This window comes from Saccopteryx leptura, chromosome 1, assembly GCF_036850995.1.
Source record: "Saccopteryx leptura isolate mSacLep1 chromosome 1, mSacLep1_pri_phased_curated, whole genome shotgun sequence".
In the NCBI taxonomy this organism is placed as follows: domain Eukaryota; kingdom Metazoa; phylum Chordata; class Mammalia; order Chiroptera; family Emballonuridae; genus Saccopteryx; species Saccopteryx leptura.
In genome coordinates this window covers 213756659-213968279 of record NC_089503.1, presented here as the reverse complement: position 1 = coordinate 213968279, position 211621 = coordinate 213756659, and the positions used below count along the sequence as shown (strand labels likewise).

At 40.9% G+C, this 211621-nt stretch overlaps 1 protein-coding gene and 1 long non-coding RNA gene across 2 annotated transcripts; one reads left to right on the top strand and one right to left on the bottom strand.

Annotated features, from left to right (window-relative positions):
• Positions 1 to 8016: 8016 nt before the first annotated feature.
• On the bottom strand, positions 8017 to 9954 carry LOC136388209 (basic salivary proline-rich protein 1-like). Its single transcript, XM_066360170.1, has 2 exons — positions 9909 to 9954; positions 8017 to 9497 (listed from the first exon to the last, which is right to left on the bottom strand). Exons 1-2 carry the CDS (start codon positions 9952 to 9954, stop codon positions 8017 to 8019), a joined length of 1527 nt encoding a protein of 508 aa, XP_066216267.1.
• A 15599-nt stretch (positions 9955 to 25553) lies between these two features.
• LOC136406071 (uncharacterized) lies at positions 25554 to 205972 on the top strand. Its single transcript, XR_010751620.1, has 4 exons — positions 25554 to 25610; positions 27105 to 27226; positions 39686 to 39811; positions 205938 to 205972. It is a non-coding gene; the product is annotated as an uncharacterized lncRNA (long non-coding RNA).
• Positions 205973 to 211621: the final 5649 nt, after the last annotated feature.

The window sequence follows — 211621 nt, the reverse complement described above, 5'->3', positions numbered from 1 at the left end:
TCACATGTCTCTTAAGTCTGAAGTTCATTGCGTGTGTGACTTCCTGGTCTTGGTGATCTTTGTGGAACAGATGACTCAACCTGTTTCTCTGTATCTGCCCTATTTCCCCTGAACCCCTGCTTCACCTCCTTCTGAGATAGCACCCTGTGCTTTGTGGTCACCTCTGGTTTGACATTCATTCCTTTTGTTGACTACATCCTCTCTGTTAAATGTATATGCTTCATAACAATACTATCACAAGCTTAGCAGCTTAAAAAACCCTATCTACTATCTCTCCGTTTCTATGAGTTAGGGGCACAGGCTGGCTTCAGGGGCTCTAGTCTCAACTAAGGAACTAAGGCAAGACTGGGGAGGGTTGCTTTAAGCTCCTGTGGTTGTTGGCAGCTTTCAGGTTCTTACCGAAAGCCTCAGTTTCTTCTCGACTATTGGCAAGAGGCCCTCTTCAGTTGCTTATCACATGGCCCTCAACATGGGTCCTCTCACAACAGGATAGCTACTTGTTGAACGCCATGGGGGAGAGAGGATGTTCTCTCAAGGGGTCCATTACAATCTTGTGTAATGAATCACAAGTGTGTAATCGCCTACATCCAGTCACCTTAGTTTTCTTCTTTTGATTAGAAGCAAGTCATAAGTCCCACCCACTCTCAAGGGAAAAGGATCTCACAGAGGTGAGAAAGATGCCCTAGACTGCTAATACTTTCTTAACTAATGCTATTACACCCATGCTTTTTAGATAGATGTTGATGCTTATGGACAAAAAGAAAATAAAATGGTGGTGAATTGCCCTTAAAAATATAATCAAGTAGAGCTTAGCAGCTAATTTCTAATCAAAAGTCACATGGGAAATTTTTTGTTTTGCTTCATTACTCAATTAAAATCTGCTGGCAAAATCAGATTATCATGTCTAGTGTCACTCTGATAATACAACATATGCTAAAAGGCAAATATTGAATCAGATATTTAGAGAAATAGTGCTTGTTGATTCCCTAATAATATATAGTTCCTGATAGAGCTGGGGGGGATGCTATGAAAACCAGAGGAATCTAACTCAACTTTTATTCATCAATATGTAACTGTTAAAATAGGTTTTATGCTATTATTACCTGAACTGACAGAGTTAATAGGAATGATGAAGAAAGTCCTCAAAGCAGTGGAAAAGCTGCTGGGATTTTAATTGCATTACAAACATGTAGAATAATTTTTTTAGTGGCTACCCATTTAAAAAGAACCTTAAGAAGAATAAAGAGGCTTCTCTATGTCTCAAGTTGGACAAGTAACATTAGTCTGAGAGAAGTAAATGAATGTGTGAAACCTTTCCATTCTCTCAAATGTTTTGTGTTATGAAAACCCCCAGCGTGCTTTTTTCTCTGAAGAAGTCCTCTTTAAAAATCCACAGGCATTTTAAAGGAAGATTTCATGAACAAATGCTTCCTGGCCAAAAAAGAGTCCTGCGCTATGCAAGCCATGAAGAGAACCATGACAAAAGACGCTACGTGTCTGCGAGCCCAGGTCTTAGTCTCTTCCCTGAATGACTTGTTCACGCATAGAACTCCTTGGAAGTCAGTGAGAGGAAATGAATACGCCACCCAGAGCAGAGAAAATTGAAATGTGCTGAATTAATATTTTGGGTCATAAAAGTCAGTCAAAGAAAATTCTTTCAATAGGGTGCCAACCAGAGTCTGGTTATATAATTCTTATATAAACCTTATTTTTTTCCCCTTGAAAGGAAATTTTGGGTTTTCTCAGAAAAAAATAATGGTACTGCTTAGCATCTCCAGAGTACAATATGAATAAGCTAATTTTACATAAAGTTCATAAATTTTTTTTCTGATTATAAAAGAAATACATTGTCAATATAGAAAATGGAGAATACAGAAAGCCACAAAGGAAACAAAAATCACCATCATCCCCTTCTCCATCTCCTACCCCAAGATAAAAACTGGTAACATTTTAGTATATTTTTTAAAAATTGTATTTGTTTTGAAGCCAATAATTTGGTGCCTATTATTATTGAAAAATTTGAGTATATTTTATCTGAGTGATTGGTATATATAATTTTTAAGCAGAAAGATCAATTTTTTAATCAGACATTTCAAAACCTATAAAGGCAAGCTGGCATTGTACCCTTGAAAATAGTTACCTTGGAAAGAAAACAAGACACCCACTCTGCTGATGCTTTTTGAGCTCACAGAATTGAAAGTCACTTTCTTGGACTTACCCTCAGAACCATTTTATGAGCCACCAGATAAGATCATCTTATTATTTTATAACCTAAGTGCTCTTTAAAAACAGTTCCTTTTCCTTTCTTTTTCCTTTTCTTTATTTCTCAGGTCATCTTTATCTAGAGTTACTTATAGATCATTTGTGGGAAACAAATGTCTTTGAGTAAATTATTATGGTTTTTATAAGCGTACTTAAGGTAGGTTCAACCTCAAATATTTCTGCTAATGTGAAGTGACATCTTGCATAAATACTCCATAATTTGATATTAGTCATTGGTTTCAAACTGTGCAATATATCTGTTCCTGTCACATTTACTAAAGGACAGCTCAGCAGTTACAACACTGACAAATTTAAAATTTAGTTCTCAGTGAAATGCCGATGGAGGCTAATCCACACCCCTTTAGAGGTTAGTCATTGCAAGCATGGAAGTTACAAAACTTTGTGAAAAGGCTAAGGACACAGGGGACTGTATTAACATCTTAGTTAATAACCATGAATGGCATAGAGTTGTGACTATAAAGTCAAAAGACTTGATGTAGAAGGGTGAATTGCAGAATGTCTCTATAATCACACTGTGTACCAAGAGGCCAGTTGATGTGGTGGTTGGGTGGTGAAGAGTTTTGAACTCCAAGGACTCCTTTTAATGGAGGAGATGAGATTGAGAGACAGAATAGAGATGAGCTTTTTGAAAAAAAAGAAGCCATGACTAAATTCAACATTCAACACTTCTGACTACAGCCATCTTGAAACTTACCTTCTTCAGTGTCTTTGAGGCCAGGACATTCTAATTATTTTCTTTGACTACAGTCAAGTAGACTGTCTTCCATGGATTAAGAATTCTCTTGAGGAGTGTTATGTAATTCCTGAGGAATGCTAACTAATTAGCCATGTCCCTACCTCATGAAAAGCACTTGCATGTTGTTCCTGGTCTGTGTTCAGGTGAGTATAGTGGCAGAAAGAACAGTCCGTAAAAGGGCAGAGGACTGGAGATGGAGATTCCCATTCTGTTCTTTGCTAACCTGTGTTTCTATGGCTTGTCTTTGGAACCTGTCTTTGGTTTGTCACATTTCCTGAAGACAGGGTGATACTGTGTATGCACAGTGCATCCCACACAGTAAACAACGTGGGATGTCGTTGTCTTGATTTTCTGTGTAACTTTGCCACTGCTGTTAGGAAAGAACCTGCACTTATAATTTATAACCCCTGCTGCTTTAGCTCTGCTGCAGCATCTGGAGAAATGAGGATCAGCGGCGGCAGCTTTTCTTTCCCTCTTGACTGTATGACTCAGTCCTGCGCTGTCATCATTCCCATTAGGAGCCATTCCACATGACTCAAAGGGAAAGATGGAAATGAGTCTCACCCAGACAACATAAAAGCAAAGATAATATAATAAATTAAAACATTCGCTGAAACTCCACAGGAAAAGTGGGGATTCTGAGAAACGTCAATGTTCCGTTTTTCGCAATTTATTCCAGCTACTCCCTCAGCCCTGTCATTGATTTCCCCCCCCCCTTTCAGAGACTACCTCCTGAATGAAAGGGTAGAGGGACCAGGATGACTTGGCGAGTGATGGCTATGGTGCTTGTTATGATAATGTCACAACTGTGTATTTCTTCTGGAATAGCCTTTAAAAATTCTGATGCTATTAGCCAAGAATCTCCTAGTTCATGCAAGAATGTCATGTGCAGGGAGGTCACCTTGTTTAAATTACCAACACCCTGACCAAGCTAAATTACTTTATTAGATATATACTCAGTGGCTGGTATAGTCCCAGTTCCTTTTTACCTGAAATTTCCTTTAAACTAGAAAAAAGGGAAATCATACAACTTCCTTCAATGCCTGAGCTTGAGGCCAGAGCTTTGGGGTCTGATTAAGACCCTGCTATAATGTAGCTAAGGATTTGGAAGAAGGAGCTGTGGAAATCTTGACTTAGGACTTGGAAACTCTCATCCTTCCACCATGTTAACTCTATTCTTAAATAATCAGGCTTAAAAATGTTATGTCACCAATCCTCTGTGTTGCAATAGCTCTAAATATTGAGACTATTCCGTGGCTGGGTGGCTCAGTTGGTTAGAGTATTGTTCTGATACACCAAGGTTATAGGTTCCATCCCTAATCGGCATATACAAGCATCAACCAATGGATGCATGAATAAGTGGTTCTCTTTCTCTCTTCCTTCCTCTATCTAAAATCAATAAAAATTATTAAATAACTCCTTGTAAGGAGTTAACATGGTATTGCTGCAAAAATGTTAAGGATTATACTAAGTGGTACATACAATGGGTTGAAAGACTAAAGAAGAAACTCTTGTCTTGGATACCAGTTAGAAGCTCTGAAAGTAGTCATAGGAGAGCAATACTGTCCTGATAGGACGTATATCAAAAGAGTAACAGAAACTACTTGATTATCATACCAGTTGCACAGGCCAGAATGTGGAGTTGTCCTTGATACTTTTATTTCTCTCACCTGTTACATCGATCACTCATGATATCCTGTGACTTCTCCCTTCCCATTCATTATCTTTGGCCAGGACTATTTCAGTAGCATCCTCACTGACCCCCTCTCTCCTTTCAAACCATCCTGTAACACTACCAACTGGCTTGTCTTACTAAAATACAAATTGAATAATGCCATTCCTATGCTTAAATTTCTTTAGTAGCTCTTCATCATTAAAAATGAAGTTCATACTTCTTATATGACTTATAAGACTCCTTATGTCTTTGTTCTAAACCATCTTTTCCACTTATTGTCCATTCCTACATGTAATAGGTTTTCTAGTCAGACTAGAGATGAAGTTCCCTAAATACCATGCTCTTCTACCTTGCCTACCTGAATAATACTTGTTCACCTTAAAGTTGTAATTCAATTCTCTCAAGCATTCCCAGAAATGCCTGAAAACTGCAACATTTTTTTCTATGCATTCTGTACATTAGCCAATGAAAGTGGTTATCTTATTACATACTGGCAGCTTAAGCGGACTAGGATGTTGGTGTTGCCAGTTACAAAAATACAGAAGTCGGAAAGATCTGCTTTGATTTTTGTTGAGTTGGGTTTGAGATTCTGGAAGGATATCTAGTCAGGAAGGCACAACGGGTAATTGGAAAGAGGGGGTATAGGCGAGATGCTGAGTCCAAGGGTGCTCTTTTTGCATTTGGAGACCTTTAAAATTATAAGGATGTGTGAGCTTAAGAAGAAGAATAAAAAAGAGAAGAGGTTGGAAGGCATATATTTCCTTGTTACATTGAATAGAACTTGCAATCTGCAATAAACTTTATCATTTTAAATGCCTTTAAATAATATTTGTTTCTGATGATAATATCATGTAAACTCCTTGTAAAACACTGGAAAATTATAAAGAGCAAATAAAAATAATCTATAGTCCCATCATTCAGACATAGCTGTTCTTAACAGTTTTCTTTCCTGTCCCTTTGCTAAGCACATAGATTCTTATTTTCAAGTGAGTGAATCATTGTGCTCCAGAAGTCTTGGGTCCTGACTTTTGTTTTGACCAGTGAGCTGAAAGACTATCACTCTGAGCATCAAATATAAATTTGTAGGCATAATGCCTGTCACATAATTGCCTAATAAATGACACTTTTTTGTTACCATTTTTCCTTCTCTTCCTTTTCCTCCTCCTCTTGTTCTATCTTCTGTATCTTATTCATGGTTATATTCTTATTCTGATGCCTGGTTTTTTTCTGACTCCTTGTTGTTGATTGTGATGTTCTCTCCACCTGGAAGGTTCAAACCTCCAATTCTGCCTTTTTAATTAAATACTATGTATTGTGATGACTCCTCTAAATACTTCCTACTGCAAAGGATGGGCAGTCTACTCCAATCCTAAGAATTCCCTGTCCTACAGAGATTGATTTAGGAGACTTTATATGGCCCAGTTCTGGCCAATGAGATGTGAATGGAATCTGCTGGTAAAGGCTTTATCTTTCTAATGGAGAGACTGTCCCTTGCCTTCATTTGCATGTGGCTGTATCTGGATGTGGTGCCTCCAGTCAAAGATGAAAATGAAGATGTAGGAGGAAGGATGGAGAAGGAGATGGAGAGAATCTGACCTATAGCATAAATTATTCACACTGAGTCTAGAGCTCTCTCTACCTCCAGCCTTCTTGTCATGTGAAACAAAAACCTTTTCTTACTGAAGCTAGTCTGAGTTGTAGCTTTCCTTTTACAATAAAAAAGATACATAATTTTTTTTTCTAACTTTGTATGGTGATGGAGGTTAACTGGTCTAATGGCGGTGGTCATTTCACAATATATAGATATCAAATATCTATACATTCACAATATATAAAGATATTACAATATACATCTGAAACCAATATAATCTTACTTGTCAATTATATCTTGATTTAAAAAATAGGGTATTTTTGATTTTTGGCAACTCTCTGACAGAAGAGAAGTTAAGTGTTTAGGAGAGGAAGAGAGATGAAGTCTAGAACTGTGCTGAATGGAACCTATTAGCACCACCAGTGGACATCCCCGAGCAAAGCTGTGGCCACTGATGCTTTCCAGATATACTGATGGCCCAATTTGTGATCAGGGTAAATGGTTGTCCTTTTGTTGATCTAGTCGCAGGGCAGGAGGATAGAAAAGTCCTGAAACCAAAATAGTCCACAGAATGTTTTTTGTTTTTTCCTGAAACCAAAACATCAATAAACTCTATTCTTTCCTCTGAGCCGTCTCCTTATTTTGTTTTCGGTCTCTAAATACTGATCTTCTTGATGCTCACATTCAGGAACAGATTTTGACTTGACTGCCCGTAAGCACTAATCTCTAAATATAAGCCCCGGATAACTCCTAATGTCATTGGATCTAAGCAAGGACCACGTCATGGTCATTATTGGGACGAGAAGTATATCACCCGCCACTGTAAATAGCTTGAGTTATGAAAGATCAGGGAATTTCTGCCTCTAGGGTTAAAGTAATACAGGTAGTAGAGTCTCTCTTCTGCAGTCTATGGAAATGCATCTGAAGCTTCAACTCAAATTACCTCTCCATGGCTCTTTCCGCCTCTGGTTTTTGATTGATGTATCTGTCACGCCACAGGGTTCCGGAAGAGACGTGGAGGAGCTCTGGTGTGAGCACACTTCCAGGAGACCAAAGGAGGAAGCAAGGAGAAGCTCTAGAAGGGGCGCTGGGCTTATGGAGACCCTCTGCTGTGAGGTTTGGCGCACAAAATCAGGCTCGGAGTCAGCGGCGGCATGTCTCCCTGCTGTTGGGCAGGCTGGCCAGTTCAGGCTGCTGTGGCCCAAAGGGGGGAGGGGGGGCATCGGGCAGGGAACAGAGAAGGGTATAAACCTGAGCTGGGGGGAGGGCGCATTTCTAAGTAGCTGAACGTGACCGTTAGTTATGACGGCATCTCAGCGCCTGCTTTGCTCTTTGGCAGACACTTCTGATCGTCCCACTGGCGAGCGTCCCGGCGGCGTGAGGGCTGTCCTCCCTCGGTGTCTGCTGGTGACCCAAGTGTGCAGCTCACGGCTCTCATGGGCAGGGACAAAGCAAAATGGCAGAGGCTGGGAACCACTGGTTATCCATTTGATCAGCTGCCTCTGTGATTTTTTTAAAGATCTGGACATTCTTCTTATGTTACCTATTGGTATTCCCTAACTTAATACTTCCCTAACTTAGCTACTTCGTTTTATTGTGTTAATGAATTATTTTTATTACTTTAACAAATGTTTTTGGAGCAGCATCTCCTCCAGTTGGTGAGTTGATTATCTAAAGTAGGAAGTAGTCAATTAAAGAATTCATGGGTAGCCTCAGCCATTGGGTCACTGCTTAAAGAGCTCCTCGGAGTTGGTGTGCTCCGCCCCAGGCTTTCGGTCCCGGGCTCCTCGGGGTTGGCGTGCTGGGCTCCAGGCTTTCGGTGCCGGGCTTCTCGGCTTGGCGTGCTGCGCCCCAGGTGTTCGGTGCCGGACTCCTCGGGGTTGGCATGCTGCGCCCCAGGCTTTCGGTGCCGGGCTTCTCGGGTTGGCGTGCTCCGCCCCAGGCTTTCGGTGCTGGGCTCCTCGGGGTTGGCGTGCTGCGCCCCAGGCTTTCGGTGCCGGGCTTCTCGGGTTGGCGTGCTCCGCCCCAGGCTTTCGGTGCCGGCTTCTCGGGTTGGCGTGCTGCGCCCCAGGCTTTCGGTGCCGGGCTCTTGGGGTTGGCGAGCTGCGCCCCAGGCTTTCGGTGCTGGGCTCTTGGGGTTGGCGTGCTCTGCCTCAGGCTTTCGGTGCCGGGCTCTTGGGGTTGGCGTGCCCGGCCCCAGGCTTTCGGTACCGGGCTCTTGGGGTTGGCGAGCTGCGCCCCAGGCTTTCGGTGCCGGGCTCTTGGGGTTGGCGTGCTCTGCCTCAGGCTTTCGGTGCCGGGCTCTTGGGGTTGGCGTGCACGGCCCCAGGCTTTCGGTGCCGAGCTCTTGGGGTTGGCGTGCTCCGCCTCAGGCTTTCGGTGCCGGGCTCTTGGGGTTGGCGTGCACGGCCCCAGGCTTTCGGTGCCGGGCTCCTCGGGGTTGGCGTGCTCCGCCGCCCCGGGCTCCTGGGGGTTGGCGTGCTCTGCCCCAGGCTTTCGGTGCCGGGCTTCTCGGGTTGGGGTGCTGCGCCCCAGACCTTCAGTGCCGGGCTCTTGGGGTTGACGTGCTGCGCCCCAGGCTTTCAGTGCCGGGCTTCTCGGGTTGGCGTGCTCCGCCCCGGGCTCCTCGGGGTTGGCGTGCTCCGCCCCGGGCTCCTTGGGGGTTGGCGTGCTCCGCCCCGGGCTCCTGGGGTTGGCGTGCTCCGCCCCAGGCTTTCGGTGCCGAGCTCTTGGGGTTGGCGTGCTCCGCCTCAGGCTTTCGGTGCCGGGCTCTTGGGGTTGGCGTGCACGGCCCCAGGCTTTCGGAGCCGGGCTCCTCGGGGTTGGCGTGCTCCGCCGCCCCGGGCTCCTGGGGGTTGGCGTGCTCTGCCCCAGGCTTTCGGTGCCGGGCTTCTCGGGTTGGCGTGCTGCGCCCCAGACTTTCGGTGCCGGGCTCTTGGGGTTGACATGCTGCGCCCCAGGCTTTCGGTGCCGGGCTCCTCGGGGTTGGCGTGCTCCGCCCCGGGCTCCTCGGGGTTGGCGTGCTCCGCCCCGGGCTCCTGGGGGTTGGCGTGCTCCGCCCCAGGCTTTCGGTGCCGGGCTCCTCGGGGTTGGCGTGCTCCGCCCCAGACTTTCGGTGCCGGGCTTCTCGGGTTGGCGTGCTGCGCCCCAGACTTTCGGTGACGGGCTCCTCGGGGTTGGCGTGCCCGGCCCCAGGTTTTCGGTGCCGGGCTCTTGGGGTTGACGTGCTGCGCCCCAGGCTTTCGGTGCCGGGCTCCTCAGGTTGGTGTGCTACGCCCCGGGCTCCTCGGGGTTGGCGTGCTCCGCTCCGAGTTCCTCAGGGTTGGCGTGCTCCGCCCCGGGCTTTCAGTGCCGGGCTCCTCTGGGTTGGCGTTTCGGGCCCCAGGCATTCGGTGCTGGGCCCCTCTGGGTTGGCGTGCTCCGCCCCGGGCTCCTCGGGGTTGGCGTGCCCGACCTCAGGCATTCGGTGCCGGGCTTCTCGGGGTTGGCGTGCTCTGCCCCAGACTTTCGGTGCCGGGCTCCTCGGGGTTGGCGTGCTTCGCCCCAGGCTTTTGGTGCCGGACCCCTCCGGGATGGCGTGCTCCACCCCGGGCTCCTCGGGGTTGGCGTGCTCTGCCTCAGACTTTCGGTGCCGGGCTCCTCAGGGTTGGCGTGTTCCGCCTCAGGCATTCGGTGCCGGGCCCCTCCGGGTTGGCGTGCCCGACCTCAGGCATTCGGTGCCGGGCCCCTCCGGGTTGGCGTGCCCGACCTCAGGCTTTCGGTGCCGGGCTCCTCGGGGTTGGCGTGCCGAGCCCCAGAATTTAGGTGCCGGGCTTCTCGGGTTGGCGTGCCGGGCCCCAGACTTTCGGGGCCGGACTTCTCGGGTTTGCCGTGCTGTGCCCAGGCTTTCGGTGCCGGGCTTCTTGGGTTGGCGTGCTCCGCCCCGGGCTCCTGGGGGTTGGCGTGCTCTGCCCCAGGCTTTCAGTGCCGGCTTCTCGGGTTGGCGTGCTGCGCCCCAGGCTTTCGGTGCCGGGCTCTTGGGGTTGACGTGCTGCGCCCCAGGCTTTCGGTGCCGGGCTTCTCGGGTTGGCGTGCTCCGCCCCAGGCTTTCGGTGCCGGGCTCTTGGGGTTGACGTGCTGCGCCCCAGGCTTTCGGTGCCGGGCTTCTCGGGTTGGCGTGCTCCGCCCCAGGCTTTCGGTGCCGGGCTCCTCGGGTTGGCGTGCTCCGTCCCAGGCTTTCGGTGCCGGCTCCTCGGGCTTGGCGTGCTCCGCCCCAGGCTTTCGGTGCCGGGCTTCTCGGGTTGGCGTGCTCCGCCCCAGACTTTCGGTGACGAGCTCCTCGGGGTTGGCGTGCCCGGCCCCAGGCTTTCGGTGCCGGGCTCTTGGGGTTGGCGTGCTGCGCCCCAGGCTTTCGGTGCCGGGCTCCTCGGGTTGCCGTGCTCCGTCCCAGGCTTTCGGTGCCGGGCTCCTCGGGTTGGCGTACTCCGCCCTAGGTTTTCGGTGCCGGGCTCCTCGGGTTGGCGTGCTCTGCCCCAGACTTTCGGTGCCGGGCTCCTCGGGGTTGGCGTGTTCCGCCTCAGGCATTCGGTTGCCGGGCTCCTCGGGGTTGGCGTGCACGGCCCCAGAATTTAGGTGCCGGGCTTCTCGGGTTGGCGTGCCGGGCCCCAGACTTTCGGTGCCGGGCTTCTCGGGTTGGCGTGCTCCGCCCTGGGCTCCTGGGGGTTGGCGTGCTCTGCCCCAGGCTTTCAGTGCCGGCTTCTCGGGTTGGCGTGCTGTGCCCCAGACTTTCGGTGCCGGGCTCCTCGGGGTTGGCGTGCCCGGCCCCAGGCTTTCGGTGCCGGGCTCTTGGGGTTGACGTGCTGCGCCCCAGGCTTTCGGTGCTGGGCTCCTCGGGTTGGCGTGCTCCGCCCCAGGCTTTCGGAGCCGGGCTGCTCGGGTTGCCGTGCTCCGTCCCAGGCTTTCGGTGCCGGACTCCTCGGGTTGGCGTACTCCGCCCTAGGCTTTCGGTGCCGGGCTCCTCGGGTTGGCGTGCTCCGCCCTAGGCTTTCGGTGCCGGGCTCCTCGGGTTGGCGTGCTGCGCCCCAGGCTTTCGGTGCCGGGCTCCTCGGGGTTGGCGTTCCCGGCCCCAGGCTTTCGGTGCCAGGCTCTTGGGGTTGACGTGCTGCGCCCCAGGCTTTCGGTGCCGGGCTTCTCGGGTTGGCGTGGTCCGCCCTAGGCTTTCGGTGCCGGGCTTCTCGGGTTGGCGTGCTCCGCCCCAGGCTTTCGGTGCCGGGCTTCTCGGGTTGGCGTGCTCCACCCTAGGCTTTCGGTGCCGGGCTTCTCGGGTTGGCGTGCTCCGCCCTAGGCTTTCGGTGCCGGGCTTCTCGGGTTGGCGTGCTCCGCCCCAGGCTTTCAGCGCCGGCTTCTCGGGTTGGCGTGCTGTGCCCCAGGCTTTCGGTGCCGGGCTCTTGGGGTTGACGTGCTGCGCCCCAGGCTTTCGGAGCCGGGCTCCTCGGGTTGGCGTGCTCCGTCCCAGGCTTTCGGTGCCGGGCTCCTCGGGTTGGCGTACTCCGCCCTAGGCTTTCGGTGCCGGGCTCCTCGGGTTGGCGTGCTCCGCCCCAGACTTTCGGTGCCGGGCTCCTCGGGGTTGGCGTGCTCCGCCCCAGGCTTTCGGTGCCGGGCTTCTCGGGTTGGCGTGCTCCGCCCCAGGTTTTCGGTGCCGGGCTCCTCGGGGTGGCGTGCTGCGCCCCAGGCTTTCGGTGCCGGGCTCCTCGGGGTTGGCGTGCTCCGCCCCAGGCTTTCGGTGCCGGGCTTCTCGGGTTGGCGTGCTCCGCCCCAGGTTTTCGGTGCCGGGCTCCTCGGGGTTGGCGTGCTGCGCCCCAGGCTTTCGGTGCCGGGCTCCTCGGGGTTGGCGTGCTGCGCCCCAGGGCTTCGGTGCCGGGCCCCTCGGGTTTGGCGTGCCGGGCCCCAGACTTTTGGTGCCGGACTCTTCGGGGTTGGCGTGCTCCGCCCCAGGGCTTCGGTGCCGGGCCCCTCGGGTTTGGCGTGCCGGGCCCCAGACTTTTGGTGCCGGACTCTTCGGGGTTGGCGTGCTCCGCCCCAGGGCTTCGGTGCCGGGCATCTCGGGGTTGGCGTGCTGCGCCCCAGGGTTTCGGTGTCGGGCTCCTCGGGGTTGGCGTGCTCCACTCCAGGGTTTCGGTGCCGGGCTCCTCGGGGTTGGCGTGCTCCATTTCAGGGTTTCGGTGTCGGGCTCCTCGGGGTTGGCGTGCTCCACTCCAGGGTTTCGGTTTCGGGCTCCTTGGGGTTGGCGTGCTGCGCTCCAGGCTTTCGGTGCCGGGCCCCTGGGGGTTGATGTGCTCCATTCCAGGGTTACGGTGTCGGGCTCCTCGGGGTTGGCGTGCTCCACTTCAGGGTTTCGGTGCCGGGCTCCTCGGGGTTGGCGTGCCTGGCCCCCGACATTCGGTGTCGGGCTCCCGTGCACCTTTCCCAGCTCAGCTGCAACACCTCCTCCCAAGAAACACGCTTTTGGGTCACACAGTCTCAAAACCTTTCTCCCTCTCCCGATCCTCTCTCTGCCCCATCCTCTTCATCTACAGTTCCCAACTCCAAACATCTCTGACAAATAAAAGATTGTCCCTCTTAATCTGAGTGCAGGTTAGTACTATAACCTTTATCCAATATATTGTGAATATTCACATATTTTAGTGTGTATTAATTAGCTGACTTACTTTCTTGTATCTCCATCTAGAATGGAAACAGAGACCTTGTCCCCCTTGCTTTCTCTATCCGAAACCCAGAACCGTCACTGGGTACTGAATAAATATTTGTTAAGTGAGTGAGTCATTGCTTGGGTATGTAAAGAACCTAGTATTCTAGTGTAGGTTTGACCCAAATTCAGTACGTGAGCCTTACATAGTCAAGGAGGCGCAAAAGCATGTTCAAGTATCCTGGGGACCAGTAGTCCATATTAAAAAAAAAAAATAGAGAGGAGGTAGCAAAATACATAAATAAATAAGTAATTAAATAAATAAATAAAATACTGGCAGCTAAATGACGGTTGTGAGAGCAAGGACGACTCAATATGTTTGTCAGGAAGGGGGGCCCTCTGGCGGAACAGCTAGTGATACAGGTGTTAGATACGATAAAATCTATACCCATGATTCTGCTTTGAGATTTTCTTGTTTGAGACCGTAGGTGGGTTACTTTGAGCCTATTTATATCTCTGTAAAATGGAGATGGTGTTAAGACCCTCATAAGATAATTGAACTAATTAAATAAAGCAGGGTATGTAAGCCTACAGTCCGGTGCCTGAACTAAGCGCTCAACAAATGGTTAGCATACCTACAGCTTATTTCAAAACTTTAAAGAAGCTGATCTCTCCATCTATTTCTGCCACATCCTTTGCACAGAAGAGTTTCACCTGGTGAATAGTAAAATCTAATGCTATATTTCTGTTTCCATGTCTGTTCTTTTCCTATGACGGGGGCCAGTAAATGAAAAGGCCTTGGGTACCCAATCTTTGAAGAACAGTCCACAGCCTGGGGAAAACCCAGGCATAGGCAGGTGACTGAAGTTTTCCAAGCGCTTATACTCCAAATGAAATTTTAAAAAATAGCCTGACATTGCATGCCATCCAATACCACTTGTGGTGTAGTGCTTTTTGGAAAGAACTCCTAAGTGGGGAACAGAAATATTAAAGCAGTGGAGTTGTACCAAACCTGAGCGGGCGCAGAGGAAATCCTTTGTTTGTTAAAGAAACGACACTCTTACTTTTGCAGAAATGGGCCAGGGGCCAGAGGCCAAAAAGAAAAGTAAAGAAAACAGGTAAGACACAGGGTGACAATCAGCAGAGCCTTCTACAAACCACACGTAGGAACCTGCTTGTCACCTGTAGGGAGAAGCCACAGCAACAATTGGAACTGTTTTGTCACCATTGGCCTATATAGTGCCCAGAGGGCCCAGCCAGAGACAACTGTCATGTTGACTGAGTAAACAGACATCCCAGTAAAGGGCCTATAAAGGGGGGAAAAATCTAAAAGGACTTTGGGGCAGCATGGTGAGGAGGGGGTGAGGGGTGTCGGCCTTAGAAAGACAGTGAGACACTTATATTCGGAGGTGGGTCAGCTATAGTTCTAGGCTCTGTTTCCCGGTGAGGGGAGACCACAGGCTTAGCTGCTCTGGAGAGCGGCGCTCCGCTGCCTTGCTTGGCTCTGCATGGTTTGTGGGTGAGCAGAAGGGGAACACTGTTTTGCGTGTCCTGCCTCTGCCCTGCAATGCCCAGCGCTCCGAAAGAGACACATGCTCCCTCTCAAGACGAATGGGTATGAAACTGTGAAGGTAAATATGACTTGCCATCCCCCTCTCTATTTCAAATACTCAATTGAGAAACAATCTTATAAAGAGGGCTTTATTGTATAATAACGCTGGAAAAAGAAAAAAAAAAGGCAGAGAGCTCCTGGGCTCAAGTAGGCAAAGACAGTATTTTGATAGGCCTGGAAGCAATGCTGTCAGTGAGTTCCTAGAGGGTAAACAGCTCTGCCCTGAGTATGATGAATTAAATGGAGCAAGGCGGCAATGGCCCTGAAGTGGCAGATGAACAAAGGGGTGACCCTGGGATCTTTGGGCACTCTGGGTGACTGCTAAGCCTGTCTAAGATGGGCTAAAAGGCAGAGTGATGTTGGGAATTTTGGTTTTGAAATTACGGGGCGTACAGTGAGGACTAGTGCTGAGGAATCTCCTGGCAGTAAGCAAAGGTGGTGGGGAAATTTGGTGGGAAGGATGGACAAAGAAGCAGGTGTGGGAGATGTGAGGAAGCTGCCCGGTTGTCCTTGCCCTCCACCATCCTCCACAGTGTAGAGTCTACACTGTAGACCAGGGGTCCCCAAACTTTTTACATAGGGGGCCAATTCATTGTCCCTCAGACTGTTGGAGGGCCGGACTGTAAAAAAAAACTATGAACAAATCCCTATTCACACTGCACATATCTTATTTTAAAGTAAAAAAACAAAACGGGAACAAATACAATATTTAAAATAAAGAAGTAAATTTAAATCAACAAACTGATCAGTATTTCAATGGGAACTATGTTCCTCTCACTGACCACCAGTGGAAGGGGTGCCCCTTCGGGAAATGCTGCGGGGGCCGGATAAATGGCCTCAGGGGGCCGCATGCAGCCCGCTGGCCATAGTTTGGGGATCCCTGCTGTAGACTGTGTCCCCACCTTCCAGCACGCTGTGTAGTGGGTTCTCAAGAGGAAGCAGTGGAGAGACTAGGGACGGGGAAAGGGGAGATCTGGAAGAGGACAGATAAGAAGAGTAATGGAGGGCATTTTGAACCCTTTCCCAATGCAGCTCTGGAGTGACATTCAAGGGACTGAGATGTTAGTCTTCTGCTCTCGACTCCTCTCCAGGCTTTGATATTGCTGTTCTGTGTCGCAGCCTCCAGTTGCTGGGTCATACCCAGCTATTGTCCACAGCCAAGAGCAGTGAGCTCTGGCAGTGGCTGCCCTCGGTGCATTTCCAGATCTTTCTACAGGCCATTTTCCCATCTTTTTTTCTTTTCCCTTCTCTCCCTCCCTCTTCCCCTCTCCCTGCCTCATTTGTGTCGATTTTGTGATTCTGTTACTTTAAATCCCACCACCCAGGGTGGCAGTCATTTATTTTCAAAACTGTTACATAAGAGAGGAGAAATGGTAGGTCGTGCTGGCTTCTGGCATATGGAGCAGTAACTTGGGGTCAAAGAGCTGACCCGAGCTAACCCCCTGGGCCATGCTCTGTCCTTCTCTGCCTGCCTCTTCGTCTCAAAAAATTAAAGGCCTCGCTTAATATAGAGTTATGAGAAACACGAGGCCAAATGTTAGACTCTGGCATATGCTATGCTGTACTCAGAAACGACATAAATTTTCTTCACTTACCGTCATGACAGCTACGGAGAGGAATACAGAGCACTGAATAGCATAGCACCAGGGATATGAGGACAGTTAAGCAAATATTAGTTCATACGTGGGGACCCCCTCCTTTGCATACACTTTGAACTAAAGCAACAGCCCCTTAGCGGAGTGTTTAAAGCGAAAGTGTTCTGACAAACACTAAAGAAAGAACATCTGAAACAGCCGTCTGCCTCTGTGCTCTACCAGGCCTCCCAAAGGGTCCATAGGAGGAAATTAATGGGCTCTGAAGGTGTCTGCTTCTTGCAAATGAAGTAGAATCTAATTAGTTATTCAGTGACATTGGAATTCTAAAGTTGATAAAAGAGAAAGAAATAGCCTGGAGTCAGAGTGCCCTGTTTGATTACTGCCAAGGAGTTAATACATTAACAAGGAAATATTGGGTCTAAAATGGCCTAAATTCATTATTTTTCCTGCTGCTAAAATTTTGTTTGGATAACTGAAAAAGATGAAGTAGAAAAAGGAGACATTCATGTCTCACAGGGAAGGAAAGGCCCGGTTGTGTCTGATATTAGAGAACAAATTTTTGGGGGACTATTCATTCTAGTGAAAATATTACCTTTGTGTCTCTGCCAATGGGAAGGTTCTAATTTGTGATTCAGGATTGTTTGTCCTGTTGTGGTTGTTTCACTCTCCTTTAAAATTCTTTCCTTTCTTCATTACTTGTTTTGTTTTCAAACTCCAGCTGATGTACATGGCTGAATAGTTTTCTGGAAGATGAATGAAGCTAAAATCTCAGCTATGGGACCAGGACAGTTGTTGCAAGCTCACACACTGCCTCTGACTTGGAAATCAATTTGTGCATTTCTTACTTGTAATTAGGCAGTGAGTAAGGCCTCTTCCTTGGAATGGAGCCCTAATGTAATGCCTTGTGTTGTACAGCAAAAGGAGTTATGAAAATGACACCCAGCAGTACAGAAAGGACATTTTGCTCCTGAGTTAGTCAGTGGGCCTGTCTCAGGGTCTGACGGTCAGAGGCTGGACAACTTAGACCCAAATTGCCCAAATCCATGAAACTCAAGGAATCTCCGGAAAGTACCAGGATCATGCTGGACCCCTCGGGATTCCAGGGACACACAGCTGCTTTGGGGGCTTTGTTTTGACTTTTGCCTTTTCCCCCCAAAGGAACATCTACTCCAGGTGTTTTGAAATGCATGAGAGAAAACGCAGCGGTCCAGAGGATGGCAGTCATTCAAACAGTCCCATAGGACACTAGTGAAAATGTACTTTTATGCAACTCTGAAAGGGTTCATCCTGCTCAAGTAAATTCCTGCACATTTGGAATTCTTCCCTCAGCAGTGGTTCCTCATAAATTTCTGGAAGCTTCTCTGATCCAAAGTTACATCCTCCAGAGATTCCCCAAATTCCCAGAGCCTCAGCTCACCTGAGTGTGAGGACATTGAGTATTTATGTGGTTCACACCCATCTGCGTCTGGCTTTTGGCCCATATTCAAGGGTCCTCAGCATCTTCCAGTCTCTCCACCTGCTCTGGAATCTTAATTTCAAAGCAGCAGAAAGCTAAAGGTGATTTATATTTGAGAGGAAAAGAGTATGTCACCAAAGTACCTTTTCCTGAAAATAATAAACTATTCCCTTTTTTTGCTCTCTCTGAAGGCAGCATAGCTCAGTGGATTGTTAGTTTCATCCTCCTATTAGCAAAGAATTAGACTTGCTCCTGCAGTCAAACCGGTCTTGTGTTTGTGGATCTATATGGCTTACATTTCTATTGATAGTAATCCGTAAGTTCAGTCAATTAAGAGTCATGATAATAGTTCTGACGTCTGAAGTGAGTTCTGATATCTGAAGTAAGAAACTCTTGTTTTTTTAATTCACGCTGAGTGTCAAGACTATTACTGGTACTATGACATTTAACATGTAGTTTTGAATTTCTGTAGTAAATAGCTGTGATATTGTGACTTATAAGCGTACTGTGATCTAGGTTCATTTATATTGTTGTTTGAGATCCTGATTTCAATTCCTTTGGGTATATGCTGATAAGTGGGATTGCTGGATTATACACTAGTTTTATTTTTAGTGTTTGGAGTTTTCCATAGTGCTGTACTATTTTATAGTCCCATCGACAGTATACTTGGGCTCCCTATTCTCCATGCACTCACCAACACTTATGTTTTATTTATTTTTTTATAATTGCCATCCTAACAACTATGAGGTGATATCTCATTGTGGTTTTGATATGTAATTTCCTTATAACTAGTGACACTGGGTGCCTTTTCATATATCTGTTGGCCATTTGTATATCTTCTTTAGAGAAATTTTAATTCAGTTCCTTTGAGCTTTTAATCAGTTTATTTACTTTATTTGCTAATGAGTTCTAGGAGTTCCTTATATATTTTGGATATGAACCCTTCATCAGATGTATTTTTTGTAAATATTTTCTCTAAAGTACCCTACAGATTTAATGCAATCTATATCAAATCCCAATAGCCTTTTATGTTTTTAAAGAAACAGAAAGAATAATTCCAAAATTCATAAGAAAGCACATTAGATCCCAGATAGCCAAAGCAATTTTGAGCAAGAAAAACAAAGCTGAAAGCATCATACTTCCTGATTTCAAAATATTTTACAAAACTACAGTAATCAAAACAGTATAATAATGGTATAAAAATAGATGCATAGACCAATAGAATAGAATACAGAGCCCCAAAATAAATCCACACATATATGGTCAGCTGATCTTTGACAAGGGGACAAGAATGTACAATAGGCAAATGATAGTTTCTTCAATAAATGGTATTGGGAAAACTGGACAGCCACATGCAAAATAATTAAATTGGACTCTAATCTTACACCACACACACAAATCAGCTAAAAGTGGATTAAAAGACTTAAATGTAAGACCTGAAACTGTAAAACTCCTAGAATAAAAAATATTGGAAAAGTTCCTTGACATATTGGTGTTGACAATGATTTCTTGGATATGACACCCAAACATATAGGCAACAAAAAGCTAAAACAGACAGATGGGACCACATCAAACTAAAAAGCTTCTGCACAGCAAAGGAAACCCTCCACAAAGATTTGCGTTGGCCACCTATGTCAATGTACCTAAATTATACTTTCAGTCTTTTTTTTTTTTTGTATTTTTCTGAAGCTGGAAACAGGGAGGCAGTCAGACAGACTCCCACATGTGCCTGACCGGGATCCACCCGGCACGCCCACCAGGGGACGATGCTCTGCCCCTCCGGGGCGTCGCTCTGTCGCGACCAGAGCCACTCTAGCGCCTGGGGCAGACGCCAAGAAGCTATCCCCAGTGCCCGGGCCATCTTTTGCTCCAATGGAGCCTTGGCTGCGGGAGGGGAAGAGAGAGACAGAGAGGAAGGAGAGGGGGAGGGGTGGAGAAGCAGATGGGCGCCTCTCCTGTGTGCCCTGGCCAGGAATCTAACCCGGGACTTCTGCACGCCAGGCCAACGCTCTACCACTGAGCCAACCGGCCAGGGCCTATACTTTCAGTCTTTTGAAAACTACCATCATGTGTTCCACTTCCCCAAACAAAACTGAATGCACTTATGCAGAAGGCGAAAAGCTTACCGCACTAGGACATAAAGACTCTTTACTGTCTGACCTCTGCAATCTTTCGTGTCACCTTTGCCCCCTCTCCCCGTCCAGCCTGTCTTTGGGCACTTCCTTTCTCTATGCTCCTCAGGTTGCTGCCTTATATATATGTCTCCCCATACTCTGCACCGTACCTCCTCCACACCCATTTGTTTCTGATTTACTTATTTTCATACAATCTCTCTGTTGGTTATTGAAATGTCTTATGTCTCTAACTAGGCCGTAATCCCCTTTGGTAGTGGTCCAGGGTCCATGATTCAGATTCTCAATAAGTGCTTGTTGAATAAATGCATAAATTTAGTGAGGCCCAAGGGACTTAGAATAGTAGAAGGTCAAAATTGGTTTAAAAAATATTTTGTACCAGATATTTATTAGTTATCTACATAGCATTCATTTCTTTCCCCTACTCCTCTCTCTAACAAATGCCAGAGTTTCTGGGGGTAGGCACACTTCACCCACACAGCTGAAGCGCTTCTGGGGTAGCAGTCCTCATTAATCTAATCAGAGCAAAAATGCAAATATTTTGTTTTAAATGTGAGGCAGGTACATTGTCTCTGAATGTGTATCTTCAGATACTGGCCGCTCTCTGGTGACTGTGAGGGTGGACGGGCTGAGGATGATGCTGACACCAGGCTGGAGAGATGGAGAGAATCTAGTCCCTAGTGATAGCACTGCGATGGAGCATGAAGCCAACCCAAAAGGCTGCCCCTGGGGCCCTCACATTTCTTAAATCATAAAATTCCTTATCCTTTAAGCTAATTTGAGCTGGGTTTTTCTGTACTTGAAACATCTATCATTCTAAGATAAAACATTATGAATTGCCCCCATCAGCAATTATATGAGAACAGGAAACTGAGGGCTTGGCTCACACAACATCTTTGCAACTAAATGGAAGCTAGAACCCGGGTCTCGATACTCTTAGTCTAAACCCCTTTTTATTAAATCATACTTTATCTCATATTTCCAATGCTTCTCCTTTTTCTTCTAATCAGAGATGTGATAATTTTAATAATCTCTTTGCAGTTCATGAGTTTACAACTCAATAAATGAATTTGAGTATATAAGCAACATAATCCAACAATTATTTAAATTTATACAGATGAGCCTCATGAAGATAATATGCAAATTTGTGCAACATAATTTTTAAATGAAGCATTTGAAACTTGACTTTGTTGTTGTTATTATTTTTTAGCAGAACTATAACCTTAACAGCTCTGGCCATATTGTTCCCCAAAATTACTAAGTCTGATTATAGGAATATTGTAGTAAGTCCAAAATTCTGCTTGGGAATTTTCTAGTTCTATAAATCTGATAGAAACAAAATGTTAACTGTTATATCAATAGTCATGTGTTTAAGGTGAAACACTTACCATTGAGAGTTTATAAAAAGTGCCTCAGATACTTTGCCATGTACTCAGTTTTAATCAAGATGTTGAAGAGATCCAAGATGGTTGCAGAGTAGGTGGAAGCTACACTCACCTCCTCCCAGGAACAAACCGGAATTGCAACTAAACTATAGAACAGTTAACCTGAATAATCAACTGAAAACTAGCTGAAGAGAAGTCTTATAACTGAAATTTATAGAAGAAGCCATGCCAAGACTGTTCCAACAGGTTGCCGAGGACCAGTCACAGGCAGTATCTTATATCGGCCTGCAAGAAGCCCCACCCAAGAAGCCCAGAACCAACACACCCAGTAGGCAGCTTCAGACAACATCAGAGCAGGATCCAATCAACTTCTCAAGTAGCATGTCCAAAGGGAGATCTCAGCAGGCACCAAACCCTGCTGAGGTGAATTCCACTTTGTGAGTTCAGTACCTGCATAGCAGCTTACTTGCCATGGTTGGTGTTGAGCCTCACAATTAGCCATCCTGAGGGTTGATCCCATGCATGAATAGACCAATAGCAATCAAGACTTAATTATAAGAAAGGCCCACATAACCCACAAAAGGAACATTTCTGGAGCACCCAGCTTAGGGGATCAAAAAAAGTACACTACTGAACCCCACAGGACACCTACTATTATGTAAGGCCACCTCATGAAGACTGAGAGTCATAGAAACAAACACAAAGAGTCCACCTAAATGGGGAGACAAATAAACAATCTCCAAGTGAAAGAACAAGAATCTCTAGAAATAAAATAGAGACAAGCTGTTTATCAGATAGAGTTCAAAGTAATGGTTATAAGAATGCTCAACAACATGAAAAAGGACATAGAAACCATAAAAATGGATCAGAAATGAAGAGGATATAGAGGCTAAATAGCATATCACTAAACAGTGAATGGGTTAACAATGAGACCAAGGAAGAAATAAAAAGATACCTAGGAACAACTGAAAAGGAAAACATAGCAACCCAAAACCTATAGCCACAGTGAAAGTGGCCGTAAGAGCAAAATTTATAGCATTACAGGCCCACATCAAGAAACAAGAAAAATCTCAACTAAACAATCTAAATTTACACTTAAAGGAACTTGAACAAGAACAACAAACAAAGTCCAAAATAAATATAAGACAGGAAATAATAAAGATATAAATGAAATAGAATATAAGAAAGCAATATAAGAGATCATTGAAACCAAGAGCTGGTTCTTTGAAAAGATAAACAAGATTGACAAACATTTAACTGGACTTATCAAGAAAAAAAGAGAGGGGGCCTAAATAAATAAAATTAGAAACGAAAGAGCAGAAGTAACACCTGACATCAAAGAAATACAAAGGATTGTAAGAAAATATTATGAACAACTATATGCTAACAAATTGGATGATCTAGAAGAAATAAATTCTTAGAAACATACAATTTCCCAAAACTAAATCAGGAAGAATTAGAGAATCTGAATAGACAGATTACAACTAATGAAATTGAAGCAGTAATCAAAATGCTCCCAACAAAAAACAAGTCTTGGACTGGATGGTTTCACAGGTAAATTCTACTAAAGAAGAAACAACACCTATCCTTCTCAAAGTATTCCAAAAAATTTATGAGGAGGTAAGACTCCCAAGCTCATTTATGAGGGCAGCATTATTTTAATTTCCAAACCAGATAAAGACAGACATTACAAAGAAAGAAAATTATAAATCAATATCCCTGATGAGCATAGATGCTAAAATCCTCAACAAAATACTAGCAAACCGGATCCAGCAATACATTTAAAAGGTTGTATACTGTGATCAGGTGGGATTTATTCTAGGCATGCAAGGTTGGCACAGTATCCACAAGTCAATAAATATGATAATCCTCAGTAACAACATGAAAGATAAAAACCACATGAGCATATTAATAAATGCAGAAAAAATATTTGATAAAATCTAGCGCCTATTTATTATAGAAACTCCCAGTAAAGGTAAAAGCTGTGGTACCTTTATTACATTGAGGAACATACCTCAATGTAATAAAGGCCATTTATATGACAAACCCATAGCCAGCATCATACTAAATGGGCAAAAACTGCAAGCATTTCCCTTAAGATTGGGAACAAGACAGGGATATCTGCTTTCACCACTCTTACTGAACAGAGTACTGGAAGCCCTAGCCACAGCAATCAGACAAGTAGAAGAAATAAAAGGCATCCAAATTGGAAAGGAGGAAGTAATACTGTCATTATTTGCAGATGACATGATACTGTATATAGAGAACCCTAAAGATTCTACCAAAAAAACTACTATAACTGATAAATAAATTCATTAAAGTAGTAGGATACAAAGTAAATATCCAAAAATCAGTTGCATTTTTATACACCAATAAAGAACTATCAGAAAGGGGACATTAAGAAAATCCTATTCACAATTGCTTCAAAAAAGAATAAAATACCTAGGAATAAATTTAATTAAGGATGTAAATGATTTGGGCTAAGAAAATTATAAGACACTGAAGAAAGAAATTGAAGAAGATACAAATAAGTGGAAGTATATACCATGTTCATGGATAGGAAGAGTTAAATCTTTAAAATGTCCATACTACCCAAAGTAATCTATAGATTCAATGCAATTCCTATTAAGGTACCAATGGCATATTTCACAGAACTAGAACAAATATTCCAAAAATTTATATGAAACCACACACCCAAATAAACCCAAAAAACAAAAGAAAAACCTCAGAATAATAACAGTGATCTTGAGAAAGAAGAATAAAGTTGGAGAAATCACACTAGCTGATATCAAACTATACTTACAAAGCCATACTAGTCAAAACAGCATGGTACTGGCATAAAAACAGACATATAGATCAATGGCACAGAAAAGAGAGCCCAGAAATAAACCTATGCCTTTATAGGAGGCAAAAACACACAATGGGGTAAAGACAATCTATTCAATAAATGGTGTTGGGAATATTGGAAAAATATGTGCGAAAAAAAAAAAATTAGGCCACCCATACCATACACAAGAATAATCTAAAAATTGATTAAAAACTTGTATATTAGGATTAAAATATAAAAATTCTAGAAGAAAACACAGGCAGTAAAACCTTGAACATTTCTCATAGCAAATTTTTTTCTGATATGTTGCCTAGGGCAAGGGAAACAAAAAAATAAACAAATGGTATTACATCAAACTAAAAAGTTTTTACACAGAAAAAAATTAACAAAATGAAAATGTAAACAACCCACTGAATGTTGGAAAATATTTGCCGATACATCTGATAAGAGATAACTATCCAAAATTTATAAAGAACTTATAAAACTCAATATCAAAAAGCCAAATAATCCAATTAAAAAATGAGCAAAGGACCTAAATAGACACTTCTCCAAACAGGACATACAGATGACCAATAGACATATGAAAAGATGCTCAATGTCACTAATCATCAGAAAAATGCAAATTAAAATCAATGAGATATCACCTCACACCTATTATCAATTAATCAAAAAACAAGTGTTGGTGAGGATGTGGAAAAAAGGGAACCTTTGTACACTGCTGGTGGAATGCAGCTTGGTACAGCCATTGTGGAAAGTACTATGGAGTTACCTTAAAAAAATTAAAAATGGAACTGCCTTAAGACCCAGCAATTCCACTTCTGGAAATTTATCCAAAGGAACCCAAAACACTAGTTCAAAAGAATATATGCACCCCTGTATTAATTGTAGTATTATTTACAGTAGCCAAGATCTGGAAGCAGCCCAAGTGCCCATCAGTAGATGAGTGGATAAAAAAGCTGTGGTACCTTTACACAGTGGCATACTACTTGGTGGTAAAATAAACATAAAAAGGAAGAAGGAATCTTACCCTTTACAACAGCATGGATGAACCTGGAGAGCATTATACTAAGTGAAATAAGCCAGTCAGAGAAAGACAAGTACCATGTGATTTCATTTATGTGTGGAATCTGATAAAATGAACTAACAAGCAAAAGAGAGACAGACTCATAGATAGCAGGCTGACAGCTGTTGGGGGATGGGCTTGGTGGAAGGATTGAGCGAAAAAGAGGAAGAAACTCTTGGACACACACTGTGTTGATTGCTGGAGGAGGGCAAGGGTTGGGGGAAGTAGTGGACGGTATGAGGGAAATACATGGTGATGGAAGGAGACTTGGGGGGGGGGGTAAACATACAATACAGTGTACAGATGATGTGTTGTGGAACTGTGCACCTGAAACCTAATTTTGTTAACCAATGTCACCCCAATCAATTCGATAAAAGGGGGAGAAAAAGATGCTGACAGGCATGCAAAGCCCTGTAATTAAAGGACTATAGAAGGTGTTTAGACATATATTTTACATGTTTGGCTATGAAATAATAGCAGTTTTACATTTTCTCTAACGTTAATGCATTGTATTTTCATTATTAGCAATATAACTGCACGCTGGCCAGTGAGACCCTGATGAAGTGTGTACAGCAAGTCATGCTGACCACGGTAAGCTCTGTTAAGTGACTCACAGTCTAAATAAACTCACCACAATGACTTGGGAGCCAGGACGAGGCAAAGTTTATCATTTTTGGTTCCTTGTGAAGAATCAGTAAGAGCATTCTGTTTACTTACGCATTGAAGTGCTTTTGATGAGCCCAGGGTTCCCGAAGGCAGTAGGGAGACCCAGCTGCTGAATATTAAGAGATTGTGAATGTCCTTGTCTCACCTATGCTTTCTTTCTAAGATGCTATTTATTCTGTCCAGTTCTTCACCTCTCTGTGGGCAGCAGCTGCATACACATCACTTGCCCTGACACTTGGAAAACAGACAAGTAGTCTTTTCTATTACTGCCATAAATGCCACTCAGTGAACCAGCCACTAGGTCATGCTCATGTGCAATGCAATCTGTTTCCTTCTTCCTGGGCTCTGGCGTCACCTTCATAATGACCTGAGCCACGGTTGTCCTTCTGGGAGTCTGTTGTCCTACAGTTAGGCTTTTGGCGGCTGGTAAACACGAAGCCATTATTTTCCAAGTATAAGCTAGTTACACAAACACGAAATTCCCAAGTTGGAAAATTGTGTCAGCTAGGATCAAATTCAATCGATGAAATTAACTTCTCTATGATTTACAAGAGAATATTTAGTTTTGGAAATATCCTGATGTTTTTATTTGCTCCTATAGAATATAGTGCTTTTCAGAACAGCTTCACTCCTATGTAATCCTTCTCTTGCACACATTTTTAAGGAAAATATCTGCTCTCTTCCCAGGCTTTATAGAGGGCATAACACAATCCTCCAAAGTCGACATCATGAGAGAGAGGATGGAGAAACTTGAAGACAAAGATTAGGAAGCATTGACAGTGTAAGATAAATCACAGCAGAAAATAAACCAGCTCGAAAATTACTTTGTTGATCTCTGGGGAATAGAGGAATAAATAAATGTACAAGGAATCTCAGCAGATTTCACATTTAAAGTCGGCTGCATCTTTCCATGCCAAAATTATGACCCAGTGCTCTTTTCTTCAAGTGCTCAGAAAACCATACCCATAGTCCAAATGTTCTGCCTCTGAAAATGTACATGGGTTAAATGTAGACAGAAGGGCATGTGTCAGATTTGTGGTTTATCGTGCTCACTACTACACCAGGGCAAGAAAGGGCTTCTCTTTTCAAAGTGTGCTTGCCCTGCATGAGTTCAATCTAAAAAAGCTGAGAATGCCCAGCTTAAGCAAGCTTTCCTTCCTGTCCTTAGAAATCTAGTCTGAATCTAACATTCAGTGCCTAGCACTGTGCTGGGTGCATTAGCAGGGCCTCAAGAAATACTTGTTGGAGCGATGAAGATGCAGATGAAAGACTGGTTTTGAATCTGTTGTGCTTTGTACTGCCCTGCTGCGGGAGGGAGGGAATTTTACTGGGAATACTGGGTTTCCCTCTTTGAAATTTCAAGGAGTGCCCCCTAAGTCTAGTATGTGGCAAACCAGCCTGTGTCACTTGTTTCCACAGAGTAAGGATGCTGACAGCTAAGAGCGCTGGAGTGAGACAGGCCCACCTAAGGGTCCCTGCTCAGCTGTTCCTGCCGTGTGCCCTCAGGCATGGAGACCCACTTTCTCTTGTATATCATGAGGGTGAGAATGCCTCCCTCTTATGCTGGTTGGGAGGACTGAATAGTATATTATAGTGAAAGAATTTAACATGCTGCCTGGCTCACAGTAAACACACAGTACATTTATTGGTATTATTTTTATTTTGCACCTGTGAGGAAGAGTCCTTTCTGAAGTTTATTTTCATAAGCTTCTCATTCCCTGAGAGCGGTCTATTTTCCTTTCTCTTTTAGAGGGTCAGTGACTGTTAGTCCCTGCATATAGAATATTCCAGGGACAGTCCACGGTGGTTTTGAATGACATTTTCACGTTTGATATCTGGTATTTTATTGCTCCCTTTGTCCATAGCAATATGGTGGGAGCTTATATTTGGCAAGCAGCATGCTGTTATTTTTGGAACTCTTCCTTAGTTTTAATTTCTTTACTTATAAATTTCTTCCCAAATGCAATTCTTCCCATAGGTCGAAGCTATAGCTCACCTGACTGCTTGAATGGTCTGTGATGTCATCATTTGGTTAACCATTTCAGTTTTACATTTCAAATCTTCCTTCTATCTGGAAACTAGAGTGGTATTTTTAATGTTGAAGATTTTAAGAAAATAGAAATCAGTGCTGGCTTAGGAAAAAATATTGTATTAGCACAACTCCACTGAACCCCCTTTTCTGTTTTTGGTCTTTAAATTAATTTGTTATCATGGTTGACAGGATTAGGTTGCTTTTGTTTTTTTAAGGAAATTTCTGTATAAATAGGATATTGACCATCTGTTGTTATATTTATGCAAAAACTTCTACTTTCTCAGATTTTAACTTTGTTTATAGATATTTGACGTATACACATTTTATCTAGCTGTCACTGTAGTGTGTTTTCCTCTTTGTGATTTCTTTCACTGCTATTTAAGTCAGGTGTTCTATGGCTACTGAGTTCAGATAAAAATTAATCAAAAGCTTCTTCTATATAGTAATGGTTGCCTTTAAATATTGTTTACATTTAAATTAAACACTTTACCTACCGTTTCTTTGGCATATGCAATAGCTAAGAATGACTTCAAAATAGGTCATGAAATAGGTCATGAATTATGTTTGTACCGTTTATTGAATAATTCTTTCTGTTCTACAGGTGTGATTTGTAAAGCCATGCTTATCATATACTTAATTTAAAAAATATATTCTAGCGCCTATTAATGGGTTATCTCTTGTGTAGTTTGAGTTACTGATTCCTACACTGAACCAGGGTTCTACTTTCTTTTGTTTCTTTGTTTTTGCAACTCACAAATGTTTTACTGTCTTAAAGTCTGCATTCTCCCCAGTCCCTCAGCAAATCTTGTCAGCCTCTTCTTCAGAGTGAATCCAGAATGGGGCTGCTCAAATACCCAGAGCTCCCCCTCCGCCCTCCCCTCCTCCCCCCACTGAGCCGCTTTCACTGTGACGGCACTGAGTTCAGCCACCATCATCTCTTCCTGTGATTAGAGCAATGACCTATATATACTGAAGTTGTTCTAGATTTCACCTTGTAGCCCACAGTGTATTCTCCCTGCCACACCCACAGTGTGGATTTCAATCGGAGGTTAGGTCATGGCACCTCAAGACCACAGTGGCTTCCCTTCGTACTCAGAGTGACAGGCCCAAGGCCCACGTGACCTGCTCCTACTGCTCCGGCTGGATCTCAGCTCCAGGCACTTGCATGCGCTTTCTTTTTAGGGCCCCGCTACTTCCTGTTTCCTCTGGAAACAGCTTGGCTCCTTACCTGCAGGTTTCCCTTCTTGTTTTTCCCACGCCTGTTGCACCTGGCTCACCTGAGGGATGACCCTCCATGGACTCCCTCCTTCGGTCCTCTCACGCTGCTGTAGTTTTCTTCATAGTGCATATCGCCACTTGTTTGCTGTTTCCTGTTGGTAAAAGGAAATAAGTGGAACTTGATGAAGACTGTTGGAGGAGGGTGGATGGCTATTTTCAGTGACTAGAAGTCATTCCTGGCATATAGTAAGCGCTCAAGTTTGCAGAATGAGAGGATTTCGGAATTTGAGAGAAGTCTTTGGTAACAGAAAGTACCCACCCTTCCCTCCATGGTGATTGTATTTTTTCAGGCTCTCTACATCTTGAGACAAGTAATATTTTTCTGTAAGATTTTTGTATTCACCAAATGTTACGGAACATCTCCTTGTCCCAGGTACTGTTCTAGATGTGGTAGAATCAGCACTGAATAGTAATACTTAAATTTTTGTTATATAGTATTTTCTATAATTTAAATTTTTTTAAATTAAAAGAATTCAAACCTCTACATTCCTATATATCTTCTTTCTTGTATTTGTTATTCAATTTAATTTTTCCTTGATTGCATTTTTATAGCTTTTAACAAATAATCAGAATTAGAAAACAATATAACTTATAGATCTAAGAGTTTACTCTTAAAAATAGCATTATATTTTTCTAATGTTTTGTGTGAATTTTTTTTTTCATTTTTATAAAATGGTATTTATTAATTTACCCTTCAGTTTTAATTTTAATGTTTTTCAATTATGGTTGACACTCCATATTATATTAGTTTCAGGTGTATAAGATAGCAGTTAGACGTATATATAACTTACGAAGTGATCCCGATAAGTCTAGTACCCACCTGACACCATCCATAGTTATTACAATATTATCAACTCTGTTTCCTATGCTGTACTTTACATCCCTGTGACTATTCTGTAACCATCTGTACTTCTCCATCCATTCAGCTTTTTCACACACACCCCGATCCCTCCCATCTGTCAACCATCAGTTTGTGTGCAATTTTTAAAATTTATTTTTAGTCTTTGTGTTTTAATAGTATGTACAATTATGGCCTTATCTCTCCATACAGTTTTGGTGACAGTGGATAATCTTTACTCTTATTCTAATAGTATTTTAATTATCCTGTAACTTTCTATCCAGTTAGACCCAACCTTTATTCACATCTGTCCAGCAGGGTAGCGAGTAAAAGACAAAGAGATAAACATATTGATTCAAATAGATTTGTTATATTCTTTTTATATTCCACGAAAAATATATTTTTGGAAAATGTAGACTGTCAAAGGCTGAGAAGGGCATGCTAAATTCAGGATAATAAGGAAGCAGTAGGCTGGGGTAGGACATGCAGGAGTCAGAGTCCTGTTCCTAGGACACACAAGTTAGTGGAGAAATGGAAGGTAGTTGCTGTGTTCCATGATTGGTGGGTAAAGACTCAATTAAAAAGGTTTAGGACAAAAGTTTGGAGATCAATTAGAACATTATAGAAGCAGGGAAGGGAACAATTAAAAATAATTTCTGTTTTTTTAAATGTATAATACATCTCAGAGATTTAAGCACCCACCGCTCCCAATTTACAAGTTTAAAAAAGATCTCACACTTGTAAATTCAGGATATTAATTCAGTTTCTAGTTATGTAACCTAGGACAATATACTTTCTGTGTCTCAGTTTTCTCATCTGGATAATAGAGATAATAATGATGCCTGTCCCAAAGTTTTATTGTTGAAATTAAACGAATTATCAGAGTGAGTGTCTAGCACATACTAACAATCAATATAAACTGTTATTATTTTTATAAATTTATATGTTTGATCTTTGAAATGAACTTGAGAAACTTGCATTCCATTTTTTAACTTATTTATGTTATTACTTAGACAACTGTGTTTAATAGATTTCAGGGAGTTCTACCACTATGCTTTTATAGAATATTTTCCAACTGTGAGCCTGTTATTTTTGAAATAAATCTTGACCAATGTGTCTTACATTTTTTTCTAGAAGGACATGTGATTTTTGTTTGCTTGTTTTTAGACCTGCCATACCAAGGACTAGTGTTCTCACACTGCAAACCTCTTAACTGGGGTATCAGATGTTGCGCTCACAAACATTTTCTGCCATACTCCATGCACTTAAGGGTTCATCGTCTTCTGACTTTTCCTGTTTAAAAGAAAGCCAACCTGATTTCAGCCCCCTTGTCGCTAACCTGCATTTTCTATCTAGATATTGTTCTTCAGTTTCAACACTTTCTTAGCTCAAGTCTCTGTGTGGATCCTTTTTCATTAATTTTGCCACAATGTTAGTCCTTGAAGGTCAGTGAAGCAAGTGAAAACTTCCAGGTCCATACCCACAGACTGTTACTGCACACACTAAACCAGTGGCACCCAGGAAACCACGTCTACAGCAAAGACTTGCTGTTGGATTCTGCCATCTCTGTCCACCACGGAAGCAAGTGCACCATCACCGGTACCTCTTTAAATGACTGTACCTTTATTTCTGGAGTCTCAGAATGGATATGAAAAGTATGATTGAGGATGTAGTGCTCTGCAGGTCTCAGAAAACACCATCTTCCCTCAAGAAGGGAAATGGCTCCATTTTGTTATCAGGAAACCGCTCTGGGTCACTACCACAGGTGTCATAAAAAGGTCTCCCCTTACTCTGTTTCAAGAAGTAAAGCATGGCTAGCTTCTGAGTTGTTGTTGTTGTTTTCAAAATAGCTTTATTTATGAAAATTTCATCTCTAACTCTAGCAATAGACAATTTCCCTTTGTTTTCCTTGTGCATGTCTCTGTGGCAATTGAATGGGAGCTTGGGACAAACTATTCAGAGCAGCTTCCTGGACACATCATTTTAAACTGCAGAGTCTCTTCGATTTTCATTTATATTTTAGTGTTTCCATATTGTCCAGTCCCAGAAAAACTTTTCTCAGAATTTGCAAGCCATTTTCGGCCTCTCTGTGTTTTTAGACTAAACATGTTTGCTGTATTTTTTTTAAGGCCTCGAACTAGAATTTACATTATCAGAATTGTTTGCCTACTTAGATCACATTCTCTAGACAGATCTCAACTCTTTACCAGGCTGCAGATAAATAAGCTTATATACAAAATCTTCTATTTATAAAATCTCCCTTTGGGATAACAGAGTGCTTTTCTTGCAGTTCAGAGGCTCCTGGCTTTGAATGCCTAACTTTGAGTATTCTTAATTACAACCATGAACATTCCCCAAAGGAACACCTAATCTATGGGGATGCACAATAAATAGTATATCACCTATATGATGTATGTGTTCCACACTGATTTTTATTTTTACTTTAGTTTTGTTGATTTTTATTTTTACTTTAGTTTTAGCTCTGCTCTGTCCATACATTTGGTGCCAGAGAAGCCCTTTATGTTATTAGGCTTTCACTGTAATGTCCGTGAGCCCTGCCAGTTGTTTATTTCATTCCATGCTCAGTCCTCTGGGTGTGTGTAAAGGACAGAAAGTAAGCTTCTTTCTTTTCAACCAGTATAATTTAAACTAGGCACATTTGTTGCACTCAAGCTTTTAGTTCTTTACTAAATAGTAATAATAATAATAACAAAGGGCTCTCTCTCTCTTTTTTTATAGGGTGGTTAAAAATAAGGGGAAACTTCTGCCTAGAGCAGAAGGTCTAAAATGAAGAAGGGACACCATAGAAAGCAGTTCTTTTCTTACCCTGAGCACAGACTCTAGCTTTGTCCAGACTCAACTGTCTTCCTGCCATCATGTCCCTGTCTTGTTAGGAGCATGTATATATATTGTTTGCTCTCCAAAAGAGGAGTGTATTTAGAAAGCATACAGATAAGGCAAGAAATTGTTTTTCTCTTTTCAAAATTCTGTACAAAAAGGGACTTCATTTATTCTCTTGGTGTCTTTTAAAGCATATATATATATATATATATATATATATATATATATATGCTCTGCCCATCTGAGGCTGTTGCTCTGTTGCTCAGTAACCAAACTATTTTAGCACCTGAGGCAAGGCCATGGAGCCATCCTCAGTGCTCAGGACCAACTTACTCAAACCATTTGAGCCATGGCTGCAGGAGGGGAAGAGAGAGAGAGAGAGAGAGAGAAAAGGGGAAGGAGTGGAGAAGCAGATGGTCACTTCTCCCGTGTGCCCTGACCGGAAATCAAACCCAGGACTTCCACATGCTGGGCTGATGCTCTACTGCTGAGCCAATGGGCCAGGGCCAATTTATTTTTTAAGGTATAAATATTTTAGTCTTTATGTCAGTTCTGACTTCCTATTATTCATTTTTTCTTTTCTTCAACAAACATATATCAGTCATCTGTAAGTCCTGGGTGTGTCCTTGACCCTGGAAGTTTTGTAATAATTAAGGCAATATGTGAGAACTTAAGGGCTTTCTATTTTTGAATTGAAGAACAAACATGTAACAAATCAGTATAATGAGCTATACAATAAAATATCTTAAGATAAATGAATGCAAGACAAAATTATTGGGTCCCATGGGACACAAAGTAAAAATGGTCTCAGTATGATTAGAATGGAAGCAGAAGGTAGTTTCTGAATGTTGTAAGAGAGACTGGACCCCAGAAGTAGACTTTTACATCACAGTACTTTAATAGGTGGGTGTAAGTGTTACATTTTAGTCACTGCATACTTAGGAAAAATTGCCTGAGCACTTTTCATACTGATTATTGAAGAAGAAAGCAGGCTGAGCTCCCAGTCCTCTAGAGGCGAATGCTGACATGTTCACGCCCCTCCCTCAGCATGGTTTCAGTGCTTAAGGGAAACACTCTAAATAGTTGAGATGCTTCAAAAGCTGGGCTATGAAGTTAATCCATATTTTTCTATAAATATTGCCAAGCACAAAAGACCGTTGCTATTTTGAAGAAGAAATAGGAAAGTTGGTGATCCTTTTGTGCAGCTCTGATGAACATGGATACTCTGAGCTACATAGAATCTTTTTCCCTTTTATTAATAAAAAAGATAATCCAACATGATGAGAAGCCTTAGGAAATAGATTTTCTTTCAGATTTTTAAAATTAGGTTAAAATAAAAAACAACAACAATAATAAAACCCTTTCAACTTTGTTGAAAATTTCCCCTGAAAATATACCCCTGAACACCAATTGCATTTTTGTTACACTGGAAAGTAACATGACTTCACTGCCTCTACCCCATGGGTTGCCAAAGCAGAAGCTGAAATTACTTTGTGGCCCGCCACCACGGAGAGAAAATGGCTCCTCTCTCATAGCATAAGGCAGGCCTCAATCAGCCTAGCTCACTTGCCCCCTGGTTTAAGTATAGCTCAGGAGCTCATGCTAGGTGGGGTTGTTGCTAAAAGGGACACACTATTTTCCACCAACAGCTTGTGGGACACCCAAGTAGGCCACCAGTGTGTTGGGGAGAACCAGAAAAACAAAGGTGTGAGGCCTCTCCTCCCACTCCACCCTCCAATTGCAGGGTTATCAACCCAGGACTCTGAAACAGGCCGTGGCTGCAGGACTTGGGGTTTGGATGAGGGAGCAGGAGGGCGGGAAGCAGCGCTGTAGAAAACCCAGCCGATTAAATGTCCAAAGCAAGTTCAAGACATTTCAAAAGATGTTCTGTTAAAACAAAAACAAGACAAAACAACAACAACAACAAAACCCCACACAATGTTTTGCTTTCCATGACAAATTCATGAAACAGAACCTAGGGATTTCTCACAGTGCACGCAGGGGGATGGTGTTTCTACTTCAGGGCAAGCTGAATGAGAGACATGTAGCATGGCATATTGTTTTGCGAACATGAATATAGAATACGCCTAAACACTTAGGAACTCTTTGTAGTCATATCCTTTTTAAAAAAAAAAAACATGCAGCAAGCTCTCCTTCGTGTCCAAGGGCAGTTCTCAGCAGGGCGGCCTGGAAACCCAGGAGAGGGTATCACGGGCCGGCTTCAAGGTCTCCTGCCCTGCCAGCCAGCCAGACTTTCCCAGCTCAGAAAAACCACTTCAGTTTAACAAACGTGCTTGGCGGCAAATTCCCTTGAAGGAGTTTCCTGAGTGTTCCTTGGGCGTTCGTTAAGAGTTGTCATGTTAGAGCCCCTTTCTGGGGTCCAGGGAGCCTGCGTCCCCTTGCGATGGCCACTCTCCATCGGCACTGATTGCCAAGACCCCTGGGAGAACCCACAGCACCACACTGGATAGTTATACGAGGCTCAGTGCAGAGAGGAGGAATTTGAACGTGCCCAGAGAGCATGTTTGCAACATCCCCCCACAAGTAAAAAAACCCCTTCACCCCAGGTTCCCGTGGCAGCGAGGGGCACTGGCAGCTGACCAGAGGGTCAAGATAATCAAGACACTATTTGTAGTAGAAACAAAGAGTTTCTGCTCTGAACAGGATGGATGGTCCGATTCTTCTGATTCTGAAGGGCCCTTCCGCGTTATTGTTGTTTTTAAAATCCCTTTTGTACTTCTTCGCCCAGCCACTTTTCACCCATTCAACTTCCTGTTCCTCTCTTGCATCCAGCTCTTTGTATGACTTGGCACCTTGGACCTTCACATGTCCAGAATACTTTCTGAGCAAATATTTTATTGAACTTCCTAAAAATACACAGGTAGAATGAAAATTTGGCCCTGTAAATAAAGTCGGTGGAGTGCTTATATTTACTAGAAAACGTGCATAACTCTGCCGGTGTAGGGTTCTCTGATTCTGTCTCCACTGTGACTCTTTCCAGTGTTAAAAATGCCATTAAGACAGAAATAAACTCATGGCATTTTCCACTTGACTTTTTGAACATCAATTTCCATAGTAATATATTTTGTAAGTTCAGAACAGTCGGTCCTGCCATACACGATGGTTATGTTCCTCAAAAATACTCTGTTATTAAAAAAAGAATCCCACAATGAAATGAATTGCTTTGGTAGAAAAGATATGATTCAGAACTAGAGAGATAACAAAGTGATTTTTTAAGTGGTTTTTGGGTGAATGCTTTAAAAATACCTATAGATGCTTAAACATACAATCGAAAGTTTATTGAGCAAATCCAGTATTTGATTACATCTAACTTTTTCTATTACTACCAATACTACTATCCTTAACTCAGGATCTTTACATATTTTTATCATTATTTCTATCTCTCATCAGTAAGATAAAGCGCAAGAAGCCAGTACAAAAATATCTGTGTCATTATGGCAATGGCTTTCTTCTTACCTAGGAACTAATTCCTGTTCACAATTGTCCTATTACTTAAAGCAGTCTGGTGAAAGAGAAACGTGCTTCCTCACTAGTCAACTTCATTAGATCTAATTGGTTTTAGGGAAAGTTGTACTGCATTATAGATGCCAGCGCAAGTTATGAGTTAAAATGAACTATAATAAGTTGATTTTGGATCAAAAGGAGCAGCCTGTTTGAGGTTGAAATATTATCTAACTGTTGACATTCACTGAGAATCTCTTATTCCTTTGCATGCTATAAACTATTGAGACAGCAGCCAAAAATGGTCTTTTCTAAGGAATGCTTCATTTTTCTCCTGGGACATCAATTTCTATTTATTTTTTGTCTTTTTTTCTAGTGGGATTAAAATGATAAATAGGTAATTGCCTACTTCTAATTATTTATAACTGCATGTAAATAATGAGAGGGAGTGACCGTTTCAAATTCTGATGATCAAGATATATTTTTCAGTATATTTTCCAAGTCGGTGTGTAGGACTGCAAAGAAGTTGCATGGATTTAATGAGGGTGAACCAGGTATTGCTCAACAGCCTTTCCAAAAAAGGGAACTCTGAGTTAAAGGCAAGCAAGCAAAATTCCTTTTTCCACTCCTAACCGAGACCAGTTTACTTGCCAAGTGAAAACGCTCAAGTCCCAAGAAATACCCTAAACACAGAAAAATAAGCACATAGATGAATGCCTCCCCTTTTCCTCGTTGGTCTGGGGCAGACTGACAGCACCAGGTGGCAGCCCTCGGGAGCTGCCCACGGCAGATGTCCTACCTGACAGCCAAAAGCTGGCAGGAATTAAGCAGAAACATGTGCTTCCTGTGGAGGCCAACGGTCAGCAGGTGGGATCGGCAGACGGCGTTACTCAGCCCGTCCTCCTGTGTGGTCATCTGGGCCGCCTTCCTTGCGGGCACTCCGGGCCCGGAACACGACATTTTCTCAGGGCTGGGCTGGAAGCCGTTCAAATGCAATTACGCTGCTGCATGTTGTTGCGGAATAGATGACTTAGAGGCTCCATACAAATTGAATTTTGAGGCCAGCTTGAAATTATATTAGATTTGGAGGCTTGACGAAAGCCTGTCTGAATCCCCCTGCATTCCCCTTAGGGTCATCTTTCTTTAATCACTCACTAATGTTTCTCTGGTTAGGTCACTGATTAATGGATGACGTCAATCCTCTCCTCCACCCCTTTACACTACTGTACATCATGTGTTGTTATTTTGTCCTTTTGGTGGCTGTTGAGACAGCAAATATGAAATCAGTTTCTGGAAGCTGAAGAAATGGACATATCTTGTGTTGCTTTGTATTCCAAGTCTCAAATGCAAAGAGCTAAGACTAGCATGTGATAAAAGCTGAGGTGTGGCGTTTCTTCGCTGTTGTCTGTTAAGTACACTTCTACAAACTAAGGGAGAGCAAGAGAATTAAACAGACTCCACTCGTGAGAAAAAGAAGAACTTGCCCCCCAGGACGGGAAGTGCAGATGCCCACATTCAGATCATCACTTCATTTTTCTTGATATCTTCTGAAAGCAATAAACTGTAAATCTCAGAAAATTGTTTAAGGGACTGCAAGAAAGCTTCCTCCATCCATACTTTGTCTCTGCAAACTGGTAGCAAGTTACAGAAGTACATAACCAATGTATGTGTGATGTTATAATTTTCTGATGAATTATGGAGTCAGCTACGCTATGTACAAAAGCCCTTCCTTCCTTCCTTCCTTCCTTCCTTCCTTCCTTCCTTCCTTCCTTCCTTCCTTCCTTCCTTCCTTCCTTCCTCCTTTAATCATAGACTCTCTATTAGGTAACCTTCATAAGGGAAGCACAGCTCATGATGTCTTCTGCTTTCTCAGAGCAAAATAGCTTAGTCAGGAATATTCCTGAGCTGGGGAAAGGCAATGAATAATTTGATAGTTTGGGTGGAATTTGGGGGGAGGACTTAAGGAGACAGTTGACATAAATAACTGGGTAGCCCTCTTGACAAAACTGATGTTTCAGCAAACTTGCTGTCAAAGTGTATTTCTATAAAACATAAAGTGAAATGTATCTCACTTCCTATTAGTTTTAATTTGCATCTATTCAAGAAGCCTACTGTGTGTCAGGCTCAATGTGGAAAAGTGGAGATATATGATAAATGGGACACAGTCCCTGGCCTTAAGCAGATTATGGCTGAATATGGGGGACAGACAGGTAAACGAGTGATTTCAATGCATTGTATTAGGTGCCAAGTTTAACTGGTGGCACAAAGGAGGGCCTTTCAGCAAAGCCTTGGGAGCTTATTCCTTCGAAGGTCCTCACTGTTTTTATTATAGTAGTTAAAATGCTCAAGACTACTATTTTACATTTAAATTTTTCGAAATTTAACACACATATGTGTGTATGTACATTTTTGTAGTTTAACATATATACACAAAATTGTGCATCTATGTATATACATGTATGTGTACATGCATGTGTATGTTTTAGCCAGTTTTCGCTGTGGGCACACCCAGGTAATGTGCCCCAGATTAGCAGACAGAGCCTGGGAGTGCTCTGGGGGCCCCTTCGTGCCCTTTTCCCTCACCACCTCACTCCAAAGATGATGGCTATTCCAGTTTCGAATCTCATAGTTTAGTTTTGCTTGCATTTAAACTTCATATAACCAGACCATAATAATATGGAATCACAAAGTAGTACTCTTTTGTGTCTGGCTGATGTTCTCAATATTATGTTTGTGAGATTCATCCATGTTGTATAGCAATAGATTGTTCATTCTCCTATATAGCATTCTCTTCTGTGACTATACTACAATTTATTTACCAATTCTTCTGTGATGAAATCTGGGTTGTTTCCTGTTCAGGCTGTTATAAATATTGTCTCTAGGAACATTCCTGTAGATGTCTTTGGTGTACATATGTATTCATCGCTCTTGGGTATCTACCTGAGAGTGAATTTCTGGGTCATAAGGAACCCATGCGCTCAGCTCTCATTGATACTGCCGACCTGTTTCCAACGTGGTTTTTAGCAGTTTACATGGCGCCACCTGTGGACTTGAGTTCTGTTCACTCCTTACCCTCCTCAATGCTTGGCATTGTCTATTTTGTGTTAGCCATTCTCTTAGGTATGTAGTGGTCTTTCATCGTAGTTTTATTTATGAAACCTGGGAGTTCTTTTTTATTTTAAAATCAGACTGACATTCTCATGGACAATGGCTCTGCATAGGGAGCTGGGAAACTTGAGAAAGAGGAGATTCAGGGATTTAATGTGTCATTCTGGGGGACTTTGAGTGTTGTGGTATTGTTGCAACACTCAGAATTCTGAAGCATCTCTCAAATTCATGCCTCTTCTGTCGTCTCATCCTTTCCATCCTACATTTACCTCACCACAAGCTATCCCAAACTCTAGAAATAATAATAATAAGTGATAGTAATAACTGATCATTATGGTGGGCTACTATTTGCTGGGCACTGTTCCAAAGTACTCAGCACACACATATATTTAAACCTCAGAATTCCTTGAGTTAGATGGTGTCATTCTCTCCATTTTATAGGTGAAAAGAACGAGGCAAAGAGGGCGAGCACCTCATCCAGGCTACACAGGCAGTCGTGGAGCCTGGATCTGAGCTGAGGTGGACAGACTGAGCCCACGTTCTCAGCCGTTATACAACCCTATGCTGGTAAGTCTTGCAGCGTGCCCCTCTTCTCTCTAGTGTGTATGTATATCTTTCAGTGGAAGTAGATTAGGCCATCATGGTTACTTGGTAGATATCTTCGTCTAAAAAGAAAAGTGCTCCATCAATTATTATTTATTGAATATGTGTTCCCAGCTATTGTTAGACACTGTGGTGCATACAAGGCAAGAGTTTAATAAGATGTTACCCTTAAACAGAACCTGCAATATTCCCCATTTGTCTCCATCAATCATCTCATTTGACTTTCACAAAAGTTAACCGAGGAGAGAATTTGGTATCAAGAAGTTAAGTGAGTTGCCAAAGTTCAAGTAGTGCGTTAATGGCAGAAACAGGCTCTGAGCCTAGACTCCGGCCCTGGAATTTCCTGATGAACTTCAGAATCTAACACACAGAGACGGGTTTGTGTGGAAGGTGATAAAATGCAAAGGATAAAATGCTGTACAATCTGGGTCAGAAATACTTCCAGGTTCCACATGTGAATGAGTCTGTTACTTTGTAAGTCAAACCCATCTCCTGAGTTTAATTTGCATTTGCCATAGCATACTGTATTTTAATTGTTTTTCTCTCCAAATTTTTTGTTTATTTGGGGGGAAGTAGTGGTTATGTTCTTTAGTAGTACTAATACCTAAATGGCTTCATGAGAACTTGAATGACTAATGAACTTAAATATATCTAAAAGTTTGACTTAATTCTGGATAATAACCAATAATTAGCCAGAAACCATATATACATAGATACAGACAAGAGGGTGGCAATAGCCAGAGGGCAAGGGGAAGTGGAGGTAAGGGAGGGAGCAAAGGAGGGAGGAAATGGGGATAGAAAGAGACTTTGCTTGGGGTGGAGGGTGCATGGTGCAGTGTGTAGGTGGTGGTATATTGAACAGTATACTTGAAACCTGTGTGGTTTGGAGTATCATGTTATCCCAATAAATTTAAAATGATTTTTAAATAAAGGAATAAATAGTGAAGTCCTATTGTGTCTTTTGAGTCATAGAAGTTCACTCTTTCCAGTTAATTATCCCAGAAATCAAAAGAAGAATCTGTTATTAGTGACTTTTATACCATCTGGTGGACAACACTCTAATTTTCTTAACATTTATTCACTAGAGAAAACAAACCTAATTTCCATGTGCTACCATGTTGAAAATGTTGACTCTGGAAAAGGCAGTAAGTATTTCAGTGCCACCCACCATGCAAACACCTATGTCATATGTTGCTTCCAAACTTCCATCTGCAATGTTGACGGAGAAGGCAGGGTCAAGATGAAAATGTGCAACTTGCTGACTCTGCCACAGGGATATTCTCTGTTTCCTTGTGAGGACTGCTCTGAAAATGGAAAAACAAATCTTCCCAGACTTTCCCCACATTTCCTAAACTGCTCATAGACTTTGGTTTGGATTTGATAGGAATCCCTCGTCCTAACTACTTCCACTTGGCTCCCATGGAGACCCAGGAATTACCTACCACTTCTTTTTTAGAATTGAGACTCTTCTGGGACATGAATAGGTCATGAAATCATTTGGGGGGGGGGGGGCATGTAACAAACATTAAAATATTTAAATGAGAGAGAATAGAGTAGAAAAGAAACTATAGTGTCTTCCATTGACATCTGAGACTTGCTTCAGTTGGACGTGCATGAGGTGTTGAGTTCTGAGTCCCCATGTGAAAGAGATTTCTTGTTGTGGTGTGTCTGTCCCAGATATTTACCTCCTGTCCCTCAACTTCAAATCCACCCTCTATACACTGCTCTGTGGTGGTGGTATTGGGATTTTCCTTTCTAGCTGGGAGTCTCTGGTAAGTTATGCAAGTAGGAGACCGCTGGAGGGAGGTGAGGAGGTGGGAGGAGCAGAGAGGAGGTGTCCTTCCTGCTTTTCCAGTTCCGGTTCCATAGCATGGCTCCACAGCTACACTGGCTCCATCCCCCAGCTTCTTGTAGCTTTTAGCAGGAAAGATCTGGAGAAGAGGTTACAAACTGGTAGCCCATGGATGTCACCTGGCTGGCAAATGCATTTTGTTTGGCCCGTATGCTATTCTTCAAAATTTCAATCTATTGTCAAGATGTGAAAAAGATCATATTTCCAGGACATATTGACAATTGGAAACCAGGAAATTCTGGGTCCTTGTTCCCACAGGGTAGCGAGTCCTATGTGGGGAGCATTTGCTGTCTGGTTTTTCATAGTCCCCACGAGTCCTTTATGCCTGGACTTTTATTCTTTTCTTTATGTTGCTTGTCTGGCTCCAGTAGGCATTTGCATTTCAACTCTTGACTTAGAGGAAGTGACCTAGAGTAACACGGGCTGGAGGCAATGTGGCTACAGAAGGCAGGGAGGAGGAGGAGACAAAAATAGATAAAATAGATGCAGACTTCTTGGACAAGTGAACTAGAAGGTATGAGACAGCTGCCAAGGCCAAGGGCATTTGGGGAATGTATGAATAAGGGTAAATATGCTGTTTATTAAGTTGAGTTATATGATATACTCCCATTCTCCTTCTGTCTACAAGATTGTCAATAAAACTACTTTACTGGTGTGTGTGTGTGTATGTGTATGTGTGTGTTGCTTTCTTTGGTGCAGAGACCATTGACAGTGGGCTAAGACTGACCTAGTGACAGGTGGGATAGAGGGGAAATGGCTCAGGAAAGCCCAGGCACAGGTCAGTTATAGGACATTTTGAGTAAAATTTTTGAAGAAACAAGGTTTTTGAAGTACATAGCTATGGTACTCTAAATGTTTGGACAATGAATTGTAATTAATAAGACCAATTAAGTTTACCCAGTGAAAAATTACAAAAAACAAACCAAAAACCATTCTCAACTATTGCTTGATAAAGTCACTCTATTTTCACTAACTCCTCCACAGTTTTAAACTCTTTTTTAGAGTCATTTAGCATCAATCTCAAACTTTTAAATGTATATTAATTTGTGAATAACTAAATTATATGTATATTTTTGGCCTGACCTGTGGTGGTGCAGTGGATAAAGCATCAACCTGGAAACTCTGAGGTCACCAGTTCGAAACCCTGGGCTTGCCTGGTCAAGGCAAATATGGGAGTTGATGCTCCCTGCTCCTCCTCCCTTCTCTCTCTCTCCCTCTCTCTCTTCTCTCTAAAATGAATAAATTAAAATATATTAAAAAAATAAAATAAATTATATGTGTATTTTATCTACTGGCAGTGTTTGAACTGCAGGTCAAGCAACATTTGAAGTTTGAAGCCAGTTGTATCTTTGACTGGTTCAGTTATATTATCAGTCATTCCCTATTCTGCTCAAGACAGACTATTTTAATTTCTTTTTTATATTTGTAACAAAAAGTCCTGAAATAGTGTGCATATGTGTGTGGTGTGTTTGTTTACATGGGTATAAATAACAAAACTGATGTTATCCTGCATATGAAGGTTATAGTCTACTTTCTCTCTCTCTCTTTTCTTTTATTGAACTATAAAATTATATAGTTCTGAAACTACATGTATAAGACAATATAGAATTATATATAATTATACTTAACCATATAAAACTATCAATATATAAATAACCTGCCTAGCTTTAGTGAGATAGTTAGAGAATGTACCTACTTGCCTTCATGAAACTTTGTAACTTCTTTCTCAGCTTATACATACTTATTGAAAGATTTTTAAGCAAATAACTAATAATTTCAAGTCACATAAGATCATCTGTAATCCAATGCCAGAGGTAATCAATGTTAACATTTAGGCATCTTCAGCTAATATCAAAATCAATGGGGACGAACTAAAAGTTTTCCTCTAATATCCAGTGCAAAGCAAGGATTCCCACTCTCACCACTTCTATTCAACATAGTACTGGAAGCCCCAGCCAGAGCAATTAGATAAGAAAAATAAATACAAGGTCTCCAAAACAGAAAGGAAGAGGTAAAATGATTTCTGTTTGCTGATGACATGATCTATATGTAGAAAAGACTCTGCAAAACAAAACAAAACCCGTTAGAACTAATAAACACTCACTAAAATTGCAAGATATAAAATCAACAACAAATATCAGCATATTTCTACACTGTTGAACTTGCCACTGGCATCTGAAGTGGGAGGCAGTATTGTCACACTGTGGAATCTGATGCTGTCTCTAGATAAATAGTATCAGAACTGAGTTGAATTGTAGGACACCTCACTGTTGTCAAATAATTGCTTAGTGTGGGACAAATCTCACATATTGGGATTGGTGTCACAATATAGATCCAGAAGAAATGGAGTTATTCTCTGGAGAGATATGTGTACTTTCATATTCATTGCAGCATTATTCACAAAAGCCAGGACATGAAAACATAGTAAGTGTCGGTCTGCCAATGTGGAAATTGTCGTATGTCTATACAAAGAAATATGATTCGTCCTTAGTTTCTTTTCCCACATAACTTCAGTGTGGATACACACAGCCCCAGGAAGGTCTCTGGGGTATGACCTATTCGAGAATGGGAGCAATACCACAGAAAGAGAGTGGAGAAATCTGGTGTGAGAAACTAGGTTCTGGCAGTGTTTGAACTGCAGGTCAAGCAACATTTGAAGTTTGAAGCCAGTTGTATCTTTGACTGGTTCAGTTATATTATCAGTCATTCCCTATTCTGCTCAAGACAGACTATTTTAATTTCTTTTTTATATTTGTAACAAAAAGTCCTGAAATAGTGTGCATATGTGTGTGGTTTGTTTACATGGGTATAAATAACAAAACTGACGTTATCCTGCATATGAAGGTTATAGTCTAACTTTCTCTCTCTCTCTTTTTCTTTTATTAAATGAGAGGTGGGAGGAAGAGACAGACTCCTGCATGTGCCTGATCAGTATCTACCTGGCAAGTCCCCTATCAGGAGATGCTCTACCCATCTGGGGCCACTGCTCTGTTGCTCTGCAACCAAGCTATTTTAGTGCCTGAGGCAAGGCCATGGAACCATCCTCAGCACCTGGGGCCAACTTGCTTGAGCCATTTGAACCTGTGGGAGGGGAAGAGAGAGAGAGAGAGAAAGAGGGGGGAGGAATGGGTGGAGAAGCAGATTGTCGCTTGTCACTTCTCCTGTGTGCCCTGACCAGGAATTGAACCCAAGACTTTTACATTCCAGGCCGATGCTCTATAGCTGAGCCAACCAGCCAGGGCCCTACTTTCTCTTTCAAGTAATATTATATCATTAACAGTTTCTGGTGCCATAAGTAATCCTCAACAGCATGACTTTAAGGGTATATAATAATTACATCGAGTAGATGTGCCATATTTTATTACAACAGTTCCTACCATAAAACATTTAGATGACCTCATAAGCTTTCAAATATCTGTGTCTATTTCTTCAATTTCTGTCTACAATTATATATAATTCGCTTGTCCAAAATGGCTTTCTTCTTGTTTGGTCTGCTTTTATGAGCCCTGTGCTTTTTCACAAGTCTAAGACAAATCTATCATGTCCGATATATCCATCAAGTAATTCTTCCCTCCTTTGCTTAAAATTTCTTCAAGTATGACTTTCTTCAAGAAGCCTAACCTTAAAAACATAGCTCAAAACCACTCACTACAGTATTACTGACAGATGATTGGTTTTTGCCAAGTCACCCAAAGAAAACGATTTCTTGACTAAAAGGGAGAAAAGTATACATACCTGGTGAAAACATTTTTCTTGTGTTTCCTCACAAGGCTAGTACCTAGTGAGCATAGCATTGATACATAACAACAGCAAGTCTGTGATTACTAATTCGAACTTCTAGGTTGACAACTTCCTCCTCTTCAACTCTTACCATTAAGCCGTTCCTCAAGATCCTTTATTCATTCCAGAGGCAGTTTATTGAACGTAACAAAGAACCATGGCATCAATTCCTTCTTGCAGACACAGAGGTCTCTAAAAACCAACTCAGAGCCCTGGAATGTTGCAAATTGGTGCTGTTTCCTTTGCAACCAGAGGTTTGAACTGAAAGATTTGCAGCGTTGAATGGGGTGGGTTTCTTTATTTTGGCAGGCAGCTCCGCAGCATTGGGTAGGGATGAAGGTGATCATCTGTGTTGCATTATTTTCTTGCTTTTTACCTTAGATGTTGAGGTCCAGAGGAAGGGAGTTGATGTCCTTGGTCTCTGTGAAGCCCCTTTCCTCTCTTCATCAAGTTTCTGGCTGAGTATCCATTTAGTATTTGAATCATTCATCACTTTCTAAGAGTGTCTAGTTTCTGATCTGTAAAATGGAGCTAAAATGATTCACAGAATGTCAGTGAAAATCAAAGAACATAACACATGTAAATGCTTAGAACTGATGAAAGATTAAAACTTTGTGGGCTAACTTAGAGAATGGAAATCTATAATGGTTCTGAAGGGTTTTTAAAATTTGTACTTTATTGAGACAAAATGATCTAGAATGGACAAATTCATAAAATGGAATAAAAAAGCTATTTAGTCTTTATTAAATAATAGTACTCTTCAAATAATCTTCAATATAAATATGGTTTTACCTTACTATAACTCTTATTCAAGTATAAACTAAATGAAATCTCTGTATTGACAGATCACATTCTTATCAAATGGGTGGAATAATCCTCTTTGTGTAGCCTATTTTTGTTGTTATTGTTGTATCATAATCATTTATTGGTAATAAGTGCCTTAAAGAAGACTAACAGAGACTTCTCAATTTCTTTGTCCACAATTACATAACATTTCTCACCTGTATTTCAAAAGAAATTTGCTTTCTTAGATAATTTTAGTAAACTGCTCAGATCTAGTTTCTTTGTAATCAATCCCTGTTTTCTGTTGAAACTTTTCATCTTTTCACCAATTTTCCCCTCTTTCCCTTTAATTTATTTGATCTATTAGAACTGGTTATTTCAAAGCCCTATGTGCTAACTCCAATATCTGAATCATTTAAATATCTCCTACTGTTTTGTTTTATTTCCTTGATTATTAGCCACAGTTACCAACCTCTTTACAAATCTAGTAATTTTTAATTGTGTGACAAACATTGTGTGCAATGATCGTTAGAAGCTGGAGAAGATACTTTCTACCAATTATCTTCCCATGTTAGGAAGATAGTGTTAAGGACAGATTACCTCATTCCAACCTGCATTATGCTGAGTTGGGACTTGGCTGCAGGTATATATGACTTAGTTCGAATCAGTTCACCTATGCTTCTCGGCATGTTCTTTTAAGGCCTTTTATCGAGAGCTTGGCAGGTCTCTATAACCTTAGCCATTAAGGCCTGCACTACAGACACTTGGGACTTTGGTCTTTGGCCTCCTGCTTCTCGCTGCTTCCAACATTGGTTAATGTATTGAGGAGGAGTCCAGTTGTGTGTTTGAGGCAGGTCCCATCATCAAGTGGGACTTTGTCTCTTAAATACCATGGTACTACAGGAGATTTGTTTGCTTTCTAAAAGCTTCCTGATCCCAGAATTCAGCAAATATACTGTGGGAAAAACTAACCATGTGTTAGAATGTCTGAAGTTTCCAATTACCCCGCCAGCCCCTATAACCGCCGAAAGCTCTGCTGATTTCTCATTCTCCCGGTGGAGTCCCTCTGTGCAGGCCAAGTCCGGTCATCAGCCCATGTCTAGAATTGACAAATCTTCCAGAAAATAGTCAGTGACAGACTGCTCATCTCAGAAGGGCTTTCCCTTTTATGGATTGCTTAATTCTCCTGGATTCCTCTACTTTTCAAGGTCTTTTAAATAGGTTTCTTTTATTTATTTATTTATTTGCAGTGTAACTGGTTTTTATTTTTGTTATTTATTTATTTCACTGAATTTATTGGGATAAATAATTGGGATTCACAAAACTATACAGGTTTCACTTGCACACTGTACCGTGTGCCCATCACCCCAAGCAAAGTCCCTCTCGGTCCCCATTTGCCCACTGTGCCCACCTCCACCCGCCCACCCCCTTCCCTCTGGCTGTCACCACACTGTCGTCTATGTCTATGTGATTTACACACACACACACATATATTTTTTTTTATTTTTAATTTTGCTTAATCCATTCACCTTTTTAAAAAAAGTTATTGTAGTAGAAATAGTGGCCCTTGTCACATACTATTTCTTACTTGGAACCAGAAGACTGAATAAATATGTTTGAATGAGTGAATTTCCCAAAGGGGTGTGAGAACACAATGCATACAAATTATGTGGCATAATAACATTTTTTTGTGATATTAAGTTTATTACTTATTGTTATAATCAGCTGATAATCTTCAAATTTCCAGTCTATTGGTCCTAATTTTCATTTTGAGTGTGGCCACAATTTGCTCCCTAGGACTACAAGAACATCTAACTCTCTTATATCTCTTGTTTTTATGGGTCAGAGTAATTTTGTACCCTTAATTCACTTTTGCGTAATCTGGAATTGTCTTGCCTCCTGAAATGTTCCTTTTTGTTTTTCTCTGTGCATTGTGCCACAGAGTTAAGATCGTGTCTGTCATGCCATGGTCCCCACACGGGACGGTGGGCCATGCATCACGGTGACTATTGGAATCCTCAGCAAAGTTGGTAAAGGAAATGATCTGATGTGTGGCTCTATCCATTTTTCAAAAGCAAACATACTTGGGAGACATTGAAACAACCGTAGCACCCGACCCAGTTTTAGAGAACAGAAGCAGGTTTAAGCACCTGACTCAGGGGACACTGTACAATCTAGAATTCAAAGAAACAATCTAATGCCGTATTCACACAGCATTAAAATATTCTTGCTGTACTAACTATGCTAGTTATCTTTTGGTTCTATGACTAGTTTGCCATTGTCAGATTGGCCTGATATCTTTACTCACTCTCCCCCCAGTATTAAAACAGATGAGCAGAAGCCAGGAGATCAATGACTAATACCACTCCCACTGTTGGTCGGCCCTGCTGCTACATGTTTAAGCCTTTTCCTATAGTATACAGAAGTTGCAGGGAGCTTTAGACAGGCATTAACTATCCAGGATAATTCTTTCTAATTATTTAATGTTATGTTATCCCCTTTGGCTGTCAGTAACCTAGAACAATGAGACCTTTAAGGACGTAGCTAGGGTTTGCTTTCTATCACCTTTAACATTAAATCTAATGTGGAAAGTCTCATTGTGCTTTAATTTTCTTCTACACTAAAGTGGCTATATACGGCCTTCCTAGTCTGTAACATGGCATCATTTATGCACATTTGTCTAGCACATTGTACTTTCAATGCACTTTATAATCACTAATTAGCTGTTCAATATGACGCCCCTATGAAATAAGGCAGCTGAATTATTTTCACTTTATAGACAGGCAGAAGGAGACAGATTTGGAGACATGCCATAAGGTGTACAGCAAGTCAGAGTAGAGAAGCAAGTCAGAACGCATGAGCTCTGAATGTTCAGTCCCTGCGTGACACTAAACATTTTATGTACATTTTAAGATCCTAAAACAAAAGGAGTTTCTTGCTGAGGCAACGCCAAAGCGATGCCAGGAAGCAGAGAGGTGGTAGCACAGTATTTGGACTCGGATTTAAAATCTGACTGTACTTGAAGGCAAAAGCAACCTGCAAGTTTCTTCACTGCAATATGATTTTGAGAGACTTCATTAATGTTTAAAATGTGCGTGAAGCATCTTCTGAATTTTAACATTATCGCCAGTAAGGTCGCAGTAGCCCAAGGAGAATAGAGGGCCCTCACAATCTCAAGTGCAGTGATGGCTAAAGGACTTCCTCCAACGCCACTTTTGATTTGCCCAAGCGAAAGCCAGCTTTTACTTTGGTCAGCCTTTCAAGGGCAAAGCCAGAAACCCGTTCACTCATTAAACCATGTGCCAGGCCCAGGGCTGGGTCCTAGAGAAACAATTCTTAAGTAAAGGACGATTCAAAACAAAATAATGTTCAGAGTGTTTTAAACAATTCATGTTGTGTAAGCACATTAGCTCTTTGGCCTATAATCAGTGGTTTCCTTACTTGTTGCATGTGCCATGCCCGGTCTGGCCTCAATATGGCAAAGAATCCTGTGATTAACTGGCTACAGGAAAGGCAGCAGCAGCAGCCAATCTAATTTTAAACCCTTTAAACAGGCAACTCAACATTGAAGAACAACAAATACAAGCGATCAGAGGGTTTTTCCTTAACCTCACTAGATGGAAGGAAATGGTAACTCTTAAGAAAGAATGGAAACCCCTTTGGGCCTAAAGCAGCTATTCTGCTGCAGATCCCAAGGCCTGAGGGATGACCACACAGGAGGAGGACACTCCACAAAAGAGGGTCTCTGTGGAAGTGAATCATGGCCAGAGTAACAAGTATTTTTTCTGCTTTATTGTGTGGGTGCTCCTGAGCCAAATAGCAGAGGGGAATGTGTGAGCGGAGAGATGGGGGTGAGAGTCAAGGCAGTTGTCCAAGATGGTGCCAATGGGTGACTTGGGGGAACTGCAGAGAAGGTAATACTATGAGTGGCTTTTCCGACTAACTGCTTCAACTCAATTTTGCTAAGAAACATCATTGGCAATTCTGTGCCTGCATCCAAAAGAATGTAAAAAGCAACTACAAAATAAGCCAGTTGCTCCACTTCCTTTCTTTTTCTGAAGTAATAATAGCTTTCTGTTTTTGATGTGATGATTTTTTTTTTAAATCCCTTTTTATAACTCATGTTTTGTTGCTAGAAGTGATTGATTTCGTGGAAGACCAGATCCACTCAAACATACACAGGCTCAAAAACAGCAGTTTTGAAACATTTGGTCATTCTAATTTTTCCCCCTTCTTTTCTAAGTGAGAGGAAGGGAGATAGACAGACTCCTGCATGCACCCCAACAGGGATCCTCCCTGTGACCCCCGTCTGGGGCTGATGTTCTGCCTGTCTGAGGCCATGCTTACAACCGAGCTATCTTTAGCACCTGAAGTGGAGGCTCCACGGAACCATCCTCAGCGCCTGGGCCAATGTGCTCAAACCAATGGAGCCATGGCTGCGGGAGGAGAAGAGGGAGAGAAGGGGGAGAGGGAAGAGGAGGTGGGACAGAAGCAGATTGTCACTTCTTCTGTGTGTCCTGACTGGAAATCGAACCAGGGATGTCCACATGCCAGTCCAACACTCTACCACTAAGCCAACTGGTCTGGGCCATTCTAATGTTAATTCTTCAAATTATGGAGAATTTGATCTGCTTCATCTCAACCACATTGAATTCTCAAATAGCTTCTCCTATACCTTGAGCTGATTGTAAGGAAGTAAGGTTTTGGGTGGATAGGACTCAACTATATTTCTCATTACCTGTGCTATTTAGTCCCCGCTCTAAACTAACAACAGCCCAGAGGTTTGCACTAAATAGCTAATCCCCTGCAAGTTAGTGTGATGGACCAGGCCGATACTCTTGGTTTTTGGGCAGAGCTGTTAAATGCTGTCTTCCCCACTATAAGGAGATAAAGAGGAGAGGTAAAAGGAAGCCTCCTATTTGGTTCTCTGCTCTAGGAAACTTGTAGGAAATTTCTCTTCTGTGGAGCCAACTTGCTATGGCCTGTTGGTTCATCTCACTCTCTTCTTCTCTGCCTTATTAAGATCTGATAAATATCCAACACTCATCACTTTCCACTTGACTTTTCTGAAGTGATAAAACTGGTCTGGCCAACCCTTCTTCCACCAGGCTTCTGGGTAAGCCGTCCCTGACATTTACCTAAAAGCTGCAGTTGGTTATAATCTCCGTGTCTGGACTTTGTGACATCTGTTGTAGGTGTTAACATTTGGCTGTATAATTATATCTATTGACATAACAGAACTTCATGATATGTCAAATGGAAAAAGTACATTACAAAACAGTATATATATAGATTTCATTTTATAACTATAGATGCATTTTTAAAAGCCTGGAGGCATATATAACACTGTATTGGTGGAACATCTTTGAAGAATAGGCTTTGCTCTCCTTTTCTCTTATCATTTTTAAGAAATGTTTTTAAATATACATATATAATAGTGTAATAAAATAAAATCAATTTTTTATTATTTTGAAGTATTTGTTCTGATAGACAAAAAAAGAGAAACATTTATCAAGAGAGTGTATGTATTGTTCAGTTATCTAGAAGAAAATGTGTCAATGTAACATTTTGCTAGATGAACAACAACAATAACTAATAATAATAATAATACTATATGGCATTGTACCAGGTGCTCTGGTAATATTGTCACTGACCTTCACAATAGTTCTGCAAAACAAATACTACTCCTATTATTCTCCCCATTGTAGAGAAAGCTGAGGCTCATAGAGCCTATGTAATTTGTCCAAGTTATAGCTAAAGAGTTGTGAAGCTGAATCTACTTTGCCAATTAGGGGAAATGCTTGATCATGTCTATGATGGAGAGACCACAACTGATATCTATTTCACTAATAGGTTTATCATCATTAATGAGGAGGCCTTGGATGTGAATAGTTAATAAGGTTATTGCTGTATTAAAGCCAATCCAAAGTCTCTTCCCCACAAGAAGTTTTCCTAGATGAGAAAGATAACAAAATGTGGATGCATATAAAATACAAAGCAGATAGAATTACACGCTTTCATTCACGTGTAAGTCCTTAAATATTTCATAGGCTGTGGCTCTATGCCTAAAAACCAAAAGGATGTGAAATATGTTTTCATCTGGGTGTTTAATTTTGCTCTGTTAGTTGTAGGGGGTGCAGCTCAGGGAGTAGGAGAGCCTGGAGGGAGAGTAAGGCACAGAATGGGGAGAGGTAGGTAATTATGACAGTTGAAAAAAAAAAAAGGAAAATAAAAGAGGAAAAGTAAGAAGAAAGAAGATTTATGGAAAACAAAAATGAGTTTGTTTGTTTCTAGACCAAGCTTTTGAACTCAATTAATGAAATATAGCATGCCCTTTTCTTCTTAGAAAGTGTGAAACAATGTAAACAAGATCTGAGGGGACAAATATATAAAATACTTATAACAACAATGCTTTTAAAGTAACATCAAGAATCCTTAGTCAGGTTAGAGGTGTTATTTTTCTATCTAAGTAGAATATACTAATGAGTATCGAGATCATTTTCTCAGTTCTGACTGGCCTCTTTGGTGGGTCTGGGGCTGAGGATTACTGAGAAGTTGTAGACAGGGAACAAAGAAGGGATTCAGCAAATGCCTGGATCAGCTGTCGGAGAGTATGTCACATTGGCTGATTGTAGCAGACAGTCCATACTCAATAAGTGATGGTACCTCTCCTTCCCATCCCCCCAACACGTGCACAGCTTCTTCCCCCCATTGGCCTTATGGCTTCTTTGGAGCAGCTCTGTTGGGATTAGGACCCAGACTAGGCGTACTGATGCCTGCCCTGGGAGCAGCTGCCCTCACCCTCCTTCTATGAACGTGTTAATGGTGACAGTGCATTACTTCCCTATAGAGGTTTGTAGGGTTTCAGCTCTATTTGCCTATCTTGTCTCATCCTCTCTCACCACAAACTGGTAAGGTAAGTATTTCATGCAGTGAAAATTTATCTGCATTTCACAAATGAGAAAAAAAAAATGAGGCTGACAGAGAGAATGTGACTTACCCAAGTGCTCATGTGGTGGATATCACTAACATCTCTGGGTCTTCACCTTTTTAACTCGAGTGCTCTCTCTGCCACCCCTTTATTTTTACGATAACGTTGAGAAGTGGAGCATCCATGGTAACCTCCAACAAGAGAGCAGCTGGGTACTGGAAATGGTGCTTTTCAGAAATGTGGCCGAGAAGGTCTCCCTTTCTTCATGGTGGCGCAAGTCTGCTTTAGCCTTTTATTTTCTAGATAAAGAGTAAGAAGTAAGAGGCCCTGGCCAGTTGGCTCAGTGGTAGAGCGTTGGCCCAGTGTGTGGAAGTCCCGGGTTCGATTTCTGGTCAGGGCACACAGGAGAAGCACCCATCTGCTTCTACACCTTTCCCCCTATTCTTCCTCTCTGTCTCTCTCTTCCCCTCCCACAGCCAAGGCTCCACTGGAGCAAAGTTGGCCCAGGCGCTGAGGATGGCTCCATGGCCTCCACCTCAGGCACTAGAATGGCTCCAGTTGCAACAGAGCAATGGCCCAGATGGGCAAAGCATCGCCCCTAGTGGGCATGCTGGGTGGATCCCAGTCAGGCACATGCAGGAGTCTGTCTCTCTGCCTCCCCGCTTCTCACTTCAGAAAAAAAAAAAAGTATTAAGTCAAGATGAACAGAATTTTTGAAGGCCTTTACTGTTGTTCTTTCACCATGTTGGAGGTGGGTTTAGGTCATGTATTCATTTCATTTATTCACTCCAATATTTCTTAAAAGTGGGTGTGTGCCAAGCTCTGAACTGGGTGCTGGAACCCAGATTTGTACAGGAGCGGCATAGTTCTTGCCATTGTGGAACACTAGGGACCACCCACCATACCCACGTTGAGCCATTTCCCTTCAAACAGTTAGAATAAACTAAATCCTGGAGTGAGATCATTAGTTCACGGAAGTGATGAATGAGCTGTGGGAGGGACCCGCGAAGATTCTTGGGCAAAGTGGTCTTAGACTCAGAGGTGATCATTTTCAGATTCCCGAATGAGCTTTGTTTGTCAAGTGCGAGGGGAAGAGAAAACACTGGCTGAATGCCTACTACGTGCCACTCTTCCACTCACTCCCTGAAAAGACCCCATCATCTCTACACTGAGGAAGAGGAAATGTGTTGCTAAATTGACTTGCCCACGTCTACATCTCCAGTAAGGGTAAAATCAAACCTGAGTGTGTCTGCCTTTTCTGTTACACTACGCTGTTTCCTTTGCCCAACTCTTACTTAATTTTAAAATTTTTAATCCTCTGGTATTTCATTCACATGGAGCATTTAGCATTCTCTAGGCAGACAGATTTCAGTGTGTGCCCCACCCCCACCCCCACCCCCTCCGCACGCACACTGGGCTAATGGGTGGGATACACAGAAGTAACATGATCCTGCTGCTTGGAGTTTCCACCAGACACTTGCCCATTCTTTCTATTTTAATCATCAAGACAGGTGGCAGCGGATCCAACCCCTCACACTGTTGTGAACACCAACATCCTCGTTGTATACACTGTGTTACTTAAGTGCGTCTGGCTTGAGCTATTGTCATTGGCAAGGTACATTTTATTAGAAACAAGAAAGGATTGATTTCAGAATAAAATAAACATTTACAAGAAATAAGACCTCTTCACTGCTGGTAGTAACTTGTAGAATTAAAATTATCTTTCTCCTCTCTACCTCCCATGGGTTGGAGACTTAAGGAAATTATAGTTCTGACCTGTATATGATGCTGCTCACTTTTAGTCCCTATCTTATTTCTCTTGGATAAGGTCCACCTGTCGCCTTACCACCCTGTCACAGGGGGAAGTGGTTCCCAGCAGTACTGCCCTGTATTCCATAAATAGTCTGCTGACCCCACCTGAATATATACACAAAGGTTATGCCTGAATGTTAAGTGTAGGGAATGCCTCTGTAATTGGTGATATTTAAATATATGTTTTGGACACTCTTGGGTGTTCTCTCTCCCTCTCTGTCAAGTATAGACACACACACACACACACACACCTACTTCGTAAATTCAAAAGGCTTCCTTTTGAAAAAAGAAATAAGAAAGATTATTGCCTGACCAGGTGGTGGCGCAGTAGATAAAGTGTCAGTCTGGGATGCAGAGGACCCAGGTTTGGAATTATGAGGTTGCTGGCTTGAGCGCAGGCTCATCCGGCTTGAGCACAGGGTTGCTGGCTTGAGTCCAAGGTCGCTGGCTCAGCTGTAGGTCCCCAATCAAGGCACAGATGAGAAATCAATCAATGAACAACTAAGGTGCCGTGACAAAGAATTGATGCTTCTCATCTCTCCCTTTCTGTCTGTCTGTCCCTTTCTCTGTCTCTCTCACTAAAACAAAAAATAGATGATCTATTTTCTGGGTGAAACCTGAGATTTTTTTTTTTCTTAAGGAGTCTTTCACAAATTGTTGATAATGCTCAGATGTTATTTAGCCAACTCAAAATTTTAAGGCAACTCTAAAAAATGCAACCCAGTTGTAAGCCAAGACTAGAATTATTTCTTGTCACTTACAGGGTAATTAAAATGTAACTTCATTTGCACGGTGTTCCTGACCCAACTTTGAATGTGCTATTGGTCTGAAAAGTTAGATGTTAGGTTGTGTTGGAGTTTGTGTTTTTAATCGAGCTTTGTTTTGTTTCTTTTTTCACTTAAAAGTATTAAAGATAATTTGATTTATTATTAGTTAGGGTTCTTCAAGAAAAATATATATGAAACATATGTAATGAACCAGATTAAATTAAAAAGTTTAACTGGTTGATGTTTTTAGTGAAATAGGTTTAAATGGCCCAAAGGTTAATTTTCACTGAAAAGGTGTCCTCAGAATGTAGTGCAGCCAATAGGTGAGATATGTAACCTATAGAATGTATCTGAAACCAGTCATGTAAGTCTATGGTGGTAAATGTCATTATCCAGGCTGAATTAAGGAATGCCAAGCCCAGATGGTCTCAAATCTTACAAAGCTGCCGGCACAGCAGTTGTTAAGTCTCGTGGAGAAAAAGTATGTGTGGGCTCAAACTTTGAACATAAAAAATAAAATTAAATTTAAAAATTAAGGGTCTGATAAAAATGACTTACCAGAATAATTTGTTAATTAAAATATTTAATTATTTATCTAAACAAGCTTTGCGCAGTGGTGAAAAGCAGGGTTCATGTTCATTCCCCTCTTTTCAGAATAAGCGAATGTTTTGCTTCATGGGCTTTGTGTTTCAGTGTCAGGGTATTGGGGTTATATAAATTAATTGTATCTTCGCAGCACTGACATGAATGGACTCTTTAGGAATAACATGGTGAAGTAGAGATGGCTTTTTTTTTCTTTTACCACCCACATTATGTTATGAGTAGCACAGGGTATTTAAGTGCTTTGGCACAGAACATGAATAAAAAGCTGATCTTGAAAATACCATTATCATTATTTATTTTGAAATTGACACTCTGCTCTATTTTAAGGCTTACGCCTAGTTTTATCTGTGTATTTCAGATAATCCAACAGACACACAAGAACCAGCCCCAAATGCCTTTCTTTCTTCACCCCTACCCTTGTGTCTTTCCATTTAATTTTTTTTTCAGGAAAAAAAAATAAAAGGTGAAGAAAACATGGGCCCAGAAAAAGACATCAACTGAGGAATTTTGTTTATTATAATTGGACAGCTGCTGTTGCCCTAGTAAGGATCATTTTATGTTTTATTTTGATTGAAGAGATATCACTTTGCCAACCATAATTTTTACAATTCAGCTTTTCAGTTGAAATAAGATGACCTTTTGAGTTTCTCTTCTTTTCTTTTTTCCAGCATATGGTGTTTCCTAAAAGTGTCATGTCTAGCAGATGATTATGCTATGACCTTAAAAATTACTAATTTGATGTGTTATTTAATATAGTCTTCTTTTTGGCCTGCCTTGGCTGAAACCCGCATACTGGGTGAGGATGTTTGATCTAGTAATACGAAAAAGTCCTGTGGGATTCTGAAGGAAGGAATCTGGCCCTCAGTCTTGGAGAGGACGCTATCGATGTCTTTATTTGACAAAGATTTTACTTTTGAATTAAGGAGTTCTTTCAAAAATATACTCTACAAAGTGACGAACACGAGGCAGGACTATTGACCTACTCCAGACATTGGTTTTGGAATAATGTGGGCAGGGCCTGTGTCAGTTATCTCTGAGTTCCCATTAATAATAATAATAATAATAATAATAATAATCAACCTAAATAGAAATGCTATACTTCCACCTGCCTCTGTGACTGTTGACTTTTTCAAGAGTCACATTATTCAGATAATTGTGAATGTTTGTGACTCCCCGTAAATTGATTTGTTGAAATCCTGACCCCCAAGGTGACAGCATTCAGAGGTAGGGCTCTGTGAAGGTAACCTCATAAATGGGGTCGAGCTCTTATAAAAGAGACTCCAGAGAAGCCCATTGCCCCTTCTGCCTTTTGAGGACATAGGGAGAAAATGGCCCTCTATGAACCAAGAAGCAGGCACTCAACTGATACCAAATCTGCTGGTGATTTGATTTTGGACTTCCCAGTTTCCAGAAGCATGGAGAGATAAACTTCTGTTGTTATAAGCCACCCAATCCATGGTATTTTGTTATAGCAGCCCGAGCAGAGACTGAGACAGGGTTAAGGGACTGAACTTTTAAGAGTCCTGTGTTGAACAGCTGCGATTTATCTTGATATACCTAATTGAGCTTAGAACAAAAGCCAACACTGAGAAAGAACTCATAACCATGCTGGATGGACATCTTGCCCGGGTAACTGAGTCTGAAGTCATAGGGATTCCATTTTTATTGACCATATGCTCTTAATTCCTGAAGTGCTAGCGGACACATGTGGCATCTTATGTAGGACTATTTTGGGATGAGGTCTGGAATAAGGATAATAAATAGAAATAGCACAACAAGTGAATTTTGCTAATGACATGCCAACATCCTCACACACCGAGTATTTGTGTCGAGAGTAGTTAGAGGAAAGTGAAAATGGGAATTCCATTTATTGGCAGGATTTCTAACAAGTGGAGAGCAGAGTTTTAAAGCTGTTTGGTTGATCTTCCAGGACCTGCATATATTAGGAGTCAAAGGCGAAGATCTTGTTCAGCATAGAGCTTTATTCTATCGAATAAAATGCTGCAATATATTCTCTCAGGATCACAAAGTGTTTCTTACAGAAAGAAGACAGACATTAAATGGAAGCCCAGTCTCCTGAAATTAGGTGAACTCCAAAACACCCACCTGGCTGGATTAGAACTCATTGATTTATACATTTTTACTTTGGACGGATTAAGAAGGTATTTCATTTAGTTATAGATGTAAACTAATATGGAGTTCCAAAAAGTGGAATAATTGCTATTCAGCTCCCTCACCCCGTACATATTTCCATAATATATATAAACTCAACTTGGACACTTCTGGCCTTTCTCCATTCATCCCTGTGTTTGTGCTGCTAAAGCATTCCATTGCGTTTTAGTTATTTTTTGCATTTCCATTACCCCCGCTAGAGTGTGTTTTTTATTTATTTATGTTTTCTTGGAAAACCTGGTTACTGTCTGTTTTAGTTTTATTGAGAAATAATTGAGACCCATCACTGTGTAAGCTTTAGGTGTGCAGCGTGATGATTAGGTTCTCATATATTGTGACATGAGTACCACAATAGGTGTAGTTTGCAGCCATCATATCACATAGACAGGATTTCTTATATCCTTTATTATTACTTTATTATTATTTTTTCTAGCCTCATTTGCAGAGCAGAAAGCATGGCTCTGAAGCCATATCACCTGGGTTTTAAATTGCAGTTTCTTCAGTGACAGTCTCTGTGTGAGCTTTAAGTGAGTTCCTTCATTTCTGTGACTCAGTCCCCAATTCTGTAAAGTTTGAAAGACAATATATCTGCTTCTTGGGGCCGTTATGAGGATTAAATGAGTTAATCTGTGAAATTAGAACAGTGCCTAGGACATAGTAAGTGCTAAATAAATATGAACTCTTCTTGGTACATAGCATTCAGCAAATGCTGATGAAGTGAATAATCATTAGGCATGTTTGAAAAAGCATCTCTGACTGTTGAGATGTCCCGAGCTTTTTACACTGGTTGGCACTAATGAGAATGAGTGTATGCACTTGAAGATATTTTGAAACTATGGCTATTTTCTTCCTTGATAGTTGTGAGTCACTGTCTTTATGTATGAAGCAAAAAGATTCTCTTGTGTGGTCAAATTGGTCTTCTTTTGGCATTATCTATAAAGATATTAGATCTTGCTCAGGTATCATGTGGTATCCGTATTGTTCATTAAGCGGCCACACTGAAATGCTGTGCTAACCATATCTGCTGAGCTCATAATTGTACCCTCTGCTGGGTTACTGGAACACCTCTAGTTGAGCCGAGTGTGTTTAATTCAGGCCTGGATTTCAGATGAATCAGATTCCTTTTCTATACGGAAAAGGTATCAGTGACAGAAGAAGCTATTCTTAGATTTGACTCAAGACAAAGCAGATAGTCTCCCAGATAGTAAAGGATATGCATTGGGGATGAAAACAAAGAACAATTAGCACATATATTAGCTTGGACCATGTTTATACTTTGTTGTCAACTGTCATCATTTGTTTGAAATAAGATCTCCTGCATTTATTTGACTCATCGAGCCTGGCAGAGAGTGATAAGGTGTTTAAATTTCTTCAATTATGTTTACATTTCAGTCCCCTTATATTTCACAGCAGGAATCTACTTCCCAGTCAGGGTTGTACAAAATGATTCTTATAATCATCGTCGGGCTTAAAATTATTAATCTTGGCGGCTGAGCCATAAATCTCAATGAATGGAAGGGCTTCACTTTGCGTCTTAGCTCCTGATTCTCCAAGGAATTATATACGCTTTGAGAGCGAATAAGGTCCCATCTAGAGCTAAATTAACTTGTGCTACAATGTATTCTATCTTTTTTTTTAAGCCTTTGTAATCATTTAATGGACTTCCATCCATGTAGCATCAAGCTACCAGGGCACCCACCCCTCCCCACTGCCAATACTCTTAATCAGAATTCTCCTCAGCACTTCTGCTGAAGAACCTGGCCTTCACGATGACAGGCTGCGATAGCCCAATCACACCACATTAGTGATAGAAGCAGCTCCAGTCTTGTTTTTGGCAGCATTTACCTGTGTCTGCCACCTGACCAAGTTCACTGCTTTTAAATGATCCGTACACATCTTTTTAAATGTTTACATAGAGTTACATTGTATCAGTTTATTGGGATTTTCTTTAACCATTCCCCACTCTTGGTGGACATGTAAAGTATTTCTATTCTTTTCACTATAACAAATGATGCTACGATCATCGTCTTCTCTGTCTCTATCTCTTGATCTATTTCTGTGATGGTAGCGCATAGGACAGTAGTGGATTGCAATAGCTGTGTAGGCTAGGAGTGGACTGCTAGGTCAGACATTGGATATTTTGGAAATATTCCCCATGTTTTTCCTCTCTCTCTCCCCCCCCCTGCCCTTGCCATGTTCTTTTATGTTTATAATAACTGAGGAAGGATGTTCCTATTCCAAACTCAGAGGGAGCAAAAGAAAAGTCTTCAGGGCTTTGGTTTCCAAAAGTCCCAAGTCCTTAGGGAAATGAAGAAAACTGGCAAATACAAAATGTGTGGGAGACACATAATAAAAGACCACAGAACTTCTGTTTTAGGTTAGAGAAAGTTTCTCTGGCATGGTGGAGCGACAGGGAGGATGGAGGGGAAGTGAGGACAAGTGGAGCCAAGCCAGCTCCAAGGATGAAGATAGTGGTGGGGGTGGGGGTCCCAGAGAAGAAATGCTGTTTGCTGCCTAGAGGCAGGTCTGCCCTTGAATACCTGCCACAATTCCAAGGCTCTAGCTTAGCAAGAGGGCAGCACAATTATTTCCAGGTTCTCAAGCATGGCAGGAAAGGACCAGATAAGGCTGGTAGATATGAAGAGTCTGTGCCACTAGGGAAAAGGATCATCTCATCAGTGACCTGCCTGGGATAATATCTGAGGATGGGGGGACCAATGACTTCCTGAAGGACATGTGTGCAGACTTGTTGACATGGAGGATCATGTATCCCTCTTCTGCCTCCCCAACGTCTTGATGTGACATCAAGATTTAGAAACGTCTGAGGGGAAAGAGTTGAAGATTGGTTGAGATCAAGTTTCTGTGATTCTGCCAAGTATATGTATTTGATTAGTGAGATTGTTTTCTAGTCTACAGGATTTGTGCATTTAAAATGTCTTATAGCGACTACAATTTTTTTCCTTCTCCCCCCTCAAAAAACCGATTATTCCAATTTATACTTCCATCAATAATATATGAGAGTGCCCATTTCGCATATTCTCACCAGTACTAGATGCTGTCTGTCACTCTTTTGAGTTTTTTTGTTAAATTAATCAGAGACAAATGCCATCTTGTTTTCATTTGCAATTCCCTGGCCATTGGTGAATATCTTTCAATGTTTATTGATTGTTTATATTTCTTACGTGGAATGCCCGTTTAGTTCATTTTATTCTTCTGTAGTGTTTGATGATGCATTTTGTCTTCTACTTAAGGACCAACTACTACTAGTGAAAGTCACTTAAGTGATGTTTAATCTTTAGACATTACCCCTCAACCCAAAGAATATGTCATATTCTCTGGAGACAGTGTGATTCATTATAGACTAAGTCTTTTTTTTTTTTTTTAGCATTTACCATCTCATCAGTCTTAACTATTTCATGTCTTAATGAAAAATATGACAATTTTTGTATAGAAGGAAATTTAGGTTAGGAGGCAGTAGAAGGGACATTAAGAAGTGGTTTTAGTTCCAATGTATAGTTGGGTCTCTCATGAGAAACAGTATTTTAAAAATACATTACTGATTTCTCAAGTCAGAAGAGCAAGATTATCAGGATTATGACTGGCTGCTTACAAAGTTATCTTTCTTGAAACTTCTTTCCAGTGAGCTTAACTTTGATTTTAAAAATCACTTACTTGTGTTGCTTTATTTAAATTCTTCTCCTGGGGGTATTCTTTCTTCTTATCTTCCGACAAGTCTTTGTTTGATATTGCAGTAGTTCTTTTAACATTAATGATCATCACTGGCCAAATCATGATTCGCTCAAATTGTGTACAGGCATTCCCCAGGTTATGAATGAGATAGGTTCTGTAGGTTTAAAAACATTTATGTATTTATATGCACAGAAGGGTAAAAACAAATACTATGTTAAGACAAACATCTAAGTTGCATTTAATAGCTAAATGTACCTGTCCCAGCTTATATACAAATTCTACTTAAGAGCAAACCTACAGAACCTATCCTGTTCATAATCCAGGGACTGCCTGCACTCCAACAGAGCAAATAACACTTAGAAGTAATTTGTTTCAAAGGTGGGGAAACTGACATTTGGCGGATGTTGGCCAGTGGCAGAAGCATCCCCAGTCTGCACACTTATTCTCCCTTGACTTCTGTGCAGTACTCAATGTACTCTCTTCCTTCTCTCTCTTTCCGTTTAATAGACTCTGGGAATTAGACAGTTTGAGGCGCTGCTCGCTGTTCAAATAGAGGCCAGGTTGTTAGTCTTTGCCATCTGAAAGCTGCTTTGATGGTCTCTGTAAAGTGAACTCGTGGACACCCACCACACCGTTGGCATCCCAGGAGCAGCCTGAGCAGACATCAAAGCGTGGATGCAGTTCCCTGAGGACAGGGTTGCAGCTTCCTGGCAGGCTCTCTGTGCTGGCTTTGCCGTGGCACTCACTACCTGTGCCCTGCTCGCTGGAGAGCACCTCTACCTGTCAGGGCCCATGGATTAAAGAGCCCTTTCAGTGCTCAACCCCATTCTCTGGCAGCTGGAATTCCAAGTGTACTTAGACACTATAACCAACTCTATTAATTTTAAAATGAAGCAAGAATACCACTGCTTTTCTTTCTCCAACACTGTCCCTTTGTCTGTCCTGGGCTGAAGCTGTTCTTTTGGCCATATCAACCTGGCTGGAATGATTAAAATGTTATGCAATGGGGCACCAGGATGGGCAGCCAGGAACAAAGAGCTCTCGGTTATTAGAACTGGTGTCAGCCGAACTCTCTGCCTGTTCAGAAGATTTGAGGACATACGTTCCTCTTGCCAGCAAGATCACATAGTCTTACCTAATGCGGTCAATAACAGGCATTTGATAAGAGCCTGTTTTATTGTAGTGACTGTCTACATCTGGGTAAAGACTGGATCTCAAGTACTTTATAAAGGTGCTTTCAATGTTTTTGAAAATATCCAATCTACAGCAAGGATTTTTAGACTTTGTCCTTATCATTCTTAACTCAGAAGGCAGGATGCCTGGAAGGTTCCAACAAGGCAAATGTCCCTCTTGGTAACCCGGCTGGTCATCTTCCAGTGGGCATGAAAGATTCATTTTGGGCGATCAGACAACAGTAGTTTCTCTCGAACCACCTGAGAAGACTTGTTTCCCTCATGTAAGTCCAAATTCTTTTCTGCAGGCTTGAAAGCCAAGACACATGACTCAAAAATGAATAGTCTGGGCCCCCCACCGCTTGGGCAACTAAATCTTCAGACATGAACTCTGAGCTAGACTTTCATTTTTTATCCATCTGTGGACTGGAGCAGGACAGCAGGGGACACCCAAAGATAAAGGGACTCTCCTACGTAGAGACTGTGGGAGGTGGATTTTCTAGACTGACAGAGTATGTGAAGTAAGACCTCTCTCTCCTTCATGTGGCTATTGTGACATTCTTGTGGGCAAATGGAAACAGAGCGCGCTGTGTACACCAGGGCGTATTTAACGTCGACAAGGGAGGGCTTCAAAGCGCAGTGGAATTGTCCGAGGCAATAGACCCGCAGGTGTGTAGTGAACAGCGGGCCAACTGGGTTATTGGAAGTGAATGTAGGAAAACACAAGGGCGGCCTTCTGGTTCCTTGCACATCTGTTAGTGCTGAATTGAGGAGCGGAAACAAAGAAGCAAGCTGCATTCTGGACCCGGGGGTGGAATGGGGGGGGCGAGTTCCTTGTTGGCACAGGAGAGGGGCCAAGGCAGTGCCCCAGCTGGTTGGATAGCCTGCGATTTCCTGTTTGAATTGTCTGCTGATGCCTGGTTCTTCCCTTCGCCCAATATGCAGAACTTTTCATCAACTTACATAAACTTATTTGACGCACATAATCATTATGTAAGGCATATAGGGTGACAGCGGTGAGTGCATTTAAAGATGGGGACACTGATCCCCAAACAAATAAAAAGATTCACTGGTTTGCACTGAGTGAGATTGTGGGCAGAGTTGAGCCCAGATTTTCAGGCCTGAAGCCAGGTCCAGAATTCCTTCCATGACCCGTCTGTCTCCTCTCTCTAAGCCAGCGGACTGCACTGGCCCACGGAGCTTGCAGCTTCTGTCCACTTCATTTACTTGAGACACAACCCCTCACCCTCCAAAAAAACAAACTTGGAGTCTTTTTTTTTTAATTACCAGATGAATATATGAAATACGAATAGGGTAAAAAGGAAGAAAATAAATATCACCGATAACCCTGCTGCATAATAACAAATTAACATAATAATGCATAACATAATAAAGAAAGCTGTCCATATTTTTGGCACTATTCTGCTCTTTGTGCAAATGCATTCATTTAGGGAGGTTTTTAGGTTTTTTTTTGTTTGTTTTTTACAAAAATGATATCATTTGGTATAGGATGGGATTATGTTTTATATTTGTCTACATATTGAGAGAACACATCAACGTCAGTATTAACAGACACTTTTATAGTAGACTGGGGTGGGCAAAAAGTTTATGGTTGTAATAGAAATAAATAATACAACAATAAAAAATAATACAAGAACTGTGCATACTCACGGCTGTAACCCTACTTTTGCCCATCCTGTATGTGCGATTCCATGGCTGTCTGTGTTTCCATTCTATCGGCATACAAATATATTGCGTTTCACTGTGATGTGTTTTCAAGGTTGCTAGACTGTAACAATGCTGCAATGACTAACCCAGTGATTAATTTTTTTATAAACATCCTTATTATTTTCTTAGGATTGATTTCTAGAACTGGACCTTCCAGGTCAAAGGATATATATATCTATATCTATATAGATATAGATATAGATATAGATATATTAATACATATATAGATAAATAGATAGATAGATATAGATATATAGATATATATAATTTTTTTTAACAGTTCCCACCAGGAAGCAATGTATGAGAGGGCCTATTTCTCCACCCTTTGGCAACACTAGGTTTTAAAATTAAAAATAAGACTCCAGATACTTTATATAGTTGCAGAGGGCAGGCCCCCAGAACATTGTGAAGGAAATGGCTCTCCTCCTTGCAGAGGTATACCATTTATAAGCAAAAGGAGCACAACACATTCTTTCTCCATTTTCCTAACCCCAGACTATCAGCTACTGTAACAAAACAAGGTCCAAAAGAGGGAACATTAAGGAAGATTGTGCTCAAGCCACACTTCAAAGGCTCTGAGAAAACACAACCAAGGCAAAGTCTAATCCATCAGTGGCCCATGGCCATACACCTTCTCCTATAATCCCCTCATTTTTTACAAGTTAAGTAGGGTTAAGCCAGGTCAGCCCTTGGATAAAGGTCCTCTAAAGAAATCTTAAGCATCACAGAAAGTGTTGTTCATGATTGTGTAAATGTCAACCCTGTGCAAACAAGCCAGTGTCGAACTTTCCAAAATACCTAGTTTCATAGTGGAAAATATTTCATCGCCTGGAATATTGCTGATGAAGAGGGAGTGGGGACTAATTGGGAATGAGCCCTGTTTGGTTTGTTAGGTTTCTTGGAAAGCTTATGAAGCAATTGGGGGGGGCTGCACCTCATGGCTCGGGTGGTGCAAAGGGAAGACCACCCATTTTTATAGTCGCAAGATGGTTCAGGAAAGTTCCAGAGACTTCCAGCTGGGATGATCACATCACACTTTCAGGCTGTCAACACAAGCAAAATGAGGAACTGATGCAATTATCTAAGTACTTGAAGGAAAATAGAAAAAAAAATGGAGAAAAAGACATTTTTTTAAGGAGGGAATTGAACTTTTCAGTGGGCTCTCTCTCTGTTTGTAAATTTCACCAGTCATATCCAAACTGTTTCCTGCACCTTTATGCTTCTACAGGAACATGCAAAGTGACAAAGTGCAAGGGAACAACCTTGGCCTACCTGACGGGTCACTTGGGAAGGAATAACATAGGAATGCTGTTTAGAAGTAAGATCTAAGGTAGCACCTTTGTGTTCTGAATGTGCCCGCGTGATTTACAGAAGTTATGTTATGTGAATACAATTTGCACGTTTAGTGTTGTCAGGAAGAATTGTGATCCCCAAAGCACTATACATCCACTTCAAGTGTTGGGTTTATAGCATAAGTTAAGAAGACATTTTTTCTAATAGCTCCCGTCCTTAGTAGAAAAGTTTCAGGTTCTCTTAACATGAGTAGATGAACTTTAGCAACTTGTTGATGACTAATGGGTTCAAAACATACTTGTAAACAAAATGCACCAAGTGAATCGAGGCCCAGTATATCTAAAAACTTTTAACTATAAAGCCAATATTATTCATTTTATGATTCTGTTTACCTTATTTATATATACTAACATTTCTAGGATGAATTAATAATCAAAGCAAGTAAACTTAACTGTAATTTTCCACTGTATTTTTAAAATTAATGTATACTGTATCTTGTACTTTTTGCTATGAGGGAGTATTTTATTGCACTTAAATTTAGATGTTGGGGAAGAATATTGGTCGATAAGTTTCTGTTGGGCCTGACCTGTGGTGGCTCAGTGGATAAAGCGTCAACCTGGAATGCTGAGGTCGCTGGTTCGAAACCCTGGGCTTGCCGGGTCAAGGCACATATGGGAGTTGATGCTTCCTGCTTCTCCCCACCTTCTCTCTCTCTCTCTCTCTCTTCTCTCTAAAATAAATAAATATTTTTAAAAGTTTCCATTGAACTAATTAATCAATGAATAAATGGCAGGTATGGAAGAACTCCTAACGTTAAGCAACATGTGGATTAACAATGAGATACAATACGTACCTAGTTTCTAGTAGATAAAAGAAATGTTTTAAAGAATGAGACCCTTTAGGCCCTGGCCGGTTGGCTCAGTGGTAGAGCGTTGGCCTGGCGTGCGGGGGACCCGGGTTCGATTCCCGGCCAGGGCACATAGGAGAAGCGCCCATTTGCTTCTCCACCCCCCCTTCCTTCCTCTCGGTCTCTCTCTTCCCCTCCCGCAGCCAAGGCTCCATTGGAGCAAAGATGGCCTGGGCGCTGGGGATGGCTCCTTGGCCTCTGCCCCAGGCGCTAGAGTGGCTCTGGTCGCAGCAGAGCGACGCCCCGGAGGGGCAGAGCATCGCCCCCTGGTGGGCAGAGCGTCACCCCTGGTGGGCGTGCCGGGTGGATCCCGGTCGGGCGCATGTGGGAGTCTGTCTGACTGTCTATCCCCGTTTCCAGCTTCAGAAAAATACAAAAAAAAAAAAAAAAAAAAGAATGAGACCCTTTGGAAAAAGTGCCATAAATGCGTTCATTTGTTCATTCCACATTTCTTGGACATCTGCTATGTGCCATGTCCTATGCTAGATGCAGGGAACACAAAGTTGAATAGACAGCCATCTCTGTGCTCAAGGAGTTTGCTTATTGCAGCGGTTCTCAACCAAAACACAGAGGTCCCCTAAAGCCATCGGAAATACATATTTTATTTAAAAATGTATTGTGTAATAAATATGTATTTTCCAATGGCTTTAGGCGACCCCTGTGTTTTGGTCGTTCAACCCCCATCGGGGTCGCGACCCACAGGTTGAGAACTGCTGGCTTATTGTCTTCAGGAATCTTTGTAACTTTGGCCAGCACTGTGCCCGATATAGAATTTCTCCAACCTCTGAGTGACTTCACATTTTCTAGGTTAATCTTTCTTCTGTTGAATTGAATGAGACCCATGAAAGTAAAGGAGCTACTATTAAAGATGGAAAGGCTGAGATAAATCTCTTTAACAGGTTAAGGACACTCCAGATTCTCAGATTTCTTCTCCAGTGGCTTTAGGAATGGATATAAGAGGCAAGGATGGTTACCTAGCATAGCCTAGCCTCTTGCAGCAAGTTTTGAGGTTCACAGAGTCACCTCAAGCTGAAGTGTTTGGATCCCATCTAAAACAACTCTGGCAGCATGCTTCTCATCAAACATTCTGGGGATGTCCCTCAGAGATGCTAATTCTTGTTTCCCAGCAAAATTCCAAAATGGCTCTGCTGGCTACCTCAATTCCTCTTGGGAAGATTAACAGGAAAAAGACTTATTTTCTTTATTTCCTGTCCTCAACAGCTGGGAGGCAGTTGAGTGAGCTTTTACGTCATATTAGAAATCCTAAGTATATGACTTATGCAGAATTTCAAAGTCGGCAACATTCCTTGGGGTGGAAAGCTATTAAATAAATGGGATATATATTTATGACACCATGATTTATCTTGTTGAACGTCACCGTTCCTATTCCCTGGGAGGAAAACATGTTGAGGAGAAATAAACTAACAATAAGGGAAAGACTGTCCGCCTAATGGAAATTACCCTTACATTTCGACTTCTCAACGGATAAGATGTCCTGACATTAGTAATGTGATGTCAGTGAGCAGGCTTGGTGTATCCAGGGCAGCAGTTCAGGTGCATTCGGTTGTGGGTGGCTTTGTAGAGTGGTGACTTCAGTTCAGACTCAGTGCCCCTATGGAGGGTCCCACTGATGCTATTACACTTTGGTGTGTCTTGCTGGAATGGTAGATTAGACATGTGAAACTTTGTTTTCTTTTTGAAAAAAAAAAATATATATATATATATATATATATATTTAATGCTGAAAATATCAAATTTATTTTCACAAGCAAAATCCTGGGGGAAATGAGGAAATGGGCCATAAATTCCTTTTTTAAGTATCCACTAGTGCCTCTGTTCTGTTTATTTTAGGTTTTAGCTTGCAGTAGGTCCTTGGTCTCCTGCCTAGTCCTCAGTTAGTTTGTCTCTGTACACTCTACAAAGCAGACACTCCCGTTCTTCAGGAATAAGGTTGAGCATTCAGCTCTGCAGGCTTGGAGGGCAACAAATATAAGATAACAGGAAGAGGCCCATCTGACATGGAAAGAAGTCAGGTACATTTCAGTCGACAGAGAAATTTTACACACCACCGAGAATCTAAATGGCTTCAGTAAACCATTAGTTTTTACTTTTTTTTTTTTTTTTTGACAGTGACAGAGAGAGAGGAGGGGACAGACAGACAGGAAGGGAGAGAGATGAGAAGCATCAGTTCTTCATTGTGACACCTTAGTTGTTCTTTGATTGCTTGTTCATTGGTTGTTTTCTCATATGTGCCTTGACCTGGGGGGCTACAGCAGACTGAGTGACCCCTTGCTCAAGCCAGCGACCTTGCGCTCAAGCTGGTGAGCCCGTGTTCAAGCCAGATGAGCCTGCTCTCAAGCTGGCAACCTTGGGGTTTCAAACCTGGGTCCTCCGCATCCCAGTCTGGCGCTCTATCCACTGCACCACCACCTGGTCAGGCCACTAGTTTTTACTTTTATGATTACCTTCTCTTCTTGTTTCCTCTGATGGTTCACAATTTGATTTACTTCTCTATAATCCAAAATGAACTTCTAATTTCATTTTGATTTTCATTTTTACTATCTATATTTTTCTTTTATACTTAAAAGAAGTCTAATTTTATTCTTTAGGCCAGTCCCCTAACTTGAAATGGACTTAATGCCCTTTCTTGAAAAAGGTAACTGGTGCTCCTGTGTTTTTCCTCCCCATGCCCTCTACTCAGGAGCACTGTCCACTGCTCTAAGGGGAGTGTTTTAAGGCTTCGTAGTGGAAACTCTGGGGAAGGCATCAGGCTTTCTAATGGCAGCACATTTGTCACTGCAGAATAAGCAGGGCCCGTTTTATGTAGAAACCAGTTCATACTGTTGACATTGAATAACAGTCCCCTATAGAGAATGACCTTATGACCATCTCAGAATACTCTTTAATAGGTTTTTTTCCTGCCCAGAGCTATTAGAGCATTTAACTTTCTATCAAATAATCCCTACCCCCCAAAAAACCCCACTTTTCTCAGTTATTCTTTGCACCTACCTGCTTCTCTTGCACTGCTCATTGTGAGAATGAACCTATTACCTCCCTTGAACAGAGCTTTTCATGTCCCACGTGTCTACTCAGGTTTTCTTCTCATGGCACCGCACCTTGCAGCCCAGTTCAGTAATGGTCTGCCTGTGCTTTCGTGCTGCGGTAACCTTGAGACTGCCTTCTCCGGGTCTCACTCTGTCAGACCTTACAGAGTCTCAATTCCTTACGCAGTCTCTCCCCCACTGGCGGAGCACCTGAGGTCTCTCTCTGGGAACAGTGGTAGTCACTACTCCTGACAGAACACATCAGTGTCTTTGAATACTTTATTTCGTTATTTGTAAATAAGAAACTTATTTATTTAAAGCAAATATCTGTCTGCAGTACAGCTTAATACAGTTTTACTTAATTTGTGCTCTGGTCCTCTGTGTCACAAGGAAGGGACCTGAGGCAGAGTCAGATGACCTGGTTGAACCTAGTTATGAGATGCTAGTTAGGGGTGGATGATGGGTGTGGAACAGTGCCACCTCTGGGTGAGATATTGGTCACCTGTGTGGGGTTCTAGTGATATCCTCATCCCAGTTAAGAGAGGGAAGAAGCTATCTCTGAGAGTGATGGTCTATCATCTTCTTGAGAACAATAGGCCTCATTGAAAAATTCTCCCTGGGTTAGGTATGTGCCTCTTTGGTGGTGGGAGAGGTGTTCAGTTTTCCAGGGCCTTCTGCTGCAGCTGTCAAAGAGGAGGTACAATGCTGGATCAGGGGGTGGGAGGGGGGAGGCTGAACTCACCCACCTGACTGGCAGGAGTTTCTACTGGCTCTGACTGCCTTCAGTCATATTCCTGAGGGACCTTGTGGACATGGAGCGAGATGTAGGAGAAGTCCCACAGGGAGCCACGGCGGGATGCAGCTACAGGGTGAGGAATCATCAGGAAAGTGGAAACGGGAATCACCGGCTATGGAGGGAGGGAAGCAAGGAAAGAGACTGCACATTGGGAGTAAAGCTTAAAACGCACTTATGCTGAGGCAAGGAAGGAACCTTCCATTCAGTTCGGCGATGTCTAGAACCAATGCAGAGAGGAGCCAGTGATCTCAACTGAATTAAAAGTGAAATGTGAACCTTATTTATTTATTTATTTCTCCAGGAGTCTAACATGGGTCAAAAACAAAGAAACTAAAAAACAAAACAAACAAACAGAAGTGGGCAGAAGGAGGAGGCTTTGGATGGATTCCTGGGTGCAGAAAGGGTGTTACAAGGATGGTAAATGGCACAAGGCCGCATCTAACCTCAGCTCTTCCAACTGTTGTGACTGGGAATCAGAATAGCTAACTAAGGGTGCTTTATAGGAGGGAATTTATGAGAACCGAGAGCAGCACAGTGGTAACACATCCTGCAGGACAGGGTAAAATATTACAGCAGGAGGGGTGAGGTGAAGGGCTGGTGGCATCCTGGCAAAGATGGCAGGTGTCCTGTGGGCGTGGCTAATGCCCTTAGGCAGAATTCAGTTAAAGCCTGGTTGAGGGCTGAGCATCCAGACAGAGACTGTGTGCTGCTTCTTCAATACACCTGAGACGTCTATGGGACTTCTCAGAGATGTCTGAGGGTGAGAGAATACTACAGGAGAATCAATTCTGGAAAGACCGGATGTAGAGGGTATAGAGGCAATCAGAATTGTGTGTTTCCTCCAAAACGCTATTGGTGCCCATGGCCTGTTGGATCAGAAGATATTTGAATTATATCAGTTTACAACGTCTGTAAGATAAAGCATAACAGATGCCCAGGAGATTGTCAACTATTCTTGGTTCATAAATCACACAGGAGTTTCTGCCTCGGGTCATCAGAAAGAGATGCTGTTATAGTAGATATTTGTTGGCTGAGTTTTTCATGTCATTCCCTTCACCCTTTCCTAACAGTACTGATTTCTGTGTGGGGATCTATGTGAGAAAAATGATTCTTCCTCAGGGTCTAAGGTGGAGCACATGACCTAGGCTAATCTAATCAGTGTATTCCATTCACAGGTTATAATAATTAGTTAAGGTTTGGTTATGTATTTTCAGATATTTAATTTAAGCCATCCAAATAGATTAAATCCTATTTCTTTTTCTGGAAATAGTGGAACATTGATGCTGTTGTTGAAGAATTTAATGGGGATGTGTGTTACAGTAGCAGCCATTTTGGGACCATGAGGTTAGACAGAAAGAAAAAAAAGATCTTGGATAAACAATTGAGTGGCTTGATCAAGGTTTACCTATAGTCTACCCTCCCTCTCACATTTTTAATTACACGGGTCAGTGAATCCTCCCTTACAGTCTAAACACATTGAGTGAAGTTTTCTGCTACTTATTACTGCAAGTATTCTCACCAGTGAAGGTGTAACGTACTGACACACATCCTCAATAATATTCTCCATACTTTCTTGAACTAACAGAAAAACTTTCTGATACCAAGGACCTGGGCAATATTGATAAGGGTGAGTGCACCTTCCCTCTGGAAAGGACCATAACTAGAGGAAGCTCCGTAAAGCAATACTCACTTGCATTTTAGGTCACTCTATTCTAGACTCTAAGCAACTAGGGAGTAGAGAACATGCCTACTTATTTTGCTCTAAGTAATACTGAACATGGTATTATTTCTAAATAAACATTTAATGGTATTAGTAACATTTAATTTAATGTTTAATAATTTTTTGTTAACAATAATAAGGTAACTGGTAATTGATGCAATACTGATTTTCTAGGAAAATAAAATAAGGAAAAGACATTAGTTAGTGTAGGAAGTTCTTAGAATTAATAGCAGGGTCAGACAGTTCAGTTGCATTGAATAAATGTTTTCCAAGGGTAGCTACATGCCAGATAGTGAGATAGATGCCCAAGACACAAAGTGTGGTTCCTGCTCTCATAGTACTTATTGTTTAGACCTAAGAAGGCAGATGAATTCTTTTGTCCTGGTGCTAACTTTGATTAACTGGTCATGCTTAACTGAAAACCTGTGTTGAGAAAAGTCTCAGCTTGTGTTTGGATTCAACCTGAAAGAGCTCCTGGATCAAGCTTCACCTGAAACTTGTTTGCCTCTGTAACCCATGACTTATACCTGCTACGAGCACTAGAATGTCAAATGGTGGGATGAACTCTTCTCTTTGCTCTCCCTGGCTTAAGGGCACAGAATTTAAGCATCAGTTCATGCCTTTTCCGAAGTCATTCCAGTAATAAAAGGTTCAAATCTCAAATGCTAATGGCCCTATGCTCAAAACCATAATACTCTGGCTGTGAAAATACGTATGCATCCAAGACCAAAAGGTTCCAGGAAAATTTTTGAAGAAAAATGTGAAACAAACAAGAATATGTGAAAACTCTCCTAAAAACAAAACAAACAGCAGTAGATGTGTTTTGTTTTCTGTTTTGTGTTTGCTTAGTTTTATAAGGAAACTATTGGAATTTATGAATAAGATACGTGCGCCACTGACCTCTGAAAATTATGGGCCCAGGTCGATCTGAGAAGTTAGGGCAAAGCCAATACAGGTTGTGTTGGCCCTGGTGACTTTGAACACTGTGGCTTTTACAAGGCAGTTTGCTGGATCCAAATTTCCTAAAGAAGATCACATTTTCCCTAGTGGGCTGTGGCCCAAGAGAACAGTTCAAAATGGTTAGTGCAGATCAAGAAGAGAAAGGGTATTTTAAGTATCCTCATGTCTCTAATTTAATTCCAAAATGTGCGTCCTGTGCCCCCAGCCCAGTTAAACGCTTTTTGTAGCACGGCACAGGGGAGTGGGAGGGAACTCAACCTGCCAGAGCCACACAGATTTATACCTCCTAATAGCTACCAATGCGCCGCAGTAAAATTTTACGTTTCAGCTAAATTACTAATGACTTTCAGGCCCGTGCCAGAAATTTTAGAGTAAGCTTATAAAGGGAGATGAGAGAATGTATGGTCTTAAGAGTGGTATGTGATGTGTGTGTGTGGGTGTGCACGTGTGTCCATGTGTGTGCACACGCGTGTGTTTTTCATTTGGGATCACGGAACATGTGCTCATCATTTTTTTTTTTTTTTGCCATCTTGAAGAAACGTAATTAGGTTCTGGCTAGCCAGCCTTCCCCTCCCTCTTGGACACCGGAGCTTTTCTGCTCTGTCACATGGGTTATCCGCAGGAGGTTAGTTTGTTGCCTCATGCCTGTACTCCAGGGGTGGCCGCATTTTTTGACGTATGGGGCTGCGGAGTGATTTACAGATTAAGGCTCTGGCCTGTCCCAGGGCCAGCGGGGCTGCTGCTCTCTCTCGCCGACACATCTCGCTGCTGGGAAGCGGCGGCTCTGTGCTAACCCTCTCATTAGAGTTCTTAGCCCACATTTCCTGTTGGCAGAGCACACTCGGGTATTTTGACGATGTGCTGGGTTTGCCTCCTGCCTCTACCCCCTGCTGACTTGTGAGAATGACCACAGAAGGGGGAAGCAGGTGACTGGAGGGAGCTGCTATGGTGTTACCCCCCTATCTCCAATCCACTCCACCCTGGGCCCCTGAAAATTCCTCCTTATGTAGGAGAGTTGCTTTAGAAGAAGGCTGACATTGATCCAGTCCACCCTGCCCCTGGTTCTCTGTCATTTTCTTTTTAACTGCAGGGTCTTTTAGAGATGCCAAGCTCCCCTCCACAGAGAACGGGGTCCCTTGGCTTGTTTTGCTGCTAAGGACAGTGACCACGTCTTTCATGACCTCAAGACTCTTTGAAAATTTCAAGATCTCAGGTCTGCTTTCAGTTTGACCATGTGTCTGTCTGGGTGATGTTTATAAATGTACAAAAGGTGAAAATCAAAATGTAGCTAAACGATCAGTCCTAAGTTAAGCCAAAGCCATTATAACTTCTATAGATAATAAAAAGCCACAAAACCCAGTGTTCACACATAAGAACTTATCCCTTGATTTTTATACTTTTTACTAGGAAATGTCAACATATAGTGCTATTTTGATTTTATTCTTTCCTATATTTTTTAAACTTAAAATTTGTACATTGGCCCACTAAGAACGATTTTCTGAAGTCTTTTAGACTCACATTTTTTTGTGCTTTATATTTATTTGTTTGTATGTTTTCCTGAGTCATTTTAACTTATTTCCACTGTATCTTTTACTTTTAAAGCTAAGGAATCTGCACCTTAAGCTATTACCATGCAAAACTTTTCCACAGTAGAGGATACATTTTAGTGGGTATGAGAGCCTTGTGCTGTTTGTCAGCCTCCCTGGGATTAATTTCTAGGGCAATTTGTATTATTGGCTTGAGATAGATTTGAAAATTGTGAAAAACCTAGGAACTTATCGATGTATTTAAATAATCATCGTTCTTTTGATATTTTGAGTGTTCTTCAGCTATGGTTTTAAGAAGGGCCCCTGTACCCTCTCCAGATATGCTCTCCAATTTTACAAATGAAGACACTGAGATTTAGCAGGTCAGTGAGCCTCTTCCCCAGCTTGTTCAAGGCATCCTGTTCGGGCTGGGGCCCTGGCTGTGTAAGCTCAGTGTTCTGCCCACTGTACTGTAGTCGGCCATAATTGAATCATGGAGCTTCCATGTCAGGTCACATGCAGCATGAATGCAAAGAAGATATTTTCATTTAAAATATAGTTTAATTTTGATAGGAAGCAAAAAGAAGAAGAGGAATCAACTCCTCTCTAACACATTTCAGGCTAGTGTTAAAGCACTATTTTTGAAATCTCAGCCTGTGTTCTCTTTTCTCTGGTGTAACCTTCCCAACTCCTTTTTGGGCTCTTCTGGGCCTGGAGGTAGCATCTCCCGCCCGATTTGTCAGACAAACTTGGTGTTTATTTTCTGCAGTGGAATGGGACCCTCTCTCCTCAAGGCGAGTGTCTTAGTGGGACTAACTGCTAAGCTGAGGGTCTGCTCGTGGACTTACCCAGCTGTTTCCCCTGGGGCAGGAGCCTCGGAGACTTCCCTCAGCACCCCCGCCTTGGCTGTTCTGCGTTTCTTCTGCAACGGCCACAGGCTTGGCGCAGAAGCTAAGACTAAGTGCCACCAGGGTGTTCAGATGTCTTCCGAGGCTCCCAGCTGGCCAGGAATGGGACTGAATTCTGAGTTGGCACTTGTGATGAGGCTGTCACTTCTCTGAATATTAAATCCCCCCCAAAGAAACCCAAGTGTAACTTCTTTTCACATCCATTTTCTGTAAGGAAGAAGGAATAGTGGTGGACCCGTGACTCCTAGCAACTCATCAGAGTGACTCTGCAGCATTGGAAACGGTGGGCTGTGCAAAGTTCGACTTTTGCAGTGAGGGTCCCTGTTCATTATTTGGGTGCAGCGATGTCTAGGGAACAGGAATGCATGCAAACCCTCTTTGCATTCCTCTCTTCTCTAAGAACACGAGCTCCTTTCTGTGTGGTGTTATACCTGTAGCTCATGTTCACAGCTTTCACTGTATTACTTCGTCCTCTCCATTCCAAGACGCCTCCACCATGACGTACGGAGAAGTGTGACAGAAAACTCAAGATCCAGAGTCTACAGTTAGGGACCACAGTCACCTCAACGTCTGGCTCCCTCCCCCTCCAATACCGCATGCTGCCATCCAAGGAACGGGGTGTGGGGAGAGGCCGGGGCTGCCACCTCCCACCATGCTTCATCTCTTGTCAATTGCTTTTCTTACTAAAATGAAGTAAAATAAACTAAAATAAAGCAAACTATAATTTTTTAACCTTAAAAAAAATCATTCAGAGTTTTCAAATGATGTATTCATTTTCTACGGCTGCTGCAAGAAATTACCACAAACTTTGTGGCTTAAAATAACAGAAATGCATTCTCTCCCAGTTCTGGAGGCCAAGACTGAATCGAGGTGTTGGCAGGGCCGTGGTCTCTCTGGAGGCTCCAGGGGACAATCCCCTCCTGCCTCTTCCAGCTGCCCCAGGCTCCCAGCATTCCTTGGCTTATGGCTGCATCACTCTAATCTCTGTCTCCGTCATCGTACGCTCTTCCCTGCGTGTCTGTGTCTATTCCACCTTCTCTTCTGTAAGGACTCAGCATTGGATTTAGGGCCCACCCTAACCCAGTATGGTTTCATCTTGAGATCTTTCATAATACCTGCAAAGACTTCTTCCCCAATAATGTCACATTACAGGTTTTGTGAGTTAGGATGCGTGCTTATCATTTTAGGACTCACCATTCAACCCCTGACAGATAATTAAGAAAAAAAAATGCTTTGTATTTATAGAGTGTGGGGATGAAAAGTATCGATTTGAGTCAATATAATTAGATGCAGATAATAGCATCTGGTAAGACCAGGCAGTTCAGATTGCACAGACATTGATGTGAGGAAATTCCTCTTAAAGAAAACATTGCCCTTCTACAGTCTGCGTAGACAAAGATGAGGATGTGAAGGAGGCAGGGAGAAGGCGGGGCGGGGGCAGGACAGACCGACATATGCAGGTGTGTCTTGCCCTGGAAGAGTTCAGAGTTCTGCTCCCGCATTTCTAAGTGGCAAAAAGGGCTCTTCACTCCTTAGGGCAGGCATCCCCAAACTATGGCCCGTGGGCCGCATGCGGCTCCCTTGAGGCCATTTTTCTGGCCCTCGCCGCACTTCCGGAAGGGGCACCTCTTTCACTGGTGGTCAGTAGAGGAGCACTGTATGTGGCAGCCCTCCAACAGTCTGAGGGACAGTGAATTGGCCCCCTGTGTAAAAAGTTTGGGGACCCCTGCGCTTAGGGTTTCTTAGATGTTGTTCCAATAAAAAAGTCACTTCACAGAATTTTAGGTCCGAGGCCAACTGTACTTGTCCCGGAGTTCCAAGAGTTAAAATCTTTCTTTCCTGTGGTTCTGGACAGTTGTCACAGGGAAACCATAAAGCTAATGAAGACTCTTCTGACAGCTTCTGTGAGGAAGACATCTGCTCGAATAGATAACAGACATTGATGGGAACTTGAGCAAAGCCAGAGGATAGAGTCAGTATTTTCAGGGACAGTCTTACTTCAGTTCTGATGGCTGGCTTCTTCTCGTGTCTTCACAAATCGCCTCCCCAGTGATGCCTTCCCCAAACAACCTTTTCAAAGGAAAACACACTCTATGTGCCATTTAGCTTTTCATTTGTTTCTGTTATGACAGTGACCACAACCCATAATAGTTTCCTTCATTGTTTTGGATCTGTCCTGTTGGTGAGACAGACTATGAGCTCCATGATGACAGGGATGGGGTCTGTCTTGTTCATCACTGGACCCCCGGGTCTTTGTAAATGTCTGGCTCATAGTACCTTATGAATAAGTATTTGTGGACTAATGAACAGGTGAGTGAGTGAAAGAGGAACCCTGCCTCCCTGTCGGTCTGCGGAGACAGAGACAGGAAGTATATCCTGGGTAGAAATCAAGACAACCAAGCACCACGTGCGGGAGGGTTGGTAAACGCAATGATCTGAGAAAAGAAGAGTGACAAAAATTCATCAATTTCTTCCTCCTTTCTACCACCAATATCCCTGCTGCAATTTCCCATAAATAATCGTATAATATTAAAAGACTCTTGGAGAGTTTTAAATTTAAGAGAAATACCAGAAGCACAATAAATAAAACCAAAAGTAATTAATGGGTTATGAGTTAAAGCTACTGAAAATATTATATATATTCACTGGAGTCAAATTTCCTGTTAGGAATGATAATAGGAGAAGGAACGGACTTTGATGTCTTGCCAAAAGCCACCAGTATGGTGATCCTAGTTACAGTGCTGTGGGCACCTGGCCTACAGATTTCAGAATTCTGTGTGGTTTCCCTCAACCAAGTTTCTGAAGGGGCCAGCAGAAGGGGGGAGGGGTGGGAAATGTGTTATCTATAAAAGTAAACCACAAAAATAATTTCCAAGTGCCACTAAAGGCCCCAATTTAGGCTGTAAAAGCCGAGACATTGAGAATAAACTATTATAACTTCTTGCAAGTGTGGTAACACACATGGCCAACAGCATGCTGGATGGAGTGGGGGGCAGTAAGAAATATGTCAACATGGATGGGGAAGGGTGAGAGGCAGTGGGGCAGGATGGGGAAGCGAGCTTCGCGGGTTTTCAGATTTGCTCTGTCCTCGTGGGAGTTTCGCTTCTGACCCTTACAATGAATCTCGCCCAGTCATTTGGCATTTCTTGTGATCTGCCCACTGTATTATTAAAAAAACAAAAACAAATGTGGGTGAGAGGATCCATATGCCGCTGAATAAAATATTTAGAAACTTGGATAAGCTCTGTCAAAATCTAATTTCCCTTCTGAGCACAACAAAAGCCATGGACTTACTAATGGTTCGGAAGATCCAGTCTACCTTCTAAATGACAGTGTTCCCCTAAATCAAGAATTAGTCATAAAAGCTGCATGCAGTGGTGTATTTACCACAGGTTCAAAAGTGGTATGTCTCAAGGGATAGATTAATAAAGAGATTGCTCCTTCCAGTTAAGACAAGATCAACATTTCTTTTTCTTTCTTTCTTTTTTTTTTTTGTTAAATCCTCTGTTGTGCAATGAATGAGGCCACCAAGTTTTTCCTACAAGCTGTTGCCAATACTGGGTCTATCAAGCCGCCCCTGGGTTGAAGGGGGCGGAGTCGGAAAGGAAGCACCTGAAAGGGGGTTTGACATGGAGACACTGCATTACTGCCCCTACCAAATTCCTTGGTAGGTGGCCAGAGGGTTGATTGTTTTTGGAGACCTTTCTGTTCTGCCTGCCGGCCTCAGCCTGTGGGTCACTGTCACAAGATGGCTGTAGCAATTCTGGGCATTCTGTCATTGCCCAGCAAGGTGCAGTGAGGCCAGGGGAAGAAGAAGACGTGCTCTTTCTTTGGTTTTCCTTTTAAAAGAAAGCATACTGTTTTCACGCATCCTGTTGTGACTTACCCTTCAGTTTTATTGGCCAGATTTACAACTTGTGCTGAGTCCAGACCAATCCCTGGCAATGAGGATGGAATTACCTTTCCTGGATGTATCCAGACATACCCCCTGAGGATGAGGAGGGCCCCAGCCTCCACTGAAGCACAGAGCTGCCTGAGTTTTTAAAATCAAAATCGAGAGAGCAGGTCTGCTGGGGAGGCAACCAACAGCCTTTGCCACACAAGGGAAAATATTTAGAACAGGATTTAATCAAGAGTTCCTTTGTGCTAGGGTCAGATTTGACTGTATTTTTCTCCTTGCACTTTCTTACGTCCTTGTCCCAAATGTTCTCGAAAGAAATCACATCTTGTGAGTGAGGCCAACTATCTCTCTAGATCAGGGGTCTGCAGAACTTTCCTGTGTGGTATTTTAGACTTTGTAAGCCACATGGGGTCTCTGTCATCGCAGCCACGGCCCTGACTCCCCCTCCTCCTCCACTTCTTCCTCCTTCTTGCTCTAACCCTTTCAGAGTATAAAAAAAATTCTTAGCTTATGGCTCACACACCACACACACACCACACACCACACCACACACACACACACACACACACACACACCACACACACACACACACACACACCACACACACACACACACACACACACACACACACTAAAATAGAAGAAGAACGCTGGGACTATCTGGCCCAAGAGCTTTACTCTGCAGACCTCTGCTCTAGACAGAAGATGTAGAACAAGGAGAAACAGAACCAACCTATTAAGGTCTAGCATTTCGACATACTTGACTGAACCGAACGCTGTGAGATCACCTCGCCCCAGTTACGTGAACTTGGAAAGAAGAAAGAGTGGAAGAAGTCCCCACACATATTTAGACTGAAGCGAGGACTTTATGGTGCAGGCAGAGCAGCAGTTGAAGAGAAAGGCAGATACTGCGCTGAGGTCAAGGGACGTTTGGTTCCAATGACTGAATGACCCGCTAGTTTTTCTAGGTCTAGGGAGTCCGGGGCATCTGGGTTGCACATTAGCTTTGGAAATCTCAGATCCTCCCCCGCCCCGCTCCTAATTTCTGTCTTATTGCTAACGTTAAGTGTAACAGAAAAATTCAAGTTCCCCATGATTGACTAAAGCGTGCCCTCGTCACACTTCTAGCCCCAATTTCGTATCAGGCTTTCAGCTACTTCCTAATAAGGATGAATCACATAGCTAATGTTTTTTTCAACTATGTTTTGATATTTTTAATTGGAAAAGAAACATGCAAGAAGGTGTCTTAGTAGTGTATAGGACTACGAATATTTATGATCTAAATCTAGCAGTTAAAAGTAGTTAACACATTTCAATAAAACACTTTCAATTATAAGACTCAAAATTAATGAATGTATTTTATATTCATAAGAATTCTCTTTAAATCTGGAATGTTGTCTCTTCACTTGTGTACCTTCCCCGTTATAATGAAAAAGAATCCTCGAAGCTTAAGATACTAACTCCAATATCACTGAGAATCCATTGTCAGTTTTAATTTGACCTAATTTCTTCTGTCATTTAATAGTATGTTAAGCAAGTGGCAGCTAAAATGAGGGTTTTGAGTCTTATAAAGCTGGGTCCTATTTACTAAAGATCTGAAATGTGCCACGTGACAGGACTTCAGGGAGTGACATGGGGACGGGAAGGAAGCTGGCTTGTGAGGTGGCCGGTGGGAGAAGCAGGTGGAGGAAAATGGAAGGAATTCTTCAGGCGGCCCCCCAGTGAATGGGAAGTACGTGCAGGAATGCAGAACTCTGTCACTACTGTACTTCAGTGGTGACTTAGGAAGAAATTGAAAAGTTTCCATGCACCATTCTTATTTGGATGGCAAAAATGATGCTAATGACTTGCTGTGATAAATACCAGCTATTGAGAAATGAACTTAAAATTATAGCCTCTTAAATGAGGGAAACCATTTCCACTAACACCTGAAGTTTTTACAAGAAGCGCAATTATTATTATTATCCTCATCACCATCATCATTACGATTTTATATGGCCTGGTGGCCAGGTACTCATAACTTGATGTCAACCTAGAGAAGGTCTGGGTGGGCTAAGGATTTTCTCACTCATTGGTTTGAGGTTTATGGAAAATATAATTTAAAGGAAGAAAAGTCATTGTAAATCCTACTATTTACAAATTTCAAATACTTGACTTTTGGGGTCAATATATTTGCAGATCCACTTGTATTCAGACAATTATTGAACTCAGAAATGTTAGTAAGTAGGATGGACACAAATTACAAAGTTAATTTCATGGAAAAGGAAGAGCAATAGGCTTCCTGAAAAGATAAAAATAAGTGAACTTTGGGAATCCAAGGTAAATCTCTGTGAGGTGCTGAATTCTGCATGGGACAGATGGCATGGGACAGATCTCAGATCCCGGTGTTCCAGGTCACTCCCTCTGCCGTCCTGTAAGTACTGGCTGGGTTTAAACAATGCACTGCACTTACGTAGTGCGTGCACACGAAGACCCTTTTGTGGTTTCAGGCTGTCACCTGCCTTTGCACCCCTTCTTGTGGTGTTATGTCTTTGCTTTTATCCGGGCTGCAAGCCCACTCCTCCTCCATACCGTCTGATGGGAGGCCCCTATGCCTCATTTCTTTGGTCTGCATTACCTGCAGGGCTAACAGGAAGGTTTGGTCTTACTCCTGGTCTTGCTTGCCCACTTCAGAATTCTCCTCTAGTCCCCGGGGCAAGGCAGAGGTTTCTGTGCATGCTGACACTTCACGTTGTGATGGTCTCAGCAGGCCGGCACCCAGACAGAACGGGGAGGAACCAAGCTTTCTGCTGTTCTAATTCATTCAGTCTTCCCAAGACTAGCACGGCGGACCGTTTAGGAATATGCGATTATATTTTATCCTAAATTGTCAGGGCAATTTCCTAAAGGAGTTCAAATAAAGGAGGAAAGAGATTAGCATTATAGTTCATTTGAACTTTCTCTTGAATGTCAAAAAGGACAAATTCCTAAAGATCAGGACTCATAAGGAAGGGATCCCGTGGATACCGTTCTCACTCATTTCTAGGGCTTTGGGATTTGGTACCCTGACCTTCCCCCGTCAACCTCTTTGTTTTCTCCCTATAATCTCCTATAATCTCTATTCTCTCCCTTGTGAAATGCCACCCCTCCCACATGAAGAGCTCCTGGGTTGGAAACAGGCAGTCTCAAGTAACATCCTCGGCTTCAGTGGTGCTAGGTGGGGGGGTAATGAATATTTATTGTCACTCAGTCTTGCTGGTAATAGTGGAAGGATTAGCTTCTGTCCTATGGGTGATGACAGACCAGGGTCTTCCTATTTGTTTCCTCTTTTATGGTTCTACTAGAGTGAGCTGTGGGCTAGCTGGTTCTTTGTCTGAGAGGTATTTTCATCGGCAGATACAGAAATGAGGCCCAGTGAAGTTGATTTACCCAAGGTCACATGGCTAATGGCTGCTCTGTGTGCTGACCCAAGATATTGGCGCCAGAACCCAGAGTCTCCCACAGATTCATGTCAGTTTACCTTAGGAATAATTGACTTAGGGTGGAATTTTCTTCTTTGTTTAGATAGGGGAAAAAATTGAAGGGAAAACATTGGTAACAGCCCTGTCCATGTAGTTCAGTTGGTTAGAGCATTGTCGGGTACATCAGGGTTGTGGGTTTCACAACCTTGTGGGTTCCACAACCTGGTCAAGGCACATATAGGAATCAACGATTGAGTACATAAATGAGTGGAATAGCAAACCGATGTTTCTCTCTTTTCCTTTCTTTCTCTAAAAAAAATCTTTCTTTCTCTATCTCTCAAATCAGTAAGTTAAAATTTTTAAATAAAATAAAATAATATTACAATATTAACAAACAAGTGTTATTGTACATTATCACATGAGAACACAGCCAAAAATGTACTAAAATTATCAAAATAATATAATAGTATTAGTCAAAGAAAAAGAAGCAACATCCCTCTTGTATTTATCTCCTAAGTTTTTGTTTTCACTTAGTTTGGATTTTTTCTTTTTTCAGAAAAGTAAATTTGCCATGTTATCTTGGACTTACCTATCAGCCAAAGATAAATATATATGATAAACAGTTGTGAATGAATGCTGGCATTCTTCAGGGTTCTTAGATTATCTACACCCAAATGCGTATGTAGAGCAAGCAGTTTCAACACACCCAGGAGACAGTGCACAGGAATATGACACATTTCCAAGGAGAAACAAGGGCTCTTGGGTCTTGCCACGATCTGCAGTGATAGAGTGTACCTGTAGTCAGGATTTTCTGCGTGCCTGCTGACTCCCTTGAACAGGCAGATTAACTTGTCACTCACAGTTCTGTAGGAAGCATGTTTTCTGGACTAAAACTTATAGTTCACTCTGAGGAGAGTAAATTATTAGCCGTTCCATGATTACCACACACCTGTAGCCCTATATGAATTCTCAGTATTTCTTTTCCTTTTGCATGTCTTCTGGTGTGTGTGTGTGTATGTGTGTGAATTAGAGAGAATATATGTGAACATGTGAACATATGTGCATGTGTGAATATGATGAATATGTAAGTGTGTGGGTATGTATGTGAGTGTGTATTAGTGTTTAATGAGTATGTATATATGTGAGTATGTGTGTGTGTGTATGTATCAGCCAGAATCAACAGAATATAGCCATACTTAGACGACTGTGTCAAGGGCCTAAAATAAAGATTGCTGGAAGATGCTGAAATATGTTTGTAAAAGTTCAAGTTCTTACAAGTATCTTTTTATAAATTGAAGAAGTAACACTCTACTGGAAAAAAACATCATTTAATTCCTCCACAGGCTATGACAATAGAATTGTACAGCTTCTCCTCTCTGCAGTCAACTGCCCCATGATGGGGTAGCTCAAGAAGCTGTGTGTGTAATACCCAGTCAGTGGGTATAGAAAGATGAAGGGGACATGGCTCCTGCCTGTGAGAAGTGAAGTCTATTGGGGGCCACAGCTACATGGAAATAAGCAATTCAATGTGATACATGAAATACATCAGCACAACCAAGGGATTATAGATCACAGAGAAACCATTCCTAATTAGCCTACAAACGAAGGCTGTGTCTCTGAAACTTCCCCAAGAAGCTTCACGCCAGAGCTGTTTCATGGAGAAGTGGTAAATTTCTGTGGATGTTTAATCCTTATTAGAGCCTTGCTCCTAATAACATAATTTCTAAGAATGCTCATGACCAAACTTTAATTTCAGCAGCTATGTGCTGGAGAGTTTGTCCTTCCTTCTTTTTTTCCTTCCTTCCAATCTTGCTGTGTTTGGATGGAAAGACCACACACCTTATCTTTTGATATAGGTGATATGATGTTGCCATTTTATAGATAGAAAATCAGCTTTGAAACTGGGAATCCTTAGAAAGACCACATGAGGTTATCTTCACAATGCAAAATTCTTACTCTATGATTAAGATTGGGAAAGTCGCTAAATGACTTGTCCAGGGCCACACAGTAAGTGGGTGGCCGGGCCAGCTTTAGAAATGAGAAAGTCCTCATTCCTGGAGGGGTATATGACCAGACCACAAATGAATGGAAACGCTAAGTGATATTTATGGGTAGCGATGATGGAAACCTCAAGAGGGCTGGGTGATCATTCAAAAGAGTAGATATTTCCCTGTATTTATTTATACCTCCTGGGATTGAACATCGGGATGGCTGTTGCACAATCACCATCTGCTGGCTCCACTTTTGCAAAAAGCATTTTTTTTTTCCAGTGTCCCTAGACATCTCTGGGAAAGCCATGTCAGAAAGCCCTATATAGTGTGTGACATTTCCAAAACTTCAGGAGATGTTTAGGTTACTTCCAGATTGTAGTTAGAGCTGCACCGTCTGTTTCAGGGGCTCTGAAGCAGTAATGCAAAAAGAGCCCAGGGCTCTGAGAAGAGACGGGTTGTGTTCTGGCTCAGACACTCAGTCACAGTGCAGGTCACCTACCCTCCGGAGAACTGTGATGGCTTCTGTAAAACGCAGGGATTTGATTATGACGTGTCTGATTTTAGTGTTATACATTCCTTGCTTTCTTGCATTGGATCACCACTGATCCCTTCTAGACAAGCTACAGTCCCCTTAGTCTGGACACAACCAATCATGCTTGTGTCAATGTTATGACAATGAATTTGAGGGCCAGGCACTGCTACTTCTTGTTTGGAAAGAACTCAGGCCTTCATGACTCCTCTCACTACCAAGAAGTGATTCCTTGAGCATTAGGCACATTGTGTGGTTACAACTATTGTGCTTAGTGTTCATTCTGCTCTTAGATGACCTTTGTGCCGTGCTTTGACCAGGATGCTGATTCCAGGTGGGCAGCCTAAGTGGAAATTTAGAGTCATTGTGACTTTCCCAGAGGAGTACTTTTCTCTTGAAATTAAAAAATAATAATAATCAGTAAGACCCACTCCCGCATCAGGCAAGAATGTAGAATAAAATAGAAATCTTCTAAATACACGGTGCAGTGGTCAATACTTTAGGGCAGAAATTGTATCAAAGTGGTACCTAGTAAGATAAAGTCACTCTGTCTCAGGTACAGTGAAAAGTTGTAGAGTCCACGCGAGGGAATGAGTGAAGGAGGAGACAGGCTGTGCAGACCTGCCTCCTTCATTACCCGTTTAATCCTTACAGCAATGCCGAGAGGTATGTATTACCTCATTTAATGCTTGAAAGAAGGCCTGCGTGTATTACTGCATCCATTCAACAAAGAGGAGGCTGAGCCCCAAGGAGGCTAAGAGACTTACCCAGCATCATTCAGTTACTGGGGAATGAAGAAAGCACTCATTCCCTGGGTCTGTCTGGCTTCAAACCTCCATCCAGCTCCTTCTATTGACTTCCCTGCCTCCCTTTAAGTCCCCCTTCTCATCAACTTCAGGAGACTGGTTAACGGGAGCTAAAAGTAAGATTAGGCTATTTATACCCATTTCCCCCTCTTGTTTAGAAGCCAACCTTTTCTGCTGCTTCTCCTGTCAGGGCTCGGTGTCCCTCAGATTGTTAGGCTGTGAAAGGACCACCCCTGCTATGTTGACAAGAAATAAGCTTCTAATCTGCAACACTTCTTTATATGGCCTGTCAGCTCAGAGCTCCTACCAAAGAAGTATTTCACAACAGGCCTGGCCACCTTATCACATTCCAAGCAGAGTTCAGGCTCTCTGGGCTGCGAGACTTGGAAACCCTGATGGTGATGACTTATTTGCTCCTTATTTTAATGTGACCAGCACTTATTAGTACGTATTCCCCCTCCCTTTTTTTTTCTCTGCTTCAAAGAAGTCATAGGGTCTACTAGCATTTTGCTTCGTGTTACAATATAAAATAGATCTCTCTACCCAGCCGTGCGTTGTTCTCGCTCACCGTCCTCGCACACACAGACAACACAAACAGCAAACTTGGCCATATTAGGTGGCGTGCCGTCGGGCCAACTATGAAAAGAATTTTTCATTTGGTTTATGTCCAAAGACTGTTTCTGTGAAATTTGGGTGAATTTTGTCTCTCAGCTTGAAGGAAAGGCCACCGGTTTTGTTCTTCCCTTCTGTCCCGTGGAGGGCTGCTACTTTTCCTGTAAGCTGTCTAGTGTGCCGCCTGAGAAAGATTAAGATGGTCTGCGGGGGTGGGAGACTTTTCATCAGAATTTATTACTGTTCAAAGCCCCTATAAAGGCTCTCATTTAACACCGGCCTTTGTATTTCCATCCATGAAAATCGTCCCTACCATGACCAATTCGATACATTGTCAGTGTTCTTCATGGACTATTCCAGACAGGACTGCAGTGCACCAACTCCCTGGTGGGAGGAAAAGGGGAAGGTGACTGGGACAGCCTAAAACCCTAAGTTTGCTGTAACACAGCAATTTTCCACCCTTTCCATCTCATGGCACACATAAAGTAATTTCTAAAATTCTGTGGCACACCAAAAAAAAAAAATTTTTTTAGCCGATCTGACAAAGAATTTGGTATAATTTTGATTCATTTACACCAGATGGCTATTGTTGTGTTGGCTGTTGTCATTTATTTATTTGGCAATCTAAGGGAAAAGAAGCCAGTGTCCCTGTCTACATAGTTAGATGTTGCGTGTTTTAAAAATGCTTGCAGCACAATGGGTAAAAATCTCTATCTTAACACTTTGTGGCTCTTTTCCATCCGGGCCCTGGCTCCCTTAGGCAAGGACTGATGGCAACTCCTTTTGGCAGTTAAAAGAATACCTTGGGTAGATGCTCCCCCACCTTGGGGAGTCTTACAATGAACCAAAGTTTCAATTGGATCCAAGGAAAAGAATGGGGTCTAAAACGGACAATCGTCAGTCTCCACGGAAAACCCACCACCTGCCAATTACACGCGCCAGTCTAATTTGTTATATTTTTCTTTCGTTTCACAAAAATCTTTCTTAGCATTTGTCAGAGCTGTGTTCCAAGAGAATTGTACACACTTGCATTCCCTTTAGAATTCTTCCATTTAAAACATCTCTGTGTGCACGAAACACACATCTGACAATTACAGTCAGTCATATTCAAATCAGCTTCAAATACAAAAAAGAAAGAAAATGGGAAGGAAAAAAGCTCTTAAAATTGGATAATAAGTCCACAGAAGAACTGGTTATACATTTATCTTAGAACACAATACTTTTGCAAATTAGTGTTAAGTGAACAAAAGCTTGAAGATTAGAATCTGTAGTTGAGTCCCAAGGAGACTAACCCTGGAATATGTCATTAATTTCTGGAAATGATGCTGAGGCCACAATTCTAATGACTTAAATGCTAACAATAAAGGCTTGAAAACAATCAGCATCTTCAAATACGCCCTGTAAATTGCACACTGAAGGGGCAGAACTGGAATAAGAGGGGACCAGGGGGCTCAGAGGTGCTGTTAGCTACACATTTTGCAAATATCACCCTTAACGGAAGAGTCCAAAAGTGTACCCTTCTAAGTCTGCAACTTGTACCCTAATCCCATGTTTATAAGCTTTTTGAGGGATCACTTTTGATCTAACCTTCCAGCACCTTAAAAGAAATTCATTTCTATTGCCCTCGGTTGCACTGGGCACTAGTAATTTGAGTTATATTCCTTTCGATAAAGGGCCTTGGCAGCCTTTAGCGGTTAACTTTGTAAAAACCTTCCCTGACCTTCACCGGTCTGAATTACTGGAGCAGCACTGTTGGGCAAATGAGTTTGTAAAATCTGTATTTTTTTAGTTTGCTCACTTTTATTGTTACAAAATGGGGGCTGGGCAGCTCCAGGTATATGTGGTCTGTGAAATTGCAAATTACCTTCCTGCTTGGGAACAGCCATTGTTTTGCTAATGTTTGCTGGAGGAGAGGTTTTCGTGCCAGAAAGTTTTGAAAAGAGAGAGAAAGAGAAGAGACAGAAGGAAGCCATGTTTGCAGGGAGAACAGAGAGAATGCAGAGTGCTAAAAAAGAAGCCATGTTGGCAGGGAAAGAGAAGGTGTGCAGATGGGGAACTAGAGATGAGGGATTTGCAAGCTCTGCTGGTATTGGTGGGACCTTTGATTCTAAGAGGAACCCAGAGAAGATTCTCCTGGTTGTGGAACCAGAGAATGCATCAGGGCTTTGGAAGCTGTAAAACTAGTGGCTGCGGCCACTATCAGAGCCATCTGGCCCGTGCAGGTTCACATTTGATTTGGACAGACGGTAATAAAACAATAGAGCCAAGAACTGGTGGGCCATTACCTTTAATCCTAGCCGCACCCAGTGGGCAAGAAAATAAACACAGTGGGAAAACACTTTCCTTTCCATTCAGGGCTCCCAAAGCCACTGACTCATCTGACTATTCCTAGAATCAAAGGCCCCACCAGCCTTATTCACCTCTGTTCCCCATTTCCTTCTCTCTGCACAAACTGGCTTCTCCTTCAGCACTCTGCCATCTTGGCTACCTCTCCTCTGCAATGCTGATGGCAGGATCTGAGCAAGCAAGAGCCCCCGGTCTGCTTCATTTTATAGTGTAGAAATTAAAGCCTTTAAGCCAATATACAAATAAGGAAGTCTCTGATAAAAAGCCACTTATCTGAGGCATAAATAGGATTCTTCATAAGAGTGCACCACCCTACATCATGCAACAGTCAAGGGTGTGGGGAAAAACTTAGTTTTGAGAAGATCTTAATATTAGAAGTATGTTGAAAAAATCTTAGTATTAAAAGGGTGGGAAAGGATTAGTCTTAAAACTAAGCCTTAGGCTATAAGGACCTTGCCAGCTTACAGCCTGTCTCCCACACCCAATGCAAACTATAATCCAGCAAACATATACATCATATTTACAAACTATTTTGACTAACAGGAGCCCTGTGTGTTTGCTCGTCGGCCGGTGTGAGACTAACAAAGGAATTGCCCATCATTCTTTGGCTCCACTGTTTCTTTACCATCTACCTGAATCCAATGAGAACCTGCACGTGCATGGCCGTTAAGGTGGCAGCCACAGGCCATCCAACTTTTCCTATGAATTGTCAAACTGCTTTCTGGCACTGTAATCAAAAGTGGCAACAAAATTTAGGATTACCTTCTAAGTATTAAGAACCTCCAATGCTTGCTCAGATAAAGGGGGGAGGAGAAAAATAATACCTCATTATTTTCATATACTTAGGGTTGCATATTAATTGTTTTCTCTTTTTATTTTTATTTATTTAGTGTGTGTGTGTGTGTGTATGAATTTTCTGTTCTTGTCCTTCCCTCTTTCCTTTTTCTGTTGGTGTTGTTTGGTTCCCATCCCTCACAGTGGCACACTTGTCACAGAGACAGTGACTACTCGGAGACCACACGGCATGCACTGAGGGACCAGGGGAGACCGCCTCACAGTCCCCTATGCAGGTTTCATGAGACGCCCCGAACCCCAGTCCTTATGGGCATTTATTGATGCACCAATAGAAGCAGGGGCAAGAATGAGGAAGTCAGGAAGCAGAGAAGAGAATGAGGAAGTCAGGAAAGGGAACTTTTTTAGAGCAGATAAAAGGGCAAGGGAGTAGCTCTAATGTCCGCACCTGTTAATTAATCAGAAGTGCTAATTCTATCCCCATTGTGCTGCATTCAGCACAGTACTGAGTTCAGTAGTTTTGTCAGTAAAGTCACTGTGGCCTTTGCTTCAGGGTACTGAACTCTGTCCCTGTTCTATGTTCCTATTCAGGGCCTCAACACATTGGGTTGTCTGTCTCTTTGATTCATAAGAACTCTTACTACCAAGAATTTTAAACTGTTTATGGCATGAAATATTGCAAGTATATTTTCCACTTTGTATATAGTGGGGCTTTTTTCCTGCTTGACTATCAGACACTTGTTCACCCTCAATGGACAGTGTAATAACTTGTGAGGTGATTTTTGGTTCACAGATAGCGATCTATATGGCCGCCCCTCGGCCTCCCATCCCACCAGCACCGTTATCTCAGCATTTATAGAACCATGTCACTCAATATCTCAAAGTGAAATTTGCATTGTATGGCTTATTAACTTTTTTTCCTGGGTGTTATCTCTGGTTTAAAAAACTAATCGACCTTGATTTTAGGAAGCAAATTTCTTCATGTTCACTGTTTTCAGGGCCTTTATAATTTAGTTACTATCAGAAAATATATCATCTCTATAATGAAAATATATTTCTCCTAATCCAGCATCCATCCCACCGTGGGTGACAAGACCAAGGTCCCCACGGTTTGGAGTATCCGACAAGCCCCTGCATGTTATTTTCTTTGACCCGGTTGGTGTTATGAGTCCTGAATGTCAAATATTGTTAATGATTCTACCAAAGCCTCATTCACGGAATTCTAGGCAGAGAAAAATGCTTTCCTCTGGGTTATCTCCAATGGAAAGAAAAAGGCCTATATCGAATATTTATTATCGCAATCTATGAGTTTTAGCATCAGTGCATAGCTTAACTCTATGGGCCTTTTCATTGTTCCTCCTGTTCATAAAGCCAGTATTATTCCTGTCTAGTGAGGCTTTTTATCATTAACTTTGATATAATCATTTAAGACTTTCAAAATTGTTTTTCGTGAATCTTACGTATACAACTAATGCACCAAAATTAGAAGGACAAACAGGTGTGGCATGCTGGCCTTTTCTCGATCCCTATACTTAATCTTCTGAGATTCACAATATTGTAATGTTCTTCTCAAGTTCTCTTTTAGCAATCATATCTTTGTTACATTTGTCAGAGACAGAACAAATTTTTCTAAATCATTATTGAATCTAGAATGGTATCTTTCTCTTAGAGTCAGAAGAAAGTCCACTCTCACAGATTTCAGTGGGTCCCTTAGAAGTGTATTGGTAGGAAAACTAAGATATGACACCATCTGGAGACATGAGAAAGGCTCTTGTTTTCAAAATGGACCAGAACTGACTGTATCAGTGCTCCTCACACGTGGCTGGCATGGTGCTTCCAAGTCAAGGTCAGGCCCTGAGAGTCATAAGCCAAACATTTAAGGATGAGCCTTACAAGGCATAGCAAAGCCTGGAGGATGTGATGTGCCTCCATGAGAATAGCTCAGAATGGAAACAGTGGAGGTTAGGGGGAGTGGGACATCATTGTACATGGGTGGCCTCTGAGGCCAGGCCTCTCCTGGTGAGAGCTGATGTGGAAAAGGCGTTGGCCCGCGGCAGTGTCCAGGCCACAGGAAGAGAGGTGCACAACCCCTCGGGGAGGGGAGCATGTATGTGTGGGAAGAAGGCCAGCGAGGCTGGAGTTCAGCGAAGATGGGGGAGAGTGGCATCAGGTGGGTTGGATGGTTGGCAAAGCCATGGAGTGTGAATTTCATGCTCAGCAACTGGGAAGGTGCTGGAAGATTTGAAGCAAAGAAACATGATCTCATTTGTGTTTTAAAAGACTACTTCAAGAACATCTTACAGAATCTAAAAACATGAATCTATAAATATATTTGCTTAAGGGCGATCATTGTGACATTATTGGAGATAGCCCACCAAAATGAAAACAGTCAAAATTCTTAACAATAATGAACCATATGATATGGAATGATAACATATTCACATCATAGAATACTAAGTGCTAAACAACAAAGCAAGACTATGTATTCTGATCTGGAAAGGTGACAATTATATATACAGAAGAGAAAAAGCAAGTTGCAGCCCAATATATATATAGTATAATTTTAAAATATATATACTTGAATCACTAAATAAATTTAGAAAAAAGTGGGGGTGGATGCACACCAAATTATCATGGTTATCTATGGATCATGCATTATTTACATAAAATGGCACAAACCTGGCTAAAAGGAAGAGAAATTTCACTCACATTTAAAGATTTTTATTTTCCAAATATTTTTATTTCTTTGTTCTCCTGGTTTTCAATCATCTAAAGTAAAAAATAAGAAAACAAGAAAGAAAAGAAAAAAATGGAAAGTCCCTTGCCATTAGAATTATTTTTAATTTAACCTGAGGTTGAGTCCTAGTTCTTGTCCAGTTACATAATTGCTCAAGTAACTCCTGCAGATTGGATTCAGGATGTATTAAGACACACCTTTCTGAAGCATACACTAGTAGCTATGTTTTCTCAGTTTGGTGTCTCTGAAACTACTGTCTTACCTAAGGAACAAGCAGGTTTCTGATGGGATTACTGCTTCAATTTGTTTCATTTCACTTCAAAAATTAAGAAAAACATGAGAGTTTTCTCCAGTGCATATTGACATTATTAGCTTGGACAAAGATTTACCGAACACAATGCAGCAATTTCCATATACCTCCCAGCTCATTCATTGTAAGGGGTATGTTTGGATTTTCACTGTTCAGTGTCTTCCTGGTTGAGGAGGATCCTGCATTCTGGGAATCTTGGTGGGAGGTAGAATTTTTAACCCCTTCTGCTGAGAAACAGACTCTGGAGCCAGTTTGATGAGCTTGAATGTCAGCAACTACTTAGCTCCATCACCCACAACAAAAAGGTCAAATAAATCTCCCTTCATAGCGTTGGCATGAGGCTTCCCTGAATTAACAATGACTGGCACACAGTCTGAACTGGGTAAGTGCTACACGGAAAAGTAAGTGTAGCTCAATCCGCTCAGGAGTCAAGATGGTACGCCAGGGTCTGGTTAAACTGAGAGGGGCAGGTAGGGGCTTGACTTCATTCTTACGGAAGCCCCAGGTAATACACCCGCTTTGAATGATTGCTTTATTTGATGGATTTCAGACTTTAAAGTTTGATTTTAATTTTTATTAAATTTATGCATACATATGGTTTAAATAATCCTATTGTTCTGCAGGTCATAATCAGAGCATGGAGTTCTGCCCGCTTTGCTTCCTCCTTTTGCACTCCCCATGGGCAACCCCTTTCAACTCCTCCGTTATATAGCACACTTAGTTGGCTATTTCGTGGAGTTCCAATCTGAAGTATTGCCACCACAGAAAATGAGCATTTAGCTCGTATTTATTTGTTTGTTTGTGCCACCTCTTCTCCTCGCTGCAGCTCTCACATCTTCCCATCCTCCAGATATAGTTACATTTTCAGTTTAGATCAACATTGTGTATTTACATTATTATGCTCATGTAGATATTTTCAGAGCTGAGCAATCCTTCCTTTCTGCCCTTGTCCTCATCCTTTTCCTTGAAAATCTTTTTGACCCAGATTAATAAATGTCAGGTTTTATAAATCTTTTATTTGCTTGTTATTTATTTATTTTCTTTAGACAATAAAATTTGGCAGGGTGACATTGGTCAACCAGAGCACACAGATTTAGAGAAAACATCTCCACATCATTTGGACAGTCGATCATGCCAAATACCCATCACCCAAAGTCAAATTATCCGCTGTCACCCTATATTTTGTTTCTCTTTAAGTCCCCCCCCCCCCCACACCCTGCTCCCTGCTTGGTTTATATATTTACTTATCATCAATTCATTATCAGATTTTTTAAACTTCCTCTTAATGTGTTCAAATATGACAATTCTATGAACTTCCCCTTTTTTGATCTGTTGCAATCTGAATAGACCAGATCTAACCTGAATAGAATAGGTTGGCTTATCCAGACAGGGATTCACCTTCCACCTTCTCTTAAATTTGATCACGGTTTCCTGGATTTCATACCTCCTTTCTATTCACCCTGTCGGGAAGTCACACAAGCTTCGGGTGTAGCTCCTTCATCCAGTAGCTTCCTGAGAAAAGGCGCGTGGAAAGAAGTCTGAAATACTTCATATCTGAAAGTTTCTTTCCTGCCCTTCACTATTAAAATCCACAGTTTATCAGTATGTAGAATAAATCTGTCATACTTTTGAAACATTGCTCCTTTGCCTTCTTGCTTTTTGTGTTGCTTTGGAAATGTCTTTATTATTTAGAAAATTAAATTTAACAAGGTGACCTTGACCAACAAGTGTACATAGGTTTCAGGTAAACATCACTACATCATTTGAATAGTCGATTATGTTGTATATCCATCACCCAAAGTCAGATAATTTTCTGTCACCTTATATTTGTCCCTCTTTACACCGTTTCCTCCCAACCCGTTTCCCCTCCTTTTCTGTTCCCTCCCCAGCTAACCACTGCACTCTTATCTATGTCCATGAGTCTCAGTTTTGTACGATACGTGTGAAATTATACAGTTTTTAGCTTTTCCTAATTTACTTATTCCACTCAGTATAATGTTCTCAAGGTCCATCCATGTTGTCATAAATGACACTATGTTGTCATTTCTTATGGCTGAGTAGTATTCCATTGTATATATTTACCACAACTTCTTTATCTAATCCTCTATCGAGGGATACTGTTGTTGTTTCTATGTCTTGGCCACTGTGAATAACGCTGCGATGAACATGGGGGTGCATGTGTCTTTACATAACAATGTTTTCAAGTTTTGGCGGTAGATATCTAGTAGAGGGATCGCTGGGTCATATGATAGTTCTATTCTTAATTTTTTGAGGAACCACCATACTTTCTTCCATAATGGTTGTACTACTTTACATTCCCACAGCAGTGAATGAGAATTCCTTTTCCTCCACAGTCTTGTATTATCTGTCTTGTTGATAATAGCAAATCTAACAGGTGGGAGGTGGTTTTGTAGTTTTGATTTGCGTTTCTCTAATAGCTAGTGAAGATGAGCATTTTTTCATATATCTGTTGGCCATTTGTATGTCTTCTGGGGAGAAGTATCTGTTCAGGTCCTCTCCCCATTTTTTAATTGGATTGTTTGCTTGTTTGTTGCTGAGCTTTGTGAGTTCTTTATATATTTTGAATATTAACCCCTTATCAACTGTTGATTGCAATAATCATCTCCTGCTTTGTTGGCTGCCTATTTGTTTTGTTGTCAGTTTCTTTTGCTGTGCAGAAGCTTTTTAGTTTGATATAATCCCATTCATTTATTTTTGCCTTTAATTCCCTTGCTTTTGGGGTCAAATTCATAAATTGTTCTCTATGGCCACGGTCCACGAGTTTAACGGCTATGTTTTCTTCTGTATAATTTATTGTTTCAGTTCTTATGTTTAGGTCTTTGATTCATTTTGAATTGATTTTTGTGCATGTGTCTTTTTAAGTTCGGATTCTTTGTGTGTGACCTGTTCCATCCCCTGCCCCAGCTCCCAGCATGGAAGCTTTTAAGATGTTTCCTTTATCCCTGGTATTCTAAAAGTACTTTTATATAAGTCTGTTTTTACCCATTTACTGAGTATGCAAAGTTCTATTTGAATTGGGAATATGATATTTTTCAATTCCCAGAGATTTTCTTAAATTATTTCTTTGATGATTTCCCCCTCCTTAATTTTTTCTGTTCTTTCTTTCTGTCTAGTTATCGCATCAGTGAACAACATAGATTGTGTTCATATTGTGGCTATTAGAAATAATGCTGCAATGAACATTAGGGTGCATGTATCTGTTCAAGTTAGTGTTTTTGTTCTATTTGGATAAATACCCAGACTGGAATTGCTGGATCATATGGTAGTTCTATTTTTAATACTGAAGAACCTCCATATTGTTCTGTAAAGTGGCTGCACCAATTCACCTTCCCACCAACAGTGCACAAGGGTTCCTTTTCTCGACATCATCACCAACACTTATTTCTAGTCTTTTGATAATAGCCATTCTAACAGGTGTAAAGTGATATCTCATTGTCATTTTAATTTGCATTTCCCTGATGATTAATGATGTTGAGCATCTTTCATCTACCTGTTATCTATCTGTATGTATACTTTGGAAAAATGTTTATTCAGACCTTTGGCCCATTTTTTAACCTGATTATTTGTTTGTTGTTGCTACTGAGTTGTAGTAATCCCATATATATTTTGGGTTTTAGCCCCTTATCAGATGTATGATTTGAAGATGTTTTCTCCCATTCAGTAGGCTGTCTTTTTATATTGTCGATGGTTTTCTTTGCTACGCAGAAGTTTTTCAGTTTTATGTCATCCCACTGGTTTCTTTTTAAAAAATTTATTAGGATGGCATGATTTGCCAAACCATACAGGTTTCAAGTGTACAACTCAATATAACAACATCTATATACCACATTGTTCAACCTCCACCGCAGGCAGAGTCTCTTTCCGTCCTCATTCTACCCCCTTTGCCCTCCTCCCCAACCTCCACCCACCCTTTCCAGCTGGCAATTGCTACCCTATTGTCTGTATCTATGGACAATGAACAAAATAGAAACAGAGGCATGGACACATAGAACAGATGGACAACTGTCAGAAAGGAGGGGGGAAGAGAGAAGACTAGATGAAAGGAGGTGAAGGGATTAGCCACTTGTTTATTTTTTATTTTCTTGCTTTTGGTTTTGCTTTCAAAAAAATATCACCAAGACCTATGTCAAGGAGTGTACAGTCTGTGATTTCTTCTAGGAGTTTTATGGTTTCAGGCCTTATATTGAAGTCTTTAATCTATATTGAGTTAATTTTTGTGTATAGTGTAATTGTTGTTTCTCTCTAGATGTTTTCAGTTTTGGGTTGCTTTTTAAAATTTGTCTTTAGTTTTCAAAAGCTTAGTTATAATATCTTGGCATGAATTTCTTTGAGTTTATCCTAATTGGGATTTGCTAAGTTTCTTGGATCTGTAGGTTTTTGTCTTTTGGCAAATTGGGGAGGTCCTCAGTAACTATTTCTTTAAATACTCTTTCAGCCCCACTTTTTTGTTATTGTCCCATATGTCCTTAGGGCTCAGCACTATTTTCCCCCAGTCCATTGTCTTTCTGTTGGTCAGATTGGGTGAATTCATTGTTTGTCCTCAAGTTTATTGATACCATCTTCTTTATCTCCACTCAATTATTTAGTCCATCCACTGAGGTTTTTTATTATTGTATTTTTTTTTTTATAATTTCCATTTGGTTCTTTTTTTATAACTTCTCTTTATTGAGATTTTTCTATTTTTTTAATTTGTTTCAAGAGAATTTATAATTGATTGTTGAAATGTTTATCTCATTTTGTTTTAAAATCCTTGTCAAATAATTTCAACATGTGACTCATCTCAATGCTACTGTCAGTTGATTGTCATTTGTGTTGTGATTTTCCTGGTTCTTGGTATGACATAATTTTCTTCTCTGTCCTGCACGTTTTTATCTATTATGTTAGGAGACTCTGGGTACAATGTAAACATTTTATTTTAGCTAGCAGTCACCCTGCTTAAGGCTAGCATGTGGGTCTTGCCCTACTTCTGTGAGGTTTTATTCTATTGGAAATTTAATTTACAGTATTATTTTGTTCTGATTGGTTTGTCTGTTACCACTGGGGCTCCCACTGTTCTTGGTGCTGCTTGAGGGCGAAAGAGGGGTTTTTCCAGGTTACTCCCCCCCCACACACACACACACATCTATCAGTGGGTGTGGTGGGATCCTCCTACCAGTGCCTCAGGGCTACCTCATTATCTCTAGGTGGGGGAGGAAAGGCTTAAGCCCAGAAGGACAAAGAAGCTTCTTAGACTGGGCTCCTTTCTGTTGCTGGGTTCCTCTTACTGATTTCCCTCTCCTGCGTTGGTGTCTCTAGGTAGAGAACAAGAATCATAGTATGATGGGAGAGGAGAAGGCTTCTCTTGGCTGTTTATTGTTGGTGAGTGTAAAGCCAGTAGCCACGGCCACCATCACAGCTGCCTGGCCCGTGCAGGTTTGCATTTGATTCAGACAGATGGTAATAAAACAATGGAGCCAAGAACTGGTGGGCCATTACCTTTAATCCTAGCTTATACCCAGCGGGCGAGAAATACACATAGTGGGAAAACACTTCCCTTTCCATTCAGGGCTCCCAAAGCCACTGATTCATCCAGGTATTCCTAGAATCAAAGGTTTCTAGCTCACCAGCCTTATTTACCTCTGTTCCCCATCTCCTTCTCTCTGTACAAACTCTGCACAAACTGGCTTCTCCTTCAGCACTCTGCCATTTTGGCTGCCTCTCCTCTGCAATGCTGATGACAGGATCTGAGTGAACCTGCCCCCTGGTCTGCCTCATTTTATAGTGTAGAAATTAAAGCCTTTAAGTCAATATGCAAATAAGGAAGTCTCTGATACAAAGCCACTTATCTGAGGCATAAATGTGATTCCTCATAAGAGTGTACCACCTCACATCATGCAACAGTCAGGAGTGTGGGGAAAAGCTTAGTTTTGAGAAGATCTTAGTATTAGAAGGATGTTGAAAAAATCTTAGTATTAAAAGGGTGGGAAAGGCTTAGTCTTAAAACTAAGCCTTAGGCTATGACAACCCGACCTGCTTACAGCCTGTCTCCCACAACCCGTGCAACCTATAAGCGAGCAAACATGTATATCATATTTACAAACTTATGTGACCCACAGTGAGGCTCCCAAAAAACATCCTTGTTTGTTGCATTGGGCTTACCTGATGCAATCGGGGGAAGTCTCTTTCGTCCAGACAAATAATGAGCCTGGACTCACTTTCTGCTGTTAGGTCAGTGTATCGCCAGTGGCTGCCGTTGCTGTAGCCATGCAGGTTCTCATTGGATTCAGGCAGATGTAGAGAAACAGTGGAGCCAAAAAATGGTGGACCATTCCATTTATTAAAGTCTCGTACTGGCAGACGAGAAAGCAGGCAGGGAAGACCACTTCCCTCTCATTCAGAGCTCCCAAAGCCCTGACACATTCTGCAGTTCTACAACCTGGAAAAATCTTCTCCAGTTCCTCCTGGAATCAAAGGCTCCCACCAACCTCAGCAGAGCTCCCAAAGCCCCTAAACTTGGGTTCCACAGCTGCACTCCTTCTTTTCTTCCTGCAAAACCCAGGCTGGGGGAAAAAAATCCCTTTTCCAGCAAACATTAGCAAAAACAATGGCTCTTCCCAAGCAGGAAGGTAATCTGCAATTTGCAAACTGCCGCCCTGAGGGCAAGCACCACAGCCTTTCACATGCACATGGCGCTGCCCAAACCAGTGCAAAATATAAGCCAGCAAACCTAAAAAACACATTTTACAAACTTATTTGCCCAATAGTCAGGTATTGGGAAATGATGATCTGGATGTCCTTCTTTTGCTGGGTAGGGGGACAGAAGATGTCCTTTTTCTGCATTATTTTTCCAGTCTTATAGACCTCACTTTCTTCCTACCTGCTTTTAGATTCCTTCTTTGCTTGTCTCTTGTGCCATTTCCAGGGTGTATAGTCCTGCTTAGCAGGAGGAATAGGGAATAATGGGTCTACACTGTCTTGTCTAGACCAGGTGTCAGCTGTACTCTTTGAAACAACTTTTTTTTTCTATATTAACATTTGACTCCTTCTAGAACCTGCTTACATTATAAAGATGCAAATGTATTTTTTTCTCAGAAACATACAGTTTGCCTGACCTGTGGTGGCGCAGTGGATAAAGCGTCGACCTGGAATGCTGAGGTCGCCGGTTCGAAACCCAGGGCTTGCCTGGTCAAGGCACATATGGGAGTTGATGCTTCCAGCTCCTCCTCCCTTCTCTCTCTCTCTCTTTCTCTCTCTCTCTCCCTCTCTCTCTCCTCTATAAAATGAATTAAAAAAATTAAAAAAAAAACATACAGTTTGATGTCTATACATATTGTGTAGACTTAGTTAAATATTCTGAGGGTTGAGGAACTGGCCTCGGAACCTACCTGAAATCTTCATTGAGATGTCCCCATTATTTTACTTGCCTTCTTCGTTACATTTCCTTCTCTTTCTTCTGGATATTTATTATCAACACATTTCATTTTATCTGTCTTCCTGTTTCTTTTTTTTCCTTTTATATATTTTTAAATTTTTATTTAGAAAATTAAATTTAACAGGATGACATTGATCAATAAGAGGACATAGGTTTCAGGTAAATGTTTCTATAGCATTTGAACAGCTGATCATGTTATATACTCATCACCCAAAGTCAAATCATTTTCTGTCACCTTATATTTGCCTTCTTTACTCCTTTCCCCCTGCCTCCTCCCACCTCCTCTCCCATATTCCCCTCTCCCTGGTAATCACTTCACTTTTATCCATGTCCATTAATCTCAGTTTTATATCCCACTTATGTGTGGAAATCATATTGTTCTTAGCTTTTTCTGATTTACTTATTTCACTTGGTATAAGGTTCTCAAGTCCATCCATACTCATGCTTTATAATGTGTGCATGCCCTTTTGAAGATGTGGCATCTTGATTGGACACTAGTCCACACTTTGCTCCCCATTTCTATAGCATCAAGATGTGTGTGACTACAAGTGAAGGGTCGAAGTGGGTGACAGAGGTGGGGAGAATGAAGGCTGCATGATGGGCTCAGATTTATTTTAGTAACCCCAGCAATACTTGTCTCACCAGAGAATTGGGGCATATTAGCTTATTGCAGAGATAGCTCTGTGTATGACTTTATCATGGGCTTTAAACAATTTGGAGAAATAGGAAATCATGACATAGAGAAGAAAGAATTTGGGAAACCAGATAGAGAACAAGGAATATGGAGAAATAGAAAACTTGATGTGGATATGAAGAGGTTAGAAGAATAGGTAGTGTAGCCTGGCAAATAGAAAGTGCGTAGAACACGCTGCTATCCCTTGCCAATTTCTTATAAACCACACAATTATACTATTAGCCGTTGTGCCCTTTATGCCTTTGTTTAACTTCTGGGTTTTTTTTATAAGTTCCCTTCACCGACCCTGAAAAGATATTATACCAGTTTGTATATGCTCTACACATTCTGTATTGTTCCGAGTTTTAAAAGGGTATTTATAACTAATTGCTCTTTCATGATCTGATATGTTTAGTTTTGTTGCCAAACGTTGTTCTCCAAGTATTTTTTTTTCTCTAGAAAAGGCTCAAAATAAAAGACAGTGTACTAAGATTGAATATGACCTTGCAAATATTAAAGGACGTTTTGTGCCAACATGTACGGGGTATGGTACCAAATTGTTTTAAAATCTATTTAAGTCATGAAATGTTTCCTTCATGGGAAGGATTGGTAGTTGATTTGAAGTCACATTAAATAGGACGGAGTAAAAGAGAACCCTTTGTAAGCCAAGTGCATGAATTCAATTCAACAAATGCCACCATCTTCAAATAACACATATTAAGTACATAAGTGTTTGAGGTCTGCGCTCTGTTTATTAATAGGAAAAAAAAAAAAGACATACGTTCTAAAGAAGATGGGAGGTGTTCCTGTGCTTTTGTCATTTCGGTGATCCGCATGGGAGGTGTAGATGAAATTTTATTGATAAAACACTTCTTGGTTCATTTACTTCATATGAGATTTTCTACCCGTCTGATCCTTTGCCTCCACAAGCGAGAACGCAGGGAGGCTGGACTCATAGGCGTGCTTGCAGACTCCCCGGGCGGGCCAGAGCCAGGTTCCCGGGCGCGCCGAACAGGCTGTTTACAATGAGCGGCCATTTGGGAAGCAGAGCAGAACCCCTGACTGTATCTCACAGAGTGGCCCCGCTTGCCCCAAGCCTCGCCTGTGTTGCTCAGACAGTACACTCTTTATAAGCCCAGAGACAGAATTTCAATGAGGGGCACTGAGGTATGTTTTTCCAAAAGCGGCATCTGGCTCAAGGATTGGTTACGTGAACGGCCCAGCAGCTGGTTATACCTGTGGTCTCTGCTAATTAGCCTGAGGTCGCGCTGGCGGCCTCCCTGGGCTTGCAGAATGCATCTAGCCTTTCGTCATCATCACAGCTCCAAAGATGGCCTAATGTGTGTGTGGTCAAGTCCCGGGGCGTTTGAACTTGGTGTGGATACCTGTCTTACTGTGGACAGAGTGGATATTTATTCCCTGGCCTACACTTATCCACTAATGACGGGGCAAGTCATTTGGATTTCAAATACAGTAATAATTAATCTGGAGGAAGTTCCGCCTAAGTACAGGTTTCCTTTCTTTCAGAACCGACTGTTTCTCCCCAAAGCAGGCCAATGTTTTCTTAAAAAATTAAAAATACTTCTATATCCATCTGTCTCTGTCATGCCCCTTTCTGTATTTATCTCTGTGGATGCCGAACTGCTCTGGATATTTGAGGTATGTATATGTTTGTGTATGGGTGAATGTATATTTATAAACAGGGTTTTACTATAAGGGGAAAAAGATTCCTGGTAGAACTGTGGCCGAAAGGGCCCACTTCCTGCAGCGCAGGCCTCTGGACCACACAGAGAATAGCCCCATCCCGTCCTCCTCATTTTCCTGCTCTGTTCAGAAGAGGACCAGTGTAGAAATGATCTCCCAAGCAATGGGCACAGTATAAGGAGACCTTTTTCTCTGTTTCTAGGGTCCCCCATGCATCCAAGAGCCTGCTCCGTAGCCAGATAAATGTTGTTGTGAGGAAAGATTGCGGAATCAGAAGTCTGAAGACAGGGCTCTTATTTTCAGGTCTGCCCTTGGACAAAGGAAATGCTTGTGAACAGATCCCTTTAATGTCTTTGTTCCCCAAGTCCCCAGTTTATGTCCCCATTTGTGTGTGTTGTATCTCACGGAGTCTCCTCAACTCCACGGTGAACCTTTCCCAGGTTAAAAAAAAATCTGGGAAAGAATTTAGAAAATGTAAATAATTTATGAAGTTCTATCTAAAAGAAACTCTTAATTACTTAACTTTGAGGAGCCAGCTGCTGGGTTCAAAGGTGATATCAGACTGTGTCAAAATTGGATCTGTTTTTGCAGGCAGAAATCACAGACTACTTGGCTAATGGTGTCAGAACATTGTTGGCTTAGCCGTGTAGTCCCTAAAACCAATGAAAACCCGTGCGTTTTACACTATCCCTTCCTCTCCTTTTGTCTGCCATCCTCTATGGGCCGTATAAATGAAACTCCCTCTCAAAGTTTTCTATTTTGGAATACTCTCTTCCACTCTGACTTCTGTCTCTTGACCTCTCACATTACCGTTTTTTGTTTTGTCTCTTTGTGACAGAGACAGAGGGACAGACAGACAGGAAGGAGAGAGATGAGAAGCATCAATTCTTTGTTGTGGCACCTTAGTTGTTCATTGATTGATTTCTCATATGTGCCTTGACCAGGGAGCCATAGCAGACCAAGTGACCCCTTGCTTAAGCCAGCGACCTTGTGCTCAAGCTGGTGAGTGTCACTCAAACCAGATGAGCCCGCACTCAAGCTAGCAACCTTAGGGTCTTGAACCTGGGTCCTCTGTGTCCCAGTCCAACGCTTCATTCACTGCACCATCACCTGGTCAGGCTCTCTTACATTACTTTTTAATGTGCAGATCTGCTACGCCCACCAGCCTCAGTGGTAGTCCTGCACAATCTGGAAGCTGGATTCAGCCCTGTTTTCAGTTCACACTGCCCATTCCCACCCCACAAGATTCATCCAAAGTATTAGTGAGCAATGTAGAATTTACCAAAGATTTCATAGATGAGGATGTTTACGTAGCCTCTCTTCCCCATCTACACACAATAAATAACCTAGTAAGCTACAATTGGATGACTCCCCCCCACCCCCAATAAAGTCTGTTTAATCTCTGACCCAGGGAGGTATCCCTTCCCATGCACATTTCTGTCCTTGCCTCCCTGCCATAATTCTCCTCCTTCAGGAAATCTGGGTAACAGCCTGAGGCTCTCTTCAGCCACGTGGTGGCTTATCAAGTCCCTTTTCTAGGACTTCAATTCAGTAATGTGCTGGGGTCTACTGAGATCATCTGTCTTCTCTTCCCAACTCTGCATTCAGTGATAGTCATTATGTCAGGAGCTTGAAATTAGCTGTGGTGGGATACCAGGGAAATCCGGCAAAGGCTATACATCAAGACCTCCTCTCCCCTCCTCTCATTTGTCCCAGAGAGCCAGTTGTTAAACATCCACCAACACACAACTGGATGATGTGGAAAGCTTTTAATAACAGGTGCAGCATGAACACTGAGCAATCAAAAGGGGCAAGTCATTTCTGCCACATAAGTGCATCCAGCTGAACAGCAGCCCAGTTGTTTCAAAAAATCAGGTGTCTCCTTGCAAAAGAATGCCTCTCCCAGCTTCTGAGCAGTTAAATGTTTCTCCAGATCTCCCCCAACTGCTTTTATGAGAACGCAAGGAGGAAAAATGCTGTAACATACATCCTTCAAAAATGTAGAAGGAGTGTTTAAAATCTAAATAATAAAAAAAAATTTAACATCTTATTAAGACCTTTTTAATGTTTTGTTTTTGTTTTTTTATATGGGAGAGAGATTTATACTTTGAGAAGATAGTACCTTTAAATTAATTGATGCTTTATATTTTATAAGCTTTGCGTTAACTATAACCTATTGTCTATATTGAAAGAACTGCTGCATTCCAGTGACAATAATGAACAAGGAAACTTTGGCAAATTCAATTAAAATGCCAATTTTAGAAATTTAAAAATGTGGAAAAGTATTGTGTTTCTTAGAATTCAGGAAATAAAGCATAATTGATTTGAAGCAAGAAAAGGAAGGGAGATGGGCAAATTGAGACAGACCTTGAGACTGGACAAAGCAGCCCAGAAGTCCGTACTGCCCACATGGGGGGTGCTGCCTCATTTCCTGTAGATTCCATTGTACTTCCAGGAAAGAGTCGGACAAAGGTAATCTCTTACCTAATTGTATGAGCAAGCATATATAGGAAACTTTTTTTTTTTTTTGGATAAGAGAGTTAACATTACTAATGAGAGCAGCAGAAAAGAGGATTTGGTCTAAGAAAAAACTCAGGCAACCCAGGAAGCCAATTTAACTTAGAATTAGGAGAAGAGGGAGGAGTAGGATCAACAAAGGAATTGAAAGTTGTACCAAACAATTGGGACAAAGAGAATCGGGCTGCTTTCTAAATCTTTACTAAATACAACTCATCTTTAAAATATAGAAGCTTTACTACTATTACATTTAGTTAGTTCAGGAGAGTCTTTTTTTTTTTTAATTGGAAAAAAAAAAGATAGAAATCCAGTGCTTCTCTCAGAGTATGCAGCTGTGGTTGGTTGTGTGTCAGTCTTAGTCCATCCAGGCTGCTAAAACAAAATATTACAGACTGGGATGGATTTTTAAACAGCAGAAGTTTATTGCTTATAATTCTGGAAGCTGGGAAGTCCAAGATCAAGGCACTAACTTGGCTGTGTTCTTGAATGAGGACCCTCTTCCTGGTTCATTGCTGGGGACTTCTCACTGCATTCTCACACGATGGACAGAGTGCAGAATCACTGTGAAGTTTCTTTTATAAGGGCACTAATTCTCTTCATGAGGGCTCCACCCTCGTGATATAAGTACCTCCAAAGGCCCCACTTCCTAATAACATCTTTGGGGGTTAAGTTTTAAACATAGGAAACTTGGGGGGTTGGATACGAACATTCAGACGATAGCAATGGTCAGATCACATCTTTTGGATTTATCAAATCAGTGACTGCTTCATAATTAGGACATAAATGTTTGTTACAAACATGACTTTTGTTTGCTTTTTATATTTTTAATTGTTAATATCAACTTTTAGGTTAACTATTGGCTTGGATTTCCTTCCTTTTTTTTCTTTTTAATTTATAAGTTTTGACAGACAGCCTTATTTAAAAATTGTATTTATTTGAATCTGTCCATACTTTCTGAACTTCTTCCATTGATTTTTTTTGTATCTCATGAAAGACCTTCCTCATCCAGAGATACTAACCTGTATTTCCTTGTTATTTCAGTTTCATATATATTTAACTCTTTAATATAAATTAAGTTTAGTGAAAGATTTGTGATGAAGCTCTAATCTTATATTAATTTTTGATCAATCAATTATATACAGATCTTGTCTTTTCTTTTTTTCTCCATTGGTTTGTAATGTGGCTTTTGTGAAATAATATTCCTACACATAACAAGCTCTGTCTCTACTGTTATTTCTTGTATCATTTATTGTATGGTCTTAGGTAGATACTTTTCATTATTACACCTCTATAAATATGTTAACAATGAGAACTGCCTACACCTCCCCGTCACTCTTCATTTTCAGCCCATCTAGTTATTTTTATTCATTCACAAATGAATAAAAATCTTACTGAAACTTTGATTAAAAATGTACTGGACAAAATTTTTATTTGAGAAAGAACTCTACCTTTGCAACATTTATCTAGAAACATGGTATCCTTTTCTTCTTAAACAGATGGTGAACTTTTCTGGTTTACTGCCCAGTGTAGGGTAAATTCTAACAAATATTTGTAAAGGAAAATAATCTTAATCAATAAGCACAGCCTAAGGATATTTGCAAAGAAGTATCTAATCTTCATGAAATAACAAAAAATTGAGGAAAGGGCGGGGTGGGGCGATGGACTTTTAATCATCCGCTATACAGCATTGCTTCTCCTCTGTTAGTTCTTGTGGTCTATTTCTTTCTGTATCAGGTTTACATTTCTCTGCCTAGATTTGAAGACCATAAATAACTAGTCTGTCCCCTCCTTTCTATTCTACCTAGACTCCCACTTTAACTAGAAACTCCCCACCAACCCTGCTCCAAACCCTACACACACCTCTGTGTCTGCCTTTGCTCCCTTTCCCTTCCTTTTCTTCTTTCCTTCTCCCTCTCTCTCTCACTCTTTCTTCTTTCTGGATAGTTTTGCCAGAGGCCCTCATAAAAAATACATACTTTCTTCTTCCATATTCAGAATGTGCAGAGAAAGATTTCCATACAGTTTAGGGAGGTTTCAAAGGACTGGTGTGATCACTATAAGGTAGACATTGACAGCCAAACAATATGGCCTGGTGACCAGTGAAAGTCCAAGACACCATGATTTCCACACGTTTGATTTTCACCAAATAGTAAAATAAAAAGAATGAGCAAACAAATGTGAGAGAGGAACAATAAGGACAGGAGAGAGAGAGAAAAAGGAAGAGAAAGGAATAAAATGAATTTCACCTATATATTTAGCAAAGTAAGGACACAGAGGAAAATTTGCAATCAATTAATCACCATTTTTCAGGAGAAAGAACACTAAAAAAGTAGAAAGGTCAGAAAGACCTAAAATTCGGATACAAATGGCTTTTATAGCATATACATTTAACTTTAGGGGGAAAAACAGCCACTCACTATCTTGCCTTTCATCTCACTCCTGTTTTTGCTGTAGACTGGTAAAATGCTTCAACAGAGCTTGATGGTGGCCACTAGACTGGCTTTTAGAAATGTCAGGCAACCCGAAGAGTTAGGAACAATGTTCTTGACTCTGAAGGATGATGATCCGTAAGGACTAGAAAAACCAAAGGAATGTTCTTAGAGTGCTGAGACCAGAGGGTCTTTAAATGCAAGAAGGAAATACCAAGGGAAACTGACCCTGATATGACAAAAGGTGATGTGCAGCTGCCCACAGGCAGGGTCCTTGGAATGGTGAAGCCATTGGCAGAATCATTAACACTTACAGTAAATGCACAGGCAGACTCAAGGCTCTGTCTCTGGTAACTGGCCAGTGTGGAGACCAGAGTGAAAATAACTGGTACTGTGATGGAGCCATAAAGAGGAATCAGGACTGAAACCTTGGCTCTTTCTAGGGAGATACATATCATACCATACCCCTGTGTATAGTATCTGTGTCAATATAGCCTGACCAGGCAGTGGCGCAGTAAATAGAGCATCGGAGTGGGATGTGGAGAACCCAGGTTCAAAACCCTGAGGCGCTGGCCTGAGCGTGGGCTCATCCAGCTTGTGCACAGGCTCACCCGTTTGAGCATGGCTCACTGACTTGAGTGTGGGGTCATGTCACGGGCTTGAGCCCAAGGTCACTGGCTTAAGCAGGGGGTCACTCACTCTGCTGTAGCCCCCAGTCAAGGCACATATGAAAAGCAATCAATGAACAATTACGATGCCACAATGAAGAACTGATGCTTCTCATCTCTCTCCTTTCCTGTCTATCTGTACCTATCCGTCCCTCTCTCTGACTCTCTCGCTGTATCTGTCAAAAATAAATAAATAAATAAATAAATAAGCAAATAAATAAATAAATAAAGTTTGAAAAAATATATATTTTAACATACATTTCCTTCCATAATTGTTTTTATTGAATATGCTGATTTGTCATAAGTTCTTCCTTCGTATGCTCCTGGGAATGCCTGAAATATAAACTGCTGGATTTCTGCAGAGTTACTTTAATATACCTCGTAACAGAAAACAATATTAACTCTAGGAATCAGTTGCATGAATCTAGCTAATTCTTTTTTTTTCCTAGTCATGTAACTTTCTTCACTTGTGAGTATTCATTAAACATAAAATGCTTGATTATGAACATCTTTCTTTTTGGGTAATGGATGACTTCATCTTAATACCTGAGTAGGCCCTTCTACCTACTCATTACATTTTTGATGTCCAAGCAAGTGTTTTACAAAAGCAAACTTTCAGAAACAAAGCATTTAATGATAGTGACCTTTTGCCTTGCTAATTTTTACAATCATATTTCTACCGTCAACAAACCTGGGATGATAATCTTGGATTTCTTTGAAGACCAGAAGAAGTAAAATAAAGGTGTATGATTTTTTGCTGCAAATTGCTACTTCATAGTCATTTTCTTCAAAGTCATAATTAGTTGTTGTGATGGTGGGGCATGGATAGGGAGACCATTTGGCTATAGCATTCCCAGCTTCCAGCCAGCAATCATGTGCATCCATGGCATCCTTTCAAAGAGAATTATACATTTTTTTCTTTTTTCAACTTTATTTTTCAATTACAGTTGCATTCAGTATTATTTTATGTCAGTTTCAGGTGTACAGTATAGTGGTTAAACAATCATATAGTTTGCAAACTGTTCCCCATAATATTTCCAGGGAGAACTATACTTTCCTGATTGCTTCCTTCTGGCCTAATTTGTTGTGCAAAGCTGAGGGAATTCACCCAAACTTTCTTTTGCATCTATTCGTTCTCAAGAGTGTTTCATGTCTTTTGCTTACTTCAGTCTACCTCCTTGCTGAGTAGTAGTGAACTTGCTTAGATGGAGATTCAAAAGTTGCAAAATATCAATGGGCCCAATATACTTTTTGAAAAACTCAGTGACTCAAGCTGGCGAAAGGGCTTGGGACCACCAGCCTAAACCAGAGGGGCCCTGGGGACTCAGAGACACTCCAGTCATGTCAGCTATGACCATTAACAACGAGAAGACTGATGCATTCTGTACCAACAGCTGGTGCTTCTGGGAGGTCTTTAACCATAGCCCTGAGCAAAGGGCATTGAGGTAATCTGGGATGGAGGTCACCAACGGTTGGAAAACTGTGGTGGGATTCTTACTAGTGAGGAGAGAGGAGAGGTTACAGCCTTTTTGCCAAAAGCTCTGTGGCTGGATTCAGTGCCCAAGCGATGATTTCCATTGCGAAAGTAGCCTGACATTGGTGGTATCTGTCTTTGGGAGAAAAACAAGGCCTGATACTGAGTACCACTCTTTAGTCAAGAGACATTGCCAAAATGTGTTCTCTGGGTCTGATTTTCCAGAGTTGTGATGGGAGATTTCGTATCCGGAATGATTCTTTCAGGAACAAAAATGCCTGGTGGAACTGAATGCATTGAAATCATCCTGGAGATAGACGGTCCTGGATTCTTCCTCTTTTTCAGAATTTCTAGGTTAGAAAGAAGATGGGCAGCCTCCTAATTTAACTAAGAAAAATATCATATCCAATGGAAGCAACTCTTTCTTCTTCCACCCCTCCAACCTGTACATTTTTCTTTGCAATTTCAGCAATAGATGATCAGTTTGTAGTTCAACTTGCACAAAGGCCTGGTTCAGAGTGCACTTCAGGACTCCGTTCTCTACACAGCAGTCTGCAGCAAAAGCCATGCCTGTAGGCCTTTGACCTCGTGCTGGCACTAACCAGAATGTATAGGGTCTTTCTCTTCAGGGTTTATATGCCCAAACCAGCAGTGAGGACAGCTGTGTGAAAGAACAAACACAGCTGTCCTTTATAGCCTATATAATAAGTAGTGATATAAGTGAGTTATGTTTTGTGGCTTGGAAATATGTGTGACTCCACCTGTGATGAGGGAGAGACATGGGAGTTAAAGATTAAGCAATAATCTCTTGTACTCATCTCTGATGTGCATGCAACCCGGCTCTTACCATTGACTGCCACGAAAGCCTAACAGCACATTTCTGTTCAACTAACATCCAAGACCTGGCTGGAAAACCGGAGCTCTTGTCGGTTTGCCTCATTCAAACCTCTTCTTTCTTCACTTGTTCTTACCAGAAGCTGTGGACCTTGGGACTTAACTTGATGGTCACTTACCTTCTTCAAGCATAAAAGTGGTTCTAATGTACCTTCCTTATGAAATTTAAACTTTTGATTGTTGTATATATTTAAAAAAACACTTTCTAATTGCCCTCTCCCCAAGTTTTCCCAGGGGTCCATTTTACCACCTCTGCCATTGTTTCTGCCTGCTCTTGCTTAATAGGAATCCTCATTTCCTGCAGAACTCTGCAGAGGTCTCCTGTCTAGCCCTCCGACGGCTTAGAGATCCAATTAAATCCAATAAACACGTATTAAGTACCCACTTTCCAGGCTCGATGCCAGGCTCTATCCCCTCATTTAGAACCAAATGACATACTGTTTTTATTTATATATTTATTTATTTACTTAATGTTTCCTCTAGGTATGCCATTTAGTCCACCAGGAAGACAGCCTGCTCCCTGAGGGCATGAGCTTGGCCATACACCTTGTGCGGCAAGCCTCCTCTTGAGTGCTTAACACAAGCATGCACGCTTCTTGGTTGATCCAGTTACAGTCTTTCCAGATCAGTCTGTCTACTACCTCATTCTCCAGCTGTCTATTCCTTCCTAGCTCCCTGACAGCACAGGATTGAGAGCCGCCCCCCAGGAGAGCTGAAATGTATGAATCCGAATACCTCCATTTATCCATGCTCTCAGCCTTTGATGATAAGCTCCCTGGAGGTGGAAGCTCCACCCCCTCCCTGCCCTCTTTGTCAATTTCCACAGCTTCTCCTCTGCTGTAACAAAATTTCCATGGAGTGTGGGTCTCTGTATAGTACACTTCTCTGCCATAGCAAACTTTCTGGAAGTCCTGGTTTCCTTAAAGTGACAGGCATCTGGGAAATGGAGACCTGGCACCATTCCTGTCTGCCTCTTGTCTGAGTGCTCTTAGCTGATGAGAGTGCTTGCTACTTCAAGTCTCTTTTACCCATCTGCCGGAGGGAGCAGTGGGGGAGGCAGGGGGGGGGGATGGGGGGGAGGGAACCCAGTGCTTTATTGTTCATTCAGTGAGGAAAGAGACATTCAGATGAATTTGAACAGTATTTAGTCAAATGCCTAAAGTTGGTGTTTGAGGGGGGAAAGCATGGGACTACTTTGTCCTTACATTTGGTCTTCTTGTTATATACTGTACTAATTATGCAGGCAATTCTAAGCTCAGTTCAATGGATATCTTTCAGGTGCACCAATTAGGAGTAGAAATAGGAGCCTGGGGCACTTCCCATGACATTAAATATTCAACATTCAACAGCCAGCATAGCAAGACAGGGCTTTCACTCACTGAAGGTGTTTGGCTCCTGTTATAACCGTAACAGAGATTTGAACACTTGGAAACTTTAGAAAATGGGCCATACTCTATGTACCTTCCCCCCATGCCAAATAAAACAATATGAAACATTTAAAAATGTTATCAATAACATTTTTTTCCTAACAAAAATATGTGTTATGGAAAAATAGGGAAAACCAGTATGTAATTATCTTACAAAAATGGAGCATGGTATACACCCTTTGTGATTATTTTCTTTTGTAGTTTTTCATTCAATTTATTATTATATATTTTTCTCTGCCAGTATATTCAAAAAGGTGTTCTGCGTTCCATGAGTTATTAACAAATATTACATATTAAAAAAAGAAAAGACTTTCATGATGAGACAGATTTTGGCAATGCTGGATTAAACAGAGTTTTTGTGTTGTAGAATTTTTAAAAGTCTTTAAGTAACTAATGTGCATTGCAATGCTTAAAAATAAAGGATACAGTATAGAATTTCTCTAAATTATGTTATCACGGACATTATTTACATATTATGCATGTATGTACATATGTATTTATGTAATTTTTGTAGAACAAGGTTATCATTTTAAAAAATTTTTATTTTCAATTTATTGTGTTGACAGAGGTTCAAGTGTCCCGCTCAATGTATCACCCTCTACCCTGTGTCGTGCCCCCGCCCTGCCCCAGGCAAAATCTCTTTCCATTCCCATTTCACAGACATTTTTTTTTAAGATTTCTTTTTTTTTTTAATTTTTTAAATTCATTTTAGAGAGGAGAGAGAAAGGGAGAGAGAGAGAGACAGAGAGGGAGAGAGAGAGAGGAGAGAGAGACAGAGAAAGAAGGTGGGGAGGAGCTGGAAGCATCAACTCCCATATATTCCTTGACCAGGCAAGCCCAGGGTTTCGAACCGGCGACCTCAGCATTTCCAGGTCGACGCTTTATCCACTGCGCCACCACAGGCCAGGCCAGACATTTTTTTAAAATTCAAATAATTTTTTTCCAATTACAGTTTACATTCAGTTCTATTTTGTATTAGTTTCAGGTGTACAGTATAGTGGTTCAACAATCACATACTTTACAAAGTGTCCCTCTGATATTCCCAGTACCTAACTGGCACCATCCATCCATTTATTGACTCTATTCCCTGTGCTGTACTTTACATCCTTGGGATTATTCTCTAACTACCAATCTGTACTTCTCAATCCCTTCACCTTTCTCACCCAGTCCCTACCTCCTCCTCCCTGGCAGCCATCAATCTGTTCTCTGTATCTATGAGTCTGTTTCTGTTTTGTTTGGAACAAGTGTTTTCTTGAACACACTCTGTGAATAGAGAAGTAGGACATAAAAGGAGGACCAATCTTTGGACATCATTTACTAAAACATGTTGTAAAAATGTCTGCATCAAGCTTGTTTCTTACACATATCTGTATAGATGAGATTCTGTATTAGCAAGGCAGTGAGCACTATTCATTTGGCATATCACCTGCTAAAAGTCAGTGGAACTAATGTTCTAGTCAACATGATTGGAGAAATGTGACTCTTCTGTGTCCCCGACATTAGAAACAATGATTTGGGGTTGCATGTTCCTCATTCATCCCGAGTGACGCTGGTCTTCTGTACATATCTATGTGTTCAGAGTATGGCATCACTGTTCGCTTTATTGAAAACACTGTATGACCCACATCGGTTAACTGATTTTTCCAGCTCTACTTTGGGCTTCATAAAAATACATTGGCTAGAAGGAAGCTGTAAATCAGTACTCCATAAAATTTCAATTTAGAATGTCTTATGAGGCCTGACCTGTGGTGGTGCAGTGGATAAAGTGTTGACCTGGGAACGCTGAGGTCGTCGCTTCAAAACTCTGGATTTGCCTGGCCAAGGCACATATGAGAGTTGATGCTTTCTGCTCCTCTCCTTTCTCTCTCTCTCTCTCAAAAAACTGAATAAAGTTAAAAAATATATAGAATGTCTTATGAAATCAAAGCAGATGTGCTTGGTGTGAGAGAAAAAAAATAGCCACAGCCTGAGTTTCTAGCAAAGACTCACCTCCACTCCCAGTAAGTCATTTGTCCTTTGACTCTGTGCCCTGCCTAGGACTCTGTTCCTCTCCAGCCAGCATCTTTGTTTGCCTTCTCACAAATGTATTTTTCTCCTGGTCCCACAGTTCTATATGTTGTGTGGTTTCCCATTTGTTCTGTGTTTAAATGAAAAATGTATATAGTTTCTCAATTAAGTTGTGCTTATCCTGAGCATTTTGCAAAAAAGAAAGAAAAAAAAGTTTGGAGACAAATCCGAGCTACTCGATGCTTCTGATAGGATTTCTTTAAACAATAGGAGTTTCAGAGACAGCTCATCCATCAGTGGTTCCCATGACACCTTGCAGCTGCTTTGCACAAGCATGTCCCCTTTCTCTCCCAACCCTGTCTCCACAGAGCATTGACTTGCCAGGATGGCTGTTTTCCTTTTGATTGTAAGAAGCCTCCCCTTCCTATTAAGGAGATCCAGGTAGTGCTGGGAGCCTTCCATAAACGTACAAATCAGCGAAGGGTGATGCCTTCCATGTTAGGACCTTAAGGGGAAAAACCAATGAAACTATGGTTTGGATTTTGTTCTCAAACAGAGTGTGAGGGTGGCTGGCCCTTTAAACTTAAACTGTGGTCTGCTGATGAAACTGTATTGGTCCAGTGAACTTTGAGACCACAATAAAAAAACTATAGTATTTGTATGAAATAAATGCTGTGAGGGTTGGTTACATTCTCCAGACGGTGATCTTAAAAAGAAAAATAAAGTGTTCCCTCATACCCTCCTTACCTGCCGAGTTTAGCTATTTATTGGTGTATAACTGACTCATGGTGACCCATTTTTTTTTTAGTTTTTATTCACCACTTATGAAGCACTGATATGTTGGGTGGTGAGCTCTATAGACAGCATAGTCCACCATGTGGATTCACCCAGGAGAAGTTCATTATACTCTACATAGAAATACATCCTGAGGTATCATCATTAGCAGTAATATACATTTGTTTGTTAGTAACCATGTGCAAAGGCTGATGCTGGGCATTGAGGAGAGCACTAAGATCGGAGCCCTGCTTTCTAACAGCTGGGATGGAGCTGGAGAAGTAGAACCAACTTATAAAGAGGGAACTGTGCAAGTATCACCTGAGTGGTCCAGTCAGGTCTTCAGCAAGGGGATACCTGGCCTGAATTTTAAAGCGAGGAGGGTAGTATTTAAACAAGTGAAGAAAAGCAACACATATCTTTTAGTTAAGGATAACAAGGTGGAAATTATCTTTGTAACTTTGGAGAGATTGCTTTGGCTGGAACAAATGCCTTTTACTTCAGTGATACTCTTCATGTCTTCTCTCAAATTTATTAGGGTGATATTGGGTAATAAAATTACATAGGTTTCAAGTGTACAATTATGATCCATCATCTGTATGGCATTGTGTTTCCACCACCCATAGTCACATCTTCTTCTGTCACTGTATATTTGATGTTTTCAAACTGTTTTTCATCATTTCAGGAGTTTTTAATTGTTGGGAGAATTTTTTTTGTTTGTTTTTTGTTTTGTTTTTTTACAGAGACAGAGAGAGAGTCAGAGAGAGGGATAGTCAGGGACAAACAGGAACAGAGAGATGAGAAGCATCAATCATTAGTTTTTCGTTGCGCATTGCAACACCTTAATTGTTCATTGATTGCCTTCTCATATGTGCCTTGACTGCAGGCCTTCAGCAGACCGAGTAACACTTTGCTTGAGCCAGCGACCTTGGGCTCAAGCTGGTAACCTCGAGGTCTTGAACCTGGGTCTTAACACATCCCAGCCCGACGCTCTATCCTCTGTGCCACTGCCCGGTCAGGCTGTTGGGAGAATTTTTGATGAAAGTTATAGACTGTTTTTACCAGAAAGTTGCTCATGGGCACTGAATTTCCAAGGTTTCAGTGACCCCCTCAAAGGCCATTGTTGTCACATAATTCTTTTTTTTTTTTTTTTTTTTTTTTACTTTTTCATTTTTCTGAAGCTGGAAACAGGGAGAGACAGTCAGACAGACTCCCGCATGCGCCTGACCGGGATCCACCCGGCACACCCACCAGGGGCGGTGCTCTGCCCCCCAGGGGGCGATGCTCTGCCCATCCTGGGCGTCGCCATATTGCGACCAGAACCACTCTAGCGCCTGAGGCAGAGGCCACAGAGCCATGCCCAGCGCCCGGGCCATCTCTGCTCCAATGGAGCCTTGGCTGCGGGAGGGGAAGAGAGAGACAGAGAGGAAAGCGCGGCGGAGGGGTGGAGAAGCAAATGGGCGCTTCTCCTATGTGCCCTGGCCGGGAATCGAACCTGGGTCCTCCGCACGCTAGGCCGACGCTCTACCGCTGAGCCAGCCGGCCAGGGCGTCACATAATTCTTAACAGTTTCTGGGCATGACTGTGGGCAAGATGCATTTTATTTTACACACACAGCATCTGATTTCATCATCATGACAGTCCCGTGAAGCAAACACCATCCCTGTTTCACAAACTGAAACTAAAAACTAGATAAAGTGGATTGCCAGAAGTCACTCAACTAGTGAGAGTCAGACCTGGGCTTCAAACATCTGGGGAAGTTGTTCCTGCCATGTGTCACCTTCCCTTCTTTTTGGGACTTCCCGTCTTACTCCCCTAACCAACCTCAGGGTCAACCTGTTATTGTCTGTTTGTCTGGCATCTGGCTACTGTTTGCTCTAAGTAACGGCAAACAAACCCTTTACTTCCTAGGAGGTAGTTATCCACCAGACAACTCCATCACCTTGCTTGTTTACGGACGTCAAAGATGGGTTTGTGTTGGCATGTGAGTGACAGGGTTTGAGAATTAAATACTTCTTCCATGGGTGGCATGAAATCAAACAAGATTGCTCTTGGAACTTAAGTGATTAAGAATATAAGATAGGGTATTAAAAGGAAGCCCGAGCATGTGTAAGAAGCTAAGGACTAAGGTGCCAAGTTAGGAAATTAGCTCTAGGCTTGGATCCAGTTGTCCAGAGTACTGTATCAGTTATTAGAATAAGTGTCAGTTATTAGGATCTCTGGGGACATGAACTTGTTGGAGAAGCTGCTATAGGGAAAAAGGAAGTGGTAGAGAGAAAAATATTTCCCGAGCACCCTAACATGTCACCCTAAGGCACCAGTGGGAAGCCTGTGGGAGAGGTTTACTGCCCCTGTCAGCACCTCTGTGGGGCCTTTTCCGCATCGTGTTCTTCCATTTCTCCGAGAGACAGCCGAGCTAAAGCTGAAAATTACCATCGTGAAGTTCGGCCAAGTAGAAGTTGCATCCAAGTCATGCCAGCCACACCCCGGCAGGCCTGTGGGTGAGTCAGGCTTTCCCTGGGACTCAGGGAACCTTCTGTGAATCCACAGAAAATCCCTCAGGAAGTCACGCCTAACCAGAAAGACTGCTGGGCCAGCGTGAATCTATCACCGGAGAGGAAAAACACTATCTCCCCAGCGATGAATCAGGGGTCTGTTACTTACCGCAGTGTCTCTGAAGTGCCACCCAGAGCCATTCCTCAGTGGTGAAGTGACCCACTTTGAGCAGGACTGGCAGACTGACTGCCTCTCTTCAGAAGGCTTGGGTAACACGGCTGAGCTCCTCTGTTTCTTGGACTGAAGTCTCTCCCCACCAGCTCCTGCGACACAAAGGCATGGACACCTCTTTGATGGTCTGACGTGACACCAGTTCACCCTCTCTGCCTTCTCTAACCATTTCTGTCTTTTGCCAACCAGAGGCACTCCTGTGTAGTCATGCCCTGCTTAGCTGTGGAATCAGTCGACATTTCAAGCAAAAGTGATTTTAAAAAGAAGAAGAGGAAGAAGAAGAAAAAGGACTGGGAGTAGTCAAGAGGAAATATCATCCTTAGAACACACAAGGCAAGGGAGCCATGTTCATGGTTTGTTAGTAACTGTAAAGCAAAGATTAAAATAACATGGTAACTGGGTTAAACCATATCACATAGATTTTCTCACTGCACAGTTTCTTTATTTCTCTCTTTTATATGTTCATATTTGTTGCGGATGTCCAAGAAGGGAGTAAAATAATCAATATTTCCCAAATGTTCTTGGTCATGGAATACTTTTTAAAGTAAAACATCCTGCAATATTTACTACGTGCAAATATCCAGAGGGTACCATGGTATCACATAACAAAACATTCAATGCTCACAGTAAAAATTCTAAACATATAGAAAAGATATAATTTTATTTTCTATGTAGCTTTTATGATGTTGAACTAAACTGTTATATATAACAAAATGATTTTTTTGAAAAGTAATAATAAGACAGGGCATTCAGATATGTGGTTGGCTAATATACCTATTAAATATATAAACATACTGTAAAGCATTAATAATCTGTGCAAAACTGGTTTAATGATTCTTTAAAATAGCAAAGGAAAGCTACATACACTCTATAATATATACTAAGTTAATACTTATTTTTAAAAGGAGCCATGTCAGATCCATTGAGATGAATGTGTTATGCAAAAAATATTAATACTTCAGAAAACTGGTTATCTATTTAGAAATGAAAAATTTAGATTTTTACTGCTTCTAGGTGTTAAAATAAATTCCCGATCAATAAGAGTGGTAATGTAAACAATTGGCCCATGAAAACCAGAAGAAAGAAATATGGTATGTTTCTCTAATGGCTGAGAGAGGAATTAAAAGCATTCAAAATATCATAAAAAATAAAACAGACATGTTTGAATATCTAAAAATTAGAAGCCTATGTGTGTAGAAAAGCCCTAAAATCAAAAGGTGATTAATAAACTGGGAAGTGTTAGCAACTAATTATTAAAGATTACTATGCAGAACTTGTAGTGGGAAACATACCCAGACTCAAATAATTATATGAAAATATAGGCAATTATTCCATGACATAAGAAATGTCAGTGCTGCTGAATATTTGAAAATATGTTCAACCTCACTAAGTATTATAATTTTAGGGATTAAAAGTCATATTTGCTAATCATATTAGAAAAAAAGTGCATTTGATGTATACAACAGCATGAAAAAATGTTCAAACTTCTAGAAAGGTAATTTAATAGGAATTAATTTGGAGAGTGGTCATATCCTGTGGTTTAGCATTCATTGCTTTGTTCTTTATAATAGCAAAGATATATTAAAATTGAGAATATATTCATTTTCTTTGCATCTTGATGCTACTGGACAGTAGCCCTTCTTTATAAATCAAATTCTCTTATGATGAATTTAGCCAAGTAGGTGGAATCTTCTAGGGAAAAGAAAATGAGATCCTAGTGACTTCCTGTTTGTGTTCAAAGATATAAACCAGTGTTTATAGAACCAGAGTGGTTCTATTGAGGCTGTGTTATTTTAAAAATGTCCAAAAAAGCCACAAATTTTGAGAAACTTGGGGGTAATAAAGGAGAATCTGGATTGCTGACTAAACTCATTAAAGTTAGGATAGTAATAAAAAAGAAGGGAGCATTTCTACTAAAGGAATAATTTCTACAAAAATTATTAAAATTTAGTGTGCAAAAGGTTAATTCTGCTAATTTGCAAAATTTTTTTAGATGGGCAGATAATTCCCCAACATGAAGAGATAAAAGGTTATTACATTTTTACTTTCTTCAAAATTCCATTGGCAAGACTAAATTAACATATATTTACCATGATAAATTTTTCACTTGACTTGATATACAGAAGTCATATGTGGTTGACAAACTAGAAATACATTTATATAATCTCTAACAATTTATAAATCTGTACGTATTTGTTAAACTAAAAGTTTTTAAAACAAAGAGGAGACATGCATATTTTGAGACTCCTATAGAGAGGCTCACATACTGGAAGCTATGTGGTATAATGATTAACAATATCTGCGGCTGACCAGGCGGTGGCGCAGTGGATAGAGTGTCGGACTGGGACATGGAGGACCCAGGTTCGAGACCCTGAGGTCGCCAGTTTAAGTGTGGGCTCATCTAGTTTGAGCAAAGCTCACCAGCTTGGACCCAAGGTCACTGGTTCAAGCAAGGGGTCACTCGGTCTGCTGAAGGCCCCCGGTCAAGGCACATATGAGAAAGCAATCAATGAATAACTAAGGTGTCGCAATAAAAAACTGATGATTGATGCTTCTCATCTCTCTCCCTTCCTGTCTGTCTGTTCCTGTCTATTCCTCTCTCTGACTCTCTCTGTCTCTGGAAAAAAATATATATATATCTGCGGCTGATCCAGGAGAACTCTGGGTTTCCACACTAGTTCTGTCTCTTTAAGACAGTTTATCAAACCCTCAAATTCTCTGTTTTCTTGTCTGTAAAATGGGAATAATAATATAGTAGTAGCTACTGAGAATGCTATTACTGAGATAACGCACAGAAAGTGACATAGTTCCTGTCACATTCTAAGGGCTCAATGAATGGTGACGATCATTGAAGTTACTTGCATATAAAGTGTTTTTGTGTGTGCGTGTGAAAGTATCTGGTTAAGTAGTAAGTGGTGATACTAAAGAAGAATGCTTACCAGATTCTCTAGAATAGTATCTGTCAATCAAGTTTATCTGTTAGAAACAAAGAGGGAATTGAAAGCTGGAGTGATTAGCAGATAGCTATGCTAAGGGGAAATGGAAGTTGTCAGTCTTGGTAATATGAGTTCATTTACCTTAAGCCCCGGTAAGACAAGGACTTGGGACTTGGACATTCTCATATAAAAACCTAGATGCTCAAAGTCTGAACCCTCAGTGAAAAACTAAGCATAAAAATCCTTCCATTAGCAGAATAATCCAACAAAAGAAACTTGTTTGTTTCTAACTTATTATTGCTAAGGAAAAAAGTGTTTCCTGAGAATTTATTTTCATGGACTTAAATCACACTTGTGTTTGATGTTCAAATTACATTACTTACATAATTTGTGTCCCTAAAACAAAAGAATTGACATTAAAATTAGTTCCAAGCTGGATATGTCCATATGTCCTTGGGGGTTGTAAAACCAGTAGCCAAGGCCACAATCACAGCCGCCTGGCCTGTGCAGGTTCGCATTTGATTCGGACAGATGGTAATGAAACAATGGAGCCAAGAACTGGTGGGCCATTACCTATAATCCTAGCTTGCACCCGGCGGGCAAGAAATACACACAGTGGGAAAACACTTCCCTTTCTATTTAGGGCTCCCAAAGCCACTGATTTATCCGAGTTTCCTAGAATCAAAGGTTTCTAGCTCACCAGCCTTATTCACTTCTGTTTCCCATCTCCTCCTCTCTGCACAAACTCTGCACAAACTGGCTTCTTCTTCAGCATTCCGCCATCTTGGCTGCTTCTCCTCTCCTCCAAGTGCACTTTCTCTGCTCTCCTCTCTAATGCTAATCTCAGGAACCAAGAGAGAGCAAGCTCCCGGTCTGCCCCATTTTATAGTGTAGAAATCAAAACTTTTAATCCAATATACAAACAAGGAAGTCTCTGATACAAAGTCACTTATCTGAGGCATAATGGGATTTCTCATGAGAGTACACCACCCCACATCATTCAACAGTCAAGGGTGTGGGGAAAAGCTTAGTCTTAAAACTAAGCCTTAGGCTATAACGACCCTGCCTGCTTACAGCCTGTCCCCCACACCCAATACAAACTATAAGCAAGCACACATATACATCATATTTACAAACTTATTTGACCAACAGGGGTGTTTAGAAGAAGCAAATGCAAAATAATTCTGGAGGGACATGCTCTTAACCCAAGTCACAAAAGATTGTGCTTTTGAAGCATCTTTATGACCGTTTTCTGACTTCTTTCCTCTCTGTTCCTTCCCATGCCTGAAGCTCTGATTTGGGAAAGAAGAATCTATAGTGTCCATAGCACAGTTACTTTGCCGGAGTTAGTTCTTCTGAGGGTTTATAGACATCATCTGTGACTTGAGAGAGTTCTTACAATGGCATGAGTCTGGGTGAAGAAAACAAATGTCTCTGCCCTAAACACGCTATCTTCAATTCTTCACATCACACAGAACAGTGCAGATTCACAAGCTAAGAACTTCTGTGACTCATTATTGTCTCGTATGAGGTTATGCACTGACTGTGGATGATCATGATGTACCTAAGAAAATATCTATAGTGTAGCTAGTCAAAGAGTTTTAAAAAATAAAATTCAAAAAGAGGGTAGGGGAAGGGTCTGTATTGAAGTGGGTAAAAGGGAAAGGCAATAAATCTCAGGCCTATGGGATCTGGGTAACAAACCGCACTGGCAAATCCAACAACTGCCAGCTCTGGAATGTGTCGCCATGATATCATACTAACTGTTACCTGGTAGGTTGTCAGAATGCTAAGAAATGTGAAGATCAAAAATGTTGCAACTGGGAGGTATTCCAAGTGCCTCTCAATGTATATCTGCTGAAACAAGGAGGCTATTAAAATGCCCTTTAAAAAGACCCATTAAAGTAATAATCCAATAAAAGGGCATATAATCTGAGAGCTTTGAGGCCTGTGGAAAATGAGTGCCAACAGAGCTTACTGATGTTCCTGGGGCTTTTCATCTTATGTTTCCCTGTTTGTGTGCTGAGCAGGGACTTCACTTTGCTTCCTCAGTGAGCCATACCACGTCACTGTCTCTGCATGGCAAAAACCCTAACATCCGTGTGCATCAGCACACAAATGCAAATGCAGGACGACTGTAGATATTTGTAGAAAGGGGACATTCCTGGAACAAGAGCGGGTTCCAGAGAAAAGTGAGGTTGTGATTCATCATTCTACTGGCTATCAAAATTATGCCTAGAAAATAATTAATTAGTTTTAAGTCCCAGCAGAAACATTACAGAGACACTGAAAAAAAAATTACATAAAGTTTCAGCTATAAAACTATTTAAGAATTGAATGGCATGAATAGCTGAGAGTAAAATTTGGGCCTTTTGATTTTTAGAACATTTACAGCCTTGTTGTCTTACTGTGTTGGGCGATATAATAAGGCACCTTCATTTCCTTCTCATTATCACTATATTATACAAAGGTTTTTTTCCCCTCATCTGAAAATCTAGCTGTTTGAAAGGGAGCCCTCTCACTGTTTTCTTCACCCATTGTTCTCTCAATTGCAAACCCATTTAGCTCTACACTCGTTCATTCATTTTCCATTCATTCATTTAATAAATCAACCACTTATTGTGTACCAGACTCTGTATTAAGAGCAGGGATATAACAGAGAACAAGACAGAATTGAAATTTACCTTAGTTCCTACTCTAAAATTGGCCATGGTCCCATGTTTTCTTAGAGGAAGGATATAAACTCTTTCTATTGAAGGTCCTCATAAACTAGTCCTACTTTGTATTTCTGATTTCACCTCTTACTCTTCCCCAGTGTAAAGTCCCCATTCTTCCACTTCCAATCACATTTCATGCTTATTCTCTTTTGCATCATTTCTAATTTCATTTCCTCTGTTGGAAATCTCTCCCACGTCCATCTGAATCTAACCCACTTTTCAAGGATAAGTCCTTTTAAACCTGTGAATTCTTTATGGACTATGTCAATACATATTTAATCTCTCCTATTTAACATAGCCACTTGATTGATTAAAGGAAATCTCAAACTGAATAAGTCCCATATTACAATTTTTTTTTCTTTTTTTTTCATTTTTCCGAAGCTGGAAATGGGGAGGCAGTCAGATAGACTCCCGCATGCGCCTGACCGGGAACCACCCGGCATGCCTCGCTCTGTTGCATCCAGAGCCATTCTAGCGCCTGAGGCAGAGGCCACAGAGCCATCCCCAGCACCTGGGCCATCTTTTGCTCCAATGGAGCCTTGGCTGCAGGAGGGGAAGAGAGAGACAGAGAGGAAGGAGAAGGGGATGGGTGGAGAAGCAGATGGGCGCTTCTCCTATGTGCCCTGGCCAGGAATCAAACCCAGGACTCCTGCACGCCAGGCCAACAATCTACCGCTGAGCCAACCGGCCAGGGCCCCATATTACAATTTTTGATTGCTCAATGTCCCTTCCCAGTATCCATCCAGGGTCTGGGAAGGCAAAAACCTGGCAAATTCCCTTAATTCTTACCTTTCCATCAACAGCAAGTCCAATCAACTTCGCTTTCAAAATATATCTCAAACCTGACCTCTATCTCTGTGTTCATTCGGACTTGAGACAAGTCACCAGTGCCAGCCCTGCACAGGGTCAAAGTCTCCCATCACTGCTTCTGTGTCCACGCTTACTCGGTCACTGCGGACAGGTGATTCTGTCTTTGCAGCAGCTGGATGATTTTTTTTTAATATGTCAAATCCTTTCACTCACTTGCTTAAAGCCTTCCAATCGCTTCTCCATGACGTGCAGAACAAACCCTCTCCTTTGCTGACTTGGCCACTCCATGCTCCCCTCTTGTTCCTCGCTCAGCCATCTTCTTCCTGCTTTGGCCACTTCTACCCAAACATCTTTGCTCTGACTCTGCCCTCTGCCAGGATGCTGCCTCTCCTCAATTCTCCTATAGGCTGGTTCCTGCAATGCCACTTCCTGAGAGATGACGTGTCCTGTGCCCAACCTAAGTGCACTCTCTACCACCCTTTTTAATAGTCATCATGGAAATTATTACTACCAGATATTGCTGTACGACTTCATTTGTTTAGCATCTATCTGCTCTCAGCTAGAATGGGAAATCTATAAGCAAAGGGACTTTGATTTGTTCAGAGTTCTTTTATCCATACTGGAACAGGGCCTGATCAAGGCTCTAACTGAAGCATGAATGAACAGGTGAGTCCAAGTCCATAGAGCATGCACTTGAATGCCAGATAAGTCACAGGTCTTCATCATTTTCCAGTTGTGTCCCATATATGTTTACTATTTCCTTCACCAGAATGTAAGCACCTCAACCCAGGAAACTATATATTGGTCTTTGATTTACACAGCATGTAACGATATTAGCTTGTCCCAAGTACTTAAGAAATGCATCGTCACTGTCTCCTTAAAAATGGTTTGATTAAATGTGACAAAAAGTTAGGTCTTTGAAATACCTATGATATACCTCTCTACTATTTTGGCTGCCCCTGTGAGGAGAGTTATTGGTGGAATTTAACTTCTGTCCAGATGGTATGCCTAGAACAATAGAGAAACTGACTAGGAAATGACTATTTACTCTGCAATTCCTTTATTTTCAGGTGCCATTCAAGCTAGTTACTTACAAAGTAAAATGTTCACTCTGGGAAGTTCAGAGAAATTTCATTCTACTACCTATTTACCAAATAAATAGGGTCATCATATTTACCAAATAAAAATTCAAGATGTTAAAACTGAATTTCAGATAAACAATGAATAATTTTTAATATAAGTATATCTATGCATATTAGGGGATATTTATATGAAAAATTATGTGTTATTTATCTGAAATTTAAGTTTTGGCCTCCTGTAGTTTAATCTGTTTTGAAGTTTCTGATAGACTTGCCAGATCCTTGCCATGCATTAGGTACAAGATAGTGATAATTTAAACATTTTTGAAACTACTATTCACTCTTTCGGGCCACTAATATGCTCTTTTAAACATTGAAATATAATTGACACAAAACATTGTCTAAGTTTGAGGTGCACAACATGTTGGCTTGATACATTTATATATTGCAATCTGATAACTACCACAGGGTTAACTAACACCTCTGTCACTCTTGACAAATGATCGTTTTTAAGGATAAAGAGTATTCATGTGATATCAAAGAATAAATAATTGTCACTTCTAAGAGTCCTAGACTACAAACCAGAACTAACAAAACTAACAAAGAGGGGACATGTGTCTCCAAGCCATTATTTAGCACTCTTTCCTGGATTTCTATCCTTTCGTGACCTTAGGCCTAGGGGTAATCATTTTACTCTAGTTTAGGACTTCAGCTAGCGTGCTCACTTACACTGAAGTCCTAAACCGGAGTAAGTAACATTCCAGGAGAGTTTCTTTTGGGTGACATAGGGTCCTTCTCTTTATTTTGTTCCTTCAGGTACTGTATTTATACTTCAATACCATTCTTGTTGGTCATATTTTTCTGAAATTAAGAATAAATCAACTGCAAATGTCAGCATTTTTCCTTCACATAAATTCTTTTTGTGGAACAAAAGAAAAGTGTGTTCCAAGAATTGTACATGTTTTATATCGTGTATTCAATAGATGATCAGACTGAATAAATACATAAACCCTTTAAAATACTCACCGAGAAACAGTTACTCCTTGAATTCGTCTGATTCATGCAGCCACGATCCACTTGCTACTCTGTCTTGGCTACAACTGCCCCCGGAGTGCCTGAACCTCTCATGAACTGATGTGCTCAACAAACTTAGTTCAGACCTTTTCACAACTGGAGGATCATGGGGAGCAAAATATATACATCATTTACCGTCATTTCATACACATACGTTATTCTAGACTCTGAGGATATAGGATTGGGAGAATAGTCATTTCCTGCAAGGAACCCCATTTCCTGATTATTGTCAATTACACAATTATACAGTCTTGTTTACGTTCAAGTATAGAGTGTATGGACACCAAGGGGTGGGTCTCTCAGCATTCTATCTACCACGCTCTGCTTAAGAAATGAATCCTCACAGAAAACAGAGAATTTGAACATGAAATGGATCATGCTGCTTTTTAGCATTTGTGAGTGAGGAAGCAACTTACTGTCCTAAATCAGCTCAATAGGTAGGGAGGACAGCTTTTCACTTGAGTGGTTAAAGTTGAATAGATGGAAAAAGTAAATCAGTTAAGAGAATAACATGAGTTTAAGAAGAGATCCTTAACCACTTATATTCACAAGCTTTGGAATCAGCTATTTTGTTCACTGAAAAATCACTTATATTTATTCTACAGGAAAATGAAAGTGGACAAGTGACACTCAGACTCCTCCAATGTAATTCCTTAAGTCTCCTGGTTTCTAACCCTATGTATTACATTTCTAAATTCATTTTAAATATTTTTAACAGGCAAGAAATTAAATCCAGTTTTTAACAAAGTAGTGTTGTACACATATTTTAAATATACTTAAAGTATGTAAACCAAGTGGGTGTTTTCTGAGGGAAAGATTTAGTTTTGGGAGAGGAATATATAAAGACACACTTGTCCAATAACTGAATGAGCCAACAACTGTTTTCATGTTGGCAAAGCTAAACTGGCGATGGAAATGATGAACATGTATTTTTTCCTTTGGATGAATCCAAATCTTATCACTTTTTTCTTTACCTGCAACTCTGTGTGGCTTCTCCACCTCTGTCATTTTTCTTTGAAGGTCAAAGTCAGGGAAGGAGAAAAAGGATAGGGCAGCAATCTGAGACTTTATAACAAACACAGAGACAAATGAGGCTACTGTTTCCCTAGAGCACTGAACTAAAAGCTGGTAGCTTCACAGAAAAACGGTAGCTGACTTGCATCTTGGGTGGCTTTGCCTTGGTGATACATCACATTTATGATGGGCTGTGTCGTAGTTCATTAACTTGCCTATCCTATTATATTTGGTTACAATGGAACTCCACTCAAAAACAACATGCCTGAAATTGAAGACAGATGGCCACGTAAAGGGCTAGGATTTAACATAGTCATTTACTATTTCCTCTTTTATTGTGCTTTTCTCTCCATTTATTATGCGTGCCATGTAAAGAGATTTACACTGTTAAAAAAATAGTGTCATTTCTCTAGAAAGTAAGCAACAGGAGTCACGAGGCGGGGTAAGGACAAGTTAACACTTTTAATACCATCAGCTGGAAGTGATATTTGCCTCTAGAAGTGCTGTTTATCTCTGCATTTGCTCATGTTTATGATTGTAGAGAAGTAGAGTGAAATAAATTTATTTTAATTATATTTCTGTAAGGAGTTTGTGTGGCTAAAACATCTGACTGTAAGGGAGGTTCCTGAAATGGTTCCTTATTCATGATGAGTGTAGCAGGATTTATAGGCAATCAGTCCAAAAATAATGTCTGTTCACAGCAAAATATACGAGGCAACATGTTCTGACTTTTAAGACATATATCCTCACTGACTTGAATCTAGCATCTTGGAGTTTATAAAGGGCACCAGACTCATTTCTTCAGCATTTGTACTTAGCTCAATTTCTTAGGGCTCAGTGCACGTGCAGGAATGGGCTCTTGGTGAAATCCCTTCTTCTAAATACATATGCATATACCTCCACCCATTTTAAAGTTTATTTCTGGAACTTTTAATCAGCACCAGAACTTGTAACATGAAACAGCTCTTGGGACATAATTCTAAGGACTGGCATGCAGATGAGTATACTCAAGTTTTGCAAAGCATTTCACATGAGGATGTTTTCACATGAGAGGCACACTGATTTAGAAACAAGAGTGGAGAATGCCAAGTAATAAATAACATTCGAGAGGCATTTTAGATGCCTGGTTATAAGAACAAAGTTTGCTGTTTCCTATATAATTTCATACTGGCTTTTGTTTAGGGGAAAGGCAATTCATTTTTGGTACATTGATATATAATTATATTCATATTGTTTTTGAAATGAGAAAATGATAACTTTCTAAAAATTGTAACAAGAATTTTTAAATATTCATAGGATGTATGTGGATGTGTTATTGCCGGAGAGGAATAGCCCCACAGGGTAAGAGTGAACAGCGAACTTTCTGTTTACATTTCAATTCCCAAAGATAATTGTTTGGCTAAGAAGTTTAGCTTTGATTGTGGGTCATTAGGGGTCACTAATAAAAGACTGTTTGGATTTTCCAAGTTTGTTTGAATCTGTACACATTCTTTTCCAGGAATTTGGGCTATATCAATACTTGTACATTGGTCATCATTAGAATTTGTGTAAACACAAGACAGTTGTGATGAATAAACTGATTAACATCCATAGCAGATATTAACTTCAAGCATCTAAAAGGGGGAACTGGCCCTGGCCAGTTGGCTCAGTGGTAGAGCGTCGGCCTGGCGTGAAGGAGTCCCGGGTTGAATTCTCGGCCAGGGCACACAGGAGAAGCGCCCATCTGCTTCTCCACCCCTCCCCCTCTCCTTCCTCTCTGTCTCTCTCTTCCCCTCCTGCAGCCAGGGCTCCATTGGAGCAAAGTTGGCCCGGGCGCTGAGGATGGCTCCATGGCCTCTGCCTCAGGCGCTAGAATGGCTCTGGTTGCGACAGAGCAATGCCCCAGATGGGCAGAGCATCGCCCCCTGGTGGGCATGCCGGATGGATCCTGGTCGGGCGCATGAGGGAGTCTGTCTGACTGCCTCTCCGTTTCCAACTTCAGAAAAATACAAAAAAAATAATAATAATAAAAATAAATAAATAAATAAAAGGAGGAACTGCTGTATTTGCCATGTTATCATGTGAGCTATGCACAAGGAATTCACATGTGCTATACTGACCCGCCAGGGTATATCACATGGTACAATGAATATAGGGTTTGCTTTCTTTTGTCCTTTTAATTTTTTTATAAACAAATAATATGCATTTAATTTTTGAGGAAATACATAATGTAAGTTAAATTTTTCAAAAAATTTATCATAATAGCTCATTACACTAAGATATCACTTGTTAGGTTAAAATTTTAATGTATAATCTTTGTAGTGTATTAAAGCTTTTCCTTGGGAAATCAAGTCTGTATTCTTTAGCTTGTTTATGATAGGAAACAATCAGAAGAACCACCCTCAGTGTCCAGTTCTTGGGAATCCAGTAATGATACATGCGGTTATGTGTGTAAGCACCTGTATATCTATATGCATAAGGCTTGTTTAAATGGTACAAGACTTGACATATTGTTTTGAACTTGTCATTTTCAATCAATGATACATTATGAATTACACTTCATATTAACAAATACAAGTACACATTAGCATTATTTCAGATGCACAGCATCCCATTAAATAGATTTATTAGCATGCGTTTAATTCCTTATAGCTGGGCGTTGAGGACATTTTCTTTAATATTTTTTTCTGTTGCAAACAAGTGAAAAAGCAGGGTTGTGTCCTGAAGACAAGCTTTACAGTTTGTGGTATGAGGGCTAACTTCATGGCTTAGAGGAAGTTCGCTTTCATGGGCCATAATCAGAGAATCCCCACAAAGAGGAGAGACGGGCAAAAGCAGAGTTGCAAACAGCCCCGTTGTTTGCTGAGCATTGCATTAGGGACTGGGTAAATATTATTTGTAATGTTTTATGGACATTGTCACTATTTTATAGATGTATCAACCCTAGGGCAGTAGAGGTTAAGAAACTTTCCCAAGATTGCCAAGCTAGTCAGTGGCTGACATCACTGTAACGAGATTCACAAACTCATCATTGTGTCTCCTTATGGATGTGTGCTCCCACTCTGAGCACCTACTCATGAAGGTGTTTCCACCCACTGCACAGGTCGTCTGATAGTTTCCCAGGTTTTTCTACAAGTTAAACTTTGAAGATTAAATGCTATTTTAAATAATAAGGTATTTATAGAATACATGTAATTATAAAATGTATAATTTATACAAGATATTTTAGGTAACAGGGCACTTACACTTTAGAGGTACTTTCAGCATTTTCCCCCTTTGTAAAGTAAGTACTCTTTTGCTGGAAATAATTTATTCTTTTCTATTTTTCAAATTTATTCTGTCTTGTGCTTGTTAGTTTATTTTACATTTGGGCATACAGGTGGGCACTGGACACATCAGAGAGAACATTTTGTAACGTATATGATTGTGTAACCACTGTGCTCTCTGCCTGAAACTAATACAAAATAATAATCGCATGTAAACGGTAACTGAAAAATAAAATGAAATAAATAATAAATCGGGGCACATTGGTTAAGTCTTACGCTACGGTTCATGATCTCTGTGTTTCAGATTATTAAGTCTGAAAGCCTCTCTGGAGTTTGGGGTAATGAAATTTCATGGTGTAAAGTAGAGTTTTGAAGCAGAAGCCAAAGGGCGAGTCACTGTGCCTGTGCTTGCAAATGGGAAGCCTGGTTCCTGGTCCTGATGTAGTCACTGATTAGCCGTGAAAGCTCCAAAAATCTAATCCATCTCTCTCTGCTCAGTTTCTGCCTGTGAAATAAACAAGCTCACAGTGTTGTTGTGGACAAAGAGAAATAGTGAATGTAGAGAATTAAATGGAAAGACTTCTTATACGCCAGGCATTGTGCTAGGTACCTTCTGTCTTTTATCTCAAACAGAATATTTCCCAATGCTTATAGGACAGGTTATGAATGTTATTCAGTTATAACAGAGCCAGAAACGTGTTGAGTCAATAACTGATTAGAGACAGGCAATGAACAAACACGCAGTACAGAGAGTGGTCAGGATCAACTGTCTTATGCTAAGGAAAGAAGAATGGGAAGGACCAATCGTCAACATCTAGGAAGAATCAGTTGACCTGGATTTGACTCTAAAACTGACTTGTTACATTTCTTCGGACTACATAAATGAAAGATTGGGAGGGATTTAGGAACTGCCCCATGAGTTGAGACATGATGAACAGTAGGAGAATCCTGAGTGGCAGTTAGGTAAGTGTGAGTGGAATCCAGCAATAACTTTGGGAAGATAAGAAAAACCTGTGAGTGTCTAAATGTGGCCCGAAAAGAACATGAGGAGGCGGACAGGGATAAGAGATTAATAACAAAAGAACATGTGTAGGGTGGTGGACGAAAGGCTGGATGGAATTCAGTCATGACTTTTGGTGAAAAGTAAGAGCCAACATGCTTAAAGCTGAAAAAAATTCCTGAAGGGAAAAATTAATGAAAAGTATAAGAGGAGGCAAGAGTTTGAGGCCAGGGTTATCAGTAACTGAGAAGAGATGGCTGTGTTCTTAGAGGGTGGCTGGAAGGAAAAGGGAATTAGACTTGTCGTCAGGTTCGGAAGTGATGGAGAGAGAAAGTTGGGACTCTTAGGAAATTGAAAGCGATGACAAATCTCTGTGGTTTGCAGGTGAGTGAGAATGTCTGGCAGCAGTTATCAAAAGGAACTGGGGGAGATGGTTTCTAGTTTCTGAAACATTGAGTTGAACGTTCGGAATTTGATTAGGAGGAGCAGTTAGGGGACAGTTCTCTTAAGAGTTCAGTTAGGGTAAGAGAATCAAGATTACGAAATAGAAAGCATTAGAGGTCACTCCAGGAGACTTTGCTGATGAGGCAGGAAGAGTTTCAGGTTGGAATAATTAATTTTACGTATCTGTACTACTTTGTAGTCAGTAGTATCTGTAGTCTGTAGTCAGTTCTGTCCATTCATGCATGTATGCATTCATTCACAGACGCATTCGTCAGGTTTGCGTTAGCTCCCCATTGACGTTCTAGTCTTTGGGTTGTATGCCAGAGATACAAGATCAATGAGAATTTGTTTCTGGCTTAAAGGGATGCATGATTAGCAGAGAGATGCAGACATATAATTACAGAAGTTACAGAGAGTACAGTGGGGCCAACGGAGAGTGTGGCTCACTCTCCTCCAGGGCCAGGGTCCCGGCAGACTTTGCAGAGGAGGTCACACAGGAGCTGAGCAGGCAGTGACTGGTGCTCCACAGGCCTTGGAGGAGGGGCGGGAGTTGTTCCCAGCAACAGGAGTAACCTGTAAACAGTCCTCTGTGGAGGCACAACGGGCTCTGCCTTGTCCTCTGCCGGCAGCTCCGAGCGGGGAAGATGGTTGAGGTGGAACAAAGCCCGCAGCCCAGTCCTTCTCGCCTAACCCGCACATGGCTGTTGTCACGCTCCCCCAGCTGAGACAACAGCTGCAAGACAGACTTGTCTTTCTAATCCACAGTGAGGTCCAACTTACACACGCGCAGAGAACACACACACGTGTGCCTACGTCATCTCCTAAAGAAAGAGTTTTACATGTTCCAATGATGAACTGTCCCAAGGAACATAAAACAACCCTTTCTTGAATTCAGTCATATAATGCTAGTGGTTTGGGCAGTGGAGATTTAGTTATATCACTTCCGAGTAGTCTGTCTCCAAACAGGCCGAAAGTCTAGTTTCCCTGCCCCGACCTGAGATCATGCAATTTGTCTCATTCATCTTCCAATTCAGAAATCTCAGAACTCTGCATACAGTAGGAATTTAATAGTTAATTTAGTGAATGAATGGAGCAATAATCATAGTATCAACATTCTGAAGGGACTAGGGGAAAACCAGAATGCCAGAATTTTGCTAGTCACAATAATAATAGCAATACTGATAATAATGGTAACAACAACAATAATGTTAGTAATAAGTAATAATGCCACATTTTATTTGTAATGCATGCTTACCGAATGTTAACAGGCAGTAAGTACTGGTCATGCATTCTTTTCTTTAGTCTTTCCCAAATAGACTGAAATAAGAAATATAATCTTCACTTACAAATGGAGGCACAGGCTTAGACCCATCAGGCGATGACTCAGGATCACCTAGGCCAGGGGTCAGGAACATTTTTGGCTGAGAGAGCCATGAATGCCACATGTTTTAAAATGTAATTCCATGAGAGCCATACAACGACCCGTGTACTTTATGCATTATCCAATAAAAATTTGGTGTTGTCCCGGAGGACAGCTGTGATTGGCTCCAGCCAACTGCAACCATGAACATGAGCGGTAGGAAATGAATGGATTGTACTACATGAGAATGTTTTATATTTTTAATGTTATTTTTTTTATTAAAGATTTGTCTGCGAGCCAGATGCAGCCATCAAAAGAGCCACATCTGGCTCGCAAGCCATAGATTCCCGATCCTTGTACTAGCTCTTAGCTATCCCACAAGAATAGCTCTGGCAGCCTCGTGGAGCAGAAAGGGACCTTTGCAGCTCAGTGATTCTCATCCACCAGTGAGATGTTGATATAGCTTTGTCTGCAGTTTTTCTGACAACTACCAAGAAAGCCTCCTTTCACTCCACGGTGCCATGGCCTGGGTGACATGCTGACCCCAGCTGTCTACAGGGACCATTGATACCTGTTTGGCGGCAGCGACCTGGACCACCAGTGCTTCTCCTAGTCCACCTTTGTACTTACTCACTGCACGTCTTGACTTTTTCTATGGGTTATTGTGCTTGGGCCCTGGCCCATTTCCTGGCATAAGGGTCATTGCATAAAAACAGGCTATCATGGGGCTCGCTCATGAAAAGTAGGCATGGTTCAAGAAGAAGATAACCCTTTAGCATTACATCCTATAGGGAGAGGCCATCTTGGTTTTTAGATCTTCTTTTTCTTCCTCCTTCCTACTCACTATCTCCTCCCACCTTCCCCTTCCCTTCCATCTTCCCTTTTCTTGCTTTCTTTTTTCTTATTTGAGGGATGGAAATGAATAAAAGATGATCTTGTTTCTCTTCTCTGCATAAATCTTATCTAAAACAAAAAAATAACTGTGCCAACAACATACAAAAGTTTGAAGCCTGTTACCTAGTCTAAGTTCACTCCTGATTCAGAGGTGCTAACCTTTGCATCCCTTGACAGGCTTATTCTGTCCTGTTGCTCAAAATTTCTTGGGACAGGACACATTCTGTGAGAGCCTAATCCAACTCTCATTAATTATCAAAAGTCTGATGACTGTTTAATTCATCATCAAAGCTGTGATACATTTGAAAGTAAAAGGAGAGAGGTGTGAAAACAAATTATGTAATTTTTGAAATGTTTGTTAATTGACAGACTGCTCTTAGTAAACTGCTGAGGCAAAAAACATAGTTGTGTTAAAAAAAAAAACAACTATTTTGCCAAGATCTGGAAGCAGCCCAAGTGCCCATCAGTAGATGAGTGGATAAAAAGCTGTGGTACATTTACACAGTGGAACACTACACGGCTGTAAAAAAGAAGAAAATCTTACCTTTTGCAACAGCATGGGTGGACCTGGAGGTTACTATGCTAAGTGAAATAAGCCAGGCAGAGAAAAACAAATACCTCTTATAGGTGGAATTTAATGAACAAACTAAAGTTACAAACAAAATAGAAACAGAGATATGGCTACATGGAACAGAGTGACAGCTGTCAGAGGAAAGGGGCCTGAGGGGGGACTGGATGATAGAAAGGGATGGGATTGAGCAAAAGAAAACAAAACCCATATATAACACATAGACAGACAACAGTGTGGTGATAGCTAGAGGGAGGAAGGGTGGGGAAGGTGGAGGTGGGCACAGAGGGGAAGAATGGGAACAAAAGAGACTTTGCTTGAGTCATGGGCATGTGATGCCGTGTGCAGACGATGTTTGAGTTTCATACCTGAACCTGTACCCCAATAAATTCAACTGAAAAATAAATAAATATAAAAAGATATTTTTAAAAAGTTTTTCTTAAAAATAAAAACATCTATGTAAATTAAAACAACATTTAAAATGGGTCATTAAAAAAATGAAATGGGTCATTAATGATTTTTTAAATCATATCGTCTGAATAATTCTTTTTTTTTAGATTTTATTTATTCATTTTTAGAGAAAGAAGAGTGAGAAAAAGAGAGAGAAGGGGGGAGGAGCAGGAAGCATCAACTCCGGTATGTGCCTTGACCAGGCAAGCCCAGGGTTTTGAACTGGGGACCTCAGCATTCCAGATTGACACTTTCATCCACTGCGCCAGCACAGGTCAGGCTGAATAATTCTTTGTATGTTTTCTTTTATTCATTTCTTAGCTATAGCTATCCCTAAAAATGTGTCATTGGCATTTTTATGAGGAATTTATCCTTTTCAATATGATCTTAATATTTAAATTTTTTAATGTAATTCTCTTCAGTCTCCTTCAAAGTTATATTTTATGGTGAATTCACTTGAAATTATTGACATCATCTATCAATTTACCCTTCTCCATATATCATACTTTCTATAATTGAGAAACAAATACATATACAAACATGCTGAGACAACTGGTAAGCTCAGAACAAATTCTACTAAAAGAAAGTCTCGATTCTAATTTTTTTTTCCCTGCATTGAAATGGGTAAATATTTTCACAGGTGCTATGTTTTTACCTCCATTCAGAGTATAATGCTTTTCAATGTTTCACCAAATTCAGATGCACTAAAATTATAGACCTTCTCAATGTCCTTCTAGCCTCATTTAGAATAGAAATGTACCCAATAAAAGCAGGAGTTTGATCAGATGATTCTTCCCACAGTTCACGGTATTTCAAAATGAAATCTTGTACCGAATTTGAGCTTGTTGTGGCTTAATTTGTTCACTCCCTCCCACAGGGATTGACTTCAGTGTCTTCTGGTCTGCTAAGCTGTGTTGTCAGTAACTGCCATTTTCTTAAAGCTTCACAGCTTTTCCAAAACTTTCATTTATTGACTACTTTGATAGAATTTTTTTTAATTGATTGAAAAAGCTGTAGCCAAAAGATAGAGGAGTTACTTTTTTAAAAAAAAGCCCCTGCTATTCAGGATATTGAGATTATTTATAAAGTACTTCTTTGGAGGACTGACATTCCTCGGGCCAGACCCATTGATGGACAGCAAAGACAAAGGGTGCATGTGACCATGTTAAATGATTTCCTCTTCTTCAACATAGGCTTCATCAGCATATTTTTATAATGTTATTACTCTATGTGTATATAAAGTATTTATAAATGTTAGCAACTAGAGGTTCTCCTTGTGTTGGAGAACATCCAGCAGCTGGTTTGAACGTGATACTGAGTTATTTGTATGAAATAACCAGTTCCAAGTGTATTTCTGCTCCACAGGTTTCTCAGTTTGGAAAGATATTATTTATTATAAAAACTGGTTCCTCCAGAATTTGTATTTATATGTTACCACTGCATTTTGCCAATCGTGAGCTGGATACTTCAAGTTATAATTCACTTAACTGATTTTTTCCAGTTGAAGCATCTGATATTTGCTGGTATGAAATGGATATCATTTAAATATGAGAAAATTCTACTGTTAATGAAGTCCATGCTAACTTTTGTTAATACATTTTTTTAAAAGCATTAGGATGAAAAATGAGTGAAATTCATTTATAAAGACAATCATTTCACTAAATGAAACATTGGGCTTCAAAGAATGATATATAAATGCACCTCTGCTGCTATTCATGACAAATTTTCATCCTAAAATAACTAGTAACTTAGGAAGCATTAAGGTTGAATTATATATTACTGAAACTCTTTGCTTTTGATCTACAAAATAGCAATTTCATATATATAGTTCAGCCTAATTAGACATTAGTGCAATGCATTTTCAGCAGATTTATACCTTCTGTTTTTCATGTGCCCAGTAATGCCACTTTGACCCCTGTGTGGGATAATACCAACAAATATTATGAAATTAAAATTCAGAACTTAAACTTCTCATTAGACATAGTTTCATTTTTTAGAATGTTGCTATTGAAAGGGTTTATCACAAAAACAAAATAGAATCCACACAGTGTTAATTTTCCACTATTTCATTCTTTTCCTAGCATCATACTAAGTTCTGACAAAACCACCGTAACTAGAGTGTTCCAATTATTTGCTCTGTGTTTTGGGCAAAACAGCTCAGTCTTTGTTTTCTGTATATACTTGTGTGCACCTAACTTATTTTCCCACACTGTCCTCTGACCTTGCTAACCGGTGGCCTGGCTGCTTTGTGCACCTTGCAAACCAAGTGCAGGTGACGGCATGGCAGGCTGGCACACCAAGCAGCCCACAGAGATGGTGGCATCCGTGGCTGCTATCTCTTCACCATCTGAGGCTGAATGGCGATAGTTGTCCTCCGCTATTTGGGTCCCAAATTTCATTAGCAAATTTCCTGCACACTGTTCTATAAAGGGGAGTGTTAATTATATTACACCAGGAAAAGACTGGGGGGAAAAAGAGGGTCAATGATGGTTACTGTTCAGATTTCATTCACCACATGTGAAAAGTAAGAACTGTGTTCATTTGCATTCACCTCACACATTGTGGATGGACCATCACAGCAGCTGAAAACAAGAGGTGGAAGCAGACCAGACCCATCCTGTCTTATTTTAATGAAACTAGTAATAATAATGGTAGTTTGCTTTAAAAAAAGGAAAAAGAAATCCAGGACTACTGCTAAACACTGGCTTAACAGGTGTAAACCGAGAACTGCCCTACCAAACCAAAATCTATGGTCATCCTAATTAGATAATTAGTCCTTCATACATTTCACAAATAGTTACTTAGCTCCAAGAAGTGAATGCACTCTGTTAAGAAATGAAAGTACACAGAGGAAAAGAAAACCTTCTCTGATGAAGAAGTACACACGGTTTCAAGGGGTTAGTTGCACTGAAATCTGACTGCCTGTGGTTTTAGTTCCATACTTGGGCCGAAATCACATGCCTTGCCCTCTCTGTCTACCATAAAACACAGCCCATCAATCCCTGGAAGATTGGCCTCAGCTTCTGTGTTCTAGTAGGCTTCAAACGTTTGTGTTTATAAATGTCATCTGGAAGCTTCTTGAAGAAACATATCCATTTCACAACTGGCACCCAAGATTCTGATTCTCTGAGTTGCAGGTGGAGCCAAGAAACTTGATTTTGTAAAGCACTTCCAGGAATTCTGACCCAGGTATCAGTCAAACACACTCTCAGAAATGTAATCTAATCCTCCTTGTGTTAGATTGAGATAAGTGTGTGCTTCACTCTTCCTCAAATATCCTATCTTCTGTGCTAGGGCGACTTGGGGGCCACCTTTAGGTGCATTCTCATTTGTCAACATTCTTTTTAGATTGTGGTAGCTGGATTAAATGCAGTTCCTTAAAGCAGCTCAACCAGAGGGACCACTGCATTTGATGTATGATTCAGGCACAGCGTTTCCATCAGTGCAGCCTAAATATGGTCTTCATTTTTATGCATCCAGATCACACTGTGAGCTAATATTGCACTTGTAGCCATCAATGTATAACCATCAAGCTGTAGCTTTCCCATCTTGTTCCAAACCAAATTGACTGTAATTATCTAGGCAATGTGCTAGTTAAGTGAATTCCACAATAAGTCCTGCTTTCTTTCTCAAAACTCTGAAACATAAAGTTAGTCTGATATGCTCTGTTTCTCCCATCCCTCTTTCTATCCCTCCCTTCCCCTTTCCTTCTAACAGAGGTTATTCCTGGCAAAGTCTCTGCAAGGGAGTATGATACCACCTGAAAAGCAAAACAGACCCAGATACAAATCATCCTACTCGGGTCTTGGAGTAGCCTTCAAAGAAAAACAAATTCCATACCAGCCAGAATCCGACTGGAGGCCAAGAACTGCCAACATATTTGAAAGGACAAAACCCCTCCAGAAATATGGGCCCTCGCCACCTTCTAGAGAGACCATCAGTTTAGAATGCAAGCAAGTTGGAATTTTGTTCCCGACAAATCTGTCACTAAATGCAACCAATGTTCAGGAGTTCATACCTATATCAGACCTAAGTCATCTGCATGCAGAGAACACCAGATTAAAGTAATAGCACCAAAAGGGGCTCATTCAGAGCTGTACATATTTCCCACTTGTTTAACGTTGCCCAAAGTCTTTGATTCCCATTCGTCAACAAGCACAATAAGAATTTAAAATATGTAATATATTCAAGTAAAGCAGAGCTATCAACTGAAATGGAATAGTTTGTGGGCTATCAGAATCAATGCAACATTTTTTTTCTTCTGGATTTCTGAATGTGTGACTTTATAGCTAAGCCAAAGTCAACCCGTTGTACTTATGCCTTAGATTTAAATTGAGAACACTGGCAAGTCCTGTGGGGAGAAGAAGCAAAACCATAAACGAGGTCCTGATTTTCTTGTATATACAACTCTATGGATGGGGAAAGAAAGTGATATCCTAACAGTCCCAGAAGCCTCTACGCCAAAGTCTTTCCCCTGAGCATTGACATTACAAATAAAAAAATGCCCAGTCACTCTACTTTAAACCCACATTGCTTCGGTGCAGATAATCTTACAAAAGTCCAGAACAGCACTGCCAGATGTTTAAAACTGTCCTCTGGGTTTTGCCTGGTCCTTTCCGTAAGGTAAGGTAAGTTGTTTTTGAGCCCTTTGGCCAGCCCAAAATTAGATTTAGGAAAGGAAAAGATGCTTTATTTTATCAAAAACAAATGAATAGTAAATAGGAACCGTTGATTATTTGATTTCTGTCTTTAGACTACCTTATTTTCATTATCTTATTTAACACTCTTGACTCTTCCATTCTTCACGGACCCTCTACTTTGTTTGACTTTTTGTGACATCATACTTTCCTGATGTGGCTTACTGACCACTTCGCAGTATTTTCTGTATGCTCCTTCTCTTCCCAAATGTGAACCTGATCCTCGGGACTCAGTCCTACAGGCTCTTTTCCTCTGACTCTGTGTATTGCCTACATGCCCCCTCAAACATCACCATGCCTTTAATACCATCTGTCAGCCAACGGCTCCCAGAGATAGACCTCTATTGAAGGCTGCCCATGTACTACATTTAGAAAATAAATATGCCCCAAATTTCACTTACTGTTATTCACCTACAAATCTGCTCCTCATCCAATTGTTTCAACCCAATGGCTTAAGTCATTAACGTAAGAATAGTTCTTCCCATTGCCTTATTCTCCCTCCTCTTCCTCAGCTGATTTTACCTCCCAAACCATCTGGATGCTATTCCCCTCCCACCCCAACCCCTGCCACATCTCTACTGCTGCCCCTCCCCCATCTTGTCTCCCTTTCAACTCATCCACCACCTTTGATGTGTCCTCTAATCACTAGTTCCAGTGGTCTGTTTTAAAGTACAAATTTATTTCAAGTATAAAATATATTTTAAAATAATAAAGTATAAACACAAGTTATGGTCCTGCTTTAAAATTTTCCATAATTCACTTAGACTTTAAAACAAAATTTACAGCATGGTGTTTTGCACTAAATTTCAGCCATGAAGACTATATTCAATTCAAAGATTTTGCAAATGTTTTGCACTTTATTTTGTTCATTTCTATTTATCTTCCTATAAAGCCAGTAGCCACGGCCACCATCACAGCCATCTGGCTCTTGCAGGTTCTTTCTTGCATTAAATTTGGACGGACGGTAGAGAAACTATGGAGCCAAAAACTGGTGGTCCATTTTCCTTTAATCCTAGCTCACACCCGGCAAGCAAGTAAATACACACAGTGGGAAAACACTTACCTTTCCATTCACGGCTCCCAAAGCCACTGACTCATCTGAGTTTTCCTAGAATCAAAGGCTTCTACCTCACCAGTCTCATTCACCTTTGTTCCCTGTTTCCTTCTCCGGCACAAACTGGCTTTTCCTTCCTCCATTCTGCCATTTTGGCTGCCTCCTCCACGTGGCCTCCCTGCCCTGCTACACCTGCTACACCATGGGCTCTTCCTCTCTACAAGAACGTGGTCAATCTCCCCCTGCAAAATGGCCTCCTAGCTCCTCCTTTTAAAACTTTTCAGCGGGACAACCCTGTCCTCCAGCAAACATTAACATAACCAAGCCCCTTCCCAAGCAAGAAGGGCAATTATCTGTAGCACATGAGGGCAGCGGCCAGCTTTAACATTAAGGGTGAGAAAAAATAACTTATCTGCCCAACACTTCCATATCTCAGAATAAGTGAGACTTCCGAGAGGGTACCTTCTACATTACTAAGGTTCTTCAGAAAAGCAGAACCAACAAGATGTGTGTCTTTATAAGTATTTATTTCTATAAATATGGATAGATAGATGAACAGAAAAAGAGAGAAATTTATTATAAAGAATTGGCTCCTGTGATTGTGGACACTGCCAAAGTCTGAGATCTGCTGTTGGCAAGCTGGAGACCCGGGAGATCTAATGGTACCATTTCAGTGCAAATATCAGCAGGCTTGAGACCCAGGAGAAGCTCATGTTTTGGTCTGAGTCAGAAGGCAGGAAAAAAACTGATGTCTCAGTTCAAAGCTAGTCAAGCAGAAGGAGCTTTCTCTTACTCAGCCTTTTTGTTTTATTCAGCCTTCAACTGGTTGAATGAGGCCCACCCACATTAGGGAGAGCAATCTGCTTTATTAATTATGTTTACCAATTCACAGGTTAATCTCATCCAGAAACACTCTCACTGACACACCCAGAATCATGTTTGATGAATTATGTAAGCATCGCGTGGCCCATTCAATTAACTGTCATACCACCTATAACTTACAAAATTAAGTAAGTCCTACTATGCCCTCTTCATTTTCTCCACTACACATATTACCATTTTATTTATTTACTTGTTGATTTATATGTTTGTTTATGTATTTGTTTACAATACGTTGGTAAGCTGTATGTACTGTAAGCTTATTCACTGTATACTCTATGAAGACAGAGTTCCTAATTGTTTCATTTACCATTACACATTTAGTGCCTAACATAGCACTTAACTCTCTTCCTAAGATTAAAATTTCAAATAGTGTTTACATCACATTCAATATAGATGTTCACATTTAATATAGATGTAATACTCAATTATGCTACTTACTTTCATGTGTTATACCAAAATATTAACATCTAGTTGACATTTTTGAGAAATTCTCTGCCAATATGTGAATTAGTGAATTTTTAAAATATAATTAACGTGTCTCTCTGAATTTCTGTAGCTGCAGTAAATCTTATTTTACTAAACTAAAACAACTATGCAAATGCACTTAAAAACTATACAGTCTTGTATGAGATATCACTGCCATTAACAGTATTTTCTAAGACGAAAGGAAAGACTTTTGTGCAGAATGTTCAATTCAAATACAGCTGGAGAAAGTGGAACAGCATTAGAATTTTGGATGCCCAAAGGAAGGGCATCAGATTACCTCAAGAGCTACATTATTCTCCTAAAGATATAAGTGTGCAATATGGTCCCATCTCTACCAACACATTGGTATTAACAATGAGGCTGTCATGTGTCATGTGTCATGAGGATGGCTCCATGGCCTCCACCTCAGGCGCTAAAAAATGGTTCCAGATACAACAGAGCAGTGGCCCCCGATGGGCAGAGTATCACCTCCTAGTGGGTTTGCCAGGCAGATCCCAGTCAAGGTGGACGTGGGAGTCTATTTTTACCTCCCCTCCTCTCACTAAAATAAAATTTTAAAAAAGAAATACTTGCGATTTTTCTAATTAGTAACAGAAAATGCATCATGGATTTTTCCAGTTCTACTTTACCAGTATTGATGGCAGCACAAAACTTCAGCATACTTCTTCAGTCTGCTTGATAATTTCCTGATTAGACCATTCCATGTTTGGAGGGACTAAAGAAAAATTATGAAGCCTGCCAGAGGCAACTAGACTATGTATTTCTTTCAAAATTCTATTTTTTCAATAGCTCATGGGGGTTTTTTTTCTGATAAAATAAATGATTTAGACTAACAAGCAACTCATTGATCTTTGACCTTTTCCACCACATCAAAAGCATCTTAAAAGCTAATTAGTGGAAATGCAGAGAAAAGGTCATTTTATAACAGTACTCAACATTGGAACCATAATATTTTACATAGATTTAAATTATCCCGTGGCTTTCATTAGAAAAAGAAAAAGAAATACTTAATCCTATAAATCCTATAGCAGGTAGATATTTTGCATACACAAATGATTTTTCTCTTCTCCTACTGGATATAGTAATTTTCTCTGTATAGTCAATATACAGTCTCCAGTAAATGCTGCCTTGATTATCTCTTTTGATGTACAACAGGGATAACACTGATAAGTGATGTCTACTGATAATCCCCAAGCCTTATTTTAGCCACTGGCTTTAACTGCTTTCTCAAAACAGCCCTTTACCAGACTATTTCAGAAGCAATGCATGCAAGATGAAATGCTGGCTTTTTCCTCTTCCCCCTTTTCTTCTCTGAGAGTACTGATTTTAGGCAGGCTAGCACAGAGAACAGGGAGAAAAATCAAGTACTTGGTTGGCTGCAGAGCTGGAAGTAAGCCCTCAGAAATGAAAAACAATTATTTTATTTAAAGGATTATTCAATATATTTGTAATTAAATTTTTAAAAATCAGGTGTTTCAAGAAACATTTATTCATTCATTTTTCTGATTTGACTTGAGGACTTGCAATTCACAAGGTCCTGGGCCACTTGGGAATACATAATAATGGAAAAGATATGGTTATTGTCTTAGAAAATTATAATCTACCAGAGGATGTTACAATCTGGTAAATCCCTCGATATATTATGCTGGGGTATAATGTATCAGTAGTAAGAAATGGTAGAAATCATTTTGGTTTTTGGTAGTTGGCATTTTCCTGTAGTGCAGAGAACCAATTTACCTTATTTTTAAAATGAAAGTATCTGATATTTCTCCAGGCAAGAAATTATCTTTATATATATAGCAGAAAAGTAAACAAATATACATAAAAACACAAAAAACCACCCTGGAACAAAAACCTAAATATATCCTAAAATGAAGCATAACGCCATAATGCTCTAATCTAAAAAATATGTGGAACTGGTAGAATAAAGTCTCCAAGGTCACTTGTAACATACAAGTATCAGGTATTGAAAAACTGTATTAGACTTTGATTTTCTGAGCAGGAATTTCCAGTCTTTTCCTGAATGCTTTTTTTTTAAAAGTATAAGCAGGCCATGTTCATCAAAACCAGATGCTAATACCTCACTGCTCAGTTTCAGTTATCAATATCAAGTTTGAAAGATACAAAACATTTTTGTAAAAAATTGACTTTGCCAGTGATCAGGTCACATTCACCAGGGCTGACATGAGCCAAGGTCCATAATGCCTTTGAAACCAAAAATAAAAATATAATAAACCAAAAAAAAAACCCAACCAAGGTCATTCAGACCATGTTTTTCCTCTTCCACATTTTTTTAATTCAAAAAAATAATTTGCTCAAAAATTTCACATACATGCACAGCACACATGTGCGCACGCGCGCGCGCGCGCGCGCACACACACACACACACACACACACACACATTTTTGTTAAGGTCTGCTAAATATTAGGCCAGGAGAAAAGCCAAACTTCCTGATTTGGTTCCTTTGAAAACTGCTGACACTAAACGATCAGCCCTTCCCACTCCTGGTTGGCTCTGTTGGCCACAGTATGCCTCTGTGGCAGAGGTGTGCAGTCAGCAATCAGTTGGTGGTGTCATTCTCATGGTCACAAGTGGATGAGGCCATGGCTGCAGGAAGGAAAGGAAAGGGAAGGGAAGGGAAAGGAAGGGGAGGGGAGGGGAGGAAAGGGGAGGGGACGAGAGGGGAGAGGAGAAGAGAGAGAAAGAGAGAGAGAGAGAGAGAGAGAGGCAAGAGGGGGAGGGGTGGAGAGGCAGATAGGCTCTTCTCCTGTGTGTTTGGGACTTCCACACATCAGGCTGACACTCTACTACTAAGCCGACCGACCAGGGCTGTAAATATCAATATTTCTGAAATCATACAGTATCAATTGCCTGGAAGAAGTATGTTCACACTGTCATTAGACAGATGCTATTATATATATATCAAAAAAGGAATCAGATTTAGGCTAAGTGAGAAGAGATAGAGAATAACATAGCAGAACACTGACATGAAATTTTATCCAATTTGTAACTTTAAAAATATTCAATCAAACGTATGATGTTGATCACGGAAAATTAAACAATATGATGTGACCTCTTAGAGTATTATGCTTACATTTTTCTAAAAACCAAGGAACCAATTTCTGTTATTGCTGAGAACCAACTCATGTAAACAACTGATTAAATTCACTGAAATTTGTGCTCATTATGTTTAAAGGACAGAGATAGGCAATGTTCCGCCTGCATAGTAGTTTGTGCTTAAATTAAGCAATAATTGTGGAGTTCCAAGCCACGTAGGGGGAGACTGATTAGAAATAGTTTTGGGTCTAAAGCAAGGCATTGGGTCATTAACCCTTAATAATCATTTATCCCAAAAAAATGCTCTAAGCCAATCCTACTTCTCTTAATTCTCTTAAATAACACACAGAGACTGAAAGGTATGTCTGACAGCAGGTGATGTTTTAATGGTTACAGCTAACCAGGTGGAATTCACCTGGTCGTGTGAAGTTGAATGTCCTAGGTTACTGCACAAAAAGAACTGGCCAAAGTGCCGTGCTGTCATTGTCATGACAACATCCCAGTTAGGTCAGATTTTCTTTATTATTCATTTACAGGGCGTCCTCCAGAGACAACACAGTTCCATTCCTACCACAGTGATGGAACCCAAATTTTGATATAAGTCAAAACACACCCAAGCCTAAGTCACTTACCTATCCTAACACAATTGTAAAATCATAATCTAAAACATAAAAAAAACCCAGCTAAACCACAGAAAAAAGGAAAAGGACATAAATATACTGTACTGTAGTAACAGAAAAAATGACAAAAAATAAGTGTAAAAAAAGTACGTCACTAATGACATAAGCCAAAATACTCATGTCTCAATTTTTTTAAGCTTTTATGGGAGTGAGTATTGTAAACTTTAAACATCATATGTTGAGACTGTCGTAACCTGAGGATCCCCTGTATTCCATTTTATTTATTACCATTTGTTTATTCACTTCTTTAATAAATATTGCTGAGCACCTACTTAATGACTAAGACTTTATTGGATGCTGAGGAAAATGATGTTCTCTAGATATTTACAGTCCTGTGGAGGAGAGACATGTAAAAGGCAATTTTAATGCATTGTTACAAGAGTGAATTTATAGGCTACGTTCTGACTAAACGGGAGGGCAGGCAACCCTGCACTGGGAGGAGTTTGGGAGGACATGAAATCTAAAACTCAACTAATATGATAACCAAGAGTTAACCAGGCTAACTGGGTTTGGGGGACAGGATAGAAGATCATCTAGTTGAGGAAACAGCTACAGAGAGACAGACAGAATGAGCACAAGCTCAAAGACGCTAGAGAAGAAATGTTTTATTTTATTTTATTTTTTGATCTTATGTTCTTTCAATTTTTCACAGTTTCTCTCCTTTTTATTAAATTTATTGGGGTGATACTGGCTTACAAAATTATATAGGCTTCCACAACACATCATCTGCACACATATCATATCACCGCCCCAAGTCAAGTCTCCTTCCATCACCATTTATCCTCCCTTACCCCCCCCCCCCCACAAGCATCACTTTGTTATCTGTGTCCACCAGGGTTTCTTTCCATTCGAGTTTACATTCAACATTATTTTGTATCGGTTTCAGGTGTATGGCATAGTAGTTAGACAGTCATGTACTTTATAAACTATATTTCCAGTACCCACCGGGTACCACACATAGTTATCACAGTATTATTGACTACATTCCCTAGGCTGTACTTTGTGTCCCTGTAACTACTCTGTAACTACCAATCTTAATCCTTTCACCTTTTCCACGCAGCTTCTCAATCCCCCTCCCTTCTGGCAACCATTTGTCTGTTCTCAGCATCTATGAGTCTGTTTTGTTATTTTGTTTGTTTAGTTTGTTCTTTAGATTACACATATAAGTGAAATTATATAGCATTTGTCTTTCTCTGATTGACTTATTTCACTTAGCATAATACTCTGTAGGTCAGGGGTAGTCAACCTTTTTATACCTACCGACCACTTTTGTATCTCTGTTAGTAGTAACATTTTCTAACCGCCCACCGGTTCCACAGTAATGGTGATTTATAAAGTAGGGAAGTAACTTTACTTTATAAAATTTATAAAGCAGAGTTACAGCAAGTTAAAGCATATAATAATAATTACTTACCAAATACTTTATGTCAGATTTTTGCTAAGTTTGGCAGAATACATCTTTATAAAACAATTTACTATAGTTAAATCTATCTTTTTATACTTTGGTTGCTCCACTACTGCCCACCATGAAAGCTGCAATGCCCACTAGTGGGCAGTAGGGACCAGGTTGACTACCACTGTTTTAGGTCCATTCATGCTGTTGCAAAGCATGGTAAGATTTCATTCTTTTTTTATGGCCCAGTAGCATTCCATTGTATATATGTACCACAACTTTTTATTGACTTGTCTGTTGAGGGACACTTGAGTTGAAGAAGAAATATTTTAACCTACTAGATTATGATTACTACTGGACCATTTTTAGTTCCTTAATTTGTTCTGTATTATGATAGGCAGATTGTTTCTTATCCCAATGTGTTTAAACACTTGCAGTAGTCGTGAACTTTAAATAGATCTAGCAATTCTATGATACTTAATCTAAAACCTATTTGGAGAAAATCCTAGTAGACCTTTACACTAAGCATTATGTGAATCTACCCATCCCCCAAATTCATCTTCTCTAGTCTCTGGTTGGGAAATCTTGCCTTTTTTAAGCTTGCAAACAGACTAGATAAACTTTTGCTTAATATGTGCAGTAGTCATTAATTTATCACAAGCTGTGGACATTTTACTTTAGTTTACATCAGGAAGTCTAATTCAGGCTTAGCAGTTCATTAAGGCAATTATTTTTTAACTTATTATTTGGCTTTTCTTCTCACAGTAGAAATTGCCTTTTATTTATTTTATAACTATTTGCTTTATGAGATAATGGAAAAAGAAATTAGGGAAGTGAGAGTAAACCAAAGGGGATGATATTCCTAAAATAGACTAGATTAAATTCCCGGAGGCCTAGGGCCTCCAAGAAAACATCAGCTCCAAGGCAAACACTACCTGCTACCTGGGTTGTCCACACGGAAAAACAAAGGAATTGTAATGAGCTGAGGTCTCTGTTTCATGCTTCTTAAAATTTTAGACTGATGACAGCTTCAATTATGTCTTTTCGATTTCTTCATTAAATAAAAATTAAAAATAAAAATGAGTAACTGCACAAGACAGTGTAAATTTAAATACACAGACCAAAGAAGTATATTCATTATGATATAACTTATGTTCCTACATCTACACATTCTTAAACAAATAATGGGCTACAGATCATTTAAAACTACTTAGAAAATACTCTGTGTATCCAAATTTTTTCATAATAAAAATGTATTATACTACATTTATCACCCAAAGAATAATTATTTTTATATTAACACACTTATCTCCTCAGTTGTTTTCAAATAAAATTCTTGCTACAGTGCTCATTTCTTATCTTTTGTGTGTGTGTGTGTGGGGGGGAATAATAACTGATTCACATTCTCATAATGAATAGTGAAAGTTTATTCAAATTTAAAGAAAATTCTTATGGTCTTTTTAATTTTTTATTTGGGGGGAAGAATTCTGTTGGTAAAAACAGCTCTTCTAGATTTCTGTAATGCCTCTGGTAACACAGTAATCTAGAATACATATGTAACCTTTAGCATTTCTTTTCTTCTTTAAGTAGGGAAATTCCTTGTGAAATGAAGTCTGATGATGACTATCCTGTATATATGCAGCAGCTACAAGGACAGCCATGTGTTCGGCAGGGCAGGCTCCCTCTCCTGGGGTCTTACCCACGTCCATGCCAGCCTCCCCGGCTCCCGAGGCCCCACGAACACTGTTTGAAAACCCCTGGTGTTGAATGTGCCATAACTTGCTCCATGGAATTTTTTGAGGTTAGATCCTTTAACCTGAAAGAGGCACTCCAAAGAGTTTTTGAAAATTTGGAAATTTGAATATTCTCAGGATTATTGTCTTGTTTGCTCTGCCCAGCTCTTTGTTAATGATTTGTGAAACAGATCCCCTGAAATCGGAAAGCTTTGCAATAGAAGATTACAGGTTTATTTATCACTACCTGAGATAGCAAGAATAGCTGTTCACTTTCAAATCCTGGGACAGTAGTACGCATCTGCAGGTCTTGCGGGTGCCTCTGGACCTAACTGACTGAAATGAGAGCACCCGGCTGAGAGCCAGGAGTGGAGGGCTTAGCGCAGTCCAGTTTCCCTCCTGACATTTCTTTCCACTGCCCTCCATCGCCCCGCAGGACCAGGTGAAAGCAGGGAATAGTGACTCACTTCTGACAGACGTCCTGTGATCTCACTTTTCCATATCATTTTGCTCATGGGCACACTGGCTGAAGACAGAACCCGTAAGTGTTTAAAGCATGTTTTTGGCAAGATGCCCACCGAGAATGCCAGACCACCTCGGGGCAAGAAGTGATCCTTCCCAGCCTCTATAATTCCCATGCAAGGACAACTAAAAATAGTCTTGGAATGAATGAATGAATGTGCACAAACTAAAAATGTAATCTATTGACCTTTTAATCAAACCATATAGCTAAATACAAAAATAGAATAACACCCACTTTTTTCAACCATGGTTGAGGACCCCGTAGAGCTAATCTTGGTTTGGAAATACCACTCTCCTGATTTCGAGGCGGCAAGCCCTGTTTGCCTATCCTTAAAATAAATACCCATTTATTGTAACAACTATGTACAAATTGTAAATTACCACCAAAGCTAAAACTCACTGGCACTGTTAAGATAAAGCAGACTTAATGAATTACAATGGTTGCAGAACTTAATCATAAGGAGACTTTTACACAAAACCCTGTTTTCTTGATTGGTGATGTTGTTAGACTGAACACGTATAGCCTACTTCAGGAATCCAGGAAGTAAGAAAACCAAGGGTATTTCATTCAGTTAAAAAAAAATTGACCTGATATGTTGAAATAAAATATTTAGAAGCCTCTACACCCCAGGTAGATTAAGACCTGCAGGTCAACATACAGTGTATGTTTAGTTATATGTCCCTCCTGATAGAAAATAATGTTGTGTAAGTTGTCTGGCATCTTTTGTTGAAAACAGTTGCTTGATAGGAAAGAGGTTACTGTGAATAATTATTTCAAAAATATTCTTAACACAAAAGCAATCTGAATGACTATTAAATACACGTGTAAGTAGTAATGAGCATGGACAAATGGGTCGTTTGCTTTGTTTACTGCTGCATCACGCTTTAGCACGCGGAACCACGAAAGAGTTAAAGCTTATGCAAAAATGTCTTTATTCCCATAGAGGAAATAACCAATGGGGGGAACTCTAGCTGCCTGAGTAATGGGAAAAATACACAGGGGCCATGAAATCTTTTAGATCAGACATTGTAGCATCTGTTAACTAATGTGGAGTGACAGGAAACTTCTGTGAAAGTGTATGCTGAGAATATAAAGAGTGGAATACTGTAATTCATTACAATTACACTGTATAGAAAAAAAAATGAAAGGAATTCTTTTTGACTGAAAGTTTGGAACTATATCAGTTACTATATCAATTTTGAGAAGGGGAAATTCTGTTTCAAGACCTACCCATAAATCAGAAAAAAGGACTTACACCAGTCTGGCTGTATACGGTCTAAAATGTAATGCACAGACTCCTTTCTGCATCAGCCCACAGCAGAGAACACGCTAGCAGCGTCCAAATACCAGAGCAGCCCAGTTTGCTGGTGGACAAATGATTGAAAAACTTTGTTTCACGCTGAATCATAGCCTCTCACCCCAGCAGACTGTTACTCGAAACAATACAAATATCTTGGTGATCTTTATTTTTGTCAGAGATTAGAGTGTGGGGAACGTCAGTGTTTTAGTATAGTCACTGGCCAGATCTGATAAAAAGTCATTATAACAGATGAAAGAAAGAAAAGCCTTCAGTCGGCTGTAATGAGTTTGTGCTCTAATTCTGCAGGCACTGGGAGGTCAAAGGCATACCTTCCCTCCCCTATAGCCATATATGGCCTGAGGGCCACTGGACACTTTTTTTTTTCTCCAAAGATGAATGTTCTGGTATGAGCACGCTTAGAATCCAGTGACGTTCTTACTCAGGGTGGTCTGTAAATATTCTAAATCTTTGCTTACTATATAAAATTACAAGAAAGTGTTATTCTGCATCACACTCCCAAGCACTAGATTCCTTAAGCTATGCAAAAGCAACCGAGAAATCAGTCTCTAAAAAAAAAAAATAATAAAATAATAATAATAATAAGATGGTTCTCTATCTTTTTTCTTTCTTTCTTTCTTTCTGCCTTTAGCTGGGAACTGTCTTTTGGCTCTATATATTATGGTTTATATAAAAGGCATAAAAAATTACACTTGTAAGTCAAAAAGCTCAGCTTTTGCTTTCAAACACATGGGAAGGTCTGTTGTCTACGTGCAGTTTTGTGTGTCTTTCCCGGTCTGTCTCTCCGCTTTCCTCTATGGCTTCACGCTGGGTTTGGCTCGCTTAGAAAGGGAGCTTGCTCTCACTTTACCTACTGTCTGATCTTTCGTCAAAACCACCCTGAGTACGTGACAGAATCCCAGATGAAGATAGAAAATATGAGAAGACACTTAAAAATATATCTCAGTTATCCAGGGGGGAAGGACCATACAGCTTGGGGAGAAGTGATTTATTTTAAACTAAATGTATGAATGAGTGAAACTGAAATTTTATCAGTTTCATTATTGGCTATGATGGTGTTTCAGACTTTTTTTTTTTTTCATGCTTGTGGTACAATGAATTGTATTACTTTTAACGTGATGATGAGGCATAAACCACAATGTTGAATTAATAATGTCACATAACCCAGCTGGGTCATACTGTTAATGTCATATGGCCATCTATTAGAATGCCCTCTCAAATTACTATTATCTGGTGACCAAAGGTTGAGAACCGGACCAATAACTGTACACTCTTTCAGCTTCTAAGACATTGAAATGATTTCCTGCTTCTCACCCTGATTTTGGGAAGGCAGAGTTATGCATTATGCTTTAACACATGTAAGGTTTGCCAAGTTAGACATCTCTCCTCATGGGATGAGATTATAATGGCTTCACAAAGTAGTTCTCTTGAAACCTTCTAAAACAGATTATGTTCTTAAAAAACTTGATTCTTGAGTTTGCATGTTTTAGCACTGCATTCCATTAAACCTGTGTTTGAAGTTACTAGGATTTGCTAAAATATTTGATAATGCCTAAGCAGATAAGAGATTATATGCTTTATGTATATAGTGGAAGGATTTGTTCCAGCTTGGATACAGGGTATTAATTGGCCACCTACAGTGAGCTGTGTTTAATATTTTGCCCCCACCCTCCCCCTCACTCCTTTCTTGCTGCTTTTCAGGCAGAAGAGCATGTAAGTATTCTCTGAACTGAATTTGCTAACTTTCTGGAACACATTTAAACAATGTGAGCTACTTGTGTCATATTACATTAACTTCACTTCCAATGACAAGTTGTATATATCCGTAATAAATAGCCCCTCAGGGATCAGATCAAGATTAAGGGAGAGAAAGCACACTGCTGGAGTTAAGTAATTTACAATATCTCAGTAAATGCTTGCAAAGAAATGTTTGCCTCCCTGGAGCTGGTGAACAGCACTGTGAACACTGATGACTGTACTATGTTAAACTCTCCCGTGAAAAGTTATAATCACTCGGGTTCATATACTTTTTTTAAAAAAATGTTAACCTTTAAACTCTATATACTGTCTGATACAACATTGTTCACCATATCATAGAATGTTTACAGCAGAGAAGCACCAGTTTTAAACAGACCAACATGGGCAGAGGGCGACAGCAGTGGCTGGGGGCAGGGTGATGCTGGCAAGAATCGTCTCAGTGGTCATGAGGTTGAGAGTTGTAGAAGAGTGCATTTGGTGTTCAAAAAGCTATCTCTGGCATGCTCATTTCAAATCAGAGTATTTTTAATTCATCAGAATAACACAGAGAAGAAAAATACAAATATTTATGGTTGAGCACAGTCAAGCTGAGCGGTTGGGTCTGATTAACCAGGGCATGTGTGGGGTTATAGTAACAGCCCTTGCAGAGGAGCCTGCAAAACAGGCCCCTCCACTAGTATGGGCTCAGAACGGTCCACCGGGAGAGAGTAAGTCTGAAGCCAAGGGTCTGCTCAGATTCCCCTGCAGACATGGAAACCTTGTATCACAAGACTCCCAGTCTGGTCCCTGAACCTTTCTGATTTGTCTAGTCTCATTCCAGATTTGAACTCAAACACCGAGCCATTTCTGAATGACATTCAGCAAATCCTGTTTTGAGGTTTGGACAGATTACATCCATTTCTAGGGCAAGTGGTTAGCAGCGATGTCCTGGGAACCCAGAACCCATAACCCTATCTTGTCTTTCCGGAAGGTTCTGAGAGAAAAGATTTTCATCAGTCTGCCTCACAATTTAGTCAATTTTGGGAAAGGACTGAACAGAGGAAGCCAGCGAAGAGTCTAAGCATCTCCCATCTTTGCTGAGAGAGCTCTTTATGACGAGTTCACACCTGCTTTTTAGTTTGAAGCGAATTGAACATCAAATGCACTCTCATGCAAATACTCAAATATAAAATGGAATGCCTTTAAAATCCTCCCCCCCCCCCCAAATAAACCAGATTGTAGCAAGTGTGCCTCAGCCATGACGGAGGGTACCACGGTCTTAAGTTATTTAGCTTCACTGTGCACACAGTTGGGACCTCCCTCATTGATCACAATTCCACAAGTTGCCCAGGAACACCCGGGCCTTTTGGGTGGGCTGCTGCAGATCTTGAAGGAAAGTCAGAGAGCTCAGGGCAAGTCATGAGACACTCCGGGGGGGGGGGGCATTTCTAGTCAGGCTGCTGCTTTGCTAGGAATGTAAGTTCTCCGCCCATGGTCCTGTCAAGGTCATAGGAGGTGACTCAGCCCAGAGAAGGGGCCCCAGGGTGGTCTGCTGTTGTGACGGCCCACATTTCTATCCACCTCAGCCTTTTCCTCTTGCTCCCACGGTGCCCCGTGACAGGCTTCCAGGAAGCAGATCTTGAAACTCATCTAATTTCCTCTCCAGTGTTCTCCCTCTGGCTCAGGGCATAGTCAGAGAAACAACAACCACCTTAGCTTTCAGGGAGTATCTCTTGCCTGATGCTTGTCATGCCGCTTCTATAGTCTCCATGGATTTGTTTTGGGAGTTCAAAGCCAGGAAACTCAACAGTCTTTCCCTCTGCTTTTCACCCTTCCCTCACTATCTCTGGTGCAGTGAACCCCAGCCCACAGTCTGCTAGAAGGAGCGGGGGGCGGGGGAGAGGATAAAGAAGAATGATGGAGTATAGAAGGATTAGAGTTAATGCTCTTTCAAAGACTACGTCCTCAATTATTATTTTTGAGATTGTCCATAACTTTGTTCACTCTCCTACACTGGATAATTGATAGCTCTTTGGACAAACGAGAGCTTCCCTTTCTTCCTGAAGTCTACTTTAAAAAACAAAAATCTGAGATTGTTTCTTCTGAATTTTTATGGGTTCCACTGATATTGAAATCTCTAGCGCAGCTCAATGCATATCTTGTACCTGAAAGGCAATTATTACTTCTAACAGGTGCACCATTGTATAATGTCTTTCTAGGAGTTTAATTCTAATTGCTCTATTTTCTTTGTATTGTCTCTATAAATATAAAACAAAGCTGTTTTCATTTTTCATGATTCTGAACTTCATTTTTAAGAGGCCATAAAATAAAGTTTATGCCAAGTAGTGAAGACCAACCTGGTTTTCTGACACCTGTTTAGATTAGATTTGGGGAGATCTTTAATAACTTCAAGGTATACCATGAAATTATCTCTTAAGACAGTGCTTACACTTTAAAAAAGGACATGGGCCCTGGCCGGTTGGCTCAGCGGTAAAGCGTCGGCCTGGTGTGTGGGGGACCCAGGTTCGATTCCCGGCCAGGGCACATAGGAGAAGCGCCCATTTGCTTCTCCACCTCCGCCCCCTCCTTCCTCTCTGTCTCTCTCTTCCCCTCCCGCAGCCAAGGCTCCATTGGAGCGGGGATGGCTCCTTGGCCTCTGCCCCAGGCGCTAGAGTGGCTCTAGTCGTGGCAGAGCGACGCCCTGGAGGGGCAGAGCATCGCCCCCTGGTGGGCAGAGCGTCGCCCCTGGTGGGCGTGCCAGATGGATCCCGGTCGGGCGCATGCGGGAGTCTGTCTGACTGTCTCTCCCCGTTTCCAGCTTCAGAAAAATACAAAAATAAATAAATAAATAAATAAATAAAAAAGGACATGAAAGTTTATGTAACTTTACATGTCACTGTAGTGTTCAAAATAAATTCACTCTAGAGTAGAATTTTTCAAGGTATAATAGCTTATGTAAAATCAACTACAGAAAGATGAAATGTGGCCATTTCAAAGATTCTGAGAATAATTGGTCTAAAGAATATAAACACCTATTTTACTACTTTTCTTTCTAGTCTTTCTAAGTAAACTCCATTATTATTCCCGCTTTGTATTTAAAAAATGAAGCACAGGCTGTATAGTGAATTTCCAGGTTCTCAAAAATGTATCTATTTTTCAAAACAAACCTCAAGTTTCCCAGCTCTGTAGATTTCTGTCCCTTAATTTCTGCTTCTGGCTTTGGCTTCATATTTTCCCAGGGAAAAAGCTCATTGCCAGATAGAGAAATTCATTCCTAACTGATTTACTTTTAAAACATAAATTGAATTCTGTGATTGTTTTCAGAATTAATTGATTAAATTTTTACTATGCCACATAAGGAGGTTTGACACATGCCTAATCGTATAAAAGCACTTCCCAGTAGTAGGTGAAGTCTTCAACATGGTGCTATAGTACACTATGAATAATGACTTCTTCAAGGTCTGAAAAAAATGAGTATTTCCTGAAAGTGCTGACCTAATTTTTTCCCAGTTAATGATTTGGGAGAATAATGGCGGTCGTCCGGGCTGTCTCCTTCATCCTCCTAAATCAGTAGACTTGCACCAGCTGGGCCTGGTTACGGAATAAGGCGTTACCCTGGAGTCTAATCTTATTTCTAACCCTGATGCTCTTTCTTGCCTAAAATAAAACAACTGATGAACTACTTCTCTTTCAGTCCTCCTGCTGCGAGAAGACGGTATGATGATAATCTTTTTCTTTCCTACAGTAGTGTTAGGAGCAATATTTAGTTAAAGCTTGAAAAGTAGGTTGACAGTAATAAGATAGCATTTCATAGCAGATTATTCACGCACTTATGGCTAACCACCCACTGAAATATCTTCTTAGAACATACCCAATGTAATTTTGGTATGTGAGTGAAGGATTCTGGAGTTACATTATCTTTTTTTTCCTTTTTATTGGGGGGGGAGGAGCAGAGATTTTAAATTCTCAGGAGTAAAAGAAAAGAGAAGAAATCATTGACTTATATTAATTTTGTAAATATGCCATATCCTAAGTAAAGTCGTCCCCCTTCAAGTCCTCACTGCTGCTAAGTCCCATGCTGCACTAGGGAGAACTGGAAGTGTGTATGAGTATCGAATACATGACAAAACAATTTAAATGGGTTTCTTAGCAATACAGTTTATAGATTGGTATATATCCAATGGTAAGTAGACTATATGGTATTTTAATGTCATTTTTCATTTTAACTTTGGGACTGTAATCTTCATTGAAACTGGGTTTTTCCATGTTCTTATAGACGTCATTTCTTTTTTTTCACCTCTGCTCTATGATGCCAGTACAAACAGGGAGTCCCCTTGACCTCAAAGGGAGCTTTGTGCTTAGATTGACTACCGCGGACAACAAACAAATTAAAAAAGGGTGGCATGAAGTTCAAAATTCCACCTGATTTAGTTGGCCTAATGTCTACAGATACTTCTCTGAAATGCTCTATTTTTTCTTAATGATTTTGTCTTAATTACAAAAACCAACAACAAACCAAACAAACAACCAGAAAAGGTTTTAATATTTCACACCCAATGCACAATACTTTCTGACCATGTAAGAACAAGTTCAAGTTCCTATGGTATCATGTCTACACCAGGCTACATGGTCACGTACATTTCAGAAACCTGTTTCAAGCTTAGTTGTTTTTTTGGGAAATTTCAATGAAAATAGCCTCAGAGCTGTATCAAGTGCAACCAAAATAAAACAAAATAAATTGCAAACCTACCACGACTTCAAGAATTATGTGGACACCATCTAAGTTACTTTAACATAAGATATAAATCCAGAGATTTCTCATGCCATCATTTTGTAAATAATTACAGTTCTGCTGAATCTGTTGTATAAAGTTTACATGGGAGGTTCAGCACACCCTTGCTCTTGTTTAGACCATTCGGAACCACCAGAGAGCTGTTGATATATGGCTGTGCTGTTTCAGTGCCTAAGACATCTACTACACGGAGCATAATAAACAGGGGCATAAAGACAGGTTTGTGCAGGCAGTTTGGAGTGACCTTTTTGGCAGCTGAAATCCATCTTGAGTACATGGTGCTGATGTGGACAGACATGTAAACTTAGTCTTGTTACCACAACTACTAGTTCTACAAATATACTCAGATGCCCAAAATGTACATCACTCTTAGAAAAGTGATTTTAAATGGAGAGTTGTAGTTGAGGGGCAGTAATTCAGATCAGATCAAAAACCATAAACCAAGAAATCTCTGTGATTGAGTGCACAGAAGTGTCAGAAGCACGGAGTTAGGTAGATTTCATCCAAAGGGCTATAAAGTTAAGATCTTCTTGATAACTTATGTAGATAAAAAGGTACAGCTTGATATATTTTTTTTAAAGAATAGAAAAATGGATTACATGCTTGCTTCTCAAAGTTAAACGGCATAACAACACAAAATCAAGGTACCTGTATCTCTAACGATATGTTTAAATATAAGTGTGGATATACTTACCTAATAATTTGAGAAACACAACAGACATCTGTGCGTTGAATCTGGACAACTGGGCAGCAGTTAAGCTTTAGTCCAATATTGAAATATCTCTTAACCAATGAGGCCAGCTTGATCTCTAACTGCAACACCACTCTCCTGGTTTGCTTGGTCTTTCTAGGGCCGCATTGATGGGGAAGCCCTTGGACTTAGCAAAGTGACTCTGATCCCTTCTCCTCTAGCAGTAGACAGACCAGTGACATCAATATTAGTCCCCTGGTGTGGTTGATGGCTCAGAGCACTTGGATTTCCTCACTGTTGATTCAGACAAACCTCTTAATGAATCCTCTCCTTATTCCTTTGGGGATGACTCACACCTTTTCAGGAAATGTTTCAAGCTAAGCTAATCTTCAGTTATTGTTTGTTAAAAAGCTTTGCAGATTCTTGACTAAGCATTGTCATCCCATCAATAAATACGGAATGTGAAATTACTAGAAACAGTAGGTGGCAAGCACTTTGACTTGCCATGTAAAGACTGTTGGTTTGGAAACAAGGGAGGGTGTTGTGTGGGAGGTGCTGTTTATTTCCCACACCGCTGGGTGCCACAGGGAGAGGTTTTTCTTACATTCTTGTCTTCCAACCCCTACTCCTTGCTCATCAGTAAAAATGAGAAGAATGATCAGATTGACAAATTTGGGCAAAGAACTTATCTTACAGAACCTGATCCCCCCCCCCCCACCCCCACCTTCTACTTAGGAGACAAATGCTTGTAGAAAGCACAGCCTCTGGTCTGATTCTCCATGCTCTAAGTATACGTGACCACCGGGAGTCCATTTGGGATGGGACCGGGTCACCACACGAGGTGGCTTCTGATTGTGGAGTTGTGCCTAGCTGGACTGATCAGTTTAATTCCGGGATTCAGTATTAAAAACTGGTTCTCCAACCTAGACCTTATCAATAAAAAAGTGACATTTTAATCTGCCTTAGTCTTTGTTTCCTCTCTTCATTGGGGAACCCATGAAGGAAAGATGAAAACAGTATTTATTTCTGAGTCTACTCAAAACCAGGCAAAGAGAACTGAAACAGTATGAAGCAAACTTGTTTATTGGTAAACTTTAGGTAAATTCTAAGGCCGTTAATGTCTACAACATATGAAAATCCATACCTAAAATTGTGCTGTTGAGTTGGTATTTACAAATTTTCCAGTAGGTGAGGTATGGTTCTGTTTTGCTGAGAAAACTAGTATCAAACCAGTTGCCCAAAAAATAAATTGACTGACCCACCAAATAAGAGTCTTCCATTTGGTAGTCTGTTCAGCAAAAAGATTTATATATTTATTCCTCTGACTACTGTTCATAGATACATGAATTAAGACTGTGTCCAAAGCTTATGAGAAATGAATATTCCTTTCATGCTTAGATATATAGCTTTAGGTTCAAAGGGAACAGATGAGTTTAATCATTCAAAATAAGTGAATCCTTAAAACAAGTTTGGCAACTTGATATTCTTTTTTAATTAGTTTTTTTTTTTTAAATCTATTTCCAAGGCTACTTTTCTGGTTAGAGGCGATGTTTGAAAGAAACACAGAGATTTCAAAATAGCATTTATATATGTATATTTATATACATGTACAAATATCAATATGTAATCAATCTCTGATCAGGAAACTGCAATCTTTAAGACCTCAGATGCTTTTAACAGCAACAAAGATAACTTAGTAACAGCCTCATAGCTGCATATGATGCTATTAATTACCAAAGAAAGAGAACTAGGGCATAAGTCTAGTTCCTGCCTTTTAAGGAGCTTTATCCTCAGGTAGGGGCAAAAATTTTTAAGCGAAAAAGATCATTCAGAAGCATCCCTGTAGGCAAAAAGACTGGACTTGGTGTCAGTCAAGAATTACCATAGATCCTTTGTAATTAAGATATAAGGAAAGGGTACCTAAGGTAACACGGGGGTCTATTTCTCTCTCATGTAAAATTAAGTCCAGGGACAAACAACCCAGCAATACTTTGGAGGCGCCAAAATATCATCAGTATTCCAGGCTCCTTTCATTGTGTCTATTGTATCTTCTTCATTAGTGCCCATTCTCAAAGTCACCTCATGTTTATATGATGGTCCCTGTAGCACCAGCCATCACATCCACAATCTAGTTAAGAACAAAGATAGAGGAGGAGTAAAAGAGCTGCTGGAACTATTGAAGAACTTTTCTGAGAGCTCTGCTCATCGACTTCCTCTTATGTAGCACTGTCTTCCCCTGGATGTAAGGGAGTCTGGAAAATGAAAATCTGTTACATCTCCTTAAAAGAGGTACAATGGATATTAGGTACTTAATATCCAATTTGCATCTTCTGCAACAAGAACTTGAGAGGTGGTTTCAGCAAGTAATGCTGAGACCTGCCAGGTGACAGGAAGTTAAGAATCAAATGTAGAATGCAAAGAGCAGAGTGTGTAAGACTTCAGTTGAACCTCCAATCTATGCTTAGTATCGAAGAGCAGGTACGTTCATAACCAATCATTTTGGACAAAGAATAAAATATTCTTTCTATTAAGACTTAGCTTTATTTTCTAAATATACATATTAATTTTGCAGATAAAAACCATCCAGGCTTTAAAGAAATGGCCATCTACCAGGTTTTAAACAAATTTTGAGGAATTAGTCTTCTTCTAAGACAGAGATGCAAAATGTGATAGCATTCCTGAACCTGAAGACATACAAATGTACTAAGATGTTTTAATTAAATAATAATAACAATTATAGGTGCAAATGTTCCTATAGCATGTACCATGTGGTCGGCTCTCCAAGCTTCCCATCCATTAAGTCATTTGTAGAAGACTTATTTAGATGTCTATAGATGCCATTCTGTAATGCATGAGAAGGAGACAATGACACATGATTTCTGATGACATCTTCTTGACTCCTGGGTGGCACTCTGATCTAAACCTGCAGCCCAACTTCTAGAATCACAGGGCAGATTTGACCTTCATGTAATATAAACATGATCTTGGTTGACACAGAAGTGCAGAGAAAGCCAGCACTGGTTTTGGTATTCATGAAGCTTTTGTTCTTAGATGCTTTGGCAACTTTTTTAAAAGCTTGGCTTCCCAACTTGTGTTCCTGATGATCTCCAAGCCACTTAATGAGGATTTGTCCACTTGTGTCACCAGTGACATCCTCATGGCCAGCCCATTCCTCATTACCAATGGACTAAAACTGAATTGTGTAATAGGTCAGCTTTCATTAAATCCATATTCCACAGCCATGTTCAAAGACTCGACAAAGGAAGTTAGACTTAGTCAATGTAAGATTTTCATTGGCAACGTGGCTGAAAATCATCACTGAGTTTTCTTTACTTGGCAGCACTGTATCCAACAATGTGCTGATTGACCAAGATGCATAAAATTAAATCCATAAGGCCAGGATGTCTTTCAGAAGACTAGTGGACAGAATGAGACACCATTCTATCAAGCATCACTTTCAAAAACCAAAACTTTTTTCCAAAGCAGTATTTGTGCCAATCTCTTTTGCTGCTCTGAGACTTGGACCTGCTACAGGAATTGATTCAGGCTCTTTGGTTATTCATCAAAATCACTTATGCCATTAGTTAACATTAACTAGCAGGAGTGAATTAACAAAAGTCTGTCACGCAGCCAATCTAACAGCGTTGAAATGGAGATTACTCCCTGGGTGAGACGTATGGGAGGAAAGGATGACAACACAGACAGCAGTGGCCATTGTCTGTCTAGTAAACCACAGCTGAGAACTGGAAGTCACTAAAACATTGCAGCAGAATTCCCAATTGGAGCAGTGGATAAACTAGGAACACGGAACACAACAATCAGCAAAATTATGACAGCAAAAGCCATGAAACTTACAAAAGTAAATAAAGGAACCACTAGCTGTAATAGGTTTTGCTAACAATGGCTGCAGTTTCAAAAAAAAAACTGGTCAGCCTTCAGTGAGGGGGGAGGGGACGCTCTTTAAATAGAAGTCTTTTAAGTCATAGTCTGTGTAGATGTCGATTGTTCAAAATCGAGGATAGATATTATGGATGCATCTCTATATATACATACATGGTTCATTTGTATTTATCTGTGAATACATATATCACTTCCAAATTTCCAGTCCTGGTGTTCCAAACCTTCCATCACCTTGACTCAATCTACTCACTCAGCTTTATTTCTTTTTTTGTGTGTGTGTATGTGTGACAGAGACAGAGAGAGGGACAGATAGGAACAGAGAGAAAAGAAGGGAGAGAGATGAGAAGCATCATCAGTTCTTCATTGCGGCACCTTAGTTGTTCATTGATTGCTTTTCCATATGTGCCTTGACCAGGGAACTACAACAGGCCGAGTGACCCCTTGTTCAAGCCAGTGACCTTGGATTCAAGCTGGTGAGCTGTGCTCAAACCAGATGAGCCCATGCTCAGGCTGGCAACCTCAGGGTTTCGAACCTGGGTCCTCTGCCTCCCAGTATAATACTCTATCCACTGAGCCACCGCCTGATCAGGCTCAGCCTTATTTCTTATGCACTGTTATTTTATGTGCTTATCTGTATTAGTCCTATCACGGATTTTTGATTCATCCAAACTAGTCTTCTTATTGTCTTCACTAGGCCACCCAAGGATTCTTTCTAATTTATGCCCCTGTCTAGAATGCCCTTTTTTCTCCTCTTCAACTCTTTAAGCTCCTCTCTAACCACCTTGAAAACTAACTCTATAAAATAATGACTCTACATTGATTATGGTCTGCTATGATTGCTAATGGAACCCCACTGCCATTACCATGCATTGGGCACTAAAATTGGAAACTATATTGTGTTTTTTATTTAACAGCTGTTGGGCAGAGAAGTTAATTTATGCTCACCTCATTAAAGATGGCTGCTGCCCACATGGGGCGGCCCTCTTACTTGGGAAGGGGCTTGGTTATGCTAAAGTGTGGTGGGGGAGGGGCTTTTGTGCCAAAAGATTTTAAAAGGAGGAGCTAGGAGGCCATTTTGGGAGGAGAGTGAGCACATTCCTGTAGAGAGGAAGAGCCCTGGAGGCAGGGCAGGGAGGTCACGTGGAGGAGGCAGCCAAAATGACAGACTGGGGAAGGAGAAGCCAGTTCGTGGAGGACAAGGAGATGGGGAACAGAGGTGAATAAGACTGGTGAGGTAGAACCCTTTGATTCTAGGAAAACTCAGATGAGTCAGTAGCTTTGTGAGGGCTGAATGAGTGGGTTTTGGAGCCCAGTGTGTTTGTTTTTACTCGCTTGCCGAGTGCATCTAGAATAAAGGAAAATGGACCACCAGATTTTGGCTCCCCAGTTTCTTTACTGTCTGTCCGAATTAAATGCAAACCTGCAAGAGCCAGGCGGCCATGATGGTGTCTGCGGCTACTGACCATACAGCAGCATTTTTTTTTTCTTCCTAATAGATTAGAACCTTTATGTGGACAGGAACCATGCCTTACCATTCTTTGGTACATGAGAGAACACCTGAGACAGAGCTCTAGTAAATATCTCTCTCAAAACCAAAGCTTTTTCCCAAGTGGTGTGTTTACCAGCCTTTTATGCTGCTCCAAGATCTGAACCTACTGCAGGAACTGAGTTTGGCTCCACTTTAGTCATTCATCTAAATGGCATGTGCTGTGGTAACATGTCCTAGCGGAGTGCATGTCGGAGCTTTCCATAGCGTTTCTCAGAGAACTTGACTCTACCGTCACAACTTCACTCACAGTTCCCTGCGAAGATGGTGGAGTGGACGTTCGTATGTGCTTTTTTTTCCTTTTTTTTTTTTTTTTTTTCATTTTTCTGAAGCTGGAAACAGGGAGAGACAGTCAGACAGACTCCCGCATGCGCCCGACCGGGATCCACCCGGCACGCCCACCAGGGGCGGTGCTCTGCCCCCCAGGGGGCGATGCTCTGCCCATCCTGGGCGTCGCCATATTGCCACCAGAGCCACTCTAGCGCCTGAGGCAGAGGCCACAGAGCCATGCCCAGCGCCCGGGCCATCTTTGCTCCAATGGAGCCTTGGCTGCAGGAGGGGAAGAGAGAGACAGAGAGGAAAGCGCGGCAGAGGGGTGGAGAAGCAAATGGGCGCTTCTCCTATGTGCCCTGGCCGGGAATCGAACCCGGGTCCTCCGCACGCTAGGCCGACGCTCTACCGCTGAGCCAACCGGCCAGGGCCGTATGTGCTTTTTAAAGATGAAGAAGGTGAAGTCCTGAGGTATTAAATGCCTTGTCCAGTCATCTAATAAGTGGCAAGGCTGGAATAGGACCTATATTTCCCATTCTCTATATTTCTAATTCTCCCATTACTAAAGAAAATAATTTGATTTAAAAAACATAAATAATCAGTCATATCTAGCTGGATTTTCTGTACTCAGATTTTGCTATGAATCTGCAAAAAAAAGAAAAAATTATCAGACCTAGGATTTTCCAGGAATTTCTGTGCAAAATAGTGGGGCCCCCATTCGTCACCCATTGTTTCATTGTTTGATGTCTTACTATTTGGGGGGCTTTTCCCCCAGGTTTACAAATGAAGTTCAGCGCTGGTGAGCTGACAAAGTAAATCCTCCTGCATAGTCTAGCTATCTGGTGACATTTAAGAGTATGAAAACTGCCACTGATGACTTCTTTTTCTATTCATTCCCACAATACAAACAACGTTATTAAAAGTAAACTGTCAGAGATATGCTTACAAGTTGAGTCTCTCCCATCTCGCCCCACTTCCCTTAAAACGTAGGCATGAGAAGCGAGCAGGCGGAGGATGGGGCCGCTGGCTGACGCCGACTCCGCGGGCTGAGTTCTTAATGGTGCTTTGCATCATTACCTAGCCCATCTGTGAAAGCCTTTTCTGCTTGCACTGTCAAAGTCTCATTTTTCCCTTCATTTAATTGATGCATCAAAAGCAAAGGCCTAGCAAGGAGAGGAACAGTTCTCCTAGGCCCAATCCCTCTTCCAGGGCCCATTCATTCCCTCCTAGCCCTTACAACACAGGCAAAGAGCTCCAGTCTGGGCAGCCACGTGGCCCGTGTCCACAGCGAGGGGGGGTCTCAGTGCCCTGAGCTGTGACAGGATCACTAGGACACACTTAGGTCTTCCAGGTTAAATAAAGGACACCCAACTAAATATGAATTTCAGATTAATATATATGTATATATATATATATACAGAGAGAGAGAGAGAGAGAGAGAGAGATTTTGTTTGCGTATGTCCTGTGCAATATTTGGTACATACTTACATAAGAAATTACTTATTGTTTGTCTGAAATTCTGATTTCCTTGGCCTTCTGCATTTTGATTTGCTAACTCTGGCAACCCTAGGTGCACCATTTAAGACGTGTGGTGCCTGAGGTTTTTCCTAAGGGTCTCGGAGCAGGGAGCCTTTATACAGAGAGTCCCCAGATACTGCCATTCCCCTTCCCTTGGGCAGCTGCTCCGTCAGAGAGAAAGACATCGGAGCAGTGACAAGGGCTTTTCTGCCTTCGAAGGGTGGCCCCCACTGTGGCCCATGCTGCTAGCAGAGAAAAATGGCCCATGTTTCAAGGTGGCACCACAGAAGTGCCATTTCCTAGGTAGCATTTTAATTGTTACTGAAAAGAAATTAGACTGTAGAGCACTGCTTCCACCAGTAATTGGTTTTGATACTATATATTACTTAGTTCCTAAATACATGATTTTTTTCCTCTAAAATATCTCCCAGGAAAATAAGGAACTTAGTATTTAGCAACATAACTTGTGATTTGAGAAAAAAACCAAACAAACAAACAACAAAAAAAAAACTAGGCTTGAATTCTAAGGAAATTACTGGAAGTGCCATTGAAGAAATCAACACCTGAAAGCAATGATTCATGAACAGTTAGCATTCAAGTTCATATGGGCATATTAAATCTGTGTGTTGATGAGAAGGGTAGAAGCTGCTCGTTATGCTCATGATTTATAACCAAAATATATTACAGAGATGTGTCTGTACATCACATGCATATATGATAGGGCTTAGATTCCAATAATCACTTCTCAGAAAGGTTTGTCATATATATATGTATATTTTACTGAAAACAAAACAAATGCCAGATCTTTCATAGACATAATAATTCTAAAATAACTTTAGAGATGATTTAAAAATTGAGCTAGATCTTATTCACCAAGTCTAGCTGAACTAGTCTGACAGTTAACAAAAGAAAACCAATCCTTCATTCAATGAACTTCATTCATTTAAGGAAAGTTTATTGAGTGTCCACTATGCATCAGGCTCCGGTTAGTTACTTGGGACACAGCAGTGAACAGAACAGATCTAAATGTCCCTGTCATCAAGCTTACAATTACTGGGACACAGATGCTAATATCTAAAATATATATTCAGATGAATAGTATTAAGTGCTAAGGAGAAAAAAATAAATGACCATGCTTTTGAAATACAGTTTTCTGTCTTAATGATTTGATTAACCATTTATTAAACAGAAAGGCCATTTAGTTTAAGATCTTGTTGTTAAAAATCTTTCTAAATAATATGCACTCTACTTTCAACAGATATGTAGACTCATCCCATGATGCTATGTTAATACCCCCAGGCAGGCTAGCCCTGCCCCTGCTCCAATATGCTGGAAATCTTGATGATGGTCACTGATGTCCCTCTTGCCTTGAACTGCAAGCCATGTAGCTTCACTACCCACTTGTCCTTGGGTATGTTATCTACTTATCATTTCATCATCCTCCATTGTTAACTACATATTTTAGACCCCAGATTTCTATATGGGTTTCCAACCTCAGTTGCACCAAGATCTTGAGTGCTCCCAGTAGGCACTTGAACAACAACAACAAAAAAGAGCATCTCACACACCAGCCTTTCAGTTTCTTCATTCACAGGTCCAAAGACCACAGCTCAGCTGAGCAATCCTTTCCTCTGGGCTCACCTGGAGCAATGTGATTGTGAAAAACCTCTCCAAGTCTGTAATCTGATCTCCAGCACATCCCCATCTGTCCATGTGCGCTTGCACGCTCTCTCTCTCTCTCTCTCTCTCTCTCTCTCTCATTTCCGGCCCTTAGCCTTGAGACTGCCTTTTAGGATTATCAACTCAAGTAGTCATTCTCTCCACAAATGTTCCCTGAGCATCTGCAAGCAGAGCACCATGAAAGACACAGGATGTAGTCATAAGTATGAGAAATATGCCCAATGAACTTGCAATACGTAGGGGAAGAAAGCTAGGTAGGGATTAAATTCAAGCGTGATGAGCATTAGGGAATACAGAGCAGGTGCGGGGTGGGGGAAGCGCCTACCAAGATAGGGAACTAAGAGTGTTTCTCTGGGACAATTCCTACATTTAAGTAGAACCTGAAGAACGAGGACAAGTAGCCAAGCAGAGCATGAAGGGTACTCCCATAGAAAGATCAGTACATTCAAAAACTCTGACGTGTGAGATATTTGCACATTCAAGCTGTGTGCAAAGCAACTGAAAAAGTCCCAGTGAGTCTAGGGCATAGAAGCTGTGCCAAATACTAAAGGCTGATAGAGCCACGGACAAATCACGTGGGTTAGTGGGTCAGTGATGAAGGATTTTGAGCTTTCTCCAAACAGCACCAAGAAACATTTGCCCGACCTAGACCTCCTAGTCAATCATATAACATACTCTCTTACCAGTACCTATGATGTTTTGGAATTTCAAACCTGGATCAATTTAAACTCTGCTTTCTCTAATCTTTTTTCCTTGGTAGCTAAGTGCCATTGAGGGAAATTGCGTAGCCAAGATGATTGGCAATATTGCTATCTTTTGCCTTCCCAACTCTTTTTCAATTTTTGTGACAATTTATCCATCTCTTCCCTTGTTGGTCAGCTCTCTCATTCTTCTCAGTGGACTGACCGACCTTGCCTAATCTTCTGTCCCCTACCCCACTCCAACGCCAGATAGCTTTGTTTCTAATACAAGCAGGAACCCTGAGCAAGAGCTCAATGTCATGCTCACCCTGCTTAAACACAATCCATAGCTTCATTTCCACAATTAACCTCCCTGCCTCTGTTCATGGGTGGAGGGTCATTTTCCCCATTTGCTCTTTCATTTAGCCCTTCACTCTTCTGAACCTCTAGCCTGCTGTCACCCTCTATTCTGTTTCTGTGTGGTATATCTGTTCCTTTGTTATCCCTCATTGCACTACCATGGCATAATCTGTCTGTATATCCGTCTTTGCTAATAGATCCTATTCTCCTCGAGAGTAGGGACCACGTGTTCTGACTGCCACCCTATCCACAGATCACCCCTCTCTCTCCCTTCCTCCCCAGGCCTTTCTGAAACAGAACATAGGTGACAGTTTCTTCAACATCCCTTTCTTTTAAGGTTTTAGATGTACTAATAAAACAAAAAGCAGAGAGGATAAAATGACCCCCCAGCTCCAGCAGTAAAGGTATGTTTAGATAGTGATAATAGTCTTAGAGCACTTCAGAGGCATGCATCGACTCCAAGGTTTCCTGATGTTTTATTACAGAAGGAGGCTGGAATGAAGAACATCTGGGAGGAGTGTGGAAACAGGGAGATGATGAGGAGGGCATTGGATGCTACCAATAGGATTTGGCCCAAAGGTCCTGTATTAAATAGTGAGTGTCCAGAGCCCAAGGAGATGCTGGCAAGAATCAGAAACTTGGGTAGAAGGCGTGGGGCTACTGAGAAGCAATAGGCCTCCAGTATCGAGAAGGAAAAGGAAAAGGGGCAGGAAAACAGATTCCCCACTCTCGGGGGGTCCACTCCTCACAGACACAGAATCATAAAGTACTCCACTTCCGACCCACCATCTTCTTGCCATGACTCAATGTTCCAGCTTCTCATTTTTTTTACCTCACAACCTTTAGGGGTAAAAACATCCAATCCATATGCATCCACATGGTATAGTTTACACACAAGACCCTCAGTACGTGCACACACACAGCTTTGGCAACCCAAAAGAAAACCAATTCTGGCTGAAGGTAACTGAAGGAGAGAAAGCTGCACTTTACATAGCATCAGAGCGGATCTTCCAAGGAACTGGTGTCTATTAATAAAGGAAACGAGTTTCTAAATTTTGTCTTAAATTGCATCGGTTTTCAGTTGAGTTTCTAGTCTTCTGGACTATTTTCTTTGGAATTGTTTACCCTCTCCTGCAATGCAGAGACACCCCCACACCCCCATGCATAACCAAGCCACTTTGTCTGTGTTGAGTCCCTTGTGATTAGAGAGACATGGCCCTGTTGGGTAGGTCACAGAAAAGCAGCTAGACATCATGCAACAGTTGGCCAAATTCTTTGAAGCCCTTTGACTCAGGAAGGAGGCTTAAGACTATTTTATTTCTCAATGACGTGGAAAAATGCATGCATAAAAAAAGTAATGAAAATTGTTCCGCAGGGATGAGTGAAAGTCTGTGAGCAAAGGATTTTGTTTACAGTGCCCTTGGCACACCATGGGAGGAGCTTGCTATTACACATAAAGCAAGTGATATGTAACTGCACTAGCAAATAAAGGTTTTAATGACCACAATTTTAATGGACTTAGTGTTATCAGTAGGTGGTTTTACTTATCTTCATGGTGTGATTGCTGGGACATGGACTGTTGACAGAATTGCTTCACTATGAACCTGCGACTCACACATTAAGTCATAAATGGTATATAAGCGATCTTCCCCTCCTCTCTGGTGGGCACAAGTCACAAAATGACCACATAATGTGTCCCAGTGTGGACCGACCGGCTGGTCTCTCTCGAGTTGTGAGAAGGCTACTGAAGATGAGGATTTGGGAGAGATTTTAGGCAGTTTTGTGTGGACAGTCATGGAGAAATTGCCTATATCATCCTGACTTTTCAGCAAAGATTTAATATAGTCTATTACAGGGGTAGTCAACCTTTTTATACCTACCGCACACTTTTGTATCTCTGTTAGTAGTAAAATTTTCTAACCGCCCACCAGTTCCATAGTAATGGTGATTTATAAAGCAGGGAAGTAACTTTACTTTATAAAATTTATAAAGCAGAGTTACAGCAAGTGAAAGCATATAAAAATAATTATTTACCACGTACTTTATGTCGGATTTTCGTTTGGCAGGATACATCTTTGTAAAACAACTTACTATAGTTAAATCTATCTTTTTATTTATACTTTGGTTGCTCCGCTACCATGAAAGCTGGAACGCCCACTAGTGGGCAGTAGGGACCAGGTTGACTACCATTGGTCTATTACTTTAAGAACTGCATTCTCCTCAATGACAAATGAAAACTTACAAACAAGTCTCAAAAATCACATACTTGTCAGACAGCAGGGGAGCTGTTCATGGAGACATGGGTGACAGTCAATTAGCTTCACATTCTCTCAGGATCCTGCACCCCACCTGTCCCAGGGTCTTTGGGAAATCATTAGAACCCACCTGGAATACACCTCCCCTTTTGCCAAACTCTACGTAGGGGTAGGGATGATTGCTTTGGGGAGAAAAATTGTTCCAATTTCAGTGGCCTATTAGGCCGAGGCAGAGTTATGTAAAGTTCAGCATACTTGAAAACATGAAGTCAAAAGCCCCCAGTCCCTCCTCCCCGCCAATCTTCCTCCTCCTCCCGCAGAAAGACCGCTTAACCTAATGAGCTCGGGTTCCTTGATGGGATTGCAGTGGTTGCTGGCTAATAGTCGTGTTTAAATTTCTGTTTCTTATCTTATTTACTGATTGATGGGAACGTGACTTCGCAGGCCTTGCTCACAGACCATCTTCTCTTGGAGGAGTGAATCATTTGACACAGGGCACATTCAGACAACACGTTTGCTTCCTGGTTAAATCCCTATTGGCCGTGTCCTCCGGATGCACAGCGCCCCCACCCCCACCCCCATCTGGGTTGTGTCTGCATTCTGTCTTATCGGAACCACCTGAAGATTCTGGCCACACAGGGTGGCCTTCCTTAATTTAAAATCCACAGAGGGGGAAAAGAAAAAAAAAATATTATTATTTTTTTGGTCCAGCATACTCCAGCGTATGACAAAAGGCATGCGCGTGGCTTTATTTTTCTACTCCTTTTCTTCCTTAAACCAAGTCTCCTGGTTTTCACCAGTAAACAAACAAATAAACAAGTTTCCAGGTTACTCTCAAACAGATCACATTAAAAAAAAATCAAATAATTTCCTACAGCCGGTCTGTTGTGCAGTGTTTCTTCTTGTTTTTCTTTTTCTGCTCCACCCCCACCCCCCACCCCGTAGATTCTGAAAAGAAAAAAGCGGCTGCAGGCATCGCCTGTGGCGCTCTGGTCCCGCTCCTTGGGTGGTCCGAGCCGACTTTATGATTTATTCAGCTAATGGGAAGGGAGCGTGACCCCCAGTGGCCACAGAAAGAGAGCTGCATGTGGGTTTAGTGCTTTCACCACAAAAATGTCTGCTATGACTAAGCTCTGCGGCTGAAGTCACTGTCTGAATGGTGCTAAAAAGGAACTTAGGCATTAAGTGTGCACTATTTACTATAGATCGGCTCTTGGGATTAGGCCAAGGGGTTCGCACTCAGTTTCAAAGAATAGCATGGAAGCTGCTAGGAAAATCAGAGCAGTGCAATTTATTTTAACCAGTCTCCCTGGTGAGTTCCCCGGTGAAGGATTTACCTCATAGGCTTTTTTTCCCCCTCCCCTCTGTTACTAAAGAGTCATTTAAAACGTGCCAGTTTGGGCATTTTTATAGAGTTTCATTGTGGAGGTGTCCCTGCTTTTTGTGTGTGTGTATCGAAGCCGTGAATCACTGTGTCATTGTTCTTTAATGTTCATTTGAAACTATAAAAGAATGTCTAATGTTGGGGGGGGGGGGGTGTGTGGAGGCTGTAGTAATGCTCCTTTGCCACACAGGGCCCTGCAAGAGAGGCCTCTTTGATCCAGTGAGCGTCCCCCCCCCCCCCCCCCGCCCCACACACACACCCCACCCCCGACAGCAGCGTTGCTGGTGGAGAGAAATGAACAGGTTTCGCTCCACGTTGATTCTCTCACCGTAAAGAACGGGAGTGGATGGAGGAGGGAGGAGGGAGGCAAGCAGACCCGTTTGTGATTCTGAGGAAGATGGATGATTCTTGACGGTTAGTGTAATCCCTGCTGTTGATGTTTGCTGCTGGCGACCCCACGAGTGTGCACAATGACGGAGTGAACCCCCCTGAGGTCCGTGGCTCGGGTTCCTGGGTCCTAAAGGCAGGGCAGCCTTTCCCATTTCAGAATGTGCCTCCCCAATCCTTCCTACCTCCAGTCCACAGCACACCTGGGCAGTCCCAGTCACTGGCTCTCAAACGCCGCAGGTAGGAGGCTCCCACGTGACTTAGCCGCCGGGGGACTGCGGCTCAAACCAACTGAAAATTGCTAGACTAAGCTCGGTGCCAGCCAGGGTTCACTACTACAGCAATAGGGACCCCGCCTTCACCCCCTCCCCCGCCCCCACCCAAATGTACTCAAGGACTCCATTTTCAGTTTCTGCTCCAAACTTCCTTGTAAAAGCGTTGGCCTCAGATCCCTGCAAATCAGTGCCCTTGCGTGTAATGAGGATTAGGGTTAGCAACTAAGACGTCAGGGCTGCTCTTGACTCCCCGGATTTAAGCCTGAGCCTTGTTTCATATTTGACAGGCCGCTGAGATCCTAAACAAGACCGTCAGGAGGCAGGGCTTGGGTTTTCCCATCCCCGAAATGGAAAGGGAATGCAGGCCCACATCAACGCTAATTGGCTCTTGGGCCCCTAGAGATTAACAAGGTTATCAAAAGAGAGTACTTGACCTTTCATTTTTCCCAGGGCTGAGAAGATAGGCAGGGTCAGGGACCCACTTTTCCAAGTCCATCTGTTCTCCCTGCAGGTAGGTTAGGAAATAGAGTCATAGGCCCTTTCCCTATCTTTCTACCTTGTCCTGTTTCCTATCTCCTCGTCTGCATTTCACAGGACCCCAGGGGCCAAGCTTCCTCCCCCAGATGGTGGAATCATAACAATAGAACACCTACTGAGCACAGATAAATACCTCATTTAAAACTAAACAAAACCGAAATGCACTGGGATAGCCTGGATTAGATCCTGGAACAGGAAGAGGGGGTTCGTGGAAAAACGGGTGACATCTGAATAAACTGTCATGGAATTCACAGCATTCCGCCAATGTTAATTTCCTGATTTGGATAAAGGAACCGTGGTTATGTATGATGTTCACATTAGGGGAAGCTTTGTGGAGGGTCTAGACTAGAGGAACTCTCTGTACTGCCTCTGTATCTCTTCTGTCATCTAATATTATCTCAAAATAAAAAGTGTTTTAAAAAACCCACAAAAATTATTGTCCAAAACCTGGTTTATTTTAGGCCCTGATAACCTCCATCTCTTCCCCACACCTATCCGTTCCCCACACCCCAGCCTTTTTCTTTTTAATCGCCATATTCATTTGCATAATCCTCAGAATTTAAAAGGCTCGCTGATTTGGAATGCCAGCTTTAAGCATCTTATTCTCCCAGAACTGTTATTAGCTGCCTGTACCATGTGAGATGCTGTACTAGGCAATATGGACTCCTCTGTGTTCTCCAAGGACGTTGTTGCCCTCTATCAGAGAAAAAGAAACTAGTTGTAAATAAAAGCAACAGAAAAACATGGTGACACTGTTCAGTCTATTAAACGTGACATTGTTCATACAGTACATGGTATTTACTGTGTTTATCCACGAGTGGCCTGATGAGGCCACCTTGCCAGGAAGTATGGCCCAGCACTTAGCACAATACCAGGCATGTTCGTGCTCAATAAATACATAGTTCCATCATGAGGAAAGCTCAGCACACATTTCACGTGAGCTAAAGAGTCATAGCTGTGGCAGAAAGGACAAACTTCTTTTTGTGAGTATTGTACTATTTTGCTTTCCAGTTGTCCTCCCAGCTCAGCTCAAAAAGGCGGCATGAGTTCACTATGGAGGGAAGATGCCACTTGAAATGTAACTGCCTTTTGGCCTTTTTAAAAGCAGAAAGAGTGCTATGTGGGAGAGAGAAATGCGAGAAGAAGAATTGCAAGGGAATGGGGATAATGAGGACCAAAGGAAGTTTGTCCTAAGGCGTGGGTTTCCCACCCTAATTGTCTGCCACCCCAAACCGCCAGGCGGCTGGGCAGATGGGTTTGCAGCAGTGTGCGCCTGACTCCATCTGTGTGTTTCTGGAACACAGGTGTTTCAGCTTTATTCAGCCAGGAAGCAGCTTTTCCCCCCTTCGTTTTCAGAGGAGGGAGTTTTGGGGAGGTGGGAACACCCACGATTGTTTCTGAGAATAGGAAGGAGGCAGGGGTTGGGGGAGGGTGCGCAGCCCACCCACCGCTTAGAGATTCGGGCTTTCCTGCGGGTCAGCCTGATTCTGCAAGGTGTAAATCAGAGGGCAGATGCATGATCTGGGAAGTTTTCCAGATGCACATTGCACAAAGGCCCATGTGTTCTCATTGTGCGGAAATAACATGCCATCAGAGCAGGTCTGGGACACCAGACCTGTGTTGGGACATGTCATCCTGTCTGCACGTCTTCCACTTCGCAGAGAATGATGTTGCAGACACAGTGTAAGAGCTCGGAAGCCAAGAGAGTGGACAGTTAAGAAAAGCCGCCTTGTCCCTCGTTGGAGGCTGCAGACAGGCCTGCTGGGCTGCTCCAAGAAGCCCAGTGCCAGACAGTGCCTGCCAGATGTGCCTGGGAGGGGCGGGCCCCACCAAAGTCAAGGGGAAGCGGCTCTACGCGGGCCAGCAGAGCCCGGCGCCTCTGGAGAGCTGCTCCTCCACCTTTTACTGGCAGCGGCTCCAAACTGACAGGAAACGTTCAGCTCTTGCTCCTTCTACCTGTAATTGGCCCTGACTCTGCAGGGCCCAGACAGTTAAGGTGCTCTGTGGATATATATTTTTTGACTCCCTCTCCCATTTTTTGAAGTGAATTTTCCAGGCAGAATCTGAGAGTAAATTGTTTTCTTGAAAGTAAATCACATGCTAGGAGGTTACATTCACTTCCAGATGATTCGGGTGACATTTGGTTATTTCCTGCCCTGGTCTGGAACTAATATTGCATCCAGAAACCTCTGAAGGGAGGGCTTTTTCAGAAGGGACGTACATTTCCACTTGTTCACTTCTCTCTTATTCGAATCTTTTCTGTTTTCCTTTTAGCAGATTTTTTCCTCCTCCTTTTGTTTGGAGTGACAACTATGGATTGTCACTGTCTCCTCTTGTCTCTGCCAGACTTCCTGTGGTCTGTTTTCTCTAAGCAGTTGCTCTTTCAGAGTTGGTGTCAGTGATTTACTCTTACTTATCTCAGGACACGAGGACACGTTTTCAGTGATGGCTGAGAACGTGGGCCCTTACCTTTCGGCTCGGCTGTCCTGATTCTGTGTGGGCTACTATTGGGGTACAGCTTGCTCTTCTTTTCGCTGCACAACCCTTTGCCTCTTTGTTCCCCTTAACGATTCCATTCCTCCAGCAGTTATACCAAGCCTCCTCAATTCCTTTTAGGAAGTTGATTGCACAGAAAGCAATTCATTAGTAAAATGGGGAATGGAGAGTAAAGGCTAACAGGCCAGGAAATAGGCTAGATTCAACAGAGGAGGTTAACCTCGGCCGAAAGGCTCCAGAAATCACCAATAGGAGGATTGTAAATTATGGAAATTCCATTCTCCGGAACCCACTGAAGGTCATAATTCAACTGGAAATGATCTTGGTTTTTCTGGCTTATTTTCCCACCCTATTTGCAATCCTGTTTCTAGTCTCCCCCAACCCCCCCCCCCCCAAAAAAAAGAAAACCACTAAATAAATTCCAGACATATAACTCTATTAAGAAAAATAAATTTCTTATCCACCTGTTAATTGGACTCAAATGCTAGGGGGCTGAGAACAGAGTATGCTTTACCTCCCCTCGTTTCTAAGCCCAGCACTGTAGAGTAGAGGGCGAATGTGTTAAAAGAGGAACTGCATGTTTCTACCTTAAGAAATTGTAACCAAATATCTTTTAAAATTTTTATTCTTTCTACAAAGAAAGGATTTTTTTCCTAAGCAAAACAAACTGTACCACTTGACACCAAATTCAGAAACTTGCTTTGAAATTACAGCACTAGGCCCTGGCCGGTTGGCTCAGCGGTAGAGCGTCGGCCTAGCGTGCGGAGGACCCGGGTTCGATTCCCGGCCAGGGCACACAGGAGAAGCGCCCATTTGCTTCTCCACCCCTCCGCCACACTTTCCTCTCTGTCTCTCTCTTCCCCTCCCGCAGCCAAGGCTCCATTGGAGCAAGGATGGCCCGGGCGCTGGGGATGGCTCTGTGGCCTCTGCCTCAGGCGCTAGAGTGGCTCTGGTCGCAACATGGCGACGCCCAGGATGGGCAGAGCATCGCCCCCTGGTGGGCAGAGCGTCGCCCCTGGTGGGCGTGCCGGTGGATCCCGGTCGGGCGCATGCGGGAGTCTGTCTGACTGTCTCTCCCTGTTTCCAGCTTCAGAAAAATGAAAGAAAAAAAAAAAAACTTAAAAAAAAAAAAGAAATTACAGCACTAATAATTGTGTTTTTATTCTTTGCCAAAGTCTAAGGTAGCATGACATAGTAGATACTTTATTTGAAGCCACAATCCAAATGAAAGGTATTAGCAGTTGAGCAGGTAAGTAGAGGCCGAGTAGTTTTGGCATTTATTTAAGGCACTAACATACTTTTGGGTTTATAGCATAGAATACTTCCTGTATTATTGCGTTCAGGTCTAGCTGTGATTTACATGTCTTCATTTGTTGTCTTACAAGCTTTCTGGTGTAACATTGTCATCGGTCATGACTGGAAGGTTCATTACTTCTTTGGACTCCTCCTCTTGCTGTTAGTCAGTGTTTGTCACCACTACGTATGATGAGTCTGTCTCAGGCATGACTTCCAGACTGCTCATTTCTTTACTCTGCATCTTTTCCTTACTATCTTGTTAAGTTCTCCCAAGAGATGTTTTGCTGGTCATAGATAATTTCCTTCTTCCACATTTTCTTCCCTTTCCTTTTTTTTACTGTGACATCCTCTGTGGAACCACACAAACAAGCTACAATTTTTATTTTAGAGAGTATCTAAAATACTCATGAGAGTATCTCAAAGTGTGCTATGAGAGTATCTCAAAGGAGATTCTTAGCTTCTTTTTATTTTTTTCTTTAGACACTTTTTCTTCTTCACTAATCTAAATTGCTGTTTGGGAGATTGAGAAGCATATTATTGCTAATTAAATGAGTGAAGATGGACTGAGTGCTCACTGTGTGCTAGCCACTCTGCTAAATACTCTAATCCTTACAACAACCTGAGAGCAAGTACTGTGTTAGTCTTTTTACAGGTGAGAAATGTCAGGGCTTCAACATTAAGTCAGTTGGTAGAACAGGACCTGAAGCCAAGCCTGTCTGACTCCACCATTAGTGCTCTGAACCAGCATAGTACATGCGTCCTTGCTGGCTTGCCTTGTCTCTGTTGGGGGTTTCACACTTAAGTTATGAACACCACTGGTTTCATTTTTTTTTTTTTTAGTAATTTTTTATTTTCTAATTACGGTTGACATACAATATTATATTAGTTCAGGTATACAGCATAGTGATTAGACACTTGTATATCTTACAAAGTGATCACCCCAATAAATCTAGAACCCATCTGACACCAAATGTAGTTATTACGATTTAGTATTCCTTATGATGTACTTTATATCCCTGTGATTATTCTATAATTACCGATTTGTACTCTCAATCCTTTCGCTGTTTTTACGCATATAGATTCCACATATAAGTGAAACCGTATTGCATTTGTCTTTCTTTGTCTGTCTTACTGCACTCAGCACAGTACCTGCTAGGTCAACTCATGTTGTTGCAGATGGCAAGCTTTCATTCTTGTTTGTGGCTGAGTCATGTTCCATTATATATATGTACCACTTCTTTATCCATTTATCTACTGATGGACAGTTAGGTTGTTTCCATAACTTGGCTATTGTAAATAATGCTGCAATGAACATATGAATACATATGTCTTTTTGAATTAGTGTTTTGGGTTTCTTTGTACAAATACTCAGGAGTGGAATCACTGAATCCTTCTTTGTCTCTTGTTATACCCTTTGTTTTAAAGTCTATTTTGTGTGGTATAAATACTACTACCCCAGCTTTACTTTGTTGTTTTTATCTTCATGAAATATCATTTTTCTTTTCTTTTCTTTTTCTTTTTCTTTTTTTTTAATTTAAGTGAGAGGAAGGGAGATAGAAAGACAGACTCTAACATGTTGCCCTGACCGGGATCCACCCAGTGACTCCCATCTGGGGGCTGATGCTCTGCTCATCTGGGGTCATGCTCACAACTGATTTTAGCACCTAAGGCAGAGGCTCCATGGAGCCATCCTCAGCACCCCAGGGTCAATGTGCTCAAATCAATCGAGCCATGGCCGTAGGAGGGGAAGAGAAAGAAAAAAGGGAAAGGAGGAGGAGAATTAAAGAAGCAGATGGGCACTTCTCGTGTGTGCCCTGACTGGGAATCAAACCTGAGACTTCCACATGCCAGGTTGACAACTCTACCACTGAGTCAACCAGCCAGGGCCGAAATACCTTTTTCAACCCTTTTCTTTCAGTCTGTCCATGTCTTTCAATCTGAAATGAGTCTCCTATAGACAGTATATGTAAGGGTCTTGTTTTCTTATCCATTTGGCCACTCTGTGCCTTTTAATTAGAGAATTTAATTTATTTACATTTAAAGTAATTGTTGATAAATATGTAGTCATTACCATTTTATTATTCATATTCTATTTCCTTCTTCTTAAAGAAGTCTTTTTAACATTTCTTGGTTTCTTTAAGGTAAATGTTATTGATGACAATTGAGTTCCACAGTGGCATATCTTTGAAAACTATACGAAAGAAATCTGAACTTCAGAAGTTTAAAATGCTATGTTTGAAGTTAGATACAACTAATTCAATACATATTTCTGAATAAATTATATGGATGGCTTACAGATAGGCAGTTACTTGTTCTTTAATAAAATTTATATAAAGTTCCTGTGTTATATCACTCCATCCTCATATAAGTACACAGTGCAATTTTAAACAAAAGGTATCTTTTAAAGCAAATAACTCAAAGTAATGAGTCCCCCATCTTCTTTATCATTTCATTACATTTATTCTTAAGAACAGCCCCACCCATACTGAAGGTTTCTATTCTACTGAATTAAAGTTGTTAAATACAATGCATTAATTTCATATGTTTAAGGAGTTAACAACTATGATTCAGAATCAATGCTTCACATGTAGGAGACCTTTGTCCAGCCTGGAGACTTAACCAGCTGAATAATGGAACAGAAAGCATTTGATTTCAATGACTGAATACAATGTAAATCCACACTTCTCCCTGAGACTGTATGGAGTGAAGGATCTTCATGGGGGAGAGTTGTTCTGATTGTCTCCATTTCCTGGGCCGCACATTCAGTCAGGGCTGAGGCCATTGCAGGACTGGCTGTGAGTGATACACCAAGACGTTAAGTAACTCCTTCATCTGACATAAAGTTACAAAAATTAAGTTGGTCCTTTTAAGGCAGTGAATTAGGTTGGCACTAACACAGGGACAGGAGCTGGGGGGGCCTGTGCTCTCTGTGAGTGGCAAACCGGTATTAAATCACCACCTTTGTGACTCATTGTAATCCAGACCTCAGAGAATCTTGGACTAGAACTTCCTTTTTTTCCTTGACTTGGTTCCTTTTATGAAAGGCATGCAGAAAGGGCTGGGCAATGTGCCTGAATACATTATCTTACCACTGCTCAGTTCCTACTTCTTTCTCTAGAAACAAGGACAATTTTTTTTTTCCTTTTCAACGAGGACGATAGCCTTCATTCTCTTCCTTATGGAGGGGCAACTGACACGTAGAGATGAACCTTATGAAAGCAATCACTAGAAGAGATGGGGCTTCAGGGGGATGCTTCTCCTAAAAGTCGTAGAAAGCTATTCCTTACAAATAGAGCAGTCGCTGTTATGAAGTACAAAACCACATTGTTCCTTTCTTTAGTTCTGAATGGAGTTGGTTAAGCTTTCAGCGCAAGTGCGAAAAAGGCAAGAGAAAGGAGAACATATCCTTGTTAAGTGACTCTAAACAAAAGAGATGGATGGAGACAGTGGATGCAGCTATAAAATGCCAGAGTTTGTGAAGGAGAGTGTGTAATTTTAATTAATTTCTGAACTATAATTTAAAAAGAAATTCACCAAGGGAATAATATTACCGCAATTGAATGTGCAACCTCTCAGCATCTGGGAAAATCATAGCAACATCATCACCTCCTTTCAATGCCTAGAAAAAAAATATTCAAAATATCAGCACTCATCAGTCATGTCTAGCAATATAATTTCTCTAGGGCCTTCAGTGTCTGTTCTGAAAGATGGAACGAGAGGGCCAGGACACCAATTATCAAATCTTTGAGCTGTTACCCATCTCTACATTGAATTTCTTAATGATTTATGGATGAAGCTATACCAGCCAAAAGCATACGTCATTACTGGTGTTCATTCATTCGTTTGTTTGCTGTTCTGAGGATGCCACATGCATTATCTCCTAGCATGACACACTGGGAAAATCTATGTTTGAGCCCCTTGATCCTTTAGAACAAAGTCTACGTTAGGGAGGGGCAAGCTCAGGCAGCCTGCTCACACTCTTTCATTTGAATCTCTCCTCTGGTTCTGTTTGGCATTCAGAAGGACAGCTGGCATGTGGGAGTCTGCAGCTCTGCCTTACTACGCTCGTTTCACAGTGAGGAGAGCTAGAAAGCACAGAGAGAAAATGGCCAAAATCAGAGAGATGGGAATCTGATTTCCAGTTTAATTTTAAATGTGTAATTTCTTCTCATCACTCAAAACTTCTTCTACTATTACAGTTGCCCATTTATGAGTTCCTAAAGACTCTATATGGAGGGTGGGTGGGGGGGTGGATGGAAGGAGGCATGTCCACTTTAGTGTACTCTGTACCTGATGGATTATTCATTTTTATAGGATTTAGAGGTAATTGACATGCTCTTAAAACAATAACCTAGCAAAAATAATTTCAGTAACATTGATTTAAGCTGGACTTTTAATGAAATGTTAATGTTAGAAAAATGATTTTTATATTCTCCTTAGCTCGTTAAATGTCAGAGTTAAACATATTCAAAATACTCCTGGTCATAGTGAAAGTAGATTTTCTACAGTGTGCGTGAGTTTAAGTCTATTATATTTATGGGGAAGACAATAATGAGACTTCCTCAGAAAAAAAAAATCTGTTTTTAATTTGAAATTGCATTTGTGAAGGAGAAGTCTATCTAGTCGTGGTGGTGAGTGAGAAAGAATCATTAAATTTGGCATTTGGTGGTTTGAGCTGTTAGACGCTACTAGAGGGATTAAAAAAACCTGATATAATAAACAGACACTGTTGCCCTATGCACATAAATTTTCTTGTTTGTAAAATGGAGATAATAGTAATGTCTACTTCAGGAGTTGTGAGGATTAAATGAAATAATAATAATCATAACATGTTATCACAGAGTCTAACACACCGTAGTTGCTAAATTAATGCTAGTCATTGTTACTGGTATTATTATTACTAGCATAACACTCTAAAGCCAAGATTAAAAGCCTGTTAGAACTAAGCCTTAAGGGTAAAGATTTTCTGATAAAATTAAGAAGGAAATCAGGACGGAATCTGAAGAGGGGAAATACCTTACCAAATGTGCTAATGGAACTTGATGACTCAGATCAGAGGGAAACTGAGTAGGTATATCCATAAAAAGCTGAAAAATTAGTCAGACAGTTCCCGTGGGCAGCAACAAGGACAACGGGGCTTCACATAAGCACAGTACCAAGGGAACACCTTAGAGATGAAGTAAAGTGAGTCCAGTAGACTCAAACAGTTCGACTTTAATTCTTTAGGGAGCTAGGGCCCTGAAGGACACCACCATGCCCAAGCCAGAGAAGAGAAGAGAAGTCTATTTCTACCTTGTACAAGTGAAGAATGACTACCACATGAACCACTGGCCAGGGGAGGAAGTGTCTCTCTCTTAGAAAGAGATAATAAGGGTAAGAAATTTTTCATGGAATACACTTCCATATTTTGATCTTGTTGCCTCCTGGATTATCAAGGGGCATAGGCGATCCTTACAGCTTATAGGTTTTGAGCCTCAAAGTTATTGTTGTTCCTTTTTTCAAAGGATCAACAACAATGGCTCTGGGAAACTTCTACTAAATGGCAAATTGCTTTTGCAAATCAATGGACAACTTTATACTGAAACAGTCAACTTAAAATCAGCTCAAAGACTAGAATTATATGCCATTATCATGGCTTTTCAGCATTTGCCATATTCCTCCTTTAATCTATACACAGACAGCAAATATTTAGCAAATATTTACTTGTGGTTGTTTCCACTATAAAGACCGCTGTCTTAGGGACAACTGCGTATGAACTATTTCAGCAGTTCCTCCTTCTTAAAAAAAGATTTAAAAAAAAAAAAAGAAATTTTTACTTTCCCAGAAAATGCCTGGCACATGATACATACTCAAATAGTATTTGTTGATTGAATGACCAACTGATTGGATTATTTGAATGGTCATTGGCTAAGGAGCATGGTTATTAGATATTATTTAGTTTCCTTTTTGCTCCATATGGAAACAATGAGTTCCTCAAACAAATGGCAATTGAAACTCTAGATGAGGGACTTGTGTGTACATTTTTGCAGGTACACTCTCAGAGGATGTGCTTTTTTGCCACAGCATGGAAGTAACATGCTGTTTAGAATATTGATTCTATATTCATTAAATAAATTTAAAGACTTCAAACACACGGCCACTTCTTCAGGCATTATGCTGCAGCATTCATTTATTCTTTCTTTGGTGAACTTTTGTGGAGCATTAAGTACTGTGATTATTGTAAAAGACACACAATGTCTCAATTACACTATATGCTGTAGAGATGTAGCACAGTGTTTTGTAAGACACCCATAGAGAACAGTTAAGAAACTAGAAAAGTAATATAATATATGCTCAGGGATTCAGATGAGTGGAAAATACAGACAAGCTAAAATACCCAGAGATGCCTCCTCACTTTGTGTTTTTTGCTGGGCTTTGAAGATGTAGGATTCGGATAGATCGAGAAAAGTAGACTAGCAGTCCTGTTGGGTGAGGGTATGTGTCATGCGTGTATGTTTGTGTGTGGAAAGTGTCGTGTAGTTTATATCTGAACCAGTAGGAGCCAGAAGGTGCTGGAGCCTCCTATCAGTTAATGATGTCAGCTGTTAATTGGATAAGGGAGGACGTGATTACAAGATGGAGATGGTTAGTTAGAGGTTATGCTTTTTCTTCTGTGCATAAAAATATAGGGAAGATTTTTGAAAACAGAAAATGATCTGATGACTTTCTCAAAGTTTAAATTTGATATTAGGAAAAAGATATGGGAAGCAGAACAATACAGGTAAAAAATCACCGATGCAATCAAGTAGAATCAGACAGTGAAAGCTAATATTGGTACTTTGGTTGTAGGGAGTAAAGGAAAGAATCAAATGAATGGGGGAAAGAAAAAGTTGTGGTTTTAAGCCACCTACGATACTAGGAAAGTGTGACAATCCTGATGAAAATATGGACAAACATGAGGCTCAAACGGAGGTGGTAGTAGAGAATATGCTCAGATAGATGTGATTATCTAGAATTTAAATTGATAATAAATCATATAAAAAAGGAGTAAAGGTTTTTTTTGTTAATTTTGTGCCAGAGGCATTAAGATTTCTGAAAAGAAAACTGATATTTGAATTGGGAGCTAAATCTGACCCTAACTGTGTGTGGCATTGAGCAAGTCCCTTCGTTTCTGTGACCTGGCTTTCTTGACACATCAAACATGGGAACTGGATGAGTTACCCCTGGGTCTGCTCCAGTTCTGACATTCTAAGTCTCCGTGATATAAGCCTGGCACCTGCTTTTAATTTAAGCTCTAACATGAGTTTTCCTTATTCTTTAACCCTGCCTTTTTAGTAAGCTGCCACATTTATTACCAGGCTTGTAGTCATTTCCTTTTATTCTAAGGAAAATATATATTCCGTGTTTCAGCTTTAGCTTTCCTGTATTCTAGCCTCATAGCGCTGAAACCTTTTGTGAGAACAGCTGCAAAAGCCATCTTTCAGTTTTAGACACGGCTGTCTCTGGGAAGCCACACCGATTCAGGCTACCTTCGGAACACTAATCCTGAGACAGTGGTTTCCCGACTTTGATGAGAATTCAAAGTGATGTTTTATTCCATTGGAAGCTGTTTCAACTTATCTGGAGCAAGGAGGAATGCCTTGTGACAGCCCCTTATCCTGGACTTCATTATTCCACCTAGGGCTTCCTCATTCTGACTCCTACCCTTCCGGGACAGCTCTCTTTGGGGGACTCACGTGATCTGTTTTTCATTACTCGGTTGCCTCTTTTTCACTGCTTTTCTCCATATTCTGTTACCTTAACATCAACTGTCATCATTATTAGTCAGCCAAATTAGTTCATGCTTTCCACCGGGCACCTAAGAAAAATGAGGACTTAGAGGAGAAACGACATCAGGCCTAAAGACATTCTGGTAGAAATTAGGGTGACCGTGCTCTGAACCCTCTCTTAAAGTGGCAAAGAAATGCTTTTTGGTGGATCAGACAAAAGGACAGTATCCACAACTCTTTGCTGACCTGTTGTAGATGGAGTCTGCATCCTGTCACTAAGGAAGTTTTATCTTTGTAGATTCTGTGTGTCCTTGACTCTCCAGTAGATTGAAATATCAAAAAGACTTAAATGATAAGTCAGAGTCAGTCTTGCCTGTAAGATATCTTTCTTATGTATGCTTTTCAAGGCCCCTGAAACTACCTGATCTATCAACACATCAGGCTGCAGAAAGACATGAAAGCATCCAAAAGGAACAATCCTCATTTTAGGTATTTACTCAGACCACCCACCCACTCATCCCCTTAACCCATTACTCCCTCCTCTTCGATGCCTCTCGGTGCTTCCCATACCCCCACGTCCGCTCCAGGGACGCTTCATTGCGTTGGCAATCTTTTGAGATTTCAGCTCTGGCTTAATGAGTAGGCCCCTTGTAAGGGTTAATATTCAAGACACTGAATCACATGCCTGGCAGGGACACTGACCAATCAGTATGCTAGCTCTAAATAACCAGAACATCAACTCAGAGTGTCCCAGAAAATAACACTCCATCTGTTCTAGTGGATCCTGACTCAGGATCCTCCTTCTGGTTTTGCAGAAAAAGACTTTCCCTGCTGGAGCTCCAAAGGACACCCCCTTATCTCCCCTGCCAACCTTCCCCACCCCTACACCTCAACCAGGGTGACAAATAAGAAGGATCCTGCAACAAGAACCGAAGATGGTGTTATAATAAGAGCATCAAGTTTCTATAGCCTTAACTGTACTGGTTGGACAGGTAAGGGTTTGTCTCCTAGCTCTTGGTGGACAAACCTAGCAGCATGTGTCTTCAGGCCTTACTGTTCCCACGAGAACAGGCTTGACTTTTTTCAGCCAGTAATGATCTCTTTGGGAGGACTTTGGAGAACAGAGGCAGTCTGCTTTGTGCACATGGCAGAAAGGGGGTACCAGAGAATTAATGCTTTTCCGGGAACTTGATGAATAAAGACCCTTAGCCTCCCAGGTGGAATAACTCCAAAATAAACATGACACCCCAAATTATGCCACTTTGATGTACTGATTATTCTGAACTGCAGACACTTGGGAAAGATCAACTCTGACCTTCCCTGTTGCCTAAAAGCAGGACATACATTTTTGTTTGTGTGTGACAAAGATTCCCCCTTGTACCAGAAGGAGGAGAATGTTCTTATCACTGAAGGCAGGAAGTTGATGCCAAGATGAATTTACATAATGATCCTACGAAATAATCCTTGCATGGGGCATGGGGTGGAGGTGGGGGCACAATGCAATGTGTAGAGGGTATTATATCAAGTGGGACACTTGAAACCATGTCAACACAATAAATTAAAACTTAAAATAATAACAATTCCCCTATATATTTCCTAGTCACTTTCCCACAGTTTACTTCCTTTAGCCCAAATCCCGTTTACTTTTGTCTTGTCACATCTCCACAATGCATCATTGTTTAGAAATGGTATATAAGCCACTTTGTGAAGACAGCTGAGAGGAGATGACAGGTGTTCAGCAAGGACAAGTTCATTTTGAGTTGTGTCCATTAGACATTTGTGATGGTCATTTGATGTATCAGCTTAGCTAGTGGACCCCAGTTATCCAATCAAACATTAAAAGTGTTGTTGTGAAGGTATTTTGCAGAGCTGAGTCAAGTACATAAGAATTGACTTTAATAAGGAAGATTATCCTAGCCAGTCCCCACGCTCACATAAGCCAATTTTTTGCAATGTATTTTTAAATGTATGTCTCCTACAAGTTCTGTTTCTCCTACCAAACCTGACTGATAATTGTCCAAGTGGCATGTTGAGGAGAAGGTGGGATTGATGAGTCTGGAGCGAAGGCTTGGGTTGCTAATAGACATTATTGTAACATAATGATGCATATACCACTAAGTTGTGCAATCGGTGGTGAGTAATGTTAGCTAGGGAGACGTGGGGGGGGGGGGGGGGAGCTTCATTCAGAAAAGTGTAGGAATCCGGAGCAAAAATCTGTGTTGGCTTTGGCCACAGAAATGAAAATGGCTACCTGACTTCCGGCTTTGTACACAAAATAAGGCATGGGATAAAGTAGGGAGGGGAGAACTGGTCAAGGGGAGGTCACTGCAGGTAGGAACTTTAAAGGAAGAAAAGAAGCACCTAAAGGCCTTTTGAGAGAGGTAAGGTCAACTGAGTGGGACGCCATACAGATGAGGCAGAGTAGATAGGATCCTAGATTCGTCCTAGTGGTGGGCGAGGAGTAATGTCCCTGTGGTCGGCAGTGCTCCAGTGGCCGGGCAGTAACTGGTCCACTATATGCCCCTTCCGCCATGGACTGCATGGTGCCCTCCACGTGGGGCTCTCTGTGGGGTGAGGGCCAACCTGGCATGCCCGGTTCACATGAGTGAGACCCAGGAAACAGATGACCAGGAGAGAGACAATGAGTTTGGTCTCACACGTGTTCAGTTTGAACACCCACATGATATGTGTCAGGGAGATAGACACCTGGCAAACTTGAGATCAAATTTAGAGGTCTTATCAGCACCCCAATTTCCACAAGGCAATGGGCCAACTTCTCATAATGATTTTATCTAATACATACAATTTCACAGCAACGATGACAAAGAAAACCATTGTGGACCTGGTGTCACCTAACAGAAAAAGCAGGAGCCTGAGAATCAGAAAACCTGAATCATCCCCCAGCCTCTGTCATAAGTAACCTGTGTGAACTTGATGTAGTCATTTAGATTGGGAGTCAAAGTTGGCCCCCATGCCCCGTCTTCCACAGAAGGTTGTGGTTAGCGTGAAACACAAAAACAAAAATTGTAAAAGTTAGAAAACAGAGGGCAAAGTAAAAGATGGTTGTCGTTACTCTTTCTCTAGCTATATAGTTCACCCCATTACATCAGGGGCAAAACACACACACACATTTTAAAAACAAAACAGAACAAAAGTACAAGGAATCTTATGTTCAAGCAAGGACTGAATTTTCAAATTAGGTACCTACCTGAATAAATGTGTTGAGTAATTACTCTCAGACCCTACCCGGTTACCACTGTTTAGAGAACAAACCCCCGGGTCTGACACAGTGGTAAGAGCTCATGGATTCAGGCCTCCCTTCTCACTCAGCTCTCCCCCTAGTTGGTGGGTGGGCTAACTAAACAGAGGCCTTTTACATGGTACTTTGCTATTTTCTAAACAGAGCCGCTATGCATGCTCTCTGGTTTATATACAACGTATTGTTGTTTTTTAAAGCAAAGCACCCTTATAAGTAACGTATTTCAGAAGACAAAGCATGACAGGAAATAACTGTATAAATTATTTTACATTTGCATTAAATTTTCTATTATTTCTCATCTGTATTTCCATATGTTTTTTAAATAACTATGTGCAGGCCCTAAAATTGTAATAATGTCCTTAACAGGTTGATTTTTTTTCTCTTGTAAACTAAAAGTTTATGAAAAGGAAGAATCTGCTTTGTGTGCATTAAACACATTTTAAGATCTTATTGTTTAAGAAACTTTTGACGAATATGCAGAACTGAAACACAGAAGTACATGATTAATCTAGAATAAATGAGGCAACTCTCCTATTTTAGATAATAAAACGATAAACATTCACTGTTGCCAGGGATCCGCATTTCTTCAGATGAGAATATTCTGACTTGTCAGAACATTATGGACCTCAAGTAGAGAAAGAAGGAGTTGAGAACAGCCAGGGATAAAAATCCCTCTTAAAATTCTGTCTTCTATGACCAAGAATTAAGTGTCACGCAGGAACAAATTCATACTTCAAAAGAATGTTAAATCTGCTCATAAAGAGGTGTAGCATCAGCCTTTATTAGAAAAACGGTTTTAGAATATTCTCCCTGAAAATTCTGATGTGGTTCACACAGATTAGCCAAGATGTGAAGGTGGCTCCCAGGACTGCTTGTAATACTGGGATCCCAGGGCTGGGAGGAATGTGCTTCAGAAAGCATCTGCATCTAAAAAGTTCTACTTGAAACTGAAAACCTCTGGAAAGAAACTTGGTTCAATGCTGTGAGAAAAATGGTGTTTTTCCCCCCTTAAGCAGTGAAGGTTTGGATTACACACTAATTGGAAAGGATTTCGTTTTTTTACCGTAGAAATCATTTCCCTTTTCCTAAGCCATGTGAACTATTAAAGCAACTACATTCTGTGACATTCTGATGTCCTGGGGTTTGAATGCAACTTCACAAATTAAGCACATGATAAAGAACAAAGAGACTGGGTGTCCCGGCATTGCCAGTGTACATACGCGTGCTTACGATGCAGAACACTCAGAGGACGCTCCCCTCAGAGTCTTAGTCCGCACTGAGAGGTCTAGTGTCTGGAAGTCCGCAGCCTACCGGAATTCTACCACATTCTGAATGTATTTGAAGGGCCACGCCCAATTCTTGAGGCTACCTTTTGAGACAAATTCAGAGAAACTGATATATAGCTAGAAGGAAACTGTAAATTGGTGAAAAGAATTCCATATTTGACGGAGGTGAAGGTCATTATAGTCCTACTACCTCTGCTGTTCAGAACCTGTGTAGTCTTAAATGGAAATTGTTCACTTTGTCTGGGTCTCACTATACACTGGACAAAAGGGTGGACTTGATGAATAATTTATAAGAATTTTGTTCAGTCTTAAAATTTCAACATTTTTGGCAGGACATTTTGAGGTAATGACTAAGGTTTGTCCTTCCAGCATTTTTGTTGACATCCCCTGTGAAGCCGCTCGCTTTCATTATTCAGGACAAGGGCAGATACAGTAAACAATAAAGTCATTCAATTTTTTATTGTTGTTTTCAAGCTCATGTTAGCCACAATAATCTTGAAACCCAAGGCGTTTGATTGCAAGTGTGATACTATTTGATAGAGAGTTCCAAAAACATTTTGAAAAATATGAGAGCCAAATTTTAAACTATGTTTATATAAATAAAATAGAATGACTTAAGAGCCAGTTCTTTAGCAAAAAAAAAAAGATCAAGTCAACTTTCTGGGGAGGATAAATAAGAGGTGATGTGACTAGTCACCTTAGATGGCGATGAATCCCTGAACAGGTACCCACTGCCCTCTTCCCAGGCAAGTGCCAGGAGCGGAGAGGAAAAATAAAAAACTCAAGTGTTTTGAGGGTACCCTACACACAGAGAACTAGTGGTTGACTTCCTACGGCGAAGAAACCCAGCATTCATCCTGGCATCTGCCCAGTAGAGTAGCAATGGTGGGGTGAGCTGTCTAGGCAAAATGCTTGAAGGCGGGCTCACAGAATCCCGTGCCCCCTAGCAAGATGCAAATGAGGGACCACATCCCCAAGAGGCACACAGAAGTGGCTAAGCAAGTAGAGACCTTTCACAGACAGGGACAAGAGTGTAAAGAAAGATTAGTTTACAGAAAACAGTTTAAAGGGAAACATGTCCATTTTTATTTGGTTGCAGGGGACCTAGATGTAGACAACCAAAGACAAGCGAGGACTGCCATGCATCTGAAGTCTAAGGGCAATGGGCAAGATGGTTTTGAGTCTGAATAATAACATTTATAAGTATGGTGCCCCAAAATGTTTGTCCACATGTTATGGACTAAATTGTGTGTCCTCACCGCCCCACCACTAAATCCAGATGAAGTCCTCACCTATAATGTTAAGAGGTTATCACATTTAGATGAGATAAGAGTGGGGCCCTCATAATGGGATTAGTGAAATTATAAGAAGAAACACCAGGGAATTTGGGGTCTCTCTCCCCACCATATGAGGACACACTGTCTGCTAGCCAGGGAGACAGCTCTCACCAGACCCCAGAACCTGACCATGCTGGCAGACTTCTAGGCTCTAAGACTGTAAGAAAATAAATATTTGTTGTTTAAACCACCTAGTCTATAATATTTCATTATAGCAGCCTGAGTGGAATAAGACACCAAGTCAAACATGTTTGCAAATGAAAGAGGATGTGAAAATGACTTAAAATTATAGTTTTGAAATATTTATTCATTGAACAACCAGTTGATTATATTACTAACATCGTTTGACATATAAAATAGTTTGGGGCATAAGTTATTTTCAAAAATAAAATTATATCTAAAAAATAGAAGGACATATGTCCTTGTAGATTAAAGCAAAATATAAAACTTATATTCTATATTGTCAACTTTTATATCCTTTTATATTGTCAAATATAAAAAAATTGTCATATTATTTAAAATTGTACAAACCTTGCCTTTCTCTAGTACTGATTCACTAATAGTTTTCTGAAGAATGTGTTTCAATATAATCTTTTTAATTTTTCAAAAATTGCCTTCAATTTTCAGTTTTATTTATATAAATACACTTAAAAAGGACACGTATTTGCTTTTGTTTGTAGACTATACAACATATTGAGTAAATATTTAGAGGTGCTGAGCTTCTTAACAAGTTCAGAGAAAATTCTACTAAGTGGAGGATATTCTCAATTCTAATTTTCATGAAGTGTATCAGCTCAAATATTTTTATGGGTACTATTTTTTTGCCTCGCTTTAGAGGTTGTCTTTCTACACTCATTTTTTAAGGCAAAGCTCATAAAATAAATTCTCTCTTCATTTTGGTGTTTTGCCAAATAGATGCTGCAAAATGACAGGGCTTTTTAATTTCATTCCATTCTGGTACATAATATAATTAGAATTACAAAAAAGGAATTTGATTAAAAGATTGTTTTCTACAAGTCACTTCAAAGGCATTCACAGAATTTTAAAATTAAATCTTGTACATTGCTTGAGGTCTCATCATTTAATTTGTTCTTTTCCCTGCTTTTGTAGGTATAAATTTGCCTTTGTTTGCAGTTACCGCAAAACATAACATTCCCTGGTTTCCAGTTGACTGGATATTTTGATAAAAGATTTCCAACCATTTTTTTTTTAATGCAGAGTTGTTTTAAGAAATAATCAATGCCATCATAGAACTCATAGGTTGATTTGCAAAGTAGTTCCTTGAAGGCTGAAACGTTTCTAAAATCTGATTGAACATGAACAAGAGAAACCTTGCAAAGGTATTTGGTGATGAGGGAGGGTGGGGAACTGGACATAAACTTCATCAGAAAATGTTTGGATTACAGTTACTTTAGTAATGTTTATAAAGTTTGACATTTACAGTTTCTATCTCAAATAATAGACTATTGCAGTTTGTTGGATGAAGTTATAACTTATCTGTCTACCAGTCAATTCTAGGAATTGTTTTAAAACTCTCTAAGTTTCTTAAATTAGGAAGAGCCTTATTTTCTCCACAATGAGCTGTGCTCAGCCAAGAAGAGTATCACATCCCTGGGGGAAACATAAGGACTGGGGCTGCCAGCTAAGGCATGAAAGATAGCCCTCAAAGCCTTGTTTTACAGGTTTGTCTGTTCTAGGAAGAAGGCTGATGAATCTCCAATGACGTCTATGGGTTACTGTAAACTACCATATTTCCCCATGTATAAGACGCACCCTTTTCCAAAAAATTTGGGCTCTAAAAATTGGGTTCGTCTTATACAGTGGTTGTAGGTTTTTTTACTTGCATTTTCCACTTTTTTGCGTGGATGAGGAGTTGTAAGAATTTTATGATGCTGGGCTTGCCTGGTCAAGGCACATATGGGAGTTGATGCTTCCAGCTTCTCCCCCCTTCTCTCTCTCTGTCTCTCCCTCTCCTCTCTAAAATGAATAAATAAATTTAAAAAAAAAAAAAAAAAGAATTTTATGATGAATAAAACTTGAGTTCAATAACTTTAAGTAATACGTTTTTTTTTCAAATTTCGGGCCCCCAAATTAGGTGCATCTTATACATGGGAGTGTCTTATACATGGGGAAATACGGTAGGTGGCAACCCCAGTTGCAGTTATGCTCCAAATCTAATGTCTTTACTGGAGCAAATCAATGGAGTCTCTGGCACCTGATATGAAGCTATTGCTTAGGAAATGCCCTGTTTTTTTTTATTTTATCCTAATGTTCAGGAACCTCAAGAGATAGTTCTTTTTTGTTTGCTTTATGCCGTTTTAAACCTAGTTAATAATTTATATCTAGATAAAGATTTATATTAAAATACCTCTTTAGATAACTGGTGTTATATCTGTGTCTTGAGCAATATATCACACAACACTTTGAAACACTAGCTTTAAGAGTTGCAGCACAGACTCAAGAGCGAAACCACCAGAAGCAAGAACATCGAGATCACAGTCTCTGCGTATTCTGTAGCAAGACTGCTCCCCCCTCACTTCCGCACATACTTCCTGAGACCTAATGTATATATATTGTTTACAGTTATGCCGGTCACAGACAATAGCTGTCATCCAATTGACTGTTACACCCAGTGACCAGCAGGGATCCCAGTGTCGCGTTTCCCCACTATCACTTGGGACAGAAACAAGGTCACCTTCCCTAGATGCTCGTGATCCAATGCATTTCGTTTCACTGGGAAGTGCCTCGTGTGCTGACCTTGAGAGGAAAATTTGAGCTTCCTTAGATCTGGGAAAGGCTAAAAATAGAGGCAGGTTGTCGTTCCTCACCCTCAGATGTAGCACATGTGATGTGGGAGCTGTGTTCACCGCGCACATCTTGCACACTACTAGAGGAAACCAAAGTGGAAGCTACCGATCTAAAGAGCAAAACTGCCAACCCCGTTTCAGATCACTTCAATAAAATTATTATTAATAATGCTTTATTATATTTTACAACTTTGGGATAATTGCTAGACCAGATGGGATCCCAGGACAAAGAAGCCAAGACCGTAGCAAGGCAAATCAGGGTGTATCATTAATACACACACACACAGAGACACACTGTTTCATTCTCACCTCTACCTATTAACAAGCTAGATCATTACCAGAGATAAGAGAAGGGAAAAAGGAAGTGATAACTTGAAAGTGACTGCCTTTTACCTAAAAAAAAAAGCTAAAAAAAAAATCTAAATAAATTTGGGCCTGAATTATAAAGATTAAATTCTGTACCATTGGTGGAAACAAACCCTTGAGAATAAACAAACTCAGGAACAGAGAAAAATAAAATTGTAATGTTACACATTTTATTTTTATGATTGTGAGACTTATTCTCTAAATTCTAGAACGATAAGGCTTCTGTAATCTTTTCTTTTTTTTTTTTTTTTTTTTTTTTTAAAAATAAATTTTTATTAATGGTAATGGGATGACATTAATAAATCAGGGTACATATATTCAAAGAAAACATGTCTAGGTTATTTTGTCATTAAATTATGTTGCATACCCCTCGCCCAAAGTCAGATTGTCCTTCGCCACCCTCTATCTAGTTCTCTGTGCCCCTCCCCCTCCCCCTAACTCTCCCCCTGTCCTCCCTCCCCCCACCCCTGGTAACCACCACACTCTTGTCCATGTCTCTTAGTCTCATTTTTATGTTCCACCAATGTATGGAATCATGTAGTTCTTGTTTTTTTCTGATTTACTTATTTCACTCCTTATAATGTTATCAAGATCCCACCATTTTGCTGTAAATGATCTGATGTCATCGTTTCTTATGGCTGAATAGTATTCCATAGTGTATATGTGCCACATCTTCTTTATCCAGTCTTCTATTGAAGGGCTTTTTGGTTGTTTCCATGTCTTGGCCACTGAGAACAGTGCTGCAATGAACATGGGGCTACATGTGTCTTCACGTATCAATGTTTCTGAGGTTTTGGGGTATATACCCAGTAGAGGGATTGCTGGGTCATAAGGTAGTTCTATTTGCAGTTTTTTGAGGAACCACCATACTTTCCTCCATAATGGTTGTACTACTTTACAGTCCCACCAACAGTGAATGAGGGTTCCTTTTTCTCCACAGCCTCTCCAACATTTGCTATTACCCGTCTTGTTGATCATAGCTAATCTAACAGGGGTGAGGTGGTATCTCATTGTAGTTTTGATTTGCATTTCCCTAATAACTAATGAAGCTGAGCATTTTTTCATATATCTGTTGGCCATTTGTATCTCTTCCTGGGAGAAGTGTCTATTCATGTCTTCTTCCCATTTTTTTATTGGATTGTTTGTTTGTTTGTTGTTGAGTTTTATGAGTTCTTTGTAAATTTTGGAAATTAGGCCCTTATCTGAGCTGTTGTTTGAAAATATCATTTCCCATTTAGTTGGCTGTCTGTTTATTTTTATATCAGTTTCTCTTGCTGAGCAAAAACTTTTTATTCTGATGTAGTCCCATTCATTTATCTTTGCCTTCACTTCTCTTGCCATTGGAGTCAAGTTCATAAAATGTTCTTTAAAACCCAGGTCCATGAGTTTAGTACCTATGTCTTCTTCTATGTACTTTATTGTTTCAGGTCTTATATTTAGGTCTTTGATCCATTTTGAATTAATTTTAGTACACGGGGACAAGCTGTAGTCGAGTTTCATTCTTTTGCATGTGGCTTTCCAGTTTTCCCAACACCATTTGTTGAAGAGGCTTTCTTTTCTCCATTGTGTGTTGTTGGCCCCTTTATCAAAGATTATTTGACCATATATATGTGGTTTTATTTCTGGGCTTTCTATTCTGTTCCATTGGTCTGAGTGTCTATTTTTCTGCCAATACCATGCTGTTTTGATTATTGTGGCCCTATAATATAGTTTAAAGTCAGGTATTGTAATGCCCCCAGCTTCATTCTTTTTCCTTAGGATTGTTTTGGCTATTCGGGGTTTTTTATAGTTCCATATAAATCTGATGATTTTTTGTTCCATTTCTTTAAAAAATCTCATAGGAATTTTGATGGGAATTGCATTAAATTTGTATATTGCTTTGGGTAATATGGCCATTTTGATTATATTTATTCTTCCTATCCAAGAACAAGGAATATTTTTCCATCTCATTGTATCTTTTTCGATTTCCCTTAACAATGCTTTGTAATTTTCATTATATAGGTCCTTTACATTCTTTGTTATGTTTATTCCTAGGTATTTTATTTTTTTTGTTGCAATCGTGAAGGGGATTATTTTTTTGAGTTCGTTTTCTAATATTTCATTGTTGGCATAGAGAAAGGCTATGGACTTCTGTATGTTAATTTTGTATCCTGCGACCTTACTGTATTGGTTTATTGTTTCTAATAATCTTTTTGTGGAGTCCTTCGGGTTTTCGATGTATAGGATCATATCATCAGCAAAAAGTGATACCTTTACTTCTTCTTTTCCAATATGGATGCCTTTTATTTCTTTGTCTTGTCTGATTGCTCTGGCCAGAACTTCTAGCACTACGTTAAATAAGAGTGGAGAGAGTGGACAACCCTGTCTTGTTCCTGATTTAAGGGGGAAAGCCTTCAGTTTAGTGCCATTTAATATGATGTTAGCTGATGGTTTATCATATATGGCCTTTATCATGTTGAGATATTTTCCTTCTATACCCATTTTGTTGAGAGTCTTAAACATAAAATTGTGTTGTATTTTATCAAAAGCCTTTTCTGCATCTATTGATAAGATCATGTGGTTTTTGTTCTTTGTTTTGTTGATATGGTGTATTACGTTAACCGTTTTGCATATGTTGAACCATCCTTGAGATTCTGGGATGAATCCCACTTGATCATGATGTATTATTTTTTTAATATGTTGTTGTATTCGGTTTGCCAGTATTTTGTTTAGAATTTTAGCATCTGTATTCATTAGAGATATTGGTCTGTAGTTTTCTTTCTTTGTGCCATCCTTGCCAGGTTTTGGTATGAGGGTTATGTTGGCCTCATAAAATGTGTTCGGAAGTATTGCTTCTTCTTCAATCTTTTGGAAGACTTTGAGTAGAATAGGAACCAAGTCTTCTTTGAATGTTTGATAGAATTCACTAGTATAACCGTCTGGGCCTGGACTTTTATTTTTGGGGAGGTTTTTAATAGTTTTTTCTATTTCCTCCCTGCTGATTGGTCTGTTTAGGCTTTCTGCTTCTTCATGACTCAGTCTAGGAAGGTTGTATTGTTCTAGGAATTTATCCATTTCTTCTAGATTGTTGTATTTGGTGGCATATAATTTTTCATAGTATTCTACAATAATTCTTTGTATATCTATGATGTCTGTGGTGATCTCTCCTCTTTCATTTTGGATTTTATTTATTTGAGTCCTGTGCCTTTTTTCCTTGGTGAGTCTTGCCAAGGGTTTGTCAATTTTGTTGACCTTTTCAAAGAACCAGCTCCTTGTTTTATTGATTTTTTCTATAGTTTTTCTGTTCTCTATTTCATTTATTTCTGCTCTGATTTTTATTATCTCCTTTCTTCGGCTGGTTTTGGGTTGTCTTTGTTCTTCTTTTTCTAGTTCCTTAAGGTGTGAAGTTAAGTGGTTTACTTCGGCTCTCTCTTGTTTGTTCATATAGGCCTGAAGTGATATGAACTTTCCTCTTATTACTGCTTTTGCTGCATCCCAGAGATTCTGATATGTCGTATTTTCATTTTCATTTGTCTGTATGTATCTTTTGATCTCTGCGCTTATTTCTTCTTTGACCCATTCATTTTTTAGAAGTATGTTGTTTAGTTTCCACATTTTTGTGGGTTTTTCCCCCTCTTTTTTGCAGTTGAATTCTAGTTTCAAGGCTTTATGATCAGAAAATATGCTTGGTACAATTTCAATTTTTCTAAATTTGCTGATATTGTCTTTGTGGCCCAACATATGGTCAATTCTTGAGAATGTTCCATGTACACTAGAGAAAAATGTATACTCTGTCGCTTTGGGATGAAGTGTCCTGTAGATGTCTATCATATCCAGGTGTTCTAGTATTTCGTTCAAGGCCACTATATCTTTATTGATTCTCTGTTTGGATGACCGATCTAGAGCCGTCAGCAGAGTATTGAGGTCTCCAAGTATGATTGTATTTTTGTTAGTTTTTGTTTTAAGGTCAATAAGTAGCTGTCTTATATATTTTGGTGCTCCTTGGTTTGGTGCATATATATTAAGGATTGTTATGTCTTCTTGATTCAGTGTCCCCTTAATCATTATGAAGTGACCATTTTTGTCTCTGAGTACTTTTTCTGTCTTGTAGTCAGCATTATCAGATATGAGTATTGCTACACCTGCTTTTTTTTGGGTGTTGTTTGCTTGGAGTATTGTTTTCCAGCCTTTCACTTTGAATTTGTTTTTATCCTTGTTGCTTAGATGTGTTTCTTGTAGGCAGCATATAGTTGGATTTTCTTTTTTAATCCATTCTGCTACTCTGTGTCTTTTTATTGGTAAGTTTAATCCATTTACATTTAGTGTAATTATTGACACTTGTGGGTTCCCTACTGCCATTTTATAAATTGCTTTCTGTTAGTTTTGTATCTAGTTTGATTCTTCTCTTTTGTTTTTCTATCATTTGTTTCTGTTTGTTTGTGTTCCATACTTCTTTCCTCTGTTGCTACCTTTTTTAAGTCATGTGTTTTTGTGGTGGTTTTTTCTAGGGTGGTTACCATTAAGTAATGAAAAGGGTACCTACCATATTCATTGTAGTACCCTATCTTATAAGTATTTCTGCACTTCATCGTCCTTTGCTACTGTTAATCTCCATTCTCTCCCCCCCTTTTTTTTTCCTTTGTTGTCACAGTTTAAGTTTGGTTTTATTGTGTTCTTGGTGGAGCTGTTACTTGTGCTGTTGTTTTCTTTTGTTCTTTGAATCTGGTTGGAAAACCCCCTTTAGTATTTCCTGGAGTGGGGGCTTTCTCGTGATAAATTCTCTCATCTTTTCTGTATTTGTGAATGTTTTTATATCTCCTTCATACTTGAAGGATAGCTTTGATGGGTATAGTATTCTTGGCTGAAAGTTCCTCTCTTTCAGGGCTTTAAATATTGGGGTCCACTCTCTTCTAGCTTGTAGAGTTTCTGCTGAAAAATCTGATGATAATCTAATAGGCCTTCCTTTATATGTTGTACTCTTCTTTTCCCTGGCTGCCTTGAGAATTTTTTCTTTGTCATTGGTTTGTGTCATCTTTATTATGATGTGCCTTGGAGTGGGTTTGTTGGGGTTAAGAAAACTCGGTGTTCTGTTTGCTTCTTGAATTTGAGGCTTTAGTTCTTTCCACAGGCTTGGGAAGTTCTCGTCTATTATTTGTTTGAGTATATTCTCCATTCCATTTTCTTTCTCTTCTCCCTCTGATATACCTATTATTCTTATGTTATTCTTTCTGATGGAGTCAGATAATTCCTGTAGGGCTTTCTCGTTTTTTATTATTTTTGAGTCTCTTTCTTCTTCTCTCTGTTGTGCCTCAAGTTGTTTGTCTTCTATTTCACTAATCCTATCTTCAATCTGGGTTGTTCTGCTAGCTAAGCTTGTTACCTCGTTTTTCAGTTCGTGAATTGTGTTTTTCATTTCTGTTTGATTTGTTTTTATAGTTTCAATTTCCTTGGTAATATATTCTTTGTGTTCATTGAGTTGTTTTCTGATCTCCCTATATTGCCTTTCCGTGTTTTCTTGTATATCTCTGAGTATTTTTAAGATTTCTATTTTAAATTCTCTGTCATTTAGCTCCAAGGCTTCCAATATGTTAAGTCTTTTCTCCATAGATTTTTCCACATCTATTTGTGTTACCTCTCTTTCTTTTGTATCCATAATATTCGATTTCCTCTTTCTTATTGGCATCTGAGGGTGGTCTTGTTGATAGCACTAATTAGAATTAATAAAGAGTAAAAAGTAAAAAACAAAAAAAAAAAAAACAAAAAAAAACAAAAAAAAACAACAAAAAAAAAAACAAAAAAAAACAAAGGGTAAAACACCCCACAAAAAAAAGCAGTAATAATTTATTATTTTCCCCTTTTTTTTTCCTTTGTTCTCCTTCCCTCCTCTCCCCTCCTCAGGGAAATATCGTGCCTATAATGGAGGGCCTGGTTTGCGGTGAAGAGTTCAAGGGGGCAAAAAATATAAAAAAAATAAATAAAAAAAATAAAAAAATAAAAAAATAAAAAAAATAAAAAAAAGGAAGAAAATCTTAGACAAGCATAAGTTGATCTGCCTGCGGGTGACGGTCAACCAAGAGATATAATGAGAGTGACAAGAGGAAACCAGAAAAAAGGACAAAAAAAGGAATAATCAAGAAGAAAAAATAAAAATAATAAGTAAAAATACGTTGTATTAAGTGGAGCAAAGACCAAATACAATGGAGACCTTGGGTTGGGAGGACCCAAAATGCCACAAAAACAAACCAACCAGAAAAAAACTAAAACAAAACCGAAAAAGAAAAACAGAGCCAAAAAAAACCTTGAGTCCCAAATTAACTAATTTGTTCGTGATTGAGGATTAAATGGGAGGAAAGTAAAACGAGAAAAGAAAAAACGAATAGAAAGGAAAAAATAAGAAAAAGAGAAAAACGAAGGAAGAAATAAAAAAGGAAGAGAAAAAAACAAAATAAGGCAAAAAAAAAACAAAAGAGGAGAGAGTGAGAATTAAGTGTCCTGGAGTATAACCCCAAAGGAGGGTGAGGATGAAGAAGAGAAATAAAATGTAACACTTATGGGTAGTGTAGTTCAAGAAAAGGGAAGCATAAGATGGGCAGAGAATAGAAGGACTGAGGTGGAGGAAATAAAGGCAATAAGATAGAAGGAACAAACAACAACAACAACAACAAAAAAAAACCAACAAACAGTGGAACAAGCTGCAAAGTCTGTGGATTTTTCTTGATTTTGAGATGTCAATCTCTTCCTCCTTCTCCTCTCTCCCTCTTCCCGGTCGGCGACTCTGCACCCCAGGCCCTGCCCCTGCGCCACACCCAGGCAGGGACTTGCAGTTGATGGGGTTCTATGGCAATGTCACACAATTGGCTTTAGTCTTGTTGGTAGTCAAGGCCTGCCGGCGTCTGCAGGGTCTAACGACGAGAGAGTTCGCCTTCGTGGATTCTCTCTCCCAGTCCCCCCCTCCCGAACCAGCAGCCTGGCGATCCAGCCACAAGGCTGCCACTGCTTCTGCCTGGGGAGTAAGAGACTCAAAGAGCTGGGAAATCCCCACTCTATCCCCACTCAGTGCAAGGCTCTGGGAAGGGCTCTGACAGTCAGGGCCTCCAGTGTAATCAGGCGGGGGTGGGAGTCAATTGTTGTCAAGGTGATTGTTCAGCGCCTAGCATTCCGTTGGACCTCTCAACCCAGGCTTTCCACTCTTTGTAGCCTGTTTTGGCCGGTAAGAAGAGGCACTAGTCTCTGCTTGCGACTAGTGTGGTATAGATCTTATTATCTGCCAAGTCCTTCTTGTTAGCGTTTATCCCTGAATCTGGAGGCTCTATCAATCAGAAGTTGCCCCCGCCCCTTTAGCGAGAGGCACCAAAAAATATTACGCCTCTTGTCTTGGGTCGGTGAACTGAGAGAGATCTTATCAATTAGAACCGAGGGTGCGCAGATTTCACGGGTTAAGTTAATTTTAGTAATTGGGTCGCAGCTGTGCTCCCGAAGGTATTTCAGGCTGCCTGCGCGCGCCCCTCCCCCAGCGCTTGATTGTTAGCTTGAATGGCTGGGTGAGGTGCCCCGCCCGCGGAGAGAATCTCCCAAGTAGGGAATACCGCCCTGGGGCCTCTCCCGCTCCCCGTGCGCGGGCCGCTGGGAACGTTAGCGGTGCTCGGTCTGCAATGCTCGGTCTGCAACCAGACCGGGAGCGCGCCAGCGGCTGCTTGCCGCTCGCCCTGCAACCGACCCGGGCGCTGTTCGCGGCGGCTGGCGGCAGCGGCCGGCAGCGGCTTCCGAGTGCGGGATGACTTACCACAGGCGCACTTTCTCGCGGCTTGAATGAACGTCCCTGCGGTAGCTTCCTCCACACCCTCGTCTCTCAGATTCGAGTGATAACAGTCCTTTTGCTTTCAGTTTGCTCCGAAGATAAATTTTCCTGTTTCTAGTTGATAAATTTGTTGTGATTTTGGGGAGATCTGTCGGACGCGCTGCTCACGGCGCCATTTCCGTGACGTCACTCCTGTAATCTTTTCTCACATGATCTTTTTTCTCTGTTTCCTCATCATGGTCTTAAGCCTGTATTTTTCAGGCTGACTGAACTTCTGATATTTCCTAAACCGCATCAGTTTTTTTTTCTTCCTCAAGGTATTGGCTCTTGCTGTACCTTCTACCTGCAACTTCCTGGCATTATGCACAGTCTTTCCTCATTTTTCAGGTATTACTTTTAATGGAAATTTCAAAGACAGGCTTTCATAATTACTCCGTCTAAATTAGCTCTTAGGCAATTTTTCTTTATAAATAACTCCCTGTTACTTTGTGCTTTTTATCTCAATGTGTAATTATTTTGTTTATTTATTTGTCTACTATTATTTTATTCTCTACCATTGAACCTGTTCCACAGAGTGGAGGTAGACTACAGGAACCCGGCCTTCCTTATGCACTGTTAGATCTTCATTGCAGAGTGAAGTACCCAGCTCAGGTAGCTTCTGAGTAAACAGTGATCAATGGCATGAATGAAAGAATAAATGCCATTATTTATTATGCCATAAGAAGTCATTAAAAGTGCCAGTTTCTTCTCTTTCTCTTCTTCAGCAAAAGCTACAAGGAAGATTTCACTCCAATAAAGAACTTTCTGATTCTATGACAATCTACATATCTATGTCAGATCAATTTTCTAGTACCTTCAATTACCTATGTCCCATAGATGCCTCAAAATCAATGTATGTAAATGCACAAATTACTATGTCTCCAAAGCTGTTTCTGTATTTCAAGTCAGGGTGGATAGCACCTCTTAAACATGACTAAGTCTGACCAATTCTTGCTCATTGATATCTGTTGTAGTCCTGGCTGTGTAGACCAGTTGGTTAGAGCATCATCTCAACATGTCAAGGTTACATACAGGGTTGATCCCCAGTCAGGGCACATACAAGAATCAGCTAATAAATGCATGGATAAATGGAAAAAACAAATCAATGTTTTTTTCTCTCTTTTTCTCTAAAATCGGTAAATTAAAAAAAATTTTTTTTTAATATCTGTTTTGTCCATTTTCCTCTTCATTTCTATTATCCCGTGTTTATTTTGGTTTCTCTTAACCTGAAATAAATTCCTACTTGGTTTTCTGCTTCCAGCTTTATTTCCATTCTGATTATTCTCCATTATGCTCTTTAAGATAAGTCTTTCTAAAGTACAAAACTGATAAGTTTAAAACTCTGTTTACCATAGGAACAAAGTTCAAATTCTGTGGCTTGATATAAGGAACCACCATAAGTTGATTTTTATCTCTCTGGCTCCAATTCTCAGTGCTTCCGCCTTTCTCTATCCTTAAATTTGTCTTGTGCTTTTGTCTTCAAAATTACACACTGCTCACAAAAATTAGGGGATAGTTTATAGCTTCATATTCATTTTGAAATATCCCCTAATTTTTGTGAGCAATATACTTGCAAGTCTCTGATCTTGCTACACTCTTTTATGTTCATGCCTTTGTTCATCCTCCTCCATAGGCCAAGGATACCCTTTTGCCTGGCGAGAGTCTCTATTTGTCTCTCAAAATTTTACTCTAACAACAAAATTTTACAAAGTTTTGATCCTCCATGGAGAAACTGACTCCAGTTAAATGTGGAATGTACTATTTTCTGAGATATTATGTTACTGGTGCTGTTTTAGAACTAATGTTAAAAGAATTGAAGAGATTATTGAGCCAGTTGGTAATTCAAGTCCCCTCATATTTTTAGGCTCTAGGAAATTGAACCTCAGCATATTATTTTAGAGTCACAATTAAAATAGATTGAGAAAGGTATGAACTGGACCTGCAGAAAATCTCTTTTAAATGGATTAAGATGTTTCATAACACTAATATCAATGACCACTGTATTTCTTAATTCTATTTAAAAAAAATAAAATTAACTTGAAATTTAAAAGAAAATTTTCTAGTGCCAAAAAAGAGAATAAATTCAAATGAGGATTTCAGCCACAGCTATAAGCCCTACACATTGGATACTGGGATTTTAACAACCTCCAGGGAATCATAGATGGAGTCTAGGGTCCAAGAAAGTTAGGAAGCTGGAATTAAGCTGGTCAGACCATGAAAATGGAAATAGAAAAGCTTTTTCACTTCCAGAAATTCAGCAGTAAAGTCACTCATGTGGGACGCTGAGTAAGAAATATGTATAAAATGGTACCTATAAGAAACCAAAGGGCAGCATTCAGCAAAGCTATTGTAATAATCATAACCTGCATGTCTTTTTCCATATATACAACTGTAAACCTACTTTTACCCACCCCTGTATGTTTTAACAATAATCACAGTGAAAAAAAAATAGAACCCATAATAAAAGAATATGTCTGTTACATACATATGTCTGTATGTAAAATGAATAGGCAAATTTGAAATAGATCTTAATAAAACATTCAAAAAAAATTTAAGGTATTTCATCATTAAAATTAAAAATTTATTAAATGAGTAAAAAAGTAAATTAGACATGGCCAAAGAGAAAATTAGTGAACTAGAAGATAGTTCTTACAAAATTATACAGAATAGAACAGAGAAACAAAAATATAAAAAATATAAAAGAGCCTGACTAGGCAGTGGCGCAGTGGATAGAGTATCGGACTGGGATGTGGAAGGACCCAGGTTTGAGACCCTGAGGTCATCAACTTGAGCGTGGGCTCATCTGGTTTGAGCAAAAAGCTCTCCAGCTTGGACCCAGGTTGCTGGCTCAAGCAAGGGGTTACTCAGTCTGCTGAAGGTCCACGGTCAAGGCACATATGAGAAAGCAATCAATGAACAACTAAGGTGTCGCAATGAAAAACTGATGATTGATGCTTCTCATCTCTCTCCATTCCTGTCTGTCTGTCCCTATCGATCCCTCTCTCTGACTCTCTCTCTCTGTCCTTGTTAAAAAAAAATAAATATATATATATATATAAATATATATAATATATGAGAGGCTAATACAAATAAAAAATAAAATGATAAAATTTAATATATATGTTTTATATATCAATATATATAATACATATGGCTAATATATCAAATATATATAATATATGAGAGGCTAATACAAATAAAAAATAAAATGATAAAATTTAATATATATGTTTAAGAAGAATTCCAAAATGGCCAAGAATATAGAGAGTTTGGGGAAAACAATATTCAAAATAAATAATGGATAAGTATAATCCAGTGTCAGAAGAGAGATCAAATAGAAAAAGTAAATTACAAATAGAAAAAGTAAATTACCTAAAAAGGAAGTGTCCTTTTGCTAATAGCAGACTTTACATCGAAAAAGATCTTGTAGTCATATCTTTTAAATTCTGAGGGAAAATAAATTTTATTTTAAGTATTAAGCCCAAAGAAATTATCACTCACTAATGAGGGTAAGAATAAAGACATTTTAAGATAAGCACTAAGAATATTCATCACTCATAGACAGACCTGCACTAAAACAACATACAAACAAACGCCAAGAAATATATTTATATTTCAGAACAAGAAAGATGGATCTCAGAAAGGAGAACTGGAATGCAACTGTAATAAACTTATGTCAAGTATGTATGCTAACAATTTAATGGTAACCATTAAAAAAAATAGATGTCAAATGTTTAACTTCTCAAATGCTTCTCTAAAGATATCTAGAGGCAGGATGGAATGTGTGAGACAGCAGAAATATATCTGGGCTGAATTACTAGCTGTGGGACTTGAAGTATTCCATTACTTTTCTGCAAAATGAGAAGATTTTGAATTATTTGCCCTTAAGGCCTTGTCTAGTGTGATTTTACTATCTATGATACCTGAAATTATTAAACAAGAATTTATACTTGTGGAAAGAGAATATCTTAGAATCAATCGTAGATAGTCAAAATTGTAAAAGATCTTTTTTTTTTTTTTTCATTTTTCTGAAGCTGGAAACAGGGAGAGACAGTCAGACAGACTCCCGCATGCGCCCGACCGGGATCCACCCGGCACGCCCACCAGGGGCGACGCTCTGCCCACCAGGGGGCGATGCTCTGCCCATCCTGGGCGTCGCCATATTGCGACCAGAGCCACTCTAGCGCCTGGGGCAGAGGCCAAGGAGCCATCCCCAGCGCCCGGGCCATCTTTGCTCCAATGGAGCCTTGGCTGCGGGAGGGGAAGAGAGAGACAGAGAGGAAAGCATGGCGGAGGGGTGGAGAAGCAAATGGGTGCTTCTCCTGTGTGCCCTGGCCGGGAATCGAACCCGGGTCCTCCACACGCTAGGCCGACGCTCTACCGCTGAGCCAACCGGCCAGGGCTGTAAAAGATCTTAAAGGTTATCTAGTCCAAGCTATAGTTGATATCTTAATCTCCTCATTGGTAGGAAATACATATTAACCTTGAATATTTTATTTGCCATAGCCCATATTTTAATTTCCTTTTTTTTTTTTTTTTTTGTATTTTTCTGCAGCTGGAAACGGGGAGAGACAGTCAGACAGACTGCCGCATGCGCCCGACCGGGATCCACCCGGCACGCCCACCAGGGGCGATGCTCTGCCCACCAGGGGTGATGCTCTGCCCCTCCAGAGCCACTCTAGCGCCTGGGGCAGAGGCCAAGGAGCCATCCCCAGCGCCCGGGGCCATCTTTGCTCCAATGGAGCCTTGGCTGTGGGAGGGGAAGAGAGAGACAGAGAGGAAGGAGGGGGGGGGGTGGAGAAGCAAATGGGCGCTTCTCCTATGTGCCCTGGCTGGGAATCGAACCCGGGTCCCCCACACACCAGGCCGACGCTCTACCGCTGAGCCAACCGGCCAGGGCTTTAATTTCCTTCTTAACATACTCCTAAATGTTAATTCTTAGGGAAGTGATGTTGGGGGCAGGGTGGGCAGGGGAATCACTATGAGGCCTTTCCCAAGTATACTGCTCACAAAAATTAAGGGATATTTCAAAATGAATATGAAGCTATAAAAATATCCCCTAATTTTTGTGAGCAATGTAAATGAAATTGATTTCCTTCTGACAGTTAGATGTGGAAGTCTTCTGCCTGTGGCTCAAGTTCAAGGTTGGGGAAGTCACTTTGGGAGTACAATAAATAGCTCTCACATCTGCAAGACTATGTTGTAACACCAAATTGAATCTATTAAGACTGCTAAGTTTTTCTTAGAAGAGATCTTTGTGATGGAAGAGGGCTGCCTGCCCTCCAAAACCTAGAAGAGAGGGAAAGTCCCAAGAGCACACTCCGGCCATATAAGCTCTGATGCTTCCTGACGGAACCTGCAAAGCCCCAGAAGGTATTGGTGGTGCTACAGTATGAGAGGTAGTCTTAATTCTCAGAGCTGCTGAGAGAAGCTTTAATAGTGACAAGGAACTCAGAAAACATGAGGCATGTGGGAGGCTACAGAAGTCAGGTGGGAACCACAAAGGGGAGGAGACAGTAGAATATACTATATTTCCCCATGTATAAGATGCACTTTTCCTGAAAACTTTGGGGTCCAAAAACTGGGTACGTCTTATACAGTGGTTGTAGGTTTTTTTTTACTTACATTTCCTACTTTTTTGTGCTTGTTTTTGCCCTCGTTGTTGAAGACAGTGATTTGTCATCAGACACAGATGAGGACAAGCTAATGGATGGGAGTTTTGACAGTGATGAGGAGTTGTATGAATTTCATGATAAATAAAACTTGAGTTCAATAACTTTATGTAATACATATTTTTTCAAATTTCGGGCCCCCAAATTAAGGTACGTCTTACACATGGGAGAGTTTTATATATGGGTAAATATAGTACTTTGCACAAAGACTGCTTGCAGATGGGTCATCTTATACGTGGGAAGGAGAGATCCCAATGGCTCTACTCACTCTTTACTTTTCAAACATTAATCATACTCTGAAAGAATTGCTTTGTATCTTCATTTAACAAATTTGAATCTCGTCTCTTTGTACAACCTAGAAAAAGCATGAATAATTTTAATAAAACTGTTGCTTTCTATAAACATGGGGGTGCGTTTCTCTTTTTGAAACAGTGCTATGATGTTCTTGGGGTATATTCCTAAAAGTGGAATAGCTGGGTCAAAAGGCAGTTTGATTTTATTGTTCACAATAATAAAGATCTGGAAACAGCCCAAGTGTCCATCAGTGGACGAGTGGATTAAAAAGCTATGGTACATATATACAATGGAATACTATGGGGCCATGAAAAAGAAGGACATCTTACCTTTTGCAACAACATGGATGGACATGGAAACTATTATGTTAAGTGAAATAAGCCAGGCAGAAAAAGAAAAATATCATATGACCTCACTCATTTGAGGAATCCAATGAACAATGTGAACTGAGGAACTGAATTAAGACAGAGGAGGGATCAAAGGCACCAGAGGAAAAGAGGACAGAGGAAAAGGGGATGAGAGGATGGGATAAAGCTGAATGGAAGGGGGAGGGCACTATGGGAAGGGGGAAAGGAAGATGTTGAAGGAAATATGAGGGAGGGGGCGTGCTTTCACGGCAACACTAGAATCTATGTAAACACAATAAATTAAAATCAATAAAAAAAAGTTTTGAGATAATAACAAAAACAAAAACCAAAAACAAAACTGTTGCTTTCTCCCATGGTATCACATAGCTATTTGATCAGATTTGAATAGCACTGCTCCTAAGGATGAAACTAATCGGCTATGTTTATGGACATAATTGTGGATGTCTTTACCTGTTGTTTTCCTCTGACAATGAAATTATTCTGACTCTTTAGTTACCTTGAATTGAATTGATTCTCACCCATAGATAAGGTTGTAAAGGAAAATTAGGGATCTTCTAAGATTCTTACTTAGCCAGGAGGATGGCGACATGTACCCTGTAAAAGGAATTTATTTAAAGACAGATAAAGTCATTTAGGACCAAAGGAGCAAAAAAACACAACAAACAAACAAAGAAACACTGATTTATTTTCCCAAAGTTATTCTTAGAAAAGACCTACAAACTGGTTTAAATCTGGTATTTGCTCAAATTATAAAATTTAACTTGTTATTGATTGAATCAAAGATCTAAAATGTCTGAATAAAAGGCTTTTTTGTTTGTTTGTTTTCAAAGAAATCAATCTTGAAAATTTGTTGTGAGCTTGGTAAAATCCTGGTGGTTTGGTTGTGAGTTTTTAACCAGTGGCCTCAGGCTGCCTAAAATATGTGTAGTCCATTCCTTCTTCTCACTCAGGTTTCATACTTCTTTCTGACTTGAGAATGCCACAGGTATGGAACTTCAGAGTTCTCCTAACCCACTCTCGCCTGCATAGGAACAATGAAAAGTGTCTATGTATCAGTTCTCGCTGATTTTGTTCCACTAGTTTTCTTAGGTTTGCCACATCTTGCTAATTTTCCAGAGGGAGATAGCCAGTCTGCACCTAATCATGATATTACTGGCTCTTGGATGTCACTTGTCCCTGCTTAACTACAGGAGAATGTAGACCCTTCTCTCCTACCATATTATAGTGAATGGAACTCAACTCAAGGAAAGGAGAGAAGTATTGCTACCTTTTATATACATTCATGGTAACCACAAGGAATATTTAACATCAACCAAATGAAAGGCAGGATTGTTGCTAATGCTATTAAAATGATTGTCAGTTCCTGGCTGATAAAAGGCAACATTTAAAATAAGGAAAGGGCGTCAGTCCTGTCTTCATGTACTCACAAAATATGGAAAAGATTAGTGACGTAAACACTTTGGAGATATTTCCTACTAGGGGGATTTTTTTTGTTTGTTTTTTGGAACTTTTAAAACTGACTGAGATTGAAAGGAATTTTAGCTATGATTATTTGAAGCATCTCACATAAAAAAAAGTGTCATTGCTCCTTGGGAAAGATGCATGAGATAGACATTTATTTGATGTTTTCCCATCAATCTGCCTTCTCTTTAAATCCTAGCCTCTAATGGGAGACTTAGCCCTTTAGTCATAGCATCATTTTTCAACCACAGGATAAAGTGATGACCAGTCAAGTGTTTGGGTGGTACGTTCTTTTTCCTAAGACATGATATAAAAATGTATGGAGAATGATATAGATTTTATTTTTGCAGGTGGAAGGAAGTTCTTTTTCACAGTTGAAAAATGATGCCATGACTAATATGACATCATTTGGTTCCCCACAAAGTCGGCTCTTCTGCAAATTTAGGAAAAGGCAGCTGTGAGAGAAGCAACAATCTTTCCAACCATTAAAGCTAAGCACACTTTGGGCCTGTGAAAAGCATCTACAATTAAGAGGGTATGTAGGACTGCTAATACCTGAGGACCTCACACTATGCTAATAGCTGAGGACACTATAAAATCAAATGCAGACACAAAGGATTCCTTGATTTCTTTTGAGCATTTTCATGCCCTGCTGCCAACAACTGACAGGGGACTCTAGGGTCATCTGCTCCCCACCAGCCCTGGCAGACATCAAAGCCCATGCTGCACCCTAGGATGCCACCTCCCCAAGGGTCTCAGTGCAGACACCATTCTTAGCTTCTCCTACTGACTTCTTAATTTATATAAATGAATACTTTCTTCCTCTTCTGCCATCAACACGAGTTATATCCAAACAAGGAACTTAAGAGTGATTCGGGAGTAGGGAAAGAGTACTTCTGCCTTTGGAGCAGAAGTCTGTGCTCCCCAGGTGCATGAAGGCCAGATTTAAGGCATGCATTTAAATCCTGAGTTAGGTGAGTTTCCCCTGGCAGGGACAGCTCCTCCTCCTCTCAGCTGTCACAGCCTTTCCCAGGATGCTGGGCCCTCTGTACCCTGCGGGATCTTCCGGTGTTTCTTTTCATTCATTTTGTGGTGCTTGGACCTGAGCTGGGACCTCTATCCCAGGTCAGTGAGCACCTTCACAGAGGGTGGGCTAAGGATTGGGACTTTAACCTGGTCTCTTAGCAGCTCTAGTAAAGTTTTGGTGGGGAAGAAGGATGAAATCGATGGCTAAAGAAGGCTTGGGAACTCACAGCAGACCTCCATTAGCCATGCTCCCCCTGACCCAATCACCGTGGATAAGTGACAGTCGGCTGAGTCACACCACTTCCTGGGGTCTGAGGGAGACCAGAACACCAGGGTCAGGGGCCTCATAAGTGCTTTCTCATGCCTATCAGGTTTCCCGAATGCTCTGTTTCCACCCTTTTGGCATTTCAGAACAGGAATGTCTTCTTGTGCATATTTTCTAAAAGAGGTGTGTGAGTGCTAAAATTTCACTTTGCCCTCTG

Bases quoted from the DNA above. Each gene is read 5' to 3' on its own strand.
- LOC136388209 (XM_066360170.1), bottom strand. From the start codon at position 9,954: ATGCCTGAGGCGGAACACGCCAACCCTGAGGAGCCCGGCACCGAAA. The intron at 9,498-9,908 runs GTCTGAGGCAGA...GTCAACCCCAAG, and splicing joins TGAGGAGCCCGGCACCGAAA to AGCCCGGCACCGAAAACCTG.